The sequence below is a fragment of the Phyllobates terribilis genome, unplaced genomic scaffold (assembly GCF_046119375.1).
Source record: "Phyllobates terribilis strain yellow unplaced genomic scaffold, ASM4611937v1 Scaffold_1__5_contigs__length_1240528914, whole genome shotgun sequence".
Classification (NCBI taxonomy): Eukaryota; Metazoa; Chordata; class Amphibia; order Anura; family Dendrobatidae; genus Phyllobates; species Phyllobates terribilis.
Genome location: NW_027362761.1, coordinates 390,770,806 through 391,034,332, shown reverse-complemented (window position 1 = coordinate 391,034,332; position 263,527 = coordinate 390,770,806). Strand labels below are relative to the sequence as shown.

The 263,527-nt window shown below is 45.4% G+C and overlaps 1 long non-coding RNA gene across 1 annotated transcript; it reads right to left on the bottom strand.

Moving 5' to 3' along the window:
- Positions 1 to 22,099: 22,099 nt before the first annotated feature.
- LOC141167447 (uncharacterized) lies at positions 22,100 to 232,370 on the bottom strand. Its single transcript, XR_012251421.1, has 3 exons — positions 232,237 to 232,370; positions 230,302 to 230,402; positions 22,100 to 22,557 (listed from the first exon to the last, which is right to left on the bottom strand). It is a non-coding gene; the product is annotated as an uncharacterized lncRNA (long non-coding RNA).
- Positions 232,371 to 263,527: the final 31,157 nt, after the last annotated feature.

Sequence of the window (263,527 nt, the reverse complement as noted above, 5' to 3'; positions counted from 1 at the left end):
CAAGTCTACTAATGTATGATTTGCGTTGGGCAAAGCTTCATGCTGCAAGAGATAGTTATAGACACACTAAGCAACATTTTGCTTTGGTGGGCTACAGAGTCCTTTGGCTAAGGCAGAGCTAACTTGCTTCATCTATCTATAAATTCTTGGTGTCTTTAGTTAAAAGTTTTTCATTGCTCTTGGAAGAATCATTTTATAAGATTTTTATAGTTTTCATGAAAAGGATGATTGATTTACAGCTTTGAAACTTCGTACATTTAATCTGGTTTATTGACTGTCAAATCCAAAACTGTTTGCATAGTGATCTTCATTCATTACAATAATTGAACACCAAATAAATGAGCGCATCACTGTGACATACCTGTATCATCAAAAGCACGACCGATTGATTTTTAGAAATCACTTAATTAATTTATTAGGTATATAAAGATCTGTGCGCAGTCAACCTAAATATGTCTGTATCTAAAAGGACCTTCCAATAATTAAGAAAACCCCTAGTGAAGACAAAATGACAAGTAACAGTCTTGCAATAAAGGAGTTGTCAATCTCTGGGGCCACTTTTTCTTTTTTTTAACTTGAATATGGCTTATTTGTGGCTAACAATAATTTTTGAAATTCAGTTAGATTAAAAAATTTCACTATTTGGCTTTTTTAGGCTCTTTGTTTCCCATCAATTTTAACTTTGATGTGGTCTGTGGTCATAAATCAGATGAGTAGACTTAAAAAAAAGAGTTAGGCTACATTCCCACAATAAGCTTTTGGTGCCTTTTTGACGCTGCAGAATTTCTGCACCATTTCTGCACCTATTATTTAAATTAGGTCACTTGCGTTTTTTTATTGCATTCTTGTGTGCGTTTTTTTAACATGTGTTTTTATTGCGTTTTTGACATTGCCATTTTTTTTCTTTTGTTGGTATGTCATGCTTTAAATAAAGTTGCTTTATTTTTAATCCTTCCTGTCATTCAGCTTTGACAAAACTTTTTTGACATACTTAGGTGCGGATTACATGCGGTTTTTATGTGTTTTTTACCTGCTGACTTTCGCACCACCTAATGCAAGTCTATCGAGAGAATTTTCACGTAAAACTCAACTTACCAGCAAGAGAAATTGACATGTTGAGGATTAGAAACACGCACCGCAGGTCAGTTTACACTGCGTTAAAAAGAAGCACAGCGGGCATGAGATTTCATTAAATCCAATCTACTTTGCTGGAATTGTAAGACACTGTGTTTTTGATGCAGCAAAAAAAAAAGCAGCGTCAAAAACTCACCAAAAGCTCATCATGGGAACATAGCCTTAGAAACTCTCCTCTTGGACATTAAAATAAGCTCACTGACAGATTTTCAATTTACAAATTTTGTAGCCAGCAATACACAGTGCATCACATAGGCTATTGAGGGCAAAAATGCAATGAAAGTACATAAAAAAAATATTTATTTTTAGCCCAAAATACATGGATTTAATAAAAAAATCCTCAAGGGTGGCTAACTAAGTTAGCATCCTCTTCAGCACTGAACGCTGTAAAAAGATTGTCACCATCCGTGTAAGACCCTTTCCAAATAATATACTTTCCCTATTATACACACTAGGTTAATTTCATATGAAACCAATTAACTTCTTAGTATGGGGTTGGACTAGGGTGTCCAGGGCCCACAGGGGGAATTGACCCTAGACACACACCCTACAGCTACATGCAAATATCTGTTAGCCGTTTTCCCAGTTATAATGGAGCATCAACTGTAAAACACAGGCGGCTCCTGCATATCTACCAGGTAAACAGTATGCAACAGCGGAGACACAGGCGGATCAAAAGTATATTTCTTTTAATTAACAACTAATATTAATTGTTAAATAATAAAATATCAGAATACATTAGAATTCATGGGCTGGTAGTTTAAAATGATCTACTGAAGGGAAGGGGAAATAGATTGTCATTTACTATACCAGGCAAGGAGCAGTCTTTTAAAGCTTTTGCAATACTCTGTTCCTATCAAAACTCACTGCCCATTTCCCCATCACTCTCTATACACTTTTGCAATGCCTCTCTGGCATCTGCTTGTCTCCGTCTGACTACTGTCTTTCCCTCTATCTGTGCCTAGTACCAAATATCTCTGTAAGAGGTAATGAACTGTCTCACGCGTCCTTCCTGGTTGCCGACCCGACCGTGAATCTCTAATTTGACACCTTCAGAGTTTCTGTGACGTCCTGTCACTGGTGCACACATCTGAGAACCATGCTGCCGCAACCTGTTTCCATTCCGTCAACTGACATCACCCAGGTGAGGAACCTTGACAGGCATCGCTCGGATCTTCAGGGCTTGACCGTCGACGTCTGGGCTGGGCAACTTTAACTGTCATTGCTCCAGGTCTTCGGGGCTTGACTGTCGATGTCTGGGCGTATACGCGGCACCTCTCTTCCTGACGCTGCTGTTGCTCCTCCTGTCTCTCTCTTTGGTGTCAGGATCACTTCAGAACTTGCACATGTGCCATTTTTCTCCTCAGCCGATTTCCCTGACAATGATGTCCCCAGAGTCCTGATCAAACTCACCCCCTCTGCCACACCTAAATGCTGTTCTGGTTCCACAGTGTCTTGTCTCCTTATAAGTGTACAGGTAATACAGTGATCACCAGTGACATTATACACAGGAGATCTGTATATAGTGTATAGTGTACAGGTAATACAGGGATCACTAGTGGCATTATAAACAGGAGCTCTGTATATAGTGTATAGTGAACAGGTAATACAGTGATCACCAGTGACATTATACACAGGAGCTCTATACATAGTGTATAATGTGCATGTACATGTGTTGCAGTGACTCACAAGTGACATCTCTAGGTGAAGACCTTCATCTTCACTTTTCTTCTTTATCTGGCACAGACCACCATCACTTCTTCCTACCAGGACTCGTCTCTGCAGAAAATAACAGTCATTTATAGCTGGTCTCTTCTAGAGCACATTTCCGACTTTTTTCCCAACTTCTACACTATGCCAGATGAAGAAAAAAAGCGATATAGTGTCGCCCTGCACAGTACGAGGATACCCCTTTTGTCCTCCCATGGAAAACAGTCTCCTAAAAAGTAAATTATATTACAGCAGTAATAATGTCAAACTTTCCACCATAAACTAATAAGGTATGTTCCTCATTCTGGCCCCCATACAGTAATTAAAGGGAAGCTGTCAGGTCTCCCATGCCCTCCAACCCAGCAGCATTCACTTATTTATTAGTAAATTCCCTGCCTAACCAGCCCTGTATATAAAATTTTTCTGTAAAAATGAGGTTTAAAAAAGGCATTTATATTGTCCCCATTTCCTTTGCTAATGAAGGCTTTGACTAGTCGATGGGGCGTTAGTTCACCTGACTAATCAGCCCTCTTTCCATGTTATCCTGCCCCTGTGGGCATGATAACAGAATTTCCAGGAGCCGGCCTCATCGCCAGCCCCTGCAAATCTCGTTCACATGCGCAGCACATTTCAACAGCATCACTGCACCTCTGTACTGTTTCTGGCTTCACAAGCATAGTGCGCATATCTGGAAGCCATCTTCTGAACTTGCAATTGTGGCACCATGCTACCACAGGTACCACAGAACCCAAAAGGGTGCATGGACGAACTTCTCCACCAGAGGCCCTCATTACATAACAGACACCTCCACCCTTCCACCTCATACCACCAGAGGGAGCCCTGTTAGGGATATATATACCGGAGGGTGGAGTTAGGTAGTGAGAGTGTGCTGACACTTTAGATCAGTGAAGAGCAGCACGTCTGCTGCTGTGTTGAGGGCCCCGAGTGTGGCCGAGGCAAGGAGAGAGGAGAGAGGAGTTAAGGGGACAGAGGAGCATCTGAAGCTCACCCCAGGACACAAGATGGACACCGGGTCCACGCCTACAGGGTCCTCTACACCCAGTAGGGACAATCGGCATACCAGGAGGATTCCAGATCCCTGGTCAACCTGAAGCTACCATCATTTTACAGAACTAGGAACCATGAAGGCCCCAGCATCCAGGAATAGTGGTAGTCAAAGAAAAGTTCTACTACAAGCACACAGGTGAGAGAGTGAAACAGCATAAAAGCTAGGCCTAGTTCCAGGCTGGCCAGAAGCTTTAGAGAAAGGAAGAAACGGACCAGGAGGCCTACTACCCGCTCACTGGGGAGAGTCCAGGAGTGCACCCTCCTAATAGGTACCCTGGACCATACTTGCGGTTACACCAGTAAAGGTACTGAAGCGAATCCCCTGTGTGCGTGTCCGTCATTCCCCCTGACCCGACCGGGTCACCTCTCACTTGCATCCCTTCCATCAACTCTGCCCCGGGGGCCCGCTCCGCCTGTGGGGAGCAGAAACATCCCAACTGCCATCCCATCACCCCCGGAGGTCTGCAGCAGCACCGGTACTCATTACCGGGAACCATAGGTGGCGTCACAAGACAAAAACTGTTAACAAACCCCCTTTTAAAGAATGACCCCAGGGTACGGGCCCAGGAGCCGTCTGCCGTGACATCCCACAGAAGGTCAAGGCCCGAGTACCGAGTTTCCCCCATATCCCCCTGGGCGCGTCATCTCTTGCTGGCGTCACGAACAGGATTTCGTGCCCGTTGCCACCGAGTACTGTGTGCCATATTTGAACTGTGTTCATTACCTCGTCGCCGCGTGGGAAGAAGAGGGGCGTAACCGCGGGAACCAGAGAGGTGTGACCGTTGGTAGAGTGCGAAGCTCAAGCCCCGCCTCGCGCTCTGACGCAGCATCAGGAAGCGTCAGGTCCTGGAAGGAGACCGTGATCTGCGGAGCTGCGGCCTACCTGATAAAAGTAAAGAAGGTAGGCTGCGGTTTACTAGGGGGGCGCAACCATGGTCGACGACCTGCAAAATGCCGGAGCACCGGTTAATGCTCCCGATGCTTAACTCGCACCCGGCGCTGCTCAGGCCAGAGTGGCCGCCCCACCAGCAGGAGTCATGACTCCAGTGATACCCATGGCCCTACCGTACGTCCCCGGAGCGAAATGGCTTCCCCAGTATGACAGCAAACCAGACACCCTGTCTGGGTTCAAAAGGAAAATATGCGGTGTATTGGACATGTACTCAATGACTGGTAAACAGAGAGCCGCTGTTGTGCTGGGACAATTGGCTGGTGCCGCAGAGTGGGAAGTTGGAACCTGGCCAGCCGCAGACAAGGAATCAGTATTTATTATATTTAAGAGACTGTAAACTGTCTTTGAAAACCGCACTGAGACAGATCTTTGGATGAGGTTCTACCACTGTACCCAGAAACCTGAGGACAGTATCCGGGACTATGCCTGGCGTTTACAAGAGGCCCTGCAGGCCCTGAAACAGGTTAGTTCAGCCAGCATACATGATGAAGACAAAATGCTGATAGAACAATTCATCCGGGGGTTAAGGTCCCAGGAGGAGAGCAGAACTGTACGGTGGTGGGACTTAGATCATCCAAGTGCCACCTTTGACGCCCTGAAGGACATGGCTATTAAGGGCCTTCAGCCCCTGGAAACATCAGATACTGCTATCCAGCGTTACCAGGGTGGGGCCACCCCAACGCCCACAGCCCTCACTGCCTCTTCATTAGCGGCTGAGGCAAAAGTGCCAGCAGCGTCCTCTAGCGAGCTGGATAGCCTGCGCTCTGAAGTGCGTCAGCTAAGTAAAACCCTGGCCACTGTCCTGAGCGCCCTGCAGCTACAGACGGAGCCCAAGCTGGAAGGAAGGATCCTACTCCTCCGACAGCCCTGATGATGTCCCCTGGATGAGAAGAAGAAGGAGGACAACGCCATCCCGTGGGAGGACCAACGACCGACATTGTCCTCCAGCCGAACTCATCTGCTACCGTTGCCAAAAGGCAGGCCACACCACACGGATCTGTCCTTTAAACGGGCAAACCATGGGGCCAAGGGCCGACACCCAGGAGTAGATCAACCAGGCCCATCGAGCTGGTACGACCAGTTTGTAGGAGGAAGACCTTTCCTTTCTATTGTGCAGGACGGCATAGCAACACCTGCACTACTGGATACCGGGTCACAGGTAACCATCATACCTGATGTCCTTTACAAAAGGTACTGGTCCATAGATGAACTCCACCCGCCAGCCCCAAACCTCTCTGTGTATGTCTCCAATGGCTTTCCTCTTAACCTAGTCTGGGTTAAGGATGTGACAGTGAAGGTGGGAAGAGTGGAATTAAAGGACCATGGACTGATTGTAATAGAGTCTAACCCTGGTGATACAAATGTTGTTGGTAACTGTTTGGGAGAAGTGTTGTTTTTACTCCAACAGATTGCTGACACTGCCAAACCGGGGCAGAGGAAGGTGCTCCAGAGAGAGATTAGAGCCCTCCTCTACCAGCAACAGCTAAAACTAACAGGTGGTGAGATTGGTAATGTACGGGTGACAGACCCGATACCCATTGTGATTCCCCCAATGAGTGAAATGCTGATTTGGTGTAGGGCAGCAATAGGTCTCAAGGGACAGAACTACCAGGCGGTAGTAGAGCCCGTAAACTCAGAGCACAGACCTACACTCCTAACTGCTAGAGGGGTAGTTGATGTGCGCAATGGGAGGGTACCCGTACGCCTCCTAAATTGTGGGGAGGAGGAAGTCAAATTGCCAAGATACGCAACTGTTGCCAGACTGTATACTGAGAATAATAATGCCATACACACCGTGGAATCTTTGACCCCACCAGATACGGTGGAAGACAATGACTCCGAAACCCAGCTGGAGGAATGGTGTCAACAGCTCCATGTTGGAACTGACGCCACTCCTGTCCATCAAAAACACGGTGTTTACAGAGTGGTTCAGGAATATGAACAGGTGTTTAGTAAACACCCACTTGATTTTGGAAGGGTCAAAGGGGTACAACGCCACATACCCACAGGTAACCATCCACCCATTAAGGAACGTTACAGACCCATACCACCAGCACATTACCAAAAAGCAAAAGAAATGTTGCATGACATGAAAAAGGCAGGGGTAGTAAGGGATAGCTGTAGCCCCTGGGCAGCTCCCCTGGTCCTGGTTAGAAAGAAGGACGGTAGCATGAGGATGTGTGTAGATTATAGACAAATTAATTGACTAACACATAAAGATGCATACCCTTTGCCCCGTATAGAGGAATCCCTGGTTGCACTAAAATCTGCCAATTATTTCTCTACATTGGATTTCACTAGCGGGTACTGGCAAGTCTCTGTTGCTGAGGAAGACCGGGAGAAGACAGCGTTCACCACCCCAATGGGATTATGTGAATTCTACAGCATGCCGTTTGGACTCTGCAACGCACCCCGAACATTCCAGAGGTTGATGGAGTGTTGCTTGGGACACCGGAGCTTTGAGACAGTGCTGCTATACCTGGATGACGTTATCATGTACTCGAGGACGTATGAAGACCATCTAAAGCACCTGGCGGAGGTATTTGAGGCATTGTCCCGGTATGGGATGAAAATAAAACCTTCCAAGTGCCACCTGCTTAAACGGAAGGTTCAGTACCTGGGACACGTAGTCAGCTCAGAGGGGGTAGCACCAGACCCGGAGAAGGTCACTGCCATCCAGAAGTGGCCTGAACCAAGGAACGTCAAAGAAGTACATCAATTTCTGGGACTGGTCGGGTACTACAGGAGGTTCATTAAGGACTACACCGTATCATCCTCAAACCAATGGTATGTGCGAGAAAATGAATAACATCGTCATTGACCTGTTAAAAACCCCACCGTTGGAGGAGAGGAACCAGTGGCCAGAAAAGCTGCCTGACCTAGTGGACCTGTATAACCACATACCTGTGAGTTCTACTAATTGTACAGCGTACCTCATGAGAGCAAGACCTGGAAAATTGTCCATGGACCTGGAACTCGGTGTGGTAGAACCTGCTGCGGATATGTCCACTGAAGACTGGGACACAAATCGGCAAGAGCAGTACAGGAGAGTACAGTCCTGTGTTGAAGACAGCCTAAACAAAGTCAGGGAAAGACAGGAAGACCAGTATAACAAGCATGCACCAGCAGAACCCTTGGCACCCGGAGAAATAGTGCTAAAGCGGAAAAGAAGAGTTCACAAGCTCGATGACCAGTAGGAAAGAGAGCCCTACATCGTGTTAAATTCAAAATTTGACAACACCAAAACTTGCCTGATCAGCAAGGATGGAGGTAGGACAACCACAACAGTCTCAAGAGACCACTTGAAATTGTGCCCAGGTCTACTGAAGACACAGGAGGAAGAAGTACCTCTTACAATACCGGAAAAACCCAAGGAAGATGTAGTTCATACAGTTCTAGGAGACTTCCCCGTGGACTGGCCTCAACTCGATGGAGCAGTTATCATACCAGTGATACACTTCTGTCAGCCACCAGAAGAACCTCCACCACCAGAAGAGCCTGTGAGCACACTGGAAGAACCTTCTCAGAAACAGGAAGAGTCTCCAGTAAGAGAAGGATCACCAGTTGAAGCAGAACTTGAGGGTCCAGTAAACAGTGCACTTGCCAGTCCTATAGAGATGTTGAGGCTGTTCTATAACTTACCTGCACGTACACCTGACAGATTAGCGGATAGTGCATGCACAGACACCAGTATCACCCCAGTGCTACATAGATCCACACGCAGCACACAAGGCCAAATCCCTACCAGGTATAGGGAATAAGGTACAAAATGCCTACAGTGTAAATAGTTACCCGTAAGGGTACAGTACAGAAAAATTGTTTGTTTTGTGTGAACTAAAAATAATGTGCCTTTAGTTACCCGTGAGTGTATAAAGACTTGTAGGCTGAGGACTGTGAGCAGCCAGAAACTGTCCCCTGTAAATAGTTGCCCTCTATTGGTTTTATGTCAAAAGACCACTAAACAAAAACCCGTTTGGCGTGGCCGAAGACGTGGTCCAACACCTGGATCACTTATGCCCTGTAGCCATGCCCAGGGCCTACATTGAGGGTTTTCAGACGGGTCCCTCATGCTGCTCATGTTGCACCTTCACCAGTGAGATGGACACCTGGTTCTGGGACTCATTGTAACTTTGAAAATTTTCTATGTGTTATTGTAATTGTTGTTGTTACCTGTTTAAAATGCTTCAGTCCGGGAGTACTGAGTTGTACTAGGGGGGAATGTGGCACCCTGCTACCACAGGTACCACAGAACCCAAAAGAATGCATGAACGGACTTCTCCACCAGAAGCCCTCATTACATAACAGACACCTCCACCCTTCCACCTCATACCACCAGAGGGAGCCCTGTTAGGGATATATATACAGGAGGGTGGAGTTAGGTAGTGAGAGTGTGCTGACACTTTAGATCAGTGAAGGAGCAGCACATTTGCTGCTGTGTTGAGGGCCCCGAGTGTGGCCGAGGCAAGGAGAGAGGAGAGAGGAGTTAAGGGGACAGAGGAGCATCTGAAGCTCACCCCAGGACACAAGACGGACAGCGGGTCCGCACCTACAGGGTCCTCTACACCCAGTAGGGACAACCGGCATACCAGGAGGATTCCAGATCCCTGGTCAACCTGAAGCTACCATCATTTTACAGAACTAGGAACCACGAAGGCCCCAGCGTCCAGGGATAGTGGTAGCCAAAGAAAAGTTCTACTACAAGCAGACAGGTGAGAGAGTGAAACAGCATAAAAGCTAAGCCTAGTTCCAGGCTGGCCAGAAACTTTAGAGAAAGGAAGAAACAGACCAGGAGGCCTACTACCCGCTCACTGGGGAGAGTCCAGGAGTGCACCCTCCTATTAGGTACCCTGGACAATACCTGCCGTTACACCAGTAAAGGTACTGAAGCAAATCCCCTGTGTGCGTGTCCATCATTCCCCCTGACCCAACCGAGCCACCTCTCACCTGCATCCCTTCCATCAACTCTGCCCCGGGGGGAAGCAGAAACATCCCAGCTGCCATCCCATCACCCCCGGAGGTCTGCAGTAGCGCCGGTACTCATTACCGGGAACCACAGGTGGCGTCACAAGACAAAAACTGTTAACAAACCCCCTTTTAAAGAGTGACTCCAGGGTAAGGGCCCGGGAGCCGACTGCCGTGACATCCCACAGAAGGTCAAGGCCCGGGTACCGAGTTTCCCCCATATGCCCCTGGGCGCGTCACAATCATGCACAGCGTGCCTCTGAACATGGAATAAAGGCTGACTACTCAGTGCCAACTAATGCCCCATCGACTAGTAAAAGCCCTCATTAGCATAGGAAATGGGGACAATATAAATGCTTTTTTTAAACCTCATTTTTACAGAAAAACATTATACAGGGCTGCTGGGTGGGAGGGCATGGTGGACCTGACAGGTGTCTTTAAAGTCCGTCATCCTGGCCCCTTTATTTAATAATGTGCCCCATCCTGGCCCCCTAGGTTCCTTGGCCTGGCTGTGCCCCCTTGGTCCCTTGGCACAGATAGGGACTCCATATTCAAGGATGCAAGTGCCGGGTGCTTGAGACACCTTTTCTTTGGCTGTCTCTATGTACCAGTACTCACACAATTTCATCAGATAGCTTGACTTGGCTGCAGGAGGTACCTATGAAGATTCCAGAAGAAGGTTTATTTTCAAGTTGAATTCTTGCCGTTATACACAAATACAGAGTGTAAAAAATACTATTGTGAACCAGAGATGCGAGATATGGGCTTCTTAAGATGACTGGCATACTCACAAGGAGTAAGAAAAAGGAAGGGGTTATTGACATCAGAACTTGGGAGGCAGACAGGGAGAGAGACAGAACGAACTTCTAAAAGGCCACATCAACATTACAATACAATAAAGTATGATTCCCAAGCCGTGGGACATGACAGCCCCCTACATGACTATATAATACATTATGGAGCAGGAAGGGTGTGAAAACCAGTTTATTAAAAGATATAAGAGTGAAAAATAATTGAGTGATGATGAGAATGGATATAGATTAGCAGAGACGAAGTTGGCCAAATTATGATCAGCTCAGTAGTGAGCCAAAAGCAAATCAGAAGTAATATAACATATTTAAAAAGCCCATACAAAGTTATTCAATAACAGGTTAAGCCAGGATGTTACTGTATATGAGAGAGGTCACATTGATGAAAAATACTGATGAATATCCTCACACGCAGCTATCATCCATAAACAGAAGGAATATTCAATATTCTAAAAGCATACAGATAAACTAAAGCTTCTATAAGGTGCCAGTCACATAGCTACATGTAGTTCACTGTGCTGGCTAACAGCCAATTGATCACACCCATAATATAAGATCAGAGGTAATATATTAAAATGAATGGAAAGCTTTTCTAATAATACGGTACAAAAAAATGTACTCTCCTTAGGATTACTTAGAGCTATTAAATACAGATATAAACATGTAATGGACATGCTCTTGGATATCAATTGATGAATGTTAGGGATTTATTTCAGATGTAAATGTATGGAAACTGAGTTACAGCTCCTCTGAATCCCTTAGATCAGAGGTAGGAAATTAATTTTCCCAAGGGGCCACACAAGAGACTGACTATTGTGGAGGGCCGATCCAACAGTATTTAAAGACAGTCCGTAACAATCATAATAGCACTGTACCTGTTACTGATACAGTGGCTGAGAAAATAACTGTTAATTCATATGCAGATGAGGAGACTTCGGTGCATACTGGGCATGCCCAAGAGTTTGGTGTACCGTTATGCCTCATTTGCATATTGGGGGGCCTTCCTTTTCTTATGATTGACAGTGCTTGTTTCTAGAGTGAGCACTATCTGAGTACTGCAGAGGTGATTCACATTCTACTCCCTGTCTCCTTTCTTCTGACGCAGCTCACAGCACTTCCAGGTGTATTAGTGCAGCGAGTGGCATCAGATGTAGTATGATGTCCCCGCAAAGCCCCGCAAGTAGAATAATGCTCCCATAAAGCCCCCCACATAGTATGATGTCCTCACACAGCCTGCACACAGTATAATGTCCTCACACAGCAGTCATGCATGATGATATCCCCACAAAGCCTCTGCCCCCCCATATAGTGTGATGTTCCCACACAGCTACCCATTTAGTACGATGTACCCACACAATATGCTGTCCCCCTCAAAGTATGAGATTCCCTCAAAGTCCCTCATGCAGTATGATGTCCCCACCCAGATTCCCACACAGTATGATGTCCCCACACAGCCCCCTGTAGGAGCTGACGGCTCCCTGTTCTATCATTGCAAATAACAGTGAAATTGAAATGCTGGAAAGGGTTTGACAGCTTGATGTGGGCCGTCACTATTTCCAGTCCCTTGGCTGTCCCATTTGGTGGACTGGACATTAACAGTAGTGATGAGCGAGCACTAAAATGCTCGGGTACTCGTTGTTTGAGTCGAGCAAATTGGAATGTTCGAGTGCTCGGTCCAAGTAACGAGCCCAATGTAAGTCTATAGGAAACTCAAGCATTTTTCAGGCGGCTCCCCCCGGCGGTCTGCAGAGGGCCTAAAAATTGCCCAAATCGATGGGAACAGTTCTCAAATGACATGGGAACAGCATGGGGAAGACCCCTGAAAGCATTTCTGACTTTCAGGTCACTGCTGTCAAAAATGTTGTCAGAGGTATTACGCCACTTTTACAGACTCACAATAAAACATATAAAAACTAAACCAAAATGGATTTTCCTGGGAAAAATGTTAAGGAACATCCTTTCCAGGGTAATGACTTGTATATAAGGCAAAATAAATATACAAAAACAAAAATGCTCCTCCACACCTTGGGCTATGTTCACACATAGCGTTTTTGATGCGTTTTTGCAATTTTCCATTGCTTTCAACCAAGACAAATGCATTCACCAGAAAATGTCATTTTAACATTTTACAACTTTATATGGCCATGTGGTGTGTGACACATCATCAGACACATCTAGTTTAATTTATGATGGAGGGACTCTGAAAGTCACAAAGCCTATTTTTATAGGGCCATCAGGCGGCCCTTACTATTCTTAAAGGGCCAGCAGTCGGCTCTCGCTATTGTTAGAGAGCCATCAGCCGGCTATGCTTTGTTGTTCCCATTATTAACGAGTGGGTCTCCTATACTGTTATTGCATATGCAGTGACTGCAAGGGCTGCCAAAAATTTGGACGCAACCCAATACCCCTTTGAAGAGATATAGAGGAGGGTCTCAGTAAAAAAAAATGTTCCCCTTATAAAGGAGCGGGTCTCCTATAGTGGTAATGCCCATGCTGTGACTGCAAGGGCTGCCAAAATTTGGGAAAAAACCCACAAAAAATTTAAAGACACATAGAGCTGGGCCACAGTAACGATATGTTCCCATTAGAAAGGAGAGGATCTGCTATACAGTTATAGGGTATGCAGTGAGTGCAACGGCTGCCAAAATTTAGGAAAAACCCTACTAACAATTTAAAGACACATAGAGCTGGGCCACAGTAACGAGTATGGCATGTTCCCATTAGAAAGGAGAGGGTCTACTATTCAGTTATAGGGTATGCAGTGAGTCCAACGGCTGCCAAAATGAAGGAAAAACCCCAATAACAATTTAAAGACACATAGAGGTGGGCCTCAGTAACGACATATTCCCATTAGAAAGGAGAGGGTCTCCTATACTGTTTGCCTATGCAGTGACTGCAATGGCTGTCAAAAATTTGGAGGCACTCCAATGCCTCTTGCAAGAGATAGAGAGGTCAGAGGGCCTCCTAAAAACAATGTTCCCATTATTAGGAAGCATGTCTCCCATACTGTTTGCCTATGCAGTGAAGCAATGGCTGCCAAAAATTTGGAGGAACTCCAATGCCCCTTGCAGGAAGACATAGAGGTTGGAGGTCCTCGTGAAAACAATGTTCCCATCATTAGGAAGTGGTTCTCCCATACTGTTAGCTTATGCAGTGAAGCAACGGCTGCCAAAAATTTGGCGGAACTCCAATGGCCCTTGCAAGAGACGTAGATGTCAGAGGGCCTCCTGAAAAACATGCTCCCATTATTAGGAAGTGGGTATCCTATACTGTTTGCCTATGCAGTGAAGCAACTGCTGCCAAAAATTTGTAGGAACTCCAATGTCCCTTGCAAGAGACATAGATATGTTGATATGGTACGTTTGGTGGTGATATGGTGGTGGAGGATGAGGATGCGGAGAAGGAGGACAAGAGAAAATAGACAAAATCAGGAAGCGTATACCCATGTCTGGGTGTGAAGACAGAGGTGCAAGGGAATAGAGTTAGACCTCCCAAAAAAAAGACACTGTATTTCAGTTTATGTTGCGCTGCTATCATTCGGTAGTGTTGAGAAGTCTGGCCCAATCAAGCCCTTGTTCATTTTTATAAGAGTCAGCCTGTCAGCATTTTAAGCTGACAGGCTGATGCGCCTATCGGTTATAATTCCACCAGCGGCACTAAAAACCCACTCTGACAAATTGCTAGCGGCAGGGCAGACCAGGACCTCCAAGGCATAAAGAGCCAGTTCATGCCATGTGTCCAGCTTGGATACCCAATAATTATAAGGCACAGAGGAATCACAGAGGACGTTGGTACGGTCGGCAATGTACTCCCTCAGAATCTTCTGCAACTTATCCCTCCTTGAAGGCCCTCAGGGCCTGTGCGATGGGAGGGGCTGAGAAAACTGTCCCAGAACTTTGACAGTGTTCCTCTGCCTCTGCTGGATTGCATTTGTGTTTCTCTCGCCTGTACTCCTTGGTTGTCCAACGAACTGTGACCTCTGCCGCCAGCTTTTTCAAATGGGAATTTTTTTAATAATTCCACAACAAGGACCTTCTCGTACTGCCCCATTTTATTAGGCCTGTCCTGCGCAGGAATAAGAGACAGAAAGCTCTACTTGAAGCGTGGGTCTAGTAGTGTCACCAACCAATAATGACTGTCACCCAAAATTTGGACAACGCGAGGGTCACGGGAAAGGCAGCGTAACATAAATTCAGCCATGTGTGCCAGACTGCAAAGAGGCAAAACTTCCATGTCTACACCAAAAGGATGACTGACCATGCTTTCATTCTCCTCCTCTTCCTCCTCCTCCCTGTCCTCAGGCCATTCATTCTGAACAGATGGTATGACAGCTGTGCAGGTAGTACCGTATATAGCACAGTAAGCTAACTCCTGTTCTTTATCCTCCTCTTCCTCATTGTCACCCAATCCACGTTGGGATGAGATGAGGCTGAGCTGTGTGGAATCACCCTGTATGGTTCCTTGCTCCATCTCATTGTGCTCTGCCTGCAATGCATCCTCTTTAATTGTGAGCAGAGAGTGTTTCAGAAGACAGAGAAGTGGGATAGTAACGCTAAGTATGGCGTCATCAACTTCAAAGTTTTGGAGGATGGTACATATGTCTGACATCCATGTCCACTCCTGAGGTTTTATGTGTGGAGTCTGACCTGAATACAGACGGCCTTCTTGATGCTGATAGACAACAACTGCCCTCTTCAGCTCACAAATCCTTCCCAACATCTGCAATGTAGAGTTCCAACACGTGGGGAAATCGCAGATCAGTCGGTGATCTGGAAGCTGCAAACGCTGCTGAAGCACGGCAAGGGCGGCAGAAGCTGTAGCTGACTTTCTAAAATGGGCACACACGCGGCGTACTTTGACAAGCAGATCCGACAGATCCGGGTAGGTTTTGAGAAACTGCTGAACCACAGGGTTAAACACATGGGCCAGGCATGGTACGTGTGTGAGCTCACCTCGCCTCAGAGAGGCCACCAGGTTCCGGCCATTGTCACACACAACTGTGCCTGGCTGTAGGGTCAGCAGTGTCAGCCACACATCTGCCTGCTCTTTCAGAGCTGTCCACAACTCTTCATCGTTGTGCGGTTTGTCACCTAAGCATATTAGCTTCAGCACAGCCTGTTGCCGCTTGGCCAAGGCAGTGCTGTAGTGCTTCCAGCTTCCGACTGATGTGGTCATTTCGGAGATGGAGGCTGAAGAGGAGGAGGAGGAGGTGCAGGAGCTGTGCTGTAGCATGTGGGGGCAACCCTGATTGACCCAGGGCCCGCAATCCTCGGTATCGGGAGGACTTGCTCTGTCCCAAGGTCGACTGGGTCCCAGCTTCCACTATATTAACCCAGTGTGCCATCAGTGAGATGTACCGTCCCTGCCCACAAGCACTTGTCCGTGGTTAGGTGGACTTTCCCAGCAACTGCATTGTTGAGGGCACATCTAATGAAAATGTAGAGTCCCTGTGGGTGGCGATAAGGGGAGGGGAAAAAATAATAAATTACTGATAGGGGTTTGTTATAAGTCTCCAAAAATAATGGAAGTAGCGGAGAATATCCTCTTAAAGCAAATAGATGAAGCAGCGACTCAAGGAGAAGTCATTATTATGGGAGACTTCAACTACCCTGAAATACATTGGGGGACAGAAACATGTAGTTCAAGCAAAGGAAATAGGTTTTTGACTACTATGAGAGACAATTACCTTTCACAACTGGTTCAGGACCCAACAAGAAGGGGGGCACTGCTAGACCTAATATTAACCAATAGGCCAGACCACATATCAAATATACGAGTTGGGGGTCACTTGGGTAGTAGTGATCACAAAATAATACGTTTTCATGTAACCTTTAATAAGATGTGTAGTAGAGGGGTTACAAGGACACTAAACTTCAGGAAGGTAAATTTCCAACGGTTAAGAGATGATCTTAGTGATATAAACTGGGACGATATCCTGAGACATAAAGCTACACAAAGCAAATGGGAGACATTTATTAACATCCTGAATAGGACCTGTGCACAATATATACCCCTTGGGAATAAACATGCTAGAAATAGGAGGAAACCACTATGGCTAAATAGAGCTGTAAGGGGCGCAATAAGTGACAAAAAGAAAGCATTTAGAGAACTAAAGCAAGTAGGTAGTGATGAGGCATTAAATAAATATAGAAAATTAAATAAATTATGTAAAAAACAAATCAACACAGCAAAGACTGAGGCAGAGAGAATCATTGCCAGAGAAAGTAAAAATAACCCCAAAATATTCTTTAACTACATAAATAGTAAAAAACTAAAAAATGATAGTGTTGGCCCCCTTAAAAATAGTCTGGGTGAAATGGTGGATGAGGATGAGGAAAAAGCCAATATGCTAAATGATTTTTTTTCAACCGTATTTACACAAGAAAATCGCATGACAGAAAACATGATTAGTGATATAAAAAATTCTCCAGTAAATGTCACTTGCTTAACCCAGCAGGAAGTACGGCGGCGTCTAAAAATCACTAAAGTTGACAAATCCCCGGGCCTGGATGGGATACACCCGCGAGTACTGCAGGAATTAAGTAACGTCATAGATAGACCATTATTTTTAATCTTTAAAGATTCCATAATAACAGGGTCTGTACCACAGGACTGGCGTATAGCAAATGTGGTGCCAATATTCAAAAAGGGGACAAAAACTGAACTTGGAAATTATAGGCCGGTAAGCTTAACCTCTACTGTGGGTAAAATCCTGGAGGGTTTCCTAAAAGATGCTATGATAGAGTATCTGAAGAAGAATAAGCTCATGACCCAATATCAACATGGGTTTACGAGGGACCGTTCCTGTCAAACTAATCTGATCAGTTTTTATGAGGAGGCAAGTTCTGGACTTGACCAAGGAAATTCAGTGGATGTTGTGTATATGGACTTTTCAAAAGTTTTTGATACGGTTCCACACAAAAGGTTGATACATAAAATGAGAACAATGGGGATAGGGGAAAATATATGTATGTGGGTTAAGAATTGGCTCAGTGATAGGAAACAAAGGGTGGTTATTAATGGAAAACACTCAGACTGGGTCTCAGTTAACAGTGGGGTACCACAGGGGTCAGTATTGGGCCCCCTTCTTTTTAACATATTTATTAATGACCTTGTAGGGGGCATACAGAGTAATATTTCAATATTTGCAGATGACACTAAACTGTGCAGGGTAATCAATACAGAGGAGGACAATTTTATATTATAGGAGGATCTATGTAAACTAGAAGCTTGGGCTGATAAATGGCAAATGAGCTTTAATGGGGATAAATGTAAGGTAATGCACTTGGGCAGAGGAAATAAAATGTATAATTATATGCTTAATTGTAAAACACTGGGCAAAACTGTAACTGAAAAAGACCTGGGTGTATTGGTGGACAACAAGCTCACGTTTAGTGGCCAGTGTCAGGCTGCTGCTGCAAAGGCAAATAAAATAATGGGATGCATTAAAAGAGGCATAGATGCTCATGAGGAGAACATAATTTTACCTCTATACAAGTCATTAGTGCGACCACACTTAGAATACTGTGTACAGTTCTGGTCTCCGGTGTATAAGAAAGACATAGCTGAACTAGAGCGGGTGCAGAGAAGAGCGACCAAGGTTATTAGAGGACTGGTGGGTCTGCAATACCAAGACAGGTTATTACACTTGGGGTTATTTACTGTGGAAAAAAGAAGGCTTAGGGGTGATCTTATTACTATGTACAAGTATATGAGGGGACAGTACAAAGACCTTTCTGCTGATCTTTTTACTCTGAGGCCTAAGACGGGGACAAGGGGGCATCTTCTACGTCTGGAGGAAAGAAGGTTTAATCATAATCACAGACGGGGATTCTTTACTGTAAGAGCAGTGAGACTATGGAACTCTCTGCCGCATGATGTTGTAATGAGTGATTCACTGTTAAAATTTAAGAAGGGCATGGATGCCTTTCTTGAAAAGTATAATATTACAGGTTATATATACTAGATTCCTTGATAGGGCGCTGATCCAGGGAATTAGGCTGATTGTCGTATGGAGTCGGGAAGGAATTTTTTTCCCCAATGTGGAGCTTAGTGTTTGCCACATGGTTTTTTTTTGCCTTCCTCTGGATCAACAAGTTAGGCTATGGGTTGAACTAGATGGACTTAGTCTTCCTTCAACCTTAAAAACTATGTTACTATGTTACTATGTTGCATCTAATTTTGTGGGACACATGCTCGTGTAATACGGGGACGGGACACCGGGAGAAATAGTGGCGGCTGGGGACCCAGTACTGAGGGATGGCTGCCACCATCAGGTTGCGGAAAGCTTCTGTCTTCACAAGCCTATAAGGTAACGTTTCGAGCGCAAGCATTTGTGAAATATGTGAATTTAGTAGTGTGGCCTGTGGGGCGGTGGCTGTGTATTTGCGCTTGCGTTCCAAGGACTGGGGTAGGAACAACTGAATGCTGCACTGGGACAAGGACATGGACTTGCTTGCTGATGGTGCTAGTTCAGAGTGTTCAATGACAGGTGCAGGGCGGGAGGCATCTTGGCATGCGCCATAGACAGGAGATTGACATGTATGCACAACAGCGGAACAAGCAGTGGTGTCACCCGCAGACAATGTTGCTGAACCCTATGGTTTGGCCCATTTTGTCGGGTGCTTTGCTGCCATGTGCCTGATCATGCTGGTGGTGGTCAGGCTGCTAGTTTTGCTATCCCTGCTGATGCTGGCCTGGCAGGTGGTGAAAATGGCCTTTTTGGGGTTATCTGTAGAGTCTTTAAAAAATAACCAGACTCAGGAAGATCGAACAGTTGTACTGGCAACTTCCGTCGTGTTGGTGTTTTACGAGGAACGCTTTCCCGCCTTGTGTCTGCAGCCACCACACTACTTCTTCCTGCCTGTTGTGATGCTACGCCTCCCTCCCCCTGTGTGCCGCTGTCTTCACTCTGTATGTCCCCCTGCCATGTTGGGTCACTTACTATATCATCCACCACCTCATCTTCCACTTCCGCACCCTGGTGGTCCACCTGACTTTCTGGCAATTGTATCTCATCATCATCATCATCATCCACCTCTTGCGACAGTAATTGCACTTCCCACCGTCGCCTTCATGTGACCGTGGCTGCTCCAATATTTGGGCTTCACTACACGTGTTCTTTTCTTGACTCGCTTGAAGCTCGTCGAATCTACAAATGAAAAAGTACACAGCTCTTCTGAGTGTCCAAGTGTGGGATAAGTTGTCTCCAGGAACTCAGCATGGTGGGAGGAAGGAGGATCAAGGTGTGGAATATGCGTTCCAGACTCACGGCTACTGAGACTTGACAGTGTGGAAGACAGGGTGGTGGTGGTGGTGGCAAAGTGACTGGAAGCATTATCTGCTATCCAACCAACAACCTTTTGACACTGCTCTGTGTTCAGTAGTGGTGTTCTGCAGTCCCCTAGTAATTGGGACAGGAAGGTTGAGCAACAAGATGTGGGTGTTTGTTGTGGCACAATTTCAGCTTGCCCACGGTCACGTCCTTGGCCTCTGCATGCACCATCACCATCATGTCCACTTCCCCATCCCTTGCCACGCACCTTGCCCATTTTTAATGGAGGACAATATTTTCCACGTTCACGATAAACGGCTGATTTTGGAACGTAGTTATATGTTATACATCTGACAGAAAACCACAATTTTAAATAGCAGGCCTGTAATTTACTAATATTATTCTACACAAAGACCTAGTGTGAATAGCTTGACCGACACACTGCAATAGAATGGAAATGGAAGAAATATCTGATTTTGGAATAGTCTTATAGGTGATATGTCTGACAGAGAACCACAGTTTTAAATAGCAAGCCTGTAATTTGCTAATACTATTCTTCACAGACACCTAGTGTGAATAGCTTGATCGACACACTGCAATGGAATGAAAATGGAAGAAATGTCTGTTTTTGGAACAGTCTTATAGATGATATGTCTGACAGAAAACCACGGCTTTAAAGAGCAGGCCTGTAATTTACTAATACTATTCTTCACAGACACCTAGTGTGAATAGATTGACCGACACACTGCAACAGAATGGTAAAGGAGGCCAATATTTTCCACATTTAGTTTAAATTTCTGGATTTTTATCACTGAAATATGGAACAGATCTGGCTTTATTCTGCAGTGAGAACAAGCAAATGGAGCAGAAAAATGGTGTACTCTGGACTGCTTTTTAAGCAAATAACCAGGATTAAGATAAAAAAAAAATTGCCCTGGCCCCTGATATCTGGGGCTATGTCTACAGATATCTGTAATTATTACAGCAGCAGCAGACAGGATGTTCAATGGACCCTCTTGTGCTGTATTATACACTGCAGTCTGCCACATACACTGCCTACTTGCCTAGCACTGATTATATGCAGCTGGATTAGTCCTCAGAAGGACTGTTAGTACAGATGGATATAGATATATGTTGTGGAATACTTATACTAACTATAAAGAAGCAAATCTCTGCCTGATGCAGGAGCACCTCTCCCTACTCTGCCTGTTTCCAGTGTAGACTGTGACGAGCATTGCGGCGCCAGGTCTTATATAGACCTGATGATGCTGTGTGGCCAGCCAGTCACTGTAATGCCCACAACCAACATGGCTACAGCATTACAGTGCGTGGCAGGCAATCCCTGCATGTTCATTGGCTCTCTAAAGAGCGCCAAACATGCACGGAGGGGACCCGAGTTCCCACCGAGAAACCCGGAAATACTCGCCGAGCTTGTCGAGCACAGTGATGCTCGGGCGGGTACTGAGCAGTGGCGAGCACATTCGCTTATCACTAATTAATAGGCAAAGGGATCATGTTTGTTCTCTGACAATGCAATTATGGGGCATTAATGAATTGCAATGGCAACCAGAACATAACGACACAGCTTATGGGTGAAACAACATCCTGCATCCAAAACTCCACCCACTCATCATGATGTCCAATGTCTAAAATTCAAATTATGGTGTAGTAAACTGCAGCACTACTGGTATATGGTGCTCAAGTAGGGTCCAAAACCAGTCAACAGCAAACAAAAACTTGGCATTCAGAGATTGAAATTATATATATTTTTTAATTTTTATTGCAGTCCATAAAGGGTTCAAACGTTTCGGTCTACAAGATCTTCCTCAGTGTACTGCAGCATAGAAAAAAACAATCATCACAAATATTAGCAAGACATTCAATAGAAGTGAATGTAGCAAAAATGCAATAAAATTAAGTCATGATATTATACAGCTCATATTCTAGGCAGAGGTTTTCTCATCTATTATTGTACGTATGACATAACCATTAAATAACAGAAATAAAAAAATGCCCATGTGACAACCTACCAGACTGCTCAAAGCCAAGGATTCAAGAGTGGAAAAGAATATAAAGCCCGCATTAGTGGAATCTGTAGAAGATAAGGCAGAATTAGACAGCTAGCCCCAGGAGTAAAGCCACAGTGAGATGGACCCTTATAGGAGACATACCCCGGGAGTGAGGCAGTGCTGCATGGAGCGTGGAATGCAGTGTCCACTGTTAGTTCAGGATGATGCTAAGTTGCAGGTGCTGGGAGTAGCTATAAGCGACCTGAGGGCAGGATTCGTTGCCTGAGAGCGGCCAATAGGATGGATTATCGCGATGCGTGTCACCGGAAGTAGCGTGTCTCCTGTTCCGGTGTGGATAGATCTGGGGCTCGGAGGGTGTGGTGGTTGTAGAGACGTGCGTTCCATGCAGTGGAAGTGCATGTCATCGGGCAAAGGTTGCGTTCCACCAGCTAGAGCTGTGCGTTTCACAGAGCAGAAGTGTGAGTTCCAGGATCGGAGCTCTGCGTTCCAGTGTGATACTGTGGGTGGGGCACAAAGAGGCCACAAGGAGGAATCTGAGGATTAAACTAGAAGATGAGGTCGAATGGCAGGAGGCAGGTGGGCGAGGAAGGACCAAGTGAAAGAGAAAAGAGAGACATTCTGAAATATAAAGAACATAGGATTAATAATTATTTCTTAAACTTGATCAAGTAATTCTTAAAATATAAATCTAGTGTTCATCAGATAGAACGATCAACTGAGATGAGAAAATTATAAATTTAAAATTAATTGCAATCTCCATAAGTGGTAAACTCCCTAAAGGGAAATATTATTACAGAAAGACAAACAGAACATAATCCCTGTTGAGCCCCTTGGGAGCAAGGGTTTGGAGCTCAAAAACCCTAAAACGCTAAAAAGCTTGTTTAGTTTTCAGGAATGTAGTGCCAATGTCAATGTGAACCAGTGAATCTTTTAAATTTGGTACCCGTTTAAAACTGGGGAGAAATGATTGCTGGAATTCTGGAATTTGTGGGTAAGCGGACTGCAGGATACTCCAGTGTTTGCGGATCGTTTTGTGAAGAAGATGAGCAAACGGATGATATGTATGTACAAATAGAACCTTGGGTTTTGGATGGGTTGATGGGGTGGGTTCTACAGATCTTTGTAGAATATCAGGGAGATAACCTCTCTCTTCAAATTTATGGCACATCTGCTGTAGTCTCACTAGTTACAATCTTTTTTGGGATTTCAGTATTGACCGTTTAATTGGTGAGGTATGACTACTCTCAAAATGTAACAGACCATTCCGGTCCGTAGGTTTAGCGTATAGGTCCATGAACAAATGTCCCTCGCAATCTTTTATGACCATAGTGTCCAAAAAACTGATTCAATGTGGGTCCTCGGTCATAGTGAAACCAAGGTCAGCCCAAGATGAATTTAAAACAGAAAATAATTCCTCAAGTGAATCTTGTGTGCCCCCCATATGCAAAAAATATCATCAATGAATAGCTTCCAAATAATGGAATGCGTTTGAAATAAGGGATTGGGGTAGACCACCTATGTCTTAAAGGTGGCCATATAGCAATTCGCATACGGGGGGCCACATTGGAGCCCATCGCAGTGCCCTTAATCTGTAAGAAATAGGTATCCTGAAATAAAAAAAATTGCATTCGAGTGTAATTACATACGAGTGTAAGGTGTTCAATGCACAGTTCTATGACAAGTGGGTCTGTCTATGATTCAACTAGTAGATGATGGATGGCTTGAATACTCTGGGAATGTGGAATAGAGGTGTACAAACTGTTAACGTCAAATGAGACTAGGATAGCATCCGGTGGAATGCTTTTCAGATCGGTAATGAACTTAAGAAATGCTCCTGTGTCCAGTAGAAATGAGGGACTTTGAGGAAAAATTCAAATTATGTCTACCTTGGTCATTGTTACAAGCTTTATCTCTGTGACATTAGTCAGTTGCAGAATGTTATCTCATCCTAATAAATGACCGGTCAGTAGATTACTGACAGATCATATTGATAATACTTTGAGTTACTGGTTAAATTAAAGCTTTATGGATGAGATCAATAATATAAAAAGTCCCTTATTGGGGGTAAGAAAAAAATAAAGAAAAAAATTAACGAGTCACCGCACATTCAAACAGAAGGATATCGAGCATCAAGAATCTTCATAAAATCGTTATCTTTATTAGGTACGTATAAAAACCATATACATAAAGTCACAACCCCATTGGGGGTGTTCAATGGCACCATACGTTTAAGTAACGTTTGAGAATAAACTGTGTTTTTACATGAGGAATAATATTGTTTCTGGCTATTATATGTCTTGTATCCTTCATTTTCACCAGTTTTACTGTAAGAAAGCTTTATCTTCCATACACAGCACATAGAGATGAAATCATGTTCTTCTTTCTTTTATTAGCAGACAAAAGAACAGCAACAGTAATATGGGTGAAATTATGCAGCAGTACTGAGTTTTGTAGATGTAAATCCAGATCTGGGGTGAGATACAACACTTGTTAGACTCTACGCCTCACTCCAATTCTTCCTTCCCATAGAATTTATTAGGAGGCGTCACCTTACAACTCACTGTGCTGCCAGTTCATCTTGCCTTGAGCAAGACAGAGGTAAACTGTTTTTTCAGAGTGAATGGTAAGTTTACGTGGCAGGGGGGATAAAAAAGTGGCTGATAAGAGAGGAAAAAATCGGATTTCTCTGATAAGATACATTGTAAAGATTCTTATATTTGCCTCTAACAATTGATTTATGCAAAGTTTGTTGAACAGTTCCCATTTAAATTTAGTAAAGTTTATAAAAAAGTTGTCACAGTCAATGGAAAACATATTACTATTTTTTTTCATTATTGAGCTTAGATACAGTTTACCTTGCTAAAAGAAGACCATGGGCCCGATTTATCAAGACAGGCATTGTTCATGCTGGTCTAGATGAGGGGCATGCTAAAGTCAGAGGTGCATGCCTCTTAAACCAAGGGTATCTGAAAAATGGTGTGTGCTTCACCACAAATCTTACTCCAGTTAAAGACGACCCAATCTTTCCCTAGCTCCACCCATTTTTGTAGAGCTGGGCAAAACTGGAGTGAACAGCCAAAAGTCGCAAAAAATTAGTGAAACTCCACATTGTGCAAAAAAAATGAATGTGACTTTAAAAAGGGATTTACAACAGAATGCTGGCATAATTGCTTTGATAAATTAGAACCTAAGTCTCCTGCAGATTCCCTATGAGTTTCTCTCCCTGGTAAAACTTAAGTCTTATAGCAATAGGTGTGACAGCATTGTTTAAAAACCCCAAAAAGCTGTTTCTCTGTATATTGGCTCAAACACAAGTGTCCATTCAAATATAACCCCACCACCCCACATGCCCTTATTACATAAGTGAAGTCTAGTGAGTGTAGGTGTAGCTAGGGCTTCATCCCAAGAGTAAGGCAAGACACATCTGAGTGGGCCCCTAACCTAAGTAACCATGTTTACAACTACGGTGGTGCACCCTAATCATAGTGGGTATAGGGGAACTTCAGCAAATGACCATAAGGTTACTGAAAAAGAATGACTATACAAAAACAATGACCAATAAAACAACCATACATTGACTGTATAGTGGCAGATACCAGTTCTGCAAAATATGTTAAGAGGTTAAAGTACAGTCAAAGGGGTTTTCCCACGAACGAAAGTTCATTTGAATCAATAGATCTTGGAATAATAATAACTTCCACATCTGGATGTGTTTAAATAAAATGTTCCTGTGCTGAGATAATCTTATAAATGTGTCCCTGCTGTGTACTGTGTAATGGCTGTGTCTGACCGTGTACAGAACATGGTCTGATCATACCACATCTCCTGGGCATAGGAGTAAGCAAAAGAGTATACAGACATTACAGAAGGGGTCACAGCTGGTTCTTTTGTGAGGTAAAACATTTCCCTGCCTGTTTTTAAAGAACGAATAATTTGTGATCCCATGCTGTCCTGTCTATACACTCTTTTGCTTCCTCCCCTGCCCAGGAGATGTGGTATGATCAGACAGTGTTCCGCACACGGTCAGACACAGCCATTACACAGTACACAGCAGGGGCACATTTATAAGATTATCTCAGCACAGGAAAATTTTATTTAATCACATCCAAATGTGGGAGTTATTATTATTCCAATATCTATTGATTAAAATGAACTTTTGTTCGTGGGAAAACGCGTAACATAAAGGTGAGGTTATCTCTGATGGGGTCATTCAATTTTCCCACCCATACCATCTGATCCAAACTGTCATGATGACTTTTTCCCACCACAATTAATCTGCAGAATTTACAGCAAAGACACATGCTGTAAGACTTCTCACATTTTCAGCACCATTACCAGCTATTCTCAATTAGTACAAACTTTCCATCCTGCTGATACCAGAAAAACGCTGAGCCTGCTGCTGCCGTATCTGTCCTTTCTACTGCACCTGCTGTGTGGAATGGTGACAGTACTCCTTTTAGAGTATCACATAGTATTAATGGGCATTGACATAGTAAGACATCCCCTTTGTGGCCTTTAGATTGGAAAATTGCCCCATAGAAAATATTAATGCCCACATTTTGCAACTTGAAAAGTAATAATGCCACCTGTGTTCTCCTTTGACAGATATAATATCCTGAGTTCCCCTAATGTAATAATACCACTTAAAAGGCTTAATAGTTATTCAGAAGAGGAGGTGACAGAGTCCAGCTTTCAAACAACTGAAATGGATCCTTAGACTAAAAAATTAAGAGATTTAATGTAAAATAACAAAATTAATGAAATTATATAGGATCGCTGCTTGCCTTCTCTTCTATCTCTCCCTACTAATCCTGAGGCAGAATTTTTTCCTTAATATATCTTCCTTAAAGGGTGGCCTGAAATACAACTTCATTTTCATCCTAAATCTCTATTTAATACCATAATCTAAACTATTTTCTAATATACTTGAATTAAAAATGTCTTATCCTCCCCTAACTACACAATCTAACTGCTTTTTTTTACATCTTCCTTTTAATGATGCTTTGATTGAGAATTCCAGGGCATGTCGCAGCCCCTGCCTCTCCATGAAATGAAGCATCATCAGTTTGGTTTCAGGAGCAGGTCTAGTTCCCGTTTGCTGTGCACTGTGCAATGAGCACAAAGGCAATGAACTTTCTCGCCTGCTCAGTTCAGTAGAATCGAGCTAGCACCAGAGCACACTGTCTTTGTGCACATTGTGCAGGGACTAGCCCAGTCCCTGAAAAGAGCGTCACTGATGACACTTCTTTCAGGGAGGGGCTGGGGCTGCACTACAACATCCACTCCCTGATGATGCTTCGTTTGAGTACCCAGCATGCACTGGGATTCTCATGCAAAGCGTCATCAAAAAGTAAGTTGTTAACACAAAAAAGCAGTTTGTTACGCACACGCCTGGACTGACTGGTGTGAGCATGGTTAGTGATCCCACTGGACCATGAACCGAGGAGTGCCTGGAGGGGCGTGACTAAGTATCAACTCGGTCTGACCAAGGTCGCACGACGGCTCAATCGACTTCAGGGAGGAACCGAGCAGTGGGACCAGGTGCTTCTCCAGGTCAGACCCCGGTCACAGCTGTTGACCCACACCGGGGAATGCAGTAACAGGCAAGTTAGGCTGGCATACTGACAGGTGGGTACTGGCAGGCACGGCTGGTATGCAGACAGATGGGTACTGGCAGGCACGGCTGGTATAGAGACAGGTGGGTACTGGCAGGTAGCAAAGCAGGCAGGATAGGGACCAGTACAGACTGGGATACAGGGACAGACCCGCAAGTGCGGCAGACAAGCAGAGCAGAGCAAAACCCACAGGTGCGGTAGACAAGCAGAGCAGAGCAAAACCCGCAGATGCGGTAGACAAGCAGATCAGAGCAAAATCCGCAGGTGCGGTAGACAAGCAGAGCAGAGCAAAACCCTCAGGTGCGGTAGGCAAGCAGAGCAGAGCAAAACCCGCAGGTGCGGTAGACAAGCAGAGCAGAGCAAAACCCGCAGGTGTGGTAGACAAGCAGAGCAGAGCAAAACCCGCAGGTGCGGTAGACAAGCAAAGCAGAGCAAAACCCCCAAGTGCGGTAGACAAGCAAAGCAGAGCAAAACCTGCAGGTGCGGCAGACAAGCAGAGCAGAGCAAAAACCGCAGGTGCGGTAGACAAGCAAAGCAGAGCAAAACCCGCAGGTGTGGTAGACAAGCAGAGCAGAGCAAAACCCGCAGGTGCGGTAGACAAGCAAAGCAGAGCAAAACCCCCAAGTGCGGTAGACAAGCAAAGCAGAGCAAAACCCGCAGGTGCGGCAGACAAGCAGAGCAGAGCAAAAACCGCAGGTGCGGTAGACAAGCAAAGCAGAGCAAAACCCGCAGGTGCGGTAGGCAAGCAGAGCAGAGCAAAACCCGCAGGTGCGGTAGACAAGCAGAGCAGAGCAAAACCCGCAGGTGTGGTAGACAAGCAGAGCAGAGCAAAACCCGCAGGTGCGGTAGACAAGCAAAGCAGAGCAAAACCCGCAAGTGCGGTAGACAAGCAAAGCAGAGCAAAACCCGCAAGTGCGGTAGACAAGCAAAGCAGAGCAAAACCCGCAGGTGCAGCAGACAAGCAGAGCAGAGCAAAAACCGCAGGTGCGGTAGACAAGCAAAGCAGAGCAAAACCCGCAGGTGCGGTAGACAAGCAGAGCAGAGCAAAACCCGCAGGTGCGGTAGACAAGCAGAGTAGAGCAAAACCCGCAAGTGCGGTAGACAAGCAAAGCAGAGCAAAACCCGCAGGTGCGGTAGACAAGCAGAGCAGAGCAAAACCCGCAGGTGCGGTAGACAAGCAAAGCAGAGCGAAACTCGCAAGTGCGGTAGACAAGCAGAGAAGAGAAAAAACCCACAGGTGCGGTAGACAAGCACAGCAGAGCAAAACCCGCAGGTGCAGTAGACAAGCAGAGCAGAGCAAAACCCGCAGGTGCGGTAGACAAGCAGAGCAGAGCAAAACCCGCAGGTGCGGTAGACAAGCAGAGCAGAGCAAAACCCGCAAGTGCGGTAGACAAGCAAAGCAGAGTAAAACACGCAAGTGCGGTAGAGAAGCAGAGCAGAGAAAAAACCCACAGGTGCGGTAGACAAGCACAGCAGAGCAAAACCCGCAGGTGCAGTAGAAAAGCAGAGCAGAGCAAAACCCGCAGGTGCGGTAGACAAGCAGAGCAGAGCAAAACCCGCAGCTGCGGTAGACAAGCAGAGCAGAGCAAAACCCGCAGGTGCGGTAGACACTGCATGAAAAGGGAAGATACGAACATAGAGACAAACAAGTAACGGGCTAGGACACTGTTCAGACAGGAACTGAACCAGGAACAAGATACAGGAACGAGCCTGGAAACTCAGCTCCCACGGTGGCGGAAACACACTAGAAGTCACAGATACAGGTAACGGGCCTGGGTATACAGTCCCCAGGGTGGCGGAACAGACTAGAACTCACAGATATAGGTAACAGGCCTGGGTACTCAGCCCCCAGGGTGGTGGAAACAGACAAGATACAGGACAGGACCTGGCAACTCAGTTGTACTGAACACACTGAAAGAAAGTGTTGCTCAGGCACCTCCTACTGGGTGGAGGGGGTTTAAGTATCCAGTGACTCAAAACAATAGGCTGGGGACGCATTAGGAGTGTGCACACAGTAACTATAAGAATCAGACAATAACCGCGCTGCTGCCCTAAGCAATCAGACAAGAGACATGCACACAGCAGATACTGGAGCAAAGTGTGCAGCCAGGACTGATAGGTAAGATGGTGGTCTTGCATGGTGGGAGGTGGTAAGCCATGCCAGCACGCCACCAGGGATGTTACACAGTTAGATAGCGTAGTTAGGGAAGGATAGGGAATTTTTAATTCTAGTATGTTAGAAAATGGTTTAGATTATGGCATTAAATAGATTGGGATTTAGGATGAAAATTAAGTTGTATTTCGGACCACCCCTTTAATAGTTTTTAACCCCTTGTTTTTACTGTCACAGATCACTGATATACTTATATTTTTGTAAATGATGGCTTACCCAAGCCATATAATGATCTATAACAATTACTGCTGAGGATTTTTTGGTATGTTTCATATTTTTTTGTGTTTGCGGTAATCTATGTTGGAGTTCAACCCCTTATCTGCTATATTTAATAAAGATGTTATCACAAAGTGTTTTTATGTTTATATGTCTTGATAGGTTTCAACACTACAGAGGTAGTTTCATGTATGGTCCGTTCCCTCTGCTCAGCCAGCTACTATGGCACAACTAGGTATAGCCATTTACAGTTTGGAAAGGTTATATGGTCCGGGATGACCATAATAAACTATGACTATACCTGGTTGTGCCATAGTAGCTGGCTGAGCAGAGGAAACGGACCATACATGAATTTTACTCTTTACTCTTGGGACTTTTCTCAAGGGAAGGGAAAGCATCCTAGGGGTTTATAGTGAACATTGTTGGTATGTAAGATAAGTGTAGGGTGTAAAAGGCAACCTTCTGCTGACTTGTATAAATGAGCCACTCACATACTGTAGTCTTCGCTGGGCATAGTCCTGACATTTATTAAAGAAAAGCCAAAAAGCGGTAACAGAAAACAGCCGGTATGCTCAGTCTACAGGTATAAATTCCAGCAATAAAGAGAGCAATCACAAAACACATTTAAACTACAAATTTTGTTTAACCCTTTTGGGTGCTTAGTTTCAAGCTGAACCATGCAATATACTTCACATTGAAAACTTTTTTTATTGTCTGACATCAGATCTTGAACATTTCTAACTTTACTTCATCTAAATCTACCAACGAAGTTCATTGATATTATGTCAGCTGACAAAATATTTTGCGACAGATGTATCTCTGAGTTTCTGTTTTCTATCAGGTGTAGCTACTAGTGATGAGTGAGCATGCTCGTTACTCGAGATTTACGAGCATGCTCGGGTGTTTTCCAAGTATCTTCAGCGTGCTCGGGTGTTATGTTTGAGTCACGCCGTGCGCATGATTTACGGCTGTTTGATAGCTTTAATACATGTGAGGGATGCATGTTTCTTAAGCACTCCTCACATGTATTAAAGCTGTCAAACAGTCATGCGCACAGAGTGACTAAAACATAATGCCCAAGCACGCTAAAGAAAGGGTCAACAGAACATACTCGCTCATCACTAGTAACTACGTTTCGCATCTCACCACTATTCACATCAGATGGTTTATTAGATCTAATTGTGGATTTGTGTTGATTTGATCGAATTTTGAAAGATCTACAGTAGAAGTCTGAACACAGGGACATTTCAATAAATGTATACAATTTTTAGTGTCATATATAAAGAAATCAGCAACTGCAATTTTCCTCCTCTTTGTAGGATGGTTTACAACGTCTCCATTTATAACAGAATTACAATGCTGGAAATTCAGGAGAGCAAAAGTGCCTCTCTGTTTTCTGAATAAAATGGTTTGACAGGATATTCTCTTAGGTTTAGACTCCCCTCTACAATATCGTAGATGTATGTGACAGATTACTATAATTATAATAAAGATTATGGCTATTTAATCTATTATCTAACTACTGTTAACCATTTAAATGCTGCTGTTAATCTTTGACAGCGGTGTTTAAATTGAATGCACGCCAATGCTCATACGCACCAGCTCCCATCAGCCCCATGTGACACAACGTCACAGGGCATAAATGGATTACCGTGGCAGCAATTCTGTCTGTCAGTAATTTTTGGACAAGCTGTCCAGATAAAATGAAAAGTCAAGTTGGTAACCCTGGGCAGCCAGGGACCTCTCTCTTGATATTCCTGTGAGGTTTAATTGCAGACTTAGCTCCATAGGTGACCGTGATTTACATAATGTACCGCAATACAATTGTAGGTTCAAGTCTCTTAAGGGGACTACATAAAAAAGTAAACATAAAGTTTTAAAAAATATTAAAATATATAAAAATTTAAATCACCTCTATTTTCCTCCATTAAAATAAAGAAATAAAAAAAAATAAACATATTTGTAATTGCAACATACATAATAATAAGGGCTCATGCAGACGACCGTATTATCAGTCCAAGCGTGATCCAGCAAAACATCAGATCGCACTTGCACCAATATAATTCTATGGGGCCGTGCACGTATCCAATTTTTTCGAGGACCAAGCCGGTCTGAGGAAAAATTTGATGCATTCCTGCGTTTGATCCGATATTTGAATTGCACTCGGCCATGCAAGTCAATGAGTCTGTGGAAAACCTCGGATTACACTGGGATGACATCTGAGTGCGGTTCCATTTTCCATTTTCCATCTCCTCATCTAAGAATCGGATCACAATGTGGTCACACTCTGAACAAACTCTGACCAGAGTTTGATCAGAGTGTGATTTGTATAATTGACCCGAATCCCTCGGATGAGATAATATATGTTCGTGTGACCCTAGCCTTAGTGTGAGCTATCAAAATATATAATTAATTAAGCCGATCAGTAAATGAAATAATGAGAAAAAAAAACAAAACTGCAGAATTGTGTTTTTTTTTGGTCATCTCACCTCCCTAAATAAAGTGTAATAAAATAGATGAAAACATTATATGTACCTCAAATTGGCATTAATATAAAATGTCAGCTTGCCACATAAAAACAAACCCTCATACAGCCCATTCGATTTAAAAATCAAAATGTTAAGGGCCTTGGAAACAAAACAAATTGCAATTTTTTTCCCAATTTCACCAATAGAGAAAAAAAATCCATAACACTAGTAATTTTCTTCCTCCCTTCATAAGTATTCTCTGCACAGCATCACATTGGGCCACCCTGCTCGGCAGAGTCTTTAACCACAGCTGGTCTCGTTCACTTAAATATGGGCAATACTGCACTTCTCTGCACAGCAGGTGACGCGGGCACCAGAGATCAAACCACACTGTAAAAAGAATTGATGGAATATCACAGAAATATATCATCATTTTGTAAGATGGAAAATACCCATTTTAGAAGCTAGTACTATAGTTAAAATAGATATTGACTACTTAAACTTTTCAGGGAGATTAACATGTGACTTTGTACATTGCTATTCAGCAATATGAGCCATTTCATCACAAATATATCAACAGTTCACTCACATTTCTTTTGTAAGAAAAGGGCCGCAGTCCAGGAAAATGCATCTGCATGTCAGGAAAAACTAATGACCAAAGAAAACAGGAAATCTGATTAAATAGTCTGGCTTAGCTCAGGAAGCCTAGACTGCATGCAAAAGCTTTAATAAGGGAGGGAACAAATATATCAACAGCTGTGGCCATGCATACCCAATTCCTGCGATTTGCATACAGTTAGGTCCAGAAATATTTGGACAGTGACCAAATGTTTGTGATTTGGGCTCTGAATGTCACTATTTTTTATTTAAAATGAAACAACTGAGATGCAATTGAAGTGTAGACTTTCAAGTTAAATTAAAGGGGTTGAATAATAAAATCCTGTGAAATGTTTAGGAATTGCAACCATTTTTCTACAAAGCCTCCTTATTACAGGGGCTTAAAAGTAATTGGACTAATTAACTTTACAATAAATAAAATGTAAAGATGAGCAAACTTGAACTATAAAGTTCAGGGTTCATACGGGACACCTGGTGTCTGGTGCTAAACTCCGAACACAGACTTCTCCCTGAAGTTCGTTGTACTGTTCAGGTTCGGATGCCAATAATGTTTGTTGAAAAGATGCAGCGCAGCCAATCAATAACTTTTAGGCTGTGGGCATTTCCAGAGCAATCATCGCCATGCCAATTATTGGTATGATTGTGATTTGGCCAGCGCACCATGTGACCCGGCCTGTATAACTGCCGGATCACGGGTTGCGCTGCCATTCTATTCTCAGCCTGGTGCAGAGTGTCCTCACAGCCTGGTGCAGAGTGCCGTAACAGCCTGGTGCAGACTGCCCTAACAGTGTGGTGTAGTCTGCCCTAACAGCCTGGTGCACATTGTCCTAACAACCTGGTGCTCAGTGCTCTCACAGCCTGGTGCACAATGCCCTCACAGCCTGGTGCACAGTTCCCTAACAGCCTGGTGAATATTGCCCTATCAGCTTGGTGTAGAGTGCCCTAACAGCCTGGTACACATTGCCCTAACAGTCTGGTGCACATTGCCCTAACAGCCTGGTGTAGAGTGACCTAACAGCCTAGTGCAGAGTACCATAATACTGTAATAATCTGCTGGGCACTTTCTCTTCTCTACTGTGCACTTTTTTGGGGTGCAAAAAGTGCGGAGAGCATCAAATAGGGGACATGGAGATGGTGCTGCTGGCGATGTAGCTGCTGCAGGGAGAGGACGTGGTCATTTTGTGCCTACTAAGCGCTCAAATGAAACACCTTCCTCTCGTGCATGCAGATGACAGAACTTTCGGCGTAATTTCTCAGGCCCGAGTACCACTGGACAAATAGTGAGGCCAGAACAAGTTGAGGTGGTTTTAGATTGGATGGCTGAGAGTGCCTACAGTTCTTTCGCATTGTCTTCCACCCAGTCCACTGCTGAAAGTGTAGAGTTGGCAACTGCAGACCATGGGCATCTGTCTTCCACCTCCTTTGCAAATCAGTCATGTAGTCAGAGACCCAAGTCATGCAGCAGTCACTTCTGCTTTTTGATAATTCAGCTGGCTGTGGTTGAGTGGGCTATCCACCTGGCCCTGCTCCACAAGTGGAAGAGATTGAGTGCACTGATGCCCAACCACTTGTTCAGTTTGAGGATGAGCACGTGGGAGGGCTAATGCACATGGTCAGTGAACCATGCAGCACACCTCTGATGATGATGATGATGATGAAAACACAGGTGCCCACTGCTGCCTCTTTCTGCAGTGTGTTGATCGGCAAGGAGTGCATGGGCGAGGAGTGGGTGGAAGATTATGTGGGAGATGATGTCTTAGACACCACATGGAGTGAAGGCCATCCGTGTGATGTGCGAAGTTTGGAGGAAGAGGAGGTGGTCACGCTATCCAACTGCATAGCAAGAGAGGGAGCAGGGTGCAAAAACACATCGGCCTGCCCTTAGCCAGTACATCAGCTGCTACTGTCCACCAAGGCCGATGAACTGAGCACACCAACGCCAGCTCAAAGGAGCTCACTGACGTGGTATTTCTTCAGGCAATGTGCTAATGACAAGAGACGGGTGGTTTGCATGCTGTACCATCAGAGCCTGAAGCGAGGCATAAATATTCTGAACATGAGCACCACCTATATAACGAGGCATCTGAATTCAAATCACGAGCTGCAGTGGAGTACACACCTGAAAAACCAGGAAAGATCTGAGGCTCCTCCTGCTCCCTATTCTGCTGCGGTCTCGGCCTCTTCCTTCCTCTCCCAATTAAGTGAGCCTCCTGGCTCACCCCAAAGAGAGGATGTGACAGCATCACCACCAGCAGTGTCACCGAGCATCTCCACACCATCTCATCCAAGTGTTGAGCTGTCCATCCTCCAAACAGTGGAGAGAAAGAGAAAGTATCTCTCCCTAACTGCCCACTGGGTAAATGATGTGGTGGCTGGGCCTGAGGCGAAAGGCGTTCCTACCACCACCAACGATTGCTGGACGTTTCTCTCTCCAGGTTGCCTCCTCCTCCTACTCCACTTCCTCCACCACCTCCTCCAGTCAGCGTAAGACCTGCTCCACCAACCAACCAGCACAGCCAGGGATAAACGACAGCAGGCTGTTCTGAAACTCATCTGTTTGTAGAAAAATCCCACACCGAACATGAGCTGTGGACGGGGATGAAACAACAGACACATAAGCAGTTGGTGCCGCTGATCCGCAAGCCCGGCCTGGTGGAATGCGATAACAGGCGAAATCTCGTAACAGCTCTGGGCCTAGCCAGTTTGACGCACATCCCTTGCCTGGTGCATGTGCTGAATTTGGTGGTGCAGAGCTTTTTTAAAAATTACCCCGATATGTCAGAGCACCCGAACTGTGGAAACCAGCCAAGCCTTCCTAGAGCTGGATAATACATTTAAAAAGCTTCCCTTAGCTGGTGTCCACAGTTCGGGACCTAGTCCTTTGTCTGTCCTTATTCACACTGAGGTCAACTTTGACACATGGTAAGGTTTATAATATTGGACAGAGTAGGACTATCCCGAATGGGTTCACCTTGTCGTGGTGGGATAGCTTTTATACTATTTTTGATCAAAAACAGTGTTACTAAGAACCCTATTTTATTTAAATGCACTTTTGCTTTTTATTTATTTATAGCAGGGTTTATGTTCATTTTGCTTCTGGTAGGTTTTTTCTGTGCCTGTGCAATGCTCGCCGAGTTGCCCTTATTGTTACCAGTGCTGATTACCCTGCCGGATCCCTGCTACAAGGATAATGTATCATCGTTACTTCCATCACTGGAGCGGGATCAGAATATGTGGGAATACAAATTCACACTGGTAGACGCATTACTAACGGCGTTCCAACCTAACAGCGGGGGCTCAGTGGAAGAACAAGGTAAGTCGCCAATGCAGCTGGGGCACTGGCACCACCTCAGAAGGGAGGGTTAGTATGGCCGAAATGTGGAAACTTTCCTCAGCATCCACCATCTGATAGGGTCCTTATTAGCAGGAGGCAGCGTTTCAACAACATGGTGGAAGAGTATGTGCCCACACATCTCCACGTACTGAGTGATGGGTCTGCCCCAATTAACTTCTTGGTCTCCAAATTGGATATGTGTCACCCTGGCCTGGATGCCACAAATGTTTAATAAAGCTGTGTTTGAGAGCAAGGGGGAGGTTCCCTAGTTAGGGACCATTAGCATGCAGCACCTCCTGTCCCAGGCCAGTAGGGGGAGCAGACTGCCCCTATAAAAGCTGGAACTGGGGGCAGGGTTAGAGAGAGCTGGACGACCTGTCTCTGAAGTGAGAGGCATCCCAGAGAAGGGAGAGTCAGTTCAGCTGTAGCTGAAGAGGTCGTGTGGCAGTAGAGGAGCCACGAGCCAGGGACGGAAGGCGAGGTGAGCCTGTCCTGGCTGAGAGAGAAACTGTTCTACCGGACTTTGGTGTCCGAGGCTGTTAGGATTCCAAGTCCTACAGCAAATAACCAGACCACAGGGGATTGTATGTCCCTTGGCCTAAGAAGCCCGGAGGTTCCGCCACAGCAGAAGGGACCAGCAGAGCTGCACCAGGCCAAGAGTAGAAAGGGACCCAAGTTGCAAGCCATATGGGCGAGAAGACACGGCAAGCTCAGGAACGTGGGCTATTACTCCACGAGGAGGGAAATAGCCAGGAAGAGCGCAGAGAGCACGGTAGGCCTACACCCACACGCTGACCAGAAGGGCTTCCCACTTGTTCTCAGGCATCCAGGCCCCCTCCTAGCCGGTACTGTTTTTTGGTCATTTCACCTGTTCAAATAAAGACCCTGAACTGTTTAAGAGGCCTCCGTTTCCTGGCTATTGCGGTCAGAATCATCCCCTCCATCACCTATCTATACTGCCCTGGGGCCACACTCCTCCCGTGGGGAGTTATATTATTCAGTGCTGCACACTTACATCTGCCCCAGCGGTCTGCACTGCAGCGGCGGTTATACCTGACCTCAATCCACGGGTGGTGTAGTCGGAACTTACCCTATATATATATCAAAAAACTGTTCCCCTTTAAGCCTGACACCCTGAGCATGGGACCGGGTCGCCACTACTACTCCCCATCCGCATCCAGAGGCCCGGCCCTGAGTACCCCACGGCCCAGGGGGCGAGTCAGCTTTCTGGCGTAGTCGGCAGGATTGTGACCAACCCGCCACAAACGGGTATTGCGTGCCTGGAAAAGACTTCATACTTACCTGAAAAAGAGGTTTCCCAACATCTTCAGCCGTTTCCCGCCATCCTCAGCCGTGTTCCCGCCATCGGATGCCATCTTCAGGATGCCGCGCGGGAAGAAGAGGGGCGTGGACGTCCAAACCACGTGAGACCCAAAGCCCCGCCCTACGCACCGACACTGCGCAAGGTCCTGGAAGGAGTGAGAGCGACGCTTACGTCACCAGGACGGGACGCAAGGTCCTCGCCTGGAGCAGCACCAGCGGAGCCGCGGCCTACGGAAGAGGATCAACGGAAGGTAGGCCACGCTTAACTAGGGGGGAGGAAGATGACGGACGCGGAGGGACCCTCTACCACCAGTGTGGTTGCAGCAGCGGTGATGCCGTTCTCTATGCCCTACATCCCCGGAGCAGCCTGGCTGCCCCAATACTCAGGGGAATCCCATACGTTGACTGACTTTAAGGAAAGACTACACAGTCTATTTAAAGTTTATCCCCTGTCAGAGGAACAGAAGGTGAGCATCCTGACGGGGCAGCTCACCGGTGCAGCCCAGCGGGAAGTGTAATCATGGTCAGATGAGGAGAAAAGGACTGTAAGGGACATTCTGACCCAGCTGCGGAGTACCTTTGATACCCGTACCTCAGCAGAAATAAAAATGCGGTTCTATGGCTGTAAGCAGCGAGCCCAGGATAGTATTAGAGACTATGCCTTGAACCTGCAAGAAGCCTTGAGAGCTATCAAACACGCTGACCCTAGCAGCGTGCAGGATACAGATAAGCTACTAACAGAACAGTTTATAGAAGGTCTGCTGTCTAGCGCCCACAGAACCCAGCTGCGCCTCATGTTCTTTCAAAACCCTCGTCTAACCTTTGCCCAATTCAAGGACAGGGCCATAAGGGTGCTCCGTGAACCTGCACCAAGTGGCGCTATAAACCCCCGGCGCCCTGCTCTCACCTACCACCAGGAGGCGGCACCCTCTTCTATGGACTCTGTGGGGGCCGATGCACAGGCCCTGAGCCAAGCCCCGTCGAAAGATCTGCACCACCAAGTCCAGGAGCAGACCAAGAGCGTCGCGGCATTGACCAGGACCATCCAGGCATTACAAGTGGACCCGTCAAGACCCATCAAGTTGGCTTCAAGTCCGGAGGATGTCCCGTGGCGTCGACAGATGAGGACCCCGTCATTCAGAGGGAGGCCCACAGACCACTACGCAGAGGATGGACAGCCCATTTGCCGTTGATGCAGCCAGCCCGGACACATTTCCAGGTACTGTAATTTAAACGGGTCCAACCTGGGGCAGAGGGCCAACCCCCAGGCATAAGATCACCAGGCCCTTACAATTGGCGTAATAAGTACGTCGAGGGGCGCCCGGTTTTACCCGTGGTGCTGGACGGTATCCCCATGAGTGCCTTGCTGGATACCGGGTCGCAAGTAACTACTATCCCTTATGTACTTTTTAAGCAGTATTGGACTGATGCTGATATAACACGGTATCCAGACAATGACTTGAGCATCATCGCCAGTAATGGCTTGCCCGTGCCGCAGATGGGGTTCAAAGAGATGACCATTAAGATTGGTAAAGTTGAACTGTCGGCACAGGGGGTGATTATTGTGGACATTGACCGTCGTGAAAGTCACCCTAAAATAACTGTGGGTACTAACGTGATTGAAAATTGTCTTTCAGAGATAATTGTAATTTTAAAGCAGGTGGCGGTGAATGCTAGTTCCAGCCAACAGAGAGTCCTCAACAAAGAGATAAAGGCTCTGATGAGACGGCAGCAGGTAGAACTGTCTGGTGGTGAGATCGGTAGATGAGTGACCCATTCCCCATTTCCATGCCTCCCAAAAGTGAAATGATGATCTGGTGTCGGACTGCAATCGGGTTGAGAGGCAGAGACTACCAAGCCATGGTAGAACCCGTGTACTCAGATAGCAGGCCCACCATTTTGACAGCCCGAGGGGTGGTTGATGTCGGTCATGGGAGGGTGCCCGTTCGCATTCTCAACATTGGGGAGAGGGAGGTACACTTACCCAGGTACTCTACACTTGCCAAACTGTTTGCTGTTGAACACAAAGCTATCAGGGCCGTGGAACCTTCGCCTTCATCTCCACAGGCAGAGGGTAATAGCTCCCTGAAACAAAAGGAGGACTGGTGCCAGAAACTCCACGTGGGTGCTGACTCCACTCCCCTGCATCAAAAACAAGGAGTCTACCGGGTGGTTCAGGAGTACAAGAGGATTTTTAGTAAGCACCCGCTAGACTTCGGCCGAGTAAAGGGAATAGAACACCATATCCCCACGGGAAGCCACCCACCAATAAAAGAGAGGCACAGACCTGTACCCCCCGCACATTATCAGAATGCAAAGGGCATGCTGAGAGAAATGAAAGAAGCTGGGGTCATTAGAGATAGCTGTAGCCCCTGGGCAGCCCCCTTGGTTCTGGTAAAAATGAAAGACGGTACCATGAGAATGTGCGTGGACTATAGACAAATCAACCGTATCACCCATAAAGACGCGTATCCGTTACCTAGGATAGAGGAGTCCTTGGCAGCCCTAAAATCAGCTAACTTCTTCTCTACTTTGGACCTTACTAGCGGGTACTGGCAGGTTCCTGTGGCAGAGGCTGACAAGGAGAAGACCGCCTTCACCACCCCAATGGGATTGAGCGAATTCAACTGTATGCCCTTCGGGCTCTGCAACGCACCAGGGACCTTCCAGAGGCTGATGGAATGCTGTCTAGGGCACCGAAACTTCGAAACGGTCCTACTTTACCTGGACGACGTGATCGTCTATTCGAAGACCTACGAGGACCATCTAAAATACCTGGCAGAGGTGTTCGAAGCCCTGGCAGGCTATGGCCTGAAGGTGAAACCATCAAAGTGTCACCTGTTGAAACCGAAGGTCTAGTACCTAGGGCACGTGGTGAGTGCAGAAGGAGTAGCCCCCGACCCTGACAAGGTCACAGTAATCAAGAGCTGGCCAAGCCCCTCAAACATCAAATAAGTGAGGCAGTTCCTCGTGTTGGTAGGCTACTACCGAAGGTTCATCCCCGGGTTCACTAAGATGGCAGCTCGAATGCAGGACCTCCTGATAGGTCAATCCAAATCCAGAAGTCAAAAGCCACCCTTCAAGTGGGACAAGCCGGAAGAGGAGTCCTTCCGCCAGTTGAAGATGGCCCTCACGGGGGATGAGATCCTGGCCTACCCCAATTATGGCCAGCCTTTTATCCTCCACACAGACACCAGTAATGTGGGGCTGGGAGCCGTACTGTCACAAAACCAACAGGGCAGAGAAAGGTTGATCGCGTATGCCAGTCGGAAGCTGAGGCCCACTGAAAGAAACCCGGAGAATTACAGCTCCTTCAAGCTGGAATTCTTGGCAGTGGTGTGGGCCGTCACAGAATGGTTTAAGCATTACCTGGCCTCCGCAAAGTTCACTGTGTACACGGACAACAACCCGTTGACACACCTGGACAATGCAAGACTAGGTGCCTTAGAGCAGCGGTGGATGGCGCGACTCTCGAATTATGACTTCACGATCAAGTACCAGGCAGGCAGAACCAATGCCAACGCTGACGCCCTATCAAGAATGCCTCACTTACCTGACGGAGGCGATGACCCAGAAGAGCTGGTGGAGGTAGAACTCCCTGCGTTTCACCGGTATGGAGCCACTTAGTACTCCCACCGCGTGAAGGAGGAAGACTTAACAACCATCATGATCAATCCCCTACCTCACCACAGCTGGGCCGAGACTCAAGATAGTGACCCTGCAATCCGCATGGTGAAAGACCTGCTGACCTGGGAAGACGCCCGTCTAGATCCGGATGCTCCAGAGGAAGCCAAGCAGCTATGGAAAGAGAAGAGCAGGCTGTTCCTCTATGAAGGTAAGCTGTGCAGGAGACTCATCAACCACCGGATGCATGAGCTGACCTGGCAAGTCGTGGTCCCAAGGCGAGATGCAGCTATGATCCTGGAGGCTTACCACGACAGAGCGGGGCACTTCGGCTGGAAGAAACTGGAGTTCCTGCTAAGAGGACGGTTCTTCTGGATCAGCATGAGAGGGGCTGTAGAGAAGTGGTGCAGAAACTGTGGCCCTTGTAATCTAAGGAGGAAGGACCGCACCAGCCAGAAGACACCCTTGAGGCCCATCGTCACCAAGCAGCCTCTTGAGCTGGTAGCTCTGGACCACGTCAAATTGGCTCCAAGCCGGTCAGGATACGTTTATGCCCTGACAATCATGGACCACTATTCCCGATTTCTAGTGGTGGTCCCTGTAAAAGACTGGACAGCTCAAACGGCGGCCAGAGCCTTCCAGCAATACTTCTGCCGCCCACACGGGTATCCGGAACAGGTCCTGACAGACCAGGGTCCAGAGTTCGAGGCTGAAATCTTCCAAGAGTTCTGCAACCTCTATGGCTGTAAGAAGATTCGGACAACGCCTTACCACCCAGAAACCAATGGGATGTGTGAGAAAATGAACAATATAGTCATTGATCTCCTGAAGATGTTGCCCCTGGAGGAACACAGCCTGTGGCCAGAAAAACTGCCGTACCTGATAGACTTATACAACCATATCCCGGTGAATGCTACAAACTGCACACCGGCTTACCTGATGCGAGCCAGACCAGGTAAGCTGCCCATAGATCTGGAGATGGGAGTCCTAACACCCAAGGACACCTCCCCAGATGCGGACTGGGATACGGAAAGGCGACTGCAGTACAAGAAGGTACAGGAGAGTGTGGAGAAGAGCCTGGCCCAGGTGAGAGAAAGGCAAGAGAGACTCTTCAACCAACACGCCCCTGCTGGTCCCCTAGAACCTGGTGAGCAGGTCCTGAAGCGAAAGAGAAGGCTACACAAGCTGGACGACCAGTGGGAAAGTGAACCCTACACAGTACTGCAGTCTGATCACGACAACCCGAAGGTGTGCGTGATCACCAAGGATGGAGGAGAAACCACTAGTACTGTCTCCAGAGACCACCTAAAAAGGTGCCCCGAGCAACTACAAAGTGCAGAAGAGGATCAAAGTGACCTTGAACCCGCAGAGGACAAGGAAGAGATGATCAGCACAGTTCTTGGGAAGTTCCCTCAGTCCTGGACTCGAATAAATGATTCCATAGTGGTACCCGTCCTACATTTCCTGCAACCAATTCAGCAACAACCTACACTAGAGCAGGAAGGGGAAGAAAAACAAGCAGCCCCAGAGGCAGAAGAGCCTGTACCAGCAACCCAGGAGAGTCAACCCTCTGCTGACAGTGAGCCTGCCATGCCTGCGGTAAGCCAAAGGACCCGCAGACAGCTGCCTGCCCTGCCTGTAAATCTAGCCAGTGACTGCACCCCGAGCGATAGTGAGAAAAGCCAGGTTAGACCACCACCAGACAGTGGGTTGCGTAGGTCAACCTGCAGCGCTAAGGGGCAAATATCAGCTCGCTGGAGAGTGTAGGGTGTGATAGCAAATGTAAATAACCTGCAAAATGTTGAGTTGTTTAAAATGTAATTGCATGACCAGTAACTACGTGTTTTCTCAGTTTCTTTCAGTTAATACATGGACTAACAGGTTATGAACTGTGAGCAACCGAGACTTTCCTGTAAATACGTTTGGAGCTTAACCAACGGAAGGAACAAGGACTGTCAAAGACTTCGGGCCATGGCAGACCCCCCACCTGGTTAAAGCTCCCCGTTGTTGCTGGTGAAATGGACACCCGGTCACAGACCACACTGTGACCTTAAGAACTCAACCTGTGCGTCGTTTGCTTTTACTTGCCTAATAATGTTTTTATGGTCATGCATATTGTTATGCACACGCCCGGGCTGAGCGGCGTGTGCGTGTGATTGTAGTGATTCCACTGGACCATGAACCGGAGAGTGCCTGGAGGGGCGTGACTAAGTATCTGGCCGATCCGACCAAGATGGCACGACGGCATACGACGCCAGTGCACCAGGGAGAAACCGGGCAGAGGGACCAGGTGCTACTCCAGGTCAAACTCCGGACACGGGGGTTGACCCACACAGGGATTACTGGATCAGGCTGGTTAGGCTGGCGCACAGACTGGAGGGTATAGGCAGGCACGACTGGTATGCAGGCAGGCGGGTAAAGGCAAGCGCAGCTAGAGTGCAGACAGGGAGGCACTAGCAGGTAGGAACACAGGCGGGATAGGACCCAGTACACACTGGGACTCAGGAACAATACAGGTAGAGGGGTACAGGCAAGCACAGCTAGAGTGCAGACAGGGAGGCACTAGCAGGTAGGAACACAGGCGGGATAGGACCCAGTACACACTGGGACTCAGGAACAGGCAGGTTAGGCTGGCACAGACTGGTGGATATAAGCAAACACGGCAGGTATGCAGATGGGTGGATACAGGCGAGTATGCAGGCAGGGAGGTACTGGCCGAAAGGACGGGCTGGAGCACAGAAAGGTTAAGACCCAGTACAGACTGGGTCACAGAACCGCAGATGCGGTAGACAACCACAGCAGAGAGGGAACGCCCGAAGCGGTGGGCAAGAACAGAGCAGGACAGGGCTGCAGGAGCAGCGAGCACAAGCAGGGCAGGACAGGACTGCCGGAGCAGCGGGCAGAAGCAGGGCAGGACAGGACTGCCAGAGCAGCGGACAGAAGCAGGGCAGGACAGGACTGCCGGAGCAGCGGGCAGAAGCAGGGCAGGACAGGACTGCCGGAGCAGCGGGCAGAAGCAGGACAGGACTGCCGGAGCAGCGGGCAGAAGCAGGGCAGGACAGGACTGCCGGAGCAGCGGGCAGAAGCAGGGCAGGACAGGACTGCCGGAGCAGCGGGCAGAAGCAGGGCAGGACTGCCGGAGCAGCGGGCAGAAGCAGGGCAGGACAGGACTGCCGGAGCAGCGGGCAGAAGCAGGGCAGGACAGGACTGCCGGAGCAGCGGGCAGAAGCAGGGCAGGACAGGACTGCCGGAGCAGCGAGCAAAGGAGTAAGAGCAGGCTAGGCTGAGTAGGGGGGACAGGGCTCTGTTCACACGGAACAGACAGGAAGGGAAAGGCAGAGCCAGACACCCACAGGGTACTTGCAGTGAAGTAGCGAGTGGACCACAAACTCACAAACGGGAGTACAGAGACAACAAGCAGGAGTTAGGTACGAGTTCAGACTCTGCAGAAAAAGGAAGGGAACGGACATAGAGGCAAAACAGGTAAAGGATAGGAGAGAGTTCAGACTGGAACTGAGTGAACGGAGGAGACCGACACTGCAGCGGGATACAGGAGCGGGTCTGGGAATACGGCCCCCAGAGAGGCAGGACGAACAGGCAAGGAGCGTGTTCAGACAGGACAGACAAGATACAGAAGCGGGTCTAGGAAATCAGCCCCTAGAAGGCGAGAGGAACAGGCTAGGAGCGTGTTCAGACAGGTCAGACAAGATACAGGAACAGGTCTAGGTAATCGGCCCCTAGAAGGCAGGAGGAACAGGCTAGGAGCGTGTTCAGACAGGTCAGACAAGATACAGGAACAGGTCTAGGTAATCGGCCCCTAGAAGGCAGGAGGAACAGGCTAGGAGCGTGTTCAGACAGGCCTGGAAATACAGCCTCCAGGATAGGCAAAAAAGAGAACACAGAACGGGACCTGGCACCTTCAGAGTGCAAGCACACACTGAAAGAAACACTATGCTCAGGCAGGGATAGATGGGCGCAGCTGAGCTATATACCAGGTGACAGACAGCAATAGGCTGAGGACGCACAAGAGGTGTGACCCACAGCAGGTACAAAAAGCAGGAAGTGATCGGGCGCCGCCCTTAAGCAGCAGAAACAGACACAAACAGACAGCATGGAGGGAAGCCAGAGAGACATTCTGGACAGGAGATCAAGTGCACGCTCTTGCACAGTGGGAGATGGACCACTATGCAAGGACGCCGCCAGGTATGTTACACATATTACTCTTGTTTTAAGCTTAGTCCCGGAGTACTAAGTTTTACTAGGGGGGAAAGTGTCACCCTGGCCTGGATGCCACAAATGTTTAATAAAGCTGTGTCTGAGAGCAAGAGGGAGGTTCCCTAGTTAGGGATCATTAGCATGCAGCACCTCCTGTCCCAGTCCAGTAGGGGGAGCAGGCTGCCCCTATAAAAGCTGGAACTGGGGGCAGGGTTAGATAGAGCTGGACGACCTGTCTCTGAAGTGAGAGGCGTCCCAGAGAAGGGAGAGTCAGTTCAGCTGTAGCTGAAGAGGTCGTGTGGCAGTAGAGGAGCCACGAGCCAGGGACGGAAGGCGAGGTGAGCCTGTCCTGGCTGAGAGAGAAACTGTTCTACCGGACTTTGGTGTCCGAGGCTGTTAGAATTCCAAGTCCTACAGCAAATAACCAGACCACAGGAGATTGTATGTCCCTTGGCCTAAGAAGCCTGGATGTTCCGCCACAGCAGAAGGGACCAGCAGAGCTGCACCAGGCCAAGAGTAGAAAGGGACCCAAGTTGCAAGCCATACGGGCGAGAAGACACGGCAAGCTCAGGAACGTGGGCTATTACACCACGAGGAGGGAAATAGCCAGGAAGAGTGCAGAGAGCACGGTAGGCCTACACCCACACCCTGACCAGAAGGGCTTCCCACTTGTTCTCAGACATCCAGGCCCCCTCCTACCCTGGATTGTTTTTGGGTCATTTCACCTATTCAAATAAAGACCCTGAACTGTTTAAGAGGGCTCCGTTTCCTGGCTATTGAGGTCAGAATCATCCCCTCCATCACCTATCTATACTGCGCTGGGGCCACACTCCTCCCGTGGGGAGTTATATTATTCAGTGCTGCACACTTCCATCTGCCCCAGCGGTCTGCACTGCAGCAGCGGTTATCCCTGACCACAATCCACGGGTGGCGTAGTCGGAACTTACCCTATATATATATCAAAAGACGGTTCCCCTTTAAGCCTGACACCCTGAGCACGGGACCGGGTCGCCACTACTACTCCCCATCCACATCCAGAGGCCCGGCCCTGAGTACCCCACGGCCCAGGGGGCGAGTCAGATACATGGTCTGAGCTTGCCCTTTTTGCCTTGAATATGCTGGCCTTTCTTGCGGCTAGTGTACAGTCGGATCGTGTGTTTAGCAGGGGATGGGGTGCGATCACAGACAGTCACAATCGAATGTTCACAGCCAACAAGGACAAGCTTGCATTCATTAAAATGAACCAGGCATGGATCGCACAGAACTTGTCCGTACCTTTGGCTAACTTGAGAAGTATACTAGCAGCACCCAGCCATTGCTATACTCTACCAAAGTTTGTTTGTTTTATTTGCCATTCACAATGTTTTGGGGCCTCCATAAATAAAAAAAAAAACAAAGAAACAAAAAAAAACAAAAAAAAACAAATAAAAACCAAAAACACTGTTAGCTACCTCCTCCTTTTCCATCTACGCCATGACATCCACCTCCAATTGGACCTCCGCCTCCTTGTTCAATATTGTTATTTATTTATTTTTATTCTATGTTATTTTAATTCATTTCCTTATCCACATTTGTTTTGCAGGCAATTATCCTGCACTCACCCCCATTTTGCTTCCTTTTGCAGCCCCCTTAATACCCCTTACTACAACCATTTTACAGCACTAAAGTTCAGGTGCCCTTTGACTTCTGGTACCCGAACCGAATTTTGGACTACAGTTCAACCGAACCCGATGAACCCAAACATCCAGCGGTCCGCTCATTCCTAATAAAATTTTAATTTTTAATACTTTTTTAGAGAATATTTGCAGGCATTGACTGCCTAAAGTCTGGAAGCCATGGACGTCACCAAATGCTGGGTTGCCTCCTTTGTGATGCTTTGCCAGGCTTTTACTGCTACTGACTTCAGTTGTTACTTGTTTGTGGGTCTTTCTGTCTTAAGTTTAGTCTTAAGCATGTGAAATGCATGCTCAATGGGGTTGAGATCTGCTGATTGACTCTGCCATTGCAGAATATTCCACTTCTTCATCTTAAAAAACTCCTAGCTTGCTTTCACAGTATGTTTTGGGTGATTATTAGTGATGATCGAGCACTAAAATGCTCGAGTACTCATTGTTCGAGTCAAGCACATTGGAATGCTCGAGTGCTCGGTCCGAGTAACAAGCTCTATGTAAGTCTATGGGAAACTCAAGCATTTTTCCGGTGGCTCACCCCCGGCGATCTGCAGAGGGCCTAAAAATTGCCCAAATCGATGGGAACAGTGCTCAAATGACATGGGAACAGCATGGGGAAGACCCTTGGAAGCATTTCTGACTCTCAGGTCACTGCTGTCAACAATGTTATCAGAGGTATTACGCCACTTTTACAAACTCACAATAAAACATACAAAAACAAAATGCATTTTCCTGGGAAAAATGTTAAGGAACATCCTTTCCAGGATAATGACTTGTATATAAAGCAAAATAAATAACCAAAAACAAAAATGCTCCTCCACACCTTGGGCTATGTTCACACATAGCGTTTTGGATGCGTTTTTGCACTTTTCCATTGCTTTCAACCTAGACAAATGCATTCACCAGGAAATGTCATTTTAACATTTTACAACTTTATCTGGCCATGTGGTGTGTCACACATCATCAGACACATCTAGTTTCATTTATGATGGAGGGACTCTGAAAGTCACAAAGCTTATTTTTATAGGGCCATCAGGCGGCCCTTACTATTCTTAAGGGGCCAGCAGTCGGCCCTTGCTATTGTTAGAGAGCCATCAGCCGGCTATGCTTTGTTGTTCCCATTATTAACGAGTGGGTCTCCTATACTGTTATTGCGTATGCAGTGACTGTAAGGGCTGCCAAAAATTTGGTCGCAACCCAATACCCTTTGAAGAGACATAGAGGAGGGTCTCAGTGAAAAAAAGTTCCCCTTAAAAAGGAGAGGGTCTCCTATAGTGGTAATGCCCATGCTGTGACTGCAAGGGCTGCCAAAATTTGGGAAAAACCCCACTAAGAATTTAAAGACACATAGAGCAGGGCCACAGTAACGACATGTTACCATTAAAAAGGAGAGGATCTGCTATAAAGCTATAGGGTATGCAGTGAGTGCAACGGCTGCCAAAATTTTGGAAATCCCTACTAACAATTTAAAGACATATAGAGCTGGGCCACAGTAACAAGTATGACATGTTCTTATTAGAAAGGAGAGGGTCTGCTATTCAGTTATAGGTTATGCAGTAAGTCCAACTGCTGCCAAAATTAAGGAAAAACCCCACTAACAATTTAAAGACACATAGAGGTGGGCCTCAGTAACGACATATTCCCATTAGAAAGGAGAAGGTCTCGTATACTATTTGCCTATGCAGTGACTGCAATGGCTGTCAAAAATTTGGAGGCACTCCAATGCCTCTTACAAGAGACGTAGAGGTCAGAGGGCCTCCTGAAAACAATACTCCCATTATTAGGAAGCATGTCTCCCATACTGTTTGCCTATGTAGTGAAGCAACGGCTGCCAAAAATTTGGAGGAACTTCAATGCCCCTTGCACGAAACATAGAGGTCGGAGGGCCTCCTGAAAATGTTTTCCCATTAATAGGAAGTGTGTCTCCCATACTGTTTCCTATGCAGTGAAGCAACGACTGCCAAAAATTTGGAGGAATTCCAATGCTCCTTGTAAGAGACGTAGCGTTCGGAGGGCCTCCTGAAAAAAATGCTCCCATTATTAGGAAGTGGGTCTTTCATACTGTTTGCCTATGCAGTGAAGCAACGGCTGCCAACAATTTGGAGGAACTTCAATGTCCCTTGCAAGAGACATAGATATGTTAATATGGTACATATGGTGGTGATATGATGGTGGAGGATGAGGATGTGGAGAAGGAGGAGGACAAGAGCAAATAGACAAAATCAGGAAGCGTATACCCATGTCTGGGTGTGTAGACAGAGGTGCATGGGAATAGAATTAGACCTCCCCAAAAAAACACACTGTATTAAAGTTTATGTTACGCTGCTATCATTCGGTGGTGTTGAGAAGTCTGGCCCAATCCAGCCCTTGTTCATTTTTATAAGAGTCAGCCTGTCAGCATTTTCAGTTAACAGGCGGATGCTCCTATCGGTTATAATTCCACCAGCGGCATTAAAAACCGGCTCTGACAAAATGCTAGCGGCAGGGCAGGCCAGGACCTCCAAGGCGTAGAGAGCCAGTTCATGCCACGTGTCCAGCATGGATACTCAATAATTATAAGGTATAGAGGAATAACGGAGGACGTTAGTAGGGTCAGCAATGTACTCCCTCAGCATCTTCCGAAACTTGTCCCTCCTCATGAGAGTACCCCGCACATCACGGCTTGTGCGATGGGAGGGTCTAAAAAAACTGTCCCAGAACTTTGACAGTGTTCCCCTGCCTCTGCTGGATTGTATTTGTGTCTCTCTTGCCTGTACTACTTGGTTGTCCAATGAACTGTGACCTCTGCCGCCAGTATTTTCAGATGGGAATTTTTTTTAACAATTCCACAACAAGGGCATTCTGGTATTGCCCCATTTTATTAGGCCTGCCTATCGTGGGAATAAGAGACAGAAAGTTTTCCTTGTAGCGTGGGTCTAGAAGTGTGACCAACCAGTAATGACTGACACTCAAAATTTGGACAACGCGAGGGTTACCTGAAAGGCAGCAAAACATAAACTCAGCCATGTTTGCCAGACTGCAAAGAGGCAAGACGTCCGTGTCCTCACCAAGAGGACGACTGACCATGCTGTCCTCCTCATCCTCCTCCTCCCTGTCCTCAGACCATCAACGCTGAACAGACGGTATGACAGTTGTGCAAGTAGTACTGTCTATTGCACAGGAAACTAGCTCCTGTTCTTTCTCCTCTTCCTCCTCCTCTTCCTCATTGTCACCGAAACCACATTGGGATGAGATGAGGCTGGGCTGTGTGGAATCACTGTGTATGGTTCCTTGCTCCATCTCATGGTGCTCCGCCTGCAATGCATCCTCTTTAATTGTGAGCAGAGAGCGTTTCAGAAGACAGAGAATCAGGACGATGACGCTAATTAATTATCATCGCCACTCACCATCTTGGTGCAGTCCTCAAAGTTTTGGAGGACGGTACATATGTCTGACATCCATGTCCACTCTTGAGGTCTTATGTGTGGAGTCTGAACTGAATACCGATGGCCTTATTGATGCTGGTAGTCAACAACTGCCCTCTTCCGCTCACAAATCCTTCCTAACATCTGAAATGTAGAGTTCCAACGCGTGGGGAAATCACATATCAGTTAGTGAGCTGGAAGCTGCAAATGCTGCTGAAGCACGGCAAGGGCGGCAGAAGCTGTAGCTGACTTTCTAAAATGGGCACATAGGCGATGTACTTTGACCAGCAGATCTGGCAGATCCGGGTAGGTTTTGAGAAACCGCTGAAACACGAGGTTAAGAACATGGGCCAGGTTTGGTACGTGTGTGAGCTCGCCTCGCCTCAGAGCCGCCACCAGGTTCCGGCTGTTGTCACACACAACCAGGCCTGGCTGTCGTGTCAGCAGTGTCAGCTACAGATCTGCCTGCTCTTTCAGAGCTGTCTACAACTCTTCAGCATTGTGCGGTTTGTCACCAAAGCATATTAGCTTCAGCATAGCCTGTTGCCGCTTGGCTGAGGCAGTGCTGCAGTGCTTCCAGCTTGCGACTGATGTGGTCATTTTGGAGATGGAGGCTGAAGAGGAGATGGAGGAGGTGCAGGAGCTGTAGAATGTGGGGGCAACCCTCATTGACTCGGCCTGCAATCTTCGGCATCGAGAGGACGTGTTCCATACCAAGGTCCGACTGGGTCCCGGCTTCCACTTTATTAACCCAGTGTGCCGTCAGCGAGATGTACCATCCCTGCCCACAAGCACTTGTCCACATGTCCGTGGTTAGGTGGACTTTCCAAGCAACTGCGTTGTTGAGGGCACGTCTAATGTTGTAGGACACGTTTTCGTGTAATGCTGGGACGGCACACCGGGAGAAATAGTGGCGGCTGGGGACTGAGTACCGAAGGACAGCCGCCGCCATCAGGTTGCGAAAAGCTTCCGTCTCCATGAGCCTAAAAGGCAACATTTTGATGGCAAGCATTCGTGAAATGTGTGAATTTAGTAGTGTGGTCTGTGGTGCATTGGCTGTGTATTTGCGCTTGCGTTCGAAGGACTGGGGTAGGGACAACTGAACGCTGCGCTGGGACAAGGACATGGACGTGCTTGCTGATGGTGCTAGTTGAGAGTGTTCAACGACAGGTGCAGGGCGGGAGGCATCTTGGCATGCTCCATGGACAGGGGATTGGCGTGCACGCACAACAGCGGAACAAACAGTGGTGTCACCCGCAGACACTGTTACTGGACCCTGGGGTTCGGTCCACTTAGTCGGGTGCTTTGCTGCCATGTGCCTGATCATGATGGTGGTGGTCAGGCTGCTAGTTTTCCTGCTGATGTTGGCCTGGAAGGTGGTGCAAATGGCCTTTTTGGGGTTATCTGCAGAGTCTTTAAAAAATAACCAGACTCGGGAAGACCTAACAGTTGTACTGGCAACTTCTGAGGAGCGCTTTCCTGCCTTGTGTCTGCGGCCACCACACTGCTTGTGTTGCTGTCCTCACTCTGTATGTCCCCCTGCCAGGTTGGATCAGTTACTATATCATCCACCACCCCGTCTTCCACTTCCACACCCTGGTCTTCCTCCTGACTTTCTGGCAATTGTGTCTCATCATCATCATTATCCCCCTCTTGCGACAGTAATTGCACTTTCCCACCATCGCCTTCGTGTAACTGTGGCTGCTCCAATATTTGGGCATCGCTACATGCGTTCTCCTCTTGACTCGCTTGAAGCTCGCCAGGCGAGATGCCCGAATCTACATATGGAAAAGTGAACAGCTCTTCTGAGTGTCCAAGTGTGGGATCAGTTGTCTCCGGGCACTCGGCATGGTGGGAAGAAGGAGGATCAGGGTGTGGAATATGCGGTCCAGGCTCACGGTTATTGACCGTGTAACCATGTGGAAGACAGGGTGGTGGTGGTGGTGGCAAGGTGACAGGAAGCATTATCTGCAATCAAACCAACAACCTTTTGACACTGCTCTGGGTTCAATAGTGGTGTACTGCGGTCCCTTAGTCATTGTGACCGGAAGGTCGAGTGACAAGATGTGGAGGTTTGCTGTGACACAATTTCAGCTTGCCCACGGCCACGTCCTCGGCCTCTGCATGCAACATCACGTCCCTTGCCACGCACCTTGCCCACTTTTAATGGAGGACAATATTTTCCACGTTCACAAGAAATGGCTGATTTTGGAACGCAGTTATATGTGATACGTCTGACAGAGAACCATGTTTTTAAATAGCAGGCTTGTAATTTACTAATACTATTCTTCACAGACACCTAGTGTGAATAGCTTGACCAACACACTGCAACCGAATGGAAATGGAAGAAATGTCTGATTTTGGAACAGTCTTATAGGTGATATGTCTGACAGAGATCCACGGTTTTAAATAGCAGGCCTATAATTTACTAATGCTATTTTTCACAGACACCTAGTGTGAATAGCTTGACCGACACACTGCAACAGAATGGAAAAGGAAGCTTAAATTTTCCACATTCAGTTCAAATTTCTGGATTTTTATTGCTGAAATATGGAACAGATCTGGCCTTATTCTGCAGTGAGAACAAGCAAATGGAGCAGAAAAATGGTGTACTCTGGATTACTTTTTAAGCAAATAACCAGGATTAAGTTAATAAAAAATTTGCCCTGGCCCCTTATATCTGGGGCTATGTCTACAAATATCTGAAATTATTACAGCAGCAGACAGGATGTTCAATGGACCCTCTTGTGCTGTATCATACACTGCAGTCTGCCACATACACTGCCTGCCTGCCTAGCACTGATTATATGCAGCTGGATTAGTCCTTAGAAGGACTGTTAGTTCAGATGGATATAGACATATGTTGTGGAATACCTATACTAACAGGACGTTCAATGGACCCTCTTGTGCTGTATCATGCACTGCAGTCTGCCACATACCCTGCCTGCCTAACTCCTGCTATCACCACTGGATATATACAGCTGGATTAGTCCTCAGAAGGACTGTTAGTTCATTTGGATATATATATATGTTGTGGAATACCTATACTAACTGTAACATACCTGGCGGCGGGCTTGCATAGTGCACCATCTCCCACTATGCAAGATCGCATCTTAGCCTTCAGTCCAGTTTGTAAGCCGTGCTCCTGTTCTACTGTGTGCATGCTCTGGTCTGACTGCTTAGAGCGGCGGCCCGGTTACTTCCTGATTCTTGTAGCTGCTGTGGGCACATCCCTAATGTGTCCCCAGCCTATTGCTGTGGGTCACTGGATATTTAAACCTCCTTCTCCCAGAAGAAGGTGCCTGAGCAACTCTTACCTACAGAGGGCTCCTTGCCTCTGATGTGCCAGGTCCCGTTCTGTTTCTTGCCTGTCCACCAACCAGGGGGATGTATTCCCAGGCCTGTCTGAAATATCTCTTAGCCTGTTTGTCCGCCTCTCTGGGGGCTGTATACCCAGACTCGCTCCTGTATCTTGTTGCAGTGTCAGTTCCTGTCTGAACACTCTCCTAGCCTGTTTGTCCGCCTCTCTGGGGGCCATATACCCAGACTCGCTCCTGTATCTTGTTGCAGTGTCAGTTCCTGTCTGAACACTCTCCTAGCCTGTTTGTCCGCCTCTCTGGGGGCCATATACCCAGACTCGCTCCTGTATCTTGTTGCAGTGTCAGTTCTTGTCTGAACACTCTCCTAGCCTGTTTGTCTCTATGTCCGTACCTTCCCTTTTCCTGCAGTATCTGAACCTGCACCTAATTCCAACTTGTTGTCTCTGTACTTCTGTTTGTGAGTTTTGTGTCCACTCGCTACTTCATGTGTAGTACCTTGTGTGTATCTGGTTCTGCTTGTCCCTTTTCCCTTCCTCCGTATCTTCCTCCTGTGTTCTAGCCATCTTCCTGCATTTTCTTGTCTGTTCCATGTGAACCGAGCCCTGTCCTCTCTGCCTTGTCCACCGCACCTGCGGTTTCGCTCTGCTCAGCCTTGTCCACCGCACCTGCGGTTTCGCTCTGCTCAGCCTTGTCCACTGCACCTGCGGTTTCGCTCTGCTCAGCCTTGTCCACCGCACCTGTGGTTTCGCTCTGCTCAGCCTTGTCCACCGCACCTGCGGTTTCGCTCTGCTCTGCCTTGGCCACCGCACCTGTGGTTTCGCTCTGCTCAGCCTTGTCCACCGCACCTGCGGTTTCACTCTGCTCAGCCTTGTCCACCGCACCTGCGGTTTCGCTCTGCTCAGCCTTGTCCACCGCACCTGTGGTTTCGCTCTGCTCAGCCTTGTCCACCGCACCTGCGGTTTCGCTCTGCTCAGCCTTGTCCACCGCACCTGTGGTTTCGCTCTGCTCAGCCTTGTCCACCGCACCTGCGGTTTCGCTCTGCTCAGCCTTGTCCACCGCACCTGCGATGTCGCTCTGCTCAACCTTGTCCACCGCACCTGCGGTTTCGCTCTGCTCAGCCTTGTCCACCGCACCTGTGGTTTCGCTCTGCTCAGCCTTGTACACCGCACCTGCGGTTTCGCTCTCCTCAGCCTTGTCCACCACACCTGCAGTTTTGCTCTGCCCAGCCTTGTCCACCGCACCTGTGGTTTCGCTCTGCTCAGCCTTGTCTACCGCACTTGCGGTTTCTCTTTGCTCTGCTTGACTACCGCATCTGCGGCTCTGAACCCGTTTCCCAGTCGGTACTGGACTCTATCCAGCCTGCACTCCAACCTGCTAGTGCCCACCTGTCTGCATACCAGCTGTGCTTGCCAGTGCCCACCTGTTTGCATACCAGCCGTACTTGCCAATACCCACCTGCCTGTCTGCCAGTCTTACCTGCTTGTTCCTGCATTCCCTGGTGTGGGTCAACAACTGTGACTGGGGTCTGACCTGGAGTCGCATCTGGTCCCTCTGCTCGGTTCCTCCTTGGTCCACGGAGTCGGCTAAGTCGCCGTGCGACCTTTGTCGGATTGGGTTGATACTTAGTTACGCCCCTCCAGGCACTCCTCGGTTCATGGTACAGTGGGATCACTAATCACTAGAGATGAGCGGTGTTCGACTAGAACTGTTCGCCAATCTCAAATTCAAGCTGTTTTGGGCGGTGTTCGAGTTGTTCGACGAACCCGAACGATTTGCAAAAAATTCGGCTGTTCGAGGTTATGTTCGATAACTGTTCGTGCACCAAAAGCGTGTCCTGAATGTCTGGCGCTATTTAGAGCACCAATCATGCAGGGATTGTCTGCCACTCACTGTAATGCCACAGCCATGGTGGTTGTGGCATTACAGTGATTGCCCAAATCGATGGGAACAGTGCTCACAGTGAAACATGAAAATCCGGCAATTCAGCAGCGGCATACACCGGTACCCAACAATTTAGAACAGAAAGAATAGAGAATCACACATAGATTAGATAGATAGAAACATGTCAGTCACATATATATGAAGTACAGTGACAGTGTTGCTTACTGTACTTGTCATTTAGTGTAAAGGATTTATTAAACAAAATAATAGTGTTTTCATGCACCGTCTCTTTAAAAAAGCCAGCTGGCATTTCAGCAGCGGTACCCGACAATTTAAAATAGAAGGAATAGAGAATCACACATAGATTAGATAGATAGAAACATGTCAGTCACATATATATGAAGTACAGTGACAGTGTTGCTTACTGTACTTGTCATTTAGTGTAAAGGATTTATTAAAAAAAACAATAGTGTTTTCATGCACCGTTTCTTTAAAAAAGCTGGCCGGCATTTCAGCAGCGGTACCCGACAATTTAGAATAGAAGGAATAGAGAATCACACATAGATTAGATAGATAGAAACATGTCAGTCACATATATATGAAGTACAGTGATAGTGTTGATTACTGTACTTGTTATTTAGTGTTAAAATAAAGGATTTATTTAAAAAAAAATTGGCATGGGGTTCCCCATAATTTTAGGCTCTAGCGGAGGTTAAGCAGACGGCTGGGGCAGTTGTTTGAAGCCTGGGAAGGGGGTAATACCCACGGAGCTTCCCAGGCTACTAATATCAGCCCCCAGCTGAATACCTAGCCTTTACTAGCTATTAAAATGGGGGACCCCTCAAAAAAATGACGTGGGGTCCCCCCTATTTTAATAGCTAGCAAAGGCTAGGCAGACAGCTGGGGGCTGATATTAATAGGCCAGGAAGGGTGCCATGAATATTGGCCCCCTCCCAGGCTAGAAACACCAGCCGTCAGCCGCCCCAGAAATGGCGCATCCATAGGATGCGCCAATTCTGGCACTTAGCCTCGCTCTTCCCACTGCCCTGTAGCGGTGGCAGTGGGGTAATAGGGCTGGGGTTGATGTCAGCTTATAATGCCAGCTGACATCAAGCCCAGGTTAGTAATGGAGAGGCGTCTATAAGACACCCCCATTACTAACCCCATAGTCAAAGTTAAAAAAAAACACAAACACCCAGAATAAAGTCCTTTAATTGAAATAAAGACACAATTCTTTATTGTTCTAAATTAAACCATACTTACCGTCACGCCCATTCCAGCTGAAGCCAAAAATCTCCTGCAATAAAGGTAAAATAATAAACCAACATCATCCTTACCTTTCCATGGTTACCACGACGGCTTCAGCTCAGCTACAATCACATGACAGGCTGGATCGCAGCAGAACGCTGCCATCCAGCTTGCCATGCCGCACACACTGAGAAGCGCAGGCATGCTTGCGCTCCTCAGTGTCTCGCTGTGACGGCATAAAGATGAGCCGAGTTCATGTCCAATGAACTCGGCTCACCTCAGGCACGTCACTGACAGCGTGGGAAAATTCTCCTGCACTCAGCGCTTCAGCGTGAGAATTCTCCCACGCTGTCAGTGACGTGCATGAGGTGAGCTGAGATCATTGGACATGAACTCACCTCATGCACGTCACTGACAGCGTGGGAAAATTCTCACGCTGAAGCGCTGAGTGCAGGAGAATTTTCCCACGCTGTCAGTGACGTGCATGAAGTGAGCTGAGTTCATTGGACATGAGCTCACCTCATGCACGTCACTGACAGCGTGGGAGAATACTCACGCTGAAGCGCTGAGTGCAGGAGAATTTTCCCACGCTGTCAGTGAGGTGCATGAGGTGAGCTGAGTTCATTGGACATGAACTCGGCTCATCTGGATGCCGTCACAGCCAGACACTGAGGAGCGCAAGCAAGCCTGCGCTTCTCAGTGTCTGTGGGATGACAGGCTGGATGGCAGCTTTCTGCTGCGGTCCAGCCTGTCATCTCGATGTAGCAGAGCTGAAGCTGTCCTGGGAACCATGGAAAGGTAAGGATGATGTTACTTTATTATTTTTCTTTTATTGCAGGAGATCGTTGGCTTCAACTGGAATGGGTGTGATGGTAAGTATGGTTTAATTTAGAACAATAAAGAATTGTGTGTTTATTTCAATTAAAGGACTTTTTTCTGGGTGTTGTGTTTTTTTTAAATACTTTACTAGAAATTCATGGTGGTCATGTCTAATATTGGCATGACCCCATGAATTTCGGGCTTAAGGCCAGCTGATAATGCCAAGCTGGCCCTAACCCCTTTATTACCCAGTGAGCCACCGCACCAGGGCCCTGGATGAGTTGGGTACAGCGCCAGAAGATGGCGCTTCTATGAACGCGCCATTTTCCGGGGTGGCTGCGGACTGCAATTTGCAGCGGGGGGGGGGGGACCCAGAAAGCTTGGGCCTCCCTGCACTGCGGATTCCAGCCCCCAGCTGCCTAGTTGTACCTGGCTGGACACAAAAATAGGCCGAAGCCCCACGAATTTTTTTTTTTAAATTATTTCATGAAATTCATGAAATAATTAAGAAAAAAAGGGCTTCCCTATATTGTTGTGTCCGGCCAGGTACAAATAGGCAGCTGGTGGTTGAGGGCAGCCCGTTCCTGCCTGCTGTACCTGGCTGGACACAAATATAGTGCGAAGCCCCACGTCAATTTTTTTTAAATTATTTCATGAATTTCCTGAAATAATTTAAAAAAATTGACGTGGGGCTTCGCACTATATTTGTGTCCAGCCAGGTACAGCAGGCAGGAACGGGCAGCCCCCAACCACCAGCTGCCTATTTGTACCTGGCCGGACACAACAATATAGGGAAGGCCTTTTTTTCTTAATTATTTCATGAATTTCATGAAATAATGAAAAAAAAAATACGTGGGGCTTCGCCCTATTTTTGTGTCCAGCCAGGTACAACTAGGCAGCTGGGAGCTGGAATCTGCAGCGCAGGGAGGCCCAAGCTTTCTGGGCCCCCCCCGCTGCAAATTGCAGTCTGCAGCCACCCCGGAAAATGGCGCGTTCATAGAAGCGCCATCTTCTGGCGCTGTACCCAACTCATCCAGGGCCCTGATGCGGTGGCTCACTGGGTAATAAAGGGGTTAGGGCCAGCTTGGTATTATCAGCTGGCCCTAAGCCCGAAATTCATGGGGTCACGCCAATATTAGACATGACCGCCATGAATTTCTAGTAAAGAATTTAAAAAAAAACACAACACCCAGAATAAAGTCCATTAATTGAAATAAACACACAATTCTTTATTGTTCTAAATTAAACCATATTACCATCACGCCCATTCCAGCTGAAGCCAACGATCTCCTGCAATAAAAGTAAAATAATAAAGCAACATCATCCTTACCTTTCCATGGTTCACACGACAGCTTCAGCTCTGCTACATCGAGATGACAGGCTGGACCGCAGCAGAAAGCTGCCATCCAGCCTGTCATCCCGCAGACACTGAGAAGCGCAGGCATGCTTGCGCTCCTCAGTGTCTCGCTGTGACGGCATCCAGATGAGCCGAGTTCATGTCCAACGAACTCGGCTCACCTCATGCACGTCACTGACAGCGTGGGAAAATTCTCCTGCACTCAGCGCTTCAGCGTGAGAATTCTCCCACGCTATCAGTGACGTACATGAGGTGAGCTGAGTTCATTGGACATGAGCTCACCTCATGCACGTCACTGACAGCGTGGGAAAATTCTCCTGCACTCAGCGCTTCAGCGTGAGAATTCTCCCACGCTGTCAGTGACGTACATGAGGTGAGCTGAGTTCATTGGACATGAGCTCACCTCATGCACGTCAGTGACAGCGTTGGAAAATTCTCCTGCACTCAGCGCTTCAGCGTGAGAATTCTCCCACGCTGTCAGTGACGTACATGAGGTGAGCTGAGTTCATTGGACATGAGCTCACCTCTTGCACGTCACTGACAGTGTGGGAAAATTCTCACGCTGAAGCGCTGAGTGCAGGAGAATTTTCCCACGCTGTCAGTGACGTGCATGAGGTGAGCTGAGTTCATTGGACATGACCTCGGCTCATCTGGATGCCGTCACAGCCTGACACTGAGGAGCGCAAGCATGCCTGCGCTTCTCAGCTTTCTGCTGCGGTCCAGCCTGTCATCTCGATGTAGCAGAGCTGGAGCTGTCCTGGGAACCATCAAGAGGTAAGGATGATGTTGCTTTATTATTTTTCTTTTATTGCAGGAGATCGTTGGCTTCAGCTGGAATGGGCGTGACGGTAAGTATGGTTTAATTTAGAACAATAAAGAATTGTGTCTTTATTTCAATTAAAGGACTTTATTCTGAGTGTTTGTGTTTTTTTTTAACTTTGACTATGGGGTTACTAATGGGGGTGTCTTATAGACGCCTCTCCATTACTAACCTGGGCTTGATGTCAGCTGGCATTATAAGCTGACATCAACCCCAACCCTATTACCCCACTGCCACAGCTACAGGGCAGTGGGAAGAGCGAGGCTAAGTGCCAGAATTGGCGCATCCTATGGATGCGCCATTTCTGGGGCGGCTGACGGCTGGTGTTTCCAGCCTGGGAGGGGACCAATATTCATGGCACCCTTCCTGGGCTATTAATATCAGCCCCCAGCTGTCTGCCTAGCCTTTGCTAGCTATTAAAATAGGGGGGACCCCATGTCATTTTTTTGGGGGGGTCCCCCATTTTAATAGCTAGTAAAGGCTAGGCATTCAGCTGGGGGCTATTAGTAGCCTGGGAAGCTCCGTGGGTATTACCCCCTTCCCAGGCTTCAAACATCTGCCCCAGCAGTCTGCTTAACCTCCGCTAGAGACTAAAATTACGGGGAACCCCACGCCAATTTTTTTTTTAATAAATCCTTTATTTTAACACTAAATGACAAGTACAGTAACCAACACTGTCACTGTACTTCTTATATATGTGACTGACATGTTTCTATCTATCTAATCTATGTGTGATTCTCTATTCCTGCTATTCTAAATTGTCGGGTACAGATGCTGAATTGCCGGCCGGCTTCTTTAAAGAGACGGTGCATGAAAACACTATTATTTTTTTAAATAAATCCTTTACACTAAATGACTAGTACAGTAACCAACACTGTCACTGTACTTATTATATATGTGACTGACATGTTTCTATCTATCTAATCTATGTGTGCTGCTCTATTCTTTCTGTTATAAATTGTCGGGTACCGCTGCTGAATTGCCGGCCGGCTTTTTTAAAGAGACGGTGCATGAAAACACTAATATTTTTTTTAATAAATCCTTTACACTAAATGACAAGTACAATAACCAACACTGTCACTGTACTTCTTATATATGTGACTGACATGTTTCTATCTATCTAATCTATGTGTGATGCTCTATTCCTTCTTGTCTAAATAGTCGGGTACCGGTGTATGCCGCTGCTGAATTGCCGGCCGGCTTTTTTAAAGAGAGCGTCTTCTGAGCAGTTTGTCAGCTTTTGGACACCTTTGAAGGTGTTTTCTATGTGTTTCTATGTGTTTTTGTTTGCCTGCCATTGGTTTTAACGGTGTTCGACGGTGTTCTAAGGTGTTCGACGAACAGTTCGACGAACAGTTCCTCGAACATCCCGGTGTTCGACGAACCGAACCGAACCCGAACACTACGGGGGTGGCTCAACACTAGTAATCACGCACACGCCAGTCAGTCCAGGCGTGTGCATAACACTAACTATAAACATGCAAATCTCTTCGTGACGCAGGAGCACCTCTCCCTACTCCGCCTGATTCCGGGGTAGACTGTGACGAACATAGCGGCACCAGGTCTTATGTAGACCTGATGATGCTGTGTGGCCAGCCAATCACTGTAATGCCCACAACCAGCATGGCTACGGCATTACAGTCTTCTCAATTCTTTCTTCTTCCCATCATTCTGGTACAGGTTGATCTTAGTTTCATCAGTCCAAAGAATGCTTTTCCAGAACTGGGCTGGCTTCTTTAGATGTTTTTTGGCAAAGTCTGATCTGGCCTTTCTATTTTTAAGGCTGATTAGTGGTTTGCACCTTGTAGTGAACTCTCTGTATTTGCTCTCATGAATTCTTCTCTTTATGGTACACTTAGAGACTGCAACATCTACTTCCTGGAGAATGTTCTTCACTTGGGTGGATGTTGTGAAGAAGGTTTTCTTCACCATGAAAAGGATTCTGTAATTATCCACCACAGTAGTCTTCGGTGGACTTCCAGACCTTTTTGAGTTCCCAAGCTCACCAGTGAGCTCTTTTTTGGCAGAATGTAACAAACTGTTGATTTGGCCACTCCTAACATTTCTGCTATCTCTCTGATATAGTTCTTCTTTTTCAGCCCAATGATGGTCTGTTTTTCTTCCTTTGACCATATGTTGTGGGTTCACAGCAACAGCTTCTAAACGCAAATCTCATACCTGTAATCAACTGCAGACCTTTTTCCTGCTTAACTGATGATGGATTAATGAGGGAATAACCCATTCAGACCATTAAAAAGCTTTTGAGATAATTGTTCAATCACTTTTGGTCCCTTTAAAGGGACTCTGTCAGCAGGTTTTTGCTGTCTAATCCGAGGACAGCATGAGGAAGGGGTAAAAACACAGCTTTCAATGATATGTCATTTATCAAACTGTGTGTTGTTATTTACTTACCATGAAGATTCTATCACCTAGTGATTATCATTACCTAAAATACAGCAGCACCTGAGACCTAGGCCAACTTCGCCTCCTCCTGTGTTAAGCATCTCACTGTCAATAGACAAAGGAAATAGAAAGTCTAGGGTGGGCACGGTTAGCTTTCTCAGCTCTGCTTCATGCTGCATCTGAGAATTCAGATTGTGTCACAATTGCTGTACCCAGTAATCTAAGTGTTACATAGTTGGAATCAGGGTCTCTTTGACTACATCATGCTGCACTCAGATGAGGAAGCAAAAACCTGGTGACAGATTCCATTTAGAAAAAGGGTGGTCTATTGGAGTATCTGTTGGAGGTCTATGTGTGGAGTATTTACCAGTGTATCCCATGGAAGGAAGCCTGTGGTGTATGCTCTTGTATAAATATACAGTGCCATATGTTGGCACTTAAAACATAAAAATCACTGCACACGTAGAGAGGTATGGTATGCTTTAGGTGAAACTTTATTTGAAGGGTGATGCTTGAGGCGACTAGTGGGACGTTTCGGCCAACACTGTGGCCTTGATCACAATGTCGCAAGTGGATAGACGCATCTGGGAAACAAAGGAGAAGAATTACCAGTCAAGTAGAAGTGAAGGGTAATTCTTAGATAAGGAAACCAATCTCTTAGGAGGTGTCTGGGTATAGACACGGATGGAGTATGCCCGTCAGTTAGAAAAGTGCTGGGTTCAGAGTGTCCTGGAGACAAGGACCACGTCTGCTGGAAAATTATAAATGGCGGACAGGCAAATATGGTCTGGTGCTGTGCTGCAGTTGGCTCGGTACTGTGTGCCACGTGTATGGGATATATGTTGCTAGATAATGTGGGAGGCGATAATGGCCAATGTCATAGGTGGTTCCGGTGGAGGACGCTGTAGGCAAGCCTTACGGGCATACTCCATCCGTGTCTATACCCAGACACCTCCTACCGGATTGGTTTCCTTATCTAAGAATTGCCCCTCACTTCTACTTGACTGGTAATTCTTCTCCTTTGTTTCCCGGATGCGTCTATCTACTTGCGACATTGTGATCAAGGCCACAGTGTTGGCCGAAACGTCCCACTAGTTGCCTCAAGCATCACCCTTCAAATAAAGTTTCACCTAAAGCATACCATACCTCTCTATGTGTGCAGTGATTTTTATGTTTTATTACTGACGGAACCTCTGGCTCCCTTCGCTAGCACCGGGTCTTTCCACTTTGTTGAGTGCTAGCCTTTATCGTTTCCATATGTTGGCACTTGTTTAAAAAAAGATTACAGGTATGCTGCACTGCTCACTTACTAATTTTTTTATTTTGCATTGTGGTTATCCTGAGGAAGAGGTTTGTTCGACCTAGAAACGCATCACAAATAAAACTGCAACTGATTCTTATACGTCTGAATCCTGTGAATTCTTCAACAGCAGCACAGCACACCCACATTCCTTTTTTTAACCGCTTCCCAACCGCCCACTGTATTTAAACGTCGGCGCTGCCCGGGCTCTGTGCAGCGCCGACATTTATGAACAGTCGGCGGTCCTGCAGCCCTCAGGACCCCCAGGGTCCTGCAAGTGCTACGGTTGTGGTTTAGAGCGACAGCTCTGACAGGGGACATTATTGGGACCTGATTGGATCAGGTCCCAATGATGTTAACCCTTTTCTATCTTCTATATGCCGCAATATATAGTGATCGCGGCATATAGAAGATAGTGAGAGGAGAGGGGGCCGTCCACTTACCTCTCCGATGGCCCCCTGATGCCTTCCAGGACCTGCCGTTATTATGGCAGCTGGAGGTCACATGACCGCCTCCAGATCTGCCATATATGGTGTCCTGCTGAGCTCAGCCTGCAGCTGAAGTCTAGCAGGAGACAGTGTGAAACTGTCAGCAAAGTTCTCATGCAATGTAATACATGTCTATTACATTGCATGAGAACAGTGATTAGAAAAATAAAAATTAATGTCCCATACAGGGACTAAGTAAAAATGTAAAAAAAAGTCTAGAAAAGGTTTTCAAACTGTTAAAAAAAATCACAAAATAAATAAAAATAAATAAATAAAATATTAAACCAATAAATCCGTATATTTTTGCAAAAACAAAAAGAGTACACACATATTTGGTATTGCCGAGTCCGAAACAACCCGATCTATAAAACTGTCACACTAATTAACTCCTTCTGTGCACACCGTAAAGAAAATAAATAAAAAACGGAGCAAAAAACTATGCTTTTTCATCATATTGCCAATCAAAAAGTGGAAAAAAATGCGATCAAAAAGCAAAATGGAAATAAAAATGGTACCGCTGAAAAAGTCATCTTGTTCCGCAAAAAAAAAGCCGCCATACAGCTCCATCAGTCAAAAAATAAAAAAATTATAGCTCTCAGAATAAAGTGATGCAAAAAAAATATTTTTTCTATAAAATTGTTTTATTGTGTAAAAGCGCCAAAACATAAAAAAAATATACAGTAAGTGTAGTATCGCTGTAAACGTACTGACCCGAAGAATAATGCTGCCTTATCACTGTTACCACACGCAGAACGGCATAAAAAAAAACTCAAAAAACAATTCCTGAATTGTTGGTTTTTGTTAATTTTACCTCCCAAAAAACGGAATAGAAAGCGATCAAAAAATGTCATGTACCCAAAAATGGTACCAATAAAAATGTCAACTCGTCCCGCAAAAAAACAAGCCGTCACATGACTCTGTCGGCCGAAATATGGAAAAATTATAGCTCTCAAAATATGGCGATGCAAAAACTAGATTTTGCAAAAAAAGAGCGTCTCTTAGTGTGTGACAGCTGTCAGTCATAAAAACCCGATATAAATCTGGTATCTCTGTAATCGCACCGACCCGAAGAATAAAGTAATCTCATCACTTATACCGCACGAGGTAAATAAAGCCAATTCTTTACCTGCTACTAATTTGTTTATTATGTCTCCCAAAGATCGCAGTAAGGCGCTGCTCACATTTATCCTGCGCTCTGCGCTGAGCACTTACACCAGAGTTTCCGTGTAAATCTCTGAAATACGTGATTCAGACGGAACCCATGACGGAAGATTCCCTGTAATGAGGCAGATATAGGCCTGTGATCCCACGGTGACATTTTTTTTAGGCGTGCATAAAAGTGATGTTGGCCACAGTTTTGTGCACTTTGGAAAAAAAGAACACCGCTAAACAGAGGCCAGACGGAGTCCAGAGTAACTCTGCTGCCTCATTATAGTGAATGGATCCTGCAGGGGTTTCATCTGAATTACATCACTTGGAAATTTAGATGGAAACCCCAATGTAAGTACTCAGCCTAGAGCGCCGGATAAATGTTACGTAAAATGTTCCCAATAAAAGCTTTAACTCGGTCCTCAAAAAAAGCTAGTCCCCACTCAGGTCCGTCATCTGTTAAAAATATAAGGGACTTCCAAGTTACTGGTAGCAGAAAGGCTCTGGAAAAGCGAAATGGCCCTTGCCCACCAAAAGAAATTCAGAATATTTTGTGCTCCCAAATCCAAATGCCTAATCTACAATAATTTGTTCTCCAATTGTCAAATAGCGCTCCGTCCCTCCCAGATCTCGCCGTATGGCTAAGCAGTACGATACAGCCACATATGGGGTATTGCCACTTTTAGAAGCAATTGTGTGACACATTTCGGCACCATTTTTACCCATTGCCCTGTGTGAAAATGTAAAATCTGAGGGTAAAACATTTTTTTGTGGTAAAAATACAATTATGTCTTCTTCACTGCCCAGTGGTATAAATTAAAAAATTAAAAAATACTCACTACTTCCCTAGATGAATTCCTTGAGAGGTGTAGTTTACAAAATGGGGTCACTTGTGGGGGTTTCTGCTGTTTCGGCATGTCAGCGACTCTTCAAATGTGACATGGTGTCTGCAACCTATCCCAGCCAACATAGCGCTCCTTTCTCTTCCGAACCCTGCCGTACAGCAAAGCAGTGGTTTTCCCCCACATATGGGGTATCAGTGTACTTAGGAGAAATTGCACAACAAATTTCATCGTGCAATTTCTCCTGTTATCCTTATGATATTGCAAAATTAGGAGATGAAAAACATTTTTTGTGGGAAAAATGTGAAAATTTTATTTTTACGGCTCAATATTATAAACTTCTGTGAAGCACCTGGGGGTGCAAGGTGCTCACCACACATCTAGATAAGTTCCCTAAGGGGTCTAGTTTCCAAAATGGTGTCATTTGTGGGGGGTTTCCACTGTTTAGGTACATCAGGGGCTCCCCAAATGCAACATGGCGTCCGCTAATTATTTAAGCAAATTTTACATTCAAAAAGTCAAATGGCGCTCCTTCCCTTCCAAACCCTGCAGTGCGCCCAAACAGTGGTTTTCCTCCACATATGGGGTATCGTCATGTTCAGGAGAAATTTTACAACAAATTTCCTGGTGCAATTTATCTTTTTACCCTTATGATAATGCAAATTAAGGGATGAAAAACGTTTTTGTGGGAAAAATTTGAACATTTTATTTTTACAGCTCAATATTATAAACTTCTGTGAAGCACCTTGGGGTTCAAGGTGCTCACCACACATCTAGATAAGTTCCCTAAGGGGTCTAGTTCCCAAAATGGTTTCACTTGTGGGGGGTTTCCACTGTTTAGGCACATCAGGAGCTCTCCAAACGCAACATGGCGTCTGCTAATTATTCAAACAAATTTTACATTCAAAAAGTCTAATGGCGCTCCTTCCCTTCCGAACCCTGCAGTGCGCCCAAACAGTGGTTTTCCCTCACATATGGGGTATCAGCGCGCTAATGAAAAATTGCACTACAAATTGTGTATTCCATTTTTTCCTGTTACCCTTGAGAAAATAAAAAAATTGGGTCTAAAGTAACATTTTTGTGAAAAAAAGTTAAATGTTCATTGTTTTCTTCCACATTCCAAAAATTCTCGTGAAACACCTGAAGGGGTAATAAACTTCTTGAATGTGGTTTTGAGCACCTTGAGGGGTGCAGTTTTTAGAATGGTGTCACTTTTGGGTACTTTCTGTCATAAAGGCCCCTCAAAGTCACTTCAAATAAGATGTGGTCCCTAAAAAAATGTTTTTGTAAATTTTGTTGGAAAAATGAGAAATCGCTGGTCAAATTTTAACCCTTATAGCTTCCTAGCAAAAAAAAATTTTGGTTCCAAAATTGTGCTGATGTAAAGTAGACATGTGGGAAATGTTATTTATTAACTATTTTGTGTGACATATCTCTCTGATTTAAGGGCATGAAAATTCAAAGTTTGAAAATTGCAAAATTTTCAAACTTTTTGCCAAATTTCCGATTTTTTCACAAATAAATGCAAGTGATATCGAAGAAATTTTACCACTATCATAAAGTACAATATGTCACGAATCAGGAGAATCCATTGAAGCGTTCCAGAGTAATTACTTCATAAAGTGACAGTGGTCAGAATTGAAAAAATTGGCCTGGTCACGAAGGCAAAAACAGGCTCTGGCGCGAACTGGTTAAAATATATCTGTGTTGTATCTTTCCAACTAGCGGGGTAGCAGCAGCTGGATCTTTGTATTTGAAGCTTTCAAGATGCCATGACTCTCACAGCACCACAAAGTGAGTGCAAAAAAGTGCAAAAAATCTTTGTCAATCTTTAAAGCATTACTCCAGCATTTTGTTTTCATAACTGGAGTGGTGTTTTAAAAGTAAGTCCTCTGCCCCTTATCATTTACTCCCCCTCTAGTGTCTTCACTGTTTTTGGTGCCACTCTTGGTGCATCTTCTTACTGACTGGACATCAGAAGCTACGTCACAAATTCTCAATGCAAGTCTATGAAAGTCAGAACGAGGCTCTCATAGACTTACATTAATTAGTGACCTCTGGCTTGCTCTATGAAACACTGGAGCAGCTGGCAGGTCACAAACTGCAGAAGACTTACCGGAGCGGTGCCGAAAACAGATGAAAATGCCAGAAAGTGAGCATTAGGCAGGGGGCAGGGAACTTGGATTTTCAGCACCACTTCAGCGGTAATATAAAAAAAATGTTGGAGTGATGCGTTAATGGGAGTCTATCAGCAGAGTTTTGCTATCTCATCTAAGAGCAGCATGATGTAGGCAAAAAGAAGCTGAATCCAGCAATGTATCACTTAGCTTACTAGGTGCAGTAGTTCTGATATAATCAGGGCTTTTAGATTTAGAATGAAGCAGAGCTGAGAAAGCTAACACTGCCCATACCAGGCTCTCCATACACAAAGTCCATCAAAGTCCATAGACAGTGAGTTGCTTAGTTGCCGGAATAGTCCAGCAATGTTTATCTCTCAGTGATAAATCCTTCACAGTTAGAAAACAACAGCACTCACTTTGACAAGTGACACATCCTTGAATTTTATGTTTCAACTTCTATCTCCTTCTGTCTTAAGATTATATAGCAGAAATCTGCTGACAGATTCCCTTTAAGTTCTTCTATCAGAGACCTGTGAAACAAGGGCAGCGGGCAGGGAGAAGCCCCTGGTGGCTGTGCGTGGGCAATCGCCGCTGGTTGTCAGCTGATTCTGACAGCTGACACCCAGCACTCAGTGCCAGGAGCACTGCCCGCTCCACTCATGGCACTTTAATCCGCTAAAAGCTGCAATCAGCGCCCTGCGAGGTCATTGCAGGTGCCCGATCTTACCATGGTGACCCGATGTCATCGTGACGACATCCGGGTCACCAGAGCTAGCTCATAGCATGGTGTAGCAACTAAAAATATATTGCACCCATAAATAAATATTTTTATGGAAAAAAGAAAAATACACATATTTGGTATCGCCGCATCCAGAATGACCCGACCTATAAAACTGTCCTACTAGTTAACCCGTTCAGTCAACACAATCAAAAAGACGAATGTAAATAAATATGCCATACAGCTCAGTCAGCAAAAAAATAAAAAGTTATAGCTCTCAGAATAAACCGATGCAAAAATAATTATATTTTCTATAAAATAGTTTTTATTGTGTAAAAGCGCCAAAACATAAAAAATGATATAAATGTGGTATCGCTGTAATCATACTGACCCGAAGAATAAAGCTGCCTTATCAATTTTACCACACGTGGAACGGCATAAATAAAAAACAATTCCTGAATTGCTGTTTTTTGTTCATTCTGCCTCCCAAATATCAGAATAAGAAGCGATCAAAAAATGTCATGTGCCTGAAAATGGTACCAATAAAAAAATTAAAGGGGTTTTCCAACAAACAAAAAACACGATGCCCAACATTTTTTTACATTGGATTCGGGGCATGACGGAGTGGGATCCAAGTAGGTTTCTAATCCTCATCACGAGACGTTAACCACTGGGGAGCGAGGTGATCCTGATGAGACTCAGATACCGGAGGCTGATGTGGACTGTACTGTGCTGTCAGGGCAACAAGAGGAGAAGGGTCACTCTGACGCCGAGGAATGAGATAACATATTGGATGATGACAAGGTTGAAGATCCTACTTGGTTGGAACCCAGACTCATGCAGCCGAGTAGCTCATCTGAGGAGGCGGAGGAGGAAGACGAGGAGGTTACCTTCCACCCTACGGCGCAGACACAGAGTGATGCAAGCACAAGTAGCACTGCATCCTTAGCCACCTCACGTTATCTGCACACTTTGCAAGAAAAAACTCAGTAGAGGGAAAAAGTGCAATAAGTTGACTACTACATGCATGAACCTTCACATGCGCACACAACATGCGTTATGCTGGGAATCTCACTGCACTAAAATGCAGACCAGCGGACCTCATCAACCATCAGCTGCCCCATCAACCGCATTCGCTGCTTCTTCCTCCTCTGTTACTGTGCCAAGTATTGGCACGCAGGTCTCCCACCGTAAAAACTTCTGGTTCTCTACCTGCTCCAGTCAGGCTGAGTGAGAGCTTGTCAGCTGTAATGGAAGCAGAAATGCCTGCTGTGTTTGTTTCACCAAGCACACCACACGTTTTTCAATCCACCGTAATATCTGTGCCTGCACGTCACTCACAATCCAGCAGTTTGTCCGTTTCGCCATACTCCGCCCTCTCTCAGCACCGCAGCCAGCCCTTGGTCCCGCAGTTGTGGTCACGTAAAAGATTGTTTCATCCTACACATGACAGAGCTAAGAGGTTGGACTCCACCATCTCAAATCTGTTGGCCACGGAAATGCTGCATTTCCTTCTGGTAGATACAGACCGTTTCCGAAAGCTGATGGCCGTCGGAGTGTTCCAGTACCAGTTGCCCAGTCGCCATTACTTCTCTAAGAAAGCTGTGCCTGCGCTACACCAGCATGTCGCAGACAACATCACTCTTACTTGACTAAATCTATATCTGCCAGGGTGCATTTCACCACAGACACCTGGACTAGTAAGCATGGCCAAGAGTGTTACATCTCACTGACTGGGCACTGGGTGACTCTGGTGGCTGTGGGGACAGGCAGGGAAGGGGCTGCTCCACAAATCTTGGAATCCCCAAGGCTTGAAGAAGAAACCTCTGTACTTCACACTTCCTCCACTAGTTCTGCGTCTTCCACCTCCTTTAGGGCCTCCACCTGCGCAATCAAACTCTGCCTTAATGAGACATGCGTTCCAACAATGCAGAGCATATCCACACCACCTCCATACTGTGCAGCCAGGGCTCACCGCAATCAGGCAGTCTTAAAATTAATATGCCTTGGAGATCGCAGTCATACAGCTGAAGACATAGTCATACAGTTGTGGACAGCTCTCCAGGCTCATTTTCAAGAATCGCTGTCTCCGCTGAACCTGGAGCCAGGGAAGGCCGTGTGCGATAATAGTGCGAACCTGTTGGCGCCCCTATGCCGAGGCGAACTCACACACGTGCCTTGCATGGCTCATGTCCTCAACCTGGTGGTACAGCTATTTCTCCGCCACTATCCCGGCTTGGATGAGCTGCTTCATAAAGTACGGAAGCTATGTGCCATCATTACTTTAAGAAATGAAGGTCAGTCAGTGCGAAAAATTGGGAAAACTTTGAAAGTGTCCCCAAGTGCAGTTGCAAAAACCATCAAGCGCTACAAAGAAACTGACTCACATGAGGACCGCCCCAGGAAAGGAAGACCAAGAGTCACCTCTGCTTCTGAGGATAAGTTTATCCGAGTCACCAGCCTCAGAAATCGCAGGTTAACAGCAGTTCAGATTAGAGACCAGGTCAATGCCACACAGAGTTCTAGCAGCAGACACATCTCTTCAACAACTGTTAAGAGGAGACTTTGTGCAGCAGGCCTTCATGGTAAAATAGCTGCTAGGAAACCACTACTAAGGACAGGCAACAAGCAGAAGAGACTTGTTTAGGCTAAAGAACACAAGGAATGGACATTAGACCAGTGGAAATCTGTGTTTTGGTCTGATAAGTCCAAATTTGAGATCTTTGGTTCCAAACAGCGTGTCTTTGTGCGACACAGAAAAGGTGAACGGATGGACTCTACATGCCTGGTTCCCACCGTGAAGCATGGATGAGGAGGTGTGATGGTTTGGGGGTGCTTTGCTGGTGACACTGTTGGGGATTTATTCAAAACTGAAGGCATACTGAACCAGCATGGCTACCACAGCATCTTGCAGCGGCATGCTATTCCATCCGGTTTGCTTTTAGTTGGACCATCATTTATTTTTCAACAGGACAATGACCCCAAACACAACTCCAGGCTGTGTAAGGGCTATTTGACAAAGAAGGAGAGTGATAGGGTGCTACGCCAGATGACCTGGCCTCCACAGTCACCAGACCTGAACCCAATCGAGATGGTTTGGGGTGAGCTGGACCGCAGAGTGAAGGCAAAAGGGCCAACAAGTGCTAAGCATCTCTGGGAACTCCTTCAAGATTGTTGGAAGACCATTTCCGGTGACTACCTCTTGAAGCTCATCAAGAGAATGCCAAGAGTGTGCAAAGCAGTCATCAAAGCAAAAGGTGGCTACTTTGAAGAACCTAGAATATAAGACATATTTTCAGTTGTTTCACACTTTTTTGTTAAGTATATAATTCCACATGTGTTAATTCATAGTTTTGATGCCTTCAGTGTGAATGTGCAATTTTAAAAGTCATGAAAATACAGAAAAATCTTTAAATGAGAAGGTGTGTCCAAACTTTTGGTCTGTACTGTACATTCTGTAGGAGACTTTGAATAGTGTGCGGCAGGAGGTGGTTGTCCCAGAAGAAGAGGAGGATGCGGAAGGGATAAGAATGTCTAAAAGTTCCAGACTGTTGTCACACAGGCGGATGCCAAGTGATGGTGGCTTCCTGCGATCGAAGGGGTTTGTTGATACCAGACATACTGTTAGTGAAGGTGCAAGAGCCAAGGAACAAATGGAGAAGGAAGAGGTGATGGGCGAGCAACAGTCAGAAGATGAAGAGGATAATCACCCCTCTCTGTTGAACGTGGTTGGCAGGAGGGGATGGAGGAAACATGCAACAGTGTTACATAATATAGTCTGGCTTTGGACCACATGGAAGAGTCCGACATATTAGTGCCTTCTTGCTGCACTTTCTGCAACATGATCCCCGTATATTTAAGATTCGAAATAACCCCGTATAGTTAAGATTCAAAATAATGCTAACTACTGGGTTGCCACTCTGTTAGATCCATGTTATGAGAGTAAATTTTCGCCACTACACCTGTAGATAAATTCCCAAAGGTATATAATTTCAAAAATAAGGTCACTTTAGGGGGGAGATTCTGCTATTCTAACACTTTGGGGCTCTGTATAAGGAGTCCACATACTATTTTAGGAAAATCTGCGCACCAGGAGGCTAATAGCGCTCTGTCCCTCCCGAGTCTTGCCGTATGACTAAGCAGTATTGTACAGCCACATATGGGGTTTTAGCTATTGAACCCACTTTACGCCCAGGTGGCGAGCATTTTTATTGGTATATGGTCCCCTATCATGGTCTCCAATCCTGTTATGTGCTGCCCTATCCTGCGCCCCCCTTCTGTTATGAGCTCCCTCATCCTGCTTCCCCATCCTGTTATGTGCTCTCCCATCTTGGCATATGCTCCCCCATTCTGGTCTGTGCGCCGCCATCCTGTTTTGTGCTCCCCCATCCTGTTTTGTGCGCCCCATCCTGTTTTGTGCTCCCCCATCCTGTTATGTGCTCCCCCATCCTGTTTTGTGCACCACTATCCTGTGCCCCATCCTGTTTTGTGCATCCCCATCCTGTGCCCCATCCTGTTTTGTGCTCCCCATCCTGTTTTGTGCACCCCCATCCTGCTCCCCCATCCTGTTTTGTGCTCCTACATCCTGGTATATGCTCCCCCATCCTGTTTTGTGCACCACCATCCTGCTCTCGCATCCTGTTTTGTGCTCCCCCATCCTGTTTTGTGCTCCCCCATCCTGTTTTGTGCGCCCCATCCTGTTTTGTGCTCCCCCATCCTGTTATGTGCTCCCCATCCTGTTTTGTGCACCACTATCCTGTGCCCCATCCTGTTTTGTGCATCTCCATCCTGTGCCCCATCCTGTTTTGTGCTCCCCATCCAGTTTTGTGCACCCCCATCCTGCACCCCATCCTGTTTTGTGTGCCCCATCCTGCGCCCCATCCTGTTTTGTGCGCCCATCCTGTTTTGTGCACCCCCAACCTGTTTTGTGCACCCCCATCCTGTTTTGTGCGCCCCCATCCTGTTTTGTGTGCCCCCATCCTGTTTTGTGCGCCCTCATCCTGTTTTGTGCTCCCCATCTTGCATCCTCATCCCGTTATATGCTCCCCTATCCTTTTTGTGCTCCTCCATCCTGCTCCCCCATCCTGTTTTGTGCTCCCCAATCCTGTGCCTCCATTCTGCACCCCCATCCTGGTATATGCTCCCCCATCCTGTTTTGTGCACCCCCATCCTGCTCCCCCATCCTGTTTTGTGCTCATACATCCTGGTATATGCTCCCCCATCCTGTTTTGTGCTCCTACATCCTGGTATATACTCCCCCATCCTGTTTTGTGTGCCCCCATCCTGCTCCCCCATCCTGATTTGTGCCCCCTCATCCTAGTATATTCTCCCCCATCCTGTTTTGTGCACTCCCATCCTACTCCCCATCCTGTTTTGTGCTCCCCCATCCTGGTACATGCTCCCCCATCCTGTTTTGAGTGCCCCCATCCTGAAATATGCACCCTCATCCAACTCCCTATCCTGTTTTGTGTGCCCCCATCCTGTTTTGTGCACCCACATCCTGCGACCCCATTCTGTTTTGTGCGACCCCCATCCAGGTATATGCTCCCCCATCCTGTTTTGTGTGCCGCCATCCTACTCCCCCATCCTGTTTTGTGCTCCCCATCATGTGTGTGCGCCCCCATCGTGTGTCCCCATCCTGTTTTTTGCACCCCCATCATACACCCCATCCTGTTTTGTGCGCCCCCATCCTAGTATATGCACCCCCATCCTGTTTTGTGCGTCCCCATCCTGGTATATGCTCCCCAAACCTGTTTTGTGTGCCCCCATCCTGTTTTGTGCACCCCCATCCTGCGCCCCATCCTGTTTTTTTGCACCCCCATCCTGTGCCCCCATCCTGTTTCATGCTCCCCATCCTGTTTTGTGCTGCCCCATCCTGTTTTGTGCATCTCCATCCTGCTGCCCCATCCTGTTATGTGCAGCTTTCATCATTCACCCCCAACCTGTTTTGTGCACCCCCATCCTGCATCCCATCATGTTTTGTGCACCCCATCCTGTTTTGTGCCCCCCATCTTGCTTTGTGCACCTCCATCCTGCTTTGTTCACCCTCATCCTGCTTTGTGTGCCCCATCCTGCTTTGTGCGCCCCCGTCCTGCTCCCCCATCCTGTTTTGTGCGCCCCCATCCTGTTTTGTGCGCCCCATCCTGTTTTTTGCAGCCACCATCCTCCATCAATTAAATAACAAAAGCACTCCTACTCACCTTTCTTTACTAAAAGGTTCTAGCAACCCTTTAGGGATGAAATATTCTAAACAACATATTACCCAGAGGGTAAAAGGACCCTATTTAAGGGAAATGATAAAAAATAACTTTTAAGTGGTCAAAACAATTTTAAAACTACGATAGTGGATTTAAATTCTTTCAATGTATTTACAGTATATCACCTACAACTACGTATTTAGGCTTTACTATATCCAGTGGGTACGGAAAGTATTCAGACCCCTTTAAATGTTTCACTCTTTGTTTCATTGCAGCCATTTCGTAAATTGTAAAAAGTTCATTTTTTTCTCATTAAAGTACACTCTGCACCCCATCTTGACTGAAAAAACAGAAATGTAGAAATTTTTGCAAATTTATTAAAAAAGAAAAACTGAAATATCACATGGTCATAAGAATTCAGACCCTTTGCTCAGTATTGAGTAGAAGCACCCTTTTGAGCTGGTACAGCCATGAGTCTTCTTGGGAGTGATGCAACAAGTTTTTCACACCTGGATTTGGGGATCCTCTGCCATTCTTTCTTGGACATTCCCTCCAGTTCCGTCAGGTTGGATGGTGAACGTTGGTGGACAGCCATTTTCAGGTCTCTCCAGAGATGCTCAATTGGGTTTAGGTCAGGGCTCTGGCTGGGCCAGTCAAGAATGGTCACAGAGTTGTTCTGAAGCCACTCCTTTGTTATTTTAGGTGTGTGCTCAGGTTCATTGTCTTGTTGGAAGGTGAACCTTCGGCAAAGTCTGAGGTCCAGAGCACTCTGGAAGAGGTTTTCATCCAGGATATCTCTGTACTTGGCCACATTCATGTTTCCTTCAATTGCAACGAGTCGTCCTGTCCCTGCAGCTGAAAAACAGCCCCATAGCATGATGCTGCCACCACCATGTTTCACTGTTGGGATTGTATTAGGCAGGTGATGAGCAGTTTACTTAGAAAAGCAGAGTAATTACACATGCAGCAATTTTTGTGAAAAAGTGTAAATCCATTTATTTTACATATATACTGACAAACAATTAAAAACAACAGTTAATTAACAGACAGTGAACCGTAGTAAATGATGAACCGATCAATTGGTGTGGTTTGCAGGTCTACAAGTGTGTATCCTGAGTGGCATTAACATCAATCAAATCACATTGCAGTAAACAGTTTAACACCAGACTTTTTGAGTAATCAGAAGGGCTTTATCTTCCCCTCTCCACGGGAGGGAGCAAACAGCAGGCAGAGAAAACATAACAAGTCACAGTTTAACAGCATGCCATTATATACATATCTCAGTCTGTGCCCCGAGTGCAATCATGAATGCAGGCTGCAAACTATCAGTGCTCATGTACCCAGTACACAGTTACCCTGTGCTGAAATCTCAACCCCCAGTTAGTGTCACCTCACTGAATCAAGCAAGAATATCTCATTTTGCGGTGTTGAATCATGTATTACATGCTTTTACCAGTCAGGAAAGCTGTTAGGACCCACTTACCACGTGACCCCTGGCCCCAATGCGCATTTCGCACTAGCTTCCTCAAGGTGATGAGCAGTGCCTGGTTTTCTCCACACATACCGCTTAGAATTATCACCAAAAAGTTCTATCTTCGTCTCATCAGACCGGAGAATCTTATTTCTCATAGTCTGGGAGTCCTTCATGTGTTTTTGAACAAACTCTATGCGGGCTTTCATATGTCTTGCACTGAGGAGAGGCTTCTGTCGGGCCACTCTACCATAAAGGCCAGACTGGTGGTGGGGTGCAGTGATAGTTGACTTTGTGGAACTTTCTCCCATCTCCCTACTTCATCTCTGGAGCTCATCCACAGTGATCTTGGGGTTCTTCTTTACCTCTGTCACCAAGACTCTTCTCCCACATTTGCTCAGTTTGGCTGGATGGCCAGGTCTAGGAAGACTTCTGATGGTCCCAAACTTCTTCCATTTAAGGATTATGAAGGCCACTGTGCTCTTAGGAACCTTGAGTAATGCAGAAATTCTTTGGTAACCTTGGCCAGATCTGTGCCTTGCCACAATTCTGTCTCTGAGCTCTTTGGGCAGTTCCTTTGAGCTCATGATTCTCATTTGGTCTGACATGCACTGTGAGCTGTGAGGTCTTATATAGACAAATCAAGTCCTATCAGTTTAATTAAACACAGCTGGACTCCAATGATGGAGTAGAACCATCTAAAGGAGGATCACAAGGAAATGGACAGCATGTGCCTTAAATATGAGTGTCTGAGCAAAGGGTCTGAATACTTATGACCACGTAATATTTCAGTTTTTCTTTTTTAATAAATTTGCAAAAATTTCTACATTTCTGTTTTTTTCAGTCAAGATGGGGTGCAGAGTGTACTTTAAGGAGAAAAAAATGAACTTTTTAGAATTTACCAAATGGCTGCAATGATAAAAAGAATGAAAAATTTTAAGGGGTCTGAATACTTTCCGTACCGACTGAACATATATTCTCACATCCATATCATGACTGCAGTCCATAGATCAGTGTGGCCCTCTATTAACATGTAATTTTTCCTTCCTACAAGTACCACTTAAGAACCTAAAAAACACATATATAGCTCCCCCGACAAGTTTCACCTATACAGGCTTCCTCAGGGGACCAGAGCTATAATGATAGGTCCTTAGATAAAGGCTAATAGATAAGGATTTAACAGGCAGGAATGAAAAAAATTATTTTTACCACTAAATGTTTCCAACTTCTGAACAGGTCACTTTAGCTGGAAGACTTTAAGGCTGTTATTTGGCTAGGAATTGCCATGACAAATATCAGGACCACATGATCATGATCTCAGGGTGCTGATGGGGTTAAAGAGGGAGCCCCCACACTCTGTTAGCCATCTTCAGGGATGTCAAACTCTAACACACAGAAGGCCAAAATGACAAACTTGGACAAAGTCACGGGCCAACCAGTATACAGTATAATGGACTCCACATAGTCCTCCATACAGTATAATGGGCCCCACATAGTCCTCCATAACAGAATAATGGCACCACATAGTACTCCATACAGTATAATGGGCCCCACAAAGTCCTCCATACAGAATAATGGCCCCATATAGGGGTAGCAGTTCTGGTGTCGTGGGCCAAATATAATCACCCTGAGGGCCAGATTTGGCCCACGGGCCAGAGTTTGACATGTGTGATCTAGATGCTGTAGTCACTATTGCCCGCAGTATTTAAATGGCTAAACGGCAGTGGTGGTTGCCAACAATGATCGTGGCTGATGCATAAAGTTGTTAGCTATAGTGTACAGCTGATAGCTGCTGGATTGTCACCCGTCAGAAGATGCTAGTCTGTTTTATCGCAGGTGAGATTTAAGTCGTATTGGCGGTCATTAAGAGGTTAACTATCCCTGTATAATTAAGTAAAAATCCTCTTCACCCCATATCTGGAAGAGACAAATAATGAAAAATAATGGGAATTGATTCTCATCATAGCCACCAATTTCTCCCCTCAAAATCAACAAAACAATCAGCAAAAAAATCAGATACATCAAAGAAATATGTATATAAAAATGCTGATGTCCATTATGCAACAAACTCTGCAGAAGGCATCAGCATGATGAAAAGTAATACAATTTGTAGTGAGGTGGATCCACATTCAGAATGGAGTCAGATCGTCCAACCAATGGCATTAGGGGACACCGCGCATACATGATCAGAACCTCAATAGGACAAAATAGATAATGAAATAAAAGCAAAACTGAAAAACACATAAAAATTAAAATGTGATTGCAAGAAACAGGAATCTAAGAACATAGACCACAATATATACGTCAGGGGATGTATAGGGGAGGGAATGAGAGAGAAGCAATGAATTATAAGAATTGAACAAAACTGAGTTTGTCGTTTAAACTAATGGGTTACATTGTATTCAATGTCACTATCCATTTGCATTCTTCTTGTGTCAGAATTTGTCTCTCATTCCCACCCCTAACACCACAGTGAACTCTATCAATGCCCCTGACTTTAAGGCCACAAGGATTGCAGTCATGAAAAGCCTTAAAATGTTTGGGAAATGTCTTCAATATGGACATGTCAGAAACGTCTTTGACCGCAATAATATCCCTAACATGTTCACGAGTACGTGTTTTTTAATTTCCGTGAAGTTAGGCCAACATAAATTTTTTGGCAGGGACAGGTGGCATAGTACATCACATTTGTGGTATTACAGGAAATATAATCCCCGATTTTAAAAGACTTTGACCCATCTGAGGATGTAAAGGAGGTTGCTCTTAGGATATTTGGACATGCCACACAGCTTCTACATTGGAAGCAACCAATCTTCCGATTCATATTTGAAAAGATCCCAATTGGTTTCGGTGAGTAATGGCTTTTGACCAAGAAGTTTTTCAAATTTCTACTATGTCTAGGTTTGATTCTAGGGGCCTGCGGTAAGTGAACTGCCAGAACATTGTCAGTTTGTAAAACCGGCCAATGTTTCAACAAGATCTTTTGTGTCCTACCCCATTGACAATTAGGCTGTGTGCCCACTATGCGTTTTTTAAGTGTTTCCGCAGCGGCAATTCTGCCGCAGAAATGGTTTAAAAATGCTTGGTAGAAGGTCTGCAATGTTCCCCAATGATAATCCGCATGTGCTGTGCACATGCTGCGGAAATTTCCGCTGCGGATTATTATCGCGGAAAAATCTGCAGCACTACAAATTATTTTGCGTAAGTGTGGCGTTTTTGCCGCCATTGACTTGCATTGAATCGCTTAATATCTGCATGACTACATGTGCACATGCGGATATTAAGCAATTCAATGTGCGGATGGTACCCGGGTCTTGGGAAGAGGAGACTGTCCTCCAGACCCGGGTACCATAGTACCTGTAAAAAAAAGACTTTGAAATAAAAAAAAAAATTATACTTACCTTCTGATGGCCCCCGGTCTCCTTAGTGATGCGTCTTGGCTCCCCAGCGGCTAGCGTTGGCAATGCTTTGTTTATTTATGGCTCTCCTATTCAAAGTCCCCGTTTCTCTTTTTCCCCTTTTTCTTCTTTTCTCCTCCCACCTTTCCTTTTTTATACAGTCTTGTTTTTTATCATTTCATATCCCTCTTTTTACTTGTGAAACATAATTCAGTTCTCTTGTGTTCTTGTGTGCTATTCTTCTGTGTTTATCTGGACTGCAGAGTGAAGGCAAAAGGGCCAACAAGTGCTAAGCATCTCTGGGAACTCCTTCAAGATTGTTGGAAGACCATTTCCGGTGACTACCTCTTTAAGCTCATCAAGAGAATGCCAAGAGTGTGCAAAGTAGTCATCAAAGCAAAAGGTGGCTACTTTGAAGAACCTAGAATATCAGACATATTTTCAGTTGTTTCACACTTTTTTGTTAAGTATATAATTCCACATGTGTGAATTCAAAGTTTTGATGCCTTCAGTGTGAATGTACAATTTTCATAGTCATGAAAATACAGAAAAATATTTAAATGAGAAGGTGTGTCCAAACTTTTGGTCTGTACTGTATATACTTACCTATTAGACTCCCAGAATATGGCTGCACTCATCCGGACTGCTTAAAAATGGCCGCCAATGCGCTCATGTCCAGTGAAGCCAGGGTACTCCTCCGGATATGACACGTCGTGCGCATGTCAATGATGTCACAGGGTCATATTGTACCCGACAAGCGCGCGACACAATGATGGCGATGGGTGGAGTTCCCAATATGATACGGTTCACTCTGACCATGCGCTGTCTAATTGGATCTACCGGTGGGGATATGTATATATATCCCAACAGGAGATCTTTAGTTTGAGCACCTTTCCTTGAGAAAGCAAAATGCGTGTCGGGTCAGTGTGGGGCGTCCCTTTCTCAATATACCATGAGTAAGTTTTACACCATGCCTTAAACTTGCTGTGTTTTGCTACTGGCACACGATGCTTTGTGACTGCTGACTATTACAGGTCCATGTATTCACATTTCATTATATGTGCACATGTTTATGTGTGGCTGTGGTTCTCTGTACTTTTGGGTTCCTGCCTTTTTACCTCTTTACTGATCTATGGAGTTCATTTAATTCAAGACAGTGTCACGTGTATTTACCGCATGCTGCAGGTTGCATGATATTTTGCACTCCCATGTATGCTACTATATGTAACATCCCTGGCGGCGCACTTGCATGGTGCACCACCTCCCACCATGCAAGACCGCAATCTTACCTGTCAGTCCATGCTGCACTCTTTGCTCCAGTACCTGCTCTGTCCATGTCTCTTGTCTGATTGCTTAGGGCGTCGGCGCGGCTTTCTGCTTATTTCTTATAGCTACTGTGTGCACAGTCCTAATGCATCCCCAGCCTATTGCTGTGAGTCACTGGATACTTAAACCCCCTCCACCCAGTAGGAGGTGCCTGAGCAACACTTTCTCTCAGTTTGTCCTTTGCAACTGAATTGCCAGGTCCTGTCCTGTATCTAGTCTGTTCCGCCACCCTGGGGGCTGTATACCCAGGCCTGTTACCTGTCTGTTCTGCCACCCTGGGGGCTGTATACCCAGGCCTGTTACCTGTCTGTTTCTGCCACCCTGGGGGCTGAGTTCCCAGGCTCATTTCTGTATCTTGTTTCTGTTTCAGTTCCTGTCTGAACAGTGTCCTAGCCCGTTTCTTGTTTGTTTCCATGTATGTACCTTCCCTTTTCCTGCAGTGTTTGAACCTGCACCTAACTCCAACTCGTTGTCTCTGTACTTCTGTTTGTGAGTTTTGTGTCCACTCGCTACTTCATTGTAAGTACCTTGTGTGTATCTGGTTCTGCTTGTTCTGTTTCCCTGCCTCCGTATTTACCTCCTGTGTTCTAGCTATCTTCCTGTATCTTCCATTCTGTTCCATGTGAACAGAGCCCTGTCCTGTCTGCCTTCACCTTCTGCTCTGTTCTGCTCTGCTTGCTCACCGCTACGGCGGTTCCGCTCTGCTCCGCTTGTTCACCACACCTGCGGTTCCGCTCTGCTCCGCTTGTTTACCGCACCTGCGGTTCCGCTCTGCTTGTTTACCGCACCTGCGGTTCCGCTCTGCTCCGCTTGTTTACCGCTCCGGCGGTTCCGCTCTGCTCCGCTTGTTTACTGCACCTGCGGTTCCGCTCTGCTCCGCTTGTTTACCGCCCCTGCGGTTCCGCTCTGCTCTGCTTGTTCACAGCTCCGGCGGTTCCGCTCTGCTCTGCTTGTTCACCGCTCCGGAGGTTCCGCTCTGCTCCGCTTGTTTACCGCACCTGCTTTTCTGCTCTGCTCCGCTTGTTTACCGCACCTGCGGTTCTGCTCTGCTCCGCTTGTTTACCGCACCTGCGGTTCCGCTCTGCTCTGCTTGTTTACCGCACCTGCGGTTCCGCTCTGCTCCGCTTGTTTACTGCACCTGCGGTTCCGCTCCGCTCTGCTTGTTCACTGCACCTGCGATTTTTCTCCGCTCTACTTGCTCACCGCTCCGGAGGTTTTGCTCTGCTCTGCTTGTTCACCGCACCTGCGGTTTTGCTCCGCTCTGCTTGTTCACCGCTCCTGCGGTTTTGCTCTGCTAGTCCACCGCACCTGCGGCTCTGTTTCTGTATCCCAGTCTGTACTGGTCCCTATCCAGCCTGCGCTCATACCTGCCAGTATCTGCCTGTCTGCATTCCAGCCATGGCTGTCAGCACCCACCTGCCTTCATACCAGCCGTGCCTGCTAGTACCCACCTGCCTTCATACCAGCAGTGCTGGCCAGTGCCCACCTGTCTGCATACCAGCTAACCTGCCTGTTCCTGCATTCCCCGGTGTGGGTCAACAGCTGTGACCAAGGTCTGACCTGGAATAGCACCTGGTCCCTCTGCTCGGTTCCTCCCTGGTTCACGGAGTCGACTGAGCCGCCGTGTGACCTTGGTCGGATTGGGTTGATACTTAGTTACGCCCCTCCAGGCACTCCTCGGTTCATGGTACAGTGGGATCACTAATTACGCTCACGCCAGTCAGTCTGGGCGCGAGCGTAACACTCTACATGGATTGGCCCCCCTTCTTTGTTCCTCCTATAAAAGACCTCTTTTTTAATTTGTAATTTGTTTTACATGTTCTAATAAATAATAAAATATGTTTTTTACCCTATTTGGTGGTTCATGGCCACTCCACCTCTTCTCTTTTGGTGTCTATATGGTATAGGAGTACTCCACCCTTCTCATTACTTCTTTATAGATTATGTGGGGGAACCACATGACCTTTTCTGATCCTAACCACATTTACCCATTATGTGCTTTTTGAATATTTTGTTCATAATTTTTATAACCAGCAGAGGGAAAGCCGATCACTGGGGGCTGATTTTACTAGCCAGGGAAGGGGCCATTAGGCCTATATGTTCCCTGGCTATTAATAACAGCCCACAGCTGTTTGATTAGCGTTTACTGGCTAGATTACAGGGGGGCCCCAGAAAAAAATTGACGTAGTGTCCCCCTATAAAATCTAACCAGCAAAGGCTAAACAGACAGCTGTGGGCTGATATTTATAGCCAGGGAAGGGGCTATGGATCCTGGCCACCTCGGTGGCTAATAACATCAGCCCTCAGCGGCCCCAGAAATGGCTCATCAATAAGATGCACCACATCTGGCGCTTAGCCTCGGCTCTTCGCACTTGCCCTGGTGTTGTGGCAAGTGGGGTAATAGGGTTGAGGTTCATGCCAGCCTTGTGTTGGCAGCTGACATGAAGCCCAGAGGTTAGTAATGGAGAGGTGTCTATAAGACGCCCCTATTACTAACCCCATAGTAAAAGTTTTGAAAGAAACACAGAGCCTGAATAAAATCCTTTATTTGAAATAAAAGTCCACACTGTTTTCAACATTTATTTAAAAATAAAAAACACATTCATACTCACCTTATGCCTATTCCTCTGAAGCTATTGTCCCCTGTAAAAAATGTAAAATAAAAAACAACTATATCCCTCACCTGTCTGACATACTGTCCCACGCCGTAATCCATGTCTACGATAACCGGTTTACAACCTGAACGGTGCCAAGGTGCAACCGTCCAGGCTGTAAGCCTGGAAACAATGAGGTGCTGCGAGCGCAGCTTCAGTGACAAACCGTGACGTCATAGAGGTTACCACCAGTCACTGAAGGTGCATTCCTAGGCTCACTTCACTGCGAGCTGGGACAATGAACTGCCGTGACCTCAGTGAGATCACCATGAACACCATGAGAAAATTCACATGTGTCATCACAAGGTCTGTGTGAAAAACCTGACATGTGTGCACACCCACTGAATACAATGAGTGTGCTTATGTCCGTATTTGCGGCCGTTTACGTACATACAAAATGGACGTGTGAAGGGGGCTTTATGGTGAAGAACAAAATGACATCAATTATGAAGATTTTGAAATTGAAGATGTCTCAGTTTGTAGGGACTATCCAAAAAGGCTTCAGAGCTCCAAACATCAAGACTGCATGAGAAAAACTTGCTTTAAAAAGGAGCAAAGGTATCCTACTTTTAATCCAGAGAAAGTGCATTGCTGCAATACTTTAAAGTGACAGTGGCTTTGTACATTCCATCTACCCTGATACCGTCCCTTCATGACCTTTAAATCTTGGTGGAATGGTTCACCTTGCTCATCACTGACTGCACCAAGGTTTTCAGCTAACTCAGTAAGACAAAAATAAACCATCACAAACTATGTGAATCTTGTCTACATATTTCTTGAAGTGTCAAATATATATGTGTATATATATATATTATATATATATATATATATATATATATATATATATATATATATATATATATATATAGACGCACATATGTACACAATAATTTGTATGCCCAGTCTTGTAACATTAGTAATCCATAGTACTGCACTACTATGGCTGCATTTTCCAGCACTGCCACTAGATGTCTATGTTGCTGCAGACAGCTACAAATGTGTAAGATAGCAGACATTAAGTAAAAAAACGAGCATTGTTCCTCCTAACCAAGCTACATGTGATTGGTAAAAAAAGCTCCTTTGTTAATATAGCCAGCTACAAAAAATGTGAAACAATAACATCTGAATAATAGCTGGCTGCTGGTACAAAGAGAGAAAATGTTCATGGTGTTCTCAGTAGAACAATGTATGGTTTGCCCAATGTGCATGGGAAATATTGTTGGAAACTGATGTTTCAAAACAGCAGAAGCATTGTGACCCTCAAGACTCATTCACTGGAAACCCATTTTTTCCCCTTTTTCTCAAGGTGTATCTAATTTATTTAACTCCTACCGCAACAGTGATCTTCTTCACCTATGATACAATTATTATTAATTCCATTGCATATACAGTATATCAGTAACGGCTCAAAAGTGGGCAACTGTAGGTTCAATGCAGGCAACTAGATAATTAAATGGGATGGAAGATTATAATCAGATGCGATCTCATTTATCTGAATAAATATATGTGTGGTCAATACAAAGAACTAACACATTATTTATTCCTTACAAGGATCTTACGAAGGACTAGGGGACATTTATTAGAAGTCAAGAAAAGACGATTTTGACATCTAAATAGGAAAGGGTTCTTTACAATTAGAGTAATCAGACTGTGTAATATCCAACCCCAGTGGGTGTAACGGAGACATGCAGCTACTCATACCTGGAGTGAACATGTTGGCTCAGATTGGACATCCTGGAGATTGGGCAGCATGTATCAGCTGTCTGTGTCTCTTTAAAGGGAAGGTGCTGCAATTTTTAATTTTGTATTAATAATTATTGATTATATAATCAATTATTTTTAATACAAAATTAAATGTAATGGTTTAATAGTTGTTTTTTATTAATTTTTATTTCAGCCACTGGGGGCTGCCATTTGTAATTGCGGGGGGGGGGGTATAAGAGCCTGAGCATGACACTTAGGCTGTGTGCCCATTATGCGTTTTTTAAGCGTTTCTGCAGCGGCAATTCCGCCGTGAAAACGCTTAAAAAAAGCTTGGTAGAAGGTCTGCAATGTTCCCCAATGATAATCCGCATGTGCTGTTCAGATGCTGCGGAAATTTCCGCTGCGGATTATCATTGCAGAAAAATCCGCAGCACTACCATTTATTTTGCGTAATTGTGGCGTTTTCGCCGCCATTGACTTGCATTGAATCGCTACATGTGCACATGCGGATATTAAGCGATTCACTGTGCGGATGGTACCCAGGTCTGGAGAAGAGGAGACTCTCATCCAGACCCGGGTACCATAGTACCTGTAAAAAAAAAAATTGTAAATAAAAAAAAACATTATACTCACCTTCTGATGGCCCCCAGTCTCTGGTATGATGTGTCCTGGCTCCCCGGTGGCTCACGATGGTGTAAAAGGACCTTCCATGATGTCATTTAGTCATGTGACAGGTCACGCGACCTCTGACATCGGCGTGAAAACTGAACGGCCGTAGATCTCCAAGGGAGTCCCTCCTACCCTTCAGTGATGCGTTGGAGACCACGCGTACGTGATGACATCATCGCATACTCGCTGGCATCAAGGATACAGCCAGTCCAGAAGTGAAGCTGCAGGGAGGTAAGACGATAACTATGAAAACTTTATAATTTTTTAATAGAATTAAATGGTCTTGGGGACAGCACATGATGAACTGGGAGTGGGGGGTGGGGAGAGCTAATGATGAACTGGGAATGGGGGGTGGGGAGAGCATATGATGAACTGGGAGTGGGGGGTGGGGAGAGCTAATGATGAGCTGGGATTAGGGGGGTGGGGAGAGCTAATGATGCACTGGGAGTGGGGTGGGGAGAGAACATGATGAACTGGGAGTGGGGGTGGGGAGAGCACACGATGAACTGGGAATGGGGGGTGGGCAGAGCACATGATGAATTGGGAGTAGTGTTGAGCGATACCTTCCGATATCAGGAAATATCGTATCGGATTGGATCGGGCCGATACCCAAAAAGTATCGGATATCGCCGATTCCGATACCGGAAACCAATGCAAGTCAATGGGACACAAATATCGGAATGAAAATAAACCCTTTCTTTCCTTGTAGGTTAATTCTACATGAAGTAAAACAACTAAGAATAATGTAGAATGACATGAAAAGCCAGCAATTCATCAGCGCATACACCGGTACCCGACAATTTACAACAGACAGAATAGAGCTTCACACATAGATTAGATAGATAGAAACATGTCAGTCACATATATATGAAGTACAGTGACAGTGTTGCTTACTGTACTTGTCATTTAGTGTAAAGGATTTATTTTAAAAAATATTAGTGTTTTCATGCACCGTCTCTTTAAAAAAGCCGGCCGGCAATTCAGCATCTGTACCCGACAATTTAGAATAGAAAGAATAGAGAATCATACATAGATTAGATAGATAGAAACATGTCAGTCACATATATATGAAGTACAGTGACAGTGTTGCTTACTGTACTTGTCATTTAGTGTAAAGGATTTATTTAAAAAAATATTAGTGTTTTCGTGCACCGTCTCTTTAAAAAAGCCGGCCGGCAATTCAGCATCTGTACCCGACAATTTAGAATAGAAAGAATAGAGAATCATACATAGATTAGATAGATAGAAACATGTCAGTCACATATATATGAAGTACAGTGACAGTGTTGATTACTGTATTTGTCATTTAGTGTTAAAATAAAGGATTTATTTAAAAAAAAATTGGCGTGGGGTTCCCCTTAATTTTAGGCTCTAGCGGAGGTTAAGCAGACAGCTGGGGCAAATGTTTGAAGCCTGGGAAGGGGGTAATACCCACGGAGCTTCCCAGGCTACTAATATCAGCCCCCAGCTGAATACCTAGCCTTTACTAGCTATTAAAATGGGGGAACCCCCCCAAAAAAATAACGTGAGGTCGCCCCTAATTTAATAGCTAGCAAAGGCTAGGCAGACAGCTGGGGGCTGATTTTAATAGCCCAGGAAGGGTGCCATGAATATTGGCCCCCTCCCAGGCTAGAAACACCAGCCGTCAGCCGCCCCAGAAATGGCGCATCCATAGGCCTCGCTCTTCCCACTGCCCTGTTTTTTTTTTTAAAAAAAAATTGACGTGGGGCTTCACACTATATTTGTGTCCAGCCAGGTACAGCAGGCAGGAACGGGCTGCCCCCAACCACCAGCTGCCTATTTGTACCTGGCCAGACACAACAATATAGGGAAGCCCTTTTTTTCTTAATTATTCCATGAATTTCATGAAATAATTAAAAAAAAAAAAACGTGGAGCTTCTCCCTATTTTTGTGTCCAGCCAGGTACAACTAGGCAGCTGGGGGCTGGAATCTGCAGCGCAGGGAGGCCCAAGCTTTCTGCCCCCCCCCCCCCCGCTGAAAATTGCAGTCCGCGGCCGCCCCGGAAAATGGCGCGTTCATAGAAGCTGGATGCTGTACCTGGCTGGCATACAAAAATATGGCGAAGCCCACGTCAAAAGTTTTGGGAAAAATTAATTAAAAAATAAATAATAATTTAGGGACTGCATCTTTATTAACTCCTCAAATGTCATTTAGTGTTAAAATAAAGGATTTATTTAAAAAAAAAATGGCGTGGGATCCCCCATAATTTTAGTCTCTAGCGGAGGTTAAGCAGACGGCTGGGGCAGATGTTTGAAGCCTGGGAAGGGGGTAAAACCCACGGAGCTTCCCAGGCTACTAATATCAGCCCCCAGCTGAATACCTAGCCTTTACTAGCTATTAAAATGGGGGACCCCCCCAAAAAAATGACGTGGGGTCCCCCCTATTTTAATAGCTAGCAAAGGCTAGGCAGACAGCTGGGGGCTGATATTAATAGCTCAGGAAGGGTGCCATGAATATTGGCCCCCTCCCAGGCTAGAAACACCAGCCGTCAGCCGCCCCAGAAATGGCGCATCCATAGGATGCGCCAATTCTGGCACTTAGCCTCGGTCTTCCACGCTGCCCTGGTGCGGTGGCAGGGGGTAATAGTGGTGGGGTTCATGTCAGCGCCAGCTGCCATGAAGCCCAGGTTAGTAATGATGGCCGTCTATATGACACCCCCATTACTAACCTACAAAGTGTTAAAAAGAAAAAACACACTACACCCAGAAAAAAATAATTTATTTGAAATAAAACACACCATTTTATTTAATTCTTAGTTTACTAAAAAAAAATAGTTACCTGTCCACGTTCCTGCGCTGATCTCCCATGCACAGCTGTCACATCTGGAGAAGGTGACAGCTGTGCATGGCTGCTGTAAGCTCACGCTGCCGGGAACACGTCCGCTCCCGGCAGCAGGAGCCACTGACTGAGGTCACCGGAGTGCATTCAGGCAGCGCAGCTCCGGAGACCTCCTTTACGGCACTGCTGTACCGTGGGAATTTCTCACGATACAGCAGTGCCGTAAAGGAGCTAACCGGAGCAGCGCTGCCTGAACTCCGGTGAACCCTTACGGCCCCGTCATTCTTGCGGCGGCAGCGGTTCAGAGCGGTCACATTCTATGTGGCTGCTCTAAACTGGAGATCTTCGTGGGACACTCGTGGACTACTACGGAGGGGTAAGGATAAGGTTGTGGTTTATTATTTTATATTTTATTACAGGAGATCGATGGCTTCGGGGAATTAGGTGTCTAGGTGAGTATAGGTGTAGTTTTTTATTTTTTACTTTATTTTAGGTGGCGATCGGCGGGGACAGGTAATGTATGAACTAATTTCTTTTAGATAACCACTGGCCACCAATGACATGTATCTAACATTTATTGGGGACACAGTAGGGCAATTTAAATAGCAGGATCAGGCTGATGGGAACTACTGCTCCCATCAAGCTGATCCTGCTGGCACGAGTGGACGGGGGACAGACATAGGCCGATGGGAGTAGTAGTGTCACATCGGCCTATGTCTGCCTGCACGCACAGACACCCCGCACACACACCCCGCACACACACACCCCACACACACACACCCTGCACACACACACCCCGCACACACACCCCGCGCACACACACCCCGCACACACACCCCGCACACACACTAATCATGACGGGTCCGGGAGGTGAGGCTGACCTGTGCGGCCGTGGGAAAGTTCATGTGAGTTCATGCAATGCAGTCAAGCATGAACTCACATGAACCCTCTGAGGGCACCGCGGCTACTTCAAATGAACAGCTGATCAGCATCACCTGATACCTCAGCTGTTCATTTGAAATAACCGGCGGGAAAGCGCAGCACAGAACGGGAAAGCCGGCGGTGAAGTCTTTTCACTGCCGGCTTCCCCGCCCGGGTCCTTCACTCCTTGGTGCTGCGCTCCCCGCCCGGTCCTAATTTACGATTGGGATTGGAGGTGGTGAGGGGAGCGGAGGATCGGGGTGGGAGGCTGCGGGGAAGCAGTATGGGGCTGTGTGATTGTATTAAAGCCGGCGGCTTTTTACCGCCCGCCGGCTTTTAAACAATCAGGAGAATTCTCCCACGCTGGGATGGCATTCTGATGACAGGCTGGATCGCAGCTGAGCGCTGCCACCCAGCTTGTCATCCTTCACAGACACTGCAGAGCGCAGGCAATATGGGAACTTCCGATTCCGGTATTCGATATTATAAAAGTATCGGAATTAAGTATCGGAATTCCGATACTGCGAATATCGGCCGATACCCGATATTTCAGTATCGGAATGCTCAACACTAATTGGGAGTGGGCAGTGGAAAGAGCAAATGATGAATTGGGGAGCACAAATAATGATGACTTGAGGGTGGGGGACGAGGAACAGCAAATGATGAATTGAAGGTGAGGGTTGGGAGAGCAAATGATGACTTGAGGGTGGGGAGAGCAAATGATAATGAATTGAGGGTGGGGGAAAACAAATGATGATTAATTGGGGGTGGGGAGAGTAAATGATGATGAAGGGGGGTGGGAGAGAGAGAGGACATGACAAAATGAATTGGGGCAGAGGGGGTATGTAAATATAATGAATTGGGAGAATGGGGGGCGTTGAGGATGCAGGAGTGTGAATGGTAATGAATTGGGGGAAAGAGTACAGATTCTAATTAATTTATATATTTATTAGGTGGGAAAAGTGGCTATTTACAGTTAGTGGGGGTGCAGTGGTGGATTACAATTTATATTTGGAATGGTGGGTTGTATAATAACTAATTATATATTAATGGTGGGTGCATGTCTGTATTCAGCTGCGTAATGTAGAAGTTGGGGAGTGTACTCTCGATAAATGTATGTTATTTTATGCAGAGACGAGTCCTGGCTGGAAGAATTGATTGCTGTCTGCGCTGTATGAAGGAGAAAACGAAGATTAAGGACTTCAATTAGAGACGTCACTGATGAGTCAGTGTGTTATCTGTAACACTGACGCTATACACTATATACTATGTACAGAGTCTCTCTGTATAATGTCACTGGTGATCCCTGTATTACCTGTACACTGACACTATATACAGAGCTCCTGTGTATAATGTCACTGGTGATCACTGTATTACCTGTACACAATACACTATATACAGAACTCCTGTGTATAATATCACTGATGATCCCTGTACTACCTATACACTGACACTCTATACAGAGCTCCTGTTTATGTCACACATAAACAGGAGCGTGACCCCACTCCTTCCATTTCTATGGGAGCGGTGGTGTAAAGTGTGACACCACTCTATCTACTTCTATGGGAGCAGTGGTGTAATGTGTGACACAGCTCCATCCACTTCTATGGAAGCAGTGGTGTAATGTGTGGCACCGCTCTGTCTACTTCTATGGGATCAGAGATGTAATGTGTGACCCTGCTTTGTCCACTTCTATGGGAGCAGTGGTATAATGTGTGACCTCGCTCCGTTCATTTTTGTGGGAACAGTGGTGTAATGTGTGACCCCGCTCCATCCACATCTGTGGGAGCAGTGGTGTAATGTATGACCCTGCTTCATCCACTTTTCTGGGAGCAGTGGTGTAATGTGTGATCACGCTCCATTCACTTCTATGGGAGCAGTGGTGTAATGTGTGACCCCACTCCATCCACATCTGTGGGAGCAGTGGTGTAATGTATGACCCCGCTCCATCCACTTCTATGGGAGCAGTGGTGTAAGGCGTGACCCCACTCCGTTCAGTTCTATGGGAGCAGTAGTGCAATGTATGACCCCGCTCTTTCCATTTCTATGGGGAGCAGTAGTGTAATGTGTTACCCCGCTCTGTCTACTTCTATAGGAACAGTGGTGTAAAGTGTGACACCGCTCTGTCTACTTCTATGGGAGCAGTGGTGTAATGTGTGACACTGCTCCATCCACTTCTATGGAAGCAGTGGTGTAATGTGTGACACCGCTCTGTCTACTTCTATGGGATCAGTGGTATAATGTGTGACCATGCTTTATCCACTTCCATCGGAGCAGTGGTATAATGTGTGACCTCGCTCTGTTCACTTTTGTGGGAGCAGTGGTGTCATGTGTGACCCTTCTCTGTTCACTTCTATGGGAGCAGTGGTGTAATGTGTGATATCGCTCTGTCTACTTCTATGGGAGCAGTGGTGTAATGTGTGACCCCGCTCCGTCCACTTCTATGGGACCAGTGGTGTAATGTGTGACCGCGCTCCATCCACTTCTATGGGAGCAGTGGTGTAATGTGTGATACCACTCTGTCAACTTCTGTGGGAGCAGTAGTGTAATGTGTGACCCCGCTCCATCCACTTCTATGGGAGCTGTGGTGTAATGCGTGACCCCTGCTCCATCCACTTTTATGGGAGCAGTGTTGTAATGTGTGATACCGCTCTGTCTACTTCTATGGGAGCAGTGGTGTAATGTGTGACCCCGCTCCATCCACTTCTATGGGAGCAGTGGTGTAATGTGTGACCCTTCTCTGTCTACTTATGTGGGAGCAGTGGAGTAATGTGTGACCCTGCTCTGTCCATTTCTATTGGGGCAGTAGTGTAATGTGTGACCCAGCTTCATTCATTTCTATGATAGCAGTGGTGTAATGTATGACCACGCTCCATCCATTTGTATGGGAGCTCTGGTGTAATGTGTGACCCCGCTAAGTCCATTTATATGGGAGCAGTGGTGTAATGTGTGACCCCGCTCCATCCACTTCTATGGGAGCAGTGGTGTAATATGTGACCCCGCTCCTTCCACTTCTATTTGAGCAGTGGTGTAATGTGTGACACCGCTCCGTCCTCTTCTTTGGTAGCAGTGGTGTAATGTTTGACCCATCTCTGTCTACTTCTATGGGAGCAGTGGTGTAATGTGTGACCCATCTCTGTCTACTTCTATGGGAGCAGTGGTGTAATGTGTGACCTCGCTCTGTCCATTTCTATTGGAGCAGTGGTGTAATGTGTGACCCGGCTTTGTTCATTTCTATGGGAGCAGTGGTGTAATGTGTGACCCCACTTTATTCACTTCTATGGGAGCAGTGATGTAATGTGTGACCACGCTCCATCCATTTGTATGGGAGCTGTTGTGTAATGTGTGACCCCGCTCCGTCCATTTATATGGGAGCAGTGGTGTAATGTGTGACCACGCTCCATCCACTTCTATGGGAGCAGTGGAGTAATGTGTTACCCCGCTCCTTCCACTTCTATGGGAGCAGTGGAGTAATGTGTGACCCCGCTCCTTCCACTTCTATTTGAGCAGTGGTGTAATGTGTGACACTGCTCCGTCCTCTTCTTTGGTAGCAGTGGTGTAAAGTTTGACCCATCTCTGTCTACTTCTATGGGAGCAGTAGTGTAATGTGTGACCCATCTCTGTCTACTTCTATGAGAGCAGTAGTGTAATGTGTGACCCCGCTTTGTTCATTTCTATGGGAGCAGTGGTGTAATGTGTGACCCCACTTTGTTTACTTCTATGGGAGCAGTGATGTAATGTGTGACCCCGCTTCATCCATTTATATGGGAGCAGTGGTGTAATGTGTGACCCCTCTCCGTCCATTTCTATGGGAGCAGTGGTGTAATGTGTGATACCACTCTGTCTATTTCTATGGGAGCAGTGGTGTAATGTGTGACCCCACTCCGTCCACTTCTATGGGAGCAGTGGTGTAATGTGTGACCTCGCTCTGTCCATTTCTATTGGAGCAGTAGTGTAATGTGTGACCCTGATTTGTTCATTTTTATGGGAGCAGTGTTGTAATGTGTGACTCCACTCCGTTCACTTGTATGGTAGCAGTGGTGTAATGTGTGACCCACGCTCCATCCATTTCTATGGAAGCAGTGGTGTCATGTTTGACACCGCTCTGTCCACTTCTACAGGAGCAGTGGTGCAATGTGTGACACCGCTCTGTCCACTTCTATGGGAGCAGTAATATAGTGGACGGAGTGAGGTCACGTATTGTGACCCTGCACCATACATTAGATACTGTGTATATAATACCATCTTCTGTGATACACTCCGCTGAGCTCAATAGCTAATCCCATCATGTGATAAACTACACTTAGCCCTGTATCTAATCCCAGCATGTGTTGCTCTAAGCATATCTAGTCATGCACATGATACACTCCATGTATCTAACCGCAGCATATGATACAGCGAGCAGCACCAACTAACAGAATCGGTGCTGCCGGCCTAGGTGACACTATACTTTTCAGTATCACTGGCAGTGACCAACAAAATGTCCGATACTCCCCAGACCGGTGTATCTAATCCCATCATATGCAATACTCCCCAGACCAATGGATCTAATCCCATCATGTGAGATACTCCCCAGACCAGTGTAACTAATCCCATCATGCGAAATACTCCCCAGACCGGTGTATATGATCCCATCATGTGCGATACTCCCCAGACCGGTGTATCTATTCCCATCATGCACGATACTCCCCTGACCAGTGTATCTAATCCCATCATGCGCAATAAGCCCCAGACCGGTGTATCTAATCCCATCATGCGCAATAAGCCCCAGACTGGTGTATTTAATCCCATCATGCGATACACTACACTGAGCCCTTTATGTAGATATGTGTAGTGTATCATGTGATGTGAATAATCCCAGTGTGTGTTACACTCCATGTATCTAACCCCAGCTTATGATACAGCGAGCAGTACCATCTAACAGAATCAGTGCTGCCGGCCAACACTGTATTTGTCAGCATTACTGGCAGTCACAAACAAAATGGCTCCGCACTGTGATCCTAAACTTCATTTTTTCTTACACTGTTACGAACACCCAGAAGGGGAGGAGAGGAGTGAGGTCACACACATGTGAGCAGACCCCGCCCACATTTACTGTGAGCTAGTTGTACAATAGGTTTTCATGGCAAATTTTCGCAGCTGCTCCCACTAGTGTTTAAAAGTGGAAACACCAAACCTTTTAAAATTATTTTTCGTATTTTACATCATTAAAAACAAATGATATTATTTTTAAAAAAATCAAAACATTAATTCTTTACATTTTTTTAATTGCTGAAAAAAATGTTTTTTTGGTGGCACCTTCCCTTTAATTTTTTCTAGCAATAGTAGTCTATGAAGCTGATATTTGTGCCACCTCAGTGTGCTTGAGCAGAAAAGCAGTTTGAGCTGTTTCATGTGGTGTCAGGGCTCCCAGCACAGCAGGCCTACACGGGTTCCTCACCCACCTCTTAATTTGAACTTATATTCAAAGATATAAATGCTGGGCCAGATCCTGATACCTCATGCATGGCCCATGGCTGACTGCTGCTGTCATTATAAAATTTCTACTTTGAGTCAATTCATACCACTTTTCCTGGTGCCTGCCAATCATTTTTGTAAATGTTTGGACTCCAAGTTGGGTCTCCTTCATGTGTGTTGCCTGAATTTGGCAGGGCTCTCAGTGCACCAGGCCTGCGCCTGTCACTCCTCCACCTGTTACTGATCAATGTTTAAGCTAGAAATTCTGCTCCAAGCCCTGTCCCATGCATCCATGCTGCACAATTATACTATGTAGTATGTAGGTCAATTGATGCCACTTTTCCTGGTGTCTGCCCCTAATTTGAGCTCTTTTGGCGGCTTTTGTCCCCCTGAAGGTGTTATCTATGCGTTTGGTTTTGCCTAGCATTGAATTCAATGGGTTTCGGATATGTTCGATGAACTGTTCGGTGAACATCGGGACATTTGCCAATCCGAACCGATCCTTTAAAGGTTCGCTCATTTTTAATCTTAGATCATTGAGTGGTTACTTTTCTTAATGAAATGCTTGTTCTACCCAGCAAGAAAGAGTCCAATGAAACATGAATTGTTTTTGTTAGTAGCAGTTCTTGTATAATGCATGTTGAGAAATGAGGTGTTTAGATTTAGAGCTCATTTGTATATACTTGATTCTGCCAGACATTGTGAGACACAGAGATAAAGTAACTAGTATAGGAACACAGAGAGCTGGAATGTTATTTCTGCCCATATTATCTATTGTTCTGTACACATAGCACTAATCAGTTCATGCTAACACAAGGTTAGTGTATATACAGAAGTTTATTGTATTCTCATTTTATAATTAACATGGTTTTCTAATGAGTTTGTAAGAAATAAAACATTATAACAGCAAATTGTGCTTTCATTGAATTAGACAGTTTATATCTCATTTGACTTGGACAATCCTTTTTTTTTACAGGAGATCTCATGGCTGAGAGCCTTACAAAGAGCTGCAGATATGATGTCACAGTATTTGCTCTCCCACATTTAGTCCCTTAGCACAAAGGGCTAAGTAATGGGAGAAAAGGTATTGGGTTAGAATATTCTAAAGGGGCATTAGATAACGTAGTTTTGTTTTTAAATGATCACTGCAGTTCTTTAAATGGTTATACCAGAGATAGTAAGTTATACTTGATCCATAGAGCATGTGACCTTTGGGAATCCCAGCAATCGGACCCTGAGTGATTTTGAGAATGGGGTTCTGGAATTTTTGAAACCCAGGCTCTGCAGAGCTTCATCTTGAATGGAGTGGAGGTGCACATTATTATTATTATTATTATTATTATTATTTATTTATTTATATAGCACCTTTGATTCCATGGTGCTGTACATAAGAAGGGGTTACATAGAAAATACAGATATCACTTGCAGTAAATGAACTAACAATGATAGACTGGTACAGGGGGAAGAGGACCCTGCCCTTGCAGGCTTACATTCTACAGGATGGGGAAGGAGACATTTTGTTGGGGGGGTTGCAGCAGCTCTGGTGATGATGATGCGGTAGCGTGGTCATTCCACGTTGTAAGCTTTCTTGCTCGACTTTCCTACTCGTCTGCACATGCTAGACTTCTGCTGCATTTATTGTTTATGGGACTTCCAGAGAAAGCACAGCACAGCAATCAGCTATTTCCTGCTGTCCCATAGACAATAAATATAGCAGCTGTCAAACTTGACAATTCCCGCTACATTCAAGATGAGACTCTGCAAGTTCCCAAGTTTCATAGCCCCGTTTTATGGATCGCTAGACGTCCCAATCAAGTTTCCATGTGCTTTTAGTAGTGAGAGGGGAATAAGTTACAGTCAGATACACTCTTTGAATGGATTTTTTGTTCTCAGGAGCAAAGGACCAGCATGAAATTCAGAAATTCATTTTTTTCTCTAACATCTTCCACATAATGAACTAAGACACATCAGACGGTTGGCAGTTCTATTGGAATGGGAGTTTTGTCAGCATGATTTTACCTCCAAACTATTTACAGTTGTGCTCAAAAGTTTACATACTCCGGCAGAATTTTTCCTTTCTTGGCCTTGTTTCAGAGAATATGAATGATACAAAAAAACTTTTTGTTGGAGGCAAATTTGCACTCATCAGCCCGGAAGCTGCGCATGGGACGTTCTTGGATGTTCCAACATGACAACGATCCAAAACACAAGGCCAAGTCGACCTGTCATTGGCTACAGCAGAGCAAAGTGAAGGTTCTGGAGTGGCCATCTCAGTCTCCTGACCTCAATATCATTGAGCCACTCTGGGGAGATCTCAAGTGCTCAGTGCATGCTAGACAGCCCTGGAATTTACAGGAACTGGAGGCTTTTTTCCAAGAAGAATGGGCATCTTGACCATCTGAGAAATTAAAGAACCTCATCCACAACTACCACAAAAGACTTCAAGCTGTCATTGATGTTAGAAGGGGCAATACACGGTATTAAGAACTGGGGTATGTGAACTTTTGATCAGGGTCATTTGGATGTTTTTGATTGCCATTAAGAATTAAAAAGAGAAAACACAGTAGTTTGACAATAAATGGCTTCACCCAACCAATAACCATGAGGGAAGAAAAAGATTTTTTTTATCATTCATATTCTCTGAAACAATGTCAAGAAAGGAAAAATTCTGCCGGGGTATGTAAACTTTTGAGCACAACTGTATATGTGTATGTATATCTTCTAAAGACAAGTCCAGCAAACTCTTTACATGGCCAGTCCTTTCCTCTTTACTGAAAAATCAGCATTTGAATTGATATGTCAATGAGGAGGTAGCTCTGAAGCCTATGTCACTCCAGCTCTATTAACAATCCAGAGCCACTTCCTCCTTCTTGACTGAGCCTTTATGCGGTATAAATTCAGGTAAAGGAGCCATTAGTCAAACAGGAGGAGGCCGCACTGGGTGGGGAATAGAGCTGGAGTAACAGAGGCTTCAAATCTACAGCTTTATTTGCACATTGGTTCAAATGCTGATTTCTTAGTAATGGCGGGTGTCAGCTGTATGTGATTGCTGACACCCTGCAGTTTTGGCCCCGGCTGGTTTCGATGATGTTCGGGGCCGATTAACCTCTTAAATACTGCTGTCAATCGCAACAGAGATATTTAAGTTGTTACAAGGAGTCACAAGACCCCCTTCGTAACTATCGGACCCACTCCTGTGATAAGAATCACAGGTCCCGATGGCTACCGTGGTACCCTGAGATCATTTGATGATCTCAGGGTATGGTGAGTGTCACGGGTGTGTCAGAGGTGACACACAGTCTCCCTGCAGTTCGTTGCAGGAGATCTCTATGTTTGGCATTGCAGACATCTTCTTAGAGGTTGGCTGTCTCTAGGACCCAGCGGCTACCTCTCTCTGGCTAATTAGCTCCCTGGCCTGGGTGTATAAATACCTGGTGTGTCTGAGAGGGAGGTGCAGGCGATATTCATTACTACTTGTGATGCTTTAGCAAGAGCAGTACTTCGTCCTCTCTGGAGCTTGAGGCCGTGTGCACATTTGTTTGGAGTCATCTAAAGCTAACCAGCACCCACTCAGGTCCGTCATCTGTCACTGGAACTATAGGGGGTTCCCAAGTTACTGATAGAGCAAAGACTCTGGAAAAGCGACATGGCTCCCAAATAAAATCCAGTAAATTCTGCGCTCCCAAATCCAAATACCCATCTCCTTCTGAGCCCCACTGTGCCTAATCCACAGTAAGCTTCCACATGTTTGGCATTATTGTAGTGGGGAGAGAGCACTTAACAATTTGTGGGGTGCGTATCACCCGAAGGACAAACTGGGCACAATGTATGGGGGAACTTCAATATATGAGGGCACTACACTGTATGCACAATGCATGGGCACTAATATTTGCAATTCTCTAGAATAAAGCCTGGTGTGGAAGTTACAAAATAGTTACTGCAGCAATAGTCTCACCTATTTTTCATGGTGAAAATTACAAATTTGGGGCTAAAACAACATTTTTGTGAAGAAAATGAAAATTTTCTATATGGCGACCTAATGTTATCAAATTCTGTATAGCACCTGTGGGTTCAAAATGCTCACTATATCCTTGGATAAAATCCTTGAGGGGTGTAGTTTCCAAAATGGGGTCACTTGTGGTTTTTTTTCACTGTTTAGGCACATCAGGGGCTCTCCAAACGCGACATGGCGTCCGCTCTCGATTCCAGACATTTTTGCATTCAAAAAGTCAAATGTCACTCCTTCCCTTCTGAGTCCTACTGTGCGCCCAAACAATAGTTTTCCCTTATACATAGGGTATCAGCATACTCAGGACAAACTGCAAAACATATTTTCAGGTACATTTTCTCCTGTTGCCCCTGTGAAAATAAATAATTTGGGGCTAAAAGTACATTTTTGTGATAAAAAAGTGATTTTTTTATTTTCACCGCTCTACCTTATAAACTTCTGTGAAGCACCTGGAGGTTCATGGCGCTCACCAAATATCTAGATACATTCCTTAAGGGGTCTAGTTTCTAAAATGGGGTCACTTGTGTCATGGTGTCCGCTCTCGATCCCAGCCATCTTTGCGTTTAAAAAGTCAAAATGGTGCTCCTTCCCTTCCGAGCCCTGCCATGCGCCCAAACAATATGGGGTATCAGCATGCTCAGGAGAAATTTCACAACAAATTGTGTGGTCTATTTTATCCTGTTACCCTTATGAAAATAAAAAAATTGGGGCAAAAGTAAAATTTTTGTGAAAAAAATAAAATGTTAATTTTTTCCTTTAACATTGTTTTAATTCCTGTGAAGCCACTTCTTGAATGTGGTTTTGAGGACTTTTAGGGGTGCAGTTTTCATATTGTTGTCACTTTTATGTATTTTCTGACATATAGGCCCTCCAAAGTCACTTCAAATGTGATGTAGTCCCTAAAATAGTGGTTTTGTAAATTTTGTTGGAAAAATGAGAAATGCTGGTCAACTTTTAACCCTTCTACCTTTCTAACAAAAAAAAAATTGTGTTTCAAAAATTGTGCTGATGTAGACATACGGAAAATGGTATTTAACTTATTTATTAACTATTTTGTGTGACATAACTCTCTGGCTTAAGGGCATAAGAATTAAAGTTTGAAAATTACAAAATTGTAAAAATTTTCGCCAAATTTCCGATATTTTCACAAATAAACGCAAGTCATATCAAACAAATTTTACTACTATCATGAAGTACAATATGTCACGAAAAAAAAATCTCAGAATCACTGAGATCCGTTGAAGCATTCCAGAGTTATTACATGAAGTGACAATGGTCAGAATTAAAAAATTTGGCCTGGTCATTAAGGTCAAAATTGGCTAGGTCACTAAGAGGTTAATATTAAATAAGCATATGAGTAGGCTTCTTTTTATATGTTGCTCTTTATTGTACTGTACACAATTGTGCAGCAGTATTAGGCTAAGTGCCCACGATGCAGAAATGCTGCAGATTTTTTCCGCATCTCCCTGGCAGGAAAAACGTATGCGGTTTTTACATGCGTTTTTCCAGCCAGGTAGAAGCGTTTGTCAAGCGTTTTTGCATGCATTTCTGCATGCGGGTTATCAAGCGCTTTTCCAAGAGCTTTTAGCATCACTTGGAAAAGTGCTTGACAACTTAGTCACACTATATAAATCCATGCAACCGGCATGGATTTATATAGTGTGACCAAGTTAATAGTAGACATGAGCGGTGTTCGACTAGAACTGTTCGCCAATCTCAAATTCGAGCTGTTTTGGGCGGTGTTCGAGTCGTTCGACGAACGCAAACGATTTGCAAAAAATTCGGCTGTTCGAGGTTAAGTTCGATAACTGTTCGTGCACCAAAAGCTTAACTGGATTTTTTCACATCATGCAGGGATTGTCTGCCACTCACTGTAATGCCACAGCCATGGTGGTTGTGCCATTACAGTGGTTGCCCAAATCGATGGGAACAGTGCTCACAGTGAAACATGAAAAGCCGGCAATTCAGCAGCGGCATACATCGGTACCCGACAATTTAGAACAGAAAGAATAGAGCATCACACATAGATTAGATAGATAGAAACATGTCAGACACATATATAATAAGTACAGTGATAGTGTTGAGTACTGTACTTGTAATTTAGTGTTAAAATAAAGGATTTATTAAAAAAAAAATTGGCGTGGGGTTCCCCGTAATTTAGTCTCTAGCGGAGGTTAAGTAGACGGCTGGGGCAGATGTTTGAAGCCTGGGAAGGGGGTAATACCCACGGAGCTTCCCAGGCTACTTGAATGCTTGAAAAACGCATAGTGGGCACGCAGCCTTAGAAGTATCAGCTTTATAAGTGACCTTTATTACTGTCCTATTTTTAACAATGCTATTCTTAGTTCATCTAATTATATTTAGAAAAGTTTACTGACTTTTTAATATATTTTAAAACTTTGAATTAAAAGAGAACTTTGAGACATAGCGTATCATGTAGGTTTATTAAATAATCTCCTGCACATTTTTAGAAGTGCATTGTTATTCCAAAGTGCAGACCTTTTAATTAACTCAATTCATCACAGTGACATGGTGTTTTGATGAAGACATGCTTCACTGGAAATGACTTGAGATTTGTGAACAACACACAGCAGATAGATGAAGCCCATCTGTATTTTAGGAAGATAAAAGGGATATTCTTACTCCTTTATCCAATATTCTTTCATACTTATTTATTCAATATGAGTTGGCATTAAAGGGAGTCTGTGAGCAGAATAATTGTTCAAGACAAGCACAGGTGTTCAATGCACCTCCAACTAGTTGTTTCCATGTATCTCTGCCCTCCACTGGCTTTTGTAAAGCCAGAGCTGCCAATCAAGGGGAAGAGATAGATGGAAAACAAGTAGGTGGGAAAGTGTACTGAATTGTTTGGACACCCCAAGGAAGCACTGAGCGGCTGTGCTTAGTATTAACAGTCATTTTGATGTGACAGATATCAATTAAGTGCATTTTACAATTACATCCTAATTTGTAGTTGTTGATAGACACAATAGATCTGCACTGTTTGGAATTGTTGCCTGGTAAAATAGGTGCCATAAAATAAAATCTATTGAAGTAGACTAAAACAGGTGATCACTGCCCAGATCATGACAGGTGTGACATTTTTAGTTAACATTTCTCAACTATGGTGTGGCACCGGCGTCTCTGCCTCCTGCTCGGCAGAGACGCCGACCCCCTTACCGCTGCGGCCCCCGGCTGTCTCCCACTCTGGCTGTGCCTGGGGTGCACACACCACGCTCAGATCCCCAGGCACTGTGCTTAGGGCGCGTCTGTGCTCCCTGTCTCTTAAAGGGGCTGCATGTGCCATCCTCGAATATCCCCGGCCAATGGCCGGAGGACAGGTATTATTTCAGGCACCTACCCCAACATGGAGGTGCCTGTGCAACGTTGTCCATTTGGTTCCTAACCTTCCTGTCAGTTCTCAGGTTTCAGTGCTGCCCGCTAGTCTGTCTATCAGCCATGCCCGCCAGTCTGTCTATCAGCCGTGCCAGTCAGCCTATCTAACAGCCATGCCCGCCAGTCTGTCTATCAGCCGTGCCCGCCAGCCTGTTTATCAGCCGTGCCCACCAGCCGTGTCTGCCAGATGGTCTATCAAGCCGTACCCGTCAGCCTGCCTGCCAGCCGACACAGCCTACCTGCCTACCATCCGTGCCTGTCTACCAGCCTATCTGTCGTGCCAGTCAGCATCAGCTGTCAGTCCCATGGGAGTCGTCTGCTCTCACACAAGGTCAGTCCCAGAGTAGCACCTGGTCCACCTACCAGGTCCCTCCTTGGTTCATGGAGGGCCCGGGAAGGTGGACCAGGTGCTACTATGGGAGCAGATCAGGGCTCTGTGGGGGTCATGTCATCACTTTCAGGACTCCTTATTCTTCTTTATACTGAAAATAGTTCTTAATGACATTGTCTGTATGTTTGGGCTAGTTGTCCTGCTACAGAATTAATTTGGAGCTAATCAGATACCTCCATGATGGTATTACATGATGGATAAGCATCGGCCTGTATTTCTCAACTTTGAGGATATCACTAATTATGGCCAACTTCCTAACTCCATTTGCTGAAGTACAGCCCCAAATATGTAAAGAACCTCAACTATTCTTCATAGTTGCCTGCAGACACTCATTATTGTTCTACTCTGAAACCCTACGGCTAACACACTGTTTCTGTCAGAGCCAACTATTCCAAATTTGAGATTCCTCTCATTAGTCCAGAGCACCTTTTGCCATTTATCTCCAGCTCAATCCCTGTTTTGGTGTATAGTCAAGTAGTTTGACCTTGTTTCTATATGGAAGGTATGTTTTTTGGCAGCAATTCTTCCATAAATTTTACTTCTGGCTAGACTTCTCTGAACAGTAGATGAGTGCAGTGGGTTCCCATTGTTTGCTACCATTTCTGAGCTAATGGTACTACTGGACATCTTCCAGTTTGGGGAAATAAGCAGGATACACAGAGTGTGAAATAAGTATTGAATAGATCACCAATTTTTTCTAAGTAAATATATTTCTAAAAGTGCTATTGACATGAAATTCTCAATGGCTCAACAGTATGGCAGGATTGACACTGTGAGTTGAGTTGTTCATGAAGTTCAGAGAAGAGAACTACAGGAACGCCATGGAAATCAATTACCTGAATACTCAGGTGGTGTTCTGCCTCTTAGGGTATTTGCCCACGATGCAGATACTGGCAGGACCAGCGGTGACGTCATTTAGTCAGTTGATGGTCACACGACCATCACCTGACCACTGACGTCAGCGGTCGCGTGACCATCAGCTGACTAAATGACGTCATCACAGGTCCTTCCAGTACACCGCCGGACGCCGAGGAGAGAGGACGTGGCCGGGAGGAGACCGGGAGCCACCGGAGAGGTGACTATGAATATTTTTTTTATTTTTTACTTTATAATTCTTTTTTAACTTGCAGGTACTATGGTACCTGGGTTGGAGGAGAGTCTCCTGTTTTCCAGGCCCAGGTATCATCCGTGAATTGAACCGCATAACATCCTCATGTATAGATGTATACATGCGGATATTATGCGGCTCAATGCAAGTCAATGGGCGCAATTTCGCCTCGAAATCGCGCCCAAATTAGTTGTGCTGAGGATTTTTCCGCAATGGTAATCCGCAGCGAAAATTTCCGCAGCATGTGCACAGCACATGCGTATTATCATTGGGATACATCCCAGACCTCTTACCAAGCGATTTTAATGCGTTTCCACAGAGGAAATGCCGCCGCAGAAGCGCATTAGATCTGCATCGTGGGCACTCAGCCTTAAACTGGCCTATTTGGTCTGAGAGAGTGTTTGCACAGAGATGATCAACCCTATAAACAGAAGTGCAGAAAGACCTGACCGAAGCTGGAGGACAGGATAGGTAAAACCATTGTTTCTGTGTGTACTGTCTATGGGAGACCTCATAGCAGTTAATTTCTACCAACTAGTTTAGAAGCAAGTGAGAGAGTGAGGTGGGGGATGGAAAACAATGCTGTATGCAAATCATGTAATGGACATAAATAGTGTTATTTCCAATTTACACACATGACAGCTTATTCTGAACAATCACTGAGATCACAGGTATGCTATAATCAAAAAGTTGTCCATATCCTTAAACTACGCTGGCTCTATTTCCTGATATTACCCGGTATGGCAGAATCACTTACAATAGCCATTTGTAAAATGGGATATACACATTACATATTCTTCTGAAATTTATGCAGCTGAAAAACAGTTCCATTTCTGCAAGCCCCTTTGAAATGAATGGAAGCCTTGCAGATATAGTATTTCTTTAACAAATCTGCCAGGTGTAAATATAACTCTATTGCCTACCAATGTCTCACATCAACTGGAGAAAAAAAGAAAAAAAACATTTTTCCACACCTTTATGGAATTTTTTTAAAATTATTTTTGAGTGGCCTCACACTTGTACAGACAGCCTCAAATGCCCCACACCTTCTCAATAGCATTGAAATGCTGACATTAATTACACCATTCTAGGTCCTTCTTTTTTCTTTTTTTTGACCATGTTTGGTTGATTAAGGTTCAGTTCACATTTGCATTATGTTGTCTAGTTATAACATTTATTTTTTTTATAGAACTATAACTTAGAATACTGTTATTTTGACAGAGCTGTCCATATGCTAGATAGTGAACGGCATACATAGTTTTTTACACTAAACAGCATGGCATGTCAAATGGATGTTATTCACAGACTACAGTCTGGATCAAGTTTCTATACCAAATGTAATAAAACTGGAAACAATTTTACCAGTGTTAATCTGTACGTAACAAGAGTTTGGAGTCCAGGAAAACGGAGACTTCTAATTTTCCAATAGGTAAAAGTACCAGGAAAATTTCCAAAAAACCTAGACACGGGGCTCTAGTATAAGCATACAAATAAACCCAAGAAATAAGTACTCGGGTGGAATAAAGTGGAAAAAGTTAATTTAACAAAAAGCAGAAAAAAGACATTGTCTTTTACATACATATGTGATGAAAGATTAAAGCCCCTTTGGGTTTAAGTTCAATTATGAAGGATATTAGAACAATGACATATTGTGTAGAGATTACAATAATGCTTCTAGTGAAGAACACAGGTCATTGAATGTTAAAATAGTAAAAGTTGACCTTGAAAAACAAATTATCTAGTTAACAGAAAAGAACACAAATGATGTTTTTATTATTTCCTTCATCACTGTCCCACCCCTGTTTTCAAAACCTTGGCTAGAATTTATGTCAGAATTATAGCTTGTTTTATAATGCTACATATTGCATCCCAGAGTGCTGTATATTGGCACTATGACCAGATATTGGTAAGCATTGTCTCTTTTTTGTGATGGTTTTTGGATTTGATGTCGTTTACAGTTAATTGCTAACATTTAAAAAATTGTAAACATATAAAAAAATCACAAAATTAAGAACAAAAAAAAATGAATCCAATAAATACATATATTTATGTAAAACAAAATAAACAAATAAAGTGCACATATTTAGTATCATTGCATCGACCCAACTTATAAAGCTGCAACACTATTTACCCCTTGAGTGAACGTCATAAAAAAAAAAGAAACGTGGCAAAAAACGTCTTTTCATCATACCACCAAACAAAGAAAGAAATAAAACACCATCAAAAAGTCGAATGTAAATAAAAATGGTATCTCTGAAAACGTTATCTCTTCCCGCAAAAAACAAGCTGCCATACAGCTCCATCAGCTGAAAAATAAAAAGATATAGCTCTCACAATAAAGCGATGAAGAAGGAATTCTTTTTTTGTCTTGATTGTGTAAAAGCAGGAAAACAAAAAAACATTATAAATGTGGTATCTTTATAATCATACTGACCCGAAGAATAAAGCTGCGTTATCACTTTTACCAAATGGGAAATGGCATAAAAGAAAATCCAAAAAAAAATTTCTGAGTTTCTGTTTTTTGTTCATTATGACTCCCAAAAATCGGAATAGAAAGCGATTAAAAAATGTTATATGACTGAAAATGATACCAATAAAAACATTAACTCGTCCCTCAAGAAAAAAGCCCTCACATAGCTGTCGCCAGAAATCTAGAAAAATTATAGCTCTAAAAATATAGCAATGCAAAACTTTGTCTTGCAAAAAAAATTTTTTTTGTGAGATATCATCAGACAAATTTTTTAGTGTGTGATAGTAGTCAAACAGAAAAAACTGCTATAAATTTCATCTCGCTGTAATAGCACTGACCCAAAAAATAATGTTGTCTTATCACGTACTGTACATCACACAAAGAACGGCATAAAAAATAAATAAAACCAATCTTCACCGGCTGTTGATTTGTTTATTCTGCCTCCCAAAAATTGCAGTAAGGCTTTGGGCATACTTATTCTTCGCTTTATGGGGTTTCTGTGTAAATTTCTGAAATACATGATTGAGACAGAACCCCGGTGAAAGATTCCCTATAATGAGACAGATGGAAACACTGTGTACGCCGTCTGGCCTGTGATCCAATGGTGCCCATCTTTTTAAGCGTGTGGTCGACCACAGTTTTATGCACTTCTGAAAAGAAGGATACCACTGAACAGAGGCCGGACAGAGTCCAGAGTATTTATGCTGCTGCCTTATTATATTGAATGGATCCCTTGGTAGTTTCATCTGAATCACGTCATTCGGAGATTTAGATGGAAACCCCAATGTAAGTGCTCAGCATAGAGCACAGAATAAATGTTATTCAAAATATTATGTAAAATGTTCTCAATAAAAGCTTCAACTCAATCCACAAAAAAAGCAAGTACCCACTCAGATTGTCATCCATCAATGGAACTATAGCGAGCTTCCATGTTACTGGTAGCACAAAGGCTCTGGAAAAGAGCTACCGCTCCTCGACCCCCAAAAGAAATCCAGTGAATTCTGTGCTCCATAATCCAAATACTCCCTTCCCTTTGTTTGGCATTTATGCATCATTGAGAGCCCACTTAATTTATGGGGTACTTGTCTCCAGAAGCATGAGCTGGGAATAATATAAGGGCACTAGTGAAGGGCGAGCACTAAAATGCTCGGGTGCTCGATGCTAGGGTCGAGCACATTGAAATACTCGGGTGCTCAACCCGAGCAACGAGCCCAATGTAAGTCTATGGGAAACTCAAGCATTTTCAGGCGGCTCCCCCCGGCGGTCTGCAGAGGGCCTAAAAATCGCCCAAATCGATGGGAACAGTGCTCAAATGACATGGGAACAGCATGGGGAAGACCCCTGGAAGCATTTCTGACTTCCAGGTCACTGCTGTCAACAACGTTGTCAGAGGTATTACGCCACTTTTACGGACTCACAATAAAACATACAAGAATGAAACCAAAATGGATTTTCCTGGGAAATATGTTAAGGAACATCCTTTCCAGGGTAATGACTTGCATATAAAGCAAAATAAATAACCAAAACCAAAAATACTCCTCCACACCTTGGGCTATTTTCACACTTAGTGTTTTTGATGCGTTTTTGCACTTTAGCATTGCATTCAACCGTGACAAATGCATTCACCAGGAATGTCACTTTAACATTTTACAACCTTATCTGGCCATGTGGCGTTAGAGATATCATCAGACACATCGTGTTTCATTTATGAAGGAGGGACTCTGAAAGTCACAAAGCTTATTTTTATAGGGCATCAGGCGGCCTTTACTATTCTTAAAGGGCCAACAGTCGGCCTTCACTATTCTTAGAGAGGCTATGTTTTATTGTTCCCATTACTAAAGAGTGAGTCTCCTATACTGTTATTGCATATGCAGTGAGTGGCAAGGCTGCCCAAAATTTGGACGCACCCTAATACCACTTTGAAAATTTGGACGCACCCCAAGACCCCTTTGAAGAGACTTAGGGAAGGGCCTCCTGAAAACAATTTTCCCATTATTAGGAAGTAGGTCTCCCATTGTATTTGCCTATGCAGTGAATGCGAGGGTTTCCAAAAATTTGAAGGCACTCCAATGCCACTTGGAAGAGACGTGGAGGTCATAGGGCCTCCTGAAAACAATGTTCCCATTATTAGGAAGTGGGTCTCCCATTGTGTTTGTCTATGCAGTGAATGCAAGGGTTGCCAAAAATTTGGAGGCACTCCACTGCCCCTTGGAAGAGACGTGGGGGTCAGAGGGCCTCCTGAAAACAATGTTCCCTTTATTAGGAAGTGGGTCTCCCATTGTGTTTGCCTATGCAGTGAATGCAAGGGCTGCCAAAAATTGGTAGGCACTCCAATGCCCCTTGGAAGAGACATGGAGGAGGGCCTCATAAAAAATGTTCCCATTAGAAAGGAGCGGGTCTCCTATACTTGTAATGCCCGTGCACTAAGTGTATGGGCTGACAAACATTTACCCCTGGGAAATATACATGAACATACTGTATAAAAATTTTTTTACGGGCATCATAAACACCCTTTAAAAAAATTATGTGGGTGTAGCATCACGGAGCACGGTCACCCTGGTGATATGGTGGTGGAGGATGAGGATGAGGAGAAGGAGGAGGACAAGAGCAAATAGCCAAAATCAGGAAGTATATGCCCATGTGTGGGTGTGAAGAGGTGCATGGGAATACACCTCCCAAAAAAAGACACTAGATTTGAGTTTATGTTACGCTGCTATCATTCGGTGGTGTTGAGAAGTCTGGCCCAATCCAACCCTTGTTCATTTTTATAAGAGTCAGCCTGTCAGCATTTTCACTTGACAGGCGGATGTGCTTATCAGTTATAATTCCACCAGCGGCACTAAAAACCCGCTCTGATAAAACGCTGGCGGCAGGGCAGGCCAGGACCTCTAAGGCGTAGAGAGCCAGTTCATTTCACATATCCAGCTTGGATACCCAATAATTATAAGGCATAGAGGAATCACGGAGGACGTTGGATACGATCGGCAAGGTACTTCCTCAGCATCTTCCCAAACTTTGCACTCCTTGTGAGAGTACCCTTTGCCTCAGGGCCTGTGAGATGGGAGTGGATGAGAAAATTCTCTCAGAACTTTAACAGTGTTCCCCTGCTTCTGCTGGAATGAAGTTGTGTCTCTCTTGTCTGTACTCCTTGGTTGTCCAACCAACTGTGACCTCTGCCGCCAGCGTTTTCAGATGGGAATTTTTTTAATAGTTTCGCAACAAGGGCCTTCTGGTACTGCCCCATTTTTGTAGACCTCTCCCCTCAGGAATAAGAGATATAAAGTTCTCCTTGTAGCGTGGGTCTAGAAGTGTCACCAACCAGTAATGACTGTCACCCCAAATTTTGAGAACGTGAGGGTCATGGGAAAGGCAGCGTAACATAAATTCAGCCATGCGTGCCAGACTGCTAACAAGGAAGACTTCTGTGTCACCAGGAGGATGACTGACCATGCTCTCCTCCTCCTCTCTGTCCTCTGGCCATCCACGCTGAACAGACGGTATGACAGCTGTGCAGGTAGTACTGTCTATAGCACTTGAAACTAGCTCCTGTTCTTTCTCCTCCTCCTCCTCTTCCTCATTGGCACCCAATCCACGTTGGGATGAGATGAGACTGGGCTGTGTGTAATCACCCTGTATGGTTCCTTGCTCCATCTCATCATGATCCGCCTGCAATGCATCCTCTTTGATTGTGAGCAGAGAGCATTTCAGAAGACAGAGAAGCGGGCTGGTGATGCTAATTATGGCGTCATCACCACTCACCATCTTGGTGGAGTCCTCAAAGTTTTGGAGGATGGTACATATGTCTGACATCTATGCCCACTCCTGAGGTCTAATGTGTGGAGTCTGAACTGAATACCGATGGCCTTGTTGATGCTGGTACTCAACAACTGCCCTCTTCTGCTCACAAATCCTTCCCAACATCTGCAGTGTAGAGTTCCAATGCGTGGCGACATCACACACCAGTCTGTGAGCCGGAAGCTGCCAGTGCTGCTGAAACACGGCAAGGGAGGTGGAAGCTGTAGGTGACTTTCTAAAATGGACACACAGGCGGCGTACCTTAACAAGCAGATCCCGCAGCTCCGGGTAAGATTTAAGAAACTGCTGAACCACGAGGTTAAGCACATGGGCCAGGCATGGTACGTGTGTGAGCTCGCCTCACCTCAGAGCCGCCACCAGTTTCCGGCCATTATCACACACGACCATGCCTGGTTGTAAGCTCAGCGGTGTGAGCCACAGATCTTCCTGCTCTTTCAGAGCTGTCCACAACTCTTCAGCATTGTGCGGTTTGTCACCTAAGCATATTAGATTTAGCACAGCCTGTTGCCGCTTGGCCGAGGCAGTGCTGCAGTGCTTCCAGCTTGTGACTGATGTGGTCATTTTGGAGATGGAGGCTGAGGAGGATGAGGTTCAGTAGCTGTAGACTGTGGGGGCAACCCTGATTGACCTAGGGCCTGCAATCCTTGGCATCGGGAGGACATGTTCCGTCCCAAGGTCTGACTGGGTCACGGCTTCCACTATGTTAACCCAGTGTGCCATCAGCGAGATGTACCGCCCCTGCCCACAAGCACTTGTCCACGTGTCCGTGGTTAGGTGGACTTTCCCGGTAACTGCGTTGTTGAGGGCACGGCTAATATTTTGGGGCTCGTGCTTGTGTAATGCGTGGACAGCACACCGGGAGAAATAGTGGCGGCTGGGGACCAAGTACCAAGGGATGGCCGCCGCCATCAGGTTGCGGAATGCTTCCATCTCCATGAGCCTAAAAGGCAACATTTCGAGCGCAAGAAAAGTGGGAATATAGTAGTGTGACCTGTTGGGCGTTGGCTGCGTATTTGCACTTGCGTTCCAAGGACTGGAGTAAGGACAACTGAACACTGCGCTGGGACAAGGACGTGGATGTGCTTGCTGATGCTGCTTCTTGAGAGTGTGCAATGACAAGTGTAGGGCAGGAGGCATCTTCGCATGCACCATGGACAGGGGATTGGCTTGCATGCACAACAGTGGAAGAAGCAGTGGTGCCACCCGCAGACACTGTTTCTGGACCCTAGGGTTTGGCCCACAAAGTCGGGTGCTTTGCTGCCATGTGCCTGATCATGCTGGTGGTGGTCAGGCTGGTTGTTTTGCCACCCTTGCTGATGCTGGCCTGGCAGGTGGTGCAAATGGCCTTTTTGGGGTTATCGGCATAGTCTTTAAAAAACAACCAGACTCGGGAGACCTAACAGTTGTACTGGCAACTTACATCATGTTGGTGTTACGGGGAATGGTTGCCTGCCTTCTGTCTGCGGCCACCACACTGCTTCTTCCTGCCTGTTGGGGTGCTCTGCCTCCCTCCCACTGTGTGCTGCTGTCCTCGCTCTGCATGTCCTCCTGCCAGGTTGGGTCAGTTACTATATCATCCACCACCTTGTTTTCAACTTCCGCACCCTGGTCCTCCTCCTGACTTTCTGGCAATTGTGTCTCATCATCGTCCACCTCTTGTGACACTTTCCCACCATCGCCTTCATGTGACCATAGCTGTTTAAAATTTTGGGCATCGCTACATGCGATCTTCTCTTGCCTCGCTTCAAGTGGACCGGACGAGAGCCCCGAATCTATAAATGGAAAAGTGAACAGCTCCTCAGTGTCCAAGTGTGGGATCAGTTGTCTCCGTTCACTCGGCATGGTGGGAGGAAGGAGGATCAGGGTGAGGAATATGCGGTCCAGACTCACGGCTACTGAGACTTGACCATGCGGAAGACAGGGTGGTGGTGGCTAAGTGACTGGAAGCATTATCCGCTATTCAACCAACACATTTTTGACACTGTTCTGGGTTCAATAGTGGTGTGCTGCGGTCCCCTAGGAATTGGGACAGGAAGGTCCGGCGAGAAGATGTGGGTGTTTGTTGTGGCACAATTTCAGCTTGCCTCAGCCACAGCCTCTGCATGCACCATCACCATCACGTCCAGTTCCCTGTCCCTAGCCACGCGCCTTCTTCGACGCTCACTACAATTTGGAGAGAAGTTATATGTAATCTGTGTGATGGAGAAACCACAGTTTTAAATACCTGGCCTGTAGGTAACTATTTTGAACAGCAAACCGGTGTCGAAAACTTTGCTGACACACTGAAAAAAAATTAGAATGGAGGCCAGAACTGGCAGAATTTTCAGAAAATGTATATGTGATCCGTGTAACGGACAAACAACAGTTTTGAATACCTGGCCTGTAGGTTATTATTTTAAACAGCAAACCGGTGGCAAAAACTTTGCTGACACACAGAAAAAAAAATTAGAATGGAGGCCAAAAATGGCAGTATTTTCAGCTCAATTATATGTGATCCGTGTGACAGACAAACCACAGTTTTAAATAGCTGTATTTTTAGCGCTGTAATATGGAAAGGACCTGGCTGTATTCTGCAGTGCCAACAAGCAAATGGCACAGAAAAATGGTGTTCTCTGGATTGCTTTTTAAGCAAATAATGAGGATCCAAAAAAAAATTATTCCTGGCCTATGAGACCTGGGCCTTTGTCTAGAAATGTCTAACAGCAGCAGAAGACAGAACTAGAATGGAGCCTCTTGTGCTATATGCACTCCAATCTGCTATATACACTGCCTGCCTGATATCTCTGCAGATGGATTAGTCCTCAGAAGGACTGTTTGTTGAGATGGATATGTGTAATGTACTTGTTTTCTCCCTACACTACCTAATACACAACCAAATCTCTCCCTAGCTCAGCAGCACCTCTCCCTACACTGCCTGATTGCGGAGTAGACTGACGAGCACAGCAGCGCCAGGTCTGATATAGACCTGATGACACTGTGCCGCCAGCCAATCACTGTAATGCCACAACCAACATGGCAGCGGCATTACAGTGAGTGGCAGGCAATCACTCTAAAGAGCACCAAACATGCAGGCAGGGGACCCGAGCATCCGCCCGAGCATCTCGCAAGTACTCGGCGAGCTCCGAGCATCTCGAATACTGAGATGCTCTGGCGAGTACCGAGTACTTGCAAGTATGCTCGCTCATCACTAAAGGGCACTACAATGACAGATTTGCAATTTTTACTTAGCAACATTCACTGCTGCTCGTTTCTGCCAAACTCCCATGCAGTCAAAATTGTCACTACACCTGTAAATAACTTCCCTGATGGGTGTAATTTCCAAAATGGGGTCACTTTAGAGAGAGATTCTGCTCTTCTGTCACTTAGGGGCTCTGTATATGAAGTCCGCAAACTATTCTACGATAATTTGATCTCCAAGAGTCAAATAGCGCTCCTTCCGTTCCGAGTCTTGCCTTTTGGCCTAACAGTACTGTACAGCCCAATATGAAGTATTGACACATTCAGCTTAAACTGTGTGACAAATTTTGGTGCCATTGTTACCCATTTCCCCATGCAAAAATGTAAAATCTGGGGCTAAAACTGAATTTTTGTGGCAAAAATGGAATTATTTTATTATTTTTTTCTACACCGCCCAATGGTATAAAATTCTGTGACACAACTGTGGTGTCAATTGATCACTGCACCCCTAGATGAATTTATTGAGAGGTGTAGTTTGTAAAAATGAGGTCCCTTATGGGGGGGGTTCTGCTGTTCTGGCACCTCATTAGCTCTTCCAATGCGACATGGCACCCTCAAACCACTCCAGCAAAATCTGCACCACAATATGGTGCTTCATCACTTCTGAGCTTTTCACTGTACCTCAAAAGTAGTTTTTTACCACATATGGGGTATTAGTGCACTCGAAAGAAATAGCATAACAAATTGTACTGTTTCCTCATATTAGACCTTTTGATAAATTGAAAACTTGGAGTTAAAGCAACATTTTTGTGGGAAAAATTTTAATTTTCCATTGACTCAGCCAAATGTTATACAATTTTGTCAATCGTCTGAGGGATAAAAATGCTCACTACACCCCTAGATGAATTCCTGAAGAGTTATATTTTCCAAAATGAGGTCAATTGTGAGTGTTTCTCCTGTTTTAGCATGTCAGGGGCTCTTCAAATGTGACATGGCATCCGCGATCTATTACAGCCAAAATTGGTCTTCCGAATTCATTTGGCGCTCCTTCCCTTTCAAGCCCTGCTGTGTGCCAAATCAGAAGTTTTCCACCACATATGGGGTTTCGATGTATTCAAAAAAATTGCACAAAAAATTGTATCGTCCATTTTCTCCTGTTACCCTTATGAAAATGAAAAATTTGGGGCTGAAGTAGCATTTTTTTGTGGGAAAAATATATTTCTTCTTTTTCACAAATTAGTTATAAAATTCTGTGAAGCACCTGTGGGTTCAAGGTGCTCATCACACATTTAGATAAATTTCTTAAGGGTTGTAGTTTCCAAACTGGGGTCACTTGTGGGGGTTTCCATTGTTTTGGCACATCAGGGGCTCTGCAAACATGACATGGTGTCCACTATCTATTCCAGCCAATTTTCCGCTCCGAAAGTCGAATGGTGCTCCTTCCTTCTGAGCCCTGGCGTGCGCCCAAACAGTAGTTTTTCTCCACATGTGGGGTATCGGCGTACTCAGGAGAAATTGCACAATGACTTTTACACTTCATTTTCTCCTGTTTCCATTGTAAAAATACAAAATTTAAAGCTAAATTAACATTTTTGTGGGAAAGATTAAAATATTCACTTTTTTCTTTCCACATTGCTTTAATTTCTGTGAAGCACCTAAAGAGTTTATAAACATCTTGACTGTGGTTTTGAGCACTTTGAAGGGTGCAGTTTTTAATATGTTGTCACTTTTGGGTATATTCTGTCACATCGGCCACTCAAAATCATTTCAAATGGTTTTGTAAATTAGTTGGAAAAATAGGAAATTGTTGATAAACTTTGTTGATAAACAAATTGTTGATAAACTGACCCTTTTAACTTTGCAACAAAAAAAAATTATGTTTCAAAAATGATGCAGATATAAAGTAGACATGTGGAAAATGTTATTTATTAACTATTTTGTAGGCTATATCTATCTGGTTTTAGGGTTTTAAAAATTGAAAGTTTGAAAATTTCTAAATTTTCACCAAAATTCAGATATTTTCACAAATAAGTGCAAAAAATTTCGACCTAAATTTACCACTTACATGAAGTACAATATGTCACTAAAAAAGAATCTCAGAATCACTGGGATCTGTTAAAGCGATCCAGAGTTATTACCTAAAAAAGTGACACTAGTCAGAATTGAAAAAATTGGTCTGGTCAGGAAGGTGAAAAGAGCCTTCAGGGTGTTAAAGAGGTAGGCTATCTTTTATTTTAAGCAGTGCTCCACTCCACTGCCTTCTTGACTATTTGCTTGCAAAGATTGGTACGCTCCTGCAGATTGACAGTTAAAGAGAGTCTCCCAGCACAGAATGACTGTTCAAACTAAATAAATGGTCTCTGAGCACCTTTGTCGTCGCCAAACATTTAAGTGCACCTTCCCAACTTGTGCACATACTTGTTTTCCATCCATCTCTGCCCTTCCCTGGCTCTACAAGGCCAGAGCTGTCAATCAAAGAAGAGGGGATAGTGAAGATAGAGGGAAAACAAGTGGGAAGATGCAGTTACATGTTTGACCATGTTAAACGTGCACCGAGCACCTGTACTTCGTTTAAACAGTCATTCTCTTATAACAGAGTCCCTTTGAATTGTAAAATTACTTGTTTTTACCCATTAATAAGATAACACTTTTAAAAAGTTTCAAATTACAATGTTTAAAGCACCACTCCAGCGATTTGTTTTTTTCCAGCGCTGAAGTGTCTCTTTAAATATAAGCCCCCTGCCCCCGGTCATATATTCACCATCCAGTGGCTTCACCTCTTACCGACACAGTTCCGGTCCCATGGTGCCATCTTGTGACATTAGCTTCTAACTGGCCGGAAGTCAGAAGCTAAATCACAAGCTCTCAATGCCAGTCTATGAGAGGTAAAACGAGGCTATCATAGATTTGTACTGAAAGTGATCTCTGACACCATCCAGCAGACACTGAAGCTGCCGGCAGGTCACTTTCACCGGAGGCGGACCGGAGCGACGCTGGACAAGGATGAAGGGGACGACAGGTGAGTATGAAACTGGGGGCAGTGGACTTACATTTAAAGCACCACTCCAGTGGTTCAATAAAATAAAACGCTGGAATGGTGCTTTAACCTATTAACTAATAGTTTCTTTTTTGCTGTATATATATATTTATAGAATAGTAATGGAGTTACCACTTGTAAGGATGTATCCACCATCAAAAACAACAAAACAACAAACAGACACCATGCTCACCATAAAACACCTAGAGATATAACTTTCTTAAATGTTAGGTTATGCAGTTTGTCATATTATAAATTCAATACCCTCTCGAGCCATAAAGCAAATTTTGTTTTATATTTTTTTAACAAAATTTAAAACACTTTTTATAACGTAACAGACCAAGAGTGTTGGATGGCATCCATCACAGCCATCTAGTAAAAGAAATGTATGATCTACATTTTACTAATATCTTTTTTTAACATTGGGGTCAATTGGTGATGGATGGAATCTGTCAAATTATTTGTCAGAGGTACACGGTATGTTTTTTTCATCTTTGTAAAACAACTTGGACCCTACTATAGGTACATAAGTTGTATGTTGGTATATTTTGAGTTTAGAGACAAATTAAGGAACTTTGCTTTTAATCTCTTATGAGGTATTATATGTATGACACAATGAAGGAAAAGCTTAAATAGGTCTATGGGTTTACGTTTTAAAAGCTTAGCTGATTAGACTTTTACCAGTGCTAAGATAATTTATTAGTCATCACCTGCAAAAAATGACAAAGGGCAAGCAGCAAAATTCATGCTAAAATATCACAGGCTTATTGAAATATAAATAACTTACATGTTAAAAATAAGCTCCACAACACAGACATGAAGACATATAGGGTTCATACGTATCCAGTGTCATTAGAATATAATATAGTAAGATATAACCCCAATAAAAATTAATAAGTGACAGAAGAACAGTGCATTAGTTCTTATATATTACAAGAACATATGAGCTCATTTGCAGGTCACATTGGATAAAAAAAAAATCACAAATCTATATTGTGGAGGCAAATAAGGATGGTGTCCAACCTGACGCAATTTTCAGTAGAAAGCCTTTACTTGGTGGTGAGGGTGTTCTAATGTCTTAGGCCTCTATTACATTGGCAGGGAAACAAACATATACATGGCAATTTATGTATTGAATTAAATATTAAATTATCTAAAGACTAGATGGTGGCCCGATTCTAACGCATCGGGTATTCTAGCATATGTCTCCCGACCCTCCTTTATAATGCCCCATGCAGGAAGTCACATCCCCCGTATATAATACCCCATGCAGGATATCACATCCCCCGTATATAATGCCCCATGCAGGAAGTCACATCCCCCTTATATAATACCCCATGCAGGAAGTCACATCCCCCGTATATAATACCCCATGCAGGAAGTCACATCCCCCGTATATAATGCCCCATGTAGGATGTCACCTCTCCCTCATAAAATGCCCCATGTAGGATGTGACCTCACCCCCTATATAATGCCCCATGCAGGATGTCACATCCCCCGTATATAATACCCCATGCAGGAAGTCACATCCCCCGTATATAATGCCCCATGTAGGATGTCACCTCTCCCTCATAAAATGCCCCATGTAGGATGTGACCTTACCCCCTATATAATGCCCCATGCAGGATGTCACATCCCCCTCATATAATGCCCCATGCAGGATGTCACATCCCCCGCATATAATGCCCCATGCAGGAAGTCACATCCCCCGTATATAATACCCCATGCAGGAAGTCACATCCCCCGTATATAATACCCCATGCAGGAAGTCACATCCCCCGTATATAATACCCCATGCAGGAAGTCACATCCCCCGTATATAATGCCCCATGTAGGATGTCACCTCTTCTCCATATAATGCCCCATGTAGGATGTCACCTCTCCCCCATATAATGCCCCATGTAGGATGTGACCTCTCCCCCCATATAATGCCCCATGCAGGAAGTCATATCCCCTGTATATCCATCCCCCCATAGTGCCCCATGCAGGTCCCCATGCAGGAAGTCATATCCCCTGTATATCCATCCCCCCATAGTGCCCCATGCAGGTCCCCTATGGCCCCAAACAAAAAAAAAAAAAATCCAATACTCACCTCACTTCTCAGCTTCTCAGCTGCTTCTCTGGACTCCAGCGAAGCCGGCATGTTCACGCTGTGCGCTGTGACCGGTCAGGAGAGAGCGCGGTGTAAAGACGTCACCGCGCCCTCTGACCTGAGACGTCACAGAGCATCAGCGGAGGACACAGGAGCTGCTGCGGAGGCACGGGGAGGGGTAAGTATGACGCCGGTGCCGGGGTCCTGATCGAGCGGGGGGAGGGATGGGAGGAGAGGGGAGGGATGGGAGGAGAGGAGAGGGGAGGGGAGAGGAGGGGAGGGGAGGGGTAAGTATGACGCCGGGTGCCGGGGTCCTGATCGAGCAGGGGGAGGGACGGGAGGAGAGGGGAGGGGAGAGGAGAGGAGGGGAGGGGAGGGGCGTCACACTTGTCCTCGGGAGATAAGCGGCCGTAGCCCCTGATCTCCCGACGATAGCCGCATGTAGGTCAGCGGCGCCTGCGGTCGGGGGATTTATACTGCGAGTAGCCGGCTGCATCTCCCGGCTGCATCGCCGCTGACCTCCGTGCCACACATGAGCCGCTAACGGCCGCTATGTTTTACAGAAATGCCACATCGCTGATTGGCCGCGGCCGGACCAATCAGCGACCCGGGATTTCCAGGACAGACAGACAGACAGAAAGACAGACAGACAGAAAGGCAGACAGACAGACGGGATAAGACAATTATATAGTAGATATCTGTCTTGCCCATGGAGTTATACAAGTGTAATAAATCAGCACAGGAGACTCGGTGTCACCCAACAAGGAATGCCACTGCAGCTCTCAGCTTGTGAAGGCAAATGTGCAATCTTTTTCCTTAGCTACTGACATAATGCTTGCTCTCACCTGAGAGAGAACCCAAGTTTGTCTACTTTTGTGTCAATCCTTTTATTGGTTGTAGCCTTTTTAGTTCTCCTTCAGGCAGTAGAAAATAATCATATGAAAATTTTACATGATACTGAAAACTGTACATAAAATTATAATCAAGTTTTACTCCAGAAGAAAGTTTCAAAGCTCAACAAGATAAAGAAAATGTCTAGAACACATCACACGTTAAGAGCTCATGCAGACGTCTCTGGCAAATCGGTGTGATCTCAAACTGCTACGCATGGAATGTCCGTGGCTCTCTTGACCTGAGCGCCACTGCTTCATATATTTCTATGAGGCTGTCACACTCGACTCGGGAGAGCCATGGCCAGTCCGTGCATTGGGATCCAAGAACAGACCAATTTGAACAGACTTCTGCATGAGCCCTTAAAGCCCTAATGCATTAAACCCGAAACAAAAGGAAAAGTACATGAAAACTCTGGAACCACAGGTATTTACATACCATCTTGGATTGGTTTTGGTTAATCCATTAACTTTTGTCTTGTCAGTGGCAGCATTGCCATTTGTCACATGTTATGCAGTATGCCTTGTTTGACAGACAGTGGCATTATAGAATTAGTGCAATGTTCTCTTTGCTTTAGACTTCTATTGTTTGGTAATGCTGCTGAGCGTCTCTTTTCTAGGATGAGCAGCCAAAAAACCTATTAATGTCACCTTTGTCCTGATTACAATCCTGACAATGCTGGCACATAAATATATCTGGTTTGAGTGGGAGATGTTGATGCAAATCCCTATGACTACTTCCTTGTGTCCTTTCTCCTGGGATTTAATCTCTGTGTATTTTGTCAAGGTCCTATGGTATCAAGGACATTAAATGCTTGTCTTTGTTCCTAGCTGTTACACTGTGTGAATAAGCTGCAGATTTGTGATGCTCAGTACAGTGTTATATTTTGCACAAATTGTGCATGCAGTAGTTATTCCAAACCTAGTCTTCTGTACAGAATATACCTGTAGATATTGGGGTAGGGTTGTAAATCTGCAAGAAGGCATAATAGATGAAACAATGATGAGTGGTTAGCGCTCCTCAGTGTGTAGTCAGTGTCAAAGGGAAGCTATCATCGGAAAATGACCTACTGATTTAATCAGGTTTACATGTTCATTTTTTTTTTTTTACAAAGCGCAATCTGTATTAAAAATAAAAATATAAATCTTGCTATATTCACACTGGTCATAGGGACATTTTTAGATTCAAAGTTCCAGACCCTTTTGTTTCAGACAATTACATAGAATCATAGAATCATAGAATGGTAGAGTTGGAAGGGACCTCCTGGGTCATCTGGTCCAACCCCCTGCTCAAAGCAGGATTCACTAGATCATCTCAGACAGATGTCTGTCCAGCCTCTGTTTGAAGACGTCCATTGAAGGGGAACTCACCACCTCTCGTGGCAGCCTGTTCCACTCATTAATCACCCTAACTGTCAAAAAGTTTTTTCTAATATCTAATCTGTGTCTCCTCCCATTTAGTTTCATCCCATTGCTTCTAGTCTTTGCTTGTGCAAATGAGAATAAAGATGATCCTTCTACAATGTGACAGCCCTTGACATATTTGTAGACAGCTATTAAGTCTCCTCTCAGTCTTCTTTTTTGCAAGCTAAACATTCCCAAATCCTGCAACCGTTCCTCATAGGACATGGTTTGAGACCGGTCACCATTCTGGTCGCTCTTCTCTGAACTTGCTCCAGTTTGTCTATGTCTTTTTTAAAATGTGGTGCCCAAAACTGTACACAGTATTCCAGATGAGGTCTGACCAAAGAGGAGTAAAGACCGATAATGACTTCACGTGATCTAGACTGTATGCTTCTGTTAATACATCCCAGAATTGTATTTGCCTTTTTTGCTGCTGCATCACACTGTTGACTCATGTTCAGTTTATGATCTATTAGTATACCTAAGTCTTTTTCACATGTACTGTTGCTTAGCTCTATTCCTCCCATTCTGTATATGCTTTTTTCATTTTTATTGCCCAGATGTAGTACTTTGCATTTTACCCTGTTAAAAACCATTCTGTTGGTTGCTGCCCACTGCTCCAGTTTATTTAGGTCTTTTTGAATCCTCTCTCTCTCTTCTCTAGTATTAGCTATCCCTCCTAGCTTTGTGTCATCAGCAAATTTAATCAGTTTACCCTCAATTCCTTCATCTAAATCATTGATAAAGATGTTGAACAATACAGGTCCCAGGACGGAGCCCTGTGGTACCCCACTTGAGACATTCATCCAGCTGGATGTGAAGCCATTTACAACCACCCTTTGAGTCCGATCACTAAGCCAGTTATGAATCCACCTAACAGTTGCCTGGTCCATTGCATACTTGGTCATTTTTTCAATAAGAATGGTGTGAGATACTTTGTCAAGTGCTTTGCTGAAGTCAAGATATACTATATCTACAGCATTTCCCTGATCCACCCAGTCAGTGATTCTGTCATAGAAGGAAATTAAGTTAGTCTGACATGACTTGTTAGTTACAAACCCATGCTGACTCTGGTTAATCACTTCATTCTTATCCATGTACTTACATACATGTTGTTTAATAATTTGTTCAAAGATCTTTCCTGGTATAGAAGTCAGACTCACCGGCCTATAGTTCCCTGGGTCCACCTTCTTCCCCTTTTTGAAGATAGGAACAACATTTGCTCTTCTCCAGTCTTCTGGGACTTCTCCTGTTCTCCAAGAATTTTCAAAGATTATGGAGAGTGGTTCTAAAATTTCTTCTACGATCTCCTTCAGTACTCTGGGGTGTAATTCATCTGGACCTGGAGACTTGAACTCATTTATGTTAGCTAAATATTCCCTCACAATCTTTCTGTTTACAGATAACTTGGATTCCTCTATTCCTTTAAAAGGACAGTGAAGATCAGTTGATGTTACATTTTCTTTCTGAGAGAAAACAGATGCAAAATAGGAATTAAAAAGTTCGGCCTTCTCAACATCCTCTCTTACCATTTCTCCATTTTCATCCTGTAAAAATCCTATAGCATCTTTGACTTTTCTTTTACTTTTGACATACCCCCAAAATCCTTTTTTATTGCTTTTGACATCTCTTGCAAGCCTTAATTCATTGTCAGCTTTAGCTAACCTGATACGTGCCCTTCAGGATCTGCAGACTGCATTATAATCTTCTTTAGATATGCCTCCCTCTTTCCATTTAATAAACATTTCTTTCTTTCTTTTTAGCATGTGTTTAAGTTCTGTGTTCATCCATCCTGGTTTCCTTAAATGCTTCCCATTCTTCCTACTTTTCGGGATTGTTAACGATTGTGCTTTGAGAATCTCATTTTTAAAAATTTCCCATCCTTCCTGGACATTTTTGTCCTTAAGGACATCCAGCCATTGGATCCCTCCTATTCTCTTTCTGAGTCTCTTAAAATCTGCCTTTCTAAAATCTAACCTTGAAGTTTGAGTCTTCACATGTCTTCCTCCTCTAGTTATCCAAAATTCTATAATAGCATGATCGCTGCCTCCTAGGGTCCCAGCCACCTTTACCTCCTCAACCATTTCCTCCCTGTTTATAAGGATTAGATCCAAAGTAGCAGATCCCCTTGTTTTCTCCCCTACCTTTTGGAAGATAAAGTTGTCAGCAAGAGAGGATAAGAATTTGCTTGACCTGTTAGTTTTACTTGAGAGAGATTCCCAACAAATGTCTGGATAGTTGAAATCTCCCATGACCACTACGTCATTTGATGCATAAAGAGTTCATCCATATCTTCAGCTTGCCCAGGTGGCCTGTAGTAAATGCCTACAATGGTGTCCTTTCCGTTGTTCTCTCCTTGTATTCTTACCCAAACAGTTTCCACAGAACTCCCAGTCTCTGAAGCTTCAATCTCTGTGCAGATATACGCTTTTCTAACATACAATGCAACACCTCCTCCTCGTTTATCAAGTCTGTTTCTTGCAAATAAGTTGTATCCTTTTAGCCTTTTATTCCAATCATGTGTATCGTCCCACCAAGTTTCAGTGATTCCAATGACATCATATTCCTTTTCCTGCATTAGTAGTTCCAATTCTCCTTGTTTGTTGCCCATGCTTTGTGCATTTGTATAAAAACATTTTAGTTTGTGATTGGTTTCTCTTCCTCCCATATTTTTATTATTTAAATTGTTTTGTCTTTGTTCTTCTTTTCCACTTCCAGTAGCAGAGATCTCAATAGTATTTGTCAGCTGTATGGCTTTTTCTGGCCTTTTGCTTCCCTTCCCACATTGTTCTAGTTTAAAGCTCTTCTGATGAGTGTAGCAAGGCAACTTCCAAATACATGTTTTCCAGTCTTCGTAAGGTGCACCCCATCTCTAGCAAGTAGTCCATCGTATAGGTAATTCATTCCGTGATCCAGAAATCCAAATCCTTGTTGACGGCACCATCGACGTAGCCAGTTGTTCACCTGTAGAATCTTATTCCACCTCATTGTTCCATGGCCATCCACTGGGAGGATGGATGAGAAGACCACCTGCGCTCCCAATTCTTTCACTTTCTTGCCTAAGTCTTCAAAGTCACTGCAGATGGTTTCCAGGTCCTTTCTGGCGGTGTCATTTGTCCCCACATGTATTAGCAGGAATGGGTAGTGATCTGTAGGTCTGAAGAGTCTTGATATCCTGTCAGTCACATCTTTAATTTTTGCTCCTGGAAGACAGCACATTTCTCTTGAGGTTATGTCTGGTCTGCAGATAGTGGCCTCTGTTCCTCTTAACAGGGAATCCCCCATGACCACCACTCTCCGTTTTTTCTTCACAACATTCTTCTTTCTCCATCCAGGAGGATTCTGAGGGCTTACAAGGTTATTCATTGCTGGCAAAGTCTTATTTTGCTGTATTTCTTCATGGTTCTCCTGCGTGAGAGCCTGGTACTGTTTCCTGAGCAGTATGGGTGCTGACTGCCTCTCGATCCTCCTGCTTCTGTGGGTCACATGCTTCCATTCCTCTGTTTCGTCAGGTGCAGTTCGAATTTCTTCTCTTTCTGAATCATGAAGAGATAATTCTGCTCTGTCTAAGAACTCTTCACCTTCCTTAATGATTTTCAAGGTAGTTAACCTCTCTTCTAGATTTCGCAACTTTTCCTCCAACAGGGACACAAGCTTGCATTTCTGGCATGTGAAGTTTGGCTTTTCCACTGGCAAGTCTGTGAACATGTAGCAGGATATGCAGCTCACCAAATGGCTCCTGGACTCTTCCATGTTCTTACTGTTAATGTTCTGAAAACAGTGAAAAAAGCTTAAAAAAAAAAGCTTCAAAATGCAAATTATCTCCTCAGGACTCCTCCCCTGGTTTACCGATGTCCTCTTTTCAGCTCCAACAGCCAAAATCCAGTGTTCTTTGAGCTCGCGGAGACTCTTCACTTACCCCAAAATGCAGTGGGAATATGCAAATTATCTCCTCAGGACTCCTCCCCTGGAGTTATAACACATTGGTTATAACATGCACATTGGTTAGAACTTATTGAAGTGTCTAATGAACCTGTGCAAAAGTCATTGTGAAGGGAAAAGAAGCAGGGTCAGCTATGACATCTCCTATTGTGATTGGTGGATCTTATGCTATCAGGTGTGTATAGAGGTGTTACCTGTCATTGTAAACTTATAGTGGAACCCCCCTCCCCCCCACAAGTGACCCCATTTTGGAAACTAGACCCATCAATGAATGTATTTTGAGGTGTGGTGAACACCTTAAATCCATAGGTGCTTCATAGAATGTTATAACATTGAGCCCTGAAAATGAAAAAATATTTTTTTTCCCACAAAAATGTTGCTTTAGCCCCAAATTTTTCATTTTCATAATAGTAAAAGAAGAAAATGGACCATGCAATTTGTTGTGCAATTTTTCCTGAGTACACTGTTACCCCATATGTTGTGTAAGACTACTGTTTGGGCGCACAACAGGGCTTGGAAGGGAAGGCACACTATATGACTTTTGGAGCACCAAATTGGCTAGAATAAATAGCGGACGCCATGTTGCATTTGCAGAGCCCCTAATGTGCCTAAACAGTGGAAACCTTTCACAAGTGACCCCATTTTGGAACCCCCCCCATGTAACTTATCTAGAGGTGTAGTGAGCACTTTGAATGCACAGGTGCTTCTCAGAATTGTATAACATTGGGCTGAGTAAATGGAGAATTACATTTTTTTTCCACTAAAATGTTGCTTCGGCCCCAATTTATTAATTTTCAAATGGGATAATAGGAGAAGATGATTGGTACAATTTATTGAGCAATTTATCCTAAGCACGCCATTTCTTCATATTTGGTCGAAAACTATTGAGGCACAGTGCAAAGCTCAGAAGTGAAGAAGCACCATATTGGAGTTCAAATTTTGCAGAACAGCAGAACCCCTCCATAAGTGACCACATTTTACAAATTACACCTCTCCATAAATTCAAATAAGGGTGCATTGATCATATTGACAACATGGGTGTATAATAGAATTTTATAAGAAAAAATAATTACATTTTTACCACAAAAAAATTGTTTTAGCCCCAGATTTTATATTTTCATAAGGGAAAATTGGGTAAAAATGGCACCAAAATTTGTCACACAATTTCTGCTGAATGTGGCAATACTCCATATGTGACTGTACAGTACTGCTTAGCCATAAAGCGAGACTTCGGAGCGAAGGAGCGCTACTTGACTCTTGGAGAACAAATTTTTGTAGAATGGTTTGCAAACTCCATATACAGAGCCTCAAAGGGTGAGAAGAGCAGAATCCCCCCTCAAATGACCCCCCCAAGTGACGTATAGGTGTTTTTTTTTTCTTAAAGTGCACCTGTCAGCAGGATTGTGCTAAGTAAACTGCATACACTGTCAGGTGGGTGCCATTACACTAATTAAAATGATACCTTGGTTGATGAAATCCGTCCTGTGGTTCTTGTGTAATCTTTTGTCTATTCAAGCAGAGGTATATCCAGGCACCACTCCTTCAGACACTATTTGCAGTCATTAGGTCAGTATATCAGTGTATATGCTCCTTGATCCATTTAGTGGTGCATATAGCCAAGTCCATATAGGCAATCACTCAATAAGAAAAATGAAATGCAGCACTCGCCGAATCATAAATAAAAAGTCCTTTGTTCCTGTGCAAGGGACTTCATAGCGTGTGGCAGGTATCAGGAGGAGCAGACAAGGGAGCAGCGCAGAGGAATACGGCCGTTTCGCACCTTCCGGTGCTTCTACGGGTCCAAGGACCCTTAGACCCATAAACTTGGACCCGCAGAAGCACCGGAAGGTGCGAAATGGCTGTAGTCCTCTGCGCTGCTCCCTTGTCTGCTCCTCCCGATACCTGCCGCACGCTATGAAGTCTCTTGCACAGGAATAAAGGACTTTTTATTTATGATTCGGTGAGTGCTGCCTTTTATTTTTCTTCTTGTGTAATCTTTACTTTCAGTTTAGAAATAATGATATGCTCGTGCTTCGGGGTGGCCTGTGGAGTGGGCTCTATCTGGTGCTCTGCTTACATATTCATCTGTATGCTCTTATGAGAGCTCACTGTGCCTTCACTGACCGGCCTCCTATTTTACCTAGCCCCGCACATGTATTATGTCGACCAGCCACTCCTGGGAAGGTTCACTACTGTTCCATGTTTTTGCCATTTGTGGATAATGGCTCTCACTGTAGTTCGCTGGAGTCCCAAAGCTTTGGAAATGGCTTTATAACCTTTTCCAGATTGATAGAACTCAATTACTTTGTTTCTCATTTGTTCCTGAATTTTTTTGGATCGCAGCATGATGTCTAGCTTTTGAGAATCTTTTGGTCTACTTCTTTTTGTCAGGCAGGTCCTATCTAAGTGATTTCTTGATTGAGTGATTTCTTGATTGAGAACAGGTGTTGCAGTAATCAGACCTGTGAATGGCAAGGGAAATAGAACTTAGCTTCCTATAGATGTGATAAACCACAGTTAACTTATGTTTTAGGGGGGGGGGGGGGGGCGCAATCACTTTTTTACACAGGGCCCTGTAGGTTTGGACTTCTTTTTCCCTTAACAATAAAGATCTTCATTTAAAATTGCATTTTTTTGTTTACGGATGTAATCTTTGCCTAATATTCAAATTTGTTTTGTGATCTGAAACATTTACGTGTGACAAACATACTATAAAATAAGAGATCAGGAAGGGGGCAAACACTTTAACACACCACTGTATAGGACCATGCAATTTCTATATACCTATGGATTCAGGTCAGCCTTAGGGAGATGGAGTACAGAAACCCTATATGTGAGGGCTCATAGTGTATATTGTTCTGCCTCCACATAAGGCAATTGGAGGTTACGCTGCTGTGACATTTTTACCTTACCTCCGTATCCAAGATGCAGAGCAGACAGGACCAGCGCAGGCTCAGCGTCCGTACACTTGAATGTAGAACCACAGCGAGGGTGCAATTCAAGAGTTGGTTTATTTAAAATCAGATACAGAAATAATGCTTGATTGTACAATCCTGTAACTTTCTCTGAAGCCACTGATGTCGGTTGCTGCTTGTCAGAAATTGCTAACTTCACAAAGCCAGTGCAAGTGGTTCCAGTCTCACAGCAAGTCTGGCTATAAAATGGCTGCCAAAAGCAAGTGACCCACCAAGTGTCATGCAAAGCCATGCCCAGTTTAAACCAACTTAATTGGAAAGAACTAGAGTGAGTAGTAAACAAATAGTGACGTAGCAAGATAATACATTTAGCAGGTAACAAACAAATGCAGAACTCATTTTCTAAGATATGCAAAACAAACAGCTGAACAGCAATAATCTCTGGGAGACCAACACAGTCCCTGTCTGAAATTCAATTTAGGGATTTCACTATTGAACTAATGTCCTTTGAATATAGTTCAAAACCTGTAATGATAAAGGCATGTTAGCATGCAACAATAAACACTTAAATATATTGTCTTATTTTCCATTTTTTCTTCTTCCGCCTCGTATTCTGCTTCTCGTTTTTCTTACGGAGCATCTTCTTCTGTTTTATGAAATTCTTACTATTATCAGCTGCGTGAATGGCCGTCTCTTTTCCTTCTTTCATGGCCCGCATTGCCTTTTCTCATTCCGCCTTGGTCAGGACTCAGTGCTCGGTCCTTAATGTGACGGAACTCCTGGTTGGTCATGATCAAGGACAGGCCAGAGGGGTTCTCGAAGGGCACGATTAGGTCCTGGATCAGGTCACTGATGATGATCCGGATGCTCTCAGGCTTGTTACTCTGTGACGGCGCTGACGCGGCTTCACGATGTCCGTCCCCGCGCATGTAAGTCTTAAAGTAGTCAACTCCTGGTTGATCCAAGCATACATTTCCTATGACTACCCACCCCAAGTCCAGTCTCTGAGCATATGGGGCGTAGTCAGGACCATTACACTGTTGATGCATCTTGTGTACCCTTACCTTGTCTCTCCCAAGCAGGAGTAGAATCTCGGCATTCATATCCATAGGTGGGATAATGCTGGCTAGGTGCCTTAAGTGTAGTTGGTGAAATGCAGGTTCCAGGGTAGGGATCTCATCCCTATGGTCATGTATTTGATCACATTCGATCAAATTTGAGACAAGGTATTTCCTTATCTCCATTAAGAAGTGATGAATCCTTCTGCCCTTCTGCCACTCGTTTCTATGCGGCCCGGGCAAGTGTTCAGATTGTAGGGTTTTGCTGATCCCTTGATTATAAAAGTTTCAAAGAATTTAGGTCCAGCTAAGGACCGGTTGCTCTGATCATCAATGAGAGCATACATTTTCACTGCCCATTCTGGTCGTCCTTCTGGGTAAACCCTGAGTAAGCACATGTTGGTACAGCATTTGGCGCTCTGGCCCTCCCCACATACTTCAAGCATGAGCAGGAAATGGCTGTGGTAGAGTCTATGTGATTCTGTGGCTCCCTGCCATAGCTTGGAGTGGGACTAGTGGTGACTGTGGCCAGTGCATTGCTGGTAGGTGGGTTGGATGCATAGCTGAGGCGTGTCTATCGTTACAACACTCCTCACGCTTAATGCAGATTTGCAGTCCTTAGCCATATGTTCCAATGAGGCACAGCATCTGAAACATAATTCACTGAGGATGTTCTTGAACTCCTGTATGGTTTTGGACCTTAAATACTCTGCACTCGTTCAGTGAGTGTGTTTTTTATGAATGGGAGATTCACAATTGAAAGACTTGTCTCCTGATGTGGTAGTGTAATGTTTACATTTAGGTTCTGCAGGTGGTGGCAGGTTAGTTTTTCTAATGCTCACACTGTAGTTAAAGTCTCTGTGTTTAGATGTAATGCTTTCATACCTTGATGAAGATGCTGCTGGAGCTGCAGTGTTAAACTCCAGAAAATTGAGGCTGGGGTCATTCTTCATCTGGGCCTGTTCATAGTCTGCAGAAATGGATAAATGGAGGAAAAGTGACATTGTGTGCTTTTTGAATCTTGAGACCTATGCTCCCATACTGTGTGGCAGCTTTGTGACTATTGGGTTCACTCCATGGGCAGTGACCAGATAACACAGTCCAGACAGACGAGGGTCTCTTTTCACAATTTCCAGTTTCATGAGCAGATCACGTAAGTCCAGAAGCTTATGGACATCCTTAAGATTGATCCTTGGGATGGTCTCCAGTCTCTTGAATAAGGCCCTTTCAATGGCTTCAGCACTGCCAAAGGTTTGTTCAAGTCTCTGCCAGGCAGCAGCGAGACCTACTCCTGATTATCCCACATAGACAGTCCTAAGGCTCTTGATACGTTTTGTAGAGCCTGGGCCCAACCATTTGATCATGAGATCGATCTCCTGCTCTGCAGATAGATTGAGGTTGGCAATGGCAGTCATGAAGGTTGCTTTCTAGGCTCTGTAGTTCTCAGCACGGTCATCAAATTTTGAGAGACTGTTGTTGATTAGTTCCCTGCTCACCATGAACTTGGAAAATTCAGACACGTCTGATTTTTCACTCCTTGTTGCCGTGTCAACTTGTGGTGCACCTTGGGCGTATAAGCTGTTTGGCATGAAGGGTTGAGGTGTTCCCAGGTAGAATGATGTTGCTGCAGGGTTGAGCTGTGGTTTAGCATCTGAAGATTTTGATGGCTACTACTTGAGCTGTGGAAACAGGCCAGAAAGCACCTTGTGGTCAACTTCCTGTATTAACTGTCCTTGAGAGGGCGAGTCGGGTTGTTGCTTTTGGGCTTGTGTTCATGTTGTGGCCGACACCGGTTAGTAAGTTTTAGCACTGTCAGCCTGTACAATTGTCTGGGATGTCTTCTTCCCGTGGTGGTAGACAAACTGGATCAAGACTTTGCCTCAAGGCTTGTTCAAGTACTTTTACCTTGGATAGTGCAATTTCTTCTTCCATCTCTGTTTGAAGAATCTTTATCCGTGCCTCTGCTTCTGCTCTCTCGCTTTTTGCTCGAGCCTCTGCTTTCTTGGCTTGAGCTTCTGCATCTGCTTTCTTGGCTTCTGCTTTCTTGGCTTAAGCTTCTGCGTCTGCCTCCTTTTTTGTGAAGGAACTTATTATTTTGGATTCCTCTGCATTTATACGGGAATCTAGTATTTTATCACTCAGGACTGAACTTCTTGAGCAAGACGCTCTGTATGACTGAGCAGAATGTTTAGATGAATTTGATCTATGCAATCTGGTTTCTTGCGAATGAATGATATAGAGTTCTGCTTTACCCTTAACACCCTGCACCATGGAGTCTTTTTCTCTGTCTATTGATTCTCCTTTGCTTAGCTCTGACAAGACTTCATCGATATTAGTCTTTTAGAAATGTTGCATACCTTGCAGACAGTCTCTTGTATCTTTTGTGAGCTGTGTTCAAGTGTCTAATAGCGTCTTGTAAACTCACAGCATCTCTTTTGTAGTGTTGAAAACCAGATATGAGGGAGGCGACTCATTCCCATAGACCTTCCAGATTATTGCAGAGCTTATCTTTTGTGGTATAGTAGTTTTCAATGGCTTTAAGCGTCGGTTTGAGAGAGCACATTGGTCATGCGATTTTGTCTGCTACAATTATGAACTCTGCTTCCTGCTCTTCATGATGTTCAGAATCAGGCTGCACTTGCTGTATTGATTCAGTGCCTTGAGATTATGCGGGATGGTTTTCAGCCATTTTGATTTTGGAGTACGAAAATTACTGCACAGCTCCTATGGGTCACTCCAAGGTGACCCATAGGTCTAAGGTAAAAAACGCAGAAGCAGAAGGTTTTTTAAAAGGTGTGAACTAAGGTTAAACTGCGCATTCATAAACTGTTCTTTAATTATGCAAGCAAAGGATTAATTTAAACATGAAAACGGCTTGGTGAAGTTTGCAGAAGACTTCTAGATGACTAGACTAGTGCAGATTATTGCAAACGCGCTGCGCTTCTCTGACTTGCCTGTTGCTAGGAAAATTCCTGTGTGAGGTGCAGCTGCGCTTCGGTGTGCAGGCATAAGGCTGACATGATGACTGGACTGTAAGACAATTTCTGACTGTTCTGTCTCCACATAAGGCAATTGAAGGTGTAGCTGATTAATAAGCTGCTGTGAGATTTTTTTCCCTTACCTCCGTATCCAAGATGAGGAGAAGACAAGAGCAGCGCATACTCAGCGTCTGTAGACTTGAATGTAGAACCACAGCGAGGGTGCAATTTAAGACTTGGTTTATTTAAAACCAGATACAGAAATAATACTTGATGGTACAATCCTGTAACTTTCCCTGAAACCACTGATTTCGGGTTTCTGCTGGTCAGAAATTGATAACTTCACAAGCCGAGCACAAGTGGTTCCTGTCTGACAGCAACTCTAGCTATAAAATGGCTGCCAAGAGCAAGTGACCCACCAACTGTCATGCAAAGCCACGCCCAGTTTGAACCAACTTAATTGGAATGAACAAGAGTGAGTGGTAAACAAATATTGGCCAGCAGATTACGACGTAGCAAGATAAAACATTTAGGAGGTAACAAACAAATGCAGAACTCATTTTCTAAGATACGTAAAACAAACATCTAAACAGCAATTATCTCTGGGGCAACAGCACATATATAGAGGGGCTATGTGGAGGCTCATACTGTATATAGAGGGGCTATGTGGGGGCGCATACTGTATGTAGGGGGTAATGATGGGCGAACACTAAAATGCTCGGGTACTTGTTACTTGGGTCGAGCAAATCATAATGCTCGGGTGCTCGACCCAAGTAACGAGTAAAATGTAAGTCAATGGGAAACTAGAGCATTTTTCCGGCGGCCCCTGGGAGGTTTGGAGGGGGTCTAAAAATTGGTCAAATTGATAGAAACAGGACTGAAATGGCATGGGAACAGTGTGGGGAAGACCCCTTGAAGCATCTCTGAATACCAGGTTGAAGCTATGAACAATGTTGTCAGAGTATTACGCCACTTTAACGGACTGACAATAAAACATACAAAAACTAAGCTAAAATGGATTTTACTGGAAATAATGTTAAGAAATATCTTTTCCAGGATAATGACTTGTATTTTAGGCAAAATAAATAATGGAAAAAAGGCTCCTCCACACCTTGGGCTATGTTCACACGTAGTGTTTTTGCTGTTTTTTGCACATTTGCATTGCTTTCAACAGTGAAAAAACATTCACTAGTAAATGTAATTTTAATATTTTAATACCTTATCTGGCTATGTGGTCAGTCCTTACTATTGTTAGAGGGCCAGCAGGTGGCCCTCATTGTCGTCAGACAGTCATTAGGTGGCCCTCACTCAAATTTTAGACGGCCAGCAGCTGGTCCTCACTCAACATTTTTAGAGGGCCAGCAGCCAGCCAACTCCTTCAGCATCTTCCAAAACTTTTCCCTCCTTGTAAGAGTACCCTGAACATCAGGGCCTGGGTGCTGGGAGGGTCTGAGAAAACTGTCCAAGACCTTTGAGAGTGTTCCCCTGCGTCTGCTGCATCTGGTTTGTGTCTTCATTGCCTGTGCTCCTTAGTTGTCCAAGGAACTGTGACCTTTGCCGCTAGCAATGTCAGATAGGAATTTTTTTAATAATTCTTCAACTAGGGCATTCTGATACTGCAACATTTTCGTAGACATCTCCACTACAAAGAGAGATAGAAAGTTCTCCTTGTAACGTGGGTCTTGAAAGGTAACAAACCAGTAATTAGTGTTGGCCAAAATGCGTACATGAGAGTCACGGGAAAGGCAGCGGAATATAAAGTCAGCCATGTGTGCCAGACTGCCAACAGCCAAGACTTCCCTGTCCCCACCAAGAAGACGACTGTCCATGCTCTCCTCCTCATCCTCCTCCTGGTCCTCCTTCTCATCCTCCTTCTCCTCCTCCTCTTCAGGTCATCCACGCAGAACAGATGAAGGTGGTGTGGGTTGTACCATCTGTAGCACCAGCTCCTGTTCCTCCTCTTCCTCCTCCTCATTATTAGTGATGAGCGAGCATGCTCGCTACTACTCGGTACTCGCCCAAGCGTCTCACTGCTAGAGATGCTCGAAGCTCGCTGAGTATTTCCGGGGTTGCTCGTTTGACTCTCTTTAGGGAGCAGGGATTGTCTTCCACACACTGTAATGCAGCAGCCATGTTAGTTGTGGCATTATAGTGATTGGCTGTCCACACAGAGTCATCAGGTCTATATCAGACCTGGCACCGCCATGCTCATCACAGTCTACTTCAGAATCAGGCAGTGTAGGGAGAGGTGCTGCTGAGCTAGGGAGAGATTTGCTTGTTTCTTTGTTAGTGTAGGTATACCACCATATATTATACACATAGCCATCTCAACTAATAGTCCTTCTGAGGACTAATCCAGCTGCGTAGTTATCAGTGCTAGGCAGGCAGGCAGGCAGTGTATGTGGCAGACTGCAGTGCATATAGCAAGAGGGTCCATTCCCATTCCAGTTCTGTCTGCTGCTGGTGCTTTTACAGATATTTCAAGAAATAACCCCAGGTATCAGAGGCCAGGGATAATTTTCTTTTGGATCTTAATCCTGATTATTTGCTTAAAAAGCAATACAGCCAGATCCTTTCCATATTACAGTGCTAAAAATCCATCTATTTAAAACTGTGGTTTGTCTGTCACACGGATCACATATAAGTGTGCTCAAAATTCTGCCATTTCTGGCCTCCATTTAAATTTTGTTGCAGTGTGTAGCAAAGTTATTGACACCAGTTCACTGTTAAAAATAGTTACCTACAGGCCAGCTATTTAAAACTGTGGTTTTCTGTCACACGTATCACATATCACTGCGGTTCAAATCCAGCAATTTGTAGTGAACGCGTAAAATATTGTCCTCCAGTTAAAATGGGCAAGGCGTGTGGCAAGGGACGTGGACGTGAACGTGATGGTGATGATGGCACATGCAGAGGACGAGGCCGAGGCCGTGGGCAAACTGAAATTGTGCCACAACAAACACCCACATCTTCTCGCCAGACCTTCCTGTCCCAATTCCTAGGGGAACGCAGCACACCACTATTGAACCCAGAACACTTTAAAAAATTTGTTGGTTGAATAGCGGATAATGCTTCCAGTCACTTAGCAACCACCACCACACGGTCAAGTCTCAGTAGCCGTGAGTCTGGACCTCATATTCCTCACCCTGATCCTCCTTCCTCCCACCATGCTGAGTGCCCAGACACAAGTGATCCCACACTGGGACACTCTGAGGAGCTGTTCACTTTTCCATTTATAGATTCGGGCCTCTCGTCCTGTCCACTTGAAGCGGGGCAAGAGGAGATCGCATGTAGCGATGCCCAAATATTTGAGCAGCCACGGTCACGCAAAGCCGACGGTGGGAAAGTGTCACAAGAGGTGGACAATGATGAGACACAATTGCCAGAAAGTCTGGAGGAGGACCAGGGTGCGGAACTGGAAGACAAGGTGGTGGATGATATAGTAACTGACCCAACCTGGCAGGGGGACATACAGAGTGAGGACAGCAACACACAGGGGGAGGGAGGTGTAGAACCACCACAGGCAGGAAGAAGCAGTGTGGTGGCCACAGACAGAAGGCGGGCAACCGTTCCCCGTAACACCAACACGACGGAAGTTGCCAGTACAACTGTTAGGTCTTCCCGAGTCTGGTTGTTTTTTAAAGACTTTGCCGATAACCCCAAAAAGGCCATTTGCACCACCTGCCAGGCCAGCATCAGCAGGTGTAGCAAAACTACCAACCTGACTAACACCAGCATGATCAGGCACATGGCAGCAAAGCACTCGACTTTGTGGGCCGAACCCCAGGGTCCAGAAACAGTGTCTGCGGGTGGCACCACTGCTTCTTCCGCTGTTGTGTGTGCAAGCCAATCCCCTGTCCATGGCGCATGCGAAGATGCCTCCTGCCCTGCACCTGTCTTTGCACACTCTCAAGTAGCACCATCAGCAAGAACATCCACGTCCTTGTTCCAGCGCAGCGTTCAGTTGTCTCTACTCCAGTCCTTGAAACACAAGCGCAAATAGGCAGCCAACGCCCCACAGACCACACTACTAAATTCTCACATTTAGCGACTGCTTGAGCTCAAAATGTTGCCTTTCAGGCTCATGGAGGCCGAAGCTTTCTGCAACCTGATGGCGGCAGCCATCCCTCGGTACTCGGCCCCCAGCTGCCACTATTTCTCCCGATGTGCTGTCCCCGCATTACACAAGCACGTGTCCCACAACATTAGCCGTACAGTCAACAATGCAGTTACTGGGAAAGTCCACCAAACCACGGATATGTGGCTAAGTGCTTGTGGGCAGGGACGGTACATCTCATTGACGGCACACTGGATTAACATAGTGGAAACCGTGACCCAGTTGGACCTTTGGACGGAACACGTCCACCGACGCCAAGGATTGCGGGCCCTAGGTCAATCAGGGTTGCCACAGCTCCTGCATCTCATCCTCCTCCTCTTCAGCCTCTATCTCCGAAATGATCACATCAGTCACAAGCTGGAAGCACTGCAGCACTGCCTACGCCAAGCGGCAACAGGATGTGCTGAAGCTAATATGCTTAGGTGACAAACCGCACAATGCTGAAGACTTGTTGTCAGCTCTGAAAGAGCAGGCAGATTTGTGGCTGACACCACTAAACCTATAGCCAGGCATGGTCGGGTGTGACAATGGCCGGAACCTGGTGGCGGCTCTGAGGCGAGGTGAGCTCACACACGTACCATGCCTGGCCCATGTGCTTAACCTCATGATTCAGTGGTTTCTCAAATCTTACCCGGAGCTGCCGGATCAGCTTGTTAAAGTACTGTTGAACTCACTGCATACCCTATAACTGTATAGCAGAACTGCTCCTTTGTAATGGGACCATGTCATTACTGTGGCCCTGCTCTATGTGTCTTTAAATTGGTGGTGGGGTTTTTCCCAAATTTTTTCAGGCCTTGCAGTCACAGCATCAGCATTACCACTACAGGAGACCCGCTACTTTATAATGGGAACATTATTTTTTACTGATACCCTCCTCTATGTCTTTTCAAAGGGGTATTGGGTTATGTGCGTCCAAATTTTTGGCAGCCCTTGCAGTCACTGCATACGCAATAATAGTATAGGAGACCCACTCGTTAATAATGAGAACAACAAAGCATAGCCGGCTGATGGCTCTCTAACAATAACGAGGGCCGACTGCTGGCCCTTTAAGAATAGAAAGGGTCGTCTGTTGCCCATATAAAAATAGGCTTTGTGACTTCCAGAGTCCCTCCATCATAAATGAAACAGGATGTGTCTGATGATGTGTCACACACCACATGGCCAGATAAGGTTGTAAAATGTTAAAATGACATTTTCCAGTGAGTCTTGGTTGAAAGCAATGCAAAAGTGCAAAAACGCATCAAAAACGCTATGTGTGAACATAGCTCAAGGTGTGGAGGACCATTTTTGTTTTTGGTTATTTATTTTGCCTTATATACAAGTCATTACCCTGCAAAGGATGTTCCTTAACATATTTCCCAGGAAACTCCATTTTAGTTTTGTTTTTGTATGTTTTATTGTGAGTGCATAAAAGTGGCGTAATACTCCTACAATATTGTTCACAGCAGTGACCTGGGAGTCAGAAATGCTTCCAGGGGTCTTCCCCATGCTGTTCCCATGTCATTAAAGCACTATTCCCATTGATTTGGGCAATTTCTAGTCCCTTTGCAGACAGCCGGGGGGAGCTCCTGGAAAAATGCTCGAGTTTTCCATAGACTTACATTGGGCTTGTTGCTTGGGCCGAGCACTCGAGCATTCCAATTTTCTTGACACGAGCAACAAGCACCCGAGCATTTAAGTGCTCGCCCATCACTACTCATTATCACCCAATCCTCAATGAGAAGATGAGATGAAGCTGGGCTGTGTAGCATCACCTTGTATAGTTTCTTTCTCCACCTCAACTTGCCCCACCTGCAAAGTCTCCTCTTTAATTGTGAGCAGCGAGCGTTTCAGTAGACAGTAAAGTGGGATGGTGATCCTGATTATGGTATCATCGCCACTCACCATCTTGGTGGAGTCCTCAATGTTTTGGAGAACTGCACAGATGTCAGACATCCAAGCCCACATCAGCTTTTATGTGCAGCGGCTGACCGGAATACTGACGGATGTGTTGTAGCTGGTACTCAACAACTGCCCTCTGCTGCTCACAAAGCCTTACCAACATATGTAACGTTGAGTTCCAAAGCGTGGTGACATCGCACACTAGTCGGTAAGCTGGAAGTTGCAAATGCAGCTGAAGCACTGCAAGGGCGGCGGAAGCTGTAGCTGACTTGCGGAAATGTGCACACATGCGGCATACTTTCACAAGCAGCTCAGGCTGATCAGGGTAGGTTTTGAGAAACTGCTGAACCACTAAATTGAGCACGTGGGCCAGGCATGGTACGTATGTGAGGTTACCAAGCTTCATAGCTGCCACCAGGTTACTGCCATTGTCACACACAACCATGTCTGGCTGTAAGTTCAGGGGCGAGAGTCACTGATCAATCTGGTCTGTTAGACCTTTCAACAATTCTGCAGTGGTGTTAGCTTTGTCACCTAAGTAGAATAGCTTCAGCAGAGCCTGTTGCCACTTGGCCAGGGCAGTGCTGCAGTGCTTCCAGCTTGTGATTGATGTTGTCATTTCAGAGATGGAGACTTAGGAGGAGGAGGAGAATTTGCAGGAACTGCTGTAGAAGAACCAGGGTCCGCAGTCCTCGGTGTTGGGAGGACATATTCTGTCCCATGGTACGACTGGGTCCCGGCTTCCACAATATACATCCAGTGTGCCATCAGGGAAATGTAGCAACCCTGGCCACAAGCACTTGTCCACGTGTCCGTGGTTAAGTGGACCTTCCCAGTAACTGTGTTGGTGAGAGCACAGGTAATTTTCTGGGACATGTGCTTGTGGAAAGCTGGTACGGCACATCCGGAAAAAAAGTGTTGACTGGGGAACGAGTACCGAGTAACAAGGGACGGTCGCTGCCATGAGGTTGTGGTAAGCATCCATTTCCACAAGCCTTAAAGGCAACATTTCCAGGGTATGCAGTCTGGAAATGTGGCTGTTTAGTATTTTGACCTGTGGGTTGGTGGCTGCGTATTTGCGCTTGTATTCCAAGGACTGGGGTAGGGACAACTGAACACTGCACTGGGACCATGACGTGGACGGGGTTGCTGACGGTGGTTGCAATTGTGCAGGGTCGGAGGCATCTTTGCCTGCATCATGGACAGGGGATTGGTGGGCACGTACAAAAGGGGAAGAGGCAGCAGTGTCACCCGCAGACACTGTTTCTGGACCCTGGCATTCAACCCAACTAGTCGGGTGTTCTTCTGTCATGTGCCTGAGCGTGATTGTGGTGGTCAGGCAGGTAGTTGTGCTTGCCCTGCTGATGCTGGCTTGGCAGACAGATGTTGCAAATGGCCTTTTTGGGTTAACTGGACAGTCTTTTAAAAAGTGTCAGACTCGGGGAGACCTAACCCTTGGACTGGAAATTTTCATCATGTTGGTGTTCTGGGGAACTGGTGCACACCTTGTGTCTCTGGCCACCCCACTGCCTCTTCCTGCCTGTTATGGAACTACGGATCCCTCCCCCTCTGTGCTGCTGACCACAGCCTGCAAGTCACCTTTTCAGGATGGATCAGGGACTTCATCGTCCACCACCTCGTCTTCATCTTCCGCACTCTGGTCCTCCTCCTGACTTGCTGGCAATTGTGTCTCATCATCATCCACCTCTTGTGACAGTAATTTCACTTTCCCACTGTCGCCTTCTTGTGATCGTGGCTGCTCAAATATTTGGGCATCTTTACATGTGATCTCTTCATGTCCTGCTTGAAGCAGGCAAATTGAAAGGTCAGAATTATGCTCGACACTGCTTGGTACTCGCCCGAGCATCACGCTACTCGGGATGTTCGGCGAGCACAGAGCATTTCCGGATTACTCGGGCGGGAGCTCGGGTCTCTGCCCTGCATGTTTGGCGCTCTTTACAGAGCCAATGAACATGCAGGGATTGCCAGCCAGTCACTGTAATGCCGCAGCCATGTTGGTTATGGGCATTACATTGATTGGCTGGCCGCACAGCTTCACCTCGAGTATTTAAAACTGGGCGCCGCCATCTTGGACGCAGACGGCTGGGATCAGACAGTGTAGGGACAGCGCTGCTGATTTAGGGAGAGAGATATACTGCAAAATAGTTAGTGTAGGGTCTGTAAAGGCTGCCAAATCAAACAAACAGTCCTTCTCAGGACTAATATCATCCCAGATATCAGGCAGGCAGGCAGGCTGTATAGGAGACGCAGTGGTTATACCAGCAAACGCTACATTACAGTCCTGTGTGCTCCTGTTGCTGAAATTTCGAGACTTAGCTCCAGGTCCTGGGGGTCCAGGAAAAATCCTTTTTTTTTCATCTAAATCCTCATTTTTTTTTTCCTCCTTCACACTGTACAAATACCCGTCTTATTAACTGTTTGGTGTGCCCCACCCCCCCCCCAAAAAAAGTGTGTCTGTGACAGTTCAGACACAAATATATCTGTTTAAAAGAGTCTGGTGTAGGCTCGAGAAATAGAAGCGTGGTTTTGCAGTTCCACGGGTCAAATCTCTGTATTATCCACTTTTGGGACACTTTTACCTTAAAAAAACAGTTTGAGTGTGTCGCTCACTGTTCAGCCGCAAATATATCTATTTAAAAAAGTCTGGTATACACCAGTAAATTATAACTGTGGTTTTGCCATTCCACGGTGAAAAAAGTCTATTATCCAGCTTTTGGTATTTTTTCCATAAAGAAAAACAGTAATAGTGTCTCCTGATTGTTCAGACACAAATATATCTGTTTAAAAGAGTCTGGTGTAGGCCAGAGCAATAGAAGTGTGGTTTTGTAGCTCCACGGTTCAAACCTCTGTATTATCCACTTTTGGGCCATTTTTACCTAAAAAAAACAGTTTGAGTGTGTCGCTCACTGTTCAGCCGCAAATATATCTATTTAAAAAAGTCTGGTATACACCAGTAAATTATAACTGTGGTTTTGCCATTCCATGGTAAAAAAAATCTATTATCCAGCTTTTGGTATTTTTTCCGTAAAGAAAAACAGTAATAGTGTCTCCTGATTGTTCAGACACAAATATGTCTGTTTAAAAGAGTCTGGTATACACCATTAAATTCTAACTGTGGTTTTGCCGTTCCACGTTAAAAAATCTCTATTATCCAGCTTTTGGTATTCTTTCCGTAAAGAAAAACAGTAACAGTTTCTCCCTGAATGTTCAGATTGTTTTAAAGAGTTGGGTGTAGGCCAGAGAAATAGAACTGTGGTTTTCCTCTTCCACGGTTCTAATCTCCTTTTTATTACCCTTTTTCCATTGATAGTGTGAGTGTAAGCTATTTTACTTGATTTACAATGGGCAAGGCGCGTGGCAAGGGACGTGGAACTGGACGTTCTGGTGATGGTGCGTGCAGAGTACGGGGCCATGGCCAAGGTGAAAATGTGCCACAACCAACAGCCACATCTTCTCGCTCCCACTTCTTGACCGAATTACTAGGGAAGCACAGAACAACACCAGAATTGCGACCTGATCAGTGTGAACAGGTTATTAATTGGATAGCAGATAATACTTCCAGTTACCTGGGCAACACCACCTCCGGTCAGTCTTCCACACGGTCAAATCTTAGTAGCCTTGAGTCTCGACCGCATACTCCTCACCCTGATGCTCCTTCCTCCCACCATGCCGAGTGTCGTCAAACAGCAACTGATCCCACACTTGGACACTCTGAAGAGCCGTTCACTGGTCCATTTCCAGAATTGTGCCCCTCGCCTGCTCCACTTGAAGTGGTGGAAGAGGAGATCCCATGTAGCGATGCCCAAATATTTGAACAGCCATGGCCACAGGAAGTGGACGATGGCTATTTGTCACAAGAGGTGGACGATGACGAGACACAATTGCCAGGAAGTGAGGAGGAGGATCGTGGTGTGCAGGTGGAAGAGGAGGAGGTGGTGGATGATCTAGTAACTGACCCAACATGGCAGGAGGACATGCAGAGCGAGGACAGCAGCACACAGGGTGAGGGAGGCAGAGTACCCCAACAGGCAGGAAGAAGTAGTGTGGTGGCCGCACACAGAAGGCAGGCAACAGTTCCCCATAACACCAACATGAGGGACGTTGCCAGTACAACCTGTAGGTCTTGCAGAGTCTGAAATTTTTTTAAAGACTCTGCTGATAACCCCAAAAAGGCCATTTGTACCACCTGCCATGCCAGCATCAGCAGGGGTGACAAAACTACCAGCCTGACCACCACCAGCATGATCAGGCACATGGCAGCAAAGCACCCGACTTTGTAGGGTGAACCCCAGTGTCCACGACCAGGGTCAACGGGTGTCACCACTGCTTCTTCTGCTGTTGTGCGTGCAATAGAACCCCCTGTTGTGTGTGCAAGGCAATCCCCTGTCCATACTGCATGCAAAGATGCCCCCTCCTCTCAGTCTTCACTTGTTATGGCAGTTTCTCAAGAAACAGAATCAACGTCCACGTCCACGTCCCACCGCAGTGTTCAATTGTCCATATCCCAGACCTTTGAACGAAAGCGGAAATTCGCAGCTAACGCCCCACAGGCCACAGTCCTAAATTCGCACATTTCACGACTGCTTGCGTTGGAAATGCTGCCTTTTAGGCTGGTGGAGACGGAATCCTTCCACAACCTTATGGCGGTGGCCGTCCCTCGGTACTCGGTCCCAAGCCGACACTATTTTGCCCGGTGTGCCATCCCCGCACTACACAAGCACGTGTCCCAAAACATCTGCAGTGCCCTCAACAACGCAGTTACTGGGAGAGTCCACCTGACAACGGACACGTGGACAAGTGCTTGTGGCCAGGGACGGTACATCTCCCTGACGGCACACTGGGTAAACATAGTGGAAGCCGGGACCCAGTCGGACCTTGGGACGGAACACATCCTCCCCACACCGAGGATTGCGGGCCCTATGTCAGTCAGAGTTGCCCCCACAGTGTACAGCTCCTGCGCATCATCCTCCTCCTCCTCCTCATGTTCAGCCTCCATTTCAGATATCACCACATCAGTTACAAGCTGGAAGCACTGCAGTACTGCCTCCGCCAAGCGGCAACAGGCTGTGCTGAAACTCATAAGCTTAGGTGAGAAACCTCACACTGCTTGTGAGTTGTGGACAGCTGTGAAAGAGCAGGCAGATCTGTGGCTGAGACCGCTGAACCTACATCCAGGCATGGTCGTGTGCGACAATGGCCGTAACCTGGTGGCGGCTCTGAAGCGAGGCGAGATCACACACGTACAATGCCTGGCTCATGGGCTTAACCTCGCGGTTCAGCGGTTTCTTAAATCGTACCCCGAGTTGCCAGATCTGCTCGTCAAAGTACACCGCCTGTCAGCTCATTTTCGCAAGTCGGCTACAGCTTCCGCCGCTCTTGCTGTGTTGCAGCAGCGTTTGCAGCTTCCATCACACCGACTGGTGTGTGATGTCCCCACACATTGGAACTCTACCCTCCACATGTTGCAAAGGATTTGTGAGCAGAAGAGAGCAGTTGTGGAGTACCAGCTGCAACAAGGCCGTCGATATTCAGGTCACACTCCACACATAAGACCTCAGGAGTGGACCTGGATGTTTGACATATGTACCATCTTGACAAACTTTGAGGAGTCCACCAAGATGGTGAGTGGCGATGACGCCATCATTAGCGTCAGCATTCCACTTGTCTGTCTTTTGCAACGCTCTCTGCAGCGAATTAAAGAGGAGGCATTGCAGCCAGAGTATCATGAGATGGATCAAGAAGCCGTAGTGGTTGATTACACACAGCCCAGCCTCATCTCATCCCAACGTGCATTGGGGGACAATGAGGGAGAGGAGGAGGAAGAACAGGAGCTGGTATCATGCACTGTAGATGGTAGTACCTGTACAACTGTCATACCGTCGGTTCAGCGTGGATGGCCTGAGGACAGGGGGGAGGAGGAGGAGGAGGTGGAGAGCATGGTCAGTCGTCATCTTGGTGAGGACATGGAAGTCTTGCCCGTTACCAGTCTGGCACGCATGGCTGACTTTATGTTTCGCTGCCTTAACCGTGACCCTCGCATTGTGAAAATGTTGGGTGACAGTCATTACTGGTTGGTGACACTGTTAGACCCCCGCTACAAGGAGAACTTTCACTCTCTTATTCCTTAGGTGGAGAGGTCTACAAAAATGGGGCAGTACCAGAAAGCCCTTGCTGCAGAACTGTTAAAAAAATTCCCATCTGAACACGCTAGCGGCAGAGGTCACAGTTCGTTGCCCAATCAAGGCGAACATGCGAGAGAGATGCAACTCCAATCCAGCAGAGGCAGGGGAACACTGTCAACGTTCTGGGACAGTTTTCTCAGACCCTCCCTTCGGACAGACCCTGAGGCGCGGGGTACTCTCACAAGGAGTGGAAAGTTTCAAAAGATAGTGAGGGAGTATCTTCCTCTGTGCCTTTTAATTATTGGGTATCCAAGCTGGACACTTGGAATGAACTCACTCTGTACGCCTTGGAGGTCCTGGCCTGCCCTGCCACTAGCGTGTTATCGGAGCGTGTTTTTAGTGCCGCTGGGGGAATTATAACTGATAAGCGCACTCGCCTGTCAACTGACAATGCTGACAAGCTGACCCTTATCAAAATGAACAAGGGCTGGATTGGGCCAGACTTCTCATCACCACCAAATGACAGCAGAGTAACATAAAGTCAAATCCAATGTTTTATTTCAGGAGGTGTATTCACATGCACCGCTTCACACCCACACATGGGTATATGCTTCCTCATTTCGGCTGTTTTATGTTCTTCTCATTATCCTCATCCTCCACCACCACTATACCACCAGGGTGACCGTGTTCCGTATTGCCATTATTGAAAGTTCCTCCGTCCTTATTTTTGGCAGCTTTTGCTTGGAAGGCATAAGCAAAGACTGTGGGAGACCCACTCCCTAATAATGGGAATAATATTTTTAAGATGCTGTACTGTATGGCTCTTGTAAGGGGCATTAAAACCATCTTATTAAGCTACTGTGACCTCCATGACTTTTCCAAGGGGCATTAAAACCATCTTGCTAAGCTACTGCGACCTCCACGTCTCTTCCGAGGGGCATTAAAACCGTCTTGTTAAGCTACTGCAACCTCCACCACTTTTTCAAGGGGCATGAAAAGCATCTTGTTAAGCTACTGCGACCTCCACGTCTCTTCCGGGGGGCATTAAAAGCGTCTTGTTAAAACACTCTGAACTCCACAGCTCTTCCAAGGGGCATTGAAATGTTGTTTTTAATCAACTCTAACCTCCACAACTCTTCGAACGGGCATTGCATTTCCTCCTAATTTTTGGCAGCTTTTGCTTGGAAGGCATAAGCAAAGACTATGGGAGACCCACTCCCCAATAATGGGAATAATGTTTGTAATATGCTATACTGCATGGCTCTTGTAAGGGGCATTGCAAGTTCCTCTGTCCTAATTTTTGGCAGATTTTGCGTGGAAGGCATAAGCAAAAACTATGGGAGACCCACTCCCCAATAATGGGAATAATGTTTGTAATATGCTGTAGTGCATGGCTCTTGTAAGGGGCATTGAAAGTTCCTCTGTCCTAATTTTTGGCAGCTTTTTCTTGGAAGGCATAAGCAAAGACTATGGGAGACCCACTCCCCAATAATGGGAATAATGTTTTTAAGATGCTGTACTGTATGGCTCTTGAAAGGGGCATTAAAACCGTCTTGTTAAGCTACTGCAACCTCCACCACTTTTCCAAGGGGCATTAAAACCATCTTGTTAAGCTACTGCGACCTCCACATCTCTTCCGAGGGGCTTTGAAACCGTTTTGTTAAGCTACTGTGATCTCCACCACTTTTCCAAGGGGCATTAAAACCGTCTTGTTAAGCTACTGTGACCTCCACGTCTCTTCAAAGGGGCATTAAAAGCATATTCTTAAACCACTCTGAACTCCACAGCTCTTCCAAGGGGCATTGAAATGTTGTTTTTAATTACCTCTAACCTCTACGACTCTTCCAACGGGCACTGCATTTCCTCCTAATTTTAGTCAGCTTTTGCTTTTCAATGCAAAGGCGAAAACTAAGGGAGACCCACTCCCCAATAATGGGTAGAAGGTTTTTAGTATGCTGCAATCCACGTCTGTTTCAAGGGGCATTGCAGTTCCTCATAATTTTTGGAAAGCCTTCCATTCACTGCTTAGGCCAACAGTGTACAGGAGACGCAGTTGCTATAAATGGAAAAAACGGTTTAGTTAAGTCCCTCTGACCTCCATGTCATTTCCAAGGGGCATTAGAGTGCCTCAAAATTTTTGGTAGGCATTGCACTCACTGTATGCCCTATAACTGTGTAGCCTACCTGCTCCTTTTGTTACAGAAACATATCCTACAAGACATGTGTGGTTGACTGGCCTGATATTGATGTGAATGGTCCCTGTTCCTCCTGCTCTTTCTCCTTTGCCACCACCTCATCCATCATTTATCACCTGAAGCTTTGTTTTAACAGGAGTCATAGAACTGGGATAGTAGCAGGAAAACATCCAGCAATCCTCGGAGGAGGTAGGATATGTGCCAAAACGCTGACCACCTCAGGCCTAGCGGCTACTACATACATGCGCTTGCATTCCAAGAAAATAAAGCAGATGCTAACTTCTATCATCATCATCATGCTCCTCACCTTGGCACTCTCAACTCCCCTGATGGAGAAGCCAGGGCCCACCGGAGGAGTCTGGTTCTCTGGTGGGCTCGTCCAATGCGGCCCTAAAGCAGGCTAGGCTAAGAAAAGTGTGTGGGAAGGTGACAGGAGAAATGGGGGCGGCTGGGGACCGTGTGAGGACACCCGGCAGCAGGGCGGCTGGGGACCGAGTATGAACACCCGGCCGCCCCCTGGCGGCTGGGGACCGAGTGTGGACACCCGGCCACCAGGCGGCTGGGAACTGAGTATGGATACCTCGCTGCCGAATCAGCCATGAGGTAGTGGCCAGCTTCGGCCTCCTCCAAACTAAAAGGCCCCATTTCAAGTGAAAGCTAGCAGTATGGTATTGCAGCCTCCGGGTGGGTGGATGGTTGGCTGCATATTTGCGCTTGCATTGCAAGGAATGGGGAAGGTACAATTGAACACTGCCCTGGGACAAGGACTTGCACGGGGATAGTTGCAAGTCTGCATCTTCTACATAGTTACATAGTTTATAAGGCCGAAAAAAGACAAGCGTCCATCCAGTTCAGCCTATTTCTTGTGCACTGCAGCTATTCCGCAGCGTTGATCCAGGGGAAGGCAAAAAAAACCCATGCGGTATAGGCCAATTTACATCATTGAGGAAAAATTCACTTCCCGACACCAATCTGGCAGTCAGATTAAATCCCTGGATTAATTAACTAAGCATAAGATGTAATTTTATTGTTCTCAAGAAAGGCGTCCAGGCCTCTCTTGAACTCTTTAAGTGCGTTGGACATCACCACTTCCTCTCCCAGAGAGTTCCAGAGTCTCACGGCTCTGACCGTAAAGAATCCCCTTCTATGCTGGTGCAGGAACCTCCTTTCCTCCAGACGCATAGTGTGCCCCCTCGTCTTTGTCACCATCCTTGGTATAAACAGGTCATGGGAGAGATCTCTGTACTGCCCCCTGATGTATTTATACATGTTTATGAGGTCTCCCCTAAGCCTTCTCTTTTCCAACGTAAATAGGCCTAATTTTGACAACCTCTCTGGGTATTCTAGTCCCTCCATTCCCTTTATTACCTTAGTCGCCCTCCTTTGTACCCTCTCTAGCTCCAATATGTCTTTCCTGAGCACCGGAGCCCAGAACTGTGCACAATATTCTAAGTGCGGCCTTACCAGCGCTTTATACAGAGGAAGAACAATGTTCTCATCATATGCCCCTATTCCTCTTCTGATGCATGCCATGACTCTATTTGCCTTCGCAGCTGCTGCCTGACACTAGGCACTCCAATTTAATTTGCTATAAACCAAGACGCCCAGGTCCTTCTCCATGTCAGATTTCCCCAACGGTTTCGCATTTAATATGTATGGTTGACTGCTGTTTTTCTTTCCCATGTGCATGACCTTACATTTATCGGCATTGAACCCCATTTGCCATTTTTTGGCCCAACTCCCCAATTTATCTAAATCCTCCTGTAGCTGTGCCCTATCCTCATCTGTATTAACTACTTTACAAAGTTTAGTATCATCTGCAAATATTGCTATTTTACTATGCAACCCTTCCACTAGATCATTAATAAATATATTAAATAATATAGGGCCCAAGACAGACCCTTGAGGCTAGTAACCCTGACACACCCTGAGCTTACTCCATTGATAACCACCCTCTGCTTTCTATCACTCAGCCAGCTATTTACCCACTTGCACACATTATCCCCCAGACCAAGCATTCTCATTTTATATACCAACCTTTTGTGTGGCACGGTATCAAACGCTTTGGAGAAGCCAAGGTATACAACATCCACTGACTCTCCCCGGTCCAGCTGTGAGCTCACCTCCTCGTAGAAGGCGATCAGGTTTGTTTGGCAGGAGGAATCCCTCATGAATCCATGTTGATATGGAGTTAGACAGCTATTATCATTAAGATATTCTACAATAGCATCTCTAAGAAATCCTTCAAACAATTTACCCACAACAGACGTTAACCTGACTGGTCTATAGTTCCCATGGTCACTTTTAGACCCCTTTTTGAATACTGGTACCACATTTGCTTGGCGCCAGTCTAGTGGGACAGTCCCTGTCCATAAAGAGTGCTTGAATATAAGATACAGCGGCCTGTCTATCACATTACTTAATTCTTTTAGTACCCGGGGGTGTATGTCATCTGGGCCTGGTGACTTGTCTATTTTGATATTATTTAGGTGTTTCTGAACTTCCTCCTGGGTTAGGTGGGTGATATTTAGCGGAGGGTTTACTTTAACACTCTGCATTTCCTCCGATAAATTGTTTACTTCTGATGCGGCAAGGATCACTTCTGATGGGCACACTTTTAGGTAGTGACCTGGGAGTCAGAGATGCTTCCAGGGGTCTTCCCCATGCTGTTCCCATGTCTTTTCAGCACTGTATGCATGCGTCACACAGCACATGGCCAGATAAGGTTGTAAAATGTTAAAATGACATTTCCGGGTGAATGCATTTGTCACGGTTGAAAACAATACAAAAGTGCAAAAACGCATGAAAAATGCTACTTGTGAACATAGCCCAAGGTGTGGAGGAGTATTTTTGTTTTTGGTTATTTATTTCACCTTATACACAAGTCTTTACCCTGGAAAGGAAATTCCTTAACATATTTCACAGGAAAGCAGTTTCAGTTTAGTTTTTGAACGTTTTATTGTGAGCCCGTAAAAGTGGCTTAATACCTCTGACCACGTTGTTGACAGCAGTGACCTGGGGGTCAGAAATGCTTCCTGGGGCGATCCCCATGCTGCCCCCATGCTGTCACTATAGTTTTGGGCACTTTTTAGGCTTTCTACAGACTGCCGGAGGTGCCGCCGCAAAAATGCTCGGGTCTCCCATAGACTAACATTGGGCTCGTTGCTCTGGTCGAGCACCCGAGTATCACAGTGAGCTCGGCCCGAGCTTCGAGCACCCGAGCATTTTAGTGCTCGCTCAACACTAGTCAGAATCTATAAAAGGAAATGTGATTAGCTCTTCGGAGCGTCCAAGTGTGGGATCACTTCTGCACTCTGGTCCTCCTGAATTGTGTCTCATCATCATCCACCTCTTGTGACAGTAATTTCACTTTCCCACCGTTGCCTTCTTGTGATCGTGGCTGCTTAAATATTTAGGCATCGCTACATGCTCTTCATGTCCCGCTTGAAGCAGGCAAGTTGAGAGGTCAGAATCTATAAATGGAAATGTGATTAGCTCTTCGGAGTGTCCAAGTGTGGGATCACTTGTCTCTGGGCACTCGGCATGGTGGGAGGAAGGAGAATCAAGGTGAGGATAATGTGGTTCAGACTCACGGCTACTGAGACTGGACTGTGTGGAAGACAGGGTGGTGGTGGCGGCAAAATGACTGGAAGCATTATCTGCTATACAACCAACAACCTTTTCACACTAGTCTGGCTTCAAGAGTGGTGTTCCATGCCCCCATAAAAGTGAGACAGAAAGCTAGGTAGACATGATGTGTGTGTTTGTTGTGCTTCCGCAACAGGCGCAGTTTCACCTTGTACATGGCCTCGGACTCTGTGCTCGCTATCAGAATCACGTCCACTTCCCCATCCCTTACCACATGCCTTGCCCATTTCAAAGTATGTATGATATTTCTCTGCTTCAAAAAACTGTGCAGTATTTTTAGTACAACAAGAAATTCCAAAGGCATATTGCCCTGGAGCACACAGTAAAAGCCACTAACTGTGTGCAACTATGAATATAAAACTCCAAAGGTATGCATAACACAAAAAGAGAAAGAGGGAGTTTTTTTTGTTTTTTTTTGTTTTTTTATGAAGATAAAAAATTGTATAAATTTTATTAGCAAGAAGTATAAGGCAAGACAAAATACATCATAAAAAGAAGGACATGTGCAAGAGGGCTGGAATGAATAGCAGCAGAAGTTTCTGGAAAATTGCTCCGGTTTATTTTGTTATTTGGATTCTATAGGGGAGGCCCATCGTACATATGGGGGGCAGACATGGTTACGTTACGATGAGCAGTTCAGGCAGAGAATGATGGTGAGGCCAAAAATTAAGTGGGATCAGAAGGACATAGGGTTGTGGCTTAAGGTAATGGCTCCGGACAGGTATGGGCAGTCCTTTCACGGGAGCGGAGGCTGCGGTAGTCAATCATCTGGACACGGGGGTGGGGTAACATGGGGGCGGAGGGCGGAAAAGAAAAATTGAGAATGTGTTGGCTGTTTAATGATGGTCAATGCAAGTACGGGAACAGTTGTAAGTTCAAACATGTGTGTTCCTATTGTAACGGGAGTTCCCATGGGGCCTCTAAATGTTTTAAGAAAGGAAAAGGGAAGCCTTCAGTGGGTCCTGGTCTTTGGGGAGACTCCAGTGAAACTTCCCGGGATGGCCCCCTTTCTAGGTAGATATCCAGATCGGGGAAAAAGCGGATGTTATTAGTTATGGTTTTTTAGAAGGTTTAGGATTCCTCCACCCGCACATAAAGTTCCTTTTTCACTTAAAAATTTGAGGTCGGCCCAGTTGCATCCGGACGTGGTCAGTGCAAAGTTGTCTAAAGAGGTGGAGTTGGTCCTTTTCGTCGTTTGTCAGGTGAGGGTGTGATTATTTCTCCTTTGGGAGTTGTGCCAAAGAAGGTACCGAATAAATTTCGCCTGATCCAGCACTTGTCATATCCAAAAGGGCTTTCGGTGAATGATGGTATTGATCAGGAACTATGTTCGGTGGAGTATACATCATTTGATGCGGCAGTAAAATCAGTGTGTAGGTACGGGCCTGGGTCGTTGTTGGCTAAGACCGACATTGAGTCGGCGTTCAGATTGCTTCCGGTGCACTCAGATAGCATTCTGTTGTTAGGGTGTTTTTGGTGTGAGGAGTACTACCTAGATAGATGTTTGCCCATGGGTTGTGCAATTTCTTGTTCGTTGTTTGAAACTTTTAGCACTTTCTTGGAATGGGCGGTACGGGACCTTGCAGGTGTACAGTTGTTCATTCATTATTTGGATGATTTTTTGTTTATAGGTCCTCCAGAATCGTTAGTTTGTGGGAACTTGTTAGCATCTATGTTTTGGGTGGCTAAGCGTTTTGGCGTTCCGCTGGCAGAACAGAAAACAGAAGGCCTTGTACTGTGTTGAGTTTCTTAGGTATTCTGATTGATTCTGAAAAGATGGAATGTCGTTTACTGGACGATAAATTGCTCATGCTGAAGCAGGAGGTAAACAGGGTGGGGAGCTTGCATAAGGTAACGTTGAAGGAGTTGCAATCCCTGTTGGGGAGGTTGAATTTTGCTTGCAGAATTATGCCTATGGGCAGGATTTTTTGTCGCAGGTTGTCCAGGGTGACTGCAGGTGTGAGGGCACCGCATCATTTTATTCGGTTGAATAGGGACCACAGAGATGACTTGGAAGTGTGGAAATGTTTTTTGGAGAATTACAATGAGAGGTTGTTAATTCAGCAGGATTTCGTTGACAGTTTTGATTGCGAAATCTATACGGATGCAGCCGGCGGTGCAGGTTTCGGAGCTTACTGTAAGGGGAGGTGGAGTGTTGGAGCGTGGCCAACATCGTGGAAACAGTTGGGTTACACAAAAAACTTGGCCTTGTTGGAGTTGTTCCCTATAGTGGTGGCAGTTTCTATTTGGGGGGAATTTTTCTTGAATAGGAGAATACGCTTTCATTGCGACAATATGGCCGTGGTGGCGGTCATTAAGCTGCTCAGGGAACTCGTGCTCAGGTGTCTTGAATTGAATGCTTGGATTTCGGCTGTACATGTTCCGGGTGTTTAGAATTCTTTAGAATCTCATTTTCAGTGGGACCGTATCCGGGCTCTGGTGCCAGAGGCGGAGGATGGTGGAGACGAATGCCCTTCGCACTTGTGGCGACTGATTACGGAGGAGCAGGAAGGCTTACGAGGCAACATGGCGAGTATGGAAAACTTGGGTGGCTGAATGGGGGCCAATTGTAAGTGATGAGGATAGAAGGTTGGCGGTTTTGTTTCTGATTGGTAAGGCGGCAGAGATTGGGTGGTCCGGGTCAAGGGTTAGTAAGTTCATGGCTGGGCTGGCGTTCGGTTTTAAATTGCAGGGAGTAGGGGACGTTACAAAATCTTTTTTTAGTCAGGCAAGCTTTAAAGTGTTTCAGGAGGGGCAGACACATGCCGGACAAACGGAGACCAGTGTCGTTTACTACGTTAGAGGGTTTGGGTGCAGTATTAATGACGATTTGTAGTTCTAGTTTTGAGTTGGCATTGTTTAGGCTGGCTTTTTTGTTAGCTTTCTTTGGCGCAATGCGAGTTGGGGAGTTGGTGGCTCCAAGTAAAAGCAGGGCGGGGGGACTTCGGGCCGAGGATGTGGGATATTGGGTTGGGGGCATTGATTTTTGGTTAAGACACTCTAAGACGGATCAAGCTGGAAAAGGCAGGCTTGTGGTGTTGGGCAAGGTGGATGGGGCAATGATGTGCCCAAGGAAATGTTTGGAAGAATATTGGCAAGTATGGTCGGGAAGAGTTGGCCCGCTTCTATGCCATGAAGACGGAACGTTTTTGTTCCATTTTCAGTTTACTGCAGTACTTAAAAAAGGGATTCTCAAGTTGGGGCTTAGCCCCGAATTTTATGGCTCACATTCGTTTAGGATTGGGCCAGCGTCAGAGGCAGATAGGTGCGGTTTGGGTTCTGAGGTGATAAAGCGCATCGGCAGGTGGAATTCTGACCGCTATCTTACGTATGTGAGGTATTAATTATGATAAGGCGATGGCAAAAGTAGTTTATCAAGTTGGTTAATATATTTTTTCGTTAATCATTTTAGGTGCTGGTCCATTGTTAGTCTGGATTTTCGGACATTCATTCGTGCATTGGGGGGCATTCCGGCCGTTTAAGGCCGGACAGTATGCAACTGGGTTTTGGTAGGGAGCAGATTGTTGTCCGCTGGCTGGGTTTTAGGGGGATGGTGTTGAGTCGGTTTTTGTCAAAATTCCACAAGGCGGCCCGGTTGGATAGAGCACCTGATATCTTGGTGGTTCATATCGGTGGCAACGATTTGGGAACAAGGCCCCTTAGGGAGTTAATTCACAATATTCGGTTTGATCTTTTGAGGCTATGGACAATTTTTCCAGGGTTGCTGACGGTGTGGTCAGACATCATGCCTAGACAGAAGTGGAGGGCGGCGAGCTCTTGAAAAGGGAACAATAGAGCGAGGGTGAAGTTGAATAGGGCCGTAGGGGCCTTTGTATCCAGGAATGGAGGTGTAAGTATTAGACATTTAGATTTAGTGTCCGGAACGGGGAATTTTTGGATGGCTGATGGTGTTCATTTGAATGCCATCGGAATTGATCTCTGGGCTTTGGCAATACAGGTTGGGATCGAAAGGGCATTATTGGGGTTGGGGCACTCACGAGCCTGAGGTGTCAGGGCTGTGCGTGGTTGGCGGGGGGTGGGGTTCTTGGAGTTGGTACGGATTTGTTGATACAAGGAATTTGCGAGAATTCCGGGTAATTTGAAGTTACATGGGGGGTGGTCTGGTAATTTTTGGTCAGGGCTCTGGACGGGGTTTTTACGCTGGGAGCTCTTAGGTGATTAATCTTTCATGTATTGTGGAAGTATGGTGCCCTCGAGCTGGTGGTGCTCGGCTGAGGGTAAGATGGCGGTTGGATTTTTTTCGTGTTCTAAAAACCAGACCTATTAGCTCCAAGAACCCTCCCCTCTTAATTTATCTGGCATTATTATTATGGTTAATATGTTAATGTTTGTTTGTTAATAAAATGGCTGCTGTGGCCAAATTTATCCAAAGAATCCTGTATTGAAGTGTTTTTATTCGTGGGGGGGGTAAGGTGTAGCGTTGGAGAAGGTGGAACCAGTTAAATACGGTAAGAAAGCCGTACTGGCCGTACCCGGTCATGAGCCTTTACAAGGGCTGTTGTTGCAGATAAAATAAATAAATGTGGTGTGGAATCCCTGCCTAAATGCTGATAAAAATCTCTCCCTCGTTATGCTGCAGCTCTCCCTACTCTGCCTGTTTGGGGTAGACTGTGATGAGCATAGGGTCCCGGGTCTTATATAGACCTGATGACGCAACACGGCCAGCCAATCACAGTAATGCCACTACCAACATGGCCATGGCATTACAGTGACTGGCAGGCAATTCCTGCATGTTTGGCTGCCTAAAAAACTTCAAACATGCGGAGCGGGGACTCAAGCTCCCGCCCGAACATTCATAAAATACTCACCAAGTAACGAGCATCCCTAGAACAGTGAGGCTCGGGTGAGTAACGAGTAGTGACAAGCACGTTCGCTCAGTCATCACTAGTAAGGGGCTGTTGGTGGGCCTTATGGTATATAGTGGGCTTTGTGCCAGATCATATAGCATATAGGGGGATGTCAGCATACTTATTTCTGCTCACTTAATTCTGCTTAAAGTTAAGTTATACCATAAATAAAATTAAAATTAATATGTTAATATTAACATTGAGCAGAATTAATTGCAACTTATTGGTTTGGCCCTCCACAACAGGAACGGTCTCTCATATGGCCCATTAGGAAAATTAATTGCCCACCTCTGATCTAATGGATTTTCTTATCTATAATGATGCCCTAGTCTTTTTAGTCTTATGCAAAGCATGTAAAAGAAATTTGTCATCCAGTTTATTTTTACTAATTTGAGCGCAACACAAATTAGGAACAGAGATCCTGATTCCAGCAGTGCGTTATTTACTAAGCTTCTTGCTCCAGTTTGAATAAAATCACATCTTTTCTGCTGCAGCTCTGCTAGTCGTCTTAATTATAAGCTCTGTCTAACCTCTACTCTTGCAGCTTTGTACATTCACTGTGCACAGACACAAAGCTGCCAATCAATGTTGGGGGCAAGGATAGCTCAAGCTTATGAATATCAGGGACAACATAGCAACAACTTATCACTGAGAAGACTAGCAGTGATGCAGCACAAAAGCTACAAAATTACAGTAAGGGGCCCCACAAGTGACCCAGCACTGAAATCAGGGTCAGACCCTACTTAATGCTGCTCTCAGATAGAGCAACATAAACCTGGTGACACTGTACAGGTTTAGCTCATGAGAGGTTCTTTAGATTGGAGTGATAAGGAAGTGGATTTCCCACTACACTGATATTGATGACCCATCCTTAGTAGGATCAGCTCCTACAATCTGAATCAGAGCTGAACTGTATTATGCAGCAGGAGCCAATGAACATTGTGACGGAGCTGGCTGTGTTGTTTCATTCCTATTTACATCCGACCTCTGCCAAAGGTGAGAACTAATGATCGGTGGGGTTGTTGTGTGTCAGTCCCCCACTGATCAGATGTTGATAATATCCTATCCTATCTATAGGTTATCAATATCAATGCAGTGGAAAACTCCTTTAAAAATATTTTATGCAAAACTTATAAGCTATTTCAAAGTAAAATTATTTCCTGTTTTTAACAGAAAAAGTATCATATACTATCAAATATTATCTGTAATAACATTCTGTTTGACTGTAAAGGCTTGGTGATACATAGTCTATATATATATAAATATGTAAACTATACACTATACATTCGTCTATACATACTTGTAAATATATCCACTAGGTGTCAGTGTTTAGCCACATTGTATATATCATAGGCTATTGGAAGACACTAAATATATTTTCAATGTGTCTGTGCACTTACAAGCACATGTGCACCACCTCCATAGAGCACCAATTGGCAACTACTTTTTTATCATAATTAATGCTATACTAAACTAGAGATGTACAACTACCTTTTTTTTACTCTCAGGGCAACATTATCGTTATTGAGGACCTAATGACTGGCACAGGGAACACCCTCCTTTTAGGTTTCTACAATAAGTTGCTGCAATTGCTATTGTCCTAAAATCTGAATCAGAGTCAGCTCCCTGCTGCCTTGGCTGAGAGATAGGCATTCCATAGATTGCACTGAGTTCCGTAGCCAAGATAGTTTTAATATAGTTCCTATCTACTTTTTATACCAATCCATGGAAGTATAAAATTAACTGCTGAGCTGCATTATTGATGTTAGTTGTAACCTTTGTATGGGGATACAATATAATCTTACCTTCTTTACATGGCAATCTCCTAAGCTGAGTCAATCAAGTTATGTAGGGCAGTGTTTGCAGCACTATTACTTTATTGCTAATGTCTGAGAAATCTTTTCATGGAATTAACTTTAATTCTAGTGAAAGCCTCAGCCTTTTATGTCTCAGAAATGGGTTAATATTATTTCTAAGAAGTTATGTCTAATTGAATTCATCTGAACATATAAAAACTTGCTTTGTTTTCAGACCTCTGTGTCATTATACTTGGTTAATGCTCTATCACAGCTTCTGTATTATATATAGAGCACTTACACTATATTTGGCTAAGGTTAAGATATTCATATTCTACTGTGATTGACTGGCTCACCTAATGACGATGCAAATCATATCAGATCATTCACCAATTTTTCCTAGAATCTAAAAATCACTTACACAAAGATTGTTTTCTTTTCAGCAAACTTTTAAATCTTTTAAACAATTCCATCCAATGCCTCACAGATTATATCTGTTCTGATTGTAGAGGTTTGCTTTTTCTTTATTCTCTCCATCTGGCCCAGACCACCAAGAAGACTTCTTTAACTCGCCACCCTGATGTTTTTGTTTCCTCGGATTTGCTTTACACATGTCATTTCTTGCAACTAGAGTTAGTGCAAATCAATTAGCAGAACCCGGTTCATCCCGTCAGTAATCTGAGGCTGCTGCACAAGACCACCTGAGACCCACCTCCGAGTTCTGTGGACCAGTAGCTCTTTTTTGACTAACCAGCCTGGAGTGCATGTGACATCGCATCAGGCTGGTTAGTCAGAAGAAGAGCCGCGAATACCATCAGGCAAGAGATGATTCTCAGGGCTTCCATACAGTATTAATAATGTGGCCAAACAACAGGGTCCTGGAAATCAATCTGCACCAACTTTACTCGTAACACCAGTCCTTCTATTAGTTTGATAGACAGTGCCCCCCAAAAATAATACCACAACACAATGTTCCCAAAAAGAGAGCCACATAGAGACTTCCTTCACAAAATTATAGAGCAATATTGTCACGGTGTGTCGCCACGAAGATCGTCACGATTACACAGCCTGACTTCTCGCAGCTGAGTTTTTGGTGCTTTGTGTTTTTCGGTAGTGAGGGAGTTAACTCTCTCTCTCTCTGTGCTAGACAAGGTCCAGCCTCGTACAGCTGCAATCAATGCTGCTGTAGTGGGACTCCTTCAAATGCCTGCCGGTCTGTTAGGGAAGTGTCGGTGAAAGCATTTCATGCAGACTAACAGAGCGGATCGTGGTATTTGGAGTTTCAGAGCTAAGTGTATTTGGAGCGTTTTTTCCCTTCCTCGCTTTATCATTTATCTCCTTTACCATTGGTGTTCCCTCTGTTGTAGTAGTGTAGTTTTTGTATGCAAGGTGTTTTTGGTTTTACCCTTGTACTGTCTCGTTCGTCTAAGTACTGAGTGTGGGCATATTATTACCTGTCCCCTTTTGTTGTGATCAGGGGTCCTTCTCAGGACTAGATTACTTAGGTGCAGGGATCCTCAGGAGGTAGGGGTTACGCTGGCGGCCTGGACCTCTGTACCTTTAACAGTACCTCCAGGTAGAGGGATTAGTCAGGGCCCCAGCTTAGGGTCAGCTTAGGCCCCCTACCTCCAGTACACAGAGACAGCTTGACATTTTCACCGACCACTTAGATTTTCTCCAGCTACCATGGATCCAGTAGCCGGTCTAGCTCGGCAGTTGCAGAGTTTGTCCTTGGAGCTGGCGGACGTTAGGTCCAAGGTTTTGTATCCTCAGGAGCAAGCCGGACCAGAACCTAAAGTAGCTCTCCCTGACAGGTTCACTGGGGGGTGGGACAAGTTTTTTGTTTTCCGGGAGGCATGCAAGTTGTACTTTCGGCTGCGGCCTCGGTCATCGGGGAGTGAAGAACAAAGGTTGGGAATTGTCATCTCGCTCCTACAAGGGGACCCACAATCTTGGGCGTTCTCTCTTCCCCCGGGCTCCCCGGCTCTCCAGTCAGTGGATAGGTTTTTTGCTGCTCTGGGTCTTGTATATGATGACCCGGATCGGATCTCCCTTGCTGAATCTAAGTTACGTAGGATCCGTCAGGGAGATCGTCCGGCGGAGGAATTCTGTTCGGAGTTCCGTAGGTGGGCCACTGACACCCAGTGGAATGACCCGGCTCTTAGGAGATAGTTTTGTCAAGGTTTATCCGACAAATTACAGGATGTGTTGGCACAGTATGACTCTCCCGCGTCACTGGAAGCCGCTATGGCCCTTGCTATTCGCATTGACAGACGGCTTCGGGAGAGGTGTGGGATAACTCCACCCCCTGTGATGACTCCACCTCCTACAAGGTCCCCTCATATGGTGGTTCCCCTAGTCAGTCCAGAGGAGCCTATGCAATTAGGAGAGACATCATTTCGGGGGAGGGGACTGGTGGTGCGCCATAAGACAGGAAGGTGTTTCTTCTGCGGGAGAAAGGGACATTTTATTGGGGGGTGTCCATCCCGTCCCTTGCAGAGTGAAGAGTCGTCGGAAAACTGTTGATCCCAGGTTGTGTGGTGGACGGCAATCTGGGAGTAGGTATTTTGTCCCTAGGTTCGTCTCAGTTTCTCGTACCGGCGGAGGTGGTGGTGGGTACGAGAACTGAGAGGATATCTGTTCTTCTGGATAGTGGGGCCGGGGCTAATCTGGTGGATGCTCGGTTTGCCCAGGTTCAAGGTATGCGTTTGAGTGAGTTGGCTAAACCCATCCCCATATTCTCGATCGATGCCAGGCCTCTCGGTCAGGGAAGTTTTTTGCAAGCTGTGCATAACGTAAAACTTCAAGTGGGGGCGATACATAAAGAACTGTTGTCTTGCTACGTGTTGGAGGGTCTTCCCACTCCTATAGTGTTGGGCCTTCCTTGGTTAACTAAGCATAACCCGGTTATTAATTGGCAATCCAGAGAGATAAGCCAATGGAGTAAATTCTGTAATAAAAACTGCATGAATACAGTCATCGGTGTGGTTACTCCTAGGGTCTTACCTCCATTTCTGGCGGACTTTGAGGATGTATTCTCGGAGAAAGGGTGTCGGGAACTACCTCCTCATCGCGAGTATGACTGTTCTGTAAAACTGCTCCCTGAGGCCAAGTTACCTAAAGCTAGGTTGTATAACCTTTCTGGTCCTGAGAGGCAGGCCATGAAGGATTATATTTCAGAAAGTCTGGCTAAGGGGCATATTAGACCTTCATCTTCACCGGTGGCCGCGGGGTTCTTCTTTGTTAAGAAGAAAGATGGAAGCCTACGCCCTTGCCTGGATTTCCGTGAACTTAATCGGATTACGGTCCGAGATCCGTATCCGCTCCCACTTATTCCCGATCTCTTTAATCAGATCGTGGGCGCCAAATGGTTCTCTAAGTTGGATCTCAGGGGGGCGTACAATCTGATTAGGATGAAGGAGGGGGATGAGTGGAAGACGGCTTTTAACACTCCGGAGGGGCATTATGAGAACCTTGTCATGCCATTCGGTCTGACTAATGCCCCGGCGGTGTTCCAACACTTTGTTAATGACATTTTTCGCCGCCTGGTGGGACAGTTTGTTGTCATATATCTGGATGATATCTTAATTTACTCTCCGGATCTGGTGTCTCATCAGGAGCACGTTAGGCAGGTGTTACAGATCTTGCGGGATAATAAACTGTATGCCAAATGGGAAAAGTGTGTGTTCGCCGTACAGGAACTCCAGTTTTTAGGCTTCCTGGTTTCAGCGTCCGGTTTTCGTATGGACCCTGGGAAAGTGCGGGCAGTTCTTGAGTGGGATCGGCCAGAGAATCTTAAGGCACTACAACGTTTCCTGGGGTTTGCTAATTATTACCGGAAGTTCATTCGTAATTTCTCGTCCATGGTTAAGCCTCTCACAGACATGACTAAAAAGGAGATGGATTTTTCTAGGTGGTCTGACAAGGCTTGTCAAGCATTCTCCTCCTTGAAAAAATGTTTTGCCTCGGCACCCATACTCATTCAACCTGATGCGTCACAGCCATTCATTGTAGAGGTAGACGCTTCCGAGGTAGGGGTGGGAGCGGTATTGTCACAAGGTTCGTCCCCTGGTAAGTGGCATCCGTGCGCCTTTTTCTCTAAAAAATTGTCGTCCGCTGAGAGGAATTACGATGTCGGCAATAGGGAACTCTTGGCCATTAAGTTAGCTTTTGAGGAGTGGCGCCATTTTTTAGAGGGGGCAGTCCATCCGGTCACCATCATCACCGATCACAAGAACCTGCTATATCTGGAGTCCGCGAAACGTCTGAATCCCAGACAAGCTAGGTGGTCATTGTTTTTTACCAGGTTTAATTTTGTCGTTACATATCGTCCTGGGTCAAAAAATGTAAAGGCGGATGCCTTATCTCGTAGTTTCCCTGGGGCTGGGAATACGGACGACCCGATTCCTATCCTTCAGGAGGGGGTGGTGGTTTCGGCAGTATGCTCTGAGCTTGAGGAGGAGGTATTGGAGGCTCAGGGGGACGCCCCTGTTGGACCTCCGGGGAGACTGTTTGTTCCAGATCAGTTGCGACAAAAGGTGATCGAGGCACACCATAACTCAGTTTTTGAAGGACACCCGGGGAGTTAAGCAACTGTGGATCTCCTCTCGCGTCGGTTTTGGTGGCCTAACTTACATAAGGAGGTTGTAACTTTTGTCGCGTCCTGTGGGGTTTGTGCACGCTCTAAGACCTCACATACCCGTCCGTCTGGGGCCCTCTTACCTTTGAAGATCCCGGAGCGTCCTTGGACTCATCTGTCTATGGACTTTATTACGGACCTCCCTCCGTCTTCGGGTAAAACGGTCATACTCGTTGTAGTGGACAGGTTCAGCAAGATGGCACATTTTATCGCTCTTCCTGCTCTTCCTAATGCTAAAACTCTTGCGCAGGTGTTCATTGGGGAGATTGTGAGGCTTCACGGGGTACCCTCCGAGATGGTGTCAGATCGGGGGTCTCAGTTTGTGTCCAAATTCTGGAAGGCGTTTTGTACACGGCGGGGGATGCATTTATCGTTCTCATCGGCTTTTCATCCTCAGACCAATGGTCAGACGGAACGTATGAACCAGAGCTTGGAGATATATCTCTGGTGTTTTGTGTCAGAGAACCAGGAGGACTGGGCTTCTTTCTTACCTCTGGCAGAGTTTGCTCTTAATAATAGGCGGAGCGATTCCACTGGTAAGTCCCCGTTTTTTGGGGCATATGGTTTTCACCCGCAGTTTTGTACTTTCAGTAGGGGGGGCTCTTCGGGGGTTCCTGAGGAGGAACGATTTTCCTCATCACTCGCTTCAGTATGGAGAGGGGTGCTGAAGAATCTGAATACTATGGGGAACCGATACAAACGTATGGCTGATAGGAGGAGAGTGTCTGGTCCGGACCTAAGTGTGAACGATCTGGTATGGTTGTCTACCAGGAATATAAAACTTAAGGTTCAGGATCAGTTCTATAATTAATCCGGTGGCATTCCGTCTTGACCATCCCCCTACGTTTAAAATTCACAACGTGTTCCACAGATCGTTGCTTAAGAGGTATGTGGCGCCGGTGGTACCGTCACCTTTACCTCCCCCTCCAGTGGTGGTTAATGGTAACTTGGAGTTCCAGGTATCGAGGGTCATCGATTCACGCTTTAATCGCCGGTCCCTTCAGTACCTGGTTCATTGGAAGGGGTATGGTCCTGAGGAGAGGATGTTGGTTCCTGCGTCGGATATTAACGCAGACCGATTAGTTCGGGCCTTCCACACGACTCACCCGGATAAACCTGGCCCTGAGGGTCCGGAGGCCCCTCGTAGAAGGGGGGGTACTGTCACGGGTGTGTCGCCACGAAGATCGTCACGATTACACAGCCTGACTTCTCGCAGCTGAGTTTTTGGTGCTTTGTGTTTTTCGGCAGTGAGGGAGTTAACTCTCTCTCTCTCTGTGCTAGACGAGGTCCAGCCTCGCCCAGCTGCAATCAATGCTGCTGTAGTGGGACTCCTTCAAATGCCTGCCGGTCTGTTGGGGAAGTGTCGGTGAAAGCATTTCATGCAGACTAACAGAGCGGATCGTGGTATTTGGAGTTTCAGAGCTAAGTGTATTTGGAGCGTTTTTTCCCTTCCTCGCTTTATCATTTATCTCCTTTCCCGTTGGTGTTCCCTCTGTTGTAGTTGTGTAGTTTTTGTATGCAAGGTGTTTTTGGTTTTACCCTTGTACTGTCTCGTTCGTCTAAGTACTGAGTGTGGGCATATTATTACCTGTCCCCTTTTGTTGTGATCAGGGGTCCTTCTCAGGACTAGATTACTTAGGTGCAGGGATCCTCAGGAGGTAGGGGTTACGCTGGCGGCCTGGACCTCTGTACCTTTAACAGTACCTCCAGGTAGAGGGATTAGTCAGGGCCCCAGCTTAGGGTCAGCTTAGGCCCCCTACCTCCAGTACACAGAGACAGCGTGACAAATATATAGCGTGCCCAAAAATGTATTACACAAAAAAATATATAAAGTGCGCCCCTGCTGCCGGACTGAGCTACTCCAAGATAACTTAGGCTTGCTCTGCTTTTTGGACAGCAGAGTCTCGTGATTTTCCCAAGGGTGCTTCATTGCATCTGTGCTGTCTAAAGTTCATCAATGGAGATGATAATATAGGGATAGGAAAGGAGAAGGAGTTAATTTTTTTAGAGCAATCAATAGGATTGAATGGTGGGGGGATGGGAGGGTTTGGGTGGCAGGTCCTGAGCTCCCCCAGCCCACACGCTTTATAATGACAATCTGCTCTGTCTCTATTAGAGATATTGCACTTTGTTTCCGTGATGTTTTTTGAGACATCAATTTTCTTAGTTATATTTGTTTCATAGCCTTCAGTACAACTCCTAATGGAGTTTTCACACAAATTTAATTAATGAAAATCTGCCTTGTTATACAATAATATGGGAAGAGTGGATGGGTTTACTAGTTAGGGAAGTCTATGTAATAGGAAGGGGCTGGCCACTAGTGGCTGTTATGCTGCTGGTCATGAGTGACTCTCCCCGCAGTCAGCTCTCTGCATAGTGATCCTCTGATTACTGTGATTACATAATAACATAGCTTTCTTCTCTGCTTATGTGGAGGATCACAGCCTCTGTTTTAGTATGGCAGTATTGCTTACAGGACCATTTCTGTGGGGAAAGTTTATTCATTCTCGATTTATTACAGGTAGAACTCTGGAAGGTAATAAATCAGTGATTCAATTAAAGTTAAATTCTAGTTGAGATTTAAAAAATTATATGCTAAATGAGTTGTCTAGGCTTTTCACAAAAGTCTGCATCACTGTATGTGACTGTAAATCCTCATGCGACCGCAAGTATGCAATTTGCATACTTCTGGCTACATTACGACTAGACGTGCACGGCCTCGCTTAAGTGAATTGAGCAACGCCACATACGTTTAGTTGGAATGTGGCCAAAAGCATGCATACTTGTAGTCACATAACTGCTCATTCTTCACTCCGGCATTGGAGAATCCTTACAGCGCGTGCTGCATGCGATGTGAGGACTTTCAAGTCTGCCATCAAATACAGTGATTGCAGACTTTTGGGAAAAGCCCGGACAACTCCTTTAAGGGGTTGTGTAGAAAGTTTTTAAAAAATAGTTTAAAAGCAGGAAATGTGTTATTACACAAAAATAATACTAACTTTCCTGTTATATCCCCAATTGCTCAAGTGCTGATGCTGCAAGGGTCACATTTATGTATAGGAATTACTGCTCCAGGAAAAGAAAAGCTGGTTGGAACCATCACGACATTGGCACTGGGATATTACAGGTGAATTGTTTTTTGTTTTTTTTAATTTAAATGCTTATTGCAATTAATACTTTTCAGTGTTAGCTGCTTATGGAGTTTGTGCGCAGCTCTCTATAAATGACAATTGGATGGGGAAAGGAAGGGGGGAGAGTGTAGGAGCTTGGCTTGCTAGAAAAGCATAAGCATTGCAGGCAAATATAATTGGTGGGTGCCGTATCTGCTCGTGACTTCAGCCGAGATTGCAGAGATGAAAGGGGTAATTCCAGCACATCCAGTCAGGTAGATTAAAATCTTTTTTCATTAGAACAGTTTAAAAATGTTTAACAATGGAGGGGAGCCATAGGATGACTAAGGGCGCCGCAGTGCGCCAGAAATGCGACCGCATCAGGCTTGGAGGGCTCCCCTCCATTTTTAAACATTTTTAAACTGTTCTAATGAAAGAAGATTTTATTGGATGTGCTGGAATTACCCCTTTTGTCTCCGCTATATAAATGACACTTCTGTGTTCCTCCCTAACACTTTACTTCCCAGCTATGTCTATGACGCGCCCCTGGGCCTGTGTCGCGCTGCGTTGCGCACGCGGGAGCTTACCCGGAGCCGGATCTCTTGAGGGTTGTAGTCTCGTGCCCAGGGAGTCAAACTGAGCGGCGATGTAACAGCGGTAGATGTAGGACGACTACGCCACCCGTTGAATGCAGCTATGGAGCTGCCGCTGCAGGACAGTCCGCTGAGGCCGGTGGATGGATGGTGCAGCGTAGATGGTATAACCCCCAACGGGAGGGGTATGGCCTCAGGGCAGCAGATGTGGATGATGGGGGTAGCAGGAACCACTCAGAGACGGTGCGGTGTAATTCAGGGTCTTTACTGGTAACAACGATAGACCCTCCCGGAGTACTTGCTAGTGAACGGGGCCTGGTCAGTCCTTGAGCAGATGGGATCTCCCCTGGCCAGGCGGAGTTGTAGGCCTCCCAAACTGACTGTACTCTTCTGGCTACCTTGCTAGAAGCGGATATAAGTAGCCCACGTCCCTGAGTGTACCGTGTGGTGCTCACCCGTATGGCCGGTGACTCGGGGCCTTCTAATGGCTTCCGCTCCACGATGGCGGTGCTGGTCCCACGCGTGTGACCGTGCCTTCGGGTTTCTGGGCCTGAGGACCTGAAATCCCCTGCCGGTCGGCTTCTGCTGCTGGGTAAGAGTTAGTCCCCACAGCCTCGGATGCCGGGTCCGGTAAGAAAGCTTCTCAGTCAGGGCGAGCTCTGCAGCTGCCAGCCCCTGACTCGTAGTAGTATTGCTTCTGCTGTTTCTTGTCTCTACTCTCCTTGACTGACTAACCCTGCCTCAGCCCAGGGTTTATACAGGGGAAGTTCTTCCCCTCCCAAGACTGGGCAGGAGGTGTGGCATGCACAGGATCCCTGACCAAAGGACCTCCCACCTGCTCTCAGACATAACATTACATTACTGTGGAAAACCAGACCCCTGGGGTGCCACATTCCCCCCTAGTGAAATTTAGTACTCCGGGACTAAACATATTTTAGAAAAAACATAACAAGATATAACAACAATAATAGTACAATAAGAAGAAACACATAAAGGTGGTCACGGCATGTCCGTAACCGGGTGTAGTCTTTGAAGAAAGCAAGGTGTCCATTTCACCAAAACAGGGAGACGTAACCAGGTAGGGGTCTGTCCTACCCCGAGTCCTTAACAGTCTCTAGTCCATCCTGGGTTACGCTCCAACTATGTACAAGGATTCCCGGTAAATCCACCAAGGATTCCTAAAAATAACTGGAAACACAAAATTATACACAAGCAACAATACACAGATAAACATAAATAAAACAATTTATACACTTCAAATCCTCCAGCGTGCAGGTAACTGGCCTCTAGTGGCCCTAGTGGACCTACGGAGCTGACTGTCTGGCCCTGAACTACAGGGTGTAGGAGCTGTCAAGGGTAAACTGGGCAGCTGTCTACCGGCTCTTTGTCTCACTAGGGGTACGGCAGGCTCACTATAAGCAGAGGGTTGATCCTCCTGTTCTGCTTGTGTGGAGTCTTCTGCCTCCTGGACCGGCTGTTCTTCCAGCTCTACCTGTTGCTCCGTAGGTGCTTGGGATGCTGGTTGGAGGAAGGTGAGTACGGGTACCACAACTGCACCATTGACTTGAGTCCAAGACCGAGGGAAGTCCCCGAGCACAGTACTAACCATATCTTCCCTTTCCTCTACGGGTCGATGGTCTTCTTGTTCCTCTTCAGGGTTCCTCAGTTGTTCGGGACACTTCTTCAGGTGGTCCCGGGATACAATGGCTGTGGTTTCCCCTCCGTCTTTACTGATGGTACAAACCTTCGGGTTCTCGTGGCTTGAGGGCAGTACGGTGTACGGGTCCTTCTCCCACTGGTCATCCAACTTGTGGAGCCGTCTCTTCCTCTTCAAGACCTGCTCTCCGGGTACCAGGGGAACAGCGGGAGCATACTGGTTGTAAGTTTTCTCTTGTCTTTCCCTAGCCTGACAGAGACTTCGCTCCACGCTCTCCTGTACTCTCCGGTACTGCTGCTGCCTCTCTGTGTCCCAGTCTGTTTCTGGTGAAGTGTCCTCGGGTGTCAGGACTCCCATTTCCAGGTCAACAGGTAACTTACCAGGTCTTGCCCTCATTAGGTAAGCCGGGGTACAGTTGGTGGAACCTACCGGGATGTGGTTGTATAGGTCCACCAGATCGGGCAACTTCTCAGGCCACAGACTGCGTTCTTCCAGGGGCAACGTTTTTAGAAGATCCATTACCACCTGGTTCATTTTCTCACAAAGTCCATTAGTTTGCGGATGGTAGGGTGTCGTCCTTATCTTCCGGCAGCCATACAGATTGCAGAATTCCTGGAAGACCTCCGCTTCAAAGGCAGGTCCCTGGTCCGACAGCACTTGGTCCGGGTACCCGTGTGGACGGCAAAAGTGCTGCTGGAAGGCTCTAGCTGCTGTTTGAGCCGTTAAGTCCTTGACGGGGACGACAACCAGAAACCGGGAGTAATGATCCACGATGGTTAACGCGTAGACGTAGCCACTTCTGCTTGGGGTCAGTTTTACATGATCCAAGGCTACCAGTTCCAACGGTTGCCGGGTGACGATGGACTGCAGGGGAGTCTTCTGGCTGGCACGGTCCTTCCTTCTCAGGTTGCACGGGCCACAGTCTCTGCACCACTTCTCGATGGTTCCCCTCATGCCTACCCAGTGGAACCGCTCGCGCAGCAGGAACTCCAGCTTCTTCCACCCGAAGTGTCCAGCTCCATCGTGGTATGCCTCCATCACCATGGCTGCGTCTCTTCGTGGCACCACTACTTGCCAGAGTAATTCATGCGTCCGGGAGTTAACCATTCTGCGGCACAACTTCCCTTTGTAAAGGAACAGTCGACTCTTCTCTGCCCATAGTTGTTTGGCTTCCTCCGGAGCGTCTGGTTCAAGGCGAGCCTCCGGCCGAGTCAGCATCTCCTTCACCAGTCGGACGGCAGGGTCGCTGTCTTGCGTTTCCGCCCAGTTGTAGTGGGGTAAGGGGTTCAACGTAGCAGCCTGCTTACTCCTTACCCGGTGGGAATACTGGATAGTCCCATGACGGTGGAATGCAGGGAGTTCAACTTCTTCCAGTCCCTCCGGATCTTCTCCTCCGTCCGGCAGGTTGGGCATCCTGGACAGGGCGTCCGCGTTGGTATTGGAGCGTCCTGCCCGGTATTTGATTGTGAACTCGTAGTTGGACAGACGGGCCATCCACCTCTGCTCCAGGGCACCGAGTCTTGCCGTGTCCAGGTGTGTCAACGGGTTGTTATCCGTGTACACGGTGAACCGGGAAGAAGCGAGGTAATGCTTAAAGCGCTTGGTGACTGCCCATACTACGGCCAGGAACTCTAACTTAAATGAGCTGTAATTCTCGGGGTTCCTTTCGGTGGGTCGCAGTTTTCGGCTGGCGTAGGCAATTACTCGTTCCTTCCCCTGCTGGATCTGGGACAGTACGGCTCCTAGCCCGATGTTACTGGCGTCGGTGTAGAGGATAAAGGGCTGGCTATAATCCGGGTACGCCAGGATTTCGTCCCCCGTGAGGGCCATCTTCAGCTGGCGGAAGGACTCTTCTTCCAGCTCCTCCCATTTGAAGGGCGGCTTCTGGTTCTTGGCCTTCCGGGACTGGCCTATCAGGAGGTCCTGCATAGGTGCTGCCTTTTTGGTGAAACCGGGAATAAACCTTCGGTAGTAGCCTACCAACCCGAGGAACTGCCGCACTTCTTTTACGCTGGAGGGGCTTGGCCATTCCTTAATTGCGGTGATCTTATCAGGGTCGGGAGCCACTCCGTCAGCGCTCACCACGTGTCCCAGGTACTGCACCTTTGGTTTCAGGAGGTGACACTTGGAGGGTTTCACCTTTAGGCCGTAACTTGCCAGAGCTTCGAACACTTCCGCCAGGTGTTTCAGGTGGTCCTCATACGTCTTGGAATATACGATGACATCGTCCAGGTACAACAGGACCGTCTCGAAGTTTCTGTGGTCCAGACAACACTCCATTAGTCGTTGGAAGGTTCCCGGTGCGTTGCAGAGTCCGAACGGCATGCAGGTGAACTCGCTAAGTCCCATCGGGGTGGTGAATGCGGTCTTCTCCCGGTCCGCCTCTGCTACAGGAACCTGCCAGTACCCGCTAGTGAGATCCAAGGTAGAGAAGAAGTTAGCAGATCTTAAAGCAGCCAATGACTCCTCTATCCTTGGTAAGGGGTACGCATCCTTGTGTGTGATACGATTGATTTTCCGGTAATCTACACACATCCTCATGGTGTTGTCTTTCTTTCGGACTAAGACTAGTGGAGCTGCCCAGGGGCTACAGCTATCCCTGATCACCCCAGCCTCCTTCATGTCTCTAAGCATCCCCTTGGCGTGTTGGTAGTGGGCAGGGGGTACGGGTCGATACCTCTCTTTTATAGGAGGATGGTCTCCCGTGGGGATGTGGTGTTCTACCCCCTTGACTCGCCCGAAGTCTAACGGGTGTTTACTGAACACTCTCTCGTACTCCTGAACCACCCGATAGACTCCTTGTTTCTGGTGTGCGGGAGTGGAGTCAGTACCCAGATGTAGTTGCTGACACCAGTCCTCCATGTTTTTCTTAGAGCCGTTACCTTCCTCCGGGTGAGATGGAGGCAAGGGTTCCACAGATTGTATAGAATTTTGGTTAATGGTATATAATTTGGCTAGCGTGGCATACCGGGGCAGGTACACTTCCCTCTCCCCGATATTTATTATGCGAACGGGCACCCTCCCATGGCGTACATCAACCACCCCCCGTGCTGTCAAAATGGTGGGCCTACTGTCCGAGTAAACTGGTTCTACCATTGCCTGGTAATCTCTACCTCTCAGACCAATAGCTGCCCGGCACCAAATCATCATTTCACTTTTTGGGGGCATGGCAATAGGAAAAGGGTCACACATTCTTACGCTACCAATCTCACCACCGGAGAGTTCCACCTGTTGCCGTCGCATCAGTGCCCGGATCTCTTTCTGGAGCACCCGCTGCTCGCCGGAGCTGGCGTTCTTGGCAACCTGCTGTAAAAGGAAAATCACCTCTGCAAGACAATTTTCAATTACATTAGTTCCTAGAGTTATTTTTGGGTGACTCTCATGTTTGTCAATATCTACAATGATCAGTCCCTGTGCTGCCAGTTCGACTCTACCGATTTTGATGGTCACCTCTTTAAATCCGATCTGTGGCACGGGCTGGCCATTGCTGGCGATGATACTCAAGTCGTCGTCAGGGTAGCGGGTAATATCCGAGTCATTCCAGTACTGCTTAAAGAGCACGTACGGGATGGTGGTGACCTGTGACCCGGTGTCCAGTAGGGCACTCATGGGAATGCCATCCAGTACCACAGGCAAGACTGGACGTCCTCCCACATATCTGTCGCGCCAGTTCGATGGGCCTGGTGATCTTTTTCCTGGGGGTTGGCCCTCTACCCCAGGTTGTGCCCGTTTAAAGAACAGTACCTTGCCATATGTCCAGGTTGATTGCAGCGGCGGCAGATGGGTCGTCCGTCCTCGCTGTATCGGTCACTGGGTCTTCCTCTGGCCGGTGGGGTCCTCCTTGGTCGACGCCACGGGATGTCCTCCGGTCCGGATGCCAGCTGGATCTTCCCTGGGGTGGAAGCCTGTAAAGACTGCACAGTTCGGGTTAGCGCAGCAACGCTCTTAGCTAGCTCTTGGACCTGATGGTGTAGGTCTGGAGCCGGGTCATTGTCCAAAGCCTGCGCATCAGCTCCCACAGGCCCTGCCGACAAGGGCGCCGCCTCCTGGTGGTAAGTGATAGCAGGGCGCTTGTGGGTCACAACGCCACCCGGTGCCGGTTCTCGGAGCACCCGGATGGCTCTGTCCTTGAACTGTGCAAAGCCCAGATGGGGATCCTGTAAGGCCATTGCCCGCAACTGGGTTCGGTGGGTATTACAATACAGTCCCTCTATAAACTGTTCGGTCAACAGCCTGTCCTCGTTTCCCACTCCATCAGGGTCGGTCTGCTTAATGGCCCTCAGGGCCTCTTGTAGGTTTAGTGCATAGTCCCTTATACTCTCATGCGCTCGCTGCTTGCACCCGTAGAATCTAAGCTTAATCTCGGCTGAGGTGCGGGTATCAAAGGTGTCCTTCAGCCGGGTTAGTATCCCTGCGACAATCTTCCTCCCAGGTGGCCAGGATTTTACTTCCCTTTTGGCTGCCCCGGTTAGTTGGGCCACCAGGATGCTCACTTTTTGCTCTTCTGTGAGGGGGTACACCTGGAAGAGGCTATCCAGCTTTTCTCTAAAGTCATGCAGGGTATGTGACTCCCCTGAGTACTGGGGTAGCCAAGCTGCTCCCGGGATATAGGGCATGGTGAAGGGCATAACTGCAGCAGCGGTAGCGCTGGCGGGGGTTGAGGCAGTGAAGCTCTCCTCCGTATCCGACATCTTCCTCCCCCCTAGTGGACCGTGGCCTACCTTGCGATGATCCTGTTCCGTAGGCCGCGGCTCCGCAGTGGATCGTCAGGGTTGAGGACCTTCCGTCGCGCTCCTGTGACATCGGCGTCTGCTGGGCTCCTTCCAGGACCTTACGCAACGTCCGGACGTGAGGCGGGGCTTCAGTTCTCGCGCGCTTTCGGAGTCCACGCCCCTCTTCTTCCCGCGCGGCGTCCTCAAGATGGCGTCCAATGGCGGGAAAACTCCACGGATGGCGGGAAGAAGGCAGAAGATGGCGCCGGATGGCGGGAAACTTCACCGATGGCGGGAAGAAGGCTGAAGATGGCGCCGGATGGCGGGAATCTTCACCACAGGTAAGTTTGAAAAGTCTCTTTTTCAGGCACGCAGTACCCGGTGATTGCGGGCACGAAATCCTGCCGACTACGCCAAAGTTGACGCGCCCCTGGGCCTGTGTCGCGCTGCGTTGCGCACGCGGGAGCTTACCCGGAGCCGGATCTCTTGAGGGTTGTAGTCTCGTGGCGGTGACCCGGTCCGTGCCCAGGGAGTCAAACTGAGCGGCGATGTAACAGCGGTAGATGTAGGACGACTACGCCACCCGTTGAATGCAGCTATGGAGCTGCCGCTGCAGGACAGTCCGCTGAGGCCGGTGGATGGATGGTGCAGCGTAGATGGTATAACCCCCAACGGGAGGGGTATGGCCTCAGGGCAGCAGATGTGGATGATGGGGGTAGCAGGAACCACTCAGAGACGGTGCGGTGTAATTCAGGGTCTTTACTGGTAACAACGATAGACCCTCCCGGAGTACTTGCTAGTGAACGGGGCCTGGTCAGTCCTTGAGCAGATGGGATCTCCCCTGGCCAGGCGGAGTTGTAGGCCTCCCAAACTGACTGTACTCTTCTGGCTACCTTGCTAGAAGCGGATATAAGTAGCCCACGTCCCTGAGTGTACCGTGTGGTGCTCACCCGTATGGCCGGTGACTCGGGGCCTTCTAATGGCTTCCGCTCCACGATGGCGGTGCTGGTCCCACGCGTGTGACCGTGCCTTCGGGTTTCTGGGCCTGAGGACCTGAAATACCCTGCCGGTCGGCTTCTGCTGCTGGGTAAGAGTTAGTCCCCACAGCCTCGGACGCCGGGTCCGGTAAGAAAGCTTCTCAGTCAGGGCGAGCTCTGCAGCTGCCAGCCCCTGACTCGTAGTAGTATTGCTTCTGCTGTTTCTTGTCTCTACTCTCCTTGACTGACTAACCCTGCCTCAGCCCAGGGTTTATACAGGGGAAGTTCTTCCCCTCCCAAGACTGGGCAGGAGGTGTGGCATGCACAGGATCCCTGACCAAAGGACCTCCCACCTGCTCTCAGACATAACATTACATTACTGTGGAAAACCAGACCCCTGGGGTGCCACATCTATACTGGCAACTCTGTGATGTCACAAGTTAGAAAGTTAGGACGTCATAAGTTAGGAAGCTAAAAGCAAATATACCGCCAATATGAGAAAGAAGGTAAATGCAACTAAATGCCCATTGACTAGAAAAGCATTTCTTTCTTTTTTTGGGGGAGGTGGGGGCCAGAGCAGACCCTTTTGTATAATTTGATGATCATCGGTTCACTATTCTGCATATAAATTCTTTATTATTGTCCTCAGCCAGTGAGACCCATGATGACATACAGTACACTTCCTTAAATGTGAAAGTACGTTTACATACCACTAGTCACAAGGCATTTCTACATCTGTCTTGTAAATTGTCCTCAGACGTCTTGTGACTAACATTACTGATGATTCAATAATAAGTTCTAAAAATGCCATTGCTGATCTATCAAATAGTGATTAATAAGTGCACAGGATATTAGGAAAGCCGGCTGTTAAGCAACTTGCATTGTGCTAGCTGATAAGAGCAAAGGTGCCATGTTCCGCATTACTTTTAGCCTGGCAATGTGCTGTACAAATGTTATCTTCTTCTATAATGAGGCTGATTATTTTTAGCAATAATTATACATTTTCTTCTGCCTATAATGTCAGTAATACATAATCTTTTCTCGTCTTTATGTAATGCATTTGTCCATAGGTATAGCATTCTAGACGAACCATGGTAATTGAATTTTACAATAGCAATTTTCTTGTCTCTAAGAGTCATCTTCTGACAGCAGAAACATGCAATTAGTTGTGAAAAGCTCAACATCCTATATGCTAGTGGCAACACGTTCATCTTCTACCTGCAGGGAGCCTATTTATAACCCATTCTTCTGCTGTAAAATTCTCAATTTCCAAAACTTAAACTTGGGAATTTATGACTGTCTATTTAAAGATGTTCTCCAGAAAGGAAACAACTTAAGGAAATGTCAGCTTAAATATATTTACTTAGCACACACTCATTTTGTCTAGTTAGTTAATTGCTATAGAATTTAAATGGTCTCCATCTTGTGACAGAAACCTGTCCTAGAATGTTAGAACAGGTGCCTGTGAGCATGTGCAGTAGGAAGCTCAAGCACCATGACCATGAGATAGCTTGAGAGTACACTCGTGTTTGAGACTGACACAAATTTTGGTTTTCACAAAATTTGCAGCTTTAGTTTTTATATTGGCAATTTACATTAACTCTAGATTGTAATGAAGCATGATCAGATGAATTGCAAAAAATGGCAAAGTCATTATTTGCCAGAAAAACTAACTTAATAAAAAAAAAGCCAATTTACACTGAAAAATTTCATCCCTGCCACAAAATGACCTTCTTACTAGAGATGAGCAGATTGATTTGCAGAAGATCAAGGATGAATGAATTGAGGGAAAACTGTTTAAATTAGCTTATTATGACACAAAGCTAGGAGGGATAGCTAATACTAGAAAAGCGAGACAGAGGATTCAAAAAGATCTAAACAAACTGGAACTGTGGGCAAGAACTAACAAAATGATTTTTAAAAGGGAGAAATGCAAAGTCCTACATGTAAGCATATACAGAATGGGAGCAATAGGGCAAAGCAAAAGCACGTGCGAAAAAGACTTGGGTATACTAATAGATCACAGACTTTACATGAGTCAACAGTGTGAGGCAGCAGCAGAAAAGGCAAACACAATTCTGGGTTGGATGGTGACTGGTCTGCAAACAATGTCCTATGAGGAACGGTTAGAGGATTTGGAAATGTTTAGCTTGCAAAAGAGAAGACTGAGAGGAGATTTAATAGCTGTCTACAAATATTTCAAGGGATGTCACACTGCAGAGGGATCAGCTTTATTCTCATTTGCACATGGAAACACGAGAAGCAATGGGATGAAACTGAAAGGGAGAAGATACAGATTAGATATTAGAAAAAACTTTTTGACAGTGAGGGTGATCAATGAGTGGAACAGGCTGCCATGAAAGGTGGTGACTTCTCCTTCAATGGAAGTCTTCAACCAGATGCTGGACAGACAACTGCCTAAGATGGTTTAGTAAATCCTGAATTGAGCAGGGGGTTGGACATGATGACCCCAGAGGACCCTTCCAACTCTAACATTCTACGATTCTATGATTCTATGATGAAGTTGAAGTTGAATTTCCAGAAATTCGTGGTTTCATGCGAATTTGAACATTTTGAGATTCTATTTGCGGTTCACAAAAAAATATTGCCCAGCACCCAATAGACCACAATTTGTACTGCAGAGTCATTTTCGATCTTCAGAGTCACTGGGTAAGTTTATCCCTCCTGTAGAGTGTAAGCTCTTATGGTCAATGGGCTCATCTCTCTCACTTGTAAAATGTTAGCTCTTATAGTTAGTGGGGTCCTCTCTCTTGCCTGTAAAGTGTAAGCTCTTGTGGTCAGTGGAGTTCACTCTTTCTCATCTGTAAAGGGTAAGCCCTTATGGTCATCAGGGTTCTCTCTCTCTCACCTCACCTTCATGTGTATTTTACGGGCAATTACAAGCTTTTCATTTTGGAAATCTCCTCAAATTTATTCACCGAAAATAAATTTTGGAGGAAAATTTTAGGAAGCCGGTGAATTTGAATTTCAAAAGATTCACTCATCTCTACTGCTTTTAACATTTTATCTCCTTGTTACCTTAGTAAAAGTGTTAATAAGGACAAGGCAGCTGATATCACTATGTCATGTTGATTGAATTATAAGAGCAGATTGGTTGCTTTAAAAGGGGGCTTGTGCTTGAAATCATTGCCTTCTTCTGTTTATCATGGTTTCTCCAAGGAAACACATAAAGTCACCATTGCATTGCTTTAAAGGCAAGGATATTGCTGCTTTTAAGATTGCTCTTAAATCAACTTTGTGTTTTCATTGGCTGTAAGCCATAATCATCATTAACAGAAATAAACATTTGAAATAGATCACTCTGTTTGTAATGACTCTATATAATATATGAGTTTCACTTTTCGTATTGAAGAACTGAAATAAATGAACTTTTTGATGATATTCTAATTTAGTGAGATGAACCTGTATATATTGGATTGTCAAGAACTTAAAATAATTTAACATTTTACATTTCAGTTGCTGTGAGAGAGGCTTCAGGGCATCCAAGAGAGTCCAGCAAGTGCCAGGATCATCTCCTAAAGAGGATTTAGCTACAGGATAGGTTGCACACCTGAATAGAACTTGCCAGGTTGTCATTGTATTTGCACGCACAGTGAGGTGAAAGCTTTTTAGAGTTTAGTAGTTTGATGTCAAGAAGAGAAGCAAAGAAGCCTCTTCTCACCTAGAAATACAGGGATTTGACTGCAGAGGATTTGGGAAAAGTTATATTCTTGTCACGGGTGTGTCAGAGGTGACAGACTGTCGCCCTGCAGTGAGTTGCAGGAGATCTCCATGTTTCGCATTGCAGACAGCTGCTTAGATAGGAGGCTGTCTTTAGGACCGAGCGACTACATCTCTCTTGCTACTTGGCTCTCTGGCCTGGGTATATATACTTGGTGTGTCTGAGAGGGCGTCGCCGGTTATATTCATTTCTACTTGTGAAGCTTAGCAGGAGCAGTACCTCATCCTCTCTGGAGCTTGAGGCCATGTGCACATTTGGAGTTCATCTAAAGCTAAGCCATTTTCCCCTGTTTTGTCTACCCTTGTTGTCTTTAGAGTTTTAGTGGAGGTTGACTAGTGCTCATCTCCATCCATCCTTAGCCGTAGCCATACGCCAGGGAAAGTAGGGCGAGGCACGCGATCGGCGATAGCTGAGGAGGCTATATAGGGATGTTAGTTGAGATAGGGTGATGCTAGACCAGACTAGGAGGTCTCCACTTCCCCCTTTCTCTAGTGTCTGGGCTCTGTCTCCCTTTTCCCTCTATATTACACCTGGCGTGACATTATAACTGGCCGAGCACGTTTAGCAAAAAAAAAAAAAAATGACATTTTCATTTTTTTTCTTTGTGTGTTTTTGGCCGTGCACCTTTTCTTCCTTTCTCCCTTGGTATGGGATCAGTTGCAGAGCACGCAGAGCAGTTCCGCTGTCTGTCTCTGGAGGTGAAAGACCTCCTTTGTGAGGTTCAGCAGCAGCATCAGCGGTTACAGGCCGCCAATGTAGGGGTCTCTGCAGGTAGGCCTGTCCAGCCAGAAGGTTGCTCTCCTGGACAGGTTTTCAGGAGATAGGGACCAAGAAGGAGAGTGATGGGGCGCTACGCCAGATGACCTGGCCTCCACAGTCACCAGACCTGAACCCAATCGAGATGGTTTGGGGTGAGCTGAACCGCAGAGTGAAGGCAAAAGGGCCAACAAGTGCTAAGCATCTATGGGAACTCCTTCAAGATTGTTGGAAGACCATATCCGGTGACTACCTCTTGAAGCTCATCAAGAGAATGCCAAGAGTGTGCAAAGCAGTCATCAAATCAAAAGGTGGCTACTTTGAAGAACCTAGAATATAAGACATATTTTCAGTTGTTTCACACTTTTTTGTTAAGTACTGTATATAATTCCACATGTGTTAATTCATAGTTTTGATGCCTTCAGTGTGAATGTACAATTTTCATAGTCTTGAAAATGCATAAAAATCTTTAAATGAGAAGGTGTGTCCAAACTTTTGGTCTGTACTGTACAACACCAGGGAAGTGCCATCAATTGACCCAGAGTACAAGTACTATAATTATTATTACTTTGACAGCGTCATTTATTTAGTTGCACTTTACATGTCAAAAGGGGTCACCGACTGGTACAACAGGAGAGAGGACCCTGCCTGCGAGGGTGCACTATCACGGATGTGGCTTGTGGAATCACTGTGCCACGGACCCCGGAGAGCCTGGAGGGACGTGACTAAGCAAGCATCGGACTGTTCACTAGAGCCTCTGATGGTGAGGTTAGACTTGGCTCCCGATGAACGCCAGGTGCCACTCCAGGACAGACCAACGGAAATGCAGCAGCTGGACCCAGTAGGACAGACTAGATGGTGCAGCAGGCAGAGTCTGTGTCAGGAGTGCAGCAGGCAGAGTCTATATCAGGAGTGCAGCAGGCAGAGTCTGTATCAGGAGTGCAGCAGGCAGAGTCTGTATCAGGAGTGCAGCAGGTAGAGTCTGTATCAGAGTGCAGCAGGCAGAGTCTGTATCAGAGTGCAGCAGGAAAAGTCTGTATCAGGAGTGGAGCAGGCAGAGTCTGTATCAGGAGTGCAGCAGGCAGAGTCTGTATCAGGAGTGCAGCAGGCAGAGTCTGTATCAGAGTGCAGCAGGCAGAGTCTGTATCAGGAGTGCAGCAGGCAGAGTCTGTATCAGGAGTACAGCAGGCAGAGTCTGTATCAGGAGTGCAGCAAGGACTGGTATGCAACTTTACACAACTTTGACTGCAAAACAGGAAGGTCCCACTACAGCCAACCCAATAGATGGAGACTCAATCAGGATTCCCCACATTTAAAAAAATTAGTGGCAGACACCAGCAAAGTGGCATCAATTTCACTACTGTAGAAATAGTGTAAATAAGACCCACACCTCTTCCAGTACAGCCAACCCAGGAGATGGAGACCTAACCAGGAGTGTTCACATTGCCCTAAATGAGGACCTAACACCTCTGAAGTGGCATCAAATATCATCAGACTACAAGTAGTTTAACGCAGACCCATACCTGTCCCACTACAGCCAACCCAATGGATGGAGACACAATCAGAATTCTCCACATTTCCCAAAATGAGGTCCTAAAACCTCCAGCAGCAGCAAGAGCAGGCACAGAAGCCATATCACAGACTGCAATTTCAAGAGATCAATGCAGCACACTCAAAACGACAACATCGCGTACTCTGTACAGTCTGCAGTTGGGGTGCAAAAGTCCTTGGAGATCCATGACTTGTTCATCTTGATGAAAGTTAGGTGGTCTATACTTTCAGGGGACAGCCAGGTGCGCTTATCCATCAAGACACTACCCGCAGCGCTGAAGACATGTTCAGAGAGAACGCTGGCTGCCGGGCATGATAAAACCTCCAAGGCGTGAGAGGCGAGCTAAGGTCATTCATCCATCTTTGAAGACCAAAATGTAAAAGGGTCCAAACCCTCCCTGATGGCATTGATATTGAACTCTAGATACTCCTGCACCATCCTCTCCAGTCGTTCACCACGTGTCAGACTTGTACTCTGTTGGCGCAAAAAATGTGTGAAAGGATTCCCAGAAATAGTTTCTGCCACTTACTCTGCTGCTGCTGCTAATGTTTTGGCGTGTGCCTCACTGTTATCTTGGGGAAAACCTCTATTAAGGTTGCTTAAAAGCTTGTTTCGATACTCCAACTTAAGCAGGTCACTTTCCAGGGTGGGAAGCATCTGGCAAAATTGACTCTTATAACGTGGATCTAACAGAGTGGCAACCCAGTATTCAGCATTATTTTGAATTCTAACTATGTGCAAAACACTGATGCGGCCAAGCCTCTTTAGTGTTGGCTGTCTGAATTGGGGCGCCTGTCCCGTGGGGGAGCACGTATATAGTGCTGGGCAACCCGCCTGATCTAATAGTATGGGCGTCATCAATAGGCTGCAAGCCAGACACTGTGCATCACACATATCTGTGTTACTGGCGCCCTATGCAGACTCCATCGGTGTGCATGTATAATACTACACAGCCACCCCCTCCATGAATTGGTAAGTTAGTGAGTGGCTGCCTGCATCAGTATTTTGCACATGTGTTGCCCCTGCCATTATCATGGAGGCTTGCTGCATCCTGTAGTGCATTGGTAATCTGACTTCCTGTTGGTAAGGCATTATCTTTCACTGTGATGTTTTTTGCAATGATGTCCTATGTTCACCATGGAGTGTGAGTGAGGTGCAGATGTTACGGTGGATTGAGAAACATGCGGTGTGCTCGGTGAAACAAACACAGCAGGCGTGTCCGCTTCCGTTACAGCTGACGGGCTGTCACTCAGCCTGACTGGAGCAGGTAAAGAACCGGAGTTTCTGTGATGGGAGACCTGCGTGACAATACTTGGCACGGTAACAGAGGAGGAGGAAGAAGCAGCAGATGCGTTTGATGGGTCAGCTGATGGTTGTTGAGGTGCTCCGGTCCGCATTTCAGCACGGTAAGATTCCCAGCATAAAGAATGCTCTTTGATCATGTGAACGTTCATGCATGTAGTAGTCAAATTATAGCTGTTTTTCCCTCTGCTGAGTTTTTTATCATAAAGCTTGCAGATAACTTGAATTGGCTCATCCTTTGCAGTGACAAAAAAGGCAACCCTTGCTGCCCCTGCGAGCTGCAGACCCGTGACCTCTGCTGGCCACAGCCACGGTTGTGGCTAAGGATGCAGTGCTCCTCGTGCTTGCATCACTCCGTGTCTGTGCCGTAGGGTGAAATGTAACCTCCTTGTCTTCCTCCTCAGATGAGCTACTCGGCTGCGTGACTCTGGGTTCACACCAAGTAGGATCTTCAACCTCGTCATCATCCAATGTTTTATCCCATTCCTCGCCCTCAGAGTGACCCCTCTCCTATTGTTGACCTGACAGCACAGTACAGTCCGCATGAGCCTCAGGTATCTGAGTCTCATCGGGATCACCTCCCTCCCCTGTGGTTAACGTCTGGTGACGAGGGTCAGGAAACTGCTCGTACCCCATTTCGTCCTGCCCCGAATCCAAGGTAAAAAAAATTTGGGCATCGGTGCAGATGCTTTTCTCGCCTGATTCTGTGACTCTTTGGAGTACACTTCTGATGCCCATGGTGTAGAATGAGTGAAGAGTTCTACAGACTTACCCATCTGTGGTTCACTACAGCCAGTTGGGCAGTTGGCCAGACGTGAGGGAAAGCATGGGTAATTGGGGTGCGACCTCTGTGAACTGTACTGCGTGTGATGTTGAGGTGGAGGAAGATGAGGAGAGGGCACTGGAAGCAGAGCTTGCCATCCACTGGAGCATCTGGTCTTTCTGGGCCTTATCAACAAGGCGTATCGCTGTGCAGCTGCCAAAGGAAGGGAGTGCAGTAGGCCGTCCACTAACATAAGTTTTTGGATTGGGCCTAGTAAGAGAAGTTTTGTTTTTTTTTACTGTGAAACCAGGACAAGTTCAACGCCACTAAAATAGGATCTGCCTTTTAGCAGACTGGATCAACTTTGCCAAAGAAAAGAACCTTTGGTGGACTCAGCCTGCCAACCAAAAATATATATAGGTTTGACTGTGCTTACAAGATGAATTTTAACCGCCACTGACGTAGTAGCTGGCTTATAGCACTGTATGACTTTTGGCACAGGAATAAATATTTTTTGGACTGGGCGTAGCAAGAGAAAAAATGAATTTTTTTTACTCTGAAACCACCTGAAGTTCAACTCCACTAAAATAGTACCTGACTCTAAAAAAAAAATTTAGTGCACACAGCTTTCAATATCACAATAGCAACAGAAAAAAGAACAGATTTTGTGTTCTGCATTAAGAAGCTCTGCAGACTGTGCAGAGCACAGTTTCAACCCCACTAAATGACAAGGTGCACTGCGCTTGCTTGATCTCATTAGCAAGTGCAAAAAAAGATTCAAGGTATACTGAGACATGGAGCTCTATACCAGCGGTGCACAGCACTATTGTATGGCATGGGCCCTCTGTTTCTGTCAGAATCTCAGTACTTGCACAAAAACACCAAAAATATGCTGCATCAGCGGTTGAAGAAGTACACAGGCCAGGAATTATCTACACTATCTGACTACCACACAAGAGCCCATCTATCTAGATAATATCTCTCATTACACATGGATATAATGGCACTGAGGGAACATGGCCGCTTTTTATATTGAGAGGACATGTGATTTCCTCAGCCAATTGCAGAAGCCCTTATGTCTGGACAGTGTAGATGCTTCCTGCGCTATGATTGGCTGGCTGCACTTTCCTCAGTTAAAGTGACCGCCCACAGGAAAAGAAAAAAAAACAGTGCTCCGCTGATCTGACCTGTTCTAAGCTCTCCACAGCCCCCACACTCACCTGGTACATGTCATCACTCATCATACACTAGCACTATGCTAACAAAACTGTTCAAAACACCGTGGTTGCCATGTATTCACGGTCCCGCGCAAATTCGTCAAACTTTTCCAATTTTAAGAAAATTTGCTCACCTTTGCGATCACGAATCTGAATGTGCCAAATTCGTGCCGAATTTGGAACTTTTGAACATTCGCCGAACAAATTCGCTCAACACTAGTCTCAACCCTAGGCAAGCCAGATGGTCCCTGTTTTTTACTAGGTTCAATTTTGTTGTTACTTTTCGTCCAGGGGCCAAAAATGTCAAGGCTGATGCTTTGTCCCGGAGCTTCCCTGGTGGTGGTGACCATGAGAACCCTGCCCCAATATTACAGAAAGGGGTAGTCATTTTGGCTCTTTATCCTGAACTGGAGGGTGAGGTTTTGGAGGCTCAGTGGAATGCCCCTGCCTCCTGCCCTTCAGGAAAGTTATTTGTACCATCTGATCTGTGCCGCAAAGTAATCAAGAAACATCATAACTCTGTGCTTGCTGGGCATCCAAGTGGTAAGGCAACCGCGTACCTCCTCTCTCGTCGTTTTTGGTGACCGGGGTTAGATCGGGATGTAATTGAACATGTAGCTGCTTGTAGTATTTGTGCGCATTCTAAGGTTTTGCATACCCTTCCATCTGTTACTCTTCTTCCGCTACCTATCCCTAGTAGGCCATGGACACACTTGTCCATGGATTTTATTACTGCTGGCAAAACAGTGGTTTTGGTGGTAGTAGATAGGTTCAGTAAAATGATTCACTTCGTCGCATTGCCTGCACTTTCCAATGCCAAGACACTTGCTCAGGTGTTCATAAATGAGATTGTGAAGCTTCACGGGGTTCCCTTCGATGTGGTGTCAGATCGGGGGACTCAGTTTGTTTCCAATTTCTGGAAGGCATTCTGTTCTCTACTGGGGATGCACCTGTCCTTTTCCTCTGCCTTTCTCCCTCAGTCAAATGGTCAGACCGAGCGTGTAAATCAGAACTTGGAGACATACCTCAGGTGTTTCAAAAATCAGTAGGATTGGGTATCCTACTTACCGCTGGCGGAATTTGCCATCAATAATCATCGTCAAGAATCCACTGGCAGGTCACCATTCTTCGGTGCATACGGTTATCATCCACAGTTTGGTACCTTCTGTGGGGGAGGAGCTTCAGGAGTTCCTGAGGAGGAACAGTTTGCTTCGTCACTCTCCTCGGTATGGCAGGATGTTCTGTGTAATTTAAAGACCATGGGAGACAGGTATAAACGTATGGTTGACAGAAAACGCTTGCCAGGTCCGGACCTGAATCTGGGACCTAGGCTTATTGGTCCCTATAAAATAACTGCCGTCATTAACCCAGCAGCGTTTCGTCTTGAACTTCCTCAGGCCCTTAAGGTCCACAATGTGCTCCACAGGTCCTTACTCAAAAGGTATAATTTTGAGATAATTTGAAAAATGAAGTGCACAATAGTATTGATATTTTATTTCCCAGTAAATATCTATTGGAAAACATTACCCATAGAGGTTTCAGAGTCAACTTTAAATAGTCATTTCCTGATGATATTCAGTTTACTAAAAAATGAGAAACATATCAAAACCAAAAGATCTGCCCTGATTGATATTTAAATAGCTAAAATGAATACAATAATTGGAAGCCTTGAACCTTTTTCACAGCATACCGATTTTTTTTTAGTATTAATCAGAATATCACAATGTGGATTTTGAAACTTGAACAATGCAAATTGTCTCTTCAGAGAGGAAGAGGACCAGAACTCTAGTGCCACCTACAGGAAGTAGCAATCCTAAAAGTTAATAGTGACCCTTTAACGAGCCTTATTACATGACTTTGGATATAAGCCAATCCGAAGTCATGTGATAAGGCTCGTTAAAGGGTCACTATTGACTTTTAGGATTGCTACTTCCTGTAGGTGGCACTAGAGTTCTGGTCATCTTCCTCTCTAAAGAGACAATTTGCATATTTCCCAGAGGAGCATTGCGGCTTTAAAAGTCTCCTCACCGTGACTTGCTTAACATGTCGCTCTCCGCAAGGAGAAATTGTTCTAAAACATTTTTAAAAAATTACATCAGCATTATAGCAGTGATAAATCCCTCAGCCATGTAACATATTATGATACCCTGTCACCCCTCTCCAACTCCAATTATAAGGGTCCAGAAACCAAAGCCTCTCTCCATTAGAAGTGGAAAGCAATGCATCATTAGTCGATTCAACCACACACGCAGTATCCATAAACTTCAAAGTTATACTGATCAAAAAGAGAGCTCTCAATATCAGCGTTCCCACAAGGATGATAGCGTTATGGCTAACCATGTCCCGGATTTTATGACTAACAGCAAATCTAAATCCTATGAGGACACGGAAAAAAACCTAATGAAAATCAGAAATAAAATAATGAATATTAGAAAATAATACTCATATCAAATCCCCTATTAGATACACTATTTCAATCTAAGATTGTTCTATCCATTCTCACACCTTCCACTACCTACTCCAGCCTACATAGGTAACACCACCAATATTCAATCACACACCCTAAACCTAGCCATTCTTAACACAAATAATGAATCTTCTGAAACAGCTATAGAAAATGAGGGTATTTTAGGTATATATAATACAAGTGCAGAAAAAGATGCTCCAGTTCCTTTCTAGTGCCAGTTAACATCGGTATACCAGCCAAGAAATCGATAATCTGAGACACCCAATTCACCCTGACATACTTCACACCAAAGAACGCGAAAAGAAAAACAAAAACAGAGGTTGCCAAGGAGACCAAAAAATAAAAAATAAGCATTTAACAACAAGTAAAATTGGCAATAGCATCATGACTGAACATTACACCCCCCCCCCAATGAAAATGTTTAATTTTTCTACTTATGTATTGAGTAAACTCAAACAAAAGGTTTCTAAAAAAGGACTCCCTTTTTGTCCAACAAATAAAAATAAATAATATCAAACAATTTCTGGACCTACATACCTTCATACTCAAATTAACTTTACTGAGACTTATGAAAATACAAAAGACCAAAATACCAAATGACCATCCCCAAAGTTGTAGGTCTTACTTGAAAATTCAACATCTGCGAAGCCTTCTTTCCATACATCAGTAAAATCCCAGTGCAATTTTTACCCCATTCATAACCAAGGTCACATTTTGAGCACTTTTGATGATTTGGTTCAAGAAGGTTATGCTCACCACACCCACACCACTGATAACCTATCTAAAGATGAAAGGAAAGCCATTATCTCACTTAGAAATAGCACTGAGATGGTTATACTAGCTGTAGATAAAGGGGGCGACACAGTTATTAAAAGTATACCGGCTACATTGAAGAAGCTAATAAACTACTCTCTGATAGAAATAACAAAACTGTAATAACAGATACTATCTCTTCCAAGAAGAAAGCATTTTGCACACGTATTTAGGAAGCATTCACCAAAGTGCATTTTGAATAAGAATGAGAATTATCTTATTATCCAAAACCCAAGCATTCCTTTCTTCTATCATTTACCAAAAATTTATAATTCACTCACTGACTCGATGGCATGCCTTCTCATATCAGGCATTAATTCAACAACTGCAAATTTTTCACAGTACATGGACATCATCAGGGGCATGTTGTTTTATCACGCAGTTACCTAAAAGACATCTCTCAATTAGAGAGCTAAATCAAATTCAATGGAGGGAAATTATCACCTTATGACCCTGGATGTAACTTCCCTTTTCGCTAACATCCAACACTTAGTAGGTTTAGACTGCATTTTCCATTTCCTTCAACTGGACCCTAGAATTACAACAGAACATCATGCATTCCTGCTTGATAGATTATATTTAGTTCTTCATGATAACTTATTCACTTTTACCCATACAATATACCACCTGACCACTGGGACCGCGATGGGCACTAGGGTAACACCTAGTTTCACAGAAAGAGGAGGCTAACTCATTGTAGTAGCTTATTTATTTTTGAAGCTCGGAGCAACGTCACTGCTAGGAACGTAAACAGCCATAGTACTCTATTAAGGGATCCAGCTCAACAGATACAAAATCTTCGTGCTATTGGTAAAATGAGAAAAAATATAATTTGCTCATGGACCATGTGTAAATATATGCCGTGTGCATCAGAAACACATTGGTATTTTTGCTAAAGGACAATGTTTGGATGCAAAGATGGTTTTATAGCTTTACAACTAAAGATGAAGATTTTATATCCATTGAGCTGGATAAGTTCCTAGAATACTATAACACTTAGTTTCTCCAATTTTTTCTGGGAAGGTTTGAGCAGCAACTTATTTCCCAAAAACATAATTTACAAGGGCATAGTCTATATCAGCATTTAATCGACGATTTATTAATCATATGGTGTGGCTCTTGAGAATAAGCTCTATGAAGAACTCCATGTATATATCTGGGGCACACAATTCAATAAACATAAATATTTTTTGGAAAAATTTATTTAACAATAAATGGGAAAATTACTATTTTTTTTTCAAAAACTGTGGACATAAATATCTGAAGTTTAATAGTGGTCATTATAGGAAATGGCTCACTAACATTCAATTTTACCAATTCTAACAAGTTGGAAGAAAATTGTACAACAATACTGATTTTCTCACTAAGGCTAGCATCCCACGTTACAGATTGAAAGAAAAGGTCTTTCTCTTGAGACTTGTACAAGAAGCACATGAAAAACTCAAAGACCTTTTAAAAGAAAAATGTCTTGCACCCAAACAAAAGAAAATAGATCATCAGACATGTAAAACAGTGGTTAGCACTGTTGCTTTGCAGTGATGGTGTCCTCCTGAATTCAAATGTCAACAAGGACAACATCTGCAAGGAGTTTGTATGTTCTGTCCGTGTTTGCGTGGGTTTCCTCCTGGTACTCTGGTTTCCTCTCATACTCTAAATACATACTGATAGGGAATTTAGATTGTGAGCCCCAGTGGCGATATATAAGTGAGTAAAATAACTAAATGACAAGTACTACATAAGTTTCCTGTCCATCTTGCTCCTCATCCTTCTCTTATTTTAATATTTATTTTTTATTTTTCAATAATTACTCTATTTTTAAAAAATATAAATCTAGATATTTTTTACTAGTAGAATATATATATATATATATATATATATATATATATATATATATATATATATATACAGTAGTGGCCAAAAGTTTTCAGACTGACACAAATTTTGGTTTTCACAAAGTTTGCTGCTTCAGTGCTTTTCAATCAGTAACTATTAAAAATGGGAAATATATATTATTTCAAGTAAAGAGATAGGTTGCTTTTCAGCCAAGGGAGTAATGGGCTCACTCACTATTTTGCTTAACACTGACATGAATAAAAATGGTATTGAAACATCGTCCAAGAGCACATTCTCCTAACGATCCAGAAGCAATTTGGTGATGAACAATTATTTTTCTAGAATGATGGAGCACAATGTCACGATGCAAAAGTGATAGCTAAGTGATTTGGTGAACAAAGCATTGAAGTTTTAGGTCCATGGTCAGGAAACTTCCCAGATTTCAATCCCATTGAGAATCTATAGTTAATTCTCAAAAAGTGGGAGAACAAACAAAAACACATAAATTGGGATAAACTCCAAGCACTGATTAGATATGAAGGAATTTGTGACCAATCAGGATTTGTCCGAGAAGGTGATATCCAGCATGCCAGGGTGATTTACAGAAGTCTTGAAAAATAAAGGTCAACACTGTAAATATTTGATCTTAGCATAAACTTGATGTTTCAGCGTGGTCGATTCCCCTGTCTGCTGAGCTATTGCCCTTTCTTCTCTGCCCAAATGCTTATTGTTTCTATTGTTTTTCTTTTCCCTTCTTGGTTTGTTCCTCTCCATGTGTTTCTTATTTTCCCGTTTTGGTTTGCCCTATCTTGGTGTGGTTTTATATGTTCACTGTTCAATGCACTTCCTTCCTGGCTATACTTCTAGGTGGATTTATGCTTAGGAGTTACAGCCCTTGAGTTACAGAATTTTTGCTGCTAGGCAAACCATTTGTATTCCTGCTGACTGTTTGACTACCTTCCTAGCACCTTTTCCTTTGACCACAGTTAGGGTTCTGGGCAGATATTCTTGTTTCATTTATTATTTGTTCTCCCCTTTTTGAAAGTGCTTTAATTTTTCTCATCCTGGATCTTAGTGTCCACTTGCACACTTTTCTCTTCCCTTGTTAGCAGCGTGTATCAGCCTCCCCTCTTCTTCCTCAGGAGCTACAAGAAACCCCTCGATGGCATTTTTGGGAGTCAGGTCCGATGTGGTGCTTTTAGTTGTGTGGCTAGGGATTGTCTAATCTGTACAGAGATCAGTAGGATGTGTGTGAGGCTTCTCTCTGTAATAAGTTTTCCTTATTCCTGTTACCCGTGTGGGCGCACAACTTCAAATCTTATCCTTGGAGGTTGCAGACATCAAGCGGCAACAACTACTCGCATGTCCAGCTAATCCTAATATCTCGGGCCGAAGCATTGTAGTGGAACCCAAGGTAAAGTTGCCAGAGTGCTTTGACGGGGATAGAAGTATGTTTTCAATCTTTTCCACCTCATGTAAATCATACTTCCTCCTCCGTCCTGTCTTCTCTGAGTCCGAAAGATAATAGGTGGGCATTAATTTGTCTTTGCTCAATGGAGATCCTCAGGTTTGGGCATTTTCTTTGCCTGAGGTTTCCCCAGTGTTGTCTTCTGTTGAGGCATTTTTCTTGGCTTTTGGCCTCATTTACAACAACCCTGACAAAATTGCTGTGGCTGAATCCAAGATCCATAAGTTGGTCCAAGGTAATCATGGAGTTGAGGACTACTGCTGAGTTTAGATGACCTGGAATAAACCTACTGTTCTGAGTCAGTTTTGTCAGAAACTTTCAGACAAGATTAGGCTGGTCTACAGTCCTTCTCTGCAGTTCCTGGATGAGGCTATGACACTTGTGGTTCATGTAGATAGACATCTGAGAGATAGAGACATATGTAGAGGCATTTCAGTGGCAAATTTTTCATTATTAGTTGAGACTTGTGAACCTATGCAAATTGTTGCTTGCAGAGATCCCAGAAGATGTACAGAACTCGGAGCATCGGCTTTGATTTTGTTTATATTGTGGTTGTTCAGGTCACGGCGTGATTCAATGTTCCAAATATAAAGATGAATTTCTAAAAGAAAGAAAAAAGGGGACTTTAAAAAGTAAAGATGCAGGTCCCAAGAGTCTGAGATTGGCTGTTGTACAGGCATCTGTATTTTTCTTACAGGTATCTCTGGAGACCAAGTCTGGTTTTATTTTTATGTCTGGATTCAACTTTTGCATTGAATTGAATTGATAACGATTTTTTCTGTAAACTGTGGTTATAATGTCTCTACTCTCGGCCTTCGCATTCAAGTTTCGGCAATTCATAACTCTCCTCTTTCACAAAGTCAAGTTACTATGAAGGTCGAGAAAGTATGTATGGTCAATCCAAAAATATGCAAAAAAGAAGAAGAAAGGTGGCACTCACCATTCCTCAATAGATCCTTTATTTAGCCAAAGTTAAAACATAGACGCATGAGCGTTATGAATACACTTTCTGCGCTTCAACGGGTCCTAGAAATTTATTGACGTATATTGACACTGCTAAGTGCTTAAACACCAGACAGGCTCGGTGGAAACTTTTTTTTGCCCACTTTGATTTAGTTGTTACTTATCTCCACGGATCTAAGAAAGTCAAGGTTGACGCTTTGTCCCAGATTAGAGGGAAGAATCTTAGTGAGGGGGTAGTGGTTTGTGCTTTGGGGATGGTTCTCAGGCAGCGCATTCAGGATGCTCAGGACAATGCACCAGAAGGTTTACTTAAAAACAAACTTTATGTACCGCCCTCTTTACGCGTAGATCTTCTTAATGAAGTGCATGATTCTGTTTTAGCTGGGCATGTGGGTTCTTCGGCCATTTAGAGATCTCTGTCTAGGTCATTTTGGTGGCAGGATGCTCGTAAGGATATTGAAGAGTATGTCGGTAAATGCAGAGTCTGTGAGAGGGCTAAATGATGTTGTGTCGCACTCTTGGACCCACTTGTACATGGATTTTCTCATCGATTTGTCTGGTGGTAATAAAGTCATGTAGATGGTGTGGGACCATTTTAGTAAAATGGTTCATTTGGTCCCACTTCAAAAATTGCCAACTGCTAAGAGCTTGGCAACTTTGTTTATTTCTCATATAGTTTTCCATTGTGTTCCCAAAAAACATTATTTATGATAGATAGATAGATAGATAGATAGAGTTCAATTTCTGACTAGCTTTTGGCATAGGTTTTGCTCCAGGTTGGGTATCAAGCTGTCTTTTTCCTCAAGTTATCATCCCCAGACTAATCGTCAATCAGAAAGAATGAACCACGAAGTAGAGCATTATTTGAGATGTTTTTTTCCTCTAATCAGTAAGACTGGGTGGAGTTTCTGGCCTTTGCAGAGTTTGCACTAAATAACCGTACCTCTACGGCTACTGAGACATCTTCTTTTTTTGCTGCGGGGGGTTTTCATCCAGTGTTTGGGAACTTTTTAGGGTTACAGTCCTCTGTGCCAGAGGTGGAGAGATTTTCTTCCCAATTAATTAGGGTCTGGAAAGAGGTTGAAAACTGTCATGTGGCAGGTAGAGACCGGGCCAAAATACCGTATTTTTCGGACTATAAAACGCACTGGACCATAAGACGCACCTAGGTTTTAGATGAGGAAAATAAAAAAATAAAAATTTAAGCAAAAAATGTGGTCATGATGCACTTTTAAGGGGGAGGGGGTCTTCTGCTGACACTGGTATAGGGGTTATGGCCCCCAATTCTGACAATATCCCCCATCCTGGTATATATGCCGCCCCCTTCCTTTTATATGTGGTCCCCATCCTCATCCTGGTATGCCTGGCATCCCTGCATCCTGGTATGTATGGCACCCCTCATCCTTATCCTGGTATGCATGGCACCCCTCATACCTATCCTGATATGCATGGCACCCATCATCCCTGTCCTGGTATGCATGGCACCCCTCATCCCTGTCATGGTATGCATGGCACCCCTCATCCCTGTCCTGGTATGCATGGCACCCCTAATCCCTATCCTGGTATGCATGGCACCCCTAATCCCTGTCTTGGTATGCATGGCATCCCTCATCCCTGTCCTGGTATGCATGGCACCCCTAATCCCTATCCTGGTATGCATGGCACCCCTAATCCCTGTCCTGGTATGCATGGCACCCCTCATCCCTGTCCTGGTATGCATGGCACCCCTAATCCCTGTCCTGGTATGCATGGCATCCCTAATCCCTGTCCTAGTATGCATGGTCCCCCTAATCCTCATCAGGCTGCACATTAAAAAAAAATAAACACTCCTACTCACCTCTCTTCTCTCTCCTCCAGCGCTGCGTCCAGTCTGCCTGCACTGATCTCTCCATGTGAGCCGCGCATGACGTCACTGCCATGCGCGGCTCGCATGGAGAGATTAGCTTCCGGAAGTCACTGCTCCCCATGCCAGGTCTGTGTGCACGGGGAGCAGTGACTTCACTCTCTTTCCTAGCCGGCACACAGTGGAGCCGTGCTGAGGCTGCTGCTGCCGGCTATCTCCTGTGTCCGCTCATTAAAGGGCATGAATATTCACCCCCTCCCCATGCCCATGGGCGTGGAGAGAGGTTGAATATTTATGGCCTTTAACAGCGGACACAGGAGATAGCCGGCAGCAGCATTAAGGAGCATGCAGTAGGCTGCAGTAGGCGGCTGCTGCCTCCTGTTCCCCGCTCCTCCACCGATACCGCTCCCCCCACACCACACATAAATGTACACCCCCCCCAACATTTGGACTATAAGATGCACCCCCCCATTTTCCTCCAAAATTTTGGAGGAAAAAAGTGCGTCTTATGGTCCGAAAAATACGGTAGGTGCTAACAGGGTCGGACTGGGGTGTCTGGGGCCCACAGGGAGAACTGACTCTAGGGGCCCACCTACAGCCATATGCAAATATCTGTTATCCGCTATCCCTGTTATAGTGGAGCATTGACTGGCGGCTCCTGCACATCTACTGTGCGACACTAACTGGGATGTACAATTACGGTAGTTTGCATTAAAGGGCTTCTTTGGTTAAAACAAGTTATCACCGATCCATGGGCTCTACAGGATAGGTGATAACTTATTGATCGTTTGGGTCCGAACATTGGAAAACGCACCTATTGGAAGAATGGGGAAGTTTTATCCCTGACAGGACACTTATCCCCATTTTAAAATGCAGCGACAGCTGGGACGTCTGATCGCAGCTCCATTCATTCTCTTGGGGGCTTCCAAAAAAGAGCAGTGCTCACAGCCACTGAGGGAATGAATGGATCAGTGGTCTCATCTCACATGCCGCTCCAGTCTAATGGGGAGAAAATCTCCACATTCTGCCAATTGTGTCCCAGCAGTCAGACCCCCACCAATCAATATTATCTCTGATTCTGTGGAGAGGTGATTACTTGTTTTCACCGGAGAACCCCTGTAAGTGCATTTCTGCTGCTCTGGTCCAAGTATTTAATCTCTAAAGCCACGGCCCCACTATCAGTATTTGGTCAGTATCCGGTCAGTATTTTTTTTCAGGAGTGGGAGCCAAAACCAGGTGAGGAACAATCAGAGAAAAGGTAGAATAGAAACGAGTCACCAATTCTGCATTTATCACCCACTACTTGTTTTGGCAGCGACTCCTGAGAAAAAATACTAACCAAATACTAATGGTGGGGCTGTGGCCTAATGGAAAAAAATCTTTTCCTAGTTAATATCAGCAAGAACAAAATGACCGCCATACACAACACAGTTCACTATATCAACACCAATAATACCACATACAAAAGGGACAAATATCGCCACACCATGACTAGATCACATATTACCACCACATAGTGACCGAATAATACCACATACAAGGAACAAATACGGCCACACCATGACCAGACCACATATTACCTCCCCAAAGTGACCAAATACTACAATACTGATCATGAAAACAAACCACAATACTAACAACACTGTTATTACCACCAGCGACATTATACACAGGAGCTCTGTATATAGTGTCAGTGTACAGGTAACACAGTGATCACCAGTGACATTATAAACAGCAGCTCTGTATATAATGTACAGGTAATACAGTGGTCACCAGTGACATTATACACAGAAGCTCTGTATATAGTGTATACGTAATACAGTGATCACCAGTGACACAGGAGCTCTGTATATACTATATACACGTGGTCAGAATTGTTGGTACCCCTCGTTTAATGAAAGAAAAACCCACAATGGTCACAGAAATAACTTGAATCTGACAAAAGTAATAATAAATTAAAAATCTTTGAAAATGAAGAAATGAAAGTCAGACATTGCTTTTCTGCTTCCACGGAATTTTTAAAAAAAAATAAACTCATGAAATAGGCTAGGAAAGAAATTATGGTACCCCTGAAAATAATGTGACAAAAGGGACATGTTAAATCAAGTTGTGTCCACTAATTAGCATCACAGGTGTCTACAATCTTGTAATCAGTCAGTGGGCCTGTATATAGGGCTACAGATACTCACTGTGAGGTTTGGTGACATGGTGTGTACCACACTCAACATGGACCAGAGGAAGCAAAGGAAAGAGTTGTCTCAGGAGATTAGAAAGAAAATTATAGAAAAGCATGTTAAAGGTAAAGGTTATAAGACCATCTCCAAGCAGCTTTATGTTCCTTTGACTACAGTGTCACATATTATTCAGAAACTTAAGATCCATGGGACTGTAGCCAACCTCCCTGGACGTGGCCGCAAGAGGAAAATTGATGACAAATCAAAGAGACGGATAACATGAATGGTAACAGAAGAGTCCAGGAAAACTTCTAAAGAGATTAAAGGTGAACTTCAAGCTCAAGGAACATCAGTGTCAGATCGTACTATCCATCATTGTTTGATCCAAAGTGGACTTCATGGGAGACGACCAAGGAGAACACCATTGTTGAAAAAAAAATAATAAAAAATCCCGACTGGAATTTGCCAAACTACATGTTGACAAGCCACAAAGCTTCTGGGAGAATGTACTATGGACAGATGAGACAAAAATGGAAGTTTTTGGCAAGGCACCAGCTCTATGTTCACAGACGGAAAAATGAAGCATATCAAGAAAAGAACACTGTCCCTACTGTGAAACATGGGGGAGGCTGTTATGTTCTGAGGCTGCTCTGCTGCATCTGGCACAAGGTGTCTTGAATCTGTGCAGGGTACAATGAAATCTCAAGACTATCAAGGGATTCTAGTGAGAAATGTGCTGCCCAGAGTCAGAAAGCTTGGTCTCAGTCGCAGGTCATGGGTCTTGCAACAGGATAATGACCCAAGAATGACTAAGAGGAAAAAATTGGACTATTCTGAAGTGGCCTTCTATGAGCCCTGACCTAAATCCTATTGAGCATCTTTGGAAAGAGCTGAAACATGACATCTGGAAAAGGCAACCTTCAAACACGAGACAACTGGAGCAGTTTGCTCATGAGGAGTGGGCCAAAATACCTGTTGAGAGGCGCAGAAGTCTCATTGACAGTTACAGGAATCGTTTGATTGCAGTGATTGCCTCAAAAGGTTGTCCAACAAAATATTAAGTTAAGAAGAACCATCATTTCTGTCCAGGCCTATTTCATGAGGTTAATTTTTTTTAAATTCTGTGGAAGCAGAAAAGCAATGTCTGACTTTCATTTGTTCATTTTCAAAAATGTGTAATTTTTCAGATTCAAGTTATTTGTGTGACCATTGGGGGTTTTTCTTTCATGAAACAAGGGGTACCAACAATTTTGACCACGTGTGTAGTGTAAGTGTACATGTAAAACACTGACTCACCAGTGACGTCTCTAGGTGAAGTCCTTCATCTTCGCTTTTCTTCTTCATTAGGTACAGACGGCCATCACTTCTTCCAGCCAGGAATCGTCTCTGCAGAGAATAACACACAGTTACCAATAACTGATCTCTTCTAGAGAATATTCCCACTCCCCCCCCCGACTTCTACACTCTACCAGTTGAAGAAAAAAAGCAACATAGTGCCATCCTGCACAGTAACAGGACTCCTCTTTTGTCCCATCCCATGGAAAACAGTTTCCTAAAAAGTAAATTATATTACAGAAGTAATAATGTAATAATAATAATTGGAATCTAAAGTAATAATGTTCCCCACTGGCCACCATAAACTAATAAAGTATGTTCCTCAATCTGGCCCCCAAACAGTAATTAAGTCCCTTGTCCAGCCAGGCACCCCCATATGTCCCTTCTGGCCCCCATATGTCCAGGGTGGCCTCTCCATATATTTATCCTAGCCCACATGTATCGAGCCTGCCCTCCCCCCATATATCCATCCTATCCCCCATGTGGCCAGCCTGCCCCCCCCACATATCCATCCTTGCCTTCATGTTTCCAGCCTGCACCCCCCATATATCCATCCTGGACTCCATGTATCCATCCTGACACCCCCCTGCATATATCCCTTCTGGCCCCCATTTGTCCAGTGTGACCACTCCATATATTTATCCTAGCACACGTGTATCGAGCCTGCCCCCTCCCATATACCCATCCTAGCCCCCCATGTGGCCAGCCTGCCCCCCCACATATCCATCCTTGCCTCCATGTTTCCAGCCTTCCCCCCCATAAATCCATCCTGGACTCCATGTGTCCAGCCTCCCCCCCCATATATCCATCCTGCTCTTCCCCCCTGCATATATCCATCCTGACACCCCCCATATATCCATCCTGCCCCCCCATATATCCATCCTGGACTCCATATGTCCAGCCTGCTCCACCCATATATCCATCCTGGCCTCCATGTGTCTAGCCTGCTCCCCCTACATATCCATCCTGGCCTCCATGTGTCCAGCCTGCCCCCCCATATATCCATCCTGGCCTCCATGTGTCCAGCCTGCTCCCCCATATATCCGTCCTGGCCTCCATGCGTCCAGCCTGCTCCCCCTACACATCCATCCTGGCCTCCATGTGTCCAGCCTGCCTCCTCATATATCCATCCTGCCCTTACCCCCTGCATATATCCATCCTGACACCCCCCATATATCCAGCGTGCCCCTCCATATATTTATGTTAGGCCACGTGTATCGAGCCTGCCCCTCCACATATCCATCCTAGCCCCCCATGTGTCCAGCCTGCCTCCCCCCCATATATCCATCCTGGTCTTCATGTGTTCAGCCTGCCCCACCCCCATATATCCATCCTGGCCTCCATGTGTTCAGCCTGCCCCCCCCATATATCCATCCTGGCCTCCATGTGTTCAGCCTGCCCCCCCCATAGATCCATCCTGGCCTCCATGTGTCCAGCCTGCCCCCTCCCATATATCCATCCTGGCCTCCATGAGTCCAGCCTGCCCCCCTATATGTCCATCCTGGCCTCCATGAGTCCAGCCTACCCCCCCATATATCCATCCTGGCCTTCATGTGTCCAGCCTGCCCCCCATATATCCGTCCTGGCCTCCATGTGTCCAGCATGCCCCCCCCATATATCCATCCTGACCTCCATGTGTCCAGCCTGCCCCCTCCATATATCCATCCTGGCCTCCATGTGTCCAGCCAGCCCCCCCATATATCCATCCTGGCCTCCATGTATCCAGCCTGCCCCCCCATATATCCATCCTGGCCTCGATGTGTCCAGCCTGCCCCCCATATATCCATCCTGTCCTCCATATGTCCAGCCTGCCCCCATATATCCATCCTAGCCTCCAAGAGTCCAGCCTGCCCCACCCATATATCCATCCTTGCCTCCATGAGTCTAGCCTGCCCCCTCATATATCCATCCTGGCCTCCATGTGTCCAGCCTGCCCCCCCATATATCCGTCCTGGCCCCCATGTGTCCAGCATGCCCCCCCATATATCCATCCTGACCTCCATGTGTCCAGCCTGCCCCCCCATATATCCATCCTGGCCTCCATGTGTCCAGCCTGCCCACCCATATATCCATCCAGGCCTCCATGTGTCCAGCCTGCCCCCCATATACCCATCCTGCCCACCCCCCTTTGCCTGGGTCCAGCCAGGGTCCCCTCTTGTGTGTCCATCCAGGGCCCCCCTTGTGTGTCCAGCCAGGGCTCCCCTTGTGTGTCCAGCCAGGGCCTCCCCTTGTGTGTCCAGCCAAGGCCCCCCCTTGTGTGTCCATCCGGGCTCCCCCTTGTGTGTCCAGCCAGGGTTCCCCCTTGCGTGTCCAGCCAGGGCCCCCCTTGTGTATCCAGCCAGAGCTCCCGCCTCGTGTATCCAGCCAGGGCTCCCCCCTCGTGTGTCCAGCTTGGCCCCCCCTCGTGTGTCCAGCCAGGGTTCCCCCTCGTATGTCCAGCCAGGGTTCCCCCTCGTGTGTCCAGCTGGGCCCCCCCTTGTGTGTCCAGCCAGGGTTCCCATCTTGTGTGTCCAGACAGGACCCCCCTTTTGTGTCCAGCTGGGCCCCCCTTGTGTGTCCAGCCAGGGTTCCCCCCCTGTGTGTCCAGCCAGGGCCCCCCCTTTTGTGTCCAGTCGGCTAACCCCTTGTGTGTCCAGCCAGAGGCCCAGACCATTACACACACACACACACACATACACACAAAACACACACACACACCTCTTACCTTCCTGCGCTCCCGTGTGGTGTCCTCCTTCTCCTGAGTTGCACGCCTCCTTCACAGCAGGCGCATGACGATGACGTCATACGCCGGCTGGCGAAGGGAGACGCGCAGCTTCAGCTGCTTCACTGGGACGTGCGTCGTGGTGGTTCAGGTAATGAACGCCGCGTGCGCACGTCCCTGCATACACTGTGCCTGCGCTTTTAAAGGGCCCGTGCCCCTTAAAACCGCAGGATTTTTTTTTTTGCTCTCTTCTCCCCCCTCTCCTCTGCAGCAGGGGGCGGGGCCCACAGGGAAAATTCCCGGTATCCCACCAGCCCAGACCGACCCTGGGTGCTAAGCGCAGACGTAGGAAGGCTCCTGTCTTTGGGGTGGGAGATTTTGTGTGGTTGTCCTCAAAAACTGTGTTCTTAAAGATCCATTCAATGAAGTTTGCACCTAAATTTATAGGTCCTTATAAAATTATTAAAATTTTAAATCCTGTGATGGTAAAGTTGCAACTTCCTATTGCCTGAAAAATCAATAATTATTTCCATTCTGCCCTTTTAAAAAAATTTGAGTGGACACCTGGTCCTCAAGACAAAATTGAGATGGATTTAAAAAGGAATCAGGAGTATTATGCAGAGTGAGTTTTTGGTTCCAAGTGGGTCAGGCGCCATCTATAGTGGAAAGTTTATGAACCTGACGATAATTCGAGGGTTAGTTTGGAGGATCTTCATGCAGATCGCTTGGTGAGAGAGTTCCATCAGTGATGTCAGACAATAGGGGCTTCTGATGATCCAGTGGCTCCTCATAGAAGGGGGGGCCCTGTCATGATTGGGTTTGGAGATTTGATCCAGTGACCTGTTGCAGCATGGTTGAGTTTCCTATCTGCTGAGCTATTTCCCTTTCTTTCCTGTCCAAATGCTAATATTTCTATTGTCTTTGTTTTCCCTTCTTGGTTTGCTCCTCTCCAGGTGTTTCTTATTTTCCCATTTTGATTTTCCCGATTCCACAATCTGGGTGGGGTATGTTCACTGTTCACTGCACTCTCTTGCTGGCTATATTTCTAGGTGGATTTGTGCTAAGGAGTTCCTGCTTTTCAGTTATGTGATTTTCCCTGCTAGGCAAACATCGTTTGTATTCCTGCTGACTGTCTGTTTGTCTACCTTCCAGTACCTTTTCCTTTGACCACAGTTAGGGTTCTGGGAGGTTATTCTTGTTTAATTTATTTATGGTTCTACTTAGATTTCCCTCTCTCTCCTTTATGAATGTGCTTGAAGTTTTCTCAACTTGGGTCTTAGTGTCCACTTTCCTTTCCCTATGTTAGCAGTGCGTATAACATATACCGGTATGTCAAGCGTACGTAAATGCAAAATGATTACTCACCCCATCTCCCACCCATAATCCTGCCCACCCCTCCTGGCAGCGTCACTGATTGGGTGTAGTCAGACTGCTGTGTTACTCGCCGGAGGATCGCATCGCAATGCTCAGACTGGCCGTTTTCTATCCTGTCATGAGCGTGACAGCATGTATTTCTATGCATCTGTCACTCTTAGGTCAGGAGAGCAGATAGCAAGCCCGAAGATTGTGATGCGATCCTCAGGCATAGAGCCATCTGACTGAATCAGGAATGCCAGTGCAGAGGGGTGGGTGGGAATGTGGGTGGGGCGAAGGAGTGAAAATTTATTTGCCATTTACATATTTGTTCAAGGCTTACAGCAACACAACAGGGCCATGTACAGAAATAAAAGTTACATATCCTGAAAGGGCTGCCCAAGCCCTAGTTCAGGATATTATTAGTATACTACACAAAAATGACATGATAGATTCTCTTTAATGGACACTGTGCCAACTTTTGATCATCTTCCCAGGACCCTCTTAATTTGTCCAGCACCAAAACTGCATTCTGACATGCCTCACGACTCTTAACCTTTGCTGAACTAGTGAATACTTATACTGTATGCATATTTTTATTTATTCCAGCTCATACATCAAGGAGCTTTAGGTAGAATGAATATATGTGTAAGAAGACAGGATTGAATATTACATGTGAAGGTAAAACTATATACCTGTTCATTTATTTTACTCACTTTTATAGCGCCATTTATTTCACAACGCTTTACAGACATCATGTTATTAGGGTTTTTTAATAGATAATGATATTACCATGGCAATAGCATTGGATCCAAAAATGGGTTCATATTTATAGACTGAGCATTATTTTACCACAGACAAGTGGATACAGCAAGAATACACTATTTAATCACTGCACAAAGAACTTCATTTAGGAAAGATCATGTGGAATTTCACTCATTTAAAGTGGGATGCACAGGTATTTATCTTAAAGGGTATAGCTCACAACTTAGACATAGAATCATAGAATCATAGAATGTTAGAGTTGGAGGGGACCTCCAGAATCATCGTGTCCAACCCCCTACTCAATGTAGGATTCACTAAGCCATCTCAGACAGATGTCTGTCCAGCCTCTGTTTTGAAAACTTCCATTGAAGGAGACCTCACCACTTCTTGTGGCAGCTTGTTACACTCATTGATCACCCTCACTGTCAAAAAGTTTTTTCCAATATCTAATCTATATCATTAATGACCTATCCTTTGGATTAGGTTACCAACATCATTTTACACTCCCACTATTGGTTTGTAGTGCCTATGGTGGCTGCTTGTAAACCGTGTATGGAGCAGGCACTACTACACTATGTAGTGGCCTTCTCAGGTACTACAGCCAAGCTCCTATCCACTTTAATAGAAGCAGAGTGGCAGTAACTGAGAATGACCAGTACACAGTGTGCGGAGCAGCGCTGTCCTATTCCACTCCCGCTACACTGTCTACTACATCCTGCTGCACCTGCAAACATCTCATCAGTGGGGATGCTAGATGTCGGCCCCTGACCGATTTTATATTGATGATCTATCCTAATAATATGTTATTAATATCTAAGAAGTGGGCAACCCCTTTGATAAATATATTTTCTTTTTTAAAATAATTTAGTCTTAGTACTAATGAAGGGGTTTCCCTCAAACAGGTTTGTGGTTCGGTAAATACAAACCACGAAAATCAGTATGTCTGTAATATGTCACTTTGTTTTTGGTTTGTTAGCTCAACCTACATCTCCCTGTCGGCATTTGTTTCTGTGGCCATGCATGCTTCTGCTACTTGTCCTGGCCCCTTCTGTACTTATGGCCCTACTCAGCAACTGTCAATCAACTGTTCAGAAAATAAGGGGTCTATTACATGACTCTCCGCTATATACATTACAGCAGTAAATAAAATCAGCATGTTTGGTCGGAAAAACAAATTATCTGATACAGAGCACTTGGCTTAACAGGCCATAGGAACAACCACCTTTTTGTTGGAGTTTGCGCAAAAACAGGGCAAAAACTTAATTTGACCCCAGGATGTGAGCTCATCCTGACAAACAAATCTCTGTGCAAGCAAAGGTTATTTTAGCATGAATGCATTTGTTTTTCAGTTCACTCCACCGATCCCTCACAACATTTTCATAAACGTTCAGAGAAAAGGTAAAGCCTAGGAATGTGCAGAGTGGTACACAGTAGTATACGGCAGCTGTTGATATGACAAGTCAACACAGCATCACTTTGATCCATCCCATATTAAGAATATAGGAGAGAAATTGTGTGGCACCCATGGAGAAAGCAGAATTACAAATAGAATTCTATTAAGAAACCATGGCAGTTAGGATTGTTTCTCAAACCAACTGCTACCAGGATTTTAAACTAGTTCCATTAGTGGGAAAATCCCTTTAATAAACTACCATGTCTGCTAATCTGAGGAACTACCATGTAATCTAACACATGACTATCAGGAATTTGGCAAGTAGTACAGTATCAGACCATTTCTTGGCACGACTTTACCATTTTATTGACAACTTTATAAGCACTGTTGAACTTTCTCTAATTCTCAAATTAACCAGGGTATTGATTATCTAAGCAGTATTACCTTTACAGTACTTGGTAACTCCTTTTGCTATTGGCTGCAAGTAGCAACACAGTATACTGCTCCAGAGACAAATTGCATTGCTAGCAAATAAGGGGTGCAGAAATGCCCCAATGGTCACGGACAGGTCATAAAGCGAGAAACAAATACAAGCCTTCCTGTCTTGGGCAAAAGAGCACAGCACCATTAGAGGGACTAATATAATTTTTGTTATGGGGACCCATAAGCGCTATTTACAGCATTATCTGTGCTGTTCACATTATATAGGACCCTATTTTCTTTGAATGGACTGATTATAAAGGCTGGTCTGACATCCTGATTGGTTGATAAAAATTCAATAACAGAATCTGTAAAGTGAGTACAAGATAGATGTTCCATTTATAGGTCTTCGTCTCCAGTTTTTACCCATTGAACCATTGGCATAAACTCCATTGGTTCAAATTGTACCAATGTTACATCTTAATTCCTAATTTTCAACAGGGGCAGGGATCTTCATTTACAGTATGTTTTCAACTTCTGTATAGATACTGATCCAACTTATTATTAGAAGGTTCTTCTATTTAATATACTTTTATTTGTAGCTAGCGGACTACGAAGACTAGAATGAGAAGTTACAAGAGCTTAACGACTGTTCAGAAGACCATCTATGAGAGCCTGAAATGAAGGCCTCTAAGGATACATTTTAAAACAAGTCTATAGAACATTAGTCAGGTACGTTTTGCAAGCATTGTTTGTTTTAGGACTTAGCATGCAAAACTTGGCTAGTCTTTCTTAATTTAAAAGTACCAGGATGTGAAAATAAGCAAATAGAACATTTTGCTATTAATAGGGCAGCTCTGCCAAATTTATGCTAAGATGAGGATATACGGTTTAATCAGTGTTGCAAAAAATAAATATTTGCCATACCTCAGGCTGTTTTCGCCTGCTTCCTGCTAAAGATTCTCATACAGACTTCTGATAAAGAGGTTATTGTATTTCAATATTAACTTTTTCTTACCTTTAGGTATATGCAAGAAATATATTTACTTTTAAATAGAGATGAGTGAATCAAGTTTTGTGTTGAATTTGTTTTTAATTGGCAGGTCCCAGCAAATTTTAATAATTTATTATTCTTTTTGTGCATATCGCCAAAAAATGCTTACTGCCATTTTACATATTGCAGAAGACTACATCAGCCACAGAAGATTCACGTGACCTAGAGCGCGGCTGCAAATGCTTCTCCCTAACATCTTGCATCTATCAAATTACATGGTATGATGCAACCAGGAGAGATTATCAGAATCTGTATAAAAGATGAGGCAGGGAATGTATCAACCAGAAAGTTGTCAGAGGCCACTGTTGATATAAGCTATAGTTAATCCCTCATATTTTCAATCCCTCATATATCATAGAGATAGCATGAGTTGAACCACTTTCCTGAAGGAGCATGTTTTCAAAGAAGGTGTAGTTTGAGAATGGATTTACATTAAGGTTGTGTGCTGCTAGAAAGGATCGCATTTGCAAATATTCAAACCACTTGATTTTAACATTTGGGGATTTTGTTTGTGAAGATACAAAAGTAGATATCATGCCATTTTCCAAAATCTGAAACAAACAGGTGTCCTCCACTGCCCTCCGACCGAAGAAAGATCCACACAAATATTCGGGTAGAAAGGAAGGGTTATAAAATATTGATGTAAGTGGGCTAATAGTGCTGCCTGGAAACATCTTATTTCTCAGAGAGTGCCATGTTTTAAGTGTTTCCCTAGTTAGATTGCATTTGGCCAAGGTCACTGATTCTTCTTGGCACCATGGTACATGCCGTAAAGGGACTTCTGAGCCCTCCTGTTCCACCCCTACCCATTGTTTAGTATCTGCATAAAAGTGCCAATCTAAAATCCTCATCAAGGCGGAAGCCTGAGAGTACCTATAGAAATTCGAAAAGCCCGCTCCTCCTAATGATTTGTGATGAGAGAGAACCCGTATGTTTATGCAGGGTTTAATCTTACCCCAAATGAATTTGATTAAAGCTGATCTTAGTTTACGAAAGAAGCTATGAGGTGGAGAGATCGGAACAGTTTGAAAATATATAAAAAACAAGGTAATATATCCATTTTGATAGCATTCATTCTTCCAAACCCAGATAGATTCAGTTTGCCATATTTCAATAAATCTCCATATGTTCTGTGCAATAAAGCTTGATGATTAAGCTCAAATAATTTATTAGGGTCTGAGGGAATATGAACCCCTAAATATTTCAATGATTCTTTCTGCCATTTAAAAGGGAATTTAGTCATAACTTGTGAGATTTCAGTCTGTGGAACAGATATATTCAAGGCCTCTGTGTAACAGCCCTGGCGGCAAACTGGCATGGCTTACCATCTCCCACCATGCAAGACCGCCAACTTACCTATCAGTCCTGGCTGCACACTTTGCTCCATTACTTGCTGCGTGCATGTCTCTTGTCTGATTGCTTAGGGCTGCAGTGCTGTTACTTCCTGATTCTTAAAGTTACAGCGTGCGCAATCCTAATGCGTCCCCAGCCTATTGCTGTGAGTCACTGGATACTTAGACCCCCTCCACCCAGTAGGAGGTGCCTGAGCAACACTTTCTTTCAGTGTGTTCTGTGCAACTGTGTTGCCAGGTCCTGTCCTGTATCTTGTCTGTTTCCGCCACCCTGGGGGCTGAGTACCCAGGTCCGTTACCTGTATCTGTGACTTCTAGTCTGTTTCCGCCATCCTGGGGGCTGAGTACCCAGGCTCGTTCCTGTATCTTGTTCCAGGTTCAGTTCCTGTCTGAACTGTGTCCTTGCCCGTTACATGTTTGTCTCTATGTCCGATTCTTCCCTTTTCCTGCAGTGTCTGATCCTGTACCTAACTCCAACTCGTTGTCTCTGTACTTCTGTTTGTGAGTTTTGTGTCCACTCGCTACTTCATTGTAAGTACCTTGTGTGTATCTGGTTCTGCTTGTCCCTTTTCCCTGCCTCCGTATCTACCTCCTGTGTTCTAGCTATCTTCCTGTGTTTCCCAGTCTGTTCCATGTGAACAAAGCCCTGTCCTGTCTGCCTGCACCTGCGGTTCCTCTCTGCTCTGCTCCGCTTGTCCTCCGCGCCAGCGGTTCCTCTCTGCTCTGCTCCGCTTGTCCTCCACGTCTGCGGTTCCCCTCTGCTTTGCTCCGCTTGTCCTCTGCACCTGCGGTTCCGCTCTGCTCCGCTTGTCCTCCGTGCCTGCAGTTCCATTCTGCTCCGCTTGTCCTCCGCACCTGCGGTTCCACTCTGCTCTGCTTGTCCTCTGCGCCTGCGTTTCTTCTCTGCTCTGCGCCGCTTGTCATCCGTGCCTGCGGTTCTGCTCTGCTCCACTTGTCCTCCGCGCCTGCGGCTCTGCTCTGCTCTGCTCGTCTTCCACACCTGCGGTTCTGCTCTGCTTGTCCACTGCACCTGCGGCTCTGTCCCTGTATCCCAGTCTGTACTGGTCCCTATCCAGCCTGCTTTCCTACCTGCCAGTATCGGCCTATCTGCATACCTGCTGTGCCTACCAGTACCCGCCTGTCTGCATACCTGTCTTGCCTGCCAGTACCCACCTGTCTGCATACCAGCCTTGCCTGCCAGTACCCACCTGGCTGCATACTTGCTGTGCCTGCCAGTACCCACCAGTCTGCATACCAGCCTAACCTGCCCGTTCCTGCATTCCCCGGTGTGGGTCAACAGCTGTGACCGGGGTCTGACCTGGAGTAGCACCTGGGCCACCTCCCACGTCCCTCCTCAGACCACAGAGTGGATTAAGCCGCCGTGTGTTCGTGGTCAGATCTGGCGAGGCCCCTAGTCACACCCCTCCAGGCACTCCTCGGTTCGTGGCCCAGTGGGACCACTAACCACGCTCACACCAGTCAGTCCGGGCGTGAGCGTAACACTCTGTTTTAGAGTAATTGACTTTAAAATTACTCTCCAAACCTATCAAATTCTTTTAGGATCATTGGAAATGATATTTGTGGTTGGGATATGTACAGAAGCAAATCATCTGCATACAGAGCTGCTTAATAAGACTTAGATCCCACTTTATATCCATGAATATTACTATTATTTCTTAGGGCATTGACCAAATGCTCAATTACCACTACATATAACAATGGGGACAAGGAGCACCCTTGTCTGGTTCCATTGTTAATTACAAAGGGGGCAGAAAGGGAATTGTTTACTCTTACACGTGCTAATGGGTTTTTATACAAAGCCATTATTTTCTGTAGGTAACAAGGGCCCAAGCCTATCTGTTTTAAGGCTTCCTCCATAAACCCCCAGTGAACTCTATTGAAAGCCTTCTCTGCATCTATAGATAGGAGACCTAATGGAGTGGAGCCACTTCTTGCTTTGGAGATAATAAGTAGTGTCTTAATGGTATTGTCCCTAGCCTCTTGTCCTTTGATGAAGCCTACCTGATCATTGTTGACTACAGAGGGGAGTAAAAGAGCTAACCTGTCAGCCAGTATTTTTGAAAATAGTTTAATATCTATATTTAATAAAGAGATTGGTCTAAAATTAGCAATTATTGAGGGGTCTTTTCCTGGTTTGGGAAGTACGCTGATGTGTGCTTCTAGAGATTGGGGGACAAATCCTGTGTTTCCATCAATTACATTAAATGTTTTAGCCATTATTGGAGAGAGTTGCTCTCTAAACTGTTTGTAAAATGCTGGCGTAAAGATATATGGGCCCGGGCATTTGCCTGACAGGGAGGCCCGTATCGCAGAGTCAATTTCATCTCTGGATATCACCTTTTGCCAAAGCTTCCACCATTGAATTGCTCAACTTGGGTAGAGGTGTTTCCTGGATATATTTTTTAATCTTATTGGATCGGTCATGTCTGTCAACAGAGACATGTCTGCAAATTGATTCTTAATATTATATAAATTCTCATAGTAAGACAGAAACAGATCTACAATTTTTAGGGGATTATGTTCATTCCTGCCCTCTTTCCCCTTAACATTTGGGATAAATGTAGCCGTCATACGTGGGTGGAGCACGCTGGCCAATGGTCTCCCGCATTTATCTGAACAATCGTAGAAGAATCGTTTTGATTTTTCCCTGGATTGCAAATATTTTTTATCTAGAATTTCTTTTAATTCGTCTCTTTTCTTTGTCAAATCAACAAGAGTTGAGGCAGAGAGGTTTTGTTTATTTCAAATTTCTAAGGGAGTGAATATGATTTAATAATTCTCCTATTTTCCGAGCTCTCTCTTTCTTTATCCTTGAGCCATGCTTTATCAGGATCCCTCTCATGACACATTTAAAAGTCTCCCACTATAACGGGATTGAGGTTTGATCAGAAGCGTGTGTTTGGATAAAAGAGTTGATAGACTCCTTTAACTCTGATTCACACAGAATATCTTTAATAAGGTTATCATTCAGTCTCCAAGTCCAAGAGCGTTGGCCTAGGGATGGAAGAGATATTGTCAGAAAAACTGGAGCATGGTCCGACCACAGAATATCTCCGATTGTGGTCTCGGGTTGCCGAAACAAAGCATGATGGCTCAAAAGAAAGAGGTCTATGCGACTATATGAGTTATGTAAATGCGAAAAATATGTATAATCCTTACCATGAGGGTTCATTATCCGCCATACATCGGTCAGTCGGAGGGCGTGGAGGGCGGTTTTTGAGAGATTAAAGCTGTCTCACTGGGACTGATGCCCTAACCTGAGAAGGTGTCTACTTTTGGGTTCATGGTAAAGTTGAAGTCTCCCCCTGCAATCACTGTACCTTCTGAGAAATTAGACAATGTGGTTAAAAATGCACGGCATGCAATAATCTTATCCTTGATAGGCAAATACCAATTAGCAATTGTGCATATTGAATCTAAAATTTTTATCTTGAGAAATACGTATTGGCCTTTTGTGTCAATAAGTGTGTCAAGTAAAGTGTATGCTAATGACTTGTGGACTGCGATGGAAACCCCATTTAGATTTTGTTTCAAGGTTTGTACTATGAAACCAGTTGTTTAATATCTATCTTTCATCTTAGGAACTTGATCAGATTTGAAATGGGTCTCTTATAGCATGAGGATATGAACCCTGTGTTTGTGCATGGAGTATAGAATCTAAGAACGTTTCTGAGGGACATTAAGACCTCTAGCATTTAGTGAACAGAATTTGACTGTGCTCATTTTGAGGACCAAGGGATAGGACTTAGGGAGGATTAGTAAAAAAGAAAAAGGAAGAAAACTTAAAAGAAAGGCAGTTACTCTGAGTGATAATAGTTCCTTCCTTTCATGAAAAGATAGGAAAAGAAAGAGAGAACACAGGAAAGAAGAAGGAGAAATCAATTGGGAACCATTCCCAACCACAAGAAGGGTCCTCAATGAGAAGGACTATTAGGTAAAAAAGAAGAAAATTCCACACCCGTCCAGCGGGATGCAGATGCCCTTAGTGGAAACGCGCTTTCTATGGAGAGTAGCTTCCCCCTAGGATTGGTCCACAGACTCTAATGCTTTAAAACATTTACTTTTATGAGAAACTTATGCTATTTACCCAAACTTGAATGCCCAACCTGCATATAACAATAGCTATACAATATCTATGCATGTGTGCATAAAACAACTTGTAAAAGCTTCCCTGATTGCTAAACATCAATCAGTATCAAAGAGAACAATGAGTGAAAGTAGTGAAGCCATTCAATCTGGAGGTGACACTCCTCTTTCCTCCAAATTGCGACCTCCATGCCAGGATTGTGAGTTTTTCTTCTTTGGGGGCGAGGTGTGTCACTACTTTCAAGGCCTCTAGGAAGGCCTGGCCGCTCTGATGGGAGCACCTGGACCGACAGAATTCCCAGTCCATTAGTGAACGTTGATAAGTCTCCCAGACTTCGCAAAACATGTATAGTTCCAGATTGTCTCACTTGAAGTCTAAAGGGAAAGCCCTAGGAATACAGGATTTTATGTTGTCTCAGCATGTCAAGCAGGGGCACGTCTCTTCTGAAGTGTGCGCCAGGACAAGTCATGCATAATCTGAATAACATGTTCATTAAAGATGATAGGCTCCAGTGTACGTGCTTTAGCAAGAATATTCTCTTTCACTTTATATCTATGTATCCGGCATATGACATCTCTAAGTCTGTTTGCATCAACAGACTTGGGACCAAAAGATCTATGAGCCCTGTCAAATTCTATGTCTGAATCTCGTGGTAGATCTAGTATTGAATTAAAGATACAGCATAAGGATTCCTCCAGCTTATTCTGGTCCACAGACTCTGGGAGGCCTCTAATTCTGATATTATTGCGTCTCCCTCTATTTTCTATGTCGCCCACCAGGTCAGACAGATATTCCAACTGTTGAGAGTGAGCTTCAGATGTCTGCTCCTGTGTGTGTAATTTCTGAGAGATGGCTTCTGTATGGTTTTCATCATTAGCCACCCTTTCAGAAAGCTGCTGAAGTTCCCCTCAGATAGAAGCAGTCTCAGCCCTATAGGATGCTTCCAGCCTAGAAATATAGTTCTCCATATAATCTTTTGTGGGAATAGCTCATATATGAGCCTTCAGATCATCCCACACAGTCTGTGCCTGAATATATACATTGCATGCCAGGCTCTCTGAATGCTCAGGAATGCCACAGGACAAATCCCTCAGCTTGTGCAAGGAGCTGCTCACTGCTTGTGAATAAGAAGCATGAGATGTCTCCTTCTGCTCCTGGATATGATATTTAGAGGCCTGTATCATGCAAGTCCCGACAGTATTATTTATGCAACTCACAGTCCCTGATGTAGATAATGCTGCTCCTCCATCCTCCATCTTCTTTCTAGTCAGAGAGCTTGCTAGCTCGGGTGCAGGGCCCACAGAACTCCTCAGATATCAGGAAATACCAGTTGCAGGCACCATTGAACGACGTCTATTAGTTTGGCCAGAGCTGGGGTGCTTCTTAGCTGACATTTGGGGGTAAATAGTGTTTCTTAATTGGGTCTGCAGACATCACCCAGGCAGGAGCTGAACTGCTGCACGTCCTCACTCCTCCATAGCCAGGCCATGCCTCCAGAATCCAGAAATTAAAAATCAACCTTTTACAAAGTGTACATATTGTTAAAAATGTTCAATTTTTTGCACACTTCTTTGTTGTAATAGTCCAATACTACACCTATACATGCCACCTGAATAGAGTGGCCTGTTGCAGGTGCTTATTTTTGAGACACAAAACTAAAACTTTTCTTGTCCCATTTGTTTTATGGAAAGTTCCAGGGGTGCATTTTTTTAATCTTTTATACAACGGAGACATTTTAATTTTTTGAATACTAGTTTTAATAGTCCAATCTATCAGCTGTACAGCCCATGACCATATTGCATGCTGCTGCTATTTTTGTTTTCAGGTATGAACCTATATGTAACATATTTGCATTGTAAGTGTTGCCACCACAGTATTGCAGGTTACAGTGAAAATCATGGACTCTTAAGTAGTGTTGAGCCACCCCCGTAGTGTTCGGGTTCGGTTCGTCGAACACCGGCATGTTCGCCGAACGGTTCGTCGAACACCGTCAAACACTGTTAAAACCAATGGCAGGCAAACAAAAACACATAGAAACACATAGAAAACACATAGAAAACACCTTCAAAGGTGTCCAAAAGCTGACAAACTGCTCAGAAGACACAACTAACACATGGAAAAGTGACAAGTACATATAGTCATGCGAAAAGAAAAGAGGTGGAGGAGTAAAAGGAGGAGGAGACATAGATATAGGCATGTCATGCCCTTCTAAAATGAAGAAAACCTGGAGTAAAAATCTAAAATCAGCCTACCAACACCCAGACGTCGTGACAAGAAAATTAAAAAAAGAAATATCTTTAGGTCGAATGGCGGTTACATTCAGAACACTTTCCTTACAAGACGTAGTGGTATCCCCGTAGGGAGTCGTGCCAAAAACGGAACCCAATACATTCGGACTAATCCACCATTTGTCATATCCAAGGGGCAGGCCAGTAAACGACAACATCGAAGCGGAACCAAGTACAGTAGTATATACTGTACCTCCTTTGACAAGGCAATCAGGCGGGTCAAGAAGTTGGGAAGGGGCACCCTAATGGCCAAAACAGACATTGAGAGGGCGTTCCGGTTACTTACTACTAGAGATGAGCGGTGTTCGACTCGAACTATTCGCCAATCTCAAATTTGAGCTGTTTTGGGCGGTGTTCGAGTCGTTCGACAAATTCGAACAATTTGCCAAAAATTCGGCTGTTCGAGGTTATGATCGATAACTGTTCGTGCACCAAAAGCGTCACGCCCATTCCAGCTGAAGCCAATGTCTTCTGCAATAAAAGTAAAATAATAAACCAACCTCATCCTTACCTTTCCCAGGACGGCTTCAGCTCTGCTACATTGACATGACAGGCTGGATCGCAGCAGAAAGCTGCCATCCAGCTTGCCATGCCGCAGACACTTAGAAGCTCTTCAGTGAAGCTCCTCAGTGTCTGGCTGTGACGGCATCCAGATGAGCCGAGTTCATGTCCAATAAACTCAGCTCACCTCATGCACGTCACTGACAGCGTGGGAGAATTCTCCTGCGCATGCGGTGCCGGCAAATGACATCACCGCTTGAGTAGGAGAATTCTCCCACGCTGGGACGGCATTGAGATGGCAGGCTGGATGGTAGCAGAACGCTGCCATCCAGCATGCCATCCTTCAGAGACACTGCGGAGCGCAGGCAATGTCTCTGAAGGATGACAAGCTGGATGGCAGCGTTCGCTGCAGAGATATTGTAATGTTTAGCTTCTAATTTATTCTAAACACCAGGGGGCATTAGCAGAATTTCTTCTCTGGAAGCATGTATTTTTCTCCTGCATGACATTGACCAATCATTAGCAGGAGGCATCATGTGGGGGGAGTAACACAAGCCTAGAATAGCTGAGAACAGGCTTTTTCTGTGTGAGACATGTAATGACACACAACCCTGCTATGTAGAGTGCAGCAGATCTATGCATCATTATAAACACACAGAGGAAAGTAGGGCTGTGTGTCATTACATGTCTCACACAGAAAAAGTCTGTTTTTAGCTTTTTTGGGGGCATGTTTTTTTTTCATGCATGGTGGCTCCTATTTAATTTAGCCATCATGTGCCACATGTGGAGATCAGTTCCTGATCGTTGCCCACACGAGTTCACCCACACAATCTCATACATGTATGTGACATTGAATTAAGGGGGTTAAGCATTTAGACCATTAGTAAGTATCTATGTGGATGAAGAAGCAAATGATTGGCCACGGCACATATGAAGATTAATAGTGACTGACAAACGGTCAATGGGGATACAAAGTGACTCTTTTCTTGATGCTGAGTACATGGACACTACAGCAGCACCACAATGAGTTCCTATTGGCTTGTAACAGAGTTGAAGGCGGACTTAGGCATTCACCATCATGGATGGGCTTTTTTAAATTATCCTGTTTGAAGCCCCTTTACCTTATGCATTTATGTTCTATTGTCTTATGTTATCATTTATTGGTTTGCCCTTGTTTATACTTTATTTACCATGTTCTTTTTAAGTGAACCTGACTGTGTGTTGTGTCTGGGAGAACAGTGTTACATCCTTGTTTGAGCCAGCTTCTACAATCTCTGCCTCTATTGCTAGGTGTCACTGCATTTACACTGCAGATGGTGCTGGGCAAAGCAAGCTCAATTCAGCCAAGTTTACTGGGGAGGCTGGGACTTGTGGTGCCGAGCTGCCAGGAAGTCTGTGAGTTTCTGCGGCGTAGTTAGTCAGCAGGTGTAATTAACTCCCAGGGCCGCATCATATTTACATTCCCAGGAATTTGCTGTGAGTTGCCAATTCTAAGTATTTACTCACCCTGGTCTGTTTACCTGTTATACCCTTCTTTCTGATTTATTTGGTTCCCATTGCTGACCCTAGACTGTCTTAACCCATTATTTAGCTTACAATTCTGTCTTATGCACTGTTCTCCCAGTTTTTGAATACCTCCTGACCTCATCCCTGACATCTGATGTTTCCCTTTATCTGCCCTCTCTAGTTTTGACCCAGCTTGTCTACTCTCTTTTGCTGGCTCACTCCACTGTTTGGCAGCCACACCATGGATGTAAACTAGGGGACCCTGTTATAAGTCCACATCCCTGTACAGGGTTTAAAGGGTAAAGCTAAGGATTCCTCTGGAACCTGCTCAGCAGAGTAGCTTGGCAAAGTCTGACCAACAAAGCCCATTTTAGAGCTGCAGGGCTTTCGTGCATAGCTATTTTTACAAACAGGCTGCACTTGTGTGATCTGTTAGGTAGTGCCACACCATAACTGCATTGGGTTGTAGGGTGTTAAGAGGAGTTGGTGTGAGATTGGGTTAAAAGTGTGCATGAAGGGTTAAAGTAGGTAAGCACTTTGGACGTAGTTTAGATTACTTGACGAGAATCTATCACCAGGTATTTGCCACCTCATCTGAGAGCAGCATAATGTAGAGGAAGAGACCCTCATTCCAGCTATGCATCATTTAGTTTACTGGATGCCGCAGTTGTGATAAAATCACAATTTCTCTTCTGCAGATCTACCAGTTCTCTGAATGCTGAGCTCTGTATAACCCCACCCACACCACTGACTGACAGCTTTCTGTGTACACTGTATACTGTCAGAAGGCTGCTAATCAGTGGTGGGGGTGAGGTTACACAAAGCAGGAAGACTATAAGGCATTAGACACCTAGTCCTGTAGTGATAATCTCCTGCTGATAAAACTGTGATTTTATTTAAACAGCATACAGCCTAGTAAGTGACACATCGCTGAAATCAGGGTCTTAGCCATTACCTCCAGCTGCTCTCAGATTACATAGCAAAAACCTGCTGAAAGATTCCATTGAAGGATCCGAGTCCAGACACTCAGTCAGCTGCAGAAGACATAAGCAGTTGTATGTAGCTCTGTATACTTAGGAGCCTGAAACTTGTAAGTGGGGAACGAGCATATCTGTCAGATACAGTTTGCTGCCTAAGGCTATGTCACAGAGGGGAGATTGTTAAACACAGCTCTCCAGATACATTTGGTGCAATAAAAGCCCCAGAATTGCTAAAAATATCTTGATTAAACATAAAAAGAGGGGAGGTTTCAATCTTCCTAATTTGTCTAGCTACTATATCTCAAATATTTTAAAGCAAAGCCAAAAATGGCTAAACGAGCATGAAAAAGCTAGTTGGATATCTTTTGAAAAAGTGTTTATCAACAACAAATCCCTTTATGCTTTAATAGTTGCCCACTTATTAGACCCAACAATAACAATGCCAAAATCTCGGACAGTTAAAGCTACAGTTTCAATATGGAAACTCTTAATGGTTCTTCTAAAAGAAAAACAACCCCTTAATAAACTTAAAAATATTTCTCTGGAAATATTTGATTTAATTTTTCCACGTATGAACCTGACAAAATGGAAAACCCAGGGAATTAACAACCTCCTTGATATCCTAGTGGATAAATCCTTAATCCCTTTTCAATATATCACTAAAAAGTATAACTTACATCCTAAAGAATATAGTAATTGGCTAAAAATCAATAATTATACTGCTCAAAAAAATAAAGGGAACACTCAAATAACACATCCTAGATCTGAATGAATGAAATATTCTCATTGAATACTTTGTTCTGTACAAATATACACATATATTTCCGTTCTAGAACATGCATTACTAGTTTTGTATCGGGCAAGTGCCCTAAATTCAAGCTAAGCAACTCATAACATTATAGCAGAAAGAGAGGAGGACATTGAGTTTAGCGATAAAAAAACATAATTTTTATTAATTCAATTTCTTAAAAACTTGCATACATAATTTAACATACAGTTTAAGATGTAAAGATGGGTACCCAGTGAGGGCTGAAGTGCCCAGGCGCACAGCACATACACAGGTCGCAGATATCAGCTGCATTTATTGGACAAAACTGGGGCAGTACTTATAGCAGGCACTTTGCAGAGAAGAAAAAAAAAAAGGGGGAATGGGGGGGGTTAAACATATATTGGTAGTCCATACAATATTACGTGCAGAGGTCCATGTAATAATCTCCCCAATGAATCATAAAGTGCAGGTGTCTTGCGCAAAGAAAAATAAATAATAATAGTGGTAATCCATTCAATGTTCCATGCGAAAGCTCTATGCAATAGATTACCCAGTAGATTGTATAATCACAGTCCCTGCAGTAATATGCCACTAATGGCAGGTGAGATACCTATACATGGGAGCCCCAGTAAAGAATGTATTAGTAAGGCATGCCATAACAGCATGAATATAAGAGGAGCTCCCCCCAAAAGTAGAGAGTCAGAGAAACAGTCAGAAACAATGCATACCCATGTCTGTGCAGCCCGCACCAGGTCGTCAGCCTAGTTCTGTACAAAGTTGAATTTGCTGACAACAAAATCACACAAAAATCATCTATGGAAATCAAATTTATTAACCAATGGAGGCCTGGATTTGGAGTCACCCCCAAAATTAAAGTGGAAAAACACACTACAGGCTGATCCAACTTTGATGTAATGTCCTTAAAACAAGTCAAAATGAGGCTCAGTATTGTGTGTGGCCTCCACATGCCTGTATGACCTCCCTACAACGCCTGGGCATGCTTCTGATGAGGTTGCGGATGGTCTCCTCTGGGATCTCCTTCCAGACCTGGACTAAAGCATCTGCCAACTTCTGGACAGTCTGTTGTGCAACGTGACGTTGGTGAATGGAGCGAGACATGATGTCCCAGATGTGCTCAATCGGATTCAGGTCTGGGGAACGGGCGGGCCAGTCCATAGCTTCAATGCCTTCATCTTGCAGGAACTGCTAACACACTCCAGCCACATGAGGTCTGGCATTGTCCTGCATTGGGAGGAACCCAGGCCAGCTGCACCAGCATATGGTCTCAAGAGGGGTCTGAGGATCTCATCTCGGTACCTAATGGCAGTCAGGCTACCTCTGGTGAGCACATGGAAGGCTGTGCGGCCCTCCAAAGAAATGACTCCCCACACTATTGCTGACCTACTGCCAAACCGGTCATGCTGAAGGATGTTGCAGGCAGCAGATCGCTCTCCATGGCGCCTCCAAACTCTGTCACGTCTGTCACATGTGCTCAGTGTGAACCTGCTTTCATCTGTGAAGAACACAGGGCGTAAATGGCGACTTTGCCAATCCTGGTGTTCTGTGGCAAATGCCAAGTGTCCTGCACGGTGTTGGGCTGTGAGCACAACCCCCATCTGTGGACGTTGGGCCCTCATACCACCCTCATGGAGTCGGTTTCTAACCGTTTGTGCAGACACATGCACATTTGTGGTCTGCAGGAGGTCATTTTGCAGGGCTCTGGCAGTTCTCCTCCTGTTCCTCCTTGCACAAAGGAGGAGGTAACGGTCCTGCTGCTGGGTTGTTAAACTCCTATGACTCCCTCCACATCTCCTGGTATCTGCTCCATGCTCTGGACACTACGCTGACAGACACAGCTACCCTTCTTGCCAAAGCTCGCACTGATGTGCTGTCCTGGATGAACTGCACTACCTGAGCAACTTCTGTGGGTTGTACTGTAGACACTGCCTCATGCTACTGTACCTCTAGGGGTGAGAGCAATGACAAAATGAAAAACTGACCAAAACAACAGCCATAAAGGATGAGAACAGAGAAATGGTCTGTGTCACCACCTGCAGAAGCACTCCTTTATAGGGGGTATCTTGCTAATTGCCTATCATTTCTACCAGTTGTCTGTTCCATTTGCACAACAGCTTGTGAAATTGATTCACAATCAGTGTTGCTTCATAACTGGACAGGTAGATTTCACTGAAGTGTTAATTACTTGGAGTTACATTGTGTTGTTTAAGCGTTCCCTTTATTTTTTTGAGCAGTGTATCTTACGAATAAAAAGGAACTGAAGCTTGAAATACCTTCTGACATCACAGAACTATTAAATAATCCAACAACAGAATTATTTTGGAGAACTAGTATTATATGTCAAAAACTTAATGAGGATCAATTCTTTAGCAAAAAGTCAAATATAATTAATTGGGAAAAGGCTCTTCAACAAAATTTTACTACTGCTCAGTAGCAAAAAGTTTTAAATACAACTTACTTGAACTCCATATGTGCCTCTCTTCAGAAAACACAGTTCAAGATAATTTCCAGATGGTATTGTACCCCCCCAAAAACTAAATAGAAGTTTTCAAAATCATTCCCCATTGTGCTGGAGAGAATGTGGAGAGATAGGAAGCATAAATCATATATTTTGGAGTTGCCCTAAATTAAATCCGCTATGGCAGGAAATTTAAAATCTGATATATAACATTTCTCAGCTTAATATTACTCTTTCCCCGCAAAGAGTCTCTTGTCCTCTTTTCCATAGATCTTGAATCCTTTCTAAATAAGCATAGACAAATAATATGTCATATTTTGTTAGTTACCAAACATTTGTTTACTACAAAATGGAAACAAACACAAATCCCAACCATTACTGAAATAATCCAAAGAGTTTCAGCACACAATGTCTATGAATACAATTTTGCACTAAGACACAAGAATTTCGGAAGATACAATTTAAGATGGCTTTCTTGGTCCAAAAAATTTATGCCTAATTTATGTTTAACTGAGACCTAACAAAAATGTTCGTCATCTTCATGCTACGATATTGCATTTGAATATTTTATTAACAGCTATTATATGAAAGGAATACAATGCATTTCTTGATCCTTATATTGTCTGCTTTACGAAGTCTTCTTTCCCCCTTTTTTTCCTATTTGTCCCTTGTTTCCCTATGCTTTTCCTAATGACTTCCCCTTTTCTTTTTTGTACCCCATCCCCCATAATATTTGAAAAAACTTTCAATAAAAACATTTTAAACGCACACAGGGGAGATTGTTCTGACTGGGAGAGTCACAGAGGCAATCTGGGTCCACCCAAAAGGAGTGGAGGAGAAAGGCACCCTGTTGGAAACAGAAAATTTTTCTTTGCCAAGGGAGTCTCCACTGTTCTTAAAGGGGCATCAAACACCATATGACACATCCTGTGCTGGTTCATGTTACCATTAGAGATGAGCGTTGTTCTACTCGAACTGTTCGCCAATCTCAAATTCGAGCTGTTTTGGGCGGTGTTCGAGCCGGTCGGCGAACACGAACAATTTGAGAAAAATTCGGCTGTTCAAGGTTATGTTCGATAACTGTTCGTGCACCAAAATCATAACTGGATTTTTTCTCAGTAATGATGAAAATTAATGTTAATACGCAGTTTGAGTGTACAGCGGGGCGGGGGGAGGGGCAGGGGATGGATCTCTGCAGGAACAATGAAGATCTCCATTTTTTTTTCTCTTTCCCGCATTTGCAGTGGGGAGGTGCAATCTGTCAGCCTATCAGCAGCGCACACACGGAGCGAACTGCTTTTTTTCACACAAGCAAGGGCATGTGTGATTGGCAGTGTATGTCACATGTCCTTGCCCTATAAGACCAAGCCATTTTCCCCGTCGCCACCATTTTCTCACTGCTGCAGCTGCGTGTTAGACGGCACCGCTGTTGCTGTGTGCGCTATACCTTGTTAATTTCAAGCCAATTTTCGCACAAATATACAGATAGCTTGGGAGTAGGGAATAGTTGTGATTGCAGTCCTTTTAAGGACTAGGTTACAGCATTTCCTACGACTTTTATCAGGCAGGTCTGTGCTCTTAAATAGATAGATTGTGGGAGTAAAGACTAATTGTAATTGGAGTCCTTTTCAGGACTAGGTTACATCAGTTCCTATCAGTTTTTGCCAGGCAGGTCTGTGCCAGTGCTGTGCAAGTTTTTTTTCACAGCATTTGGCTGAATCTAGCAAAGCTAATCCTTTTTGGCCTATTGCAGAGTGTGTTAGTCAGTGGAGTAGCCTATCTGTGTTGCAAGATATACCACCTGTGTATAGAATACCAATTTTTTTACTGCACCTAGTGAAGTAAAATCTTTTGGGCATAGCATCATTCTATTAGTCCATCTATACTGACCTCCATCAGGTTGCAAACTGAATATAATTTTTTTCTGCATCTAGCTCTGAAAAAATATTTGGGCTTCTAGCGGTGTGTGGGACTTGGTCTATTAGTCCATCTATACTGACCTCCATCAGGTTGCAAATTAAAAATAATTTTTTTCTTCATTTATCTCTGAAAAAATATTTGGGCTTCTAGCAGCGTGTGGGACTTGTTCTATTAGTCCATCTATACTGACCTCCATCAGGTTGCAAATTAAAAATATTTTTTTTCTGCATGTAGCTCTGAAAAAATATTTGGGCTTCTAGCAGTGTGTGGGACTTGGTCTATTAGTCCATCTATACTGACCTCCATCAGGTTGCAAATTAAAAATAATTTTTTTCTGCATCTAGCTCTGAAAAAATATTTGGGCTTCTAGCAGTGTGTGGGACTTGGTCTATTAGTCCATCTATACTGACCTCCATCAGGTTGCAATTTGAATAAAAAAATTTTCTGCATCTAGCTCTGAAAAAATATTTGGGCTTCTAGCAGTGTGTGGGACTTGGTCTATTAGTCCATCTATACTGACCTCCATCAGGTTGCAAATTGAATAAAAAAATTTTCTGCATCTAGCTCTGAAAAAATATTTGGGCTTCTAGCGGTGTGTGGGACTTGGTCTATTAGTCCATCTATACTGACCTCCATCAGGTTGCAAATTAAAAATATTTTTTTTCTGCATCTAGCTCTGAAAAAATATTTGGGCTTCTAGCAGTGTGTGGGACTTGGTCTATTAGTCCATCTATACTGACCTCCATCAGGTTGCAAATTAAAAATAATTTTTTTCTGCATCTAGCTCTGAAAAAATATTTGGGCTTCTAGCAGTGTGTGGGACTTGGTCTATTAGTCCATCTATACTGACCTCCATCAGGTTGCAAATTAAAAATAATTTTTTTCTTCATTTATCTCTGAAAAAATATTTGGGCTTCTAGCAGCGTGTGGGACTTGTTCTATTAGTCCATCTATACTGACCTCCATCAGGTTGCAAATTAAAAATAATTTTTTTCTGCATCTAGCTCTGAAAAAATATTTGGGCTTCTAGCAGTGTGTGGGACTTGGTCTATTAGTCCATCTATACTGACCTCCATCAGGTTGCAAATTAAAAATAATTTTTTTCTGCATCTAGCTCTGAAAAAATATTTGGGCTTCTAGCGGTGTGTGGGACTTGGTCTATTAGTCCATCTATACTGACCTCCATCAGGTTGCAAATTAAAAATAATTTTTTTCTGCATCTAGCTCTGAAAAAATATTTGGGCTTCTAGCAGTGTGTGGGACTTGGTCTATTAGTCCATCTATACTGACCTCCATCAGGTTGCAAATTAAAAATAATTTTTTTCTGCATCTAGCTCTGAAAAAATATTTGGGCTTCTAGCAGTGTGTGGGACTTGGTCTATTAGTCCATCTATACTGACCTCCATCAGGTTGCAAATTAAAAATAATTTTTTTCTTCATTTATCTCTGAAAAAATATTTGGGCTTCTAGCAGCGTGTGGGACTTGTTCTATTAGTCCATCTATACTGACCTCCATCAGGTTGCAAATTAAAAATAATTTTTTTCTTCATTTATCTCTGAAAAAATATTTGGGCTTCTAGCAGCGTGTGGGACTTGTTCTATTAGTCCATCTATACTGACCTCCATCAGGTTGCAAATTAAAAATAATTTTTTTCTGCATCTAGCCCAGCCAATAGTTTTGGCCTAATACCACAGTTTGGCCACTCAGCTCTGCTCGGTTACCAACCATTGTTTTTTTGTGCAAACAACTCCAGAGTTGTGAATTAGTTAACCACCAAAATGAGTGGAAAAAGGCCTGCTGCTGGTGGAAAGGGGAATAGGCGTGTTGGGAAGGGGAAAAAAGGTTGTGTCCGTGGGGTAGGTGCAGAAGAAAGACCATCTTCCAGCCAAACTAAAATGTCTACTTCTTTTAGCGGACAATGTGCTAAGATCCCTTTCTTACGGCCACGCCAATCGCTACAAATTCCAGATGAGGCACAAAAACAGCAGGTGCTTCAACGGATATCAAGTGCTCCTTTAAGTGGGCTCTCCTCCACATCAACTTCAACATCACAAATACTCCAGTCCTCAAAGGTGTCACCCAAATCGCACTTGCTTCCTCACAGCTCCCAAATCTCCAGCTGCCCGTCTGAGTATGAGGTAGAACAGATGGTTGAGTCTGCAGAGCTGTTTACTCATACTATAGCCTGGGAATCAGAGGTCGACTCCAGCGCTTCTGTGAATCCAGACGAGGAAATGATCTGCACTGATGCCCAGAATCTTTATGAGTCGGATCCAGGACCAGACGCAGAAGGTTCTGACCATAATGTAGACCCTCATTCCCAAACTGTAACTCCTGTTGGTGGAGACAATGAGGAAGACGATGATAAGACTCAAATACCTGATTGGAGCGACAACTTTAGTTTTTTGTCAGGGCAGGAACAGGTTGGCTCTGAGGACGACGGGTGTGATAACGCACAGGGTGATGATGATGAGGTCGGAGATCCCACTTACTGTCAACCCACAGTCAGCCAAGAGATGAGGTCAGCAGAGGAGGTGGAGGAAGATGCTAGTGACGACGAGGTCAGGTTGCGCCTTCCTGGACAGAGACGTAGTACTGGAAGCACGTCAACAACTGCATCCTCAAACACAACTCTGCCTCTCACCACAAGTCGTGGTGGCTCTTCAGGTCGCATGGGTGCTAAGCCTTGCATAGCCTGGGCATTTTTTCAGATCGATAAAGATGACCCAACTCGTGTTATCTGTAACATTTGTCAGCAAAAGCTAAGTAGAGGCCAAAAAATACATAGTTTGAGTACTTCATGCATGAACCGGCACATGGACATGAAGCATAAGTTGCAGTGGGAAGCTCAGTGTGCTACAATGCGGCCTAGCCGGCCGGGCCAATCACCGTCTGCCATATCTTGTGCATCCGCGGCCTCTTCATCCTCTGTGACTGGGGTGACAGCAGTTACACCTGTTTTGGGGCGCAGACCTGCCACCTCTTTACCCGCAACAGCCAGCGTGATTGGCAGGTCATCATTTTCTTTGGAGGTGGTAACACCAGCTGGTGTTGAGCGCTGTCCGACATCGATAGCACCACCTTTGGATCAAGGCAACCTAACATGTCCGCCTGCATCTTCCTCACAGACCGGCAGTTTGCCGGGGACACCCTTATCAACCCCGTCTAAGCACAATAGCCAGCCCTCGGTCCCTCAGATGTGGACAAGTAAAAGACCATTTCCTCCTAGCCATGAGAAAGCTAAGAGGTTGAATTTCACCATCTGCAAGCTCTTGGCTACAGAAATGCTGCCTTTCCGCCTGGTGGACACAGAGGATTTTCGAGACCTTATGTCCGTCGCAGTGCCCCAGTACCAGATGCCCAGTCGGCACTACTTCTCAAAGAAAGGTGTGCCTGCGCTCCACCAGCATGTCGCACACAACATCACCGCTTCTTTGAGAAACTCTGTGTGTGACAGGGTGCATTTCACCACAGACACTTGGACGAGTAGGCATGGACAGGGGCGTTACATGTCGCTGACTGGGCACTGGGTAACTATGGTGACAGCAGGACAAGGGGCTGCTGTCCAAGTCTTGCCGTCCCCACGAATTGTGCGTCAATCCTCTTTATGTCAAAGTTCCTCCACTGCTTCTGCCTCCTCAACCTCCTCTCGGTCTTCCACCTGCACCCAAAGCCTGTCTGGTCATGCCACAAGCTTTCTAACTGCGCAGAAGGGATCCTGCACACCTCCTTACTATGCTGGCAGTAGGGCTCAACGTCATCAGGCGGTTTTTACATTGAAATGTCTGGGAAATGTGAGTCACACAGCTGAGGAGTTGTGGTCAGCTCTGGAGAACCAATTTCATGAATGGTTGTCTCCACTGGACCTGAAACCAGGGAAGGCCGTGTGCGACAATGCTGCAAACCTGGGTGCGGCCCTTCGCCGGGGCAATGTCACACACGTGCCTTGTATGGCTCACGTGTTGAACCTGGTTGTCCAGCAATTTTTAGCCCACTATCCCAGACTAGATGGCCTTCTGCAGAGGGCACGGTCGCTGTGTGCTCACTTCCGCCGTTCGCATCCCGCAGCTCAGCGACTTACATCTCTACAGAAGTCGTTGGGCCTGCCACTTCACCGGCTAAAATGCGATGTGCCTACCCGGTGGAATTCAACTCTGCACATGTTGCAGCGACTGTGGCAGCACCGACAAGCCCTGGTGCAATACGTTCTGACGTATAGCCTGGGCCAACGAGATTCAGAGGTGGGGCAAATCACGCTGGAGGAGTGGTCTCAGATCAGGAACCTATGCACCCTTCTGCACAGTTTTGAAATGGCGACGAAGATGTTTAGTGCTGACGATGCCATTATCAGCATGACTATTCCGGTGATTTACATGCTGGAGCACATGTTAAACAGAATTCGGAGTCAGGTGGTGGCACAAGAGGAGGTGGAGGAAGTAGAGGAGGAGGAGTTGTATGCGGAAGGGCTAACATCTGCAAGGTCCAGACGGTCGGCAGCACCAAGGCGGCAGGCATGTGAGGGTGGGGGAGATGGTTTTACCAGGGCGCATGGTAGCAGCCAAACTAGTGAGGAAGGTGCAGGAGCCCAGGAAGAAGTGGAGGACGAACTGATGGAAGACTCATCAGATGAGGGAGACCTTGATCACATTTCTGTTGTGCGAGGTTGGGGGGAGAGGACAGAGGAAGGAAGCATGATTGTTACCTCGCCACCAACACAACAGGGACTTGGTGCTCCTGGATGCGCAACACACATGAGTGCCTTCTTGCTGCACTACCTGCAACATGACCCTCGAATTGTGAGAATTAGAAATAATCCTGACTACTGGGTTGCCACACTGTTAGATCCCCGGTACAAAAGTAAATTTGCAGAAATTATTCCTGCCATAGAAAGGGATGCACGCATGCAGGAGTATCAGCAGAGACTGTTGCAGAATCTTACATGTGCTTTTCCACAAAATACCAGTGGTGCACGTAGTGAATCTCACAGTTCCAACTTGCCAACCGTGGGACCGTCAAGTGTTCAGCACTCAAACCGTAACAGAACCACAGTATCTGCTGGTAACATCAATTTTGCGGAATCATTTCACCACTTTTTTAGCCCATCCTTTGCAAGGCCACAGGAGACAAGAAGTCTGACACATAGTCAACGCCTAGAGACGATGGTACAGGAGTATCTCCAAGTAAACATTGAAGCCACGACTGTGTCACTGGACCCTTGCTCTTTTTGGGCTTCCAATCTGGATAAATGGCCGGAGCTAGCCACTTACGCCTTGGAGATCTTGTCATGCCCCGCAGCCAGCGTTCTGTCTGAACGTGTGTTCAGCGCTGCTGGTGGTGTGCTGACAGATAAGCGCACGCGGCTCTCCACTGATAATGTAGACAGACTCACGTTCATAAAGATGAACAAATCATGGATCCGAAACGACTTTTCTACCCCTGTGTCATCCTGGGGAGAGTAAAAGCTTGATGATTGGTTAAAATCACCCTACCAACCGTTTTAAGCTTTCAAATTACTAATCATGTTTATCTGTATCTTGACTGGAAAATAATTTGGGCTTTGTAGCAGTGTGCAGCACTGATCCTATTAGGCCATCTATAATAAGCTTCACCAGATTTAAAATTAAAAATAATTTTTAGCTGCATCTAGCCCGGAAAATAATTTTGGGGCTCCGAGATGCGCAAGACACATAAGTGCCTTCTTGCTGCACTACCTGCAGCATGACCCTCATATTGTCAGAATTCGAAGTAATCATGACTACTGGGTTGCCACACTCTTAGATCCCCCAAACTTTTCGATCAACCTTTTCATTTTAATAAAGACCAAAAAAATGGTCATTTTTGAAATTATAAGCATTAGCAGGTTGTTAGAAACTGAAATCAAACAGTTTTCAACTCAAAACTTTATTCTAGGTGATGTTACATTTTCACATAGGACCCCTTGTTCGAAAGGAGCTTCTGAACTCTCTCGTCCATTGAATTTGTCAGGTTTTGGATGGTTTCTGCTTCAATTGTTTTGCATGAGGACAGAATACCCTCCCAGAGCTGTTGCTTAGATGTGAACTGCCTCCCGCCATCATAGACACTCCTTTTAATGATGCTCCAAAGGTTCTGAATGGGGTAGAGGTCAGGGGAGCATGGGGGTCACACCATAAGTTTGTCCCCTTTTATGCCCATATCAGCCAGAGATGCAGATGTTTTATGTGCAGCATGAGATGGTGCATTATCATGCAGAAAAATGATCTTGCTGTGAAATACACGGTTCTTCTTCTTGAACCATGGCAGGAAGTGCTGTTTGAGAAAATCCACATACATTATGGAGTTCATCTTTAGCGCCTTCAGGGATCCTAAAGGGGCCGACAATCTCTCTCCCCATGATTCCAGCCCAAAACATTACTCCACCTCCTCCTTGTTGGCGCTGTAGCCGTGTTTGCGTGGGGTGTCCATCAACCAGCCATCCTCCACTCCATTCATCTGGACCATCGAGCGCTGCACGGCACTCATCCGTGAACAAAACAGTTTTGAAATCAGTCTTCATGTAATGTTTGGCCCACTGGAGCCGTTTCTGCTTGTGTGAAGTGGATAGAGGAGGTCGACAGGATGGCATATGCACAGCTGCAAACCTCTGAAGGACCCTGCATCTTGTTGTTCGGGGGACGTTGGAGGCACAAGCAGCTTCAAAAACTTGTCTGCTGCTATGACAAGGCTTTTTTGCCGCTGCTGTTTCAACCTGACGTAATTGCCTGTAGGAAAGAGTCCTCAATTTGCCCTTATCAGCACGCACACGTGTGTACTGTGAATCAGCTATATACTTCTTAATTGCCAAGACACTTCATCCTGATCATCGCACAATGTTGATTGTAGTCATGCCTTGACCTAAACACTCCACAATTTGTTGCTTCTCAGCAGCCGACACATCCTTTTTCTTTCCCATTTTGGCAGAAAATGTAGGCTGCTTAATAATGTGAGAGAGCCTTCTTAAGTAGTCTTGCCTTTCATTGGACACACCTGCCAAACTAATTAGCACAGGTGTCTGCAATTGCTTACAGTGATATAAAGAGCCCTGACACACATCACCATCAATGAGTTTAACTGACAAACAAACAAATTCTTCCCTTATCACTCCTAAACACTTTTTGCATAATAATTTGGAACGCGGTGTACATGTGCTTTTCCACAAAACACCAGTGGTTGACGTAGTGAATCTTACAGTTCTAACTTGCCAACCGTGGTCTGTATGGAATTGTTCAATAAAGGGCCCAAAATTAAGATAACATAGATGGGAGAGGTCTCTATGAATAGGAATTCCTAAGCATTTGATACCCTGTGAGGGCCAGGCAAAGGGAAAGTTGGACTGGATGGAATCCTATATGGATTTAGGGAAGGAGACATCGAGGGCCTCAGACTTCGCTGCATTGATTTTAAAATTTTACCATGTAACAAAGTGATCTATTTCAGCCATAACAGCAGGGATGGATATATGTGATTGAGTGATATATACTAGGACATCATCAGCAAATAGAGAGCACTTGTACTCGGTGCCTCCCACCTCAATCCACCTAATATTGGGGTTATGGCGAATTGATGAGAGCAGGTGCTCCGTCACTAGGATGTATAAGAGAGGGGACAGAGGACATCCCTGCCTTGACCCATTGGTGATTGTGAAAGGTGATGAAAATGTTCTGACGCACCCCCTGGGCCTTGGGACACCCGGAGCCGGACACTTTTTGGTGGATGCTGGTGGTTGTAGTCTTCGTGGCGGCGATCCGGTTCCGTGGCTCAGGGCGGTCAAACCAGTGGCGGAACTATTTATGTGGTTTTGATGTTTAAATGTCCGACTACGCCACCCGTGGATTGCGGTCAGAGTGAACCGCCGCTACAGGGCAGACCGCTAAGGCTGGTGTTGTGGGTGCAGCAGAGCGTAGCATAACTCCCCACGGGAGGAGTATAGCCTCAGGGCAGTGTATGCGGAGGATGGGGGTGATGGTGCAGGGCAGCAGCAGTAACGACACGGAGTCAGTGATGCAGTTCAGGGCCTTTACTCACAGTTCTTATTATCCAGACCACGTCTGCAGGTAACGGCTGCCCACGTCGTACTGTGCTCACCAGGTGAGGGGCTCAGACAACTCCCAGATAACTTCACAGGACCCCCTTTGTGTGTCCTTTGTCTGGCCTTTCTTACCAACACTTCTGTCCGGCTGCCTCGGGCCTCCTCTTGGTAAACTTGGCGCCAGTTTCCCTGACCCTATGTGGTGCCTTCCTAGCGGGTGGAGCAAGGGGCTGCGCCACATAAAATGTCAGAGCCTCCGGTTTCTAGCTGAGGGTCGTTTCCTGCCTCCACTAGTTCGGGGACCGGTCTCCCCCTTTGGCCTGACCCCTCCACGCAGGTGGATTCGGGCGTGCGGTGGCGACTCGCCCGTCCGCACCCCTGGGATCCCTTCATTCCTCGTTCCTGGAGCCTTCTCCGCTCCTCTTCCTTCCTTCTCCCTCTTGCAGGCCTGGGCCTCTGTTACTAGGCCCGCCTCCGGAGCAGAGCTCATGCAGAGCCCCTGCTCCCTGCCACTTCTGCTCAGACTTCTCTGCACTGAACTAAGATGGTGCCCACCTTTTATACTCCCTTCTCAATGCACCCAGGAACTGCTTCCTCCCTGCTCCTGCACTGCAGGGTTCCCCTTCCTCAGTGTTCCCTCCCCCCACTCCAGCCAGGGACAGGGACTGTCGTGCCCATCTCAGGGGCATATTGGTCGCCCTGCCCCACGGCAATGCGGTGTAATGCATGCAGGTGTCGGGTCCTGATCCACACTCCATCCTTATCTGAGAGTGAGATATCACACCTCTGGGTGAGGTGCAATACGTCTGTAGCAACCGAGCCCTCGGTGCTACAGTTCCATTTATCTTCAGCCTAGGTGACGTATTGTGATACAGGGCCGTGATTTTGGCTATAAAAGGGTCCCCTAGACCCCTACCCCAAGCTTTTTAAGAGAATCATATATGGCGTGCCAGGAGACTCTATGGAATGCTTTCTCAGCATCCAACGAGAGTATCTACTTACAAATTTTTAACTGCATCTAGCCCAGGAAATACTTTGTGCCTAGTAGCAGTGTCTGCTAGTCAGCGGATTATCCCGGCTGTTAAGCAAGCTACACCACCTGTAGTTTGGACACTTAATTTTTTCAAAGGAAATGCTTCGGGACCACGGGATACTTAGTGAAAAGCATCAGGAGGCACCCCAAGGCATAGGGGCTGGGACTGGCACTAGGATGCCTTGCGGTGGACAGCCGAGCTCGATCCTTATAAAAGCTTTTTAACTGCAGCAGCTTTAGTGGACGCTACTGGAGCTGGAATTACGCGGCTGCTGGCATGAGACTTGCCCTCCAATAGATCCTTGTAAATGGATTTAAAGTGTATTCATTCAAATTAGAGGGACAATTGAAATTAAAAAGCTTAGAGCTGCCTCCACCACAGGGGGGCTCTCTCGACCCACCAGCGGACAGGCACCAGTATTGGGAGAGGGGGGCTGGCCGTCAGGGTTCACCGCGGCTCTGGCACAAACCCGGCGACACGGAGGTGGCACGGGCAGGAGCGGACTGGCCGTCTCGGCTTCTCACTTTTTGGATTTTAGAAGGGCATGACATGCCTATATCTGTGTCTCCCCCTCCTTTTACTCCTCCACCTCTTTTCTTTTCGCATGACTATATGTACTTGTCACTTTTCCATGTGTTAGTTGTGTCTTCTGAGCAGTTTGTCAGCTTTTGGACACCTTTGAAGGTGTTTTCTATGTGTTTCTATGTGTTTTTGTTTGCCTGCCATTGGTTTTAACGGTGTTCGAAGGTGTTCGACGAACAGTTCGACGAACAGTTCGGCGAACACACGGGTGTTCGACGAACCGAACCGAACTCGAACACTACGGGGGTGGCTCAACACTAGTTACCATACCATATTCTTCCCTAGAATTAGTACCGCTTGGAGAGAATAACTCCCCAATAAGACATGCAAAGGAACATTTTAAAAATGTTTTCTCATGGATGACAAGTGCATCCAGAAGGACAAATACTGTGGGTGACTCTGTATAGAGTGAAAGGCACATAAAGGTACAATATGGGACTATGCATTCTGTACTACAGAGATCCAACTATGGTTCTGTACATTCTGTACAACAGAGATACAACTATGGTTCTATACATTCTGTACAATAGAGATCCAACTATGGTTCTATACATTCTGTACAACATGGATCCACCTAATCTGTACAGCAAGAATCCATTATTATTATTATTACTATTTATTATTATAGCGCCATTTATTCCATGATACTTTACATGTGAAAAAGGAGTATACATACAAGAACAATTACAATTATCTTTAACAAATCGTGAAGGCGACTGGTACAGGAAGAGCAAGGACCCTGCCCGTGAGGGCTCACAGTCTACAAGGGATGGGTGAGGATACAGTAGGTGGGGGGAAAGTTAGTTGTGCAGCGGTGTGGTGGAGCGATGGTTACTACAGGTTGTAGGCTTGTCGGAAGAGGTGGGTCTTCAGGTTCCTTTTTAAGGTTTCCACGGTAGGCAAGAGTCTGATATGTTGGGGTAGAGAGTTCCAGAGTTATGGGGGAATGCACGGGAGAAATCTTGTATGCGATTGTGGTAAGAAGAGATAAGAGGGGAGTAGAGCAGGAGATCTTGTGAGGATCGGAGGTTGCGTGCAGGTATGTACCGGGAGACTAGGTCAAAGATATATGGAGGAGACAGGTTGGATTGCTTTGTATGCCTAGGTTAGGGTTTTGAACTGGAGTCTCTGGGCAATGGGGAGCCAGCGAAGGGATTGACAGAGAGGAGAGGCCAGGGAATAGCGGGGGGGACAGGTGGATTAGCCGGGCAGCAGAGTTTAGGATAGATTGGAGGGGTGCAAGAGTGTTGGAAGGGAGGCCACAGAGCAGGAGGTTGCAGTAGTCAAGGCAGGCGATGATGAGGGCGTGCACTAGTGTTTCTGCAGATTTGTGGTTGAGGAATGTGCGGATTCGGGAAATATTTTTGAGTTGGAAGTGGAAATTGCTTGGATATATGGTTTGAAGGAGAGATCAGAGTCCAGGATTACCCAAGGCAGCGAGTTTGTGGGACTGGGGAGAGTAAACAGCCATTGACGCTGATAGATATGTCAGATGGGGGGGGATGAATGGGAAGGTGGAAAGATGATGAATTCTGTTTTATCCATGTTAAGTTTTAGAAATCTGGCAGAGAAGAAGGATGAGATAGCAGACAGACATTGTGGGATTTTGGTTAGTAGGGAGGAGATATCAGGTCCAGAGAGGTAGAGCTGAGTGTCATCAGCATAGAGGTGATACTCTCTCAGGGTTGAACGATAGCCTCAGGGAACAGATTGAGAGTACAAAAAAATTCTCATCTGAGGCAGACTTCTCCTCAAGAGAGGCAACACTCCAAACACCCTTAGGCGCTTCCAATTCCACATAAAGGAAAGGAAGCACAAAAACTTTGTGAGAGATTTACAGGACTTCAAAGATAACAAGGCTTATCAATTCCTCACCAATAGGAATCCTAGTAAACCTTTTGACACAGATTTATCCTCAACGGACACTGAGTTGTCCGATTTAGAGACCCGCTCAAAGAACACTAGCGGTAGGCAGAGGTGTCAAGGAGGTAGAAAAGGTAACGATCAAGCTACGAGTACATGTTTTTTTGGACCAGGGCTATTACCTGAGGAATAGTCCCAACAACAATTAGTTCTTTCTGATATATCACAAGTGATTAACCCATCAAATAAAAATCTTAGTGAATTGGAAATCGGAGTATTACCTCGTGGGTTGTCATTTATGCCGACATCGGATTTCCGCGTTTTTGAGGGCATTAAAGCTCTACATCTCTTTGCAAGAAAACTGCGGTAGCGTAAACATTTCCTGAGGGAAGACAAATGCCTCTGTCAGCAAACGGGAGTCTCAGATGCACTACTACCGGACATCAGATTTTTATATAATTTGTCAGACACTATCCCCAAAAATACTGGTGAAGGCCCCTTTACAAACTTTAAACCAAAGAGTAAAAAAATGCCACCTGTCCAGGCTGACCCATCACCAATAGACAATTTTTGTTGAATTTGTGACTAAGGACTTAGAAGGATTAAACATGAGTATAATTGCAAAAAGAAGGAATCTTAGTAAAATTGAAATGGATGCCCTCATAAAACTTGAAAAGGATCCAAGTTTGGTTATAAAACCTTCAGACAAAGGAGGCAATATTGTAGTAATGGATGTCGCTAAATATCAAGACCTCTGTCAGACCATCTTAATGGACTCTTCCAATTATACCAAACTTGCCTCTAATCCCCTTACATTGCTCTCTAACCAACTGATAGATGTTCTTGTGGAGGGTTTGAGGAGTTCTTATATTGATCAAAATGAATTTGACTTTATGAACCCACGACATCTTATAGTTGCTACCTTCTACTTCCTCCCAAAGATCCATAAAGGCCTAACACACTTGAGAGGCAGACTAATAGTGTCTGGTGTGGGAAGCCTGTGCCAGAATGTTGGGATCTACTTGGACCAACTACTAAAACCGTATGTACTGGCATTGAGCTCCTACACTAGGGACTCTACGGACCTTTTAAGGAAACTAGAGGGTATTCAGCTCGAGGGGGATATGATTCTCGACAGTATTGATGTTGAATCCTTGTATTCTTCAATTATACATGCGAAGGGCCTGGAGGCAGTGAAATATGTCCTATGGAGCAGAGGTTGTCAGTGTTCTGGTCACAGTGAATTTTTGTTGACTCTTCTTGATTTATGCCTCACAAGGAACTTTTTCCTCTTCAACGGTCACTACTACCACCAGCTCAGGGGCACCGCTATAGGCAGCCCTTGTGTGCCCTCATATGCCAAGTAGACATCCCTAGGAGAAGAGGTAATTGGGACCAACTCGTACTACAACGTGAGACACGATGGATATATCATTTGAGAACTCAATTTCCACTGGGTCTCAACGAGAGACTCTCCTTCAGCTGTTTCCTTTAGGGCAGGGCATTTGAGGGACTACTAGGGTGAGCCATCGAGGAGTGGAGGCGCCACTCTCGCTTCCCCTAGGGTGCCAACCTCCGTTATTAAGTAGGGATTTTTGTCCCAGAATATCAGGGACAATTAGGCACTCCCTCACTTTTTCTTCTTCCCCTTTTCCAAACCATGTCATCAATGCTCCCAAATTTTGGGTTTATTCTAAATTTTGGGTTTATTCTAATATATTGATGCAGTTGGATGCATTTTTTATCCACGTTTGGATAAAAGAGGAATGGTCAAAAATACCTTCATCCAGGATCCAGGAACTCATTAAAAGCTACAGGATGCGACTAGAGGCTGTTATTTTTGCAAAAGGAGGATCTACTAAATATTAATGTCACTTTTCTGGTGAGGTGCCCATACTTATGCACCTGTCAAATTTTGTTTGAATGCAGATTGCACATTTTCTGTTAGTACAATAAACCTTATTTCAAGGCAGAAACATTACTGTGTCCAACAGTTATTACATATATCAAACTGAAATAGCTGTTGCAAAAACACCAATTTTTATAAAACATTAAGCTTAAGATTAATAGGGGTGCCCAAACTTTTTCTTATAACTGTATATATATATATATATACTCTATCAGCTAAGATAATCTACCACTTTTGATAGACTTCCCATTCTCTATTACCTTATCCATTATACATGCATGTAAATAATGTAAATACTGTCAGTTACCAAGTAAAGTTCCAGTTGTCGTTATGAACTTTGTGTCCTCTGAATTTATTGCTGCCCTGGTTCCAGAAGAGAAATTCCGTGAGTCAGAAGAGACCGGCTGGTCAGAAGTAACTGGAAAGCACCACCTACACAGCAGCACATCAGAGGGAGGACACACTTTGTAGGGTGCCAAAGCAAGCATGGGCTACAGCTCACCCACGACTACCTCGCTGGGGCACCTTACACTTACAAACTGGTATGTAAGAGGACAAAAAGGGAGAGTTAGAGGGTTTGCTCACACTTCATGTGATTCTTCCTGTACCACGATTTTAAATGATACAATAAAGAATTATTCTTTTAATCCACATTTTTTTTCAGACGGATTTTGGATGGTCTTGGATTGCCACAGAAACTGGTATGAAATTGCATTTTGAGGGCCTTAAACTGTCAGGTGTTGGTACTTAAAGTAACATCTTAAAACTTAGGTTTAGCTTAACTAAAACTTACTCCCCACCATTTATATTGCTGTTAGTTGGTTCTTAGCAACAGACTATAAAAAAGGAATGACTTATAAACAGCGAATGCTCTTTGTAGCCTGTTGCTAAGAAGCAGCTGAAGAAGAGCAAGTGACGCAATTTTAAATGGCAGTAAAAAAATTTGATCTTTACTGAACCAATGCTTTTAAGGGAAGGTGCCATAAAAAATGTTTTGCAACAATTCAAAAAAGTATTGAAGTTTAATTTTTTAAAAAACATTATCATTTGTTTTTTAATGAAGTAAAATATGATAAATAATTTTAAAAGGTTTGGTATTTCCACTTTTTAACACTAGAGGGAGAAGCTGCTGAAATTTGCCATGAAAACCTAGTGTACTGCTAGCTCACATTATGACTGCAGTAAACGTGGGCAGGATATGCTTACCTGTGTGTGACATCACCCCTCTCCTCCCCTTCTGGGTGTTTGTAGAAAGATAAGAGGATGAAGTTTAGGATCACAGGGGGTAGCCATTTTGTTGGTGACTGCCAGTGATGCTGACAAGTAGACAGCATCACCGAGGATGACTGGCAGCTCAGATTCTGTTAGATGGTGCTGCTTTGTGTATCATAAACTGGGGTTAGATACGTGTATCCCGTGTGTGATTAGATACATTTAGAGTAACACATGCTGGGATTAAATACTGGGAAAAGTGTTAGGAACTGATTTTGGATGGAGTAGTGGTATTGCAACCACAAGAGGCAGCATCGGCATTTAGCATAGTCAGGAAAAAACAGGAATCGGTACACAGGAAAAGCACTATAGTCTTGAAGGATTTAGCAGGTTGCGTAATTAGGAAAAGCCAGGAATCGGTACACAGGAAAAGCAGTATAATCTTGTATGAGGCAGCAGGTGAAGGGAGAGCTTGACTAGAGGCTGGGAGCTCAATAATCTCGCAAGGAAGGAGGTGCCAGGCCAGGTTTAAATAGGTGTTCAATCAGGATGTAGCCTATCAATAACAACACAGTTACTAGAATCTAGGTTAGCCAGGAACTGTCCAGCGAGTCGAAGGGCTCAGAGGGAAGAGCTGCCGCCTGGTGCACAAGAGTTGCTGAGTTCGAGTCCTTACAGTAGTCCCCTCCTTCCAAGTTGGCCTCTGGACATCTCAGGAACTGGCTTCTCTGAATGTCTCTGATGAAAGTCTCTTGTAAGCTTGGGAGCATGAACATTGCACTCCGGCTCCTGTGAATTATCTTCTGGTCCGTAACCCTTCCATTGCACTAAATCTTCTAGAGTCCAGAATTTTATCCACGATGTACTCTTCTTCACCATGGAATATTTCTGGTGGAGAAGTTGGCTGAGTTCTTCCAGGAAACAGGTTCTCACTGAAAGGTTTGAGCAAGGATACATGGAACACAGGGTGAATTTTCAGGCTGTTAAGAAGTTTTAAATGGAAAGGCAGCTTGGTTAATTTGTGCAGAAATTTGAAAAGGTCCTATGAATTTTTGACCCAGTTTAGATGATGGTATGTTTGTTTTCAGATATTTTGCAGATAGCCAAACCTTGTCACCGAGGTGAAGGGAAGGAGGGGCTTTGCAATGTTTATCTGCTGTTTTTTCTATAATCTTCTTGGGCCTTCTGTAACAGCTCATTTAGTTCTTTCTCAGTTTCCTGCAACTTTGTCAGTCTGTCAGTAACAGCTGGAAACAAAATATTAAATGGAAGATTAGGAATAAATACTGGATGCAAGCCATAATTAGCTGAAAATGGACTTTGGGATATAGAACTGTGTTTGGCGTTATTATAGGCAAATTCTGCTGTTGGTAAATAGTCCATCCAGTCATCCTGCAAGTAAGACATAAAACAGAGAAGATATTGTTCTAGAGTTTGGTTAGTTCTTTCAGTCTGACCATTGGATTGTGGATGGAAGGCAGTAGACAAATTGACAGTAACTCCTAAAGCTGTACAGAAGCTTTTCCAAACTTTTGATGTAAATTGAACACCTCTATCAAAAATTACATTGTCAGGAATTCCATGCAGCCTGAATATCTCTCTGACCATTAATTCTGTGGTTTGTTCAGCGGTAGGAATCACTTTAGTTGGAATAAAATGGGCCAACTTTGTGAGCCGATCCACCAAGACAACAAGGATAACAGTCATTTCTTTAGATGGAGGTAGTTCCACGATAAAATCCATTGAGATTGATCCCCAAGGCCTGGATGGAACTGGAAGAGGTTGAAGTAGTCCTAAAGGAGAAGATCGAATCATTTTGTTCTGTGCATATGTTAAACAGGAGGAAACATATTTTCTCACATCCCTTCTACAGTAAGGCCACAATTGTCCATGATCTTCACTGCTGTCTGTTGCTCCTCCAGTCTCCTCGCAAGCCAGGTCCTTTATTACAGGAAGTGAATAGTGCAGCTTCCAGTAACAGGTCCTTGCAATAGAGGGTAGGTGGAGCTCAGAAGATAGGGCTACAATAAAATGGAGTGGCCACACCTACAGCTGTGAATTGGGTAGCCCACAGAGGTGTACCCAGTTCACAGCTGAAGTGGCTACAATGTAAGAGATAGGGTTGGCGTCCGATGGCAGTATCCTATGCCCAGGGGCTTCCGTATTTGCAGACTGTAAGTGTCGTCCAGCGACCCTTGCAGACCTGCAAAGTAAAATGGCAGCCCCCAGTAGCTGCATTAAAAATGTATTCAAAAAATAACCTAAATACAATTTCACAAGGGTATGTGCTGACTATCTGGAGCCGGCTGCGGCCCCGAGGCTGCGGAGGAGCCGTCTCCGGCTTCAGCTCATTATGAAAATGAGCGCCGGCCTCTTTATTTTTTCTCACATGCAGACTTTCCCCATAGAGATTAGGCCTATGGGCAAAGCCCACATACGGACCCGCAGGAGAAATTGACATGCTGCGGTCTGGAAAGACGCTCCGCATGTCAGTTTCCACGGGTGTGCCTCAGACGCATAGTGGGCATGGGATTTGTATAAATCCCATCCACTATGCTGTAACATCTGGCCGCTGCGGATTGCACGCAGCACACTTGCGCTGCGTCCAATCCGCAGTGAACACTAATCGTGTGCACATACTCTAAAGGTTAGGTTAAATCAACATGTTATGAAAAAAAAAAAATTTAAATAATAAAAAACCTTCCCTTTAACATAAGTGGATGATAATATGATGAGTCAGGTGACATTTTCTTTGGTAGAAAGAAAAAGAGGCTGAGTGTAAGAATTCATATATGTGATGTGATTCATTTTGTCCATTGTTGAATGACACTTGGCTTGCCTTTTAATGGAAATTTCCAAGGAGGGTGGTAGATAGCTTAAACTCCACATTGCCGGCTCCATGGCCTATTGTCATTCATGTATTAAATACTATTCATTATTTCTGGTATGTTTCCTAAATTATATACTGTAAATTACTGACTCTTTTAATGTCAACTGAATGAGAGATTGGTAGTAACCAAAATGTCATCAAATATTAATAAGAGTTTCCATCTGTGATGTTATCAGCATGGCAGATGTGGTAAGGTGTGTGGAAACCACTAGTAATGTATTTTATAAAGCCTAGGACTATGTCAAATTCTAAAAATATAATGAGTTGGACAAGGTGATACAGAGGACATATTTATGCTGAACAGAGACTCTTTAGTTATTCTCATGAATGCAGTATAGTTTTCTTGGCAATAGCATTTCTTTTCTTCATTATTCCAAAATTTGAGTGAAACTTGTCTTTTAAGCTATGCATCAATCTATAAAGAGGTGTGTATAATTTTTATATCCATTGTATATGTGTATGACTGTGTAGATATGTAAGGTCGACCATAACATTATCATCATTAAATGTTCACAAGAATTAAGGGACACAGGTACCTTTGGCCTATTTCTTGTATAGGGAATGAAACTGTGCTGTAGTTCACTGTAAATAGTGTGGCCAAGAAAGTTACAGTACACAGATTTACTGTGAAGGAGGAGCTGTCAATTGCGCCTACATTCGAAGGGTCTTGACAAATGGACCTCTAATGATTGGTAAGAGATGGCATATTATAAGGATAAAAGAAGTGAACAGTACAATTAACTTTCTTCCAGTGAGTATGGAGCAGAGGCAATTTTGGAAGCAATTGTAAATCTGAGTATACATGAATAGGTCTCTAATGGCATTACAAATTCCCCCTTCTTTGCAAACTAGTCAAGTTCTGTCAAGGTATAGAATCTGTGAACAGCTATTTTCAAGTCTTAATTGCACTAAGATATGGCCTGGACCGCACCAGCACATTAACATTTATGTGCATTGTTTGCTTTATGTTTGATGTGACACTTTGACATCTTAGCAACCTTTAGTGTACATTTATGGCACTGGCACCGTTTAACAGTTTATGGTCACCATTGTGTATTCCTCTAATAATGCCAATTTTGTAAGATTATGGGGTTAACACTTGTAAGAGTCTGACTAATTCCAAGAAGTTCAGTGAGAATTTTCTTAAAACAAAAGCAGACCGGATGCCTTTGTTTGAGAAGTTTGCATAGAGCAGGTGCTCCTTTTTGTTTGCCCAGAACCAGTTTATATCAGTGACCAAAGTGTTATTGGAATTCGCATGTTTAGTCTACACAATCTAAAGTTTTCTTCTTTCTTGTAAAACAAGGTCTTTGCCTGTATAAAGTAACAGTTAATTACGGTATAAGACTTACTGTGCTAAATAAATTAACTGAGGAGGTAAAGGAACACTGAAGGACATGTGTGTGGTAAGCATTTTGCACCATGTCATATCCGCCATTGATCAACAGATCTACAGAAGAGCCGTCTCCTAAAAGTTCTTGGGTTAAAACATATTGATTATGCAGGATATCAGGTTATCTACTCTACTGTATATGGCATTAGTTTATGGCGGGGGTCCGCAACCTGTGGCTTGGGAGTCACAAGTGGCTTGCGGGTCCATGACATGTGGCTCGGTAGTTTATGATGTGTGGCTTGCGACTGTCTGCCATCTTGGTAAATTAACACCAGGTCTAGCAAACAGCTTTGAAGAGCAGGTCTTCTGTATCAAGATGGTGAATTCTCTGAGTAGCTCTGCACAGAAGAGCAGGTCTGGATGTTTTTATACTTGGGTGGGTGGAGATTAATATGGTAAACTCGAGATAAGATTATACTGCCCATTAAAGAGGTGCGTATGCTTGATGTAAGGATACTGAATGGGGTAAAGAGGGCACTCTCTGATGTAAGTATCTTGTGTATAAGGTAAGGGGCACAATGTGTTTTTTGCGGGGAAACTTTGCATGGTTTTATATTAGGTTCTTGGTGTCACTACTGTGGAGTGTTGGGGGTCGCTGAATGTGGCTTGCGACTGTCTTTCAGACCTGAATGTGGCTCTCACAGTAAGAAAGGATCGGGATGACTGGTTTATGGCGACTATTGAATGACTCACCTTCTGATATATGCATTTTGTTTCTACTTGTAGGACTATTACTTGCGCTGTAGTAGTATTACCAAAAAACTAAGTAGACTAAATATTTAAAATTCTTTTCATGATAAACAAACATGTGTGTTCATGTTCTTTATAGTGCTCTGTAAGGAAGAGAGTTGATTTTCCAGTGCTAAAGGCAATGGTGGACACCCCAGGATTTTTTGTATTTTAAAAAGGTGATACAATCTTAAAATATCTGACTAGCCTGTCTCCAGGTTTCCCAGAAATGGATAAAAGTAAATCTAATCATTACATAAGTTAAAGTTGAGATTATTTCATCAAGTTTAGCCGATGATCTTATCCAATATTGGGAAAATAAGAATTGGGCAGATTGGATTTCAAAAGGATAATTGTTCTCCTCAATTACAGTAGGAGTGTGGTAGATAAATATCATCTACATCTAAGGCAAACATTTATGATACACAATCTATAACTTGTAAATCTCATTGAAAAACTATTTGCTAGCCTTTGAAGACTGCAATATTTGAAAAAAAGAAATGCCAATGTTCTTTATAATTTCTAATATTTTTGAATTCATTTTTATATTAATAAATGGTCCCTATTGTTTTTTTCTGGATATTTTCTAATACTAGTATTTTAGGGCATATGCCTACGATGCAGATTTGAAGCCGAAATTTCCTGAGCATTTCTGCATCTCCTTGGCAGAAAAAACGCATGCAGATTTTACATGTGTTTTCTCAGCGTTTTTTCATTGTTTTTACATGCGTTATTTTCAAGCGCTTTTCCAAGCGATTTTGAGCATCACTTGAAAAAGGGCTTGACAAGTTGGTCACACAATATAAAATCCATGCAACTGGCATGGATTTATATTGTGTGACCAACTTAGAGGAAATTTCTACTATCGAATGCAGCATCTAAAGTAAAAAAAAGAATTAAAAAAGTAAAAAGAAATAAAAAACCTTATATTCACCTCTCGAAACGCGGAGAGGTGAATATGAATAATTTTTTTCATTTTTTACTTTTTACTTGCAGGTACCATGGTACCCGGGTTGGAGGAGAGTCTCCTCTTCTCCAGACCCGGGTACCATCCGCGCATTGGTTCAATGCAAGTCAATGGGCGCGATTTGTGTTGCGGATTTTTCCGCAATGATAATCCGCAGCGGAAATTTCCGCAGCATGTGCACAGCACATGCGGATTATCATTGGGATACATCCCAAACCTCTTAATAAGTAAATTTAATGCGTTTCCGCTGCTGAAACCCTTTTTTTCCACCATGGAAATACTAACTTACTTCCCTACTCATGTTTTCTAAAGGTGTCACCTACTGTGTTATAACCCGTGCATGAATGCAGCATGTGCAGGACCATCTGAGAGGTAGAAAGCTCCAATTTTCAAGGATTTGAGCTGAGAGGTATCTGGCTGCTGTTTTTTACTCCCAATCATCCCCATCCTGCTTGAAAGAAGCACAGTTAGCAATTCGACATGGCTTCATAGATACAGAGCTTGGTCTGTTTATACATTTGGCACACAATGAAAAGTGGTGTAATACTTGTGCCGTATTCACACAAAACACCAGTAATCAGAAATCTCTATCTATGTGTGTAATACCTTCTGTATTAAATAACTGTGTTTTATATTACTCTAGAGTGTCAATCCTATGTGAAAAAGCAGGCAATGTATGTGACATATAACTTAACCTCTGGTGTCACAGCCAGTTTTGGCCTTTATGCCATACCAATTTTTTTTTTCACTTTTCCATAGTCACGTTCCATAACTTTTTTTGGTGATATAGTCATATGAGGGCTTGTTTTTTTCAGGATGAGCTGTGTTCATCATAAGCATCATTTTGGGGTACATTTATTATTATAAATATAATATAAATAATATATAATCTAAATAAAACATCAATCCTGCCACTGTTTTTTTGCATTTAAATTTTTTTTTCGCAAATAAACTGGTACTTTTATTCTTTGGATCAGTGATTTTTGACTGACAGTTAGCCTATCAGAGGCCACCAATGGCAGATCTGATTGGCAAAGGAATATGGCAGACAAGGAGGACATTGTCATGCTGATCTCACTGCAGGTGTGCGAATTGGCTGAAAAAGGGAACGATCTTCCTTTGTCAATCTCCTCACATGCTGATGTCACTATTGACGGCAAGATCTGAAGGGTTAAAGTGCTGTGTCCGCTCTCAGCACATGCAGCAAGAGCCTGGCGATGTATAACAGCCGGCTTCTGCTGCGAAAGACATGGGCACAACTCCGGAGCCCGTGGCATCCATCTGAAGTAACTAAACACCCAATTGCAGGAAATTACCTTATTGTAAAAGGGGTTGTCCGGTCTTAAGCTACAAGTCTGCAGTCACTCAATGTGTGAATACTCACATTGTGCGCATTGCGCACTGAGAGGATTATTTTGGAGCTAGTGATCATGTGACCATAAGCATGCGATGCTCCTGGCCACATACTTACGGCCTAGGTATTAAGGTGTATCAAAAGTATAACAACATGTATAGACCAAATGCATACAGATCTTGCCCACAGAAGTCTATGGGATTGTTCGTTGTATATGTTGTGAGCATTTCCCGATTTATCCAATGAATGTGTGGAGTAGGGAAAAAACACAATGTAGTTTCAGCCTCAAACGGATATTCCCATAAACTAAGTACATTTTAATCAATAGATCTGGGAATAATAATAATTTCCACACTTGGATGTGTTTAAATAAAATATTCCTGCGCTGAGATAATCTTATAAATGTGTCCCTGCTGTGTACTGTGTAATGGTTGTGTCTTACCATGCAGGAACATGGTCTGATCATATCACATCTCCTGGGCAGTGGAGGAAGCAAAAGAGTATACAGACATTTCAGAATGGGAATCACAACTGATTCTTTTTGTGAGGCAAAGCTTTTTACTGCCTGTTTTTAAGCAATGTTTTACCTCAAATAAAGAATCAGCTGTTATCCCGTGCTGTAATGTCTGTATACTCTCTTTTGTTGCCTTCCCTGCAGACACAGCCATTACACAGTACACAGCAGGGACACATTTATGTGATTATCTCAGCACAGGAACATTTTTTTAAACACATCCAACTGTGGAAATTAGTTGTAATCAACATTTTAATCAATAGATCTTGGAATAATAATAACTTTGTTTGTAGGAAAACCCCTTTAATGCGGCGGTATATTCATAAATCTGCACAATGATGAGGGAGACCTGCAAGAGAGTATCTTTATCAAAAATTAGTCACAGGCAAAAGGTTCTTTTTTTAAAATTATTTTGCTGCTTCTAAATATGATTTATTTCAGCTGCAGTTAGTAAAAAATCATCTTCTTAAATTGTTTGACCCTTTGAGTGTCATGGACATAGGACAATCATTTATGTAATTGAATTTGTGGAACGTCACAATTTAAAGTAATGAAATAAGTCTCACAGGGACAGTTCTGCTAACAAAGAGAAAACCTTTTGCGCTAAATGCTAAAAATGTCCTTGTTCTTTGTTGCTGTATTGTGGAATAGTTATTATGCACAGTATTTTATCACCACAGTGAGCAGGTTGAACTATAATTGATGATTTTCTGGATCATTCCAGATCATCTCTATCAGAGAGCATTGTTGGAATGTGGCTGCGCCAGTGAAGGTAAGCAGATGTCCACTGCTTTTCTCTGATACATCAGATGTAATAATGACCTCCATTCATTGCCAAGGAAATTACATTATAGTAGGAGCACATACGTCAGTGGCATTTCTCTATAACCTGACGGAATATTACTCATATGGTCTACTTTCTAATTAATTGTTGTGGCATTAAAGGAGCAAGCACATTCCCATCATAATACACAAATTGTATTTTTAGAACAAATGAAAACATTTTCAAACTCAGGACCCCAACACTGTGTGTAGATTAGGGAGACATTTCTTAATGTTGACACCTCTTGTTAATCTTCTGATTGAAAAACTATACTATGATTTGCAACTCCATGTACCTTTGATAGGATTGATGCATATGGTACAACTGATACACTGAATGTAGTGGATCAACTAGAGACCAGTGGATCTTTTGAAATTTGAATTTGCCAACTTTGCCAAATTTTGCCCCAAAATTTGATTCTTGAGAAAATAATTTGCCTTAATTTCAATACTGGAGAGCTTGTAATTGCTCATAAGATACATGTGGGGGAGAAGAGAGTTAAAGAACCCAGCTGACCATACGAGCTTACAAATTACAGGCGAGAGAGAGACTACCCTGTTGGTCAGAAGAGCTTACACTCTATAGGATAGAGAGGACTCCATTGACTATAAGGGCTTACACTCTACAGAAGAGAGAGACTTATTCAGTGATTCTGAAGATTGAAAATGACTCTTCCATACAAACTGTACTCTGCTGGGAACCACTGATCTCTGCTGGGAACCACTGATCTCAGATGGCCCAAGTACTGACCACCACTTTACAAGGTATGATAATCCGTAATGATATCATAGCGGGTGCGCGACAATTCAAAATGATGTTTGCCTGCTCTCTGATTGTGCAGGGCAAGGTTGTTTTTTTTTGAAACGCGAATCAAATCTCAAGATATACAAAATAGGAAATTCAACTCGAACCATATTCTCCTTAAATCGATCCACCGATCTTTAGAATCAACCATACACTCTTTATGACGCGCCCCCAGGACCGTGGGGTATTCGGCAGCCGGGCCTATGGATGCTGATGGGGGATATCACGGTGGCTGGCCCGGTCCATGGTCCAGGGCGGTCAACAAAATGGGTATTGTTATTTGTATGGGGTTTAGGAAGTGTTCGTGACGCCACCTGTGGAATGCGGCTAAAGGGAGCCGCCGCTGCGGAGCAGTCCTCTGAAGCTGATGTTACTGCAGCAGGGATGGTATGGCTCTCCACAGGAAGAGCTAGCTCCAGGGCAGTGTAGGGGTTGTTGGTTGCGCTGGGCGTTGTAGTGCAGGGGGGAAAGATGACGCAGATGAAATAATGGACGGAGGCAGTGCAGTGCAGTCACCCGAGTCTTTACTCACAGTTGTTAAGTTGTCCAGCTTACAGCCTCCCACGTCGCGCTGCGTTCACCAGACCGGGGGTTCAGCTCTTCCTCAGGTAGGTTAGGAGCACCTGATGGAACCCCGCTTTCTTGTGTTCCTCTCTTGACCGACTTCACGCTGGGTCTTCTCCCTCCTGCCCTGTGCTTCCCCACTCTCAGTCCCGCTCGGGTGCTCTGAAGTCCCTCCTGTCTAACTGGAGTTCCCGGACCTGCTTGACCCTCATGGAGATTAGAATGAGACTTTGGCAACTGAACTATATAAGCCAGAAGCCTCCGGTTTTTCCAGCCGAGACTTGAAGTAACACGGCTGGTCCAGGGGCCGGTCCCCTTCTTGTGGCCTGATCCCTCTGTCTTCTGACAGATTCGGGGCATACAGGTGCCGTCCTGCACTCGCCGTACCCTCCTAAAGAGACTCTGCTCCCAGACTGTCTTCACTCTCTTCTCTCATTGACTGAACTCCTCTCTCCCAAAATGGTTTCCCTTTTTATACCTACTGTCAAAGTGCTCCCCTAACCTGCTTCCTCCACCCTCACCCACTGCTGGCTCCCCGTACCTTTGGGTTCCCCCCACTCCAGCCAGGGTCAGGGCTCAGCACTGCGCATGCATCTTGCCCTTCCAGCCGGCCTGGAGCAGTGTAGTGTTGAATGCAGGTGTTGGGGTTCCGGGCAGCACTCCCTCCTTACCTGAGAGAAGGAGACACCACACCTCTGGGTGAGGTGCAATACCTCTGTGGCGACTGAACCCTCAGGGGCGCCACACTCCCCCCTGGTAAAACACAGCACGTCCGCGGGCTGGAACAGAGTAAAACACGGTAAATTAGACATGCAAAATTTTTGGAATGCATTCGCATATACAGTACAGACAAAAAGTTTGGACACACCTTCTCATTTAAAGATTTTTCTGTATTTTCATGACTATGAAAATTGTACATTCACACTGAAGGCATCAAAACTATGAATTAACACAGGTGGAATTATATACTTAACAAAAACGTGTAAAACAACTGAAAATATGTCTTATATTCTAGATTCTTCAAAGTAGCCACCTTTTGCTTTGATGACTGCTTTGCACACTCTTGGCATTCTCTTGATGAGCTTCAAGAGGTAGTCACCGGAAATGGTTTTCACTTCACAGGTGTGCCATGTCAGGTTTAATAAGTGGGATTTCTTGCCTTATAAATGGGGTTGGGACCATCAGTTGTGTTGTGCAGAAGTCAGGTGGATACACAGCTGGTAGTCCTACTGAATAGACTGTTAGAATTTGTATTATGGCAAGAAAAAAGCAGCTAAGTAAAGAAAAACAAGTGGCCATCATTACTTTAAGAAATGAAGGTCAGTCAGTCCGAAAATTGAGCAAACTTTGAAAGTGTCCCCAAGTGCAGTTGCAAAAACCATCAAGCGCTGCAAAGAAACTGGCTCACATGAGGACCACCCCAGGAAAGGAAGACCAAGAGTCACCTCTGCTTCTGAGGATAAGTTTATCTGAGTCACCAGCCTCAGAAATCGCAGGTTAACAGCAGCTCAGATTAGAGACCAGGTCAATGCCACACAGAGTTCTACCAGCAGACATATCTCTTCAACAACTGTTAGGAGGAGACTTTGTGCAGCAGGCCTTCATGGTAACATATCTGCAAGGAAACCACTGCTAAGGACAGGCAACAAGTAGAAGAGACTTGTTTGGGCTAAAGAACACAAGGAATGGACATTAGACCAGTGGAAATCTGTGCTTTGGTCTAATGAGTCCAAATTTGAGATCTTTGGTTCCAACCACCGTGTCTTTGTGCGACGCAGAAAAGGTGAACGGATGGACTCTACATGCCTGGTTCCCACCGTGAAGCATGGAGGAGGAGGTGTGATGGTGTGGGGGTGCTTTGCTGATGACACTGTTGCGGATTTATTCAAAATTGAAGGCATACTTAACCAGCATGGCTACCACAGCATCTTGCAGCGGCATGCTATTCCATCCGGTTTGCGTTTAGTTGGACCATCATTTATTTTTCAACAGGACAATGACCCCAAACACACCTTCAGGCTGTATAAGGGCTATTTGACCAAGAAGGAGAGTGATGGGGTGCTATGCCAGATGACCTGACATCCACAGTCACCAGACCTGAACCCAATCGAGATGGTTTGGGGTGAGCTGGACCTCAGAGTGAAGGCAAAAGGACCAACAAGTGCTAAGCATCTCTGGGAACTCCTTCAAGATTGTTGGAAGACAATTTCCGGTGACTACCTCTTGAAGCTCATCAAGAGAATGCCAAGAGTGTGCAAAACAGTCATCAAAGCAAAAGGTGGCTACTTTGAAGAACCTAGAATATAAGACATATTTTCAGTTGTTTCACACTTTTTTGTTAAGTATATAATTCCACATGTGTTAATTCATAGTTTTGATGCCTTCAGTGTGAATGTACAATTTTCATAGTTATGAAAATACAGAAAAATCTTTAAATGAGAAGGTGTGTCCAAACTTTTGGTCTGTACTGTAAGATAATAAAACATTTCTTCCCTTTATGGGAGGCACTTCACTTTAAACGTTACAGGTTATCATAACATCATAAACACTTTTTAAGAACATTCTGTAACAGGGTGTCCTTTTTTACTGGTAAAAGAGTGCAAAGGTAGCAGCATGAGGGACCCGTCCGCAAACCCTCAATGTAGGCCCTGGGCGTGGCTGCAGGGCATATGTGATCCTGGTGCTGGACCACATCTTCCGCCACGCCAAATGGGTTTTTCTTCTGAGGTCACTTGATTGCACTTATAAAACCAATAGGGAGCACTTTAAGAAGTGCAGAACTATATACACAATCAGTTTTTGGCTGTTCACAGTCCTCAGCCTGGAGTCTGTATACCCTGATGGGTAATTATACACACACACTACAAGAAAAACATTATTTTGAACTTTAAATTCCTGTACCCTTACAGGTGACTATTTGCAGTTTAGTCCCACCTACTATACTAGTAGTGGGGTCCCCGCCTGGGGTACTTCTGGTTTTTGCTGGACCCAGCCGGGTCATCAGCTAAGAAATACGGGGGCGTGTCCTCGATCACACGGTACACCTGGAGGGCATACCACCCGCGTTCCCCGTGGTGCCGAGTGTAAGTGACACGGTCACCGGGTTACAGGTTCCGGTCGGAATGGCCCTGTTCCAGCTCGGGCTCGACATCCCGACGGTTCACAAAAATGTCCCTGGCGAAGTTGGGATCTCGAATAAAGCCCCACCCAGCCTTCAGGTCAAACTTCACCAAGAGTCCTTCTTCACGGAGGCTGGGGTGGGCAGACTCCGCCTGCCGGGCCTGAGCATTTGCGGCCTTGTTCCGGGCCTCTAGTCACTCACAGCGCGCCCGCCGATCGCGTCACTCCTTCTCCAGCTTCTGGAGCTCACGCCTGCAGAACTCCTTCCTCTGCAGGGCTTTGGCTTGGGTCTCCTGTGGGAACCCCATCAGGTCTCCCCCTGGAGTAGCGGGCACGGCTGCTGTTCCTCGAACCGGGCGGACCAATCAAAAGCCGGCGCGCTGTACACCCACTCGGGTGCCGGAGGTGGAGGCTCCGGGAGGGATCCGAGCAGGAGGTTCCTGGTTTCAGAGCCCGGGAGTGGAGGTTCCGGGAGGGAACCAAGCAAAAAGTCCTCAGGGTCAGCGCCCGGGGGTGGAGGTTCCGGCCTGAGCAGCTGCTCCAGGGAAGGCATGGCGGGGTACGGGGAGTGCTGGTGTAGGAGGCCCAGGAGCAGTTCGGCGCTTGCAGCGCCCGGGACAGGGGATTTCTTCCTACCTGCTCCGGTGCTGCACACGGCCTCCTGGTATTCAGCGGGTTCCGCCGGGGCTGGGGTGCCGCTGATGGCATCCGGTGCTGTCCGCCGCCGTGCTGCCAATTTCTCCAGAAGCTCGCTCTTCCACCTGGTAACTGCTGCTTGCTGGGCCCGGTCCACTTGCTGGCTCAGCTCCAGGATCTCACTCTGGAGGAATTTCTCATCCTCCAGGGACAGCTTACTGGATTCCCCCTCCAGGGTGAGTGGGGTCACTTGTTGCCGCAGGCCAGAGGCGGAGGCTGGATCCTTGCTTCCGTCCATGCTGGCTGCCGGGTGTGGTCTGTCTAGAGTTGTTAAGACCACACCCTGTCTCCATTCCTTCTCTATTCCTCCCCTCCCCTTTCGGGGACGGTCCCATGGCAGTTTGCTGTCGGTCACTCCTTGTGACGTCCTCCCTGCCTTGACGGACACATCTATGTGGACAGTCACTGTTGCAAGGGGCAGAGTGTGCTTTTGGCGCCATTCTGGGACCTGGCCAGATATTGTTGTTTTTGATCATGCACATAATGGCGCCTGTTCTTCTGGGGCGGGCACCACATTTAGTGTAGAAAAACAGTTCTTTAGGCACACAATACCTGCGGTTAACGGGTTGGTCACGTATCCTGTTCGTGATGCCAAAGATGACGCGCCCCCAGGGCCGTGGGATATTCGGCAGCAGGGCCTATGGATGCTGGTGGGGGATATCACGGTGGCTGGCCCAGTCCGTGGCCCAGGGCGGTCAACAAAAAGAGGATTGTTATTTGTATGGGGTTTAGGAAGTGTTCGTGACGCCACCTGTGGAATGCGGCTAAAGGGAGCCGCCACTGCGGAGCAGTCCTCTGAAGCTGATGTTACTGCAGCAGGGATGGTATGGCTCTCCACAGGAAGAGCTAGCTCCAGGGCAGTGTAGGGGTTGTTGGTTGCGCTGGGCATTGTAGTGCAGGGGGGAAAGATGACACAGATGAAATAATGGACGGAGGCAGTGCGGTGCAGTCATCCGAGTCTTTACTCACAGTTGTTAAGTTCCTCAGGTTGCACTGTCCAGCTTACAGCATCCCATGTCGCGCTGCGTTCACCAGCTCTTCCTCAGGTAGGTTAGGAGCACCTGATGGAACCTCGCTTTCTTGTGTTCCTCTCTTGACCAACTTCACGCGGGGTCTTCTCCCTCCTGCCCTGCGCTTCCCCACTCTCAGTCCCGCTCAGGTGCTCTGAAGTCCCTCCTGTCTAACTGGAGTTCCCGGACCTGCTTGACCCTCACGGAGATAAGAATGAGGCTTTGGCAACTGAACTATATAAGCCAGAAGCCTCCTGTTTTTCCAGCTGAGACTTGAAGTAACACGGCTGGTCCAGGGGCCGGTCCCCTTCTTGCGGCCTGATCCCTCTGTCTTCTGACAGATTCGGGGCGTACGGGTGCTGTCCTGCACTCGCCGTACCCCCTGGGATCCCTTCAACAAAACGGAGCCTACTCCTCTGCTCCCCTCCTGGGCCTCTAGCACTGGCCCCTTCTTGTGGAGCAGAGCTCCTAAAGAGACTCTGCTCCCAGACTGTCTTCACTCTCTCCTCTCACTGACTGAACTCCTCTCTCCTAAAATGGCTTCCCTTTTTATACCTATTGTCAAAGTGCTCCACTAAACTGCTTCCTCCACCCACACCCACTACTGGTTCCCCCTTCCTTTGGGTTCCCCCCACTCCAGCCAGGGTCAGGGCTCAGCACTGAGCATGCATCTTGCCCTTCCAGCCGGCCTGGAGTAGTGTAGTGTTGAATGCGGGTGTTAGCGTTGCGGGCATCACTCCCTCCTTACCTAAGAGAAGGAGACACCACACCTCTGGGTGAGGTGCAGTACCTCTGTGGCGACTGAACCCTCAGGGGCGCCACAATTACACATACTGTATTTCAAGAGTCATTTCAGCCTGTAAAGAACACATTGTGTTTTTGCTATTTTTTTTATTTCAGTGCGTTTTTTCAGCTGAAAATTGCATCATTTTACAGTACCAGCAAAGTCAATGAGATTTCTTAACTCTCATGCACATGTAATAGTGGGGAAGGACGTAGCCTTCCCTAGGCACTGAAGTAGTTAAGGAAAGTGTTCCCTTAATTAATCCTCTCTCAACTGTGGTAGGCCAAGCTAAGGGGTTAGCTCTGGCATAGTTCCTTGTGGGCTGCAGTACCTGTAATCAGCCACAAGATGCCACTGTCCTGGGTGCAGATGTCAGGTTGAGTCTGCTAGCAGTGTTATAGACAGTGATGGGTTAAAGTTCTGTGATGACAGCTCACAGAGGGTGGGCACATTAGCAAAAAGCCTCTGTTTGAGTGTCCAGGGGGGCAGTTAGAGATAGGACAGTGAGCATTACGGGCAGCCTGAATATATGTGGCTGCTAGGGTAGACGGGAGCTCCATACCCTCAGACAGTGGGATCAAAAGTGCAAAAGTCTCCCTATGCAAGAGCAAGAGTCCTGTTAGCTGGCTGGAGAAACTCAAAGGAAGTGTTGAGGACCCGGGGTACTTCTAGTCTGCAGGAAGCAGAAGAAGATAAATAGGACTCCAGGCTAAGATGTGGGGGAGAGATTGGATCCAGATCACTGTTAGTATTACAGAAGAGTCTCTTGGGCTAGAGATAGAGTCACAGAGATGCTTCACTCAAAGAGGGAACCAGGGCTGAAGATGTTGCCAGCGCCTGGGAGAGAGATGATAACCTGTCGGGCCTTATCCATTATATCTGCCTGCAAATATTGTATATATTCCTCTTCCCCAAGTAAAGTTCAAGTTCTGGTTAAGAACCTCGTGTCCTCTGAATTTATTGCTGCCCTGGTCCCAGAAGAGAAATGCCTGGAGTCAGCCACGATCGGATGGCTTGAAGTAAGTGAAGAGCACCACATACACAGCCACACTTCAGAGGGAGGACACGTATTGTCTGTAGGGTGCCAGAGCGAGAGGGGGCTACAGCTCACCCACGACTACCTCGCTGGGGCACCTTACACACATGCTGCTTTTTTTCTTGCAGATTTGAAGCAGTTTCAACTGAATGGGAAAAAAATCTCATAAAAAATGAGCTTATTTTGCTCAGCCAACACTTCAATATTTGCAGCAGCAAAAATTTGTTGCAAATACTGAAGGTTTCCACATACCCTTAATGCAGTGGTGGACACAAACAGGAAACGACCCTTGAGCAAGAACACAATATGTGCCTATGACAGAAGCTGCATGCTGCTTTGGTGATGGAAGTGACCCGCTAACCTCTTTTAGCCCCTGTGCGACTGCACAAGTTGCACAAATAATATGTCCCCACTGCTGTAGAGTTTCATGAGAAACCACATCCCTATCTAAGTCTACAATGAAAGCTGCTTTTAGCTGAAGGGGCTCCATATTACTCTGAGGGTATAATGCAGCACAAAGTTCTGATCTTTAACAAAAAAAAACTTACAACAGCCCCTTTTAAATTTCTATGTTCTGTCTTGCTTTATTCATATTAGCTATTTATCTTCCTTTTTCTTATTTTTTTACTTTTTTTTCATTTTCATGTTATTTTGAGTTGTGATTTTAAGGCTTTTAGATCCATTTATTAGTTGTCTTGCAGTTCTACAGTACCAGGCAGCAGCTAATAACATTATATGGAGCTATGGTATTCTACTCTGTTCCCTGTTTACATCCTGACTGACAACTGCAGCTTGTACTGAGCAGTGTGAGATCTCAGCAGCAGTAGGACACTGAGGTACTGTCATTCAGTCTAGGTGGGAGGAGATTGAACTTAAACTTTTAAGAAGAATCATACAACTATTCTGACATGGATTTGTAAAGTACGTGATCAGATCTAAGATACCTATTTAATAAAGTGTACAGTTTATAATAATTGTAAAATCTGGTGACTTATACCCTTTAAGTTACAATATTTTAAGCTTACAATGACCATCCAAAATCAAATTAATATTGGAAATTGTTGGACTACTGTAAATTGTTTCCACAAACAGAAGGAACATGGTAGAATCTTTAAACCTTTGGTTTATCTTTAAACTTTTGTTTTGAAGACTTCCTTTGAGTTGCTTCCCAGGAAAAGTATAGTTGTATATTTTATAATATATATTGCATATTTATAGTTGTATATTTCCTTATTAAAGCCGATAGGGACTTAAAGGGAATCTATGAGCAGGTTTTTGGTATGTAATCTGTCAGCAGCATGAGGTAGGAACAGAGACCCTGATTCAAGCAATTTATCACTTAGTTTACTGAGTGCAGCAGTTATGATATAATCACAGTTTTCTCTGTTGCAGATTTAGCAGTGCTCAGTTGTTGAGCTGTGTATATCCCCAGAAAGTGACAGAAAGTTGCTGAGGGTGTGGTTGGACTAGGATGCAGGAAGCCAGCTGTACTGTTTTGATAATCTCTTGCTGATAAGACACTGATTGTATTGAAACAGCAAAACACCGCCCAGTAAGTGACACATCACAGTAAAAGGCTCTGTTCCTTTACATCATGTTTCTCTCAGATTACATATCAAAAACCTACTTTCAGGTTCCCTCTAATCTATAAAAGAATCATGCTGCAATAATTAAACAAATTGAGATGAGCGAATGTATTCCGGTGGAATTGAGTTTTAATCTAATCTTACAAAAATCTGCGTTCACACCAAAATGTGGATTTTCTTGTAATCTGCTTCCGTGTGGACTCAGCTAAATGGCAGTTGTTAGCTGCCGTTTGTCTGAATTGTAAAATGGCATTAAAAGGTTAAAAATATAAAGAAATACTTATACTCACCTTTCAGCTCATTCCTTCGGCCCCTCCGCTCCTCGCCATCAACCGTCTGGTCCGATTTGCATCTTCTGATCGCAGGTCAAGCACAGACTGGGCCTGTCATGTTAGTGCGGGACTTCCAGCTCTGATGAGGCTTGAAACAGTCCTGCTCATGCTTGTGCCCAAATTTTGGCGCACGTCGAGATACGATGAAGTCGTGACCTTGTGCTTACAATAACATGAGAGGCCTGGAGATTTTAGTGCGAGCACCAGTGATAAGAAGATACGGTGAGGAGTGGAGGAGCTTGAGAAGTGAACAGTAACGTGATTATAAGGATTTTTCTATTTTTTACATCTTACGTTTATTTAGCTTTGTGGTCTGGAGAGACTCCAGAGCATAATAAGGGACATTACATTTGAGAAGAATAACTTTTCTGCTAATTGAATTATCTGGGAAAATCTACACGTACAGGCAAATTTTAATTTTGCCTGATCCACTCATCTCTAAAAACAAATGTAAAATTATCTCACGTGTGCAAATAATACACATGATATTTTCATGTTAGTAGTAGTTTTGAGAATACACTGTAATATTTAATAGCATGCAGTCAAAAAGGCATGCTGTAAGAAATTATAGGAACCCCGACTTATATCATTAAATAGAATAGGTGAATGTTTGGGTCGATTGGATGAATGATCTGTCACAGCATCATGATGTTTGTAATAAATCGAAATCATGGTGCTAGTGTGAACATGGGTCAAATGCATAGACTGTTTTCTATTTCTTGCATTGCTGTATCTTATAAACAAGTGCCCACACAGACATTTCCCACAACAGCAAGTAGTTAGCACACTTGATTGAAGCAAATAGAAACATCCACATTGAGGTGTGAAGAGCATGTACAATTTTGTGTACTTGAATTACTACATTTTACTGCCTATAAGACGTTAATGCCTCAAAGAATACAATATCATTGATTATGGCTAAAGCTATCCGTAGCCATTGTAGACCTATGAAATTGCACCTTTATGACCGAGAGTGATTCCTACGTTAATAATGTCTCGTGTTCAGTGAGTTCACCTGTCTGTTAGTAGAATCACATAACAGAGAATAATCAGCCCCACTACATCAGAGTATGAAAAAGGATGGTTGCTGCAAAGTCTACTTTTACAAAACTATCTGTATAAATAGAGACCTAACAAATAAAGTTGCAGTCTGTACCACTATAGCATGTAAGCATGAAATATATGAAATACTTAGCACATAATTTGGCCAATTCATGTATGCTCAGCAGTCATGCCAAGGAGATCTTCTTTTGCTGGGAACTTATCCTATTGTGATTCCTCTCTTGGACAGATAGCCTACATTTATATGGGTAGGTAGGTTCCTGCTGTGATTAAAACCGCCACGGGCTGATGGGTGAATTGCCCGGTCAGAGAGCCAATGCATATGTGTCACCCAGGGGAATATAGGGGACTCGGTACCCGGGCCTTTTACCTTGCTTGGGATGTCACGGCAGTCGGCTCCAGGGCCCGTACTCTGGGGTCTCTCTTGAAAAAGGGGGTTCTTTAGTGTAAAGTTTGTTTTGTGACGCCGCCTGTGGCTTCCGGTAACGGTTACTGGCGCTGCTGTAGACCTCCAGGGGTGATGGGATGGCAGCTGGGATGCTTCCGCTCCCCACAGGTGGAGCGAGCCCCCGGGGCAGTGTAGATGGAAGGGATGCAGGTGAGAGATGGCCAGGTCAGGGGGAATGACATACACTCACACAGGGGATTCGCTTCTGTACCTTTACTGGTGTAACGGCAGGTATGGTCCAGGGTACTTGCTAGGAAGGGTGCACTTCAGGACTTCTCCCCAGTGAGCGGGTATAAGGCCTCCTGATCCGTGTCTCCCTCTCTCTAAGCTTCTAGCCAGCCTGAAACTTGGCCTAGCTTCTGTGTTGTGTTGCTCTCTCACCTGACCGCTTGGTAGTAGGACCTTTGTTTGGCAACCACTATCCCTGGATGCCGGGGCCTTTGTGGTTCCTAGTCCGGTTATTGCTGGTAGCTTCAGGATGACCAAGGGTCTGGAATCCTCCTGGTATGCCGGTACTCCCTACTGGGTACAGAGGACCCTGTAGGCGCGGACCCGGTGTCCGGTTTGTGTCTTGGGGGTGAGCCTATGATGCTCCTCTGCCCCCTCAACTCCTCTCTCCTCTCCTTACTGCCTCCGGCCACACTCGGGGCCCTCAATCCAGCAGCGGCGTTGCTGTGTCTTCATTGCTCTCAGTGGCAGCACACTCTCTGACTGAACTGCCTGACTCCACCCTCCATATATATATATCCCTAACAGGCTCCCTCTGGTGGTATGAGGTGGAAGGGTGGAGGTGTCTGTTTGTAATGAGGGCCTCTTGTGGAGAAGTCCATCCATGCACCCTTTTGGGTCCTGTGGTACCTGTGAACAGCAGGGTGCCACATTCCCCCCTAGTACAATTCAGTACTCCTGGACTGAAGCATTTTGTAACAGGTTACAACAATAACAATAATTATAATAACAATAATAAAGTTACAGTAAGTCCCGTAACCCGGTGTCCATTTCATTGAAGAAAGCGTAAAATGAGTAACATGAGGGACCCGCCTGAAAACCCTCAACGTAGGCCCTGGGTGTGGCTACAGGGCATAAGTGATCCAGGTGTTGGACCACGTCTTCGGCCACGCCAAACGGGTTTTTGTTCAGTGGTCAAATAAGGGGGGCACTTTTGATTAGTGCAACTATTTACAAGGACAGTTTTTGGCTGCTCACAGTCCTCAACCTACAAGTCTATGACGGGTAACTACAGGCACACATTAATTTCAGTTTACACAATAAACAATAGGCAATACCCAACTGGGTAACTATTTATACTTTAGGCATTTTGTATTTTAATCCCTAAACCTGGCAGGGATTTGGCCTTGTGTGCTGCGTGTGGACCTTCGTAGCACTGGGGTGATACTGGTGTCTGTGCATGCACTATCTGCTAACCTATCAGGTGTATGTGCTGGTAGATTATAAAACTGCCTCAATCTCTCTATGGGACTGGCAAGTGCACTGATTATTGGGCCTTCAGGCTGTGCTTCAACGGGTGATCCTCCTCTGACTGGGGACTCTTCCTGTTCCTGAGCAGGTTCCTCTAGGGCACTCACAGGTTCTTCTTGTGGTTGATAGAAGTGTATTACTGGTCTAATAACTGCTCCATCAAGTTGAGGCCAGTCCGCAGGGAAATCTCCCAGAACTGTGTGAAGCACATCTTCCTTGGGTTCTTCCGGTCCTATAGGAGGTACTTCTTCCTCCGTTGTCTTCAGTAGACCTGGGCACACTTTCAAGTGGTCTCTTGAGACTGTTGCGGTTGTTTACCTCCATCCTTACTGATCAGGCAGGTTTTACTGTTGTCAAATCTGTAGTTTAGCACAGTGTAGGGCTCTCTTTCCCACTGGTCATCGAGCTTGTGACCTCTTTTCCACTTTAGCACTATCTCTCCAGGTGCCAAGGGTTCTGCTGGTGCATGCTTATTGTACTGTTCTTCTTGCCTTTCCCTCACTCTGTTTAGACTGTCTTCGACACAGGCCTGTACTTTCCTGTACTGCTCTTGCCGACTTGTGTCCCAATCTTCAGTGGACGTAACTGCAGCAAGTTCTACCACTCCGAGCTCCAGGTCCATGGGCAATTTTCCAGGTCTTGCGCTCATAAGGTATGATGGGGTACAATTTGTTGAACTCACAGGTATGTGGTTATACAGGTCCACTAGGTCAGGTAGTTTTTCTGGCCACTGGTTCCTCTCTTGCAGAGGCAGGGTTTTTAACAGATCTATAACGATGTTATTCATTTTCTCGCACATACCGTTGGTTTGCGGATGATACGGCGTAGTCCGGATCTTCTTGTATCCATATAGGTGACAGAATTCCTTGAATAGCTCAGCTTCAAAACAGTGCCTTGATCTGTTAGCACCTTGTCCGGATATCCATGGGGTCTGCAGAAGAAGGCTTGGAACGTTCTTGCTGCAGTTTCTGCTGTCAGGTCCTTGACAGGGGTTACACCAGGAACCGGAAATAGTGATCCACCATGGTCAGGGCATAGGAATAGCCTGATCTGCTGGGCGACAGTTTGACGTGATCCAGAGCGACAATCTCCAGGGGTTGGGTTGTTTTGATGGACTGCAAGCGTGCTTTCTGGCTGCCTTAGTCTTTCCTTCTGAGGCTGCAGGGCCCACAATTCTGGCACCACCTTTCTATGGAACTCCGCATTCCAACCCAATAGAATCCGTCCTTCAGCAGGGTTTCCAGCTTCTTCCAACCAAAATGACCTGCTTGGTCATGGTAGGCCTCTAACACCATCTGGATATCTGTCCTGGGTACAACAATCGGCCACACCATTTCATGGGTCTTGGGGTTGACATACCTTCTGCACAGCTTCTCTCTGTAGATGAACAGCCGGCTTCTCTCATTCCACAGGTGTTTGGCTTGTGGGGGAGCATCCTTCTCCAGGTGAGAACCTTCTTGGGTTATCAGTCTTTTGATGAGGCTGACAACTGGGTCACTGTCCTGGGTCTCCTTCCAGCTGTGATGAGGTAGAGGGTTTGGCGTCCTACCATGACATCTTCTGGAGGCGTGCTGCTCGTGGACAATTTCATTTCTGTGGAAAGCAGGTAGTTCAATTTCTTCGAGATCATCCACTTCATCCTCGGTGTCCGACTGGTGGGGCATTCTTGACAAGGCATCAGCATTAGTATTCTTGTGACCTGCCCGATACTTGATTGTGAACTGATAATTCGACAGTCTGGCCACCCAACGCTGTTCCATGGCTCCCAACCTGGCTGTTTCCCGGTGTGTGAAGGGATTAGTGTCAGTAAAGGCTGTGAATTTAGTTGAGGCTAGGTAATGCTTGAATCTTTCAGTGATAGCCCAGACCAAGGCCAGGAACTCCAGCTTGAAGGAACTGTAATTCTCCGGGTTCCTCTCAGTGGGGCGAAGCTTCCTACTGGCATACGCAATTACCTTTTCTCTGCTGTTTTGCTTCTGCGACAACACAGCTCCCAGTCCCTCGTTGCTGGCGTCAGTGTACAACAGGAAAGGCTGGCTGTAGTCAGGGTAAGCCAGGATTTCTTCACCAGTTAGGACTTCCTTCATTACTGCAAAGGATTAAGCCTGTTCCTTACCCCACTGGAATGGGGGACTTTTACTTCTCTTGGACTGTCCTACCAGGAGATCTTGTAAAGGTGCTGCCTTTTTGGTGTAATCCTTTATGAACCTCCTGTAGTACCCGACCAGTCCCTGAAACTGACGTACTTCCTTGATGCTTCTCGGTTCAGGCCACTTCTGGATGGCAGTGACCTTATCCTGGTCTGGTGCTACTCCCTCTGAGCTGACTACTTGTCCCAGGTACTGAACCTTCTGCTTGAGCAAGTGGCATTTAGAAGGTTTTAGTTTCATCCCATACCGGGACAATGCTTCAAATACCTCCGCCAGGTACTTCAGATGGTCTTCATACGTCCTCGAGTACAAGATAACGTCATCCAGGTACAGTAGCACTGTTTCAAAGTTCCGGTGTCCTAAGCAACACTCCATCAGCCTCTGGAACATTCCGGGGGTGTTGCAGAGCCCAAACGGCATACTGTTAAATTCGCACAGTCCCATCGGGGTGGTGAAGGCTGTCTTCTCCCGGTCTTCCTCAGTAACAGAGACTTGCCAGTACCCTCTAGTGAGATCCAATGTAGAGAAGTAATTGGCAGATTTTAGTGCAGCCAGGGATTCCTCTATATGGGGCAAAGGGTATGCATTTTTATGTGTTATTCGAGTAATTTGTCTATAATCTACACACATCCTCATGCTACCGTCCTTCTTTCTGACCAGGACCAGGGGAGCTGCCCAGGGGCTACAGCTATCCCTTACTACCCCTGCCTTTTTCATGTCATGCAACATTTCCTTGGCTTTTTGGTAATGTGCTGGTGGTATGGGTCTGTAATGCTCCTTAATGGGTGGATGGTTACCGGTGGGTATGTGGTGTGTACCCCTTTGACCCTTCCAAAACCAAGTGGGTGCTTACTAAACACTTGTTCATATTCCTGAACCACTCTGTAAACACTGTGTTTCTGATGGACAGGGGTGGCGTCAGTCCCAACATGGAGCTGTTGACACCAATCCTCCAGCTGAGCTTCAGAGTCATTGTCCTCCACTGTATCCGGTGGAGTCAAGAATTCCACTGTGTGTATGGCATCATTATTCACAGTATACAGTCTGGCAACAGTGGCGTATCGTGGCAATTTAACTTCCTCCTCCCAACAATTTAGGAGATGTACAGGTACCCTTCCATTGCATACATCAACTACCCCTCTAGCAGTTAGGAGTGTAGGTCTGTGTTCTGAGCTAGTGGGCTCCACTACTGCCTGGTAGTTCTGTCCCTTGAGACCTATTGCTGCCCTACACCAAATCAGCATTTCACTCAATGGGGGCATCACAATGGGTATCGGGTCTGTCACCCGTACATTACCAATCTCACCACCTGTTAGCTTTACCTGTTGCTGGTACAGGAGGGCTCGAATTTCTTTCTGGAGCACCTTCCTCTGCCCTGGTTTGGCAGTGTCAGCAATCTGTTGGAGTAAAAACAACACTTCTCCCAAACAGTTACCAACAATATTTGTACCATGTATCATATACGGATTGGTATCACCAGGGTTGGATTCTATGACAATTAGTCCTTGGTCCTTTAGTTCCACTCTCCCCACCTTCACTGTCACGTCCTAAACCCCTACTAGGTTAAGAAGAAGGCCGTTAGAGGCATACACAGAGAGGTTTAGGGCAGGCTGGTGGAATTCATCTATGGACCAGTACCTTTTGTAGAGGACATCAGGTATGATGGTTACCTGTGAGCCGGTGTCCAGTAATGCTGGTGTTGCTATGCCGTCCAGCACGATGGACAGGAAAGGCCTTCCTCCTACAAACCGGTCATACCAGCTTGATGGGCCTGGTTGATCTACCCTTGGCCCCAGGGTTTGCCTGTTTAAAGGACAGTTCTGCGCGGTGTGGCCTGCCTTGTAGCAACGGTAGCAGATGAATTCTCCTGGAGGGCGACATTGGTCGTTGGTCCTCCCACGGGGTGGCATTGTCCTCCTACCGGGTGGCGTTGTCCTCCTTCTTCTCCTCATCCAGGGGACATCCTCAGGACTGTCGGCAATTAGGATCCTTCCCTCCGACTCGGGCTCTGCCTGTAGCTGCAGGGTGTTCAGGACAGTGGTCAGGGTTTTACTTAGCTGACACACTTCAGAGCGCAGGCTGTCCAGCTCACTAGGGGGCACTGTTTGCATTTTTGTTTCAGCCGCTAATGAAGGAGCAGTGGGTGCTGCGGGCACTGAGGTGGCCCCACCCTGGTAACGCTGGATAGCAGTATCTGATGGTTCCAGGGGCTGCAGACCCTTAATAGCCATGTCCTTCAGGGCGTCAAAGGTGGCATTTGGATGATCTAAGGACCACCACCGTACGGTTCTGCTCTCCTCCTGGGACCTCAACCCCCGGATGAACTGTTCTGTCCGCATTTTGTCCTCACCATGTATGCTGGCTGGACTAACTTGTTTCAGGGCCCACAGGGCTTGCTGTAAGCGTCAGGCATAGTCCCGGATACTGTCCTCAGGTTTCTGGGTACAGTGGTAGAACCTCATCCGGAGATCTGTCTCAGTGCGGTTTTCAAAGACAGTTTGCAGTCTCTTAAATATGATAGATACTGATTCCTGGTCTGCAGCTGGCCAGGTTTCAACTTCCCGCTCGGCGGCATCAGTCAATTGTCCCAGCACAACAGCGGCTCTCTGCTTACCAGTCATTGAGCACATATCCAGTACACCGCATATTTTCCTTTTAAATCCAGACAGGGTGTCTGGTTTGCCGTCATACTGGGGAAGCCATTTTGCTCCAGGGATATGCAGCAGGGCCATGGGTATTAACGGAGTCACGACCCCTGCTGGTGGGGTGGCCGCCCCGGCCTGAGCAGCGCCGGGCGCAAGTTGAGCATCAGGAGTGTTAACCGGTGCTCTGGCGTTTTGATGGTCGTCGGCCATGGTTGCGCCTCCCTAGTAAACCGTAGCCTACCTTCGTTTCCTTTTTCGGGTAGGCCACAGCTCCGCAGACGACGATCTCCTTCCAGGACCTGACGCTTCCTGGTGCTGCGTCAGAGCGCGAGGTGGGTCCTGAGCTTCGCGCGCTTCCAACAGTCACGCCTCTCTGATTCTCGCGGTTACGCCCCTCTTCTTCCCGCACGGTGGCGCGGTAATGGCGGCGATGTTCACCACAGTTCAAACACAGTTCAAATACGGCACACAGTATCCGGTGGCAATGGGCACGAAATCCTGTTTGTGACGCCAGGAAGAGAGATGTGTCACCCAGGGGGATATAGGGGACTCGGTACCCTGGCCTTTTACCTTGCTTAGGATGTCACGGCAGTCGGCTCCCGGGCCCGTACTCTGGGGTCTCTCTTGAAAAAGGGGGTTCTTTAGTGTAAAGTTTGTTTCGTGACGCCACCTGTGGCTTCCGGTAATGGTTACGGGTGCTTCTGCAGACCTCCAGGGGTGATGGGATGGCAGCTGGGATGTTTCCGCTCCCCACAGGCGGAGCGAGCCCCCGGGGCAGTGTAGATGGAAGGGATGTAGGTGAGAGATAGCCAGGTCAGGGGGAAAGACGTACACTCACACAGAGGATTCGCTTCAGTACCTTTACTGGTGTAATGGCAGGTATGGTCCAGGGTACTTGCTAGGAAGGATGCACTTCAGGACTTCTCCCCAGTGAGCGGGTATAAGGCCTCCTGATCCGTGTCTCCCTCTCTCTAAGCTTCTAGCCAGCCTGAAACTTGGCCTAGCTTCTGTGTTGTGTTGCTCTCTCACCTGACCGCTTGGTAGTAGGACCTTTGTTTGGCAACCACTATCCCTGGACGCCGGGGTCTTTGTGGTTCCTAGTCCGGTTATTGCTGGTAGCTTCAGGATGACCAGGGGTCTGGAAGCCTCCTGGGTATAGAGGACCCTGTAGGCGTGGACCCGGTGTCCGGTTTGTGTCTTGGGGGTGAGCCTATGCTGCTCCTCTGCCCCCTCAACTCCTCTCCTTATTGCCTCCTGCCACACTCGGGGGCCCTCAATCCAGCAGCAGACGTGCTGCGTCTTCACTGCTCTCAGTGGCAGCACACTCTCTGACTGAACTGCCTGGCTCCACCCTCCATATATATATCCCTAACAGGCTCCCTCTGGTGGTATGAGGTGGAAGGGTGGAGGTGTCTGTTTGTAATTAGGGCCTCTTGTGGAGAAGTCCATCCATGCACCCTTTTGGGTCCTGTGGTACCTGTGAACAGCAGGGTGCCACACATACAAATATCAAAAGACTGACCGTAACTTCCAAACAGAAAACTGGTGAGCAGCCACCTCCATACATAGCTAACGAATAAAGTTGCACAACTTGTGTGACAGAGTCACTGGTATTATATGCGAGGGGAAGTATGTGTCACTCAGGATGCTCTCCTGTGTGAACTGAGACCTACTGAATTTCAGCCAGCATATTATATGCTGGGGGTTAAATCTTTTAAAGGGTGTGGTTTTATGGGAATGATGTAGAGATGGAAGGGAAGTCATTCGTCATACCTCCACCTAAGTGTGTGTCTGAGCAAGCTTTAAATGTTCAGTCCTGTTTTTTTTCTCTGTGTTGTGTTTGGAGAGGCAAGGTCTCCAGACTGGACAGATAGAGCTCAGGAAGGAGCTGGAGGCTGGACATAACCTGTGTGGGCAAACCCCACACACACATATGGACTGTGCTATCATTTTTCTTTTGTTTTGTTGTTTTGCCAGTAAGGCCGTGTTTATTGTTTCTGGAGTTGCAGGGCTTTATCACATATAATGAAGCCTGCAGAGAAAACCTGGTTCCTGAGTTGTCCTACCACAGTTGATGTGAGAGTGTGTACAAGATTCCAGGAACACGTGTACCTGCCACAGAGACCGGTGGATGTCCTGGGTGAAGGCCGCCAGCCAGAGCAGTCCGGCAGCCAGCCAGAGAAGTCTGGCAGTATGGAGGAGCTCATTAAGCACCTGGTGCAGAGCCAACAATAGATGCACCAACAGCACTTGCAGAGCCAGTAGCAGCACCAAGAGATGACCAAACTGTTATTACAACAGATCCAGTTGCTGCAAAAGGTGCAGCAGCAGCACCATCAGGAAAAGCAGCAGCAGATACAGCTTCTGGCGGATGCCATCCAGGGCAGGGCAACCGCCCCACCCCCAGGGCCGACTGATGACTTTCACATCAGGAAGGCGGTAAGAAGGGCCATGCAGAAGATGACCCCGGGGATGATGTAGAAGCATTTCTGACAGTTTTTGAGAGGGTGGCTGATCGTGAGAGACTTCCACCAGAACAATGGGCAGAGGTTCTGGCACCATATTTGTCAGGAGAACCCCAAAAGGCATATTACGACTTTGCACTGCAGGATGCGAAGGAATACTCCAAGCTAAAGAGACAGAGATCTTAGAATGCCTGGGAGTGAATATGGCGGTGAGAGCCCAATGAGTCCACCATTGGGCGTATGCCAGCGACAAACCCCCTCGCTCGCAGATGTTTGACCTACTGCATCTCATTCAGAAGTGGTTGCAGCCAGAGTCCTCCACTCCGGCCCAGATGGTTGAGCGGGTGGTGATTGATAGATTTGTGCACTCCCTTCCCAAGCCAGTACAGACTTGGGTTGCCCAGGGCGATCCCCAGAACGCAGATGACTTCATCGGCCTGGTAGAAAGGTAAAAGGTGGTTCATAAATCCCTCGGGAAACCAGAAATAGTCACTTCTCCGTACTGGGGTACCCAAAAGAGGGCCGGTTCACTATGGAAGGGGTCTAGAGCCACCACTGGGGGGCGTCCCACTCCCACTGAAGGCGCCACAAGGACTGTTGCTAAAGATCTAGTCTGTTGGCGGTGTCACAACCCTGGAAACGTAGCCCCCAGGTGTCATATGTCCCCCGAGCCCATGGACTGCAGCCTAGGCAGACAGGTCTCCTATTATGTTATCCTGCCTACAGTGTGGACTGTCAATCCGGTGAGGGGCTGCAGGCATGTGCCGTGCCCGTTAATGGGGTGATGGTGCTTGGACTGTTGGATTCAGGGAGTCTAGTTACCCTAATCAATGCCGAACTTCCCCACCAGCTGATCTCTGCCAAGACTGTGGGCGTTCGCTACATACATGGGGACGCCAAGGACTACCCTGTTGCCACAGTGACAGTGGGAACAGACTGTGGTGCCCAATCCCACGAGGTCGGGGTGGTTAAGGACCTGATACATCCCATCATATCCGGGCACGATTTCCCGTTGTTCTGGGACTTGTGGGGGAAAGGAACTGGACTGAGTCGCATGGACAAATTCCAGGTCCCTAAGGAAATACCCCTGTCGACATCTGAAGGGGATGAGTTCCCATTATGTGTCCTTGCCGGCGAAGAGGATGAGACTGTGACCGAGCGAGGCCGACCTCCCTGAGTTCAAGGTGACCGAAGAGAACTTTGGGTCTGCTCAAGTTCTGAACTTGACCTTGCAGGGGGCATGGGACAATGTTACTGTCGGTAATGGGGTTGCTCAAGAGCGGGGGGCAGACACAAGGTACCCACACTTTGCAGTTCAGGGGAAGTTATTTTATCTGGTGTCCAAACCAAGGGGTGATGAGATAGTGGAGCAGCTATTAGTTCCAGGGCCATACCGACACAGGGTATTAGATATGGCTAGTGATGAGTGAGCATACTCACTACTGTTCGGTGCTTGCCCGAGCATCTCAATCTCGGGATTGCTCGGTGGGAGCTCGGGTCCCCTCCATGTATGTTTGGCGCTCTTTAAAGGGTGT